Below are 252,174 nucleotides of genomic sequence, written 5' to 3'. Positions count from 1 at the left end.
TGATGCCTCCTCACCAGTCGTAAATGTTCCTGAAACCCTCTCTCCCACTTTTGATATAGTAAGGTAACTCAGCCAGTATTAATGTCTTTTTTCAGCAATAACAGAGGCAAAAATTGGTGGGATTTTTTTTTTTAAGCAGTCAATATTACCTCAGCATCTTGACATCAGATATGCAAACTTAATGGTGTTTTGTTTTTTTTATATTCTATTTGTATTATTTCCCCAGTACTTCCAATGGGGATCTCCAGAAAGCTTGGAATTTTTTCCTGGTGCACACATACAATGGGATTAAGGTATTATATCAAGTGTTTTACTAAAAAGCACTGAAATTCTTCTGGCAATACGGGAAACTCTTTTCAGGACCTTGGAGTTACTTCTTTCTTAATCTTTCTTAAAGCATTCACTGAGAGCGGTTTTTGTTCTTTCAAAACAAAAAGCACGATCCGAAGGTAGTCTGTGTTCTGTCACTAACATTTAAACTTTGCAAACTCCAGCAAAAAAAGCACAAGAGGTCACGGCACGGTGACACACATTTAGCAGTATTGCAAGGACCTCCGGCAACGACACACGCAGAAAGGCAGAAGCCAGGAGTGAATCGGCAGTCTTGGGAACCAGATAACCTTTCTGTTCACGTCCCATCTGCTTTTTAGACTCTGAGTCAGGCGTTGGTTCGGAGGACTCACTGTTGTCAGAGAGGTGTCCTGATGTCTTATATTAAGACCAAAGGTGGCATGGTGTGATCCCTTTCCAGTCCCTTTGAAGTACCACTTCATGACTTAGGAACTGGTATTGGAAAATGCGATGAATTAAGAGAAGCAGAAACTTCTTTAAAATGGAAAAATCTTCAGGTAGAGGGTTCTATCTTCGAGTGTGACGGAGTCCGTGAAGGAGTGTGTCTGTGTAACTTCGGACTGCAGGCCGCGGAGAGGAGCTCTGCCCGTCAAGTGTGTACGTTGTCACCGTCAAGAGTGTGCTTCTGTTTCGTCTGTTGTAGCTCAGCAGCCGTGCCAACACAAGAGGTCAACTCGCAGGTGTACGTGAAGTCTGCTGGTCAACACAAGTGTTATTTCATTTGCCAGGACTTCCTCTCCGGCTTTCTTTGCCTGAAGGTGATTTCAGAAAGGGGAGTAGAAAAATAATCTGCTCACTGAGATTCTGTACCAGTAAAACCACTGAAGGTGACCTTATCCCTTGGCCACGTGCACGTGAGCTCCCTTTACAGTAAAACTCAGTGGCATTAATGGAAAGTGATTATTTTCTTGAAAAAGAAGGAAGTTTAGTGTCCTTTAGGTGAAAAGGACCAAGTAAGTGGACATCTCAATTACATTAAAATAGAGAAGTTAAAAATTCTGAACTAAAATCACTCTCTTTAAGAACAGTATCAGTTTGAGTTTAAGATGAGCTATCTTTGTATCTCTTCATAAGGCAAACTCATTTGCAGCCTCATGACCACATCTACTGAAATATTTGAGTTGTTCTAAATACTGACTTAGCTCTCTCTGTGAAAAACAAGATATATGTATCTTATGTTTGTCAATCTGAAACTTTATTATCGCTACTAGTACACCATTTTTACCACGGTGATCTTTTTAAGAGCTTAGACTAGGATTTTCCAAGTATTACTTAAGTACTGTCCCATCCAAAATACAGAATGTCATTAGCTGCAGAGCCCCTTTTTTTCCCAGAAAAAAAAGGGTAAAGAATAGGAACACAAACTATTCTAAGACACTGACGTACAAGCCTTAAAACCACCGCTGGTTTGGTGATTCAATTAGTAACCTGATTTTTTTTTCCACTCCCTTCTCGATGGGAAGATTTAGTCCCCCAGAGCAAGGGTTAGTCACAGAAACATGAAAAGTAATTTAAAATGCTCTTAGTTTTCATTCTAGCTTTACTGCCTGTGGAATTATGTTGATTTTTAAAAGATCTGAGAAAGGTACCAAACTCTTCCAGTCTAGCGCAGGAATTTGATTAAGATGATATTTAGGCAGAAACAAAACAAAAAAACCATGACATGATTTATTCCCCCCCCAATTAATTTTAAAATTGGCTATTATTAAAAAAATAAAAAATAAAACTATGAGATGATTTGAATCTAGTTTTTAAAGTTATTAATGCAAGAGAAATTTTACGCTTAAGCCATTGTGGGGATATATGCAAAGTTTAAATGGATGACAGAAATCTTGACTTCAGACTCCATGTGCTGTTTTGAGTACACTTTATTTCAGAAAGTGACATTTAGTATTTTCTATACACGTTGAAATCATGAGCATTTCACTTTTTCTAAGTCAATTATTTCATAAGGATTTTATTAATAGATATTGGTAAATAGAACTTTGGAAATCTTAATTCTGTATTCTTACTATACCCAAGGCTTTTGTAAGCTATAGTTTTATGTACAACCTTGTACAGTTTTTTTGACACACAATTCAGAATCTTGTTTATTCTCTTGGACTTTGTTCTGGCCAATACATTTTTTTTAAATCTTTAAGGAAAACTGTGATTGTTTTAGTGGGTATTTTTCTAAGTAAAGGAAAAGTTGTATAATGGTATTTTAGAGAATGCCAGATAAGTGCATGTTTCAAGTTAATGTTTTTCTCATCACTTGTATGTTTATACACAGCATGGGACTTTAATAAAACCATCCTGGAAACTTAAGGATTGTTTTTCTTCCAAAAATGTATGTAAGAGGGTGTGATTTATTTTTTTCTTGTCCTTTTACTACATACTTGTCCTAGTAAACTCATTTATCACTCCCTCACCCTTATCTTCTTCCACAATTTTCAGACTCTGTATTCAACACTATTCTGTTTTGCCACATCTGAATTCACTTACATGTTAGCATCACTCTAAGTAATACAGGCTTTAGGGTAATGAAATAGTTTAGAAGGGACAACAGCCCAGTGGACACACTTAGCACACCTACCACAAAACCTCCAGGCACAGATGCACTAGACTAATAATTTATTAGGTGATTCATAGAGACGAAGTGCAAATAACTTGACTTCTCTGTTTCCCCAAACCCTTGAACTCTCTGGATCTCTAATTTGTTTTTTTAGGAAAGCAAAGGGTTAAAAGCAGACAGTTGCTAAATTCAAAAAAAAAAAAAAAAAGACAAGATTTCAAACATGCATATTATCTTGATATCAAAAGGTATCGTAAAACCAACATTTCTTACTCCACAGTATCTCTTTCCATTTTAAAACTTGGCCAGTACAGCACTTCCGCCTGGGGGTGATTTGGCTTCAGCAATTAACCAGATTTAAATGCTTTTTGGCAGGTAAATACAAGGCTCCAACAGAGTCACCAATTCTGACCGAAAAAAGTAAAGACAAGTGGACAGTTCATTTTAGCGGAGCTTCAAAAACCTGTGAGATGGTTGCACTGACCCTTTGGCCTCCAGTTCACAAAATACTACGTCCTATATGCTCAAGTGGAAAGCATTTTTATGGATTTATTCTACAAAGTGAAGCACATGAAAAGGGCCTAAAATTAATATATTGATCAGGACATAAAAAATTAAATTTTCACAGAGGTTTTCAGAGATGTTAGTTTAGCAACAATGACCTATACACAAAGTTATCTGTTAATAAACTCACATAACACAAAGAAGTAATTAATGCATTTTCATTTTTCTTTCCCCAATATTAAAAGGGATTAATTATACTATTATTTGATGAGGACAATATCTGTTAATTAGAGCACACAATATTCTGCAAACTGTTACTAGAAAACATGGAAAGTCTTAGAACTACAGTTAATACTGTAAGTAAAAACCCAAAAAAGTGAGAAATTAAACATTTAAAAATACTTGCTTATTATCATTTTTCATAGGTAATCCTCATAACCTACACGCCTTGTTCAGGTAGTCATTTGATTTCTTTTCTCAAAAAATAACTGTAGTAAATATACTTTAGTACAAAACCTTTAAAGTCCAGGACCCGGAGTAAATACTGCTTTCTAATTTCAGAAAAGGCATTCTATGAAGAACACCTGTTGTAAAAACTTCTATAATTCAGTATAATTGAATATAAAATTACTACTTAGTAAAAATGTGCATAATTTTTTGATCCTAATGTCTAAAAAAGAGGACACATTAACTTTTTTGTTTTAAAATGTTTGATCGAAATACTCACAGAGCGCCAACTGTGGGACTCACTAGACCTGCTCTTGACCACTTTACAAAAAAATGTCAGCACCACGTCACACTGCTGCCTCATTAGGAAAGAAAACAAAGTAACATCTTAGAAACAAAACCACTAAGACAGTTAAAATTACTAGTTAGGAGTATTAGGTCTCCAAGTTGGTATCTCCCCACTAGTTCTACGGGCTTCCTAAATATCTGAGCGAAACCAAAAGAATCTTAGAGCTGCCACCTTGTTCTAAAGACAAATTTCCTAATAAAATAAATTTCCACAGAACTGGTTCAGAAAACTAAAGTTTCTCCTCCGACCCGGGGATCTCTTCTTGAAACTGAAGAGAAAAAAACAGACCAACTCCCCCCCACCCCCAACTGCTAGGGAAACAAAGGCATTCTAACCCAGTCTCTGTCTCTCTCAGGCATGCTGGAATGGTCTGCCTGTCACAGGATGGAAAGAGGGCGTCTGTAAAGCACTTCAACTCTTAGTTACAGTGACCTACATCTCCCAACAAAATGCAGACATAGTCCACGGCTCAGGAGAGGAGTAAGACAGATTAAGCAATCTGACAATTCTAGAAAGCATTATCAAGCCCCCTCAAAACCAAACTAAAATGGTTGGTTGGACACTTGTGAGCAATTTCTGAGATGAACTAATTAGGACTCAACAAACAGATGGTCCTCACAATGAAATCAGACCTTCTGGAAGGGAAACGAGTTGTGGTTTGCACGAACTCAAAGATACTTTGGATCCACCATAAAGCTTGCCAAAAACATCAACTGAAATTCTTTACTAACTAAAGAGGATGCACTATGTTTAAAAATCACTGTCAACTTTACTGGGATTTAGAATAAAAAATATTTACAACTCTTTTACAATAAGGAGTAAACGTTTAGATCTCACTTGTCAGGAAAATATTTTTTCGGTATTACAAAGAAAATTGTTGTAAACTTGTTTCTTCTGATATCTGTTTCAAGCATTTAACACGACCTCTTCAGAAACTCCACGGCATAAAAATAAACATGCAAACTCTCAAGAAATATTTTACATTTTTTGAAAAAGAATATAAATCGGAAAGAAAAGTATATATATATATATATATATATATATATATATGTATATACGATCAAAGAAGAGTCACAGCTCAAGTCTGAACTTAGCCAACAAAGGTAGATGATCTGAAGAATTATTTTCATTTGGAAGTCCATTAACAGTCCATAAGTCTTGTTCTGTAAGGAGTGATAGTCTGGCCAGAAGTTTCAAGCCACCAACCAGAGCAACCTCAGCTCCTACATGAAGGAAACACATGTTTAGAGAAACTGTGTCAACAGGTCATTGTAAATTAATCATACAAGTCCTTTCTTAAACGATGATACAGAACTTCAGAATCTTCTGGAGTCTAATGGGAAACAACTTTTAGAATATGATTACATTTCATATTGAGTTATAACCTAATTACAGTTCTTAGGCACAGCAGTTTCAGATGTTTGGTTTTTTTTCCTGGTTCAAATTTGTTTTGAGTTCTGCAAATAATCTTTTGAAGAAAATACCAGTGCAACACATAAGTACGTTAAAAGTAATTTGAAGGGCGCCTGGGTGGCTCAGTTCAGTTAAGCATCTGACTTCGGCTTAGGTCACGATCTCAGGGCTGAGACTGAAACCCCCACCGGGGCTCCACTGTCAGCAGGGAGCTTGCTTGTCCCTCTTCCTCTCCCTCTGCCCCAACTTGTGCATGCTCTCTGTCCCGAATAAAATCCTTAAAAAATAATAAAAATTTAAAAATGAAGTAATTTGAGGGGCGCCTGGACAGTCTGGTCAGTTAAGCCTCCGACTCTTGATTTCAGCTCAGGTGGTGGTCTCAGGATTGTGGGGTCAGCTCCACGACGGGATCCAAGCTCGATGCAGAGTCTGGTTAGGATCTCTCTCTCTCTCTCTCTGCCACTCCCTCTCCCCCCATGCTCACACACATGCTCTCTCGCTCTCTTTCTCTAAAAGAAATAAATCTTTAAAAAAAAAAGTAATATGAGATTGACGACTACATAAGAAATTAATCAACTATCCCATAGCTGTATAAACCAGACAGACCCAGCCACAGCTGAGTAGGAAGTTTATAGGGTGCCTAGAGATTAAATTAGTATACACTGGTTCCAGAGTCAGTGCCCACAGTAGAGCCAGAGGACCTGCTGTTAACGGCACCATTTGATATGCCGGTCCATGGCACACTCCTGCCACCTAGTGAACACTTAGAGCATGACAACTCCCAGACCGTGACTACAATTCAAAGCAGCAAGCCTATTTCATAGACTTGATCTTAGTTGGGGAGGAGTAAGCCATCCAGAGTATTACTAATAAGGTTATCCTCAGTAGGAAGGAGAAAACAAGCAGAAGAAAAAAGGAGAGAAGAAAAGTAGCACAAAAAAAGGGGGGGGGAGGGAAATCAGAAAAGACAGAACAGTGGCCCACATTTTGGACTTGTGAAGTTTTCTGAATGATATTCTCTGACTTACAGTCATTTTAAACTGCATTTTCTTCTCCACATTAAATCCTTTGATTAATATTTAAAACCTTACTTTCACTGAATCGTACAAGGAAAACTGTCTTATCACCTCTGCTTTTTGAAACCACATATTCATATAATGGACTTCTCTTTCCAGAAAGATCCAGAGTCAACATGACAAAACTGTCCATTGCTGGCAATACGACAAGGTCCTCCCATGAAGGCGGTATGCGTTAGTAAAATTTAAGTACAGAACTACCTGATATTGCTGTCACACATATACAAAAAGAAACCCAGTAAATTTACGGCAAGTAAAACCAAAGGGCAATATGAGAGACCCGTAACTCGGAAGCTGACTGGAACTGGAAGGGGGAGCTAAGGATATAATTCTTAGGCGATAATTTGCTTTGAGGGTTCACTGCCTCCACGTTTTGCAGGTGATTAACTGATTTACTCAAATACATTACCAAAAAAATCTTTTTAACTTTTAAATTTAGAATGTCACCTAGATGTTTAGCTAACTTTCTCAAACTCAGCCATGAGGTTGGAGTTACTCCCTTCTCAAGCACAGTGTAAGACTACATGTATTCCTGAAAAAAAAAAAAAAAAAGAAAAAAAAAAGACTACATGTATTCTTTACCTGGCTGCCTGGCAACATCTTCCTTTTCAGCAGAATAGAAAATGTAATCCACAGTTATGGCACTTCGGGAATGACAAGTGGTCACTTCTGGAATTCCAGTGTCAGGAAAATAATGTGAATAAACAGATGACAAGCTGAAATGGTGCTGTAAATTTGAAGATAATCTAAATTGAAAAGAAAAATTGCTTAGCATCCATCAAGTTTTTCTTGATTTTTAGAATCCTTCCTGTTTAAAGCACTTTCTCATTTAATTTCCAGACAAAGTCAGACATTCAGACAAGCGTTATTTAAACAGACCACACCACAATTTGGCATTCTATTCATTCATGTGGTGATACCCAAAACCCATTATCAAGGCTGTGATACGTGGGGTAAAAACTCAATTATTTACATATTAATGTGATTTATTATTAATTAAAACATATTTGAGAGGGGCGCCTGGGTGGCTCAGTGGGTTAAAGCCTCTGCCTTTGGCTCAGGTCATGATCCGAAGGTTCTGGGATCGAGCCCCGCATCGGGCTCTCTGCTCCGCGGAGAGCCTGCTTCCTCCTCTCTCTCTGACTGTCTCCCTGCCTACTTGTCATCTCTGCCAAATAAATAAATAAAATCTTAAAAAAAAAAAATTTGAGAGCCTGCATTTCCTAATAAATATGCACTCTAAAACAATTTATAAGTTATTTGTTGTATTTTTAAGAAAAAAAGTGGTCTTTATGAATGTCACATAGAACCCATCAGACTTTTGATGTCAGACGGGCTATATTTTTCTATGATTATTCTTGCTATGACATATCAGATAATTTTGTACTGCATCTTAAAACAAGCTTCTATAATGGTTTCTATTTATGTCATGTTACAAATACATGTGCTGTAATGAAGAATTTAAAAATCATTTCCAATAAATACCTCTTAAAGTTTAAAGATCTTTTATATTGTGAAAAAAATTTTTTTGAACTTTTTAAAATTCAACATTTAACTAATACCTACTAAGTTTCAGGCACTATCTTAGGTGCTTAAGATACACATATAAAGACACTTTTTAAAGAGCTCAATGTCAAAGAACAAAGGTTATTCTTTCAAAATAACCTTACTTTCCAGTTTTAATAATGTTTTATGTCTAAGGATTTATATTTACAATATTATTAAATGTAAAGTAGGTTTTTCTCAAACTGTTCTCTTACCATCAATTTTTTGGTTTGTAGATAATAAGCTCTGCATATAAGCACACTACATGTATATACAGATACTTAAAAGTATCTTATACCTCATTTTGTTATAAAAAGATTTTAGAATTAGTCAAAACCAAGTATTTGTTAGATTTGTCTTTTTATTAATCTTACTCAGGGAGGGCACCTGGGTGGCTCAGTTAAACATTTGCCTTTCAGCTCAGGTCATGATCTCAGGGTCCTGGGATGGAGCCCTGCATCAGGCTCCCTGCTCAGCAGAGTCGGCTTCTCCCTCTTCCTCTGCTCCTCCCCACTGCTCGTGCTCTCTTTCTCTCTCTCACACATGCTCTCTCAAATAAATAAAATCTTTTTAAAAAAAATCTTAGGGGGATGTCTGGGTGTCTCAGTGGGTTAAGCCTCTGCCTTCGGCTCAGGTCATGATCTCAGGGTCCTGGGATGGAGCCCTGCATTGGGCTCTCTGCTCAGCAAGGAGCCTGCTACCCTCCCCCCTCACTCTCTGCCTGCCTCTCTGCCTTCTTGTGATCTCTTTGTCAAATAAATAAATAAAATCTTTAAAAATCTTAGGGAAGTTTTTACTGTATTTGAAAGGTTTAATCATGAAGTTTTAAATACTTTTTTAAAAAAATCCAAAAACTGTTGCTTCCTATCTTACTAGGTTTTTACATGAGATAATATTTTCTCAACACATAGTATACAAAACAAAAATAAGACTAAGAAACAGATAAAATGAATAAGAGGGGATTGTAATTTGGTCCCTAAATGCAAATGTTAAAACAAAAATTAAAATTAATAAAAGAGCCACAATATAAAATCAAAACATTTTAAGAATCTCCCAAAGAGACAAGATTTAAATCTCTATCCTGCTATATTCACATATATTTTTCTCAACCATAGCCCCAAATATTAATGCTTCTTTACTAATAATAAGGAATCCAGGCATCTTCACTCCTCCACCTTTGGTAACTTTTCCCTGTAGTTCAAGAGTTATAAATACTTATGTAAATTATATAATTTAAATATAAATACTTATACTGGCATATTCTTTTTTGGATCAATTCTCCTGCAGATTATTTTGAGAGTAGTAAGTCAAATGAGGCTAAGCATCGTCTTGAAATCTGAAAGGTATTTTCCTGTGATCCTGATCTTTGTTTAAATATGTAATAGCAGGGGCGCCTGGGTGGCTCAGTGGGTTAAAGCCTCTGCCTTCAGCTCAGGTCATGATCCCAGGGTCCTGGGATCAAGCCCCACATCCTCTGCCTTCGGCTCAGGTCATGATCCCAGGGTCCTGGGATCAAGCCCCACATCGAGCTCTCTGCACAGCAGGAAGCCTACTTCCCCCTCTATGTGCCTGCCTCTCTGCCTACTTGTGATCTCTATCTGTCAAATAAATAAATAAAATCTTTAAAAAAATATATGTAATAGCAATGTATTTCACAGTACTAGCTGGTCCAGGTCCACAGACAGGCTCTTTGCTATAAATAACACTGCTTAAGCCCTTACTATGAACCAAACACCAAGTTTTTCATGCTTTGTCTCATGCAGTCCTCCTAAGTACCCGAAGTATAGACAAGGAAACTGAATCTCAGAAATGTTAAGCTTCTTGCTCAGAATCACACATCTAAAATGTAGCACAGTTAGGAACTCAGGTCTGTTTGACTGAGGAGCCAGCATGGAAAAACATCCTTTTCATTTTTTATCCAAGTGGTTTTTGAGAATTAATTTTTTTATCCAACTTAAGTCAGTAAATGTCTACTGTTATTTTCCAGAACTCACTTTTCAGCTGTCACTAGGACCTCTGTTTTGTCCAGCTCTGTCTGTGTCAGATCACTGTCTATAAGAACAAAGAGAAATATATTAAACTTTCAATATATTGTTCTGTTCTAGTTTTCCACAGAATAGTCCTCTTACTCTAGAATGATATTCAAGACATGTTTAGTTTAGATAGATGCCTAGTTAAATGTTCCATCAGGGAACCTTTATGTTTTGATGGTCTCCATAATTAGCAAAACTGAAATGCAAACATTTCCAAAGCAACATGCAAGTAATTCATGCAGATAATTTTGGAAGGTCAACTTAAGAATGGTAAATTTAGAGTTCATTAAGAAAAGGACTAAGCAAGTGAGTATTATGTTTTTTATAATTCATCCCTGAGATGTTATCCCTTGAAAGATTTAGTTTGATGTCTTCAAAGGGAACACTATTATCAAGGAGACTGCCAAAATGTACTACGAACACTTACCTGTCTTTTCTACTTTTGGTAACTGCTGTACCTCATACACACAGTTCTGGGAGATACCTAGGTTTGGGGGCCAAATGGGAATAGATAAAATTCTTTGTCCCCGTGAAGACTGTTCCTGGCCAGATACCTAAACAAAATTTCAACAGGTATCTTAAGTGAATAGATTTTAAATAGTTTCTGTATTGAAAAGTTTATGTCTTAAATAAGAGGAAATCCAAGAATGGCACTACCCATTATTCATCATAGTAAGTGATTAGTTGTGCTTATGAAATCTTGTTCAAATACAATTCAGAAAGCAGTTACTATTGACATAAAAATGGCAATATTTTCCTTTCCTGTTATTCTAATTGGGACATCTATATGATCTATAACTTTGGACTAATACTGCCCTTCCTTTCTTGCAATTGTATTAATATAAAATCTTACATATTTTATATAACTATTATTTAAAATACTAAGGGAGATCAACTCTTACAAAATTTTAGAACTATCATTCAAACCTCAGTGGTGGAGAGTTTATTTTGGTTAAAATCCTGAAGATCAGATGACGTGAAGTAAGCAACAGAAAGCATAATGAAGATAAAACATGGGATATAGTCAGCTAAGAAATGAAAATATTTAGCATTATGAAAAGGAAAATGTACATAATAAAGAAATACTAAATTACTATTTTGCCAACTATATTGCCCACATCCACCATTCAAAATTCTATTACTCGCCCCCTTATGAGTAGTTCCTTATTTACAAAGTATTAATGTCTATCAATGCTTTTATTTTTCTTCTTCTCCCCCACTTTGGATTTTTTGCTACCTGCCAACTCCTCTAAGGCAGAATGCTGCCATAAATAGATGGAGAAGATGAAATTCAACCAAGTGAGCATCATTACTTATTAGTAGTTGGGGAACATCATCATAGCTTGGTAAAGCAAGGGTACTGGGAATCTAAGGTTTTCAAACAGCCAGTGATGACTATCCTCACACTACGATGAACACAGAGACTAAGTCTGCCTCCTAATAATGATGAAGCAAGCACTTACCTTGCCAATGGCAAGTCCTTCATAATTCAATTTTCCTTCCTTTATAAAACTATAGAGCGGAGAACCAGGAACAGAATTAAAGTCACCACACATAACGATAGGGCAGAAGCTGCCATCTTTCTGATGGGCAACACTGGAAATCTCTGCCAGAAGCATTGCCAACTGGGTCAGCTTAATATCACCTCGCCTTGGGTTATATAACAGATGTGTGTTAGCTACACAGATCACAGGGGAGGCAGCACTCGGAATTTTGGGCTGCAAGAGTAACACTAATCCAACATTGTCTCTATCCAACAGAGGAACGTCACGGCGGTAGAATTCCACTGGGTTCACCGATAAGAGTGAAAACTTGGAATGTTTGAAGCAAATGGCACAGCCATCAGGTTTCCTTCCTGTCCGCATCTTGTATTCACAGTGATAACCTACAAGGAAGAAAGAAATTTAACACAGGGTCTGCCATATAAGCATATATGGCAAAACATAACTCTCCTAATATCTCTGAACAATATTTATCAAAACGTCTTCTCCCAAGCATTAATAATGTAGGATGTTAAGTTTGAGATGGGGTCTAGGTCCTAAGACTGGGTCTCTATATTGGCCGACTTCAGTCTTAAATATGCTAATGTGCATGACCACGCTCTCATTTCCATCCTAATCAAAGTCGTGACAAAGACAGTGAGGCCTTATAATAATCTACACTGCCCAGCCCCCTGACAGCCCATCTCTGACCTTTCTGCCTCTGACTCTTCCCTGCTTGCTCAACTCCCCACACATCTCACCACCTGCCTTCGGGCACTTCTATCTCAGGGTCTCTGCTTTGCTATTTCCATAGTCTGGAAGGACAGAGACTTATCTATGTGGCTCACTGCTAGATCACCGCAGCCTAGAACAGTACACAGGATATAGCAGGCATTCAAACAATATTTGCGAAGAATGAATGCAAAGTAGGCAGCATTTCTTAAATAGATGAACTGTTTCTCGAAGTGTTCATTCATCAAACAGGTTTTTAGCCTCTACTCGTTTGTTACTGGTAGACACTGATGTTATAATGATGAACCAGACACAATAGTCCCTGATATGGAACTCGGAAACTTAGGGGTCTAGTGGTGGGTAGAGCAACTCCTGGAAAGGAATCTAAGAGATTCTTACATACTTTTCTGTTTGAATTAAGAGTATCTACCAAGAGGTGCCTGAGTGGTACAGTCAGTTAGCATCTGACTCTTGGTTTTAGCTCATGCCATGATCTCAGGATTGTGGGATCGAGCCCCACAGCAGGCTCAGTGCGGAACCTGCATAAGAGTCTCTCTCCCTCTGCCCCTCACCCCCAAAAGAATAAATCTTAAAAAAAATAATTAAAAAATTATATATCAACCCAAAAATTCCACTTAAAATACCTCAATCTTTTCCTGACCTTTTGAAATGGGTACCAAGTTTTTTCAAAATTAAGACTTTTTTCTTTGCCTAAATACACCACACATCATTGTTAGCATGTTATACTTTAACAACACACAAATCTTTCAAAGTAAATCTGGCTAAAATAAAGTTACATTGTACCCAAAGATTCCAAACTTGGCCTGATCTCTGCTCCATAATGATCTTCTTGAACTTCTTGCAAACAAAGTACCTTGGAAGGAAAAAATGGCTTGAATTAAAAGAGAGAAAAAATATGAATTTTCTGATGCTTTCATCTTTAAAAATAGGCTGCTAAAATTCTAAAGGCCTAATGAAAGTTGAAGTAAAAAGACTTAAGTCTTTTTTCTTGAAACTATCAAATTGATATTTCCAAATTTAATCAGTCCCCCCAAAACCTGGCCTTTAATTACATGAAACTCTGTTACCATCCAAAACTGGTATTTCCCAAAAGAAGTATTTTAAATTTACATGTTGGAATTCTTTTTCCTGAATTACAATGTTCTTTAGTACTAAATCCTTCTAGTCCTTTCTCAAGGTGATTTCTTTGAATGTATCTAGATTTTTAGAGGAATGACTTACATTTTAAATCAATGGAAGTACTTACTGAATATTTAATACACTGCCAGTCTCTGTTTTCAAAACTGACTGGCAAGCAGAACTTTTTGGATCTTTTTTGAAAATTTAATGATTATTTACACCAACAACCATTCGCAAATGACTCTTTGGAAGTCATGATACATTGTTAAAAACTGCTCCATCACTATATTTAAAACCATCATCCCTTCTTAACCCACAGACAAAAGGGGTAAAACCCATATAGTTCACAGATGAACTTTTCTTATGCGAAGAATTTTGTTGATATTCTGCACTTACATCTGCATCAAAGTGTTTAATTTCTTTCAGGATATTGGGGAACCTAAAACTCCAGTGTAAAACTGGCCGCCGGCAGTGTCTATAGAGATGTGAATTGTCTTCCAATAAATCTTGTGAGAGTATATTATAGGACATCACTGAAAAGTCAAACTTGTTATCACTGTCTTCACATTTGGGGTCAACGTTTTCGTCTCCTAGGATCTTCGTCTTGTCTTTATTATGGTTACATATATATTCCCAATGTCGTTGTATTGTGCCTGTTAAAATATATTGAACAAAATACAAAGAATTAATGAAAAATGACCAAATATTTTCCGGCATGAGTTTTTTCTTGCCTTTTAAAAATGCCCACAGGCAATGAACAGAATGTCTTCCCCTAGGAAATGACAACATAGCACTACGAAACTGGAAGCTGTCATCAAATTGATTACGAAGGCAGTAAAATGATACAGTGACTGACCAACAGGTATAAAACCAGATTAAAAGGAGGTAGCAGGTCATTTTGGAGACTGAGAGAGTGTTAATAAAGGTAAGACTATATAGCTTCTCGCTTACTTACAGTTAAGAAGTGGCTCTGCCAGACATGCTCAGCAACTTCATAACCATGATAACGTACAGTTGACCATTGAACAACACGGGGGTGGAGGAGAGGGTTAAGGGCCCTGCGCAGTTGAAAATCCACATCAAACTTTTGACTCCTTCAAAACTTAACTACTAATAGTCTATTGTTGACTGGAAGCCTTACCGATAACAAAAACAGTAGATTAACACATAACTTGTATGTTATATGTATTTTATACTGTATTTTACAATAAAGTAAGCTGAAGAAAATATTTTTTATTTATAAATTTATTTATAAATTATAAATTTATTATATTTACATTATAAATTATGTTTATATTTATATTATTGTAAATTTATTTATAAATTTATTAAAATCATAAAGAAAGGGGTGCCTGGGTGGCTCAGTGGGTTAAGCTTCTGCCTTCGGCTCAGGTCATGGTCTCAGGGTCCTGGGATGGAGCCCCACATCTGGCTCTCTGCTCAGCAGGGAGCCTGCTTCCCCCTGTCCCTCTGCCTGCCTCTCTGCCTACGCAGAGACCCACGCAGTTCGACTCTTGTTCAAGGGTCAACTGTATTTGTATGTCACAGTTGGCTTTTCAATAAGATGATTTCATACCGTAGTTTATTTCCTATTAGTAACATAAGATTATCAAATGATTAAGCTCTAGAAATAACTCATCTCAGAATTCCGGTTTAGACATGAATGAAGGGTGTATGACGGAAATATATGGAAGTGTATTCAGCGGAACAATGCAGACAAAATGAACAAAAGAAATCTTTTTAATGCACACCAAAGCAAATGTTGAAGATAACATAGCTGTAGAATGCTAGTCAATGACAAGGGCTGGTTGAAGAACCTAGCATGCAGCATCCAGAAATGTGTGATGGTTTACATTCTGCAAAGACACATGTATCTGGGCCCAGTGATGAAAAAAGAGAATCAAAAAGCATGAGATTTTGCAATTATAGGCAGTCCTCGACTTAGAAATGACCTACAAACACACACGCAAACATACGTACATACGCCCCTTTGATCTTATCTTCCTCACCCCACCATGAAGGAGGATATTCTTACTGCCATGGAAGGCATGAAGAAAAATGTGGAACTTTTAGAGATTCTACGAGCTCAACAGAAGGGGAAAACAAGAAATGGGAAGAACTTGGGAAAACAGATTTGGAGATCGCTTTTCAAGCAGGAAAAACCTCAGCCCTAGAATATCTCCCTTTTCCTGCATGCAGGTTTTCACTTTACTGGATTACGATACCTAAGATTCTACCAATTAAAAATTAAATTGAGGAAAAATAATTCTATATGTACGGGGAAAAAAGACCAAAAGTGAAATTTTAAAATGCCCTCTGGTAAACGAGTTTAATAAGATTGCTTTCCTCAAAATCTAAATGCTGAAAGCAGCTGCATGGAAGAAATAGACATTTTGACCAGAGGCTAGAAGAGGAAGATTATTTTTATGAATACTGAGGTCTGGGTGGGACAGGGGTGCTGTAGACTTACGATACCATGAAGGTACTAAGAGCCTGAGGAGAAGGGTAAAGAAAAAATGATGGACGGAAAGAAAACCAAACCAAACAAAAGCCATCCAGGGTTGAAGAACTTAGCCTGGAGCTTGTCCTATACCCAGGAAAGGGATGGAAACTATCCCCTTCTGCATCCTTCACTGAATATGGAGAATCCTACCTGCAAAGGCCCAGAATTACAGCTAACTGCACTGACTCCATAGGACTACTCTGAGATTTGTAACAGTTTCCACGGGGAAAACGGAAACAGATGGTCAGCCACTGATTCTCAAGAACTAATTACCCAGAACACAATTCATTCATAAATTGGGGACTGTCTATGATGGTTTCAGCCACAAGTCATAGTCTTTATACGTATACGAGATGCAAAGGGCTGTAGTCATGCAAACACAATGCAAGCGACCATCACAGTTACAGCACTACCCTGGTGTCACCACCACATTAAAGTATGAAAGATGAAGGTCCAGAAAAGTTGTTCATATTTTCTTGTAAAATATGTGTATGGAAGGGCATAAAAATGCATTGAGATTGTATTGTCCTGACAAGCGTTTGTAAGCCAACTCTTTCTGCAATTTCATTTTGAAACATGTCATGACCATCAGCTCCTGGTATACCGGGGCTGGGATGATGGGGTAAATACATATTTTCTCCCGACCACATTTGTTTTTAATAAACATACAGATATGTGTTTGAATGCTAGGGTTCCATGGAAGACAGTTTGAAGACGACTGATAGAGATGACAGTCTTTGGCCTTCATATACTTCACAACATAAATTCACACTACAAAAGCTTATATACCTTCCATGTCAGGAGGAACAAGGTGATCACAGCAGAGAAGACAGATGAATCAAAGAAAGTAAGCAATAGGCCTGATCAGGTTTTTAGGGTGCCTAATTAAAAAGTCATAATTGTGTCACACAAATCCTTCAAATGCCACTTTAAAGTGACAGGCAAGTTAGAAGGCTGTTCTCTTGATGGAAAAGTATTAGTGAATTATCGGAAGTCACAAATATGGCTTAACGAAGAGCATTTTCCTTATCCACAATACCTAGGAAGAACGGACATATAAAGAGTCAGGTCGCAATCAAAGTTCATCAGTATGTAAATTGTAATTCCCCAAGTGTTAAAGGGAAAACAACACCATCATGGTTTTCTGAGTACCTACTATGAAGCCGACAGTGTATTAGGCACTTTGACAGGTCTCATTTCATCCTCAACAGGCTTTCAAAGTAGGCATTATTTCACACTAGGAAAGAGTGGTCCCATGACCTGGCCAAGTTCACGCAATCAGTGGTGGAGCAGAATGAGAGCAGGGAGTGGTTCCTGAGGCCAGGCTTATGTCAGCAAGCCACAGCTCCACCGGACAGCACAGCAGATGTACGAAAGGCTAAACCACAGAGCAGTGCGCTGACCTGATGAACAATGAATACGGGAAGGAACAGTAATCTCACGGCTTCATACAGCCCTAGATTTATAGGTTATGGAGTTGACTGTACCTAGGAACCTAATTTTAATGTCTCTAACACCTTTCATTCATTCAAATGAACATTTGTTGATGAACACATGTTGTGCTCAAGTATTATACAAACAGATTTTCACTTTTGGTGCTTAAAGTTTCTACTCAAATGTGTAGCAGAATTTCTACTTAAAAGAGCCCTAAGTAATCTTCGAGCTAACCTAGCTCTGACCTCCAAGTGAGACTCACTTTGAGCGTTTTCCTTTGACAAACTTATGTGAGCTCCCTACACATGAACACCTACACAGTCTATTTCCAAATACCTTCAGAGGAATTATCTTCACTGAAAACCATAGCTCAGTAAGAACGACAACTCAAAATTCTACCAAGATGATTCATATACACTTTGGAGGAGGAGCAGGGCTGGCAGCACAAAAGGAGTCTCGTGAATTGTTTGGAATGAAAAGAATATGACAAAACTAGAAATGATCTACATGTTTAGAAAACAATTATTTCTTAAAGTTGATTAAGATGTTGTTCCCTTATTAAAAGATAAAACTTGGGACACCTGGTTGGCTCAGTGGGTTAAGCCTCTGCCTTCGGCTCAGGTCATGATCTCAGGGTCCTGGGATCGAGCCACCACATCTGGCTTCCTGCTCAGCAGGGAGCCTGCTTCCTCCTCTCTCTCTGCCTGCCTCTCTGCCTACTTGTGATCTCTCTTTCTCTGTCAAATAAATAAATAAAATCTTAAAAAAAAAAAAAAAAGATAAAACTTCCCATAGTGTCTCAAGATTATAGCAATAGAACCCATTATGAGAAATATACTGAATAAGCTAAAATCTTATTCTGTAAGAAAATATCTTTCATTTATGATTGTGTCTATTTAAGAATATCTTTTTGTCTTACACAAAAAAGTTAGGATTAAACTGGCTGGCTCAGTTGGTAGAGCATGTAATTCTTGAGCTTGGGGTTGTTAGAGTCCCACGTTGGTGTGATTACTTAGAAATAAAATTGTCAAAAAAATAAATTTAAAAAACCCTTAAATTTAATTTTTTAAAATAGGTATGTGGACTCCCAAAAACATATACCAATTTCTAGGAAGTCTAAGGACCTCTGTTTTAAAAACAATGGATTTATTATTCTTAAATTAAACTTAATGTTTTAGTTTAGTCCTATGTTCTTTCCCAGTCTTATTCTCGCTATATATAGCTTCTTCTATATTTACTGCCAGAAATACATAATAAAAGATAAAAATAGATATAAGTAAAGACTTAATTTTAAAAAATCATTTCCTTTTTCCTAACAGAAAATTACTGGCTGAAAATAAATACTAAAACCCCTACAAAATCTGGAGGTTTTAAGGATTATTAGAAAGTAAAGTTTTAATAATTCTATGGCTTCTATTTCTGCACCAAGATAAATGTCACCTTTACCTTGGTGTTTTCTTCGTTTTGATGAAGGCTCATCTCCCTCAGAGTTCATGATGTAACTAGAGAGATGAATCAAAGAGGTCTGGCTCAGGTTGTCAGGTCTCCAGTTCCAGTACTGAAACGGAGTTCTAGACTCAAATAAACAAGGTGGTCTCCAATTTAGTGAAAAATGCCTACTACTGAAGTATGGGTAAGGAGCACGAGAATAATGTCCAGGCCACCTCATACAACTAGAAATATGTCTGTTCCAGCAACACCTTTGCAGATTCTCCCACGGTGTCGTCCAATCTCTGGCCAGACTCTTCTGGTGATGGGGTAACATGGGGTATCTAAAAGAAATAAATACACTCCTTGAGGCACCACTATTTGTTCACTCTATAGCACCCAAAATCCAAATCTGTTTCCTCAAGGGAAGATAATGTCTAATATTTAAAATCTGACTTCTAAATCATGAAGGATTGATGGGGGGAGCAGCTAGGATTTAATTATTAGTAGCAACATCTCAAAACTCTCCCTCAGCACCTATGAATGGCATTCGAAATACTTAACATAGAATCCACCAGCCTCCCAAAATACCACACACGCTTCAAAAAGTCCTCAGTTCACCTGAGAGATTAACCAACCATCAAACTGGTTTTCAGAGTAGCTTTCTAATATCTAATAAACTGTATGGATAAATAAAATCCACAGCAAATGTAATACTTGATTCAATGTAGAACACTTAAGCTGAGTACAATGAAAGCACATCTCTCCTGCAACTTGGGTTTGGAGTCGACAGAAACATGCTTCTGAACAGTTTTTTATAGCAAGATTCCATTTTCCAAACATCTGTATAGCTAAGAAAACAAAAACCTATCCCAACTTCACGAAATGACCTCTCTTGCTAATCAGTAGGTGGATAATTTATTTTTCCATCCTTCATTTTTTTAAGGCATGCTTCTCCTTGAGGGAAATGAAATGGGATAGCGATTACTTATTAATAATTCACCAGTACTTCAAACCCAACAGCACCAATTTACTGATCATCCAAAATATATCCAAAGTAGTGTTACCATTAACTTGAATAAATATGTTGCTCTCAGGCTCTCTTAAGAAACAATGCAACTTAAGCACCATCTTCTTACCATACTATTCTGGCAAAATTTTGGATTCAGAGGACTTCTGTCCTTTCCCAGAACTTATTAAAGGTACAATTCCAAGACAGTGTTAATAATGTCCACTTTTACCACTGAAGAAATTTTGCTTAAACTGTATTTACTGTTATTTGACTTTTATATATTCATTTTAAAGGCATCTAAATTTTTATGATATATTTTTGTTTATGCATTCTCAAATTGTTCTCTAAATTCAACTTAACTGTAAATCTTTAAAAGCATGACATGGGCAGACTATTCTGCTTTGTGACAACTCTGAAAGCCATAGAGATTTAGGTGCTCGCTCCACACTTTTTCTATCCTAACAGGCTACAGTACTGAACTACAATACTTGTGCTACAAAACTTATTGATTGTCTATATTCACAGGAACTTATATGGATGTCTTTTTCTCAAGATGATGAGCTCCTTCAATACCAGAGCTTTCTTACTCATTTTAATTCTGGTCTCTCCCTAAGTGCCTAGCACAGTGCCTGGCACACAGCCGGTACTCAGGAAAACACTGCTGAGCTGAATTGTGATCAAGCCCCCGACTGTAGATTAAAACTAGATCCCCATGACTTATATAATAATTAATACAGTGTTGTGTTTCCCAGGTGAGGTACACCAGTCCATTTCGCATGGTACACAATTAAACTTTTTGATTTTTCACATATAAGTATTTATTAGAAAAAGCCCATAATGAGTACGTCAAACCCAAGATTTCGTGGATACTGCTTAGGGCGACGCTAATACAGGCAGCATTACTGAAATGCTTTAAAAAAAAAAAAGTCAATTTCAAGAAAAAAATGTAGTACACACAGGTGTGGAAGGAGAATCTGGCAATAAACCGTAAAGGCTGGTATACAAATGACTGAAGTGTGAGAAACACTGACACCACAAACAACAAACCCCCGGGTGTGCGTGCGACGCGCGCGCCGCCCTCGGGGTCAGGCCGCCCGGGGACCTACGGCGCAACCCGCCGCCTCCCCGCCGCCTCTCGGCTCCCGGCGCGTGCTGAGGCCTGGCAGGAGGCCCGCGACCCGGGGGCTCAGGCTGGGTCGGGGCAGGGCAGGGGAAGTGGGCCGGGGCTCCAAGGCCCAGCCGGGACGGGAAGGCACGAGCTCTGCCGGCGATCGACCGCTCCGAATCCGGCTCGGCCCCCGTCCGCCGAGCGCCCCTCCGGCTGCGAGCCGGGTTTACCTATCCCTCGGGGTCTCCGGAGGCTCGTCCCGGCGGCACCGCCGCCCGGACCCTCTTCCTCCTCCTTCTTCCCCCAGCCCGCCCCGCCCCGGGTTAACCGGGGCCGCCCGCCCCCGCTCCTCCCTCCTCCCTCCCAGCCCTACTGACCGGCCTCTCCCCACCACACAGCGGCCGTAGCCCCTCCTCACACAGCGCCACGCTTCCATCTTCCCCTCTGCGGGCGTCCAATTCCGGGGCCCGGGGCTCAACCTCAACCTCTACACCGGATCGGGCGACCGAAAGCACCAGGGGTTCCCCATCACTAGACGTCGGGAATCCGGGCCGGCTGCAAGGCATGCTGGGAGGTTCAGGCTCGCCCGCCGCCAAGTCCCCATCTTGCGCCGCGAAAGCCTCCGAATTGCTTCAATCCGGAGTTGGGTTCAAGTAGCATGCGCAGAGGGTGGGGAAGCCTGCGCCGCCATTTCAGAATAGGGCAAACAACCGACCTCTGTCTTAAAGGAACAAGAGCTAAGCTAAGGGCTGGACAGCTTTGTGAAGGCCTGCGGGAGGGTACGGGGTGGTTGCGTGAGAGCAAAGAAGAAAAAGAAATACGTTTTAGCGTATGTTTATGATGATCTTGGGAGATTCGAAAGGCGGATGCCCGAGCTGGAGAAATACCCTTCTCTGTGTTCCCGTAAACTGTGGTACCAGGGATTTTTGCACTTAATTTTGTGGGAGCACATCCCCAGGGGTCACTTTTAAGTGTGTGTGTGTTGTGTGTGTCTTTTCTCAAATTTAGTATAGGACTCTAGATTATTGGAAAGCATTATTTACGCGGAGACTTCCGCTTAAGAAACTGAGGAAGGAGGAATCAACTGGGGAGATGGGGAAAGGGTACTGGGAGGCAGAATCACTGCTTTTGTAGCCTCTTTGGGAGAGCAGTGGAGTAATTTATCAGGAAGGCGTTTATAGTTCTCCTATGTTAATGAGGACATCAAATGCATCTGAAAAACATTTTCGCTCAGTATAGAGTTGATTGCCATTATTTGTGGTAGTTATGTTCTTTAAAGTTACTGCCAATACGGAATTAACAAATACTGAACCATTGGCTCAGGTGGAAATATGGGGGTTCCCCTGAGCCTCTGGTCACATTTTAGCCACCTGATCGATACATAACATAACGTTGCACTATAACTCAGGCATGAGTGAAGCTTATTTAACCCATGCATTTTCCCAGCAAGGCACATCACAGACGTCCTGTGCTCAGCGACAACAGACAGCACTCCGGAACTGCATTTGGGGGCCAATTTATTGTTATTATTTTTAAGGATTTTATCCATTTATTTGACAGAGAGAGAGAGAGAGAGAGACACTACCAGAGAGGGAACACAAGCAGGGGGAGTGGGAGAGGGAGAAGGAGAAGCAGGCTTCCGGCTGAGAAGGAGCCCAATGCAGGGCTCATCCCAGTACCCTGGGATCATGACCTGAGCCCATGGCAGAGGCTTAAGGACTGAGCCACCCAGGCTCCCTTGGGGGGCCATTTTAGATAGCAGAATCACCAACAAAAAGCACAAAAATGTGAAAAACATGGTACTAAAATAGACTGTGAAGAGAACACTTGTTTATAGCGTGAGAGCTGAAATAAGGCAAGCTTTGCTTCCTTCAGCCTTACCTGGGAACGTGCAGGTTGGACAACTAAATTTTGCAGCCCTCTACACCTGCCCATGAATGATTGCAAAAGCACTTGGTGGGGGCACCTGGGTGGCTCAGTCCATTAAGCATCAGACTCTTGATTTGGGCTCAGGTCACAATCTCAGTTTGTAAAATTGAGCCCTTGGTGGGCTCCCATGCTGAGTGTGGAGCCTGCTTAAGATTCTCTCTCTCTCTCAAAAAAAAAAAAAAAAAAGGCACTTGCAAGTATTGATTTTGGAGTTACATATACATTTTAGTAGATAAGCAAAATTCATAACTACATAATGCATGAATAGTGCTGGGCAGATGTATTTCTATTTAATACAGCCCTAATTTCTGGTTGTTTATTAAATGTATTGATTGGTATCTCATAGGTCTTAGCTCTGTAATAAGATTGTAAGTACCTTATGAGCAAGGATGATGACCCGTTATTTTCAAAATCTACCCCACCTAGTGCTGTGCTAAGTACACAGTATTTTGTAGATAAGATATTTTTGAATAAATGGTTAACACAGGACCAGAAATAGAGCATATCTGTGAATGAACAGAAACTTCCCCCTCTAGCACATCCTATATCTATATCCTCTGGTTTGTGATGTGTAAAGAGAAATGTAGCACTTTGAAATAATTAAAAGAGATTAATGGATGTTAGATTGCTGGAGTTTGGAGGATTGTTTGATCCTAAAAGATGTTCACCTTTATCTTGAATGACTATTTTTGAATTCTGTAGTGATTAATGTTAACTTGTCGAGAAGTGATGATAATTCAAGTGATTATTATCTATGAACATGTGAGTGAATTCTTTTCAATGGGGGGAGAACTCTCCTCCTCTGTAGAAAATCCAGTTTTGCATCCATTTGGAAGGTCAATGTTATTGATCTGTAAAGCATCTGCTTTTTGGATTCTCCTGGAACAGACTGCAACATCTCTCTCGTTCCCTTATTCAATAAGTTAAATAAAATCATTTTGTATAACTTCACTTTTTCTTTTTTTTTCTATTTAGAATTATCCTTTAACAGTTTTGCAGTTCTCACCAAGATGCCCAAAGTATTCATCTGACAGAAACAGAAGAACTTATGACCAAAGAGGTGTGCCTCATGGATTGCCAAGTCCAGGCATTTGTTTTCCTGCTCCCAGAGGTGAATCTGAAGCATAACAGAATTTTTTAAAATAATTTTTTTTTAAAGTAGGCTCTGTGCCCAGCGCAGAGCCCAACATGGGGCCCTAACTCACAACCCTGAGATCAAGACCCGAGCTGACGCCTAGGTGGCTCAGTTGGTTGAGTGTCTGGCTTCGGCTCAGGTCACGATCCTGGGGTCCTGGCATCAAGTCCTGTGTTGGGCTCCCTGCTCAGTGGGGAGTCTGCTTCTCCCTTCACCCCTACTCCCTGCTCGTGATCTATCTATCTCTATCTCTCTCTCTCTCGCACTCACTCTCAAATAAATAAAATCTTAAAAAAAAAAAAGACCCAAGCTGAGATCAAGAGATGATGGGTGCTCAACTGACTGAGTCACACAGGCGCCCCTCAAAAGAATTTTTTTAAATCTCTGTTTTCCTAATTTTAATTTTGTTCTCCACCAGTTTTGTATTTTGATTTGTATATTGACAAGAGATTATGTCCCTCTAGTGGCAACAGTAATCAGCAACTTGGTAATATGGTCTGATATGATCTAATAAGATCACCAAATGGTGATCTTTGTAAAAGGATTAGTGATTTCTAGAGATCTATTTTCTCTTGAGTGAGAGATCTATTTCTATTTTCTTGTCTGTTTGTCTATTTTGAGCTCAAGAATTCTGTGCCCACTGGGAAGAAGAGCTCTTTGGTATCTGGACTAGTGAGTTTTTGTGCTTCTGTGTTGATTCTTGACCCATGGTTGAAATTGTAGAATCAAAGCCATAAACTCTCCATATGTCTGTGTGTCTGTGTCTGTTATTCATGGAGAGCTTTATCTCTCATTATATGAATATGAGATGTCCTACTTACGGAAGACATTAATAAGTTAAATTATGAAGTTTGTTTTATTGAAGGAGCTGTGTTCTGAGTAGCTTATAATGATAAATTAGCACTTCTATAAATTTTTAAAAAGATTTTATTTTAAAGTAATCTTCTACATTCAATGTGGGGCTCAAACCCACAACCCCAAGATCAAGAGTTTCATGCTCCATCAACTGAGCTATCCAGTCGCTCCAGCACTTCTATAAATTAAATTCCTAAAATTACCTAGAAAAAGAAGAATTAGAAATACTTTAATTGTGATGCACTTATAATAATATATTATTCTTATAGAAGCTAATCAGAAATGTTGTAAGAATCAAAGTTTATACAATTAAGGTCAATCTCTAATTGAGCAGGTGATTTCTTCCTTGAAATAGTTTAATGATAACAAGATTATGGATAGACACTGATTGATGTTTCAAAATACGATCTCATCATAATTGCACAGATAACCAGGGATTGAGGCAGTGAAGAAGGATAGTCAAGAAAAACTCAGGGTCCAAGGTCTCTACTAAAGGGAAACCAAATTCTTTGGACAAGCATACAGATGATCATTTGCTACTCAGGGGACTGCTTAAGACCTCAGGATCTTGAATTGAGTGGGCTGGGATGAGAATAGCAAATACGGCAAAAAGTGTGAGTTAATAAACCTCATCCAGAGGGACTGATGTTTAAGATATTGGAAGTACTTGAAATCCCACATTTCTATGATATGGGAACTCTCAAGCATTCTCTGTGGGAAAGGGCACAACTCTTTAATATCCAGACTGGTGAGTTTTTGTGTTTCTGTGTTTACTCTTGATCTTGTTCTTCCTGATCAAAACTAAAATCGGTAAGACTGCCTCTCTCTTGGGGCACCTGGGTGGCTCAGTCCTTAGGCTTCTGCCTTTGGCTCAGGGCATGGAGCCCCACATCTTGCTCCCTGCTCGGCAGGAAGCCTGCTTCTCCCTCTTCCACTCCCCCTGCTTGTGTTCCCTCTCTCGCTGTGTCTGTCAAATAAATAAATAAAATCTTTAAAATAAATAAATAAATAAATAAATAAATAAATCCTTAAAAAAAAGAGAGAGAAATATCCACCTGATACTTCAGATTTTTAAGCCGAGGATGGGTATGCTAATGTATAATAATCTATTTTGAGGTATTAATTGATGTAAATTTCTCCTGCTTGTTAAGAAAGTTTGTATCCTTTGTTAATGAAAACTTCCTAACAAGTGAAGTTACATATACATACAGGTATGTAACATTTATATATAAATATGGGTTATAAAAAGGACTTTTACCTGTTTGCCCTTAAAAAACAAGATTTGGCAACATGTGGATTTGCAAGGAAAAACTTAAAAAAATGATAAAAATCTAAATTTGAAAGGTCCCTCAACTCCCACACATGTTCTTATACATCATTCTCAACCTCCAAATTCTGAAAAAATGTTTCTGTATAGCCTATCAGCTCTCTCAATAAAAATATCCCAGGTTGTCATGGTGATAGTGTTCTTTCCCCTGCAGAACCTTGTAGTCTGGTGCAGTGGTTTCCTAGTTCTTTATGGTTGTGGAATGTTTCCTTTCTTTTCTTTCATACTGTTTCCTATTTTTCCAACCTAATGTTACAGCTAGAGTGGTGGTAAACTAAAGATTTAATTGAAATAGGGAAGATTTAAATAATGGTCTTATAATAAGGAAATTAGTCTGGAAAGCTGACGGAATCCTCCATCAGCTCCAGTGTATGTTCTGCAATAGTCTTTGATGAAAACATTACAGACCCAGCCCTTGCTAGAACTTGTTTCTTTCCTAATGCTGATGAAATTAAGGACTCTTGATGTCCAGAATTTTAAAACAGAGGTACAATTATAGCAATTTGGTAGTCAGGATATGAAATTCAGGTTAGCCTTTCTCTCCTCTCCTCCACAAACCCTTTCTTATTCCCATCTCTCAGTTCTGAATGGGGGTTTTATATAGATTTGTGAGTCCCTATAGTGCAGATATTTGTGGATGTTATGGAATCGAGCTCATCTCTGACAACTGATCTTGATGCCTGGTTTAGTTGGTTTTAGAGCTCCTAGAGTTGTCTTTCTGGGAAGGTATTAAGGAGTAAGAGCAGACCTCAGCTGGGGTTCCTTGGACACAGAGAAGAATGAAGGGACTGAGCAATGGAGTGTTAGAGGAAAGCATGAGAATGCTGCACATAAGAAAGAGTAAAAACGCATTCTGTGGTTGTTTGATACCTATTTGGGGAGATGAACTATGTATTTTGTTTGTCTAAATAATGAATAAATCAATGGCTATTTGGTGATGACTTTACCAAGTATTTTGACTCCGCCCATGGCAAAACTAGACATTTGGTTAAGAGGAGTCTTTCGTGAAGGCTAACATCAAAGTGTAAGGTAGGTATTAACTTTCTTTAATGCATTTTTAGTTCATAAGCAGTTATCTTAAGACTGAGAAATCTGAGATCATGGATGTCAAAAAAAAGATTTAAGGGACTCTGAGTTATAACAATATTTTGAAAAATCTCAAAATTGAAGAAAATTCTGTGACAGGGAAGTAAAAGTTTACCAAACCCTCAAGTTTCTTTGCTTTTGACTGAGCTTAATATGGATACATTTATTTGTTCTTTCATCCACTCAGAAACTCAGATCAGTAGTTATTTGTTTATAACTTTGGCAAAGAAGAAAACCAAATAATTGTAACTTAACACATTTTAATTGGCTTGGCAGGAAAAAAAATCTTTAGAGTTTTGGAGTTCATGCATTTAGCAAATACCTCTTAATCTTTCAGGCACCGCAATAGATACTCAAGACACAAATACAAAAGAAGAAGAGCCGCTGCCTTTACGGAGCTCACAGCGTAGTGGAATAAAAACATGTCAGCCTTAAATTAGCCTAAATGACATATCACTACTCTGTGATAGGTGTGGTAGTAGAGATGGGGAATAGAGATGTGGCAGCAGAGAGGAAAGAGCTCCTAATTCTCCTTGAAAAGGAAATGGGGGCTTTGAAAGAGGGCTTCAGGGAGAAATCAGTCCTCGTGTGAGCTGATTCCTGACGGTTGGTTGGAGGTGGTAGGAGGTGGGAGTTTCAAAAAGAAAGAGCTGGCTGGAAGACCTGGAGATACGAAATTGCAAAGGGTTTGGCTGAAACCCAGAGAAATGAGATAACAGGTGAGCAGGGACCGGACATGATGGATCCAAAAATCATGATAGAAAAATCATGGTAATAAGACCCACTGAGGTTTTATAGAGGAATGACATAATGACATATTCTTTTAAAATGGATAATTTTAATGGGACTATGAAGGATGAATTGGAGGAAGGTAGGAAAACCAGGGTAGTTTTTATTTCTTTGAAGATTTAAGAAACTTACTAATTGGGTACAACATATACACAAAGTACGTAATTCTTAAATGTTCAGCTTGATAAATGTTTTCATGTAAACACTTATGGAACTGCTAACCAGATCATGAAATTTCCTGTGTCCCAGAAGAGTCTTTCATGTGCTTCTCAGGCATACTCATTATCTTTCATCCCCCCAACTTCACCCTCTGTGGATAGCCACTATTCTGACTTCTATCACCATAGAATAGTTTTAGTTGTTCTTGGGTTTTATATGAATGGAATCATAGGGTATGTACTCTTATGTCTGGTTTGTTTTGCTCAATATTATGTGTGTACATTCATCCTTGTTGACACATGTAGCAGGAGTTCATTCTTTTTAATTGCTTTATATATTTCATAGTATGACTTTATACCACATTTAACTTATTCATTTTAACGATGATCAACACTTGGGTTCTGGCAAATTTTGGGACCTTCCGAATAATCTACAAATTTATGTGTGTGTTTTTTTGTTTGTTTTTTGTTTTTTTACTGGATATATCCACTCACTTTTCTTGGGTATATATCCAGGAATGAAACACCTATTATCAATCAGTATTTTTACCTTAAGTTATTCTGGGACAACCATCTGTTAGGTGGACATTTGGGTTGTTTCCATTTAGGCGCTAATATAAATAAAGCTGCTATAAATATAATAGGTCTTCATATGGATATATGTATTCATTTCTCTTGGGTAAAATACCTAGGGGTGAGATTGCTGGGATATGTATAGTAAGTGTATGTTTAACTTTATAAGAAACTGCCAAATTGTTTTCCAACCTCTCTGTATCATTTTGAATTCCCATTGGCAATCTATGAAAGTTCCAACTGCTCCTGCCCTGACAACACCGGGGAGCATCAGTCTTAAGAATTTTAGCCATTGTTTTAGTTGTAAGGTAATACCTCAATGTAGTTTTTTAAAAGAATTAAGATAAAATTCATATAACATAAAACTCATCATTTTACCCATTTAAAGTATGTAATTCGGTGGTTTTTAGACTATTTGCAAGGTTGTGTAATCAACATCACTGATTCCAGTACATTTCCATCACCCCTAAAAAAAAACACATACCTCCCAGCTTCCTTGTCCCTTTTCTCCCTCTATCTCCTGTTAACACTAATTTCCTGTCTTCATAGATTTTTCTATTCTGGACACTTTATATAAATGAAATCATGAAATATTTAGATCTTTCTGTCTGGCTTCTTTCACACTGCATAATGTTTTTAAGGTCCATCCATAATTGTAGTATCAGTACTTCATTCCTTTTTATGGCTGAACGTCCCAAGTGGACTCCCATCTGAGTGCAGAGCCTGACATGGGGCTGAATCCCATGACCCTGAGATGATGACCTGAGCTGAAACCAAGAGTGGGATACTCAACTGACTGTACCACCACGGCGCCTCCTCTGTGTGGTCTTAATCTCCTCATATGAAAACATGAGTCATATTAAATTAGGATCCACCCATGATCTCACTTGACCTTAATTGCCACATTTTTAGGCCCTTCCTCCAAATACAGTTAGAACTTCAACATATGGATTGGGGGGGGGGCACAATTCAGTTCATATCACCATCCTAGTGGGTGTGAAGTTTTATCTGATTGATATGCATTCCCTAGTAACTAATGATGCATCATTTCATATGCTTATTTGTATATCTAGTTTGGAGAAATACATATTCAGATCCTCTGTTTACTTTTAAATGGGGTTATTTGTTCTTTATTATTGAGTTGGATTATTCTGGATACTAGACCCTCTCAGATAGATGATTGGCATATAATTCCTCCCATTCTGTGGGTACTCTGTGGGGTTTTCTTCATAGTGTCCTTTGATGCACAAAACATTTAATTTTGATAAAATTTATTTATTTTTAGTTCGGTTGCTTGTGCTTTAGTGTCATAGCTAAGAAACCATTTCCTAATCCAATGTCACAAAGGTATACACCTATGTGTCCTTCCAAGAGTTTTACAGTTTCAGTTCTTACATTTAAGTCTTTGATACATTTTGAGTTAATTTTGGTATATAGTGTTAGGTAGGAGTCCAGATTAATTCTTTTTCATGTGGCTATCACTTTTCCAACACCACTTGTTGAAAGGACTATTTGCCACTACCGCAACCCCCTCCACCTCCCAAGCCACTGAATGGCTTTAGAATCCTTTTTGAAAATCATTTGACTGTAATTTACTGGTGTATTTATTGATTTATTTATTTTTAAAGATTTTATTTATTTATTTGACAGAGATCACAAGTAGGAAGAGAGGCAGGCAGAGAGAGAGGAGGAAGCAGGCTCCGTGCCGAGCAGAGAGCCCAATGCGGGGCTGGATCCCAGGACCCTGAGATCATGACCTGAGCTGAAGGCAGAGGCTTTAACCTACTGAGCACCCAGGCACCCCAGTACTGGTGTATTTCTGAATTCTTGGCTCTTTATGCCATTTATGTGTTTATCTTTATGCCACTGCCTTGATGACTATAGGTTTGTAGTAAGTTTTGAAATCAGGAAGTTGAGTCCTTCAACTTTTTTTTTTTTAAGATTATATTTATTTATTTGACACAGATAGACACAGAGAGAGAGGGAACATAAGCAGGGGGAGTGGGAGAGGGAGAAGCAGGTTCCCTGCCAAGCAGGGAGTCCAACGTGGGGAATCATGACCCGAGCTGAAGGCAGATGCCTAATGACTGAGCCACCTAGGCATCTCCCTCAACTTTGTTTTTTTTAAAGATTGTTTTGGCTACTCAAAGGCTTTTTGCATTTCACGTGAATTTTAGGATCAGCTTGTCTATTTCTGGAAAAAAAGCAATTACCATTTTAGTAGTGATTATATTTAATCTATAGATCAGTTTGGGGAGTATTGCCATATTAACAATATTCCAATCCATGAACCTGGGATGACTTTCTATTTATTTAGGTCTTCCTAAGTTTCTCTCAGCAATGTTCTAGAGTTGTAAGTGTACAAGCTTGCATTTCCTTGGTTAAATCTGTCTCCAAATGTTTTATTTTTAATATTATACATAGAATTATTTTCTTAATCTCATTTTCAGATTATTCAGCACTACTGTCTAGAAATAAAATTGAGTTTTGTATGTTGATCTTATATACTGCAATTCTGTTGAACTTGTTTATTAGCTCTAATAAGTTTCTTTGTATGTTTGTTTTTTTGGTGTGTATTCTTTGGAATTTTCTAAATATGAGATCATGTCTCCTACAAAGAGCTTTACTTCTGTCTTTATAATCTGGGTGCTTTTAGTTTCTTATCATGTCTAACTGCACTGGTTAGAAATTCCAGTACAATGTTGAACAGATGTGGAAAGAGTATACTTCTTCGTCTTATTCCTGAACTTAGGGAGAAAGTTCTCAGTCTTTCACAATTAAATATGATGTTAGCTATGAATTTTCCATCAATGTCCTTTGTCAGGTTGAGAAATTTACCTTTTATTTCTAGTTTGTTTTTTGCTTTTACCATGAAAGGGTGTTTTAGTCAAATGCTTTTCTCCCTTTATTGAAATAATCATGTATTTTCCCCTTTTGTTCCACTATTATGGTCCATCACATTGACTTATTTTCATGTCAAACCTATCTTGTATTTTGGGGATTTATCCCATTTGGTCATGGTATTTAATATTTTTAATATGCTGTGGGATTTGCTTTGCTAGCACTTAGCTGAAGATGTTTGTATATGTTCATAAGAGATACTGCTCTGCAGTTTCCCTTTCTTGTGTTTTCGCTTTAATATTCAGATAATACTGGTCTCATAAAATGAGTTAGTAAGTATTCATCCATCTTCTACTTTTTGAATGAATTTAAGAAAGATTTGTTTTAATTCTTTTTTAAACATTTGGTAGAATTCACCAGTGAAGCCATCTGATCCTGGGTTTTTATTTTGTTTAAGTTTTTAGAATATTGATTCAGTATCATTACTTATTATAGGTCTATTCAGACTTTCTGTTTCTTCTGGGACAGTTTTGGTTTCGCTGTGGTCAGTTTCGACAAAGTTTTCTTTAGCAAATTGAACATATTTAAAATAGCTGGTTTATTAAAGATTTTATTTATTTATTTGAGAGAGAGAGAGCGAGAGCGCGAGAGCATGAGCAGAGTGGAAATGGACAGAGAGGGATGGAGAAACAGGATTCCCGCTGAGCAGGGAGCCCAATGTGGAACTGGAGCCTGATGTGGTGGGGCTTGATCCCAGGACTCCAGGATCATGAGCTGAGCCAAAGGCAGTTGCTTAATTGAATGAACCATACAGGTGCTCCTAAAATAGCTGATTTAAATCTTTGTCTAGCAAAGAACACTTGGGCTTCCTCACAGACATGGTTTTATTTATTTATTTATTTATTTATTTATTTTTTGACATGGTCTTATTTTTATTGTTTTTTTTTTTCTTCTGTGTGTAGGCCATGCTTTCTTTTTAGGATGCCTTATAATTTTAAGATTTTATTTTTAAGTAATCTCTACACCCAGTGTGGGGCTTGAGCCTATAATCCTGAGATCAAGAATTGCATACTCCACCACCTGAGCCAGCTAGGTACCCCTACGTTACCTTATAATTTTTTGTTGAAAACTGGACATTTTGAATATTATAATGTTACCACTCTGGAAATCAGATTCTCTTCCCTCTCCAGAGTTCACTGTTACAATTTAGAGTTGTTGTTTGTTTAGTTACTGTACTAAGTTTATAGTTTGTATAGTTTGTTTATAGTTTGTACTGTACTAAGTTTGTTTAGTTACTGAAGTCTCTGTTCTATTAGCTTAGTGGTCAGCTAATGATTAAACAGAGATTTTCTTGAATGCCTGGAAAAAAAAAAATCTCCCAGGCTTTGCAGTGGGCTGTTTCTATGTTGGGGTACACCCTTAATAGTCAGGCAATTTACAATTCTGTCTTAGCCTTCTTTTTTTGCTTTTGCAAGGTCAGCCAGAAATGAGACTTTAGGGCCTCCCTAGGGCATGTGCACAGTCGCAGTTATGTGCATGATTTTCTAGATCCCCTAGAGCTTTTCAAGGCTCTATTCCTCAAACCTCATTCTCCAGCCTTTCCTCTCAAGCTTCTTGGGCAGTCTATTATTTGCTCAACCGCTATCAAATGCCTAGTGACAACTGACTAAAACACTGGCCTATAAATGTTTTTGACAGGGACACCTGGGTGGCTCAGTTGGTTAAGCAGCTGCCTTCGGCTCAGGTCATGATCCCGGCGTCCTGGGATCGAGTCCCACATCGGGCTCCTTGCTTGGCGGGGAGCCTGCTTCTCCCTCTGCCTCTGCCTGTGCTCACTCTCTCTCCCTCTCTCTCTCTGACAAATAAATAAATAAATCTTAAATGTTTTTGACAAATACCCCCTGAATAGTGGCTTTAACACTGGGCCAAGTTAACGAGATAAAGACAAGCCTTTTGAGCCCATCCTCCAGGAAGCCACTAGATGGGTCAAAAGAAGTAATTACTGTTTTGTGAGAATCAGGCCTCTTTTGCTCCTGGTACTGGTACTAGTAAAGTAGGCTATTATTTTCCAGAATGCCCCTGAGTTGAAAAGTAGGGGATGGGACTAGGTTAAGTTAAAATGTTAGAAAGCCTGGGGCACCTAGGTTGTTTGTTGTGAGTTTGAGCTCCACACTAGTGTAGAGATTACTTTAATAGACCGAAAAAAAAATTTAGAGAGCTTTCTGTTCCTAGAGATTTAGCTGTTTTTCTTGGCTAAGTGCTCCACGGGTTGCTGCAAGCTTTTGGTTAGTTTTCAGAGTTCCAATAGAGTTGATTCTGAATGTTTTTGCTAGCTTTTTTCATTGCTTATATTGAACAGTAGACTTTTGGAGTTACTTACTCCACCACTTCCCTCATTGTGGGTTTTTTTAAAAAAAGATTTTACTTATTTATTTGACAGAGAGAGAGCACAAGTGGGCAGAGTGGCAGGCAGGGAGAGAGAGAAGCAGGCTCCCTGCCGAGCAAGGAGCCCAATGTGGGACTCAATCCCAGGACCCTGGGACCATGATCTGAGCTGAAGGCAGCTGCTTAACCAACTGAGCCACCCAGGCATCCCTCCCTCATTGTGGTTTTAATAGCTATTTCCTTAAAGAAGAATGAAGTACAAATGTGCTTATTTGTCCTCTGTATATCTTTTTTTTTTTAAGATTTTATTTATTTATTTGGCAGAGAGAGAGAGAGACATAGACCATAAGTAGACAGAGAGGCAGTCAGAGAGAGGGGGAAGCAGGCTCCCTGCTGAGCATAGAGGCCGATGTGGGGCTCCATCCCAGGACCCCAAGATCATGACCTGAGCCGAAGGCAGAGGCTTAATCTACTGAGCCATCCAGGTGCCCCTCTGTATCACTTTTTAAAAAGGTTTTATTTATTTGACAGACAGAGATCACAAGTAGGCAGAGAGGCAGGCAGAGAGAGGGGGAAGCAGGCTCCCTGCTGAGCAGAGCCCCTGATGCGGGACTCAATACCAGGACCCTGGGACCATGACCTGAGCCAAAGGCAGATGCTTTAACGACTGAGTACCCCCCCCCCCACAGGCACCCCACAGGTTTTGCTTTTAATTCTAGTTTTCCATTTTTGTTGCTATAATAGAGAAATAAATGACTTTTTCTATATTTATTTTGAATCCTGTGATCTTTGTTAAATTTACTCAGTTCTATTAGTGTTTTGGTTGATTCCTCAGGATTTGCTACGTAAGTGATCATGACCTGTGTAAATGAAGGCAGATCTATTTCTTCCTTTTGAAACTATATACCTTAATTTTTTTCTTTTTAAGATTTTATTTATCCATTTGTCAGAGAGAGAACACAGCAGGGGGAATGGCAGGCAGAGGGAGAAGCAGGCTCCCTGCCAAGCAAGGAGTCTGATGCAGGACGTGATCCCAGGGCCATGGGATCATTACCTGAGCTGAAGGCAGACGCTTAATTGACTGAGCCTCCCGGGTGCCCCTATAGTATTCTTTTTTGAAATGCTTTTGTTTCAGGCTAAAGCAGACTTCACAAAATAAGTGGTAAATGTTTCCTATTCTACTTTTGGATGAGTTTTGGTAGAACTGATATTCTCTTTTCCTTAAATACTTAGTAGAATTCACCACTGAAGTTACACTGGCTTGGAATTTTCTTTGTTTTGAATGAAGAATTCAAGTTCTTTGACAGAGATATGGCTAGTTAAGTTCTCTTTTTATTTTTTAATGAACTTTAGTAGTTTGTGTCTTTTAATAATTTTATTCATTTCACATAAGTCATCCAATTTATTAGTATACAGATGTTCAAGGAAATCATTTTCCTTTTAATGACAATAGGATATGCTGTGATATATTTTTTATTCTTGATACCTATAATTTGTTTTTTCTTTTCTCTCTCTTTTTAAAAGATTTTTACTTATTTGTCAGAGAAAGAGAGAGAGCGCACAAGTAGGGGGAACTGCGGACAGAGGGAGGAGAAGCAGGCTCCCCACTGAGCAGAGAGTCTGATGTGCGGCTAGATGCCAGAACCCTGGGAATCATCACCTAAGCTGAAGGCAGATGCCTAACCGACTGAGACACCTGTTTTTCTTTTATCTTGAGCCCTTTGGCTAGAAGTTTATAAATTTTCTAGACTTTTTCCCTGAAGAATCAGATTTTGGTTTTTTGATTGTTCTCCATTGCTTTTCTCTTCTCTATTTTACAGTTCTTTTTTTCTATTTTTTTCTTCCTTATGCTATTTTTGGGTTACATTAATCATCTTTTTAAAATTTCTTAAGGTGGAAGCTTAGATCATTGATTCATGACCTTTCTTCTTTTCTACTACAGGCCTTTAAAAGCTATAAATTTACCTCTAAGCACTGTTTTAGCTGTGTCCCACAAATTTCTGGTATGTTATATTTCAATTTTCATTCAATTCCTAATATTTTTAAAGGTCTGTTGTCATGGGTTTTAACCCTTGGGTTTTTAGAATTATGTTATTTACTTTCTAAGAATTCATCAATTTTACAGGTAATTTCTGTTATTAACTTTTATTTAATTTCCAGAGGCCAAAGAGCACATACGATTTATAGTGGTCTTTAAAATTTGCGACATTTATTTTATAGCCCAGGATATGTTCTGATTTTGTGAATGTCTTTTGTGCACTTGAAACAAATATGTTCTGCCACTATTGAGTGGGGTGTTCTATAAATATCAATCAGGTGGAGTTGGTTGATAGAGCTTTTCAGGTCTTCTACATCCTTACTAATTTATTTGTCTGCTTGTTTTATTAATTACTGTAGAACAGACAGAACAATGGTTTTTGTTTTTTACATTTTTAAGTTGTTATTAGGCACATGCACATTTAAAATTGTTCTACCTTCTTGATTAATTGAACTCTTTTTGTTAAGTTTTGTCTCTTTTTTTGGTACTGTATCTTGTTAAGTCTTATGAGTAGTGCTCATGGGATACCTTGTTCCATTCTTTTAGCTTTAACCAGTGGCATTTGCTGAATCAAACAAATTCAGAAAAAGTGGGAGAGAGAGTTGCTAAGCATGATTCCCAGATACTTCGCTAACGTAACTAAGTGGAGAAAAAAATCAGTCATTGTGATAGGAAGAGGCTTATGAGGAAACTAAAAGTTTGGATTTTAATCTGTTCTGTTTTCAGGGGTAATTGGACATACCAGCAAAGATGTAGGTAATATGCATCAAATCCTAAAAGAGAGATATGCCTATGGATATAGATTTCTAAGTCAATGGGAATAAAGAACAAAGGATCAAAGGCAAAATCTCAAACGGAAGGAACACTAAATCTTCCTAAAAGGAGGAGAAATCAGCAAAGGAGACTAAGAAGGAGTGAATGATTCAGAGTGTAAAAGAAAAAGCAAGGAGAATGCTGACTCATATACTAAGGACATAAAGGAGTTTTGAAAATGTGGAAATGGCCAGAAATGTTCAAATTCTGAAAATATCGATCATTAGAAACTTTTTTCAAAGTAGTTTCATAGTAGGAGTATAGTAGTGAAGGCAGATTGAAGTTAGTATGATAATGGATGTGTGATTTTCATAAATGTATAAATGTATGAATACTGATGCAGATTATTTATCTTTAAAAAACATTTCTTATATATTTATTTGAGAGAGAGAGCATAAGCAGGGGATGGGGCAAAGGGAGAGGGACAAGCAGACTCCCTGCTGAGTGCAGAACCTGATGCAGGGCTTGATCCCAGGACCCTGAGATCATGACCCGAGCTGAGGTTAAACACTTAACCAACTGAGTCACCCTAGTGCCCCCGAGGCAGATTATTTTAAAAACAACTTAGACAATCTTGACAATGAGGGGGAGAAAGAAAGGAGGAGGAAAAAAGGTAAATGTGATGATGTCCTTTACCCTTATCTCAGCCTAGTAATTCCTATTTCTCTTTCAAGATTCAACCATAGTTTCTCCTTTATGAGAAAACCCTCCATTCTGAATATAATGTAGTCTACAGCACTCCATAAATTCATTTGTCATGGTACTTAACAACAATATGTTTTAATTATTGTTTTTTTCTACTAGATAGGACTTGACAGCAGGGACTCTGTAACTCCAGTGCCTAATTAGCATCATGTCTGGCACAAAGTATGTGAATTCAGGTTTAATAAATGAGTAATGGATAGATTGAGGTATATGCAGGTTGGGAAGAAGAAGTCAGTGGTGAGGAAGAGATTAAAGGTATTGAAAGCAGAGTTTAGATGTCACTGATGGAACAATGCCTTTAGGTCTGCAAAAGGGGATGGGTTTCAGCACACAGGCAGAGTGATTAGTCTTAAAAAGTGAGGAAGGGATATGTCCACATCTCTTAACAGAATAGAAATGTGAGATTAAAGTGTTTGTACTAAAGGCTCCTTCCTCCTTCCCCTCCAAGAAAGGCGGGAAAAACACTAAGAGGAACTGAGATCTGAGGAGATTGGCAAAGACTTGGAACGAATGTTAAGGCGATTGGGAAAAACCTGATCAAGAAAGGTAAAGGCATTGCCAAACACTGGATAGCAACCAAGTGAACGGGAAACTCTCTCTTCATAGTAACTTTCAGAGATCGTGATTTTTTTTCGCCCCAGTTAGACGCCATTTCCAGCTTTTAGAATCCGAGGGGATGAATTTTAAGATTGATACAGGGTTGAGGGCTGTTGTGGAGGTTGAAAGACAAGTGCGCAGGTGGACGGGATTTGTCTTAGAAAGAGGAAGGGTTATGTCTGCCAGAGTTCAGATGGTGCTTTGGGTATTTGAAATGATAGGCCGTGAGCGAAGAAGGAAAGAAGATGCTAGGCTGGGCTATCCCTCCATCCCTTTAGGGCTCCATCTAAGTTTGTACAGGGGCGGGGCAGGGCTGGGCGAGGGTGTGGAGCGCCAAGGTCTCACCTGTGTGTCCTGGCTCTAACAGCGCTCATAACATCTAGAAGGTGTCGGAGCTAATGCACAGAGACTTAGTGGAGAAGTCTCAGCTTCCGCAGTGACGACAGCGGCGGTGCGACCACTTGATCCTGTCCCCTTCCCAGGCGCAAGCCGGGCTGGGGTTCAGCTTTTAGCGTGGCGTCTTCCCTCCCTCAGGCCGCCAGAAGCCGCCTGACCCGGAAGCTTCCCTGCCGAACCGGAAGCAGAGCCGCGCAGCGACCGGCCGCCGTGGAGCCACCGCCCCCTCTCCGCTTCGCCGCTGTTTGGGGAGCCCGGACCGCGGCGGCGCCGGGTTGCCCTGATGGTCCCCGGCCAGCGGCGGCGGCAGAGGCGGCGGGAGGATGACCTCTCCCCGGGAGCGAGGTGCCGACCTGGCCCGTTTCTACACTGTCACCGAGCCTCAGCGACATCCGAGGGGCTACACGGTGTATAAGGTCACCGCCCGGGTGAGTGCCAGTGTCGGACGGGCATAGAGCCCTGAGCTGGGGCATGAGGGACTAGAGTATGGACCCTGGTTTGGGGGTACCTGACCCTGGGTCAGAGCCTGGGGTGGGACTGGATGCGCCCAGTGCCCGGACACGCGTCGGCGGTGGGGACTTCTGGAAGACAGGGGTAGGGACTGAGTGTTGGATGCTTCAGACTGTGCTATAGAAGGTTGCGTAGTGCCTTTTTCCAGGGTGGGGCAGGCGTTGATGGTTTTAAATTGATGACTCAGACCCTAGCCCAATAGTACTTTCTTTCTGAGGCTGAAATCAGCAGAAGTGGTTTTGCTTGCTTCCCCGGGATAGTGCAGATTGGAAAACTAATTTATGTATTATTTGATTTATGTAATAAAAGATATTTCTTCCCTTGACCTTTCATACAATGTCAGATTTGCAGTGAGGCAGACAGACTCTTGAGAAGGATGTCACTGTTAGGGTCACCAGCCTAGGCCCTCTGTGTCTGGCTGTGTCTTTTTGCCTGAGATTTTCATGATTGGCAGTGGTAAGAGACATAGGAGAAATTCTACTGGGAGTGTATTGTGTGAGTTGTTTGAGGGCCTTTTTAAAAGGTGTGAGGCTCCTTTACATCAACTAACCAATTTTTAATACCCACTTCGTTCATGTTTTATTGCTTTTGCCTTGAGTTTTAAAGAGAATTTGTATCTCCCTTCTTGGAAAAGAATAACAAAAATAAGTCTGAATGTTTGTAACATATGTATGTATATATGAGTATATATTAGTATATTAGGCATGTTGTACATATTATCCAACGGAATCCTACTTTTATTTTATTTATTTTAAGATTTTTACTTATTTATTTGACAGAGATCACAAGCAGGCTGAGAGGCGGTGGGGAGGGGGGGGCTGAAGCAGGCTCCCTGACGAACAGAGAGCCCGATGTGGGGCTCAATCCCAGGACCCTGAGATCATGGCCTGAGCTGAAGGCAGAGGCTTAACCCACTGAGCCACCCAGGCCCCCCCAGAATCCCAGTTTTAATGACGAAGAAACTGAGGTTCAAGGAAGTTTCATAACTTGACCAACTTTACATCATAAGGCAGGTGCGCATGTGGCATTTGAGACCAGTTCTGCATAACTCCAAGTTATATAAAAAGTTAAGAATTGGGAGGCCTGGGTGGCTCAGTTGGTTAAGCGGCTGCCTTCGGCTCAGGTCATGATCCCAGGGTCCTGGGACGAGTCCCACATCGGGCTCCTTGCTCAGCAGGGAAAAAAAAAAAAAAAGTTAAGAATTAACTCTATCATTGTCATTAGTTGTTAAAAAAGAGGTACAGATAGTAGTAATAGTGCAACATACATTTGGAGGATGGTATAATCCTGTGTGTTGGAGAGCTCAGGAAGTAGGATTTGAGAAGAATCTTGAAAGTTAGATAAACAGAGTTTGGGGCATGAAAGTGGTACATGGTTTATGGAAATGGCCCACAGTTCAGACAAATGTGAGAAGATGGGAGGAGCAAATTTATTTAAAGATAAGACCAAGCCTGGTTCTCTCAGAGGGCTGTACTGAGAATTGAGTGAAATTTGTTACTCCTCCTGCTATGCAAATAAGGTTATTACATAGGTGGGCGTGTTAGTTTCAGATTAAGAAAAATTTTCAGATTAAAATTAAGGGACCCTTATTATACCACTCTTGAAACCTTTCTACTTATTGGGCCTTCAAAATCTATACTTGGTTTCCTACATTCTTTATGGAATTAGAACAATTTTCAACATACATAGTGTTCCCTTCACAGCACTGTATTTATTTCTTATGATAGCACCACAGTTATACTGTATTAATCTATTTACATGTCTTTGTCTCTTAGAAGATTTATAGTAGGTCTCTATCATTGGTATTTATTTCCTTTTATATTACCTATGGCAATGTATGGTGCACGGTGTTGAAAAAAATACTGTTCGGTGTTTTCTTCCCTGCTCTAGGCAGCACTCCCAATTAATGTTTAGTTCCAGGCACTAAGTACTATGAGGAATACAAGGCTGAAGAAAGCATGTACCTTTCTTTCAAGGATATTCACAGTAGAAGAGAGTTAACTGGGCTTAAAGAAGTGTAGTACAAGGGATGCCTGGGTGGCTCAGTTGATTAGGCGATTGCCTTCGAATCAGGTCATGATCCCGGAGTCTGGGGATCGAATCCCCCATTGGGCTCCCGGCTCCAGGGAGAGACTGCTTCTCCCTCTGACCTCCCCTCTCATGCTCTCTGTCGCTCTCTCTCTCTCTCTCTCAAATAAATAAATAAAATCTTAAAAAAAAACATGAGGTACAAGATGGAAAATGTTAAATGATGTGAGAGATTACAGAAAAGAGCTACAGGATTTCAGAAGAACGAGAGATAACTCTGGCTCATGGGATCAGGGAATAGATGGCCAAGCCAGACAAGTGGGATGAAAAGGGCATCGTAGGTAGAAGGGTGAATGGGAACAATAGAGCCCATAAAGGCCTGAAGGTGTGCATGTGTGTGGATCTTGATTGAATAGGAAACACTGAGTATGATTCTTATGTTATTTTATTTTATTATTATTATTTTTTATTTGACAGACAGAAATCACAAGTAGGCAGAGAGGCAGGCAGAGAGAGAGGGGGAAGCAGGCTCCCCGCTGAGCAGAGAGTGTGATGCGGAGCTCGATCCCAGGACCCTGGGATCATGACCTGAGCCGAAGGCAGAGGCTTTAACCCACTGAGCCACCCAGGCTCCCCAAACACTGAGTATGATTATTAATTGTAGTCTTACTTCATAGAAGGAAAGGTTAACCTAATTTACGTCTCAAATATCTTTTCTTAAGCCGTGAACTAATTTTTATGACAACAGTTATGACCATGTAAATTAGAATATGAAGTAGCACATTGCCTTAGAAGTAACCAAATCTGTGTAATATGCATGCTACATACTGCTGTGGTTATTTGAACTGGGAAATTGCTTATGTTGTCTTTTTTCTCCTTGTAAATGGCTGCTTCCTCATTTTTTTGTTTTTGTTACAGTTTGTTTTTTCAATTTTAAGGCCTGAGGGTCCACATGGAGATATACTATTAAAAAATAACTATACTTGACACTATAACACAAGTAAAATATTTATTATTTTTTGAAACTTAAGGAGAAAAACATCTTTCCTCAGGAGAATTAACCAAGTAAGTAGTGCTCCCTTGAGAGAACTTCAGGAGGTAAAGATTAGGGATGTCTTCCTAATGTTTCTTACTAGTGATTACTTCTAGCCATAAGGAATAGTCCCTGTATTCTTGGACCTTACAGCATTCTTTATGCAGAAGTAGAAGTAGAATCATGGGAAGTACCATTGTTAAATTTTAGGTAGCATAAGAGCCCTCATCTTTTAAAACCTTTGCATTTCTCTGGAACCTAGCAGGCTTGGATTACCTTATGGCCGGTTTCAGGCTTGCTAACAGATTTCTTAGTTAATTCTGTGTTGTTTCTGAATTTTTTCATCTGGAGTATTTCTGTTAAGAATTAGAAAATTCTTTTATAGATTTCCTTTGATTCTTTAAAGAAGACACAGATATAAAGGAGCCATTAGCGATGTTTCTGGTTGTTTCATCATGCTACATTTACAAAACTCTTCCTGTAATACAGATTTCTCAACAACATTAAGTGAATGGTAATTCTTGGCCTGTATTCTTTCCATGAATTTGGAAAGCAAAAGATACGCTTTAATTTTTAAATGGCAGTGTTGCCTTATGACTACATTTTGTTTATGTTGAGGCATACTTTATGTACAGCTAAGCTCGTCAATTTTAAGTGAGCATTTTGATGAGTTGTGACAAATGTGTATAGTTGTGTAACCACTGCCATAGTCCTCACTGCAGAAGTTCCCTTACGCTCCTTTGTATTCAGTTCCCTCTCCCTACTCTATCCCTAGGCAACCACTGATCAGTTTTCTGTCACTATAGATTAGGTTGTATTTTCTAGAATTTGATATAAAAGGAATCATACAGTATGCATTTTTTGGGGGGGGGTCTGGCTTCTTAACTTAGCATGATTACTTGAGATTCATCTATGCTGTTGTGTGTTTTTATTCTCTTTTATTGTTGACCAGTATTTCATTGTATGGTTATACTACAGTTAATCCATTCTGTTGATGAGCATTTGGATTTTTTCTGATTTTGGCTCTTATAATACAGTTTTCATGAACATTTGTATAGAAGTCCTTGTATAGACATTGGCTTTCATTTTTATTGATGACACACAACCTTGTTTACTATAGCTTTATACTAACATCTGGAAATTAGGTTCTCTTTCTCAAAATTGTTTTGACTGTTCTAGATTGTTTGCATTTTTGTATAAAGTTTAGAATCAGTTTGACAAATTCTGCAGACATACCTACCCATATTTTGATTCGCATTGCATTGAGAATACAGATCAGCTTCTACAGAAGATATCTTAGCAATATTGAATCTTCTGATCCATGAACATGTATCTTCCATTTTTTAGCTCTTTAAGCAGTGTTTTCTAATTTTCAGTGTGCAAGTCTTGTGCATACTTAAAGCAATTTGGGTGTTTTTTCAAGCTGTGAGAATATGTAAGTCCATTTTTTTTTTAACATTTTTATTCACTTATTTGAGAGAGAGAGAGTGACCACAAGCAAGGGGAATAGCAGAGGGAGAGGGAGAAGCAGACTCCCTGCTGATCAGGGAGCCTGATGCGGTACTTGATCCCAGAGCCCCGGGATCGTGACCTGAGCTGAAGGCAAATGCTTAACCAACTGAGCCTCCCAGGCATCCCAGTCCGCGTTTTATATAACAAACACCTACAAGGTGCTTATAGGAGTTAAGCACTGTTCTAATCACTTTATATAAATTAGTGCATTTTCTACAGCAGCCCGATGAGTGGGTGCTACTATTATTCTCACATTATCAGTGAGGAAATTGAGGCACAGAGAAGTTAAGTAACCTAACAAAGGTCACATGGCTAGCCAATGGTGGAGTTTAGATTTGAACACAGGTGGACTGGCCCCAGCCACAGTGCTATTATCCCAGTGCTGTGCTATTGAATACCTATATAAATACACATTTCATTAGATGCTGTGGGTATATGTATGTGGGTGACTGTGTGTCCCCACAGGGCCTTACTGTGGATTGGCAAAAGTGGTGGGTACTTGGGAAATACAGTGACTGTGATAATGTGAACAAAGGGGAGCAGGTAATGAATGGAAGAAATACTTAGCTTGATTTGAATCTGAAAATTGCCATTTCCAAGGCTTCGAATTGGAACACTATTTGTGTTGTTCGGAGGGAACCTGCTTTCAATTACTGACCATATTCTTATATGGCCTTCTTGGGCAAGAGAAAGGAATTATTTGTAGTTTCCCAAGTATGTTAGTACACTTCTCACATACCTTTATGTTAGATGCTGTTCCCTCTGTCTGGAATGCTCGTCTCTTTGCGTTGGTATCCGTACTCATGTGAAGTGTCAGCTACGGCCCGTGTTTCACAGGAAGCCTTTCTTAGATGTGGAACTCCGTGTGTATTATATATTCCTCTGTTAAAGCCTTTATCATAATGTACTTGTTTGCTTCCTTCTTTGAGGGCAGACTGCCTTTTTAACTTTATATTCGTGGTGCCTAGCACAGAGCTGGAGGATAGCAGGGATTTGAGAGAAGGCTGGAAAGAGGCAACATTTTTCTTTTTACGTGTTCCTTTTTAAATCGATATGTGACTTGTTATACATTTCTGTGAATTTTTACACAATAGACTCAAATATCCACCATCATTGTCATCAGGAAACAGAACAATTCCATTATCCCCAAACACTCCCTCATGCTGTCCCTTTACACACTCTCCTCCCTGCCTCTTAGCCCCTTGATGACTATGATCCGCTCTCTACCACTCTACTTCTGTCTTTCTGAGAATGTTGTATAAATAGAATCATCCAGTGTCTAACCTTTTGAGACCGTCTTCTCCCATTTTTTATTGGATTCTTTTCTGTTGAATTTTGGGATTTTATATTTGTTCTGGATGTAAGTTTTTTGGTCAGATATGTGATTGTATCTGTTTTCTCCCAGTGTATAGCTTATCTTTTCATTATTTAACAGTGTCTTTCACAAAGGAAAAAGTTTTAATTTTGGTGAAGTCTCTCTTTTTTTTCTTGTATGAAGTGTGCTTTTAGTTTTATCTAAAAATTCTTTACTAATCCCAGGTCACAGAATTTCCCTCCAGTGTTTTATTTGAGAAGATTTAGTGTTTTGCATATAGCATTTAGCTCTGTGATCCATTTTGGGTTTATTTTTGTATAAGGTGTGAGGTTTAGGCAGAACATGCATATGGATGTTTAATTGCAACAAAACACTTTATTTAAGAGGCTAGCCCTTTTTTTATTGAACTGTTTTTGCATCTCTGTCAAAAATCAATCAGCAGTATGTGTGTGGATCTGTTTCTGAATTCTGTGTGTTGTTTCATACCACACTGTCTTGAACAAGAGTGGGGAAAGTGAACATCTTTGCCTTGTTCTGATCTTAGGAGGAAAGCATTCAGTCTTTTTCTCTTAAGTATGATATTCACGGGGCGTCTGGGTGGCTCAGTGGGTTAAAGCCTCTGCCTTCGTCTCGGGTCATGATTCCAGGGTCCTGGGATCAAGCCCCACATTGGGCTCTCTGCTCAGCAGGGATCCTGCTGTATGCGAAAAATGTTAGTAAGTAGGTTTTTTTTTTTTTTTAAGATCTTATTTATTTATTTATTTAGAGAGGATGTGAACAGGGGGAGGAGTGGCAGGCGAGGGAGAAAGAGAATCTCAAGTGGACTCTGCACTGAGAGTGGAGCCCTAGGTGGGGCCCCATCTCACTATCCTGAAGACATGACCAGAGCTGAAATCAAAGAGTTGGATGCTTAATCGAATGAGCCACCCAGGCGCCCCTAGTAAGCAGGTTTTAAAAAATGTAAGTCAATCCTGTTTTCATTTTGTATGTGGACAACTTACATGTTCAGGTAGTAAGATTTTGTGTTAAACAGCAAACTTTAACAGTAATGATTTTGATTTTCCTTGAAATTAGATTGGAAAACAGTTTACCTTAGAGTAGTGCCATTACAGTTGGTAAATTTGTAGTGAGAAGTACATCTTAACATTTACTGAGTATCCAAAGGTAGCTGTTATAGTAAAGGTGCTGTTATAGTTTCTTTATTCTCTCTTTAGATTTTGGGATTTTAATGATGTAGAAAGCAATCATTCCTTCAACATATTACTTTTATAAAAACTTGTTAGGAAGTGGAATGTCAAAATTTTTCCCATTGACTTAACTGTCTTATGTGGAAGTTCTTTCATTCCAGAGAACTAAACAGTGTTGTAAAATATCTAATTATGGTTTGTGCAGGTGCTGTCTCTTGGGTCCAGACTACCTGGCTGGCAGGTGATTAACCAACCCAAATATTCTTGCCAACCAGTGACACCTGCAGCTCTGCAGGGAAAAGAGGCAGAGGAACTGAGATGCAGGTGATGGGGTAGGAGGGAGGTTGAGTTTGCTAGGAGGACACTTGCCTACGGGAGCTGGGCACTTTGAGGTACCTTTTATTTTTGTCAGAGAGTGTGTGCGTGCGCGCTTGTGTATGTTTGTATGAAATGCAGTTTAAAGGTGTAAATATGTTTATATGAAAGTATAGATTTTATGAAAGTCAAATGCGTGAAAGTCAGGATTGTGTGCATTACATTGATGAATGTGCCATTTGGTTTTACCTGATCACCACAATGGGAAATGTTTAGTGTAGTATAGCCGTACTTTTTTTTTTTTCTTTTTTAAAAAATTTTATTTATTTATTTGACAGACAGAGGTCACAAGCAGGCAGAGAGAGAGGAGGAAGCAGGCTTCCCGCTGAGCAGAGAGCCCAATGTGGGGCTCGATCCCAGGACCTTGGGAGCATGATCTGAGCTGAAGGCAGAGGCTTTAACCCGCTGAGCCACCCAGGCGCCCCATAGCCCTACATTTTTGTATATCCAGTTATTCCCATCCCATATTTGGGGAGTTGTATCTTTGAGAGGTGAAGAGAGAGCATGTGCCCCCCCCCCCCCGCCCTTTTCCTGTTTGGTTTTTTGTATCTTGACACTTGGTTTTAAAAAAATGTTACTTTTGTAAATCCTTTATCCTTTTGGCTCTATGTTCAGACTGGTAGCTGAGTAGCCATCAGAAGATTTGACTGTAATAAATTGCTCATAAAAGTAGCTTCTTAAAATTTATATTTAACTAATTAATTAACTAAAATTTATATTTAACTAATTTAACTACTTGATTCTACAGGGACTAATTTTGTGATCCTTTTTTGTAAGCCATATAATAGATTTGACTGATTTTTGTAGTTCTGTTTTCCAGGAGTTACCTTTCAATCTTCCGAAGAAGACAGTTGTTTTGTGTGAATCTGAGTTAAGAGGGTGATTTCAAATCACAGTTATGATGGTAATTAGATAAATGAGTATTTTAGACTTGATTTTTAAGGAAAGTTGGTAATAATAAGATAAAACTGAAAAGGATCTACAGGACCTAATGACTGTTATGATCTGTTGATTATCATTATTTTTTAAAAATATTTTTATTTATTTATTTGACAGAGATCACAAGTAGGCAGAGAGGCAGGCAGAGAGAGAAGAGGAAGCAGGCTCCCTGCTGTGCAGAGAGCCCACTACAGGACTCGATCCCAGGACCCTGAGATCATGACCTGAGCCGAAAGCAGGGGCCTAACCCACTGAGCCACCCAGGCGCTCCCTGATCTGTTGATTATTATGGGCCTGAGCTAGTCCAAGCCCTAACTTCAGGTCTTTTTTTTTTTTTTAAAGATTTTATTTATTTATTTTTCAGAGAGGGAGAGAGAGCAGGCACAAGCCAGGAGAGCTGCAGGGTGAGGGAGAAGCAGATCTCTGCTGAACAAGGAGCCTGATGTGGGACTCTGTCCCAGGACCCTGGGATCCTGACCTTGGCCAAAGGCAGACACTTAACTGACTGAGCCACCCAGATGTCCCCTTCAGGTCTTTGTTTTATTTTTTTTTTTTTATTTTTTTTATTTTTTAAAGATTTTATTTATTAATTTGACACAAAGAGATCACAAGTAGGCAGAGAGGCAGGCAGAGAGAGAGGGGGGGAAGCAGGCTCCCTGCTGAGCATAGAGCCCGATGTGGGGCTCGATCCCAGGACCCTGGGATCATGACCTGAGCTGAAGGCAGAGGTTTTAACCCACTGAGCCACCCAGGCGCCCCAGGTCTTTGTTTTAAAGATAGGAAAGAGGACTCATTTTAAGGTTGCTTTCTCTTTGGTTTATTACTGAACTGGCAAAAAAGCAGTTCTTGGCTAGTACCAAAGCCTGTAATCAGACCTCTTTCTTCTTAGCTCCTTCTCTTCTGTCAAAGCACTTTTTCAGCTGCTATTTTTGGTCAACTTCAATTTCTCTGTAAAAGACAAAATGGATTTACCTAAGAGGCAACAGGAATATTACTTGCATACTTGGAATTTTAATCTTTAGAAGGGCTGATTTAGTTGTGTCCTGGAAGGGTTATTTTGTTTTATTTATTTTTTAAAGATTTTATTTATTTATTTGAGAGAGAGAGAGAGTGAGAGAGAGTGTGAGAGGGGAAAAGGTCAGAGGGAGAAGCAGACTCCCCATGGAGCTGGGAGCCTGATGTAGGGCTCGATCCTGGGACTCAGGGATCATGACCGAAGCCGAAGGCAGTCCCTTAACCAACTGAGCCATCCAGGCACCCAGGAGTACTTTGTTTTAAATCATGGAGTTCTGAGATCCAGTCTCGTCTGTAACTGAATGATATGAGTACTATTAGTATGTGACTATATGCTCTTGGGCTTGGTTATCTCATCCCACCAGGCAGGATTGTTGTGGTGATTAAATGAAGTAGAGGAGTTAATTTCTTTGCACAGTAAGAGATAGTGACCTTCACTGTAAGCTGTTATTTGTTTTAAGTAAATTCAGAATTTGCTGTTGGCATTAACAGGGGCAGATGGACTATTAACATTGCAGCAGCATTACCCAGCTGTATTCCAAATTTAGTGGGTGTTGCACTAGATAAATAAAATAATAGTAGATAACATATGATAAAAATAAAAAGTTCACTGGGTAGATATTACATATTTTCCTTTTGAAGATATGCTATGCATGATAATGTATTAAAGACTTTGAGAAATTCTGCTCTAAAAAATATCTCTACTGAATTGATCATTAAGCCCTGATTTGAGAGCACTGATTTTAAAGAATATTGATATTCCATACTACATGGTTTGTGAAGCACTGCTTTAGGGTAATAATTTTGAAGATGACCTGGTGATACAATTCTTTATACCAAGAGGCTGTACGATACATGTATATGTGATAGGTAATGCTTATAAGTGGAAATTTATGAAATTTAAACAAAAGAAAGCACTGGTTTAAGTTCCATTTTTTTCCCTGGCATTTATTGGATGAATTTTATGACAAAATACTGAAATTCACCCCGAAAAAATGTTACTAAATGCTAGCTAGCAACCTATATCAGAGGGAATTTAGTTTTGTTTTTTTTTAGAGTTGATGTTACTTGTTAAAATAATTGCTAATAAAGCTTTATGAGTTATCAAAATCTGGGTCTGAGGGCTCAGTTTGTTCATTTTCATTATGATCCTATTCTTTCTTCAGATTTCTGATTGATATTCTTATTTTTCACCAATTTACATTCCTGCTGAAGAGAATTACATAGTTAGAAAGAGTTGGACATTTGGGCTCAATGTGTGTTATCCTAACTAACCCTTTTGTGTTTTTGAGTTCCATCTCAGGGGACACATTCTTAACTATTTAAATAAGATTATATAATTGGGAATACTGAATCTCTTATAGAGGGGTGCCAAGTGGTTGAACTTGCTAATGTATTTGCCAAGTGATTATATTTTTATAATATAGTGATGTAGAAATCTGATCCAGTGTATTTTCTGTTCAGTATCTAGAATTCTAGAACAGTTCAGTATCTAGAATTGGAGTAGGCACACATATTTCTTGAATGAGTAAGTCAAAGAATAAATAAAATCTGAGGGTGGCAGGGTTTGTGGAAGTAAGTAAACTTAATTATTTCTGAAAATATTACAGATAATTTGAGGGATACAGTACAGTATAGTGGAAAGAGCACTGGGCCAGGAGTCAGAAATCCAAGTTCTAGGGGTGCCTGGGTGGCTCAGTGGGTTAAAGCCTCTGCCTTTGGCTCAGGTCATGAAGTCAGGGTCCTGGGATCGAGCCCCACATCAGACTCTCTGCACAGCGGGGAGCCTGCTTCCCCCTTTCTCTCTGCCTACTTGTGATCTCTTTCTCTCTGTCAAATAAATAAATAAAAATATATAAAAAAAAAAGAAATCCAAGTTCTAATTATAAATCTAAAGGGGAAGAGTCATGTGACATTATGCAAGTCTCTGGCTCTTGTTTCCTCATTGGTAAAAGGGAGACTTATAATAACCACTCCTGCCTAGCTTATAGGTTGTTGAGGGAATAAAATGAATCATTAATAAAATGCTTTGTAAATATAAATGTACAAAGTCAGGCTTTTTTCCTTTTCCATGCCTAGCACAGTACCTTGAACAGTATTAGCACTAGTATAGACCTTCTTTCTTAATCCTGAAAGGGAGACTAAGAAACAGAGTCTCGGACTGATTCTTGGAATGCTCACAGATTGTTGGGGGATAGAAGGAGGAAGAGGAACCTGCAGAAGAGAAGCAAAAGAACCAAGGAGGAAAGAGGAGAGTCAGGAAAGTGTAGTCCTATACTTTCCAGGCATGGTTTTCACTAAGATTTGCTTATGCTCTTGAGGAAAGGGATAGTTAATACTTGGCAAGTAGGTTTTGATTTAATTTTCTGAACTCCACCTGAGTAAAATCCTCTGTCCCTTTACATGAGAAGTATTTGAGGGTGAAGAGAAGTTCTTGGAAACTTAAAGACCTTTGCTTAGATAGTTTAAGAATACTTAAACTTTGGTTTTCCATATTTTCTATACTGTGAATAATTTTTTATCATGAAAACATTGAAAGTCTTAAATCACTCGGCTGGTTTTTTTTTTTTTTTTTCAAGATTTTATTTATTTATTTGACAGAGAGGGACACAACGAGAGAGGGAACACAAACAGAGGAGTGGGCGAGGGAGAAGCAGGCTTCCCACAGCGCAGGGATCTCGATGTTGGGTTCAGTCCTAGGACCCTGGGATCAGGACCTGGGCCGAAGGCAGCCGCTTAACAACTGAGCCACCCAGGCGCCCCTTTCTTTTTTTTTTTTTAAGATTTTATTTATTTATTTGAGAGAGAGACAGTGAGAGAGAGCATGAGAGGGGAGAAGGTCAGAGGGAGAAGCAGACTCCCCATGGAGCTGGGAGCCCGATGCAGGACTCGATCGTGGGACTCTGGGATCATGACCTGAGCTGAAGGCAGCCGCTCAACCAGCTGAACCACCTAGGTGCCCTGGGCGCCCCTTTCTTGATGGGTTCTGGGATGACAGTGTGGTCTGGACAGTGAGCATCCAGTGTCAGGGAAAGGTCTAGTATAAAGTGCTTCCTGACGCATTGCTTAGCACATTGGTGTTTTCGGAGATACTAAAATAAGTTTGGGAAATACAGCCCTCCTCCTTCACTTTGCATTTCTTCCTCACCTCAACTGCTACCCCCTTACACGTATCACTAGACTGTGAGGTCCATGAAGGTGTGATTGCAGGGGCTTTGTCCTATTCACCATTGTAGCAGCAGCACACAGAACTCCGTGAGCCATTGAGACTGTAAATGACAAATCATAATCAAATCGGTTATTTCTGGGGCACCTGGGTGGCTCAGTTGGTTGTTGGTGTGTCTGAGCATTGTGGCTGCTTTTTTTAAAATTGGAATTTTTATTGAGCGAATTGTAGATTTATGTACAGTTGTAAGAAATAATATGGAATCATCCCTTGCATACTTCGGGTATAGCTGCTTTTTTTCTTCTACCTTATATGTAGCCTGGGAAGCGGGTAGACAAGCTTGTTAGAATTGTGTCAGGTAAGAGTGAAGCCAGGGCGTTCTCTTAGGAATGTAATGCACGAACTTTAGTGTGTGGGCTCTTTTTTTAGCTGCCTTTTCCTTAATTTTTTAGCATGTGTTTCAGATGGTGAAGTTATTATATAGCTGAACTCTTTGTAAGTGATATAATACAGTATTTATTTTCCTTTAAACAAATTCATTTCTCAGATACTGTTGAAATTAATTATACAAATGTGGAATCTTAAATTTTGGTAATGATGAGATATTTCTGTGTATGTTTTGTTTTAGGTTGTTTCACGAAGAAATCCAGAGGATGTCCAGGAGGTAACACACTTATACATATGAAAATTATATTTTATATATTTGACAGAAATTTAATTAAATGCTTTGTTGAGGAAACAGAATTGTTGGTATGTCTGTCTTCATATTTATGTGTTTGCCTGGAGATTATCTTTAGCTCACAAAACAGCAGCTGAAGTTGCTTTTTCAGATCTATTAAGTACAGGTTAAGCTTAATAGGTGTTAAGTTATACAAGGAAGGATTTAAGGAATTATAGTGCTATTTAATAACGTGATGGTTATTATGTTATGGTTATTACGTTATTACGTAATACGTAATTGCGTTATTACGTTACGTTACGTTACGTTTCTGATAACTAACATTCGTACGATTTTAGTATTAAGAGCTATTATCTATTTCAGAATCATGGTAACTTTAATAAAAAGGAAAGAACATTTGGTAACTAATATTAATTTTAAAGATCATAATTAATTATGGGGCCCTGTATACCTTCACTTTTATATTGAGTTGACATGTTGACACCTTGGAAAACTGCTTTGGGTATAGATACTGGGTATAGTGTTTCTTTTTTAAATTTGTAGTTGTTTTGCTACAACTCTTTCTCTCTAAAATTATACCAGCTTGTGTGTTTTTGCTTAAAACTATGGAATTCTTTATTTGTAATTACTTTTTGTTTGTTATATGCCTTTAGGAATCCTTATCCAGTAAGGATAGCTACAATGATAGCTTGCTTGTTTTAACGTTTTTTGATTTACTTTCATTTTGGTCCCTGTTCATTTACACTGTATTAGAAGGACATATGTTGGGGATTTTTTTTCTTACTAAAGTGTTTAAAAAAGACATTATAAATTGGCAGTCTTAATTCCGCAACAGTTTTTTTCCCCCATTTGAATTTTAATGTCTTTAGATGGAGTATATATTTTCTAACAAGCCCCACTACTCCTTACTTAACAAACCTGGCTTGATTTGTACATTTAAATGGATTGTTTGGTACTGGTTGGTTTGAGTGTATGGCATCAGGTTTAGACAATATTTGAACTTTTATACATTAGCATTTCTTGCTATACTTAATCCAATATTTGTTTTGAGTTCAATAAAACACAATTTTGAAAGATTTCATATTATTTTTCTTAGGGGTTTTAAGATATCTCACTTTCCCCTCTCAATAACCAGGAAGACGATATTGTAATACAGTTTTTGGGAAGAAAAAGATGTATGTATTTCTATATCTGTATCCTTCCAAAATGGAAATGAACGTAATTTGCACCATTGTATTAAGTACTCTCTCTACTTAAGTGTCAGTTGGCTAGTATGGACTTTCTTTAGAGTTCTTCTAATTATGTTGAATTAATAGTCAGTACAGGCTGTTGTGCTTTTGAAATTTTACAACTCTTAAAATTAAAGATGGGTTGTGTTTCCTTTGAATACATTGTCTGATTGCTATGCTGTAGTCTGTAGCTTGATGTTCCCATTTTCCAGGGAGAATCCTGAACCAACTTATCCATGAACATACTCTCTGCCATTTCCTTAATCCTTTTTTGGGGAAAACTCTTTTATAATAACAACTGTTGGTGAGCCATTCATCAGAAAACTCTTGTAAGTGTCCTTTAGTTAGATGATTGCATGGTTCTTTGTTAGAAATGGTGTAAAAATTTTTAAAAATGTCTTCTGTCTTGCCAGCTTCTTGAAATATAAAATAACCTTGAAATTGTAACACTTTGGCTTCTCATGTATTTCAAATGTTGGAATTCTCATTTAGGAGAGAAATTTGCTACCTAGAGTTTGTTTCCATTTCCTTTCCTTTCACTTTCTCTCCTATTAAGGGACTCATGTAGGTACTGCTTTAGAATTTAGTCAGGCTTCCCAAGAGCTATTGAGGATTAGAAGATGTCCTGTTAATCTAACTAAATATAGGGCTAATAATATGCTATCCTTATAAAACTGGAGATGTATTGTTGGTTTTCTTTTAGAGATGTGTTCACACACATTGGTACATCCTGCCTGGTAGCAGTGTTTTCTTTCTAAGAGTGCTGAACTATTCACGTGGAGGAAATAATTTAAAATTATCCAGGATAGATTTCTTTTACAAAATTTTACCCTTCAAAAATTCCCTCTAAATTCTTACTTATTTAGAGCAGCATGGGGTGGGGCTCCTGGTTGGCTCATTCAGTTAAGCATCTGACTTTGGCTCAGGTCATGATCTCAGGGTCCTGGGATCATGCCCCATATAGGGCTCCCTGCTCAGTGGAGAGCCTGCTTCTCCCTCTTCCTCTGCTGCTCCCCCTGCTTGTGCTGTCTCTCTCTCTCTCTGTGTCAAATAAATAAATAAAATCTTAAAAAAAAAAAAAAAAGAACAGCATGGGAAACTCTGAGGGGGACAGCAACAGTTAATGTGGCCTCTGGTTCAGTAGTTTCTCTAAAGCATGAACACCTGCAGAAGGTTAAAGAAAGAACTAGAAATGTTGTGCCCTTCCTCTCGTACCTTTTTCAAAACGTAACCTATACCTCTGTTTCTCTATAGGTAGTAGATTTCACTGGTGAAATTTGGGAAAAGAAGAACTGAAATAGAACTTTCTATGTATCACGTCAGAAATCTGTTAAATCATTTCGTAAATGAAATAGTTTGATAAAGACCATTTGAGAACATTTAAAATGTGCCAAGGGAAAGAAAAGGCTCTTGGAAAGGGGAGAAAGAAAATCTGAAAGCAAATATGGTAGTGATGCTGGTTGCAAGAAAAGATGACCCGGCAACTTTAAAATACCGTGTGAGAGGACAAATTGAGTGGTTTAGTTTATAGGGTCTACAGGTTTTTGCTATCATTAAGTGAAATTATCTGAAAGGTAAACATTTATTTTGTGTAAAAATTATTTAAGGGTATGTATTTAATGAAAGTTAAGCTTTTACTAAATTCATAGTATATATATGACAGTCACTGAATTAATATTTATTTGAGGGATTTTATGCAAAGTAACTTTAATGAGTTTAAGGAATTTTTGCAGGAGTTGGTTCATAGAACAGTAGTTGTTACACAGTTTTGTTTTTTTTTTTCTAGTAGGAAGGAATTACTAGAGAAAATTTTTGCGTGCATTTTTTGGGACTTTGTGTAGTCCAGTTATAAACATCAATACTGCTAACGTAATGGAAATGTGCTTTTGCTCACTTTTCCATTTTGAAGATTTCTAGAAATGTCCACAGTTAAAAGGAGTATGAAGAAAAGGAGGCAGTAGGTGGTGACATTTTGTGATGTGTTGGTTTTCTGCATTTCTTGAGAGTTTATATTTGCTCTTGGTTATTTTGGTTCTATAGTTCCAGTGTTGAGAATAAGGAGGATGTGAATGAATAAATTAGGCATGATGAAAAAGGAGTCTCACCTTGGAGGCTCTAATTCTTACTCTGAAAGACTGTATGCTAGTTTATAGACCATGTTGTTATTATCATTATTGTGATTAAGTTATTAAGTTTTGCCCCTTAAGTTAACTCTGCCTTTACTTAAAAATGACCCTAACTAGAATAGAAATTTTATCTGCAGATTTGTTTCCACGGACTAGTCTTTTGCATAGCTCTCGTTTCTAGTTTATAATGGCTTTAAGGATGGCATTTATGTAAGGTTACTTTTGCAAGCTCATCACCCATTTCTTCCTTAAGCCTTTGGCAGCATGGTACCACCACAATTTGATCTATTTTAAAAATATAAAAATAGCACTGTTTTTTTCCTCTGTGACAGAATTATTTTCGTGTATCAAAATTAGAAATTACAGAGAAGCAAAAAATATGAAAATTAAAATCACTTGTAATCTCACTGTCCTGAGACCATTTACTTTTTAGGTATTGGTTTGGCTGTCTTAGTTATTGGTTCCTCTTGCTCTTTTACCTCAGTCACTTATATTTTATTTTATTTTTTTCACTTACATTTTAAAATAAAATCTTTTTTTCCATCCAAGTGGTCTGTCTCATGGCACAACCAAGCTTTTTAAACACCTACGTTGCACTTGGTTTCCTCTTCCTTACTTCTGGCTGATTTCTCAATGTTAGGGTTCCCCATTATTTTGTCCTTAGACTCCTCATCTTGTTATAAATGCTGAGAAAAGCCTTCCTGAGTGATTGCCACCTTTCTGCTGGTAATTACCAAATGAATACATCTTGCTTAGTTTGCTCTCTTGAACCCCAAACCTGTGCCAAATATGTCTAAAATTGAACTTTGTTCTTACCTTAAAAGTTCCCTGTCTCCTTTTCTTCACCTTAGAGAATGGCACCACTATTTATCCGGTTGCAAGAGCCCAAATTCTAGTGATTATATTTGGCATCTCACTTTCCTTTTGAAAACTTCATCCCCAGTCCCTTCTCTCTCTTTATTTTTGTTGATCTGATCACTACTTGCCTTCAGTGTACTTACTTAAGATAACACCTTCCATAGGTGCTCCTTTCTTAACACCCTTGGGCTTCCCTTGTCCACATTTGTCACACCGTCTTGTGACACAGTTACTGTGTTGGCTTGTCCTGCCCACTTAGACTGGAAGTCTTTGAAGGCAGGGTCTGCATTTCTCGTTTCTTCATCCTCTGTGCTAACACAGAGCCTGGCACAGAGTAGGGACATGAAAATACTTGTTTTGGTGACTATTTTTGTTGTTGAGTTAATGGATAAAAGGAAGCCTTGGAAGGAGGCAGTTTAAATTAATTCATATTATAATCTGACTTGTTTTCTGGGATTATAACTATAGTAAAAACAAGAAGCTCATCATGGTAGAATTTTTGGTAGTATATGATAAAGTTTAGTGAAGAATTTCCTATATCCAGAGAATAAATTTTTTGACATGAGTCTCTTAAATCTCACTTGATTACCTGCTTGGCCTAAGATTTGCTTATTATTAGCATTATGTTCTGTTGTGTGTGTTAGAAGTTTGAGGTAATTAGGTTTTTTTTTTAAGAAGCAAAGACCCTAATATACCAGGTAATGGAATTTAAAACTCAGTTATATCCTATTTAGTGGAGACTGAATCAATGAAAACAATGATATCAAAGTCATATGTCAAATCTGTTTTCTTTATAAATTTTTTCCCCTAACTTAATTTGTATAAGATTAAACAGTAATTCAGATTAATGGAGGTAAACTTTTATGTGATATGTAATCTAGATGACTGATTTTCTGTTTTGAAATATACTAGTTTTAATGGTATTCTGTTCAGGATTCATCTTGCCTTCGGAAATCCTTATTACTACTTTAAACTGAGGTTTGTGAAATAAGATTTATGAAATGTAAAAGTTAAGGTTAATTACTTGCTACACAGCCATGTCTTCTTCAGTGTTATTTAGTTTATCCTTCTAGGCTGTGTAGGTACTTTATGTTTAAAAATTGTTTAGGGGCACCTGCGTAGCTCAGCGGATTAAGCATCCCACTCTTGATTTCAGGCCAGGTCGTGATCTCAGGGTTGTGAGATCAGATCCCGTGTTGGGCTCTGTGCTCAGCATAGTTTGCCTGACATTCTCTCTCTTCCTCTTCCCGCAACTCCCACCCCACATGTGTGATCTCTCTCTCTCATTAAATAAATCTTTTCCAAAAATTGCCTATATTAGGGGTGTCTTGATGGCTCAGTTGGTTAAGCTTCAGACTCTCTTGATTTCAGGTTGGGTCATGGTCTCAGGGTTGTGAGATTGAGCTCTGCTTTGGGCTCTGTGCTGAGCGTGGAGCTTGCTTGAGATTCTCTTTCTTTCTCTCCCTCTCCCTCTGCGTGCCCCCCACCCCTGGGCTTGTGTGTGCACTCTCTCTTTTTCTCTCAAAAAAAAAAAAAAAGTTGTCTATTTTGTGTTTATAAACATGCTGTTTTTGAGAGAGTATATGTATTTTGACATCTAGCTCATTTCCTGGCCAATAGTAATTGATTTTTGAAGAGGTTAAGTGACATTTTAGGTGGTATAGACCCTCTTTGTACCAGGTTGAATATTTTTCCAAGAAAACGCTACTTGTGTAAAATGAAATTTAAAAACCAAAGCAGAAAAGCTAGAGAAAGAGTTGCTGCTTTATAAATCAAATACTATTATTTAATCTCAGCCAGTTAACCAGATTGGTTAGAACATATATTTGTTTGCCTTTGCATGACAATTTTGGGCACTTTCCTGAAAAGACTTTTTGTTTTTCAGATATCTGAGCCTACATAGTTTCACTGTGAGAGACACATTTGATTTTTCTTTTTCTTTAGATAATCGTATGGAAGAGATACAGTGACTTTAAGAAACTACACAAAGAACTATGGCAAATTCACAAAAACTTATTCCGACATTCAGAATTGTTTCCTCCATTTGCCAAAGGAATAGTGTTTGGTAAGTGATTATTTTGAAATTGTGATTTTAAAAAGTATTGATTGGCTAATTGTGTGGATATAGTGAACCCTGAAATACTGTACGATGATGTCAGAAGCCCTTATTAAGATGGCTCAGGTCAGGCAGCAAGCCCTTGAAGTTGTTTCTTCATGTTCCTGGTGTAGGCTTGTTAGCTCCTCATGCATTTACTCTTCCCTCCTGTGAAACAACTGCACACCAACTTCAATGCCAGCCAGTCAAGCAAATTAAAAAACCCCCAAAACCATGTAGGAACACAAGAAGAGATGATATTGAGTTATTCTTATAGTTCTAAAATTTGGGGATTTTTAAAAGCTTATACTTGGTGAATTTTTTTTTTAAAGATTTTGTTTGTTTATTTGATAGAGAGAGAGAGAGATCACAAGTAGGGAGAGAGGCAGGCAGAGAGAGAGGGGGAAGCAGGATCCCTGCTGAGTAGAGAGCCTGATGCGGGGCTCGATCCCAGGACCCTGAGATCATGACCTGAGCCGAAGGCAGAGGCTTAACCCACTGAGCCACCCAGGCGTCCCTTGTGCATTTTTTCTGATACCTTTCTTATAACGTAAAGTTGTTATGATTTGAGGCACCCAGCCAGGCCAGATACAGATATTTTGGGGTGGTGGCTCTGGCTATGTTATGACAGCTCTTAGATTCATGGCTTCACAAAATTTAACAGCAGACTGAGGCACGGAGCTCCTAGAACCCTCTGTTGCTCTGCGCCTCCAGTGGTGTTTGGGGGTACGTGGCCCTTCAGCGGACTGTGTTGCCAGTTCCTGTCTGCAGCTCCCTGCCTTCCGCTCTTGGCATGCTGGCACCAGGGCAGAGAGCTTCCTGCTTGTCAGTCCTGGCCTGCAGGTTCTCGCCCGTCAGCTTTGGCCCTTCCTACTCTAGAACAGCTCTCGCTGGGGTAACCGCGCTCGCTTCTCATGTTCCGTTCGCCGGAGCCACAGTATCTCCAGTGAGATGTAAACTGCAGTCTTGGGAGGGAGGTGCCTCTTCCAACTATTGCCTCTGTTTCTCTCCCTCAGCCATAGGGTATTCTTTAGAGGTCTCTGTTCTTGCCTCTGTGCAGTTAGTCCTGTGCAAACAGTTAACAGTTCTTCATGCGTGGGTTCCATTTTCTGGCTGGACCCTGGCTGCCACAGAGACCACTATCTGGGCTGCAGATAGGCTCATTGCAAGTTGTTTCTAACGTGCTTTCAGCAGCTGCTGTTAGGAAACATGATGCATTTCTGTCCATTGTGTACATTATACATTCTTCTATCCGCATACACATCTGCATACATACATCAGTCTGTGATGTATACTTTTATATACACTACACACTACAGAGACGTATTTTAGAATTGTTTGTAATAGCTTTTGGCAAACAAATTTTTGTATGTTCAGTTCTCTTCCTGCCCCCTCCACCCTCTAAGATTTTGGGTTTCTGGTCTTGATTAGGAATGTTTCCCAATTCCTCCATTTGCTTGTAAGATGATTTTTGGAGCTTAAAAAATTCTTTTTAATATCCACGTGGGAAAAAAATATACACGTGGAATTTATATTTGAATGAGATGTTAGATGATACTTCATTTTGTGTTTTTCAGAGGGATAGACATCTGTTCTGAGGTATTTATTAAATAATAAATGTTTTTCCCAGTGAAATTGATACCATCTTCATTATGCATTAACTTTTTATGCATTGCCACTAATTTAAAGTTTTTCTTTTATGGTATTTATTTATTCTTATAGTAGTACCTATTTCTGTGCCATGTTGATTTTTGTAAAATGGCTTTATAGAGTATGTTCTGATACTAGCTATATTTCTCATTGACTCTGAGGAAATTCCTGCCTTTTAGGATAGGCCTGGAATTCTTGGGGCTTTTACAGTGGTAATTCTAAGAAATGATGCCACTTATCCATTTAGTGCCTCTTAGTTTCAAGTCTCTTCTTTCATTTTCTGTTGTGCATTAATGGGTTGGACTCTTTAAATATTTTTCCTTCACAGTGAGTATGCTATTCAGAGTAGACGCCGATGGAGAGGCACTGGAGGAGGGTAAGGGGCTTCTCTCCCACCTTCCAGTGTGCTATGGATTTTGTTTTTCTTTTTGGTTCTACTACATTTTTGCCAGAGGCCTCTGCCTCAGCTACACACCTAAACGCAGTCCACTGACATGTTTGCATCCCCTGCTAGTTTGGTGGCCTCTTGACTGTGTACACCAAGGCACCCCAGACCTAGTGGAGAGTGGGCTTCTGACTCTCTGACTCCCTGAAGGTTGTTTCCTGTGCTCGGGGGACACTGTAGATTTCAGACCTCATTGCTCTATAGGTGAGCAGGCTCCTGATGCCCTATTTGCTTCTGCATACCTCTCTGCCAGCCTTGGCCTGCCTTTACCCCAGAAAGTTGTGTACGCCAGGCCTGTGTTACCTTGCTTGTGAGTGGGCTCCCAGCACTGTGATTCTCTCTTGTTGCTCGCTTGCCAGTCTCGTCCTATGTGAACTCTGGAGGGGTCTTTCTTGCTTTCCCGGCAACCGTGGACCAGCTCTGGCCTAGGGAACCCAGCTAACTTCTCCCCATTCAGTGGCTACAAACAGTTCTCCATGAAGATCCCAATCCCAACTTTTGGGGAGGGGTTCCCCCTTCTAGATTATTCCTTCCTTTGGTACTTTCTTTTACCCTGGGGGTATTCTTTAGAATTAATAAGTTAACAGTTGTTTAATATTATATTGAGCTTTCCTTGTTCAAATTACTATGTGGATTTAGTCTTTGGACTGAACCCTACTGATGCTCTCTTTGATTGAGGAAGATTTTTGGATGATTTGAAATTCTCCATCCTCCACTGGCTTGTAGTTCATGTGGAACAGTGATTTCTTCAGGCTGTACTCCGTGAGCTTTATACCTTTCTTAGGATATTGCCATGTTTCACAACACCTTGAGATCTGGGGACAAGAAACAGATACATAATAGTATAGTAATATCAGTGGCATTTATGACAGAATGAAGTGGCCATCAAAAGCTTGTTGCTACAATTCTTTAATTTTAACAAATACTTAATATTAACAATTTATGATATATAATGGTGTCTTGAAATATACGCAATGTCAAGAGGTTTCTTTGGTTCATAATTACAAAGGAAAGTATTTGTATTTCCTTAGGTGAGAAGCAGTTGAGAGATGTGGACAACAGGTCAGTAGCAATAGAACCATTAGTTTTGAAGATACCATCACTTCATTTTGTTCCCCTACGAAACATTAAGGGATCCACAAACTCTTGTAAATCTTTACCTCCTTTGGTCTTTGAGCTCAGATATTGCATCTTAGTCACATTTCTGGTGCCTTCTGTTCTTTGTTATTACCCAATATCTATGGTTCTTTACTTTTTTCTTTGATACTTTTTCTGATTAAAGTTGTACTTGTTTTTTGCCATTGAACTACATACCTTTTCTGATCATGATTCTGCTGCTATTAAGAGTCGTCTTTGGTTAATACCAGTCCAGCCTTAATTATCTGGAAATTTTATAGGCACGCTTAATTCAAGAAACATTTTTAAAATAGGTACTGTGGGTATGATGATTCAGCCTGTCTTCTGAGAAACTTAGCTGAAGTGAGCATCATGATCTGGACGTTCTGAAAGGGAAGTGCTTTAAGGATGTGACATCCTTACTGTCAAGTTTTTAAGTTTTGTGGCATTCTACTTTTTTTTTTAGATTTTTTTTTAAATTGAAGTATAGTTGACATATAATATGATAGGTGTTTCAGGCATACAACATAGTGATTAAACATTTACGTAGATTATGAAATCAATACAATGAAGCTAGTTACTATCTGTCACCATACAAAGTTATTACAATATTTTTGACTGTATTCTCTATGTTATACTTCACATCCCTGTGACTTACTTATTTTATAACTGGAAATTTGTACCTCTTTATCCCCTTCACCCCAACCTCCCTATCCCCTTCACCCCAACCTCCCTCTCCTCTGGCAACCACCATTTTGATCTCTGTATTTATGAATCTGTTTCTGTTTTGTCTGTTCATTTGTTTAGTGTTTTAGATTCCATATATAAGTGAAATTGTACTGTGTTTGTCTTTCTCTGACTTACTTCACTTACCATAATACCCTCTAGGTCCATCCGTGTTGTCACAAATGACAAGTTTTCATTCTTTTTTATGGCTGAATGATATACCATTGTGTGTGTGTATGTGTATATGTATATATACCATGTCTTCTTTATCAATTCGTCTATTGATAGACACTTAGGTGGCTTTCATATCTTGGCTATTGTAAATAATATTGAAATAAACATAGGGATGCATATATCTTTTTGAATTAGTTGTTTCATTTTCTTCAGATTAATACCTAGAAGTGGAATTTCTAGATCTTATGGTAGTTCTGTTTTTGATGTTTTGGAGAACCCTCATTCTCTTTTCCACAGTGACTGCACCAATTTACATTTGCAGCAGAAGTTGCAGGAGGATTCCCTTTAATCTAAGTCCTCGCCAACAATTGGTATTTCTTATCTTTTTGAGCCTACCCATTTTGACAGGTGTGGGGTGATATCTCATTGTGGTTTTGGTTTGTACTTCCCTGATAGTGATGTTGAGCATCTTTTCATGTGTCTGTTGGCCATCTCTATGTCTTCCTTGGAAATATGCTTATTCAGATTCTCTACCCACTTTTTTAATTGGATTGTTTGTGTTTTTTTGGTGTTGAGTTGTATGACTTCTTTATCTCCTTGGGATATTTAACCCCAGTGACATTCTATTTCATTTATTTATTTATTTTTAAAGATTTTATTTATTTATTTGTCAAAGAGAGAGCACACGCACAAACAGGCAGAGGCAGAGAGAGAAGCAGGCTCCCTGCCAAGCAAGGAGCCCAATGTGGGACTCGATTCTAGGACCCTGGGATCATGACCTGAGCCACAGGCAGTGGCTTAACCCACTGAGCCATGCAGGCATCCCGACATTCTATTTTAATTATGAAGATGCAAATAATTAAAATTCACCAATCTGAGGAGCTTTTTTTTTGTTTTGTTTTTAAAGATTTTATTTATTTATTTGACAGAGATCACAAGTAGGCAGAGAGGCAGGCAGAGAGAGAGGCGGGGAAGCAGGCTCCCTGCTGAGCAGAGAGTCCGACGTGGGGCTCGATCCCAGGACCCTTTGGCTCAGGCAGAGGCTTTAACCCACTAAGCCTCCCAGGTGCCCCGAGTTTTGTTTTTGTTTTTTTTTTTTTTTTAAGATTTTCTTTATTAGAGAGTGTATGTGTGAGGTAGGGGGGAGAAGCAGAGGGGGGGTGAGACGCATACCCCCGCTGAGTGGGGAGCCCGATGTGGGACTCAGTCCCAGGACCCTGAAATCATAACCTGAGCTGAAGGCAGACGCTTAACCAACTGAGCCACCTAGGTGCCCCCAATCTGGGGAATTTTAAGAATCATCCTTCTAAATGCACACCAAAAAGGGTTCTTTTCTATTCTAAAAATAAGAGACCTCCCTCATACTTAACTGTCTTTTTCTCTCCCTTTTTCTCTGAGTCCTTAACACAACTGTGTGAGTAGAGACTACTTTATTCTTACTGATGGCTATATCTTCAGCATGTAGGACCATGCCCAATGTATAAATATGCACACACAAATGTGTGCACACATATGTACATAACGCATGAGTGTTCTTTGCAGCATTTTCAGTAGAGGAAAACGGAACAGAAACTGAATTTTCTCATTATGTGATTGCACAGATATGCCATAATTTACCCAGTTAATAGAATTCTTTAGCTCTTTAAAATATACCAGTGTGGTAAGATATCCAAGCTACATTTTTAAGACATGAAAACAAATGTTGTACAGCACTATGTTTAGTAAGCTCACATCTGTGTTTGAACAGACATATGTTATTATGTGAAGATATACCTACACACATTTGTATAATATATGTACCTTCTCAGGATGTAGGAGGAGGGATGGTTTTACTTTTTATTTTATACCTTCTGTACTTTGGAACTTAATTGCATCCATATATCTTTAACTTTAATATGGAGAGATACACAGCCCAGCTTCTTAAACAGGAAGCTTGTCACTGGGTGAAAAGGAGTGGTTTCTAAATTGGTTGAGATTTGTAGCTATTACTGCTCTTGCTAATGGATTATCTTCAACTTTTCTCCACATCCTTACATATTGTGGAGTGAAAGTTTCTTATTAATCTTGATAAGTAAGCAGTTTCTCTCTCTTAGTAAATGGTACAGTCCATTTGTAATACTTTATAACTGCAGTGAACCCTGCAGGCTGCAGCTGTCCTTGTGTAGAGGGACTTGTTGGTTAAGCATCTATCTTTTTAACTGCTCTCACACTTTTAGTATGGGAACCTCAGCAGCAAAAGAGAATCCTATTGTAGTTGACACAACCAGCAAAAATGTAGTTACTAGTCTAGCGGTATAGTGAAAAGAACATGCCTTTTGGGATCTTGTGGCTTTAGGCCCAAATCCTCTATCCTTAATTTACTAGCAGTGTGATCTTGTACAAATGAACATCTGAGCCTATTTTCTTATTGGTAAGATAGGGAAAATACCTTCCTGTCCTATGGATTACAACTCTAGTGTGCCTAGCTCAGTGCTTGACACATACCCGCTGCTGTCAGCTATATTCTGTTGGTCGGTTACCGCTAACATACCATATTCTTGTGTCTCCGAATTCAGCATTGCCCTGCTCTGCAGTGAACTTTCTTGTTAGCCTTGCAGACTTTTCAGATGTCTCCTCTCCTAGGAGGTTTTCTCTGTTTCCTTTAGGCTGAGTTCATTGTTTTCCCCTTCAGTTTTACGTCTTACCAGTAGAGAACCTAACTTATTTTTTTCCAGTTTGTTTTTTTTTTTAATTTGCAAAATTTTTAAGTTTACAGAAAAAAACCACAAAAGAATAATGTGGTAAATACTTTTATACCTTTGGCCCAAGTTCATTGATTATTAACAAATTTGCTGGATTTTTTTATGACTCTACATATCTCTCTTTTTCTTTCTGAACCATTTGAGAATAAGTTGCAGATATTGTGACATTTCACCTCTGCGCTTCGTATTTTCCCCATAGTCACAATTCCATATCACACTCAAGAAATTTAACCTTGATACAATAATATAAAGTGTGCAGTCCATATTCATATTTCCTCAGTTTGTTTGTTTTTGGATCTAGGATCATGCCTCTAGGTTAATCTTGAGTATTCCTTATGCATTTTTTTTGTCTTTAATGACAATGACATTTTTAAAGGTATAAGACAGTTTTGTCCACCTGTCTGCTTTCTCAGGATTAGATCATTGTTTTGTTTGTTTTGTTAGATCTGTTATCACACTTTGCTTTCCTATGAGAAAGAGAAAAGCAGTTCCTGATAGCGAAGAAAGAACTGGCCTTGCACTACCTTTTCTTTCGACCTTGGTGTTTCCTGGAGTTTGGCCTTGCATTCATGTCTATGCTGTGTTGTTCTCCTGTTGAACGTAAGCAGTTGCACAGAACAGGTGCATTAGACAAGGGCACTCTTTGTCCTTGGATCAAGACAAAAACAAGACCACTCTGGAATCCTATCTGAGCACAAAAACATGAATGTTGTTGAAGTCACAAAAATGATCCAGCATATCTTCATCTCGGCAGCTGTGAGTGACTGCTGCCTCTTCATGTAAATCACAGCCTTAGCCTCTCTTCATTCATCTTGCCTCATAATAAGATTTATTAAAATTGTAGCATCATGGAATTAGATAGAATTCGTAGAACCCATAGAATTATCCCCACTTCCTAACAGCATCCGAACCAGGGCAAAGCCCCCATTTCTTTAAATCTTTCCCAGAAGTACCTAACACAAGCCCAGATCCCGTGAGTCCATTCTCACACCCTCTTAGTGAAATGCCCCAGGGTGCCCAGTAGTATACATTTTGCCTGGTTGCAAGGAGCAATAAATCCAACTTGTTCATGTAGAGGTATGTTCTTGGTGCTGTTGACTGGGAAGAATTCACACCTGGAAACCTCGGCCTCTCTTTGTTTTTACTCTGAATGAATTTTTTTTTTTTAAGATTTTATTTATTTATTTGACAGACAGAGATCACAAGTAGGCAGAGAGGCAGGCAGAGAGAGAGAGAGAGAGAGAGAGAGAAGGAAGCAGGCTCCCTGCCGAGCAGAGAGCCCGGCGCAGGGCTCGATCCCAGGACCCTGGGATCATGACCTGAGCCGAAGGCAGAGGCTTTAACCCACTGAGCCACCCAGGCGCCCCTACTCTGAATGAATTTTTGCTTCAGTTAAGAATCAGCATCAGGCTTTTCTAGCTAGTTTCTTACTGGTCAGGGGCAACTTTTTGTTCCATATAGCCAGTTTTTGATCATTGACATTTGCATTTTAAAAAAGTTGTAAGCTCTGGTTATCTGGGTGGTATTCTACATTTAAAAAAAAAAAAAAAAAAAAGAATGTCCCAAAGATGGCTTAATAAATCAGAGAGAGCCTTTATTTTGAGTGAGTTACCAGCTTAATTAGAATGCTTGAATTTAATTTTTTCTCCCCTAGCTATTTATTTATTTATTTATTTATTTATTTGACAGAGAGATCACAAGTAGGCAGAGAGAGAGGGGGAAGCAGGCTCCCCGCTGAGTACAGAGCCCGATGCAGGGCTCAATCCCAGGACCTGAGATCATGACCTGAGCTGAAGGCAGAGGCTTAACCCACTGAGCCACCCAGGCGCCCCTCCCCTAGCTTTTAATAAAGCGTTGTTGGGTCACTGAGGGTGGGGGCTGGCATATATATATAATATATACACATACAAATGATATAGTATATACTATGTAATACTACACAATAAATCTTCTTATGAAAAATGTTTTGCATTTTCTTTTGTAAGTCAGCTATAATTTTTACTCTGTACATGGGAAAATAAACATTGACCCTGTGAATGGAAATTTAAAGTAGTGATAAAGAAGTTCCTGTTTATGATATCTCATTGTTGCTGCTTTCGAGTGAGGTTTAGCTGCTACTAAAGGCCTAGCAACTAGAGAATAGTGGCTACTAGGGTGTTGACTACAATTAGGATGACTGTTGAATCTTGCTACTATTTTTTTTTTTTTTTAATTTAAAATTGGATGGCTTTGTTTACTCTATTAAGGCTAGTAGCTATTGGATTAAAATTTATCTGCTTCTCTTTCGTTTATGCTACAAATCCCATTTTTTTTTTTTTTTTGTTATTCTGAAATATCTTAGGAACAAAGAAGTGAGCGTGTTCTTTCATCTGTTTGTTCTGATGATAGGATTCAGTGTAATTGAACCTTTTACTGCAAAGGCCTTTATTTTTGATTGTGCTTGCTCCATTCTGAAAAATATTTTAATTCCTCTCCACTTGTCCAAGTTTAGTAGAATGGAAATGCATAAAGATGTGTTTTATTCTCTTTAGAAGTTGATGTACTCATTGCTTAAGCATTTTAGTCTAGCTTAATAGGGAAGTGGGGTGAATCACTGATTACATTTAGGATTGAAGCTCCCAAATTAATATGTATTTGTTTTAGCTACTGAATGAGACTTTTTAGGGTGTTGTTAAATATTAGTGAGTTTTCCATTAAAATTTCTCGACAAGTAGTTAATGCATTTGAAGATAGTATCAGGTGGTTTTGTGGGTTGAAACATAGTATGATTTTTTTTGTGCATTTTCTGGATTTTTGTTCTGAGATTATATATGTTCACAAAATTATTAATATTAATTCATAGGCACTGGAATTAAATTGTGTTTAAAGGATAAACATATTGGACTATAATCATAAGTACCAGTGTATACTTAATTTCTCATTTAGACAGGAGAAGGAATAATGGACATTAGTTGTCATTTTAACCTGTTTGGCTAGTGGATTTTTCCCAAGACTGAGTAACTTAGATTGTTGTCCAGAAAATTTGCTCTACAGGCACTTGGAAGTTTGTTTCCAGATAATATTATTGATAGGTAAGCTAGCACATCATTTTAGATTATCATCGGGAGGGGCACCTGGGTGGCTCAGTGGGTTGGGCCTCTGCCTTCGGCTCGGGTCATGATCCCGGGGTCCTGGGATCGAGCCCCACATCGGGCTCTCTGCTCCGCGGGGAGTCTGCTTCCCCCTCTCTCTCTGCCTGTCTCTCTGCCTACTTGTGATCTGTCTGTCAAATAAATAAATAAAATCTTAAAAAAAAATAGATTATCATCGGGAGAATTGAGTTAAATTGAATTGTTACATATGAACTGGGAAATAATAGAAACACAGAACACAGAAACACCAACTAACATAATGGTATTAGGTTTGGTTTCTTGTGGTAAACCTAAAAACAAATAAAAGTCGATTTCTTTCTCATGGTGTGAGATCTGAAGGTAGCTCCAGGCAGGGCAGCTCCACAGTGATCAGGAATCCAGGCTCCCGTCTTGTTGCTCTGTCACTTTTAGCCTCCCATGTCACAGTCCTACCTGGAAGGGGCCAAGAAGAAAGCAGAAAAGGCTATTTCTTAAAGAGATTTTTAGGAAGCTACAATATAACTTTTGTTTATATGTTTTTGGCGAGAACATAGTCCATGTCCACACGTAACTGTAAGGCAAGCTGGGAATGTAGTGTTTTTTGTTTTTTTTTTTTCCCTCTGGGTTACCATGTCCACAGTTAGAAATTGGGGATTATTTTACTAAGGAAGAAGGTGAAAACAGACCCTGGGCTAACAACTGGCAGGTTGTTAATATAGCATCAATACAGCACTGTCCTGAATGTTAGGGTTCCTCTAATTGACTGCCTCTGGCATGTGAACCTTTACTGGGCTCTGGGCTCTTTGATGATGCTGATAAAAGTTCCATGCTCGTTACCTAGAAAAAGGTACCTGTGGACATATGCATGAAATTTGGTAGGACTGTTGTCTCTGGAACCATCCATTTAGCTGAGTAGGTTGTTTATGGACCACTGTTAAGACTTTTTATTAATGAAAGATGGCTATTTTCTAAGGTAGAATGTTCCACAGTTAAGAGTTTGTTTTTTTAGACTCAATCTCAAAAAACAGACTGAGGGTTGCTGGGGGGAGGGGGGACGGGAGAGGGTGGTGGGGATGTGGACATTGGGGTGGTATGTGCTGTGATGAGTGCTGTGAAATGTGTAAACCTGGCAATTCACAGACCTGTACCCCTGGGGATAAAAATACATTATATGTTTATTAAAATAAGCAAATAAATTAATTTAAAAAAAGAGGTTTTTTTTTTTTTTTGAAAAACCATTCACTCTTACAGTTAGGTATGAGTTAATTAGTATGCTCTGTATGTTAGACACTGTAATGACACTTGAACATTCAAAGGCATCGTGATTAATTTATTAAGTGCTAATTATGTGCCTATCATAGAACTGGGAGTCTTAAGTATATTGTTCATTTTCTCCATTTCACAAATGAAGAAATTATCTAAGGTTTCATAGCTAGTGAATGATAGAGCTAGGATTTACACCAGGTCTAACTCTAAAACCATTTCTTTTAGTTTTTATGAAGTAAATACTTCACCATAATAAGCATGAGACACATTGAGCTGAGAGTGTTTCGTGGTTCAGCTTCAAATTCTTGTCTTGGGTTATATAACTCGGAATCTCTTTGTGCCTCAGTTTTCTGTTAACATTTGCAAAGCTGCTTAAAATGTTTATGGGATGATGCTCCTCTTTTGAAGCCTGGATTGCAGTCAGCGTTATGTGGCATATGACAAATGCCAACCAGGAATCTGATCTAACAGGAGTACAAAATGATCATATTTTAAAATGTCTTATCAGCATTCAAATTGTATATAGCATTAAAAAAAATTCTATGAAAACCACCTTTCAATCACCTTGTAAATCAGAGCTCACTGGTGCTGTGCGGGCCGTCTTTTTACTCACAGGCATGCTGTCACGTACGCTGACAGCGGAACACATAGAGTTTGGCTTCAAAGCTTTTTTGCTTCAAGCTGAGGTTTTTGACCCCACTGATATACAGATGTTCTCATAATTTCCTCTCTTCAGCTCCTTTATAAATCAAAAAGAGTGGGAAAGGGAAAATTATATGAGTAATTACAGTATTAAATTACTATGGAAAACCATTGGAGTTCTTTAGAAATCTCTTTTCAGCTTGAGTTTCAAACCAGCTTCTTAAATGTTAAGTTTCTTACATGGACAGGCCTTCAAGTAGGCCTGCACCGTTGATTTATCAGTTCACACCTCTGTCTCTTGTGTCAGAAACACTATTGTCTATTTTGGGGGAGAGTGCGCTGATTCTGATAGTTCAGACTTGACTCTTAGAGGACTGTGTAGTAAAGCAGCGATAGGCCTGCTGCTTCTTTCTGAGCTGGGAACGTAAACTCTCATAAACCTTCCTTCCTTCCTTAAGTCTTGGTTCTTATTTGATTCTAGGACGATTTGATGAAACAGTTATTGAAGAGAGAAGACAGTGTGCTGAAGATTTGCTACAGTTCTCTGCCAATATCCCTGCTCTTTACAACAGTAAACAACTTGAAGATTTTTTCAAGGTTTGGTAGTCTTGCTGAAATATTTTGTACTTCATTAAATATTTTTGTTTTCTAATTTATAGTAAGGTGGAATTCAAGTTGTTTTTTAACAGAAAATGTCATTTACTGTTGAATTTCATTATTCACTAAAATAAGTAGAAGTTAGTTGTAAACAGCGATGTCTTTGACATATTTTCTGTTTTTACTGTAGAAATATATAAGATTTTTGATTCATAGATTTAAAAAAATGATGCAAACAGCTTAGAGATTATTTTGTTGACTCCATCAGAATTGAAGTACATTAGAAAAAAATTTAAGTATCATGAAATTCTAGTTGTTGCCTTCACTTTTTGAGGTATCTTTCAGTAGTAGACTTTTTGGGATAGAAACCACTATAAGTTCATATTCATTTTGTTATAATTGTACTAATTTATGTGAGAGAGCAAAAATAGTCACTGTATAATTTTAGAGAGGTAGGTTAGTACAAATCATGTGATGAGAATCATTGGATATTAGTGTTTACTGTTGCTTGACATGAAATGTTTTCATTCTGAGTTCTTTATCATTTTATATTATTTTATTTTTAAGATTTATTTATGTATTTAAAGAGAGAGTGCCAGCAGGGTGGGGGGGAGCAGAGGGAGAGAGAGAGAGAATCTCACAAGCCCACTCCGCGCCCAGCGTGGAGTCTGACTTAGGGCTCCAACTCCTGACCCTGAGATCATGACCTGAGCTGAAATCAAGAGTTGAATACTTAACCAACTGAGCCACCCAGGTGCTCCAGAGTGCTTTACTATTTTAAATAATAATTTTCTAATTTATTTTGTATTGCGGTTGTGCAGATTGTTAGTTGATATCAGTGTTTTTAATGACTACAATTTTCCTATTGCCTTTAGACTTCCAGAAGAAACCTAGGTGATTGTGCCATACTTGTTTCTTCCTTTCTTTAAACATCTACTCATTTGTATAACTGTAACTGGTAGAACGTATGAAGTATATGAATAGTATGTGAGTATTGGAATTTTTTAATTTTCCTGATGCCAGTGGATCTACAAAAGGAAATTATTTTTTATGACCTAATTTAACTTACTGAAGAAAGTTGATCTTTTGAAAGATAGTATAAACTTATGACTTTACACTAATAGAAATACAAATAGTAATAGAAAAGTTTGTAGTACCAGTAATATTTCTAGTAATTGACTTCATCACTTGATATTTCATTATTGTGTAAACCAGGCTGAGATGATGAAGGTGGCTCTGCTTATGGCATACTGCAGATCTTTAGGATAAAAGGCCAGATCAGGTTGATACAGTATTTGCTCTTTGCTACTCTTGGTTTACAGCTCTATCTATGTGGTAAGTGGTCTATGCTTACAGAAAAGGGCAGCATTAGGGGCACCTGGGTGGCTCACTTGGTTCAGCATCTGACTTTTGATTTCAGCTCAGATCATGATCTCTGAGTTTGAAGATAGAGCTTAGTGGGCTCTTTGGGCTCTGTGCTCAGTGGGGAATCTGCTTGAGATGTTCTCTCTCTGCCCTTCCTCCTCCTCTAGCTCATGCACATGCATGTGCTCTATCTCAAATAAATCTTTAAAAAAGGGGCAGCATTATTAAGCAAGAAGGATGTGGCTTTAATAGAAATTGTGAAAGGCAGTCATGCAAATTAACACATGCCAGGGGCTAAAAAAAATCAGTCTAGGCATATAGAAGTCAGATGTTAGACTTTGAACAGTTTATTTATTTACTTATTTTTATTGATTTTTTTCCTCTATTTTGAGAGAGAGAGTGCATGCATGCATACAGGGTGGGTGGGAGAGGCAGAGGGAGAGGGAGACACAGTCCTAAGCAGACTGCGCACGGGAGTGTGGAGCCTGATGCGGGGCTTGATCTGACGACCCTGAGATCATGACCTGAGCCAAAACCAAGAGTCTGATGCTTAACTGAGTGTGCCACCCAGGCTCCCCTGACTTTGAACAAGTGAAATATAAGTTACCTGTTCATTCTGTTTCTTTTGGACCTGGGAATTCCTGATTGTAACTGCCGCTGAATGAGACTTACTAGGCTTTGTGAAATGAGAGATAGAAGAAAAGAAGACATTGGGCACTTTAAGGGAAGTCAAGTTAATCTTAGAAAATATGGTAGAAATACCTTAAGTAGTGTGCTGGTCAGGAGAGAGACACTGATGTGGTAATATCACAATAGTGGTAGTCAGCCTCTAAATACGGATAAGAAAATAGGATCCTTGAGGGTTATTTGGCTGCAAACAAGGAACAAAAAAGCTTACCATATTAGCTTAAATAAGAAAGGGGCTTATTTGTCTCATAAAACAAGAAGTTGAGTGAGGAAGATAGGAAGGGTTGGTACAGAACTCAATGACGTCATCAAAGCCTTAGGTTCCTGGTTTGGGATGTGAAAGTAAAAGGGCTGATAAGTGAATAAATGAATGAATGAATGAATGCCAGTTTTGAAAAGGTTTCCTAGAAATTCTATCTAGAGGTAGTCCTTCTTTTATCTTACCAGAACTGGGTCACAGGACTATCCTTAGCTTCAGAAAAGTCTGGGTGGGTGACTCCTAGCTTTCTAGTTCTCATTGTGGATGAAGGTATGGAGGGGAGTTTGTTAGGTAGCCGGGTCAGAGGGTGTTCTACAATATCAGAGGTTAAATAGGTTTTGGATTTTTTTTGTTTGTGTGCTTCTTTGTTTTGGGGGAAACACTGATGATGGATATCATGTGCAAACAGCTACCTAGCCACTTGATTGGATTTTTTTTAACATACGTAAGAGTAGAAGGAGTACTATACTGAGCCTCCATTACTCATTACTCATCTTAAAAAATTATCAGTATATTGCCTAATTTTTTTCATCTATGCATTTCGATGTGTATTCTTTGCTGGTTATGTATGTATATATGTATGTGTGTTTTTACAGTTTTATTGACATACTTTAAAATTTACCAATTGTAAATATACCATTCAGTGGCTTTCAGTAAATTTATAGAGGTGTGCAACTGTCACATTTCTATCACCTCAACAAGTTTCTTTGTGTCTGGTTGTTGGCAACCCCCTTTCCCACCCCCATCTCTGGGTAACTACCTGTTTTCTGTCTATGGATTTGCCTCTGTGGGATGTTTCAAATACATGGAATCACACATTATGTTGCTTTTTTGTTCTGGTTTCTTTCCTTTAGCATAATGATTTGAGTTTCATCCATATTACATTGTGTATCAGTATTCTGTTCCTTTATGTTGCTGAGTAGTGTTCTCTCACAGAGATAGATCATAGTGCGTGTTGTTATACCCTGACAAAATGATGGACATTTGGATTGTTTTCGGTTTTTTGGCCCTTTGTCCAGTACTGCTGCCAACAAATTTTTGTGTACAAATCTATGACTAGATACATGTTTTCATTTCTTTTGGGTAGGTCCTGAGGAGTGGAATTGCTGGGTCTTCAGATAAGTTTATGTTTTTAAGGAACTGCCAAACTGTTCTTCAAAGTGACTGTACTGTTTTACATTCCCCAGCAATGTATGAAGTCTCTGGTTCTTACACAATTTCACCCAATTGTGTGAAATTTAAACTACAGCTGTTCTAGTATGTGTTTAGTGGTATCTCACTGTAGTATTAATTTCTATTTCTAATGGTTGATGATGTCGAGCTTGTTTTCATGTGCATATTCACATAATTTGGTGAAATGTGTATTAAAATCTGTCCAGTTTTGGTTGGGTTGTCTTATTATTGAGTTGTAAGGGTCCTGAATATGTTCTGGATACAAATCCTTTATTACATATGTGTTCTGCAAATATTTTTCTCCCTGTGTGTGGCTTGCCCATGTTCTTAATGGTGTCACTTGAAGTACAAAAGATTTTAGTTTTGATAAAGTCTAATTTATCAATTTTTTTCTTTTTTTGAATTGTACTTTTTTTTTTGGTCATATCCAAAAACTCTTAGGTTAATCCAAAGTCTCCTGTGTTCTTTTCTACAAGTTTTGTTCCTACATTTAGGTCTGTGATCCATTTTTGGTTAGTTTTTGTATACAGTTGAAGTAACAGTCTAAATTAATCTTTTGGCATAGGAATATCCAATATTCAATCTAGCTAAAAGTTTGATATTGTTGATTTTCTCAAAAGACTAACCTGGTTGGGGTGCCTGGGTGTCTCACTTGGTTAAGTGTCTCACTTTGGCTGTCGAATAAGCGTCTGACATTGGCCCAGATCATGATCTCAGGGTCCTGGGATAGAGCCCCACATCAGGCTCCATGCTTGGGGGGAGTCTGCTTCTTCCTCTGCCCCTCTCCCTGCTCATTCTTTCTCTCTCTCTTAGGAAGAAAGAAAGAAAAAAAAAACTAACCTGGTTTCGTTGATTTTTCTGTATTTTCTATTTCATTTTTCTCTATTTCATTTTATTGATTTCTATTCTAAACTTCATTTCCTTCCTTTTGCTTGCTCTTCCTTTTACTTTGCTGTTTATCTAATTAATTCCTCAAAGTGGAAGTTTAGGTTACCAATTTGAGATATTTCTTCTATCTAACATAGGCATTTACAACTATTAATTTTTCTTTTAGCACTGCTTGAACCTCATCCCATAACTTTTTATGCTTTGTTTTCATTTTTATTCAGTTTAATGCATTTTTTAAATTTCTTTTGTGATTTTTCTGTGGACCCATTGGCTATTTAGAAAAATGTTCCTTAGCAAATAATCCTAAAATTTGTATGGAACCAGAAAAGATCCCAACTAGCCAGAGGAATGTTGAAAGAGAAAACCAAAGCTGGTGCCATCACAATTCTGGACTTCAAGCTCTGTTACAAAGCTGGGATCATCAAGACAGTATGATACTGGCACAAAAACAGACAGATCAATGGAACAGAATAGAGAGCCCAGAAATGGACCCTCAACTCTATGGTCAGCTAATCTTTGACAAAGCAGGGAAGAATGTCCAGTGGAAAAAAGAGAGTCTCTTCAACAAATGGTGTTAGGAAAATTGGATAGCCACATGCAGAAGAATGAAACTGGACCATTTCTTTATACCACACACAAAAATGGACTCAAAATGGGTGAAAGACCTAAATGTGAAACAGGAATCCATCAGAATCCTTGAGGAGAACACAGGTAGCAACCTCTTAGACCTTAACCACAGCAACTTCTTCCTAGAAACATCGCCAAAGGCAAGGAATGCAAGGGCAAAAATGAACTATCGGGAATTCATCAAGATAAAAAAGTTTTGCATGGCTCCAGTCAACTAAACCAAAAGACAACCAACAGAATGGGAGAAGTTATTCGCAAATGACATATCAGGTAAAGGGCTAGTATCCAAAATCTGTGAAGAACTTATCAAACTCAACACCCAAAGAACAAATAATCCAATCAAGAAATGGGCAGAAGACGTGAACAGACATTTCTCCAAAGAAGACATCCAGATGGCCAGCAGACACATGAAAAAGTGCTCAACATCACTTGGCATCAGGGAAATACAAATCAAAACCTCAATTAGATACCACCTCACAGCAGTCAGAATGGCTAAAATAAACCAGTTAGGAAATGACAGATGTTGGCAAGGATGCAGAGAAAGAGGAACCCTCCTACACTGTTGGTGGGAATGCAAGCTGGTGCAGCCACTCTGGAAAACAGTATGGAGATTCCTCAAAAAGTTGAAAATAGAGCTACCTTATGACCTGGCAATTGCTCTACTGGGTACTTACCCCAAAGATACAAATGTAGAGATCTGAATGTTTATAGCAGCATTGTCCACAATAACCAAACTATGGAAAGAGCCTAGATGTCCAACAACAGATGAATGGCTAAAGAAGATGTGGTCTATATATACAATGGAATATTATGCAGCCATCAAAAATGAACTCTTGCTATTTGCAACAACATGGATGGAACTAGGGGTATTATGCTAAGCGAAATAAGTCAATCAGAGAAAGATAATTATCACATGATCTCATTGATATGAGGAACTTGAGAAATAAGACAGAGGATCATAGAGGAAGAGAGAAAAATGGAACAAGATGAAACCAGAGAGGGAAATAAACCATAAGAGACTCTTAATCTCAGGAAACAAACTGAGAGTTGCTAGAGTGGAGGGTGGGTGGGAGGGATAGGGTGGCTGGGTGATGTACATGGGGGTGTGGGGTGCTATGGGGTGTGCTGGGAATTATGTAAGACTGATGAATCACAGACCTATACCCCTGAAACAAATAATATATTATATATTAAAAAAAAAAAGAAAAAGGGAAAATGTTCTTTAATTTCCAAATATTTGTTGATTTCCTAAAGTTTCTTTTAGTTTTGATTTCTAGTTTTCTTGTGGTCATGGTCAGAAAACATGTGTTGTATGATTTCAGTTCTTTTTAATTTATTGAGACCTGATTTATTTCTTAGCATACAACCTGTTCTGGAGAATATTCCTTGTGTGCTTAAAGGGAATATATATTCTGTTGTCAGGTGGAATTTTATGTAAATTTTAGTTAGTTCAGGTTAGTTGTTAGTGATGTTTAAGTCTTTGGTATCTTTGCTGATTTTCTGTGTAGTTATTATCAATTACTGAGAATGAGGTATTGAAGCCTCCAGTTATTGTTGAATTTTCTATTTGTCCTTTCAGTTGTTAATGTTTATTTATTTTGGGGCTCTGTTGTCATGTGCATGTATGTTTATAGTGGATATTGCTTCCTGATAAGTTGGTTTTCTTAGTTTTATGAAATGGCCCTCCTTGACCTGAATAGTATTTATTGTCTTAATGTCTATTTTGTATGACTTTAATATATATTTTGTATGATTTTAATATAGACTACTGCTTATTTGTTTATTTTTAAAAGATTTTTATTTATTTGTTTGACAGACAGCGATCGTAAGTAGGTGGAGAGGCAGGCAGAAAGAGAGGGAGAAGCAGGCTCCCTACTGAGCAGAGAGCCTGATGTGGGGCTCGATCCCAGGACCCTGAGACCATGGCCTGAGCTGAAGGCAGAGGCTTTAACCCACTGAGTCACCCAGCCACCCCTAGACCACTGTTTAAAAAAGACTGCTCTAGGTCTCTTTTTGCATGGAACCTTTCTTTTTATTTTTTGGTGGGGGGTGGTGGTGGCAGCAAAGCAAGGTTTATCGAGTGGTAGCAGAGTGATAGCACAAAGCTCCCAAGGAGGGAGGGGACCTGAGAGGGTTGCCGCTTTCATTTCAGTCTTTTGCTTTCAGTCTGTTTGTGTTATTGAATCTAAAGGGTATCTCTTACATGCACTGTATAGTTTGATCTTTTTTTTTTTTTTTTGGTCCAGTCTCAAAATTGTTGTCATTGATTAGCATTTTTAGTTCTTTTATATTTAAATATTCCATTTTGCTATATGTTATATATTTCATATGTTTTTGTTCTTTTGTGTCTCCTTTATGTCATCTTTTGTGTTACATATTTTTTATTTTATTTTTATTTTGTGTTACATATTTTTTATTTTATTTATTTTATTTATTTTTATTTTATTTTATTTTTATTTTATTTGTGTTACATATTTTTTATTGTACTATTTAAATTTCCTTTTTATGTTTTTAAGTTATATGTATATATATACACATACATATATATATATATATTTTAAAGATTGTTTATTTTAGAGAGAGAGAGAGAGCTTGAGAGAGTGAGCAAGCTGGGGGAGAAGGGCCAAGAGGGAGGGAGAGAAAGAATTTCAAACAGACTCCCTGCTTAGGGCAAAGCCTGATGGAGGGCTGGATCTCACTACCCTGATATCATGACCTAAACCGAAATCAGGAGTTGGACCCGTAACCACTGAGCCACCCAGGTGCTCCTTAAGTTATATTCTCAGTGGTAGCTCTAGGTATTCAAATAATGCATTTTATTTATTTATTTATTTTTAAAAAATATTTTATTTATTTGATAGAGATCACAAGTAGACAGAGGCAGGCAGAGAGAGAGGAGGAAGCAGGCTCCCTCTGGAGCAGAGAGCCGGATGCGGGGCTTGATCCCAACTCCGGGATCATGACCTGAGCCGAAGGCAGAGGCTTTAACCCACTGAGCAACCCAGGTGCCCCTCAAATAATGCATTTTAATTTATGACAACTTACTTGAAGTTAATTTTAACTTAATTCCAGTAAAATATAGAAAGTTTGCTCCATAAAGCACTATTCACTTCTCCTTTTTTGTATTATCATATGTATCTCTCAAATATACTATAAACCCAACAATAGAGTGTTATGATTTAATGTCTTTTAAAGTTAAAGAGAATAAAAAAAATATATTTATATAGCCTTTTATATTTACCCTCATATTTACCTTTTTTTGGTGCTCTTTATTTGTTCAGGTGGATTTGAATTATTGTATGTTGTCAGCTTGAAAGATTGCCTGGAGTTTCTTTTTTGTGCGTATAAGGCAGGTGTACTAGCAACAGACTTCCTTAGTCTTTGGAAATGTTTTTGTTTACCCTTCATTTTTAAAGAATAGTTTTTCTGGGTATATGGAATTATTGATTTACTGTTTCTTTTAAAATTCTGAATTTATCATTTCAGTGCTTTTTGGTTTTCATTGTTCTTTATGAGAAGTTGTTTGTTACTTTCACTGTAGTTCTGGTATAGAAGTCTTTCTGTTGTGGCTTCCAGAATTGCCTTTGTCTTTCAGTAGTGTGACTTAAGGTATAGATCTCTTTCTGTTTATCCACTTAGAGTGTAATTTATCTTCTTGTATTGGTAGATTATTATTTTTCATCAAAGTTTGAAAGTTTTCTGCCTCATCTTTCAAAAATTTTTTTCAGCATTTTTCTGTCTCATGTCTGGTACATGTAGGTTGGTATGCTTGAGAGTATCCTTATAGCCCTTTGATTCTCTTTACTGTTAATTAGGACTTTTTTTCCTGTGATTTTCATTTTGGGGAGTTTCTATTGATCTTTAGGTTGATTTATTCATCTTTCTCAAATCTGTTGAATTTTGTTTCTGTGCTTTTCAAGTTATGATTTCCATCTGGTTCTGTTTTTAAAATTGAGATTCATATAACATAAAGTTCACCATTTTAAAGTATAAGGTTTAGTAGTTTATACTACTAAATAAATATACATATACAGGGTTATGCCACCATTTTCATTGTCTAATTCCAGAACATTTTATCAGCCCATAAAGAAATCTTGCCCATTAGCACTTACTCCTCCTTCCCCACTTGCCCTAACTCCTAGCAACCACTAATATATTTTCTGTCTTGGTGGATTTGCTTATTCTGGACATTATGCGAATGGAGTCATACAATATGTGGCCTTTTGCATCTGGCTTCTTTCACCTAGCTTATGTTTTCAAGGTTCATCCATGTTGTAGCATGTGTCAGTGCTTCATTCCTTTTTAGGGCTAAGTAATACTCCATTAGGTAGATATGAATGTGCCACATTTTGTTTATTTATGAATGAGCTGATAGACATTTGAATCATCTCCACTTTTGGCTCTTATGAATAGTGTTTCATTTGGTTCTTTTTATAATTTGTATTTATTTATATTTGCTGTTTCATGAATCATAGACCTCATACTTTAAAAAATTATTTAATCATGACTTCTTTTAATTATTTAACATATTTATAAATAGCTGCTTTGAAGACTTGGGCTTGTAAGTTCAGCATCTTTGCCCTCTCAGAGTTACTGCCTGTTGATTGCTTCCCCTCCCCATCCCCTGTGTATGGAGCACACACTTTCTTATTTCTTTGTATGTCTCATGATTTTTTTTTGCTGAAAACTGGAAGTTTTGGATAATATAGCAGATCAGAGTTCCGATTTTTGCCCTGAGGGTTGTTAGCATTGTTTTGTTAGTGTGGTCAGTAAAGTGTCTGTGCTGAATCTGCGGAGTCTGTTTAATGGGCAGTGATTGCTGATATCTCTGCTCAGTTTTTACTTTTTATTGTATTTTTAAACCTGCTAACTAGGGATTAGTCCTGTATCAGCCTAGCTTAGTGGTCAGCCAGTGATTGGTCTTTGCTTGTATTTAACCGCTTCGTTTGGGGGGGCCTGGGTGTCTCAGTCGTTAAGCATCTGCCTTCGGCTCAGGTCATGGTCCCAGGGTCCTGGGCTCGAGCCCCGCATTGGGCTCCCTGCTCAGCGGAGAGCCTACTTCTCTCTCTCCCATTCTCTCTGCTTGTGTTCCCTTTCTCACTGTCTCTCTCTCTCTGTTAAATAAATAAAATATTAAAAAAAAACAACAACAACTAAACACTTTGTTCCAATATATGCTGCTTCCACATGCTGATGATTCTTGGTGTATTTTCAAAGTTCAAGAAATTTTTGAGTTTGCCCTGGCTTTTGCTTTCCTCTGGGATCTCTTGGATTTCCTCTGTGTGTGTGTGTGTGTGTGTGTGTGTGTGCGTGTGCGTGCGTGCATCATCATAGTTTGCCAGGGAATTGTAGATATCTCGATTTCCCTCTGATCTCCTGCGTGGATGGGTAGAGAGCATATTAAGAACCCATACGGCTGTGTATTTTCTATATCAGCCTGTGAAATGTCTGGCTAATATGCTGGTTCTTTGCTTGCCGCAGCTTCATGTTTGCTGAGCCACTGTGTTGACACTGGGTTTGCTTACTATTACTGGTAATACTGTTTGGGGTGGACTTTTTCTGTGTTTCAGTCCACATCGTGTCAGCCTCCTCTGCAAGTGCATCTGCTGAATTTCAAGGCTTGCCTTGCCCTTTTATAATTACCATGGCAACCCAGCTGGGATGGAATGTGGGAGCAACCCCAGGCAAGAATGCCATAGATTCCCACAATTCTTACCTGTGGTTTTATGGTTTTTCATGGTATCTACTTCTTCATTTGTTTTATGTTTTTGGTCAATTTCCAGAGCCCTCAAATGGTTGTCTTGACAGTTTTCTCTAGTTGGTGCCTTTTGGGAAGAGCATTTGCTAATCTACTTGTTCCGTCATACCTGAACTCTTTCACCCTCCAGCTTGACAGTTCATTAATAAAAATCTGAGATGCTGTGTAATAAGAGTTTCTGTCTACTGCGTAGTGAAGAACATGAAATGGTTAATGTTTTTGGTCTAGAGATCAAAATAGCAATTAATCTAGAGATTTAATGTGGAGATTAAAATAAAATTGTGGCCCATTTTTCTACTACTTCCCTCGAATTCCTATGGAACAGTTTTTATTATTTTGGTTAATTAAAGATTTAGTCTGTATTACTTTGTATAATATCATTTGTTAAGTAAATAAAATTTCTGAGGGATTCTGAGCTAAAACATTTTTTGTATTCTTTATTCTGTTTTCATTTTATCTTGTAAACAGATCTTATATCAGCTAATTATTAACAAATAAAAATTTATTGAGTGCTTATGTTGTTCTGAACACTTCACATGTATGAAATCTTTTAGTCCTAACAACTTATTGAGTTATAGATAATATTTCCATTTTATAGATAGGTAACTTAAAGTCACACACCTCATGATTGAAGAGGTAGTTAATAGTTGAAAGGCACTTTCTGTTAATGAGATTATAAATCAGCTTTGTGTATTAAAATTCTCGAGAATATTCGTAGGTTTTCTTAAGATTTGGTTTGAATGGCTTAGTCTGAAATAGATACTCTTCTTTTTCAGAGAATTCAAATATAAACTGTGATTTGAATATTTTAATAAACAAATAGAACAAAGTAGTATAAATTCTTACCTCTAAAGAGAGTAATTGAGGGACGCCTGGGTGGCTCAGTTAAGAGGCTACCTTTGGCTCAGGTTGTGATCCTAACGTCCTAGAATCGAGTCTCCCATTGGGCCTCTTGCTCAGTGGGGAGCCTGTTTCTCCCTGTGCCTGCCATTTCCCCTGCTTTTGCTCACACACACTGTGTCTGATAATAATAATAATAATAATAATAAGAATAAGAATAGTTTTTTTTTTAAAGATTTTATTTATGTATTCATGAGAGAGAGAGAGAGAGAGAAGCAGAGACAGAGGGAGAAGCAAGCTCCTTGGTGAGCGGGGAGAGCCAGATACGGGACTCGATCCCAGGACCCCAGGATCAGGACCTGAGCAGGAGGCCGATGTTTAACCATCTGAGCCACCCAGGTGCCCAAGAGAGTAATTGTTTTAAAGTTTGAGTTTACTGAATACTGTGGAAAGTAAAAGTCAGTAATTTGAGAGGGACATTTAAAATTTCTCCTTCTTAAAGATAAGCAGGCAGGGAGACTTTTGATTTTGTTGAGTTCTTTGTGCTGAAGGAGAGAGGAAATAGGGGTCTTATGTTTCTTTTGGGTTTTGCTATTTTGGTAGTAATGGTTGGGGGCATGGAACTATTGGTGAAGGGTGTTAAGGAGCAGAAGAGCTATTCTTTCAGTTATGATTTTTAAGGATTACAAGCCCTCATACCCATGATTGGAGCAGTCCATGAAAACACAGCACTAAATCACACCACCACCACTTACCTGGTTAAGTTCCATTCTCTACTTGCACATAGAGTAAGAGAAAACACCCTTTGGAGCGTTGAATTTGCAAACCTAAATATAGAATTAAAATAATGGTCACATGGAGAAATCAATTTTATATTTATTAAAAATAATACAAATATCTTAAATTGTTTAGTTTTACATACATTATTATGTCCAAGTGGTTTTCAAATTTAAGGTACTTCTGGAATCACTGAGGTGCTGTGTGATATATTGTAGTTTGTAATTTGATAAAATTAAATGACTTCTAATGGAGTCCCATCATTTATCACTAATTAGAATGACCAGTCATTAAGGATATGGAGCAATAAATAGTCTTTAGTTGGTGAGTGGTTCTTTTTTTTCCTTCCATTTTTTAATGAGTATTTTTGACAGATTTTTAAAAAATGCTTTATAACAAGCCACGTGATATTACAAACATAATATTCCTTTTGAATGTTAATAGACTAAAGATAGATTTTAATAATAGATGATTATTTAGAGCAGTTTAGTTTACAGAAAAATTGTGCAGAAAGTATAGTGTTTTCAGGGGCACCTGGGTGGTATAGTCGGTTAAGCTTCTGACTCATGATTTCAGCTCAGGTCATGATCTCAGGGTCATGAGATCCAGCCTAGTGTGGGGCTCTGTGCTCAGTGCAGAGTCTGCTTAAGTTTCTCTCTCCCTCTGCCCCTTTTGCCTGTGATCATGCACACACACTCTCTCTTAAATAAAAAAATCTTAACAAAAAAAAAAAAAAAGGAAAGCATAGTGCTTTTCTGTATGTCCCCTTTCTCCTTCACACATTCCCCTATTATTATTAACACCTTGCATTGGTGTGGTACATTTGTTACAATTGATGAATCAATAGTGATATTCTTATTTTTAAAAAACAACTATTTTCCAGTTTAACAGATGCATAGTTTCTGCAATTCTTATACATAATTCAGATAATATTGGTCATTTATTACTCATTTTTAAAATATTTTCATTAACAATGAAACACAATTCCTCTCCTCTTTTTAGGGTGGAATAATTAATGATGGTTCTGAATTGATTGGTCCTGCTGAGGCTTATTCGGATTCCCTCGTTGATAGCTTTCCTGAATGTAGTACAGAAGGTAGGATGTTTTGATTTTTTTTTCATTTCATGGTTTCGATTGCCGACTATAAATCGTATTTGAATTGCAAAAGAATAGTTGGCTATAGGAATTTGAGAGTATTTCACCAATTCTAAGATACTTTTTTCTTTGCATTTAGTATCACTGATACGCACTGATATGCATGATATTGGGTTGATGATATCTTACATTTAATTGACAGCTTTTTTCTTTCTTAGTGATATATAAAATAATGATTTATCCTATAATTAATGGCGTATTAGATTTGATGAAATGTAGTATAATGAATGTTCAGAAGTTGTATTGTCTAGTGTTAAGAATATTTTGCTAGGGGGGCCTGGGTGACACAGTGGGTTAAGCCTCTGCCTTCGGCTCAGGTCATGATCTCAGGGTCCTGAGATCAAGCCCTGCATCTGGCTCTCAGCTCAGCAGGGAGCCTTCCTACCCCCCCTTCTCTGCCTGCCTCTCTGCCTACTTGTGATCTCTCTCTCTCTGTGTCAAATAAATAAATAAAATCTTAAAAAAAAAAAAGAATATTTTGCTAAAGTTTATTTAGCAGCATCTGACTTTTAGACAATTAATTTTAAGACTGGCTTTAAAAGTTTAGTCATGTTCCTAGAAAGAACAAACCTCGGGCAGTTTTAGTGTTTTTAGTATGTTTTTGTAATAACATGAGTTTAAACCAAAGCAGTTTTTGAAATTTTAATCACTTTAATTCAAGAATGCTTAATCTCTTGTTTCATTCCTTTGTTAAGCCTTCCTTGGATTTTTATGAAGATTTAAAATCTATACATTTTGGTCTTTAAATTTCCTTAGCTAGTTTTATTCCAGGGAGGATTTTGGAATTAATAAAGAGATTTGGAGACATGGAGGGAGAGTCTTTAAAATAGGTAATTAGATTTGTTTGAGGAGGCTTGGGTTTGTTTTTACATAAAAGTAAAATCATAGACTACATATTTCTTGATCTCTTTAATGGATAACAGTTTATGGTAGAAGAGGATGCTGAATATGGGAGGTAGCCATAATCTCATTTAAGTGATGTGTTTGTAGGGGTATGTACTGATGTCATAGATCAACAGACACATTGATACAGATTTATTGCAGTAAATTCCCATCTTAATTTGATAGGAGCAGCAAGTTCCCATTCATTGTGTAGGCTGGAGCATTTAAAATTTGGTTCTCAGGTGTCTTGTTAGTGTAGTAGGTAGCATGTCAGTCTCATAAAATTTGTTTTTCTTTTGTTGCCACCATTTGAGAAATGATTAGCTCACCTTGTGTTTCATGGTGGCTCCCACTGACTTAAAAACGAAGTCCATTCGTTTATACCTAATGTTTTGTGTAATGTACAGGGATCTCAGACCCAGGGATTTCCATTAGGTCCTCAATATCTTCGACTCTACACTGAATCAGCTAAGGTCATAGGAGAACACTGCTGACAGTAATTTTCCTCTATAGTCCAAATACCTATTCTTTGTAACCTGTTTTGATCTGCAGATCCTTGCCAGGCTTTGAAAAATCTAGTCCCTACTTGGGGTTCCAGGGGGATTCTGTTGTTAGAGCTGGTTTCCTTGGTAGGTAACTTTATCTGGGATAGCCTGATATCTGTGATAACCTGGGGCTGTTGCCCAAGAGTTACTCTTTTCCTGAGAAAGAGGGAGAGGGTATCTTCTGCCTATAGATGTGCTGATTTGGTGACATCCAGTTGTGGACAAATAGAAATATTTGTAGGAAGGTGTTCAGTGAGGAGTACAGTTCTTAGAAATTGTAGAATGTTTTTTAGTTTCTCTCTTTTTGTGTTTTGTTACAGGAATCAAAGGTTGCATGATTTGGGGATGGCTGTATTCTTTTGATTTCTATAATAAGGCTTTTTAAAAATTTTTTAATTTTAAAAAAGATTTAATTAATTTATTTATTTGACAGAGAGAGAGATCACAAGTAGGCAGAGAGGCAGGCAGAGAGAGAGAGAGAGAGAGAGAGAAGCAGGCTCCTGATGAGCAGAGAGCCCGATGCGGGACTCGATCCCAGGACCCTGAGATCATGACCTGAGCCAAAGGCAGTGGCTTAACCCACTGAGCCACCCAGGCACCCCCTATGATAAGCCTTTTTTATAGTAGGTGTGAGTCAGCTATGGTGGGAGATGTGTGTTTTAGGAACCTATTTTAGTGTAAGGTCATCAGGAATGGGAATGATACAGAGGTTTTTTGTGCTTTGTTATCATCTGGAAGAGAAGGGGAGGAGCATTATTATTAGGAATGTGTTTTCTTGGGGTGGTGTTCTAAAATATGGGAAGCGGTTCAGGGTTAAAATGTGGCTGTGGTAAAAATGTGGTTAAAAAAGATGTTACCTAAAGCTAGGATGAGTTTGTAATTTATTGTTCAAAGTGGGACACACACTTCTGAGAAGTAAAGAGGATGCTTTAATAAGTACAGTGAGACCACATGCATACACCAGGACTACCTCTGGCACGCTGGGACGGATGGCGTGGGCCGCCCTACCTAAAGCAGTTGTTTCCGGGTTTGCCTTTGAAGTTTTGAAAAGATGGGTTTTCCTTGGAAGGGTTTATCTTTTAGGAATATGCTTTTATGAGGGAGACTGGGGGCAAACTGGAAAAGACTTATGCTACCGAAAAGTAATACTGGCATTTTATCCTTTCTGTGCTTAGTTCGGTTCTCCTGCTGTATTACCATCTCTGAAACCTGCTGTGATCCATGACGAATGCAAAATGTGGACCTAGAAAGGCTGTTAATGCTTATGTTTTTTACCCTCTCCTTTTTTTTTTTTTTTTTTTTAAAGATTTTATTTATTTGACAGACAGATTACAAGTAGGCAAGAGAGGCAGGCAGGGAGAGAGAGGAGGAAGCAGGCTCTCCACGGAGCAGAGAGCCCGATGTGGGGCTCGATCCCAGGACCCTGGGATCATGACCTGAGCCGAAGGCAGAGGCTTTAACCCACTGAGCCACCCAGGCGCCCCATACCCTCTCCTTTTAAAAACCTTTGTGCCTGACTAATGAATCCTGGTGAAAGACACCTTGTTGACAAATACAGATCAGAGTGTCAGACAGCTTGCAAATTCATTATTTTATGAGAGGGGAAATGACTTTTAAATATCATGAGATTGTCTGGCATACTGGGTAAGTGGAGATATACTTTCCTACCAAAAGGTCTGCAAACCCCCAGACAGCCAAGGGAGAGGATCTCTCCTAGCAAGAGCGGGGAAAGCTGGCAGCTGGCCAAACCCCACAGGTAATGCAGGGAAATAGAGGGTTGTAGAGGGATGTGGTGGCAAGTGCTTGTGGTTTGGATTTAGAGCCAAAATGTGAGGAGGTGATTCACTTCATAACAACTCCTCTGAGTGTAGTATTTTAAATGGTGTTTCAAAGGTGTATTCATTTTTCATACTTGTGATTTAGTCTGCCAGTGAAATGTGCCAGAGGGGCAAATCTTAATATATAGTCTGTGTTTCAGTGTCCTTCAGTAGAGTTAGAATGACATGGCAAGTATATCTCCTCTCAGAGAACAGATGTAGAGGCTAAGTGATCATTATTTTTATTAGTACTGTAAAAAGGCAATCAACAGGTCTTAATTTACCTTGAAGGAAAGTTTTCTGAGGGAAACATAAGGAGCTGGATTAATGTTTTTTTATTTTTTAAATTCTCATTATTTGATAGTAATGGGATAGAGGAAACCCCTGTAAGGTTTCATAAAACCAGTAATTTGGTAATTAACTGGTAAATATATTTATCTAACATGAAATTGAAAATTACAAAATTATTCAGTAGGTTTTAGATAAAAAGTTAATATTGTTTTATGTTTTTAAAATGAAATGTTGGTCACTATCTCCTTTGTTCAGAGAAATTAAACTATATATTTTTTTAAAGATGAAAGAAGATTGACTTGATTGCTAACATCTTATTTCCTTTTTAAACTTGCATCTTTTCATTTGGTTAAACTTAGCTATGAAGTTACTATGACATTTGTGGAAATCTGGCCAAAATGGTGCATTGGAATTGAGCTTCTTGACATGTTTCTCTCATCTGTTGGCCTGTTTGAAGGATGTAGGTTGCTTTACTGCCATGCTGGCCTTGATATTGGAACCTTTGATGTTGGTAGGCTCTCATCTGGTAACCTGTGTCATTTCCTCTTCCTAATAGGTTACTTGACTTCCTTTGCAATTATGGGAGGGACATTTTCCAGGTGTATGCTCTGAACAAGAGAAAATAATTAGGTGATCTTAACCACAAATACAAATTGAGAGATCAGCTTCTTATGTGTAGATCTTAAGAGTGAATGTTCTTAAATGTCTCCTGGGGTAGCTGGGTCTTCTTCCTTTTTTTTTTTTGGTAGTAAATTGTGGGTTAAGAGCTCCCTGGGGTTCAATTGTAGCTATTGTAGACACAAGAAAGGATCTATTAAGCTGTCTTGAGTTAGCTGTTTTAGAGTAAATGAGGTGTACATTGCTGGTCTGTATAAGTGATCTCTGAAATCACTTTCAGTTTAAGATTTGTGTTTTTATTTGATGGCGGGGTGATAATTCTTTCCATTAAAGCATGAAGATTAAACTGTATTAAACTGAATAATGTTGATTACTTTTAAACTGTTAGGGGAGACGAATTAAAAGGGTATATAATTATTTAAGTTTGAAGAAAATCTTCTGTGTTAATGTACCATTTTATTATTATATTTTTCTTTTTATTATTTGTGTTACTTTCATTTAGTTGATTTAAAGTCGATGCTTTGAGGCAGCATCATTTTAAAAAGGAATGTTCTTCAGTTGATTGGCTACTTAATAGCCAAATCTATTTTTCGGGCGGACTTCAAGTCTGTGCACTACATAGAAGTGGTGTAAGATGACAAAATACAGAAAGCCTAATTAAAAGTAATTTAAAGTAGAATTTAGTGCAAACATCCACTAGGTGGTGCCATGAGAACTCTAAATTTTGATGCGGGAATGATTGTAGGCCCTCCTGTATTACGAGAGTATTCACTTTGAAGTTCCTTTTGCTCTTAAGTGCTTATCTACTTATGTTTATTGTCGTGTATTAGCTGACTTTTCTCTGGTGAGGGAGCTTAAAATAAATAGGGAAAGAAGAATAGATCATTATTCTCAAGAAAAACACAAATGAGAATGTGTTACTGTATGTGTACATGTAAAACAAATGATACAAATTATAACTATTGACTCTTAAAAACCCTAGGGCTATTGAGGATAATGTTAGCTATTAGGACGTTAGGGATTGGGTGGGGAAAATTTTAAAAATTTATGATATGTCACGGGAGGTGTTTTAGAGTAGAAGGAACATTAAGAATGATACAGATAAATCCTTTATTCCACAATTAAAAAACTGGAATTTCAGAGAAGTAAAGCCATGTGCCTAAGGCAGTCCAGGCATTCTAGGTAGTCGGCAGCAATTAATAGAAGTATATTTCGAAAGAAGAGATTTAATTTTATGGAGAAGGAGGCAGTGAGAATATATATTTGGTGTAGAAAGCTCAGTGTGAGCTACTTGTATGCTGGTAGCAGGTCTGATTTGCAGAGAAGATTATGGAGAATAGCAGCATAAAAAGTTCATTAGGTAGAAAGGGAAGCCAACTCATAGATCTTTGTTGTTCATGGTAAGATAGCAGTATTATGGTTGTAATTCTGATTGATGTGTTGTTTTCTGAGGTCATTCTGTTTTTCACCAAATATGCAGTAAATATACTGGTGCTCTTTTCATAAATTTTCAAGGGTAAAGCAAAGACTTGTCCCCAGGATATTATAAAAATGTGAAACATCAAAGGAATGGTACTTTTTCGTAACAGTAGCTATTTCTAAATGGTAAGTTGGTAATCAAGTATGGGAGTCTTAATTGGCATTAAATTTTAAGTTTACGTTTTCACCTAAAATCATATTAATAAGGGCTTGTTTCTTAATGGAGATTGATAATGTATGTCTTCTGTTTCAGGGTGACCTTTGTTCTGCTGGCTAGATATTTTGCTTTGTGTGTGAAGCATGAGTCATTGCTACTAGGAAAAGTAGAAATTCCCTTTCGTTGAGTGAACCTCAGTGCTCAGTGAAAGCTATCAGCTAATAATAATGAGGCCATGTATTTTATATATAGTTGACCATGAGAGACCACCTGTTGTTCTAAAGGAAACTGATCTCTTTTTGCAGATGGTCTTCAAATACAGATTTCTGATAGTTTATAGTATAAAGATTTATTCTATAGCAACTCCACCTTTTCCCCTGGTGCCTGTCTTTCAGAGGTGGTGTCCTAGACAGATTTCACTAGACTGCCCTACTCTGAGCAGTTCAAAGCACAGAAGGTGAGGGTAGGTAGGTGAACTGGGATGCTATAGAAACCCCTCATGTCTGTAGCTGCTTTTTAACCGGTCACCTGGGGCCCTCTAATAGCCCTGAGACTTAAATCTCTGTGATATGAACCTGGAGGCAGAACGCTTTCATAGAACCTTTGACTCTTCTCCCTCCCATCTCTTCCCCAAAAGGCTGAGGTTTTTGTCTTGATGGTGTTGGTGAAGCATGTACCTTTTACTCTCATGATGGCTCCAGAGGGCCCCTTTAAACATGGATTGACTTCAGGTTGGTTTAACTTTTGACAAAGAGTCTCTGACTTGTCAATTGTTGCCCTGCCTTATCTACAATGTTCTTCCTACTCACCCTGAGAACCTCTTACTTGTTGGCTGCTTTCTGTATCTTATTAACTTTCTTTCTGGGTTTTCGGAAGCTCGTTTCCACTTCATGTGATATTTATATGGACCTTTGTATGAAATAGGTTGAATGACAGGACTGTGATTTCAAGAAGTTGAGCAAGCACTTTATTAAGTAGATGTATTAAGGTTATAAGGTGAACAAACTAGGTTCTGAGTGTGTGTGTAAGTAAATGGTTCCTTGCTGCGGTGTTGAGAGGGGAGTGTTCTTGAGTTGGTTGGGGCATACTTCATTGAGAAGAAAGGGATTCAGAAGTTGCTTAAATGCAGAAGGAAAGATTTCAGAGAGTACAAGAAGGTGATTAGTTGCAGTGTATAGTTGCGATATGAAAGAGTTGGTCTTTTCAGATCTGGTAGGATGCTTTTTTTTTTTTAGTAGGGTGCATCTTAGGAGGAGAATTAAAGGAAGAACATAGGCAAGGAAGAAATGTCGGGGTTAGTCTGCGTCAAGCAGATCTGTCTATCCACTTCTTTCTTCTCTCTTAAGTTAGGAATTCTTGGCACTGGCTGCTGGATGATTCATATGGGCCTATATTGTATAAATGATATCTGTATAACATAGATTTATTCACAAACAAACTTCCAGTTTTAGCCCTCACTGCATCTCCTTTGATGTCCTTCAGATACTGAGGCTTAAGAGCTTGCCATCCTAAAGGAATGTGGTAAGAGTCAACCTGTATTTTCACCGTACAGGGAAAATTACTGTCCATATTTGATACACTTTTCTAGCCTTTTCCCCTTTGTTTTCATTTTAAAATTGGAATTATAGTATATGTATATACTGCTTTACAGTTTGTCATTTTTACATCATAGATAATAAACACTTTAACATTAAGCATTCTTTTATAACATAATTTTTAATAGCTGCATAATATTTTCTCAAAGGGATGGGCCATAATATATTGTTAGGAATTTGTTATTTCCAAATTTTCACTAATTTTTGTGATGGATATTCTCATGTATAGATCTTTTATATCTCTGATTGTTTTTGATATAAATTGCTGAATTTCTGGGTCAAAGATATAAGAATTTTTTGCATCTGATACGTGTTGCCAAATTGTCCTCCAAAAAGATTAAATCAGAAGTCTTTTTGCTTCCCTTTGCTTCTCCTAGTTGGACTAGAAAAATTCCTCATCCTAACCCGCTAGTTTTTGTTTCCTCACTTTGAAAGATTCTTCATTTAGAATTAGGTAGAGTTTGAAAAAGAAACAGTTTTAATACTATTATTATTTATTAGTTTGTTTCGTTATCTAACTTTCTTCCTAGGTATTTTGATGGTCTTTTTCTTCTGATCTAATTTTATTTAGTCATGATTTCCTTTGCTAACAAAATATGATTGGAAAGGTAAGAGAGGAAATAAGACTATGTCACTAGGTTTTTGTGGTCAAAAGCCAAGAAACTGAGTACACATAATTTTACCCCTTTGCCCTTTGGTATTATTCTTGTTAGAAAGGAAAATCAGGCAAAACATGAAACAGTACAATGTGATAGATGATGTGAAGGTTATAGTGACAAGACACCAGAGAGCAGACAAAAGATCTATAATAGCATTTCCTTTTTTTTATGGTTAGCTGTAAAAACCAGAACTTATTTTTCTAAGCTTTGTCTATTTGTTTATTAATATCAATGGACCAGGTTATAAAAAGCCCCCATTTAAGGAAATAAGTGTACATTGGAATATATAAAATATTTGTAGATCATTTAAAAAATCTCTTATAGAGTTTGTATATTTCTCAGAATGGTGGATAAATAATTTTATAGACTGCTGTAAAAGATTTTGATTTTGAAGTGTTGTCTGTACAGTTGAAATGTCAGAGAGTGAAGATTTCCACTAGGTCCAATGAATCTCATCTCAGATTGCGGATTTAATGAAGTCTTTTGCTTTTAGGGAACAAAATGAGTTCTTTATGGGCATTCTAAGGATTTGAGAAAAAACCCTGAAAACAGGATATGTTGACAGGGTGCCAAAGTAGTGTCTGAAGCTGATTTGAAATTAGAGTTTAGCTGCCAGTAACATGTTTTTACCCTAACTTATTTTATTTGATATGAAGTAAGCAATTTGAGTCTATAATAAGGGTTGACAGACTATGGCCTGTGGGCCAAATGTGACCTGCCACCTGTTTATATATGACCTACTAGCTAAGAATGGTTTTTACATTTTAAAATGATTGAAAAAATTCAAAAGAATGTTATTTTGTGGCATGTGAAAGTTATATGGAATTTAAATTTCAGCATCCATAAATAGAGTGTTACTGAAACATAACCATACTTATTTGTTTACATATTATTTGTAGCTGCTTTTATACTACAGTAGCAGAGTTGATTAGTTGTGACATAGCTCAGTCATACGGCTCACAAAGCCTAAAATACTCACTCTCTAGCCCTCAGAAGGAAAGTTTGCTGATCCCTGATCTAGAGTTGTATAGTCTAACCCACCTTTAAGTTGGCTTTGTGTATGTTCCTGAGGGAAAAATTTTCCTTTCAATATATTTTCTTTCCTGAGAAACTTGAAAGTCAGTATTAGGTGGTGATACAGACCCCAAACTTAATTTTTACCTAGCTCTGTTGTCAATCTTATTGAATGATATAGATCAGCGGCTCTCAAAGTATGGTCTTCAGATGCCTGGGTGTTCTGGAGATCTTTTCAGGGGGTTCTCAAGGCAGAAACTATTTTTATAATAGTCTAGGAAATTATTTGCCTTTTTCACTTGTGTTGACATTTGCACTCATGATGCAGAAGCAATGTTAGGTGAAACAGCTTGCCTGAGCTTGAGGCAGGACCGGGACAGCAGACTGTAGCAGGAATCCTTGCACGTACTTGCAGTAATGCCAGTGCTAATTTTACCTAAGAATACCCCTGATAAAGCAGTAAAAAGTATTAATTTTTATCAAATCTCAACCTTTGGGTACATGTCTTTTTGATACTCTGTGTGGCAAAATGGAAGTATGCATCAAACACTTCTGCATTTCTGCGTACTGAATTGCTGTGGTTGTCCAGAGGAGAAGCACTTGCTTAAGCCATGAACTAGCTGCTTTGCTCTTGGGACACCATTTTCGCTTGAAAGAACCATTGACAGACAAACTCTCATTATTTTAGACTTGGGTATTTGGTGAATATTTTTTCAAAAGCAAACGAAGTGAGCTGACACTTTAGGGAAAACAACTGACAGTATTTGTTACCAGTGGTAAAATGTGAGTTTTCATTTCCAAATGCAAATTTTGGAGAACTTGGTTTTGTTGTTGTTGTTGTTTTCAATCTTTACACCCAGCATGGGGTTCGAAATGACAAGCTCTACCGACTGAGACAGCCAGGTGCCTGAATTTTGAAGAACTCGTATCTGCTACTTTGAGCTTGACAGTTTCACAGTATCTAAAGAAAATATTCTTTTTTTTTTTTTAAGATTTTATTTATTTATTTGACAGAGAGATCACAAGCAGGCAGAGAGAGGAGGAAGCAGGCTCCCTGCTGAGCAGAGAGCCTGATGCGGGGCTTGATCCCAGGACCCTGGGATGATGACCTGAGCCGAAGACAGAGGCTTTAACCCACTGAGCCACCCAGCCGCCCCTAAAGAAAATATTCTGATGAGATTGATGATGATAGTAACATGTGATGTTGGGGGGAATATTGTGATCATGAAATTTGTCAGTATTTGGAAGAGCAGTTTAATGTAGGGAACCAGTACTTTCAAAATGCCCAGTGTGTAAAGTTACAAACTCAGGCATGGATAAGAGAGCCATTTGGTGTGCAAGACAGACCAAGGGATTCAAATGTAACAGAAACAGAAATTTCATTGAGAGGGATTTACATTTTACATGGCAACTAAGCTTTAAGAAACTACCACTTGTCAAGTTTTGGTGTAGTATCAAAAAATAATATCTATAAATATTCAAAAAGGCTACTAAAATACTCACCCCATTTTCATTACATATCTGTGTCAGATTTTCCTCAAGTCTTTCTACCAAAACAATATGACAACAGATTGAGCACAGGATCTGGTGAGAATCTAGTTACCTTCTGTTAAAAAGATTTAAAACAGTGTCACTTTTTTGTTTTGGAGAATATAGTTTTGTGGGTTTTTTTTTTTTTTTTTGTAAGATTTTATTTATTTATTCATATGAGAGAGAGAGCGAGCAAGAGCACATGAGCCAGCAGAGGGAGAGGGAGAAGCAAGCTCCCCACTGAGCAGGGAGCCTGAGCTTGATTGATCCCAGGACCCAGAGATCATGAACTGAGCTGACGGTAGATGCTTAACCGACTGAGCCACCAGACGTCCCTAGAATACATTATTATTATTATTGTTATTTTTAAAGATTTTATTTATTTATCTGACAGAGGGAGAGAAAGAGAGAGAGAGAGAGAGAATGGGAGCAGTGGGGAGAGGCAGAAGGAGAGGGAGAAGCAGGCAGTCCACTGAGCAGGGAGCCTGACATGGGGCTTAATCCCAGGATCCTGGGATCATGACCTGAGCTGAAGACAGATGCTTAACATACCGAGCCACCCAGATGCCCTTAGAATAAATTATTATTTTTTAAAAAAATTTTAAAAAGATTTTTATTTATTTATTTGACAGACAGAGATCACAAGTAGGCAGAGAGGCAGGCAGAGAGAGAGGAGGAAGCAGGCTCCCTGCGGAGCAGAGACCCCGATGTGGGGCTCGATCCCAGGACCCTGGGATCATGACCTGAGCCGTAGGCAGAGGCTTTAACACACTGAGCTCCCAGGCGCCCCTAGAATAAACTATTAAAAAAAATTATTTTAACATATTATGGGTTTTAGTGTTTAATTAAAAAATTTTTAGTTTATTTAAATATTGAGATTGGTAAATATTTACAGGTATAATCTACAAAAAGAAAAGTTTTTTTGAGGCTCTCAATTATTTTAAGAATGTAAAGGGAGATCTAAGACTTCATGCTCATTTACCATGAAGTCAGTTCTATGAAATGGGAGAAAGAATTTTCATTGCTGAATATTTCAATACCACCTGTTTATTCATTTTCTTTTGGAAAACTAAGAGGTGAATATGTAGACCAAAGATCTCTCCAAAAGCTTGTGGAAGAGATTGAAACAAAGATTTCTAAAAATTTAGTCCTTAAAAAAAAAAACCCACAACTAAATGGCATACATTTTCCAGATATGGATGATTATCTAAAAGCACACCTCTGTGAGGGTACATTGTATAATGGTTAAATAATGATTATATAATTGCTATAATAGTTGTAATTGAATGATAAGTCTATTATGCTTTATATGCATTAATTATGTTCCTCATTTGAAGTCTTACATAATAAGTAATATTATTAAGTGACTCACTCTTGGTCACATAGTAAGTTTTAAGAGCTGAGATCCAAGCACTTGTTTTTGTCTTACTCTGAAACTCTTATTCTCTTCCTTTGATCATAATGATGGCGTTACAAGATCTTGTGGTAAAGGCTCTTCTTTTTGACAACAAGGCCAGGTAAAGACTTGCCTTCAGTTTTATTGTGAAAATTAAGGCAAAGGAGATTGGCCTCTAGAGCTTACATTGAGTGCAGAAATGAATGAAGTAAGCAGAAACAAATTGCCAGGCACCGATCTCTATCAGGCAGTGACAGTCTTCCTAATCGACTAGGATACTATGAACAAATGAATAGTCTGCATGATTTGTATTCCTTTTGGCTGATTCTTAATTTAATATCTATTTACTGTTGTGATCATATTTCTAGGTTTCTCCAGTGACAGTGATCTGGTATCTCTTACCGTTGACGTGGATTCTCTTGCTGAGTTAGATGATGGAATGGCTTCCAATCAAAATTCTCCCATTAGAACTTTTGGTCTCAATCTTTCTTCGGATCCTTCAGCACTAGGGGCTGGTGCTTCTGACAGTGAACAGAGCAAACCAGAAGAAGAACGGGAAAGTCGCAGCCTCTTTCCTGGCGGTTTAAAATCCAAGCTTGGCAAGAGAGATTATTTGGAGAAAGCAGGAGAATTAATAAAGCTGGCTTTAAAAAAAGAAGAAGAAGATGACTATGAAACTGCTTCCAATTTTTATAGGAAAGGAGTTGATTTACTCCTAGAAGGTGTTCAAGGTACAGTTTTACCTGTATTAATATGTTTTTGAATGTTTTTATATTGGTGTCTAGAAAGAAAAGTGTATATATAAAAATTATACCTTGTGTATAATCCTCTAAAAACAAACTGAAAATGAGAAATTACTGAAGATTAAATGACCTACATTTTGGGGGAGCCTGGGTGGTTCAGTCAGTGAAGTGTTTGGCTCTTGATTTTGGCTCAGATCATGATCTCAGGGATGTGAAATTGAGCCCCACATCTGGCTTTGTGCTGGGCATGGAGCCTGCTGAGGATTCTCTCTCTCCTTCTCCCCTGCCCCAGCCCCGCTCATGTGCGTTCTCTCTCCCGCCGCCCCCCCCAAAAAAGCCTACAGTTGGGTTTATACTTTTAATGACATGAAACTGCTTCACCCTCTACTTGGATCAATTAACCAACAAAAGGTTTTAAAAAAATCAAATCTCCATGTCTCTTGTATGAACAATAATCGGTTTTTTCTGACATAGCTAATGTTCACCGGCCTTCACCTCTCGGGTATTCACAAAGATTCTTTAGTGCATTTACTCCTTTTTTAAAAAAGATTTTATTTATTTATTTGATAGAGAGAGAGAGAGACAGACAGACAGACAGTGAGAGAGGGAACACAAGCAGGAGAGGGAAAAGCAGGCTTCCCGCTGAGCAGGGAGCCTGAGGCCGTGCTTGGCCATGATCTGAGCCAAAGGCAGATGCTTAACGACTGAGCCACCTAGGTGCCCCTAGTGCATTTACTCTTGCTGGCCTGAAGAGAGGAGATAAGATGTAAAGGTTCTTGATATGCCTACTATTCTGTTCTTTGTTAGTTGTCATAAATTTTCAGCTAATTACTGGGGTGTGTGGGAGCTGATTGTTTCTGAATGTCGTAAGTAGGACTTGCCTTTTCTTAAGCATCAGATTTTTGTTTTAGTCATTTGTCTTTTCCTTATGGAAAGAGTGTGAAGCATACCTCAGTTAGTCACGTGACTTTCTGGACACAATAATCAAAGGTTTGATAGGACCTTCTTCCAGTGGTTTGCTTTCCAGGAAATCGTCATTTTTACTGTTGTTCTGTGAACTTTGACTTACTAGTGCCATTCAAAGGACCATAGTCTCCTGTAGCACTGACCCTTTTTTACTATAGTAAAGTAAAGTACTATAGTACTTCCCCCCTCACTTTGCTTTGTGTCCTGTCCAGAGTTTTCTTTTTTATTAGAGGATGAACTTTCAGTCTTCTAACGTGGTATAAGATGAGTATTTGGCTGCATGGACTGAAGAGGGAGTGAGTGTAGTGGTATCTGTGCTTTTTAATCAGAATTTTGACTAATTTTCTGGTTTTTAGCCCTCACTTTGATTTCCACAGCTACCCAGTGCTACCAGTTCCCAAACTTTTGGAGAGATTTACAGTGTCATATAAGTCAGGCAGCTTTCTTGAGCTTCCTAAGTCAATAACCACTCATCCCTCTGTTTTCTAGCTTGTAAAATGTTGCTGCAGTCTTCTCTCTTAATCTCTTTGTCCTTTTGGGCTTTTGCCTTAAAAATAATTCTTTTACTGCCCTGTAATGGAGTTTCAGGAGGGAACATTTCTAATGGTTTGACTGATACGTCATTTTGATAGAATTTTTTGTTTCTCAAGTAGTATCATAGTCAGTTAGGGGATTCTAACTGAGCAGAGCATTCTAGTCTTTAGAGATGTACACATTTTTCTTTGTCTTTTTTTTTTTTTATTCTTTGTCTTAACTCTCATTTTGGGTTGGGAATCTAAAATCGGGATGAGTTGCAGTTAGCTCTGATATTTTCCCTTTTCTTTTTAGATAATTTTGTGCTGAAAAATCACTAGTGTTTAAGTGACATGGATACATTGGTGTGATATTTTTCTGTTGAAAAGTTATTTGCATTTAAACTTAGAGCACTTCATAATGTTACCACTTGATGGCACCAGAAAAATAAAAATCGTTACTTCAAAATGAGAATTACGGATGCATTTCAGCAAATAACAGAATAATGTCATTTAGTTAGTTACTTTGTGATATGATGGTGAATTATTTCTCACTAGGACTTGATACCAAATCTACTAGATCTCTGTCTCAAGGAATGTTATCATTTAAACATGTTCTTCCCATTTAACATATGCCTGTCTTTCTGAAACCACAATATCCATTCCTGCCATGGATTGGTTTTTGTTGTTAATGTGCCATCAAATCCAAAAAATTATACTCGACTAATTGCTTTTAGCATTTTATTGCTTATTTATAATGTGATCAATTTTTTCATACAAACTGCGGGAACCACAATCACAGAATTCTAATTTTTAACCAGTGTGTAAAATAACCTTTGTTTTAGTCCTTATAGTTATGGTCAAATGTAATGTAAGGGCAGTGTTTTTGGTACTTTTAAAAGTGTACCAGTCACCACCTAACAGATGTATGGACATTATTGATTTAACACCCCTCCCCCCAGTTTTATTGAGCTATAATTGACATTAACATAGTACTAAAGGTACAGCATGATTTGATACATGTCTATATTATGAAAGGATTACCATAATAAGTTTAGTTAATATCCTTCCCCTCACATAGTTATAAGTCTTTCTTTTCCTTGCAATGGGAGCTTTTAAGATCTACTCTTTTATCAACTTTCAAATATATGATACAGTATTTTAAAAACTCATTAATCTTATAAGTGGAAGTTCATGCCTTTTGACTGCCTTCACCCATTTTATCCACCCCCATCCCTGTCTCTGGTAAACACCAATCTCTTCAATGAGTTTGATTCTTTTTAGATTCTACACATAAATGAGATAATTTAGTATTTGTTTCTCTGTCTGATGTATTTTACTTAGCATAATGACCTCAAGGTCCATTCTTGTGTCTGATGGCAAGATTTCCTTCTTTTCTATGCCTAATAATATTTGTGTGTGTGTGTGTGTACACACATATCACATTTTCTTTATCCATTCAATCATTAGTGGGTACTTAGGTTGTTTTCATGTCTTGACTATTGTAAATAATGCTGAAATTAAACGAGGGTTCAGGTACCTCTCTGAGATAGTGATTTTGTTTCCTTAAGACATATACCTAGAAATGGAATTGCTGGATCATAGGGTAGTTCTATTTTTAATTTTTTGAGGAGCCTTGATACTGTTTTTTATAGTGACTGCACCAATTTATATTCCCAACAGCAGTGTATAAGAGTTCTCTTTTTTCCATGTCCTGCCCAACACTTATCTGTTGTTACCTTTTTTTTTTTTTTAAGATTTTATTTATTTATTTGACAGACAGAGATCACAAGTAAGCAGAGAGGCAGGCAGAGAGAGAGGGGGAAGCAGGCTCCCTGCCGAGCAGAGAGCCCAATGCAGGGCTTGATCCCGGGACCCTGGGATCATGACCTGAGCCAAAGGCAGAGGCTTTTTTTTTTTCTTCATATTTTTTAAAGATTTTATTTATTTATTTGACACACAGAGAGAGACAGCGAGAGAGGGAATACAAGCAGAGGAAGTGGGAGAGGGAGAAGCAGACTTCCCGCTGAGCAGGGAGCCCGATGTGGGGCTCCATCCCAGGCCTCTGGGATCATTACCTGAGCTGAAGGTAGACGCTTAACCGACTGAGCCACCCAGGTGCCCCAAGGCAGAGGCTTTAACCCACTAAGCCACCCAGGTGCCCCATCCGTTAATCTTTTTGTTGACATTCTGACAGATGTGAGGTAATATCTAATTGTGGTTTTGATTTGGAGTTCCGTGATGATGAGTGTTGTTAAGTACCTTTTCATGTACTTGTTTGGCATTTTTCTATCTTGAGAAAATATCTTTTCATTTCCTTTTCTTATTTTTTAATCAAATTGTTTAGGGGTTTTTTGTTATTAGATTTTGTGTTCTTTATATATTTTGGATATTAACCTCTTGTCAAATATATGATTTGCAACTATCTTCTCCCAGTTGGTAGATTGCCTTTTCATTTCGTTGATGGTTTCCTTTGCTGTGTAAAATGTTTATAGTTCAATGTAGTTCCACTTGTTTATTTTTGCTTTTGTGCTCGCTTCAGCAGCACATATACTAAAATTGTTTATTTTTGCTTTTGATGCCTTTGATTTTGGTGTCAAATCCAAAAAATCATGCCAAGAAAGCTTACCCCCCCTGTTTTTTCCCCTAGGATTTTGTGGTTTCAGGTCTTATGTTCAGGTCTTTAATCTATTTTGAGTTAATTTTTGTGTGTGGTATGAGATAGGAGTTTACTGTTATTGTTTTGCATGTAGCTGTTTATTTTAGCTAATATTTTGTTATTTTTGTCAATACCATTTATTGAAGAGACTGTTCTCTATTTATTGAAGAGACCTATATATATGTGTGGTTTTATTTCTGTGCTTTCTATTTTATCCCATTGATCTATGTGTCTAATACCATACTGGTTTGATTACTGTAGCTTTGTAATATAGTTTGAAATCAGGAAATGTGATGCCTCCAGCTTCGTTCTTTATTCAGAGGGTTTCTTTGACTATTTGGGGTCCTTTAGGGTTCCGTATAAATTTTAGGATTTTTTTTTTTCTACTTTTTGAAAAATATCATTGGAATTTTGATAGGGATTGCATTGAATCTATAGATAACATTGGGTAGTATGGACATTTTAACAATATTAATTCTTTTAATCCATGAGCATGGAATACTTTTCTGTTTATTTTTGTCTTTAATTTCTCTTATTTATGATTTTTAACAGATTTCATCTGTTATTCTAACAGTTTTTCGGTGGAGTCTTTAGGGTTTTCTATATATAATAGCATGCTATCTGCAAATAGAAACAGTTTTACTTATTCCTTTCTGATTTGGATGACTTTTATTTCTTTTTCTTGTCTGATTGCTCTGACAAGGTCTTCTAATACTATGTTGAATCAAGTGGTGAGAATGGGCATCATTGTCTTATTTCTGATCTTAGAAGAAGAGCTTTCAGCAAATCACCATTGAGTGTAATGTTGAGTATGATGAATTTATTCTTTAATTTGTGGGGAAATTGGGGGCTCTAGCTTGTGACCTGACTTGACATTTATGAGTAGAAGAGGTGTTTTCTTAGGGGAAGTTTGCTCTAGTGTAGTAAAGCTGTTATTGAAACATCACTATAACCAGTAATACCTCTGTATCATTTTAATTAACTCTTGCTATTAGAGTGGTTGCCTTTGGGGGGGGGAGAAAATAGAATTGTTATCTGTGACCTTGGTTTGGTTTGATAATACTTTATAATAAAATCATTATTTCTGGATATCTGATAATCCAGGGAAAATGATTTTTCAGAGCTTCAGTAGGAATGCTTTTTACAGGGCTCTTATGATGTGGCAAATTTTGTTATTCTAAATACTAACTATTCATTCTAACGAAACTATTCATCCTAAAGGAGTTTATCTGGGTTGTTTGTAGATCTGATAAAGATGGCTTGATGTTTTTCTTACTTAACTGGTGTTTGCACAGCTGAGACTAGAGGCAGAACACAATAGCAGCAGTTCTCTTTGCCCATCCTGCAGAGAAGAAGCATACCCTGATAGTGGTAACTTTGAATTCTCCTTTTGAACCTGACACCTCACTTGCTTCCTCAATCTAGGAATGGCGCTTGAAATTGAGGTACCTTCTGCTCTTTTACGTCATCAGGTCTTTATGTTTTTAAGACAGAAAATCCAAAAATCAAGATTGAAGGAATCAACTTGAATCTTTGAAGAGAATGTTTCCAATATGTATCCTTTCACTTCTCTCTTTCTTATATATTTCTGCAATGGCCTGATATGATTAATCTGTGTTCTTAGTGTGGGTTTATTAGAATAATTGTGAGAATGTGGAGTGGCAAATGGATGACATAAAGGTATTAATAAAATATTTAAATAACATTGATTTATTGTCTATTATATGCCTGTCACTGTACAGGGGTTTTTCTTAACATTATATTTAACCCTCAGAACTAACCTATAATCTGAGCTATGGCTGGTCATACTGGGCTTTGTCTAAGGACACTGAAATTTAGAGGGTGCAAACATTTAATGTAATGATTCTAGAAGCTTGGCACCTAGTTAGCAAGAATAATTATTTAAAACAGGAAGCTACCAGATGGTGAGCATTGTTAGTAACACCCATCTGTGGGCTACATTATGAATTACAGAGTTGATTGGAGAACTGGTTTTGTTTAGTTTGTTCTAGGTGCCAAAATTTCTGGTTTATTGTGTTTGTAAGGTAGATACTATAATCCCCATTTATAGGTAGAGAAAACTAAGACTTGTATAAAGTAAACAATTTGGTCCACAACACAAGTCACTAAGAGTTTTGGCTAAGATTTAAATCTGAATCTTTCTGAGTTCAAGTCTTGTCTTGTTTCCACTGTGCCATGTTACTTCTCATATATGTCTTCCCTAATCAGAGTAGCTTTTTAAAATGAAGAAGAAACTAGTCATCAGAGAGTATCAATATTTTTAAACTTTATTTTGATAATAATTCTTTTTCCTCCCATTTGTTTATTTGCTTATTCAGCCGTCTATCCATTCAGTTGAGCTTTCAACAAGCTTTTGTTAGTAGTATGTACTAGGTATTGTGATAGTGATTATAGAATGGTTTTTAAATAAAAATACAGAATTGAATGATGACCCCTCAAAATAAGATCTGCTCTGTTTCTGTTTAAATATTCTGCATACATTATAAATCTCACATTGAAAAGCATTCCTGAATGTTGTTGATACCTGAGTTTTCTTTGATTGACTTGGTATTTTTGACCAGTGAGACTATTTCTGATGTTACTACTCAGCTAAGAGATGCAGACAATCTTCTGCAATTTTCATCCTAGTAGATGGTATAATGAGCAATACGAAGCCATTTTTCTTAGTTTACACCATCCCTGTCCTAAGAGATGTCCAGACTTATTTTTAAAACGGTGACCTTGTGTGTTGAGGTACTACATCATTCTGGGTCTATTACTGGGTCTTCACTAATTTTTTTCCCCTTTCCACAATGAGGAGTAGAATTCCTGGGGAGACCACAAACCCACATATATTGCTAGGTTTCTTTGAGTCACTTAGACTAGCTTAAAATTGTAGGGTTGGTTCTAGAACGTGTCCAGGCTCTATGAATATGGTGTGTGTGTGCATTCATAATGCTATATACTCAAGTACTGTAAAAGGTAATTTGGGTTATTGATTTATTACTTTGAATAAAAATGACTCAAGTATTAAGAAACCCAAGTATAACCTTGTTTGATTTAGAATGAATGGACATATGGGAAAGGTAGTAGTAAATTTATGTTTGATAAAGGGAAGCAAGTCACATGATTTCTTATTGCTGAATTTCAGAAGTGAAAATGTATAACTTTAAAAATAAAAATTTGGGGCGCCTGGGTGGCTCAGTGGGTTAAAGCCTCTGCCTTCGGCTCAGGTCATGATCTCAGGGTCCTGGGATCGAGCCCCACATTGGGCTCTCTGCTCAGCGGGGAGCCTGCTTCCCTTCCTCTCTCTCTCTGCCTGCCTCTCTGCCTACTTGTGAACTCTGTCAAATAAATAAAATCTTTAAAAAAAATAATAATAAAAAAAAATAAAAATTTGGGACACCTGGGTGGCTCACTTGGTTGGACGACTGCCTTCGGCTCAGGTCATGATCCCGGAGTCCCGGGATCGAGTCCCACATCAGGCTCCCAGCTCCACTGGGAGTCTGCTTCTCCCTCTGACCTTCTCCTCGCTCATGCTCTCTCTCACTGCCTCTCTCTCAATAAATAAATAAAAATCTTTAAAATGTCACTGGACATTAAAAAAATAAATAAAAATTTATTTGAATTATTTATTGTGTGTGTTAACTCTGAAGACATTATGAAAATATTGTCTATCCCATTTACCTTTAGGGATTGCCCACTTCACTACAAAGTATGATATAATAGTGTGAGTCTAACGACACCAAAAGCTGTAATCTCATTTTATTTATTTATTTTTAAAAGATTTTATTTATTTTGAGAGAGGGAGAAAGGGAGAGCATGAACAGGGGGAGGGACAGAGGGAACAGCAGACTCCCCGCTTAGTGGGAAGCCCAAGGCAGGGCTCCATCTAGTACTCCCGGATCTTGACTAGAGCTGTCAGCAGTCGCTTAACCAACTAAGCTGCCCAGGTGCTCTCCAAATCTGTAATTTTAATAGGCAGTGGTGGTGTGATCATATTGTCTTCTAATGCATTAGCTTCTATCTGTTTTGATTTATGATCCTCTTTGAGAAGTTTGTTCTTTTTCAATATTATTTTGATTTTTTTGGTCCCCTTACAACTCTATAAAAATTGGAAATCACCTTTTATTTATTTATTTTCAATAAAAATTAGAAGGAATTTTAGTTTCCAAGTCTTTTGAGAAAGCATAGTTAGTGTAGCCCAAATTGGAGGAAGCTCTAACTAATCAATTTAGCAACAACCCAAAGTAATTTTGTTACATAAATTAACCCATTTCTTATAGGATAGCAGTGTTTCAGATGGTGGAGCTTCTTCTGGTCTTTCAGCTCCTCAGTCTTTTGATGGCAAACTTTGCTGTGATGGCAGAAGTGGTGCTCTAGGCCCATGCACCACTGGGTATGGTTTTTATGGAGGAGCCCCACAGCTCGTCATATCATCTTAGTTTTGCCACAGAAGGAGCACGTGTACTTGGCATGCTGGCTTATTTCAATCTTCTTCACCATTTTCCTGAGGGAGGCACCATAACGGGTCCTGTATTTACCCAAGATTCTTACCTTCTTGGTGCATTTAGACATGTCACTGCAAACTATGTCTAAGCCCAGGGAGAGCTGAAAAATCACCTTTTAAAAAAGAGTTATAGTTGGTATTTTCTTTGTTAATATTTTTCTTTTTCTTTTAGAAAATCAGTTTTTCTGTTTCTGCAAAAAAGGCTGTTGGAATTTTGATAGAGATTGCATTAGATTTGTAAATAAATTTGGGGAGTATTGTCATCTTAAAAATGTCTTCTTATCCATGAACATAGGATGTCTTTCCATCTATTTAGATCATCTTTAATTTCCTTCAGCAGAGTTTTGTAATTTTCAATGTATGCCTTTTACCTCCTTGGTTAAATTTGTTTCTAGGTATTTATTCTTTTGATTGTTATTATAATTAGAATTGATTCATTAATTTTCTTTTTGGATTGTTCATTCCTGGTGTATAAAAACACTGATTTTTGTGTTTTTATCTTTGTATGTGGCAACTTGCTGAATTCATTTATTAACTGTAGTAGTTTTTTGGCGGATTCTTTGAGATTTCTGTAAGATTATGTTCTCTGTGAATAGATGTAGTTTTACTTGTTTCTTTTCAATTTGAATGCCTTTTGATCTCTTTTTCTTGCATAATACTCTGGTTTGGACTTCCAGTGAAGTGTTTAATAGCTCCAGTAAAGGCCTGGGCCTTCACCTTGTTTTTCAGGTTACTTACTCATCCCTGCAAAGGAGATGAGGCATCTTGGCTCATTCTGGAATTTAGGGAGAAAGCTTTCCATCTTTTATCATTGAGTATGAGATATTTTTTTAAAAGATGTATTTCTTTGAGAGAGAAAGAGAGAGCCTGAGTTGCGGGGGAGGAGCAAAAAGGAGAGGGAGAGAGAATCGCAAGCAGAGCGTGGAGCTCCATCTCATGACCCTGAGATCATGACCTGTGCTGAAACCAAGGGTCTGATGCTTAACTGACTGAGCTTCCCAGGCACCCCTCCATTGAGTATGATACGATGTTCGTTGTTAGTTTTTTGTAGATGCCCTGTATCATGTTGAAGAAGTTTCTGTCTATTCCTAGTTTTCTGGATGGTTTTATTATGAAAGAGTGTTAGATTCTGTTAAATGCTTTTTCTTCTTCAGTTGAAATGATTATGTGTGTCCCCCGCCTTCATTCTATTAATATGGTATATTGCATTGATTTTCTTTACATTGAACCACCTTTGCATTCCTGGAATAAATCCCACATGCCACAGAGATTTTTTATCTTATATTTAAACCTGATTATGCTTTTAGTTAACTCTTGACTATTCGGTTCATCACTGTAATATAGTTGGAAAAGATGGGGTGCTCATTGAAGTAGGAACCTGCTTGTCCATCTTAATCTGTAAATTGCAATTTTACTTTTCAAAGAGCAGTACAAAACAAATTCAGAATTTTTTTAATGAAAGCTTTCCACTGCCATTTTTGTTTTAAAGATTTTATTTGTTTATTTGAGAGAGAGAGAAAGAGTGCACAGAGGGAGAAACAGACACCTCACTGAGCAGGGAGCCCAATGCAGGTCTTGATCCCAGGACCCTGGGATCATGACCTGAGCGGAAGGTCAGGTCAACCAACTGAGCCACCCAGGTGCCCCGCCTTTTCTGTTTTAAAATAAAACATGTGCTCTTCACTATAATTCAGTAAATTGTAATTCAATAAATTGCCTTAGTTGAGGAATTATTAGATCTTAACTGTTTTGAAACTTGCTAGAAGAAAGCATTTTAAAACAGTAAAACTCAGATTTTAAAAATAGAGATTTGAAAGTAATTATATGTCACCTACTCTGTTTTCCCGTCCCCATCATTACCCTGCCTTTTTTTTTTTTTCTTTCTTTAATTATCTAGGAAGTGTCTGTAACAGGAAAAAGCAGGTACTAAATGCAGTGCTCTCAGAAGAAACGATATCATAGATTCAGGGAGAAGGTACTATAGACTGAATGTGACTTCCCCAAATTCATATTGAAAACGAATCCCTAGTGTGATGGTGGGTATATTTGGAGGTGGGGCCTTTGGGAGATTTTGATTAGGCCTTGAGGCTTCTGCCCTCATGAATGGGATTAGTGCCCATTAAAGACCTCAGAGAGCTCCTTTGTTCCTTTCACCATGTGAGGGCACAGTGAGACTAGCCATCAATGAACGAGGAAGCCCGCACCAGATTGCTCTTGGCCTTTGAGCCTCTGGAACTGTGAGAAATAAATTTCTGTTTATAAGTTCCATGGTATTCTGTTCTTGCAGCCAGAATGGACTAAGAAAAGACTTTAGATTCTCTGGTTGTGATGATCACAAATGAAGAGAGAGTTGCTTTTTAAATTATCCTCTACTCAGATCAGTCCGTTCAAATTTTGTGTTATACTGGACTCTTTCAGTTACACTTTAACAGAACCAACTCAAGCTCACATAGCATGTGTTTTAGCCCACATAAATGAGTAGTTACATATGGCTAGATTCAGGTGTTTAAGAAGTGTCACATAGTTTCTATGCCTGTTTGCTTATTTTTATGCATGGCCTTTTCTTTCAGTCCCCTTTCTCTGATTTGCATTTATTTCCAGGTGGTGTGAAAGATAACCCCCAGCAGCTATAGGTTTATAGAGGCTTTTTCCTCTGAGTTCTAGAGGAAGAGGGTGTTTTCCCCCTAGCTCCTGTAAAAGCATGGGTCACATTCCTTCACCTTGTTTTTCTAGCAGGGGAATAACCTAATTAGGTATAGGTTATTTACTCATCCCTCCAGAGGTGGGCAGAACTATCCCTAATGAACCACATGAACTGATCAACATAGCTATAGAGTTTGAGGGGAGTGGACCAAAATGAGAAAGGATTATTAGGCAGAAATAAAACAGAATTAAAATGTCATCCTCTGCTTACCCTTCCTAACCCCTCAATGACTCTTAATGTGCTTTTTCCAAACCCTGCCATGGTTTATATGTTTTCTCATGTATGTTCCCTAGATTTAGATTCTGTAGGGAATAAGCATATCTATTTTGTTTTTACTTTTAATTGAATGTGCAGGAAAGTACATATTGTAACTATACAGCTTGATATATTTTCACACGTGGAACACACTTACGTTACTGGTCCTTGGATTAACAAGTAGAACTTGACCAGCACTCTTGAAGCTTCATTCTTTTCCTTCCAAATTAATGCCTCTCGGAAGGGGATTGCTGTCTTGATCTCTTAACAGCCCTGATGGCACGAGTTCTGCCTTTTTGTATTCTTATTTCTTGTGAGCATATGGTTCCAGTTTATGTCCTCTTCTGTCCGTTCACCCCTCTTCTGTGCACTTTCTTTTATGAGGATGGGGCAGTGGTTGGTGTTTCTCCTTTGTTTTATAGGCTCCTTACCTTTCTCCTCTCATTTCCTTTATTCTCTGCACCCCTTTCCTGTTACCTCATACCCTTTTCTATATAAGGTCTCTTTCTTCCCCAGAAGGAAAGCTTTACCACGGCTCTCATTTTTGGTTAGATTCACATTCAAGTCTTTCTTTATTATTTATAGTCTGTGTTTTCAAACTACCAAGTCCCAGTTCATGTTTTATATTTTGGTATTTAATTGGACTTTCTCTTTCTGGGGGTGTTTATGTTTTGTTTTTTCTTCTGTTCTTTAAGCCTTGTGTATCCCTTATACTTTTTAAGGGCTCTGTTGTTAAGCTCTTTCTCCTCTGCTTTCTACCTTCATGGGCCTGCAATAGTGGGGCCCTTGGAACTCTGTTGTAATTTGGTTTATTTCTCTGTTTACAGATAGTATGAAGGTTATGGTATTCTTAGTAATGCTCAAGGTGTGGGTCATATGTGGTTGTATTTATTCCCCCAGTTTTTTCATTTGTTTTGTTTTTTGGTTTTGAAAGACGATGTGGGGAGATTTGAAATTGGGTGGCTGTCATTAGCCTCCAAATTTGAGAGTCCACACCTGCTGTTTTTTTGAATATTCAGTGACCTTTGCACTCTTGAAATAAACCTACTTGATTGCAACGTATCTTTTTATATATATTACTGGACTTGGTTGCTAAGATTTATGTGTGTGTTTTTATTTTTCATAGTTATTGTCTTATCTGTATATACAGGTATATCCCCCCCACACACATGTAACAAACATATTTATTGAATTAAAAGTAAATGTGGACATCATGGCTTTGACCCTTATGTAATAAACATTTCCAGAAAATAAGGTCATTCTTTTACAGATCCATCATGTAGGTATCATAGTTAACAAATTTAAGAACAATTCTAGGGAAAGGGTTTTAATACTGGGTTTAATTTCTTTACTAGATATCCAACTGTTAAAATTGTATATATTTCTTCTTTTATCAACTTACTGGTAATTTGTATTTTTCAAAGAATTTGTTTCATACCAATTGTCAAATTAATTTTTTTCTCTGCTCCTTTGCTTTATTATTCTTACTGAGATAAAATTGGCGTATAACATTATTTTAGTTTTAGGTGTATAACATAATGATTTGATATATTTATATATTGCAAAATGACCACAGTAAGTCTTGTTAACATCTGTCACCATACAATTACAAATTTTTTTCTTTGCGATCAGAACTTTTAAGATACATTTTCTATACAACTTTCAAATACACAATACAGTATTATTAACTACTGATACTATGTTGTATATTATATCCCTTGGATTTATTTAGTTTATAACTGGAAGTAGTTTGTACTTTTTGACCCCCTTCATTCATTTTGCCTATTTGCCACGCCCTTGCCTCTGGCAACCACAAGTATGTTCTCTGTGGCTATGAGCAGGTTTTTTTTTTTTTTTTAATAGATTTTAAATATAAGTGAGATCACACAGTTTTTGTCTTTTTCTATATAACTTATTTCACTTAGCATAATGCCTTCAAGGTTCATCCATATTGTTGCAAATGGCAGGATTCCCTTCTCTTTTATAGCTGAATAATATTCCTGTGTGTGTGTGTGTGTGTGTGTGTGTGTGTACCACATTTTCTTTATTCATTCATCCATTGATGGACACTTTGGTTGTTTCTACTTTTTTGCTATTATAAATAATGCTACGGTGAACATGGGGTTGCAGTTATCTTTTTAAGTGTTTTCGTTTTCTCTGGATAAATACCTGGAAGTAGAATTGCTAGAACATACAGTAGTTCTATATTTAATTTTTTGAGGTGCCCCAATTTATATTATATATATTATATATATATTACATATTTATAGTTAGCTGTACCAATTTATATTCCCACCAACAATGTGCAGGGGCTTCCGGTTCTCCACATCCTTGTGAACTCCTGTTATCTGTTGTCTTTTTGATAACAGTCACTCTAACAGGTGTGAGGTGATTTCTCATCGTGGTTTTGATTTGCATTTTCCTGATGATTAGTGATATGGAGCATCTTTTCATGTATCTATTGGCCATTAGTATGTCTTTGGAAAAATGTCTATTTAGATTCTGTGCATTTTTAATCTTTTTTTGTTGTTAATGAGTTGGATGAGCACCTTAAATATTTTGGATATTAATCCATTTTTTGGATATATGGTTTGCAAATATTTTCTCTCATTTGGTAGGTTTACCTTTTCGTTTTGTTGGTGGTTTCCTTTGCTGTGCAGAAGCTTTTTAGTTTGATGTCCCACTTGTTTATTTTTGCTTTTGTTGCCTTTGCTTTTGGCACAAACCCTCAAAATTTATTGATTGTAGAATTATTTATAGCATCCTTTTGTCTTTTTGATGTCTGTTGAATTTTTCCTGATGTTGGTAACTTATTTTATTTTCTTAATCAGCATATTAAGGATTTACTAGTTTATTAATGTTAACATATTTATTTATACTATTATATGTTGCTTTTCTATTTTATGGATTTCTGTTTATTTTCTTCCTACTTAACTTTAGGTCTGATGTTTACTTTTTGAATCAGGGGTTTACATATTTGAGTTTTGGCTTTTTTTTCTTTTTTTATATGTTTAAGGTTATAAATTTCCCACTAAGTACTGCTTTAGCTAAATTCCATAGGTTTAGATATCTCCTATCTTCATTGTTATCAGTTCAAGATAATTGTTTTTATCCTGTTAGTTTTCTGTTGCTGCTGTAACAAATTACCATAAATTTGCAACACGAATTTATTATTTTGTATAACAATTTATTATTTTCTACAACCTTTTGTAGGTTAGGAATCTGACCTGAATCTCACTGGACAGGTATGGGTAGGACTGTATTCCTTTCCAGAGACTTCAGGGGAAAATCTGTTTCCTTGTTTTTTCCAGCTTCTAGAGCCTGCCTGCATGCCTGCCTTCATCTTGTAAATCAGCAGTGTTAAATTCCTTTGACCATTCTTGCCTAGTTACATCTCACCCTGATTCTGAGCAAGGAAAGTTTACCTGATTTTAAGGACCGACATGATTTGGTTGGGCCTACACCGATAATCCAGCATAACTGCTGTGTCTCAAGATTCTTAACCTTAATCACATTTGTAAAGTCACTTTAGCCAAGTTAAGTAATTTATTTACAGGTTCCTGGGTTTGGGACATAGCCTTTTTTAGGGGTTCATTAGTCTGTCTACTGTACATGTGAATTACTTCTAAGTAATATATTTCTAAGCATCATAAACATACTACTTAATTTCCCAGCAGCTGAGATTTTTCTAGTTATCTTCTTATTGCTGATTTCTAGCTTAATTCCATGGTGTTCAAAGAATTTTGAATGATGGGGTGCCTGGGTGGTTCAGTAGGTTAAAGCCTCTGCCTTCAGCTCAGGTCATGATTCCAGGGTCCTGGGATCGAGCCCCGCATCGGGCTCTCTGCTCAGCAAGGAGCCTGCCTCCCCCTCTCTCTCTGCCTGCCTCTCTGCCTACTTGTGATCTCTGTCTGTCAAATAAATAAATAAAATAAAAAAAAAAAGAATTTTGAATGATTTCAGTTTTTTAAAATTTGTTGAGGTTTTCTTTATGGCCAAGCCACCCTGCTGATTAAGTGCAATCATTTTAAATAGCACCTTGAAATGGGAATACTTGCTACATTCAAAAAATAAATTGAGGATTTCATGATACTTTCTATTGCATGGATGTCTTCTGTTTGTAGGATACTATCTTATAGTAGTCTCTGTCTTTTTTGGGGTAGTTAGCCAATCATTACAGAGTAGTCATTCTGTATTATTGAATAGTCATAACCACCTTTGATTAAATTGATTTTTGATCCATATAAGATACTATTAAATTATTCTGATTAATGAAAAAGTATCTATTTTATTGACTGTGAGTGAAAAGCTCACAAATACAGTCAAATTGTGTTGTAAAACAAGTTACCTTGAGTCCAGATCAGTGATAACTCATTCCCCTACAAAAGAAAAGTACACAAAAGGGCAGTAAAGAACAGAGTTGAGTACTCAGGACAAATAAAAGCAGGGATTAGAGAAAAGAACTCCAAATTGAATTTTTTGTTGTAGTTGATTGGTTTGCTATTTGCGGGGATAGGGGACAGTGCTCTGACTTGTACTATTAATGAAAGGCCCATCTTTGCCCAAGCAACAAGAAGCAAGATTAGAAGGAATAAATAATAAGAGGCATGGATGTGACATCAGTACATGGTAATAATCCTTTTAAATAAAGTGATCCAGTAGAATTTGCACTGTGTGATCTAGAAAGTCAGGTCAATTTTGTTCTATTCAATAAAACTCTAATGGATGACTCACTAAAATCAGTGAACGCTTATAAGTTATTGAGGGGGGAAAGAGTGGTTAAAATAAACAATTTAAAAGTGCCATTATTTTGTACTTTCCTCCATTTCTCTCTTTAGCATCTCTCAGCTATCTTCCATTTCTCTGTTTATCTTAGTTTTCATGATCCATCATTTCACAAAGTCTTTTGGCAGATACCTTAATCCCCCTTCTGATCTTTTATCACATTTACCTGGCAAAACTCCAGCCCTGGATTAATTTACCTAATTTGTTTTGGAGTATCTATGTTTCCATTATTTCTGGCTGACAGAGGCAGACAGCTGGGCAACTGAGTACTATTGGAAGAAACCACACACTTTGGACAGATTGGTAACTAAAATGGATTCATTGTTATTAATCTTAACTGGATTCTCAATAATGTTTCTTTTTTTTTTTATTAACTTATAATGTATTACTTGCTTCAGGGATACAGGTCTGTGAGTCATCAGTCTTACACAATTCATAGCATTCACCATAGCACATACCCTCCCCATTGTCCATCTTCCAGCCACCCTATCCCTCCCCCCACACCTCCCAGCAACCTTCAGTTTGTTTCCTGAGATTAAGAGTCTCTTATAGTTTGTCTCCCTCCCCAGTCCCATCTTGTTTCATTTTTTCCCTCCCTACCCTTCATGACCTCCTGCTCTGCTCTCAAATTCCCCATACCAGAGAGATCATATGATAATTGTCTTTCTCTGATTGATTTATTCCACTTAGCATAATACCCCCTAGTTCCATCCACATCATTGCAAATGGCAAAATTTTGGGTTCTTTTGATGGCGCATTGTATTCCAGAGTGTGTGTATGTGTGTGTGTGTGTGTATATCATATCTTATTTATCCTTTCATCTGTTGATGGACATCTAGGTTCTTTCCATAGTTTGGCTATTATGGACGTTGCTGCTATAAACATGTTTCTTATTCTTAATGTTCTTTTGTTAACTTACATATATATATGCACACAAAATTTTCAGTAACTATTTCATACAACCTTTGCTTTCCTAAATTGCCTGTTATTCCAATGACACTATGCTTTCCTTAGTTTTCTAATTCTTAGGTTAACCTTTTTAAGTCTACTTTGCCAGCTTCTTCTTCTCCACTTGACCTTTAAATGTTGAAGTTTATTGAGACTTGGTTGTCAGCCTTTTTAGCCTCCTTACCCTACTTTCTTAGAGGATTTCAACATTATATAATTCTAATGACTATGTAAAATAACATTGTATTGTATGTATTGTAGAAATATAATGTGACACCATATGTAATTTAAAAATTTCCAGTAGTCACATTAAAACTAGGACTTCCACTTACTCATAAGTGGAATTTAAGAACTAAAACAAATGAACAAAGGGGAAAAAAAGAGACAAACCAAAAAACAGGCTCTTAGTATAGTGACCAAACAAATGGTTAACAGAGGGGAGGGTGAGTTGGGGGGTGAGTGAAATAGATGAAGGGGATAAAAACAAAACAAACAAAAAAACAAACAAAAATCCCTAGGATTTCCACGGTTGGCTAAGACGGGCCACAGGGACTGTATTTACCCTCCTTCCTGAAGAAGCTAAAAAAACAGACAAAAGTTTATGTAACAATGGTTTTCAAGACACAGGATGTTAGACAGTGAAGGACTGTGGTTTTTGAGAAAAGAAAGGGTGATTTTTAAGATTGCCCAACTTCCTGTCTTGAGATCCCAGGTTGTGGCTCAGGAAGAAGGCAGGCAGATGAATTGTGGCAAAACCTCCAGGTTGAAGAAATGGTGCTGAATCCAGCAAGACCAATAATCCTGCAGTTAGAGCTTGCAGGATCATTGCTAAATGTCTAGTGCTCTATCTAGAGAGGAGATGGCTGTATTGAGAGTGGAGTAGTGATTAGTGCATGGCTGTGGGGAAACTATGCAAGGTGAGAGAAAGACCCACTGAAAGGATTAGAGGAAACATTCTTGGTCCTCACACAGGGCTAGGCATAGTGTCTGTTCTTAACACATGGTCTTGAAAACCTCTCTCATGGGACACTGGGTAGAATATTCAAGAGTCTTACATCATTACTGTGGAATAATAGTTTGCTCCAGACCCATCCTAACAGATCTCAGAAACAAGACCCAAAAGGATCAAGCTGCTTCCAAGAATCATAACTGCATTCCAGAGCAAAGCCCAGTATTTGTAGGATTAAGAAGATATCTACTGTCTAATAAGGGAAAATCCACAGTCGCCGTATCTAATAAAGAATTACCATTTATTCAAAGAAAAAGGAAAATATGACCCATAGTGAAGTAAAATTTCTGTCATTCAGAACCCACCCAAAATTGACACAGATGTTAAAATGAACGGATGAGGGCTTTAAAACGTAATAGAATTGTATTCGTTATGTAGAGTTATGTAGAGCAATGGAAGATTTACAAAAGACCCAAATTGAACTTTGGAGATGTAAGCTACAGTATGGTAAATGAAAAATAAAGGCAGATTAGATATTGCAGAAGAAAGGATTAATGAAGTGAAGGACATAGCAATAGATACTATCCAAAATGAAACAGAGATGAAAAAATCAAGCAAAAATTAATACAACATCAGTAAGCTGTAGAACAGTTTTTCTCCATGTAATTGGGTGCTCTGAAGAGGGAAGGGAAGAGGGGGACTGAATATTATTTGAGTGAATAATGCCTGAAAGCTTTCCAAATTTGATGCAGATATTCTACAGGACCAAGAAACTCAACAAACCCCAGGCATAAGGGACATGAAAATCTCAAAACCAGCATTGAAGAGAAAATCTTAAAATTAAAAGCAGGCAGAAACAGAAGAACAAAGATGAGAATGATGTCAGATTTCTTGTCAGAAATGATGCAAAGAAGAAGACTGTTGATTAACACCTTTAACATATGTAGAGAGAAAGTCTGTCAGGTGAATTCTGTACCCAGTGAAGATATGTTTCAAAAATGAAGGCAAAATAAAGAATTCTTAACTGTGGGTCCCTACTGAATGAGTTGGTAGAGCATGTGACTCTTGATCTTGGGGTTGTGAGTACAAGCTCCACACTGGGTGTGGAGCCTACTTAAAAAAAAAAAAAAAAAAAAGAGGGTGCCTGGGTGGCTTAGTTGGTTAAACGTCTGCCTTCAGCTCAGGTCATGATCCTAGGGTCCCGGGATCAAGTTCCACATTGGGCTCCCTGCTCAGCGGGGAGTCTGCTTCTCCCTCTGACTCTCCCCCTTCTCATGCTCTCTCTCAAATAAATAAATAAAATGTTAAAAAAATTGTTAATTGAGATGTAATGTAACAACTGGATATGTTGGATATGCTGGATATGTTCATTATTTTGTGGTGTCTCTGGTTTTGTTTTGAGTTGGTCTAGATAAATACCAATTTCATCTTTTCAAAGAACCAACTTTTGATTTCATTTTTCTTCTCTTTTTAAATTTTCTATTTAATTGGTTTTTGCTTCTTCCTCTGCATTCTTTTTGTGTAGTTTGCTCTTCATTGTTTAGTTTGGTTTCATCTTAAGGGGTGGAAGCTTAGGTTATTGATTTGAGATCTTTTCAACATAGGTCTTTAAAGCTATAATGTCCTTCTAAGTACTGCTTTTGCTACATCTCAGAAATTTTAATTATGTTGTTTACATTTTCACTCAGTTTGAAATTCTTTTCTGTCCGTTTTTACTTCATCTGTTTTACGACTCTTATTAGATGCATGCATGTTTGTAACAGTTATATCTTTCTGATTAATTTAACTTTTAACATTATAAAGTGTTAGTTTTTGTCCCTAGTAACATTTGTTTTTCTTTCTCTCTCTCTTTTTTAAAGATTTATTTAATTATTTATTTATTTGACAGACAGAGATCACAAGTAGGTGGAGAGGCACGCAGAGAGAGAGGAGGAAGCAGGCTCCCCGCTGAGCAGAGAGCCCCATGCGGGGCTCCGTGTGGGACTCAATCCCAGGACCCGGGGATCATGACCTGAGCTGAAGGCAGAGGCTTTAACCCACTGAGCCACCCAGGCGCCCCACATTTTTTTTTCTTTAAATCCATTTTGTTGGGTATTAGTAAAGCGTTTACTTTCGGTCTGTTTGTTTCTTTCAATCAAAGTGTGTTTCCTGTAACAGGATACATTTGGATCTTTTAATTTTTAATTATTTTTAAATTTTTTAATTTATTTGACAGACAGAGATCACAAGTAGGCAGAGAGGCAGGCAGGAGAGAGAGAGGAAGAAGCAGGCTCCCCGCTGAGCAGAGAGCCTGACTCGGGGCTTGATCCCAGGACCCTGGGTTCATGACCTGAGCCAAAGGCAGAGGCTTTAACCCACTGAGCCACCCAGGTGCCCCACATTTGGATCTTTAAAAAAAAAAAATCTAGCCTTATTTATAATCTCTGACTTTTGATTGGCATGTTTAATCCATATATTTAATATTATGATGCGGTTGGATTTATGCTTGCCATTTTGCTATTTTCTATATGTCTCCTGTCTTTTTTGTTTTTTACTGCCTTCTTGTGTGGAAAGTACATATTTTTTTCTAGTACCATTTATTCTCTGTCTCTTTTTTTTTTTTTTTTTGTAGACTGTATCTATAGAACTATATTGTGAGTTTTTTATTTTCCATAGTGGTTTTTCTGAAGATTATAATAATAAGTACTTTAACATAAAATATTGCACTTCAGAGTAAAATTACCTGAATTCTAGTAATACAGAGAAAACTTTACCTCAGTATAGCTCTCTTCCCTTCTTACATAGTTTTGCTAATGTTATAGTATATATGTTACATTTTTATATAAGCTCTACACTGTAGTCTTATAATTATTGTTTAAATGGACTTGCCCTTTAAATCAGTTTGGAAAAGAAAATGAGTTTATCTTTTGCTTTTTAAAAATTTTTTCTGTTTTGGCTTTTAATAGTTTGGCTATTATGTGTTTAGATGTGTATCTCTGAGTTTATCCTTCTTGGTGTTGTATGCTTGGTATTTGATGATCTTCTCAGATATGTTGATCAATCTGGGAAGTTTTTTTGCCTTTTTCTGCCCCCTTCCCCTTTTCTCTTTCGTGAACTGTATTATGTATATATTGGTGTGCTTGATGGTATTAGCAGGTGTCTTAGTCTGGTCCCCCCCTCCCTTTTTTATTGTTTAATTTTATTTAGAGTGGATAATGTTTACTCATGTTATCTTCAGATTTGCTGATTCTTTTTTTCTGTCAGTTCAGTGTGCTGTTGGATAATTTTTAATTCCAGAATTTCTCTTTGATTTTGTTAGTTTTTATGTTTTTATTGTTAAAATATATTTGATGATTTGTTGTCTTCCTTCCTAACTGACCTTTTGAAAATAGACTCTCATTGTGTCACTTTCTTGCATTAAACTCATTGCTTTGAGGATAAAATCCAAAGATATTATGGTCTATTAGGCTGTGAATGATTTGGCTTCTGCCTTTCTCTCCATTTACATTGAATCAGTCCTATTCACTTAATTCTTTTTTATGCCCAGTGGCCTTTTTTTTTTTTAAACCTCTTGGAAGACACCATGATCCCTCCCATGTTCGAACTTTCGCATAAGCTGGGGTCTGTTGGAGTGATTTAATGTACTTTTTCAACTGATAATTTCCTCCTCATTCATTAGGTCTCAGTTTCAGTATTTCTTCAAAGGAACCTTTTCTCACCTCTGTTCACACAAGAATACACTTCTTGAACATTGCTGTCATTTCACACTGTTTTGCTTCAAGTACTTATTCATATTTACAATGAAATAATTATTTGTGCAGTTACTTATTGAATGAATATCTCTTTAATGTAATATCCTTAAAGGTGTTTTCTCATTCATTGTATTTTCTAGCACAGTGCCTTTTACATAGGAATTCTCTATAAATATTTTGAACGAGAATGATTCTGTAAATACGTATAAATGGGCATTTGACCAGGGAGAAGGAGACGGCTTATAGGAAAAGCCTTTGCAGAAGGTGATAAATAAGTTGAATCCCAAAGTATGTGTAGTAAACAGCTAGGATGTGTGAAGGTAGCTCTTGAAAATACTGGATAGATTTTAATGTCTTCTATCTGGTTTATCAGTACTCAGCACAGACATTAGCATATGTGTCCCAAAGGTTTGACGTGTTGAATTCAGCCATTTGAAATGGCATTAATGGTATTTTTAAAAAAGATTTTACTTATTTATTTTAGAGAGAAAGCACCTGTGTGGGGGGAGGGGCAAAGGGAGAGGAAGGGGGAGAGAGAGAATGTGAAGCAAAATCTGCCAAGGGCAGAACCCAGTGTGGGTCTTGATCCCATGACTGCAAGATCATGTCCCTGGCCGAAACCAAGAGTTGGGTGCTCTACTTACTGAGCCACCCAGGCACCCCACATTAATTGTATTTATTATTACAATTAATATATTTGTAGTAATCAATGTAAGTAGTGGAACTCAGTGTTGAGACTTCTTGCTTGTCTGACCCTGAGTTTGGTTTCTAGCTTTAATAAATAAGTTTCTTTCCTATTCCCTTACTTAGTCTTAGTCATGTCTTTCTTATTCTAGCATCCTTGGAACAGGAGCTCTGTTCTGTTTTGATCGGACTCAACCCCAAATCTGCAAAATAAGCATTTGACCTAGGAATGCTGGGAAACTGTTATTTGATTTGTTGTAATTCTTTGCTTATGTTCTTTTGGGAAAAAGGTGGGGATAGACAGGCACTTTTAGCTGATCACAGTAGCTAATATTCAAGGGGAGAGCAGAATAGCTCAGTTTAGAAATATTTGTATCAAAATGAGGAGTTACATAAGTGTGGATGAAGAAGGGTTAATTCTACACTATTTCTAAAAAAATTTGTTGGAAAACAAATAGAAAACATTGTTTCTTAAGAATTCTTTATTCAGGGTTTCTCAGTACTGTGGATAATCATCATAGATGTTTTAAAAATTGCCTTTTTTAAAAAGAGGAAGGACCTTACAAAAATATTAAAGGGCTGTGCTGCTTCCTTTATTTTAGATTTTATTAGCTTTGGAGACCAGAAACCTTGGGCCTTCAGGAATGTCCATTTGAGGATGATTATTGGTATGCAATATTAGTTAGTGTATAATAGTAATAATAATGATTACCTTTTCTGTAGTTAGAACCAAAGTGCATGAATATGAAACAATATATTTTGAGCAGGATTTGGTCCTTCATTTTTTTGGTTTCATGTCAAAGATATGTGTCTAGTGAGTCTAGAAGGAATAGATATTATACATTACAGACCAATAACGAGCTTTCTACACTGCTAATGTTCAGGAGGCGTGGTATTCTGCAGCTCATGGGCTTAAAGTGCTGTATTTCCCATAGGTTTACAACTGCAGAAAGAAGGTCTGGGTGAATTGTTTTCTGTCAGATGTTTCTTGAATTGTTGGTTATTTTGGTGTCAACTTTTATGTTGAGAGTTCCTTGTTTTAATGACAAAAACGTTTACTGGAAATTATAGCTTGGAAAAGAGATCTGCATTCCTGCTTCTGCAAAAAAAAAAAAAGCTAGGTAAAACATTGATGTAGGGTAAAGTAGCTGTGGAGTTTTATATTCAGATTGTATGAACAGTAAACAGAGCATCTAAAATAACCACTTGCACATTGCAACAAACACATCATCATTTGCTTAAAAAAGAGTTATAATTACAGTTGACGAAGCATGGACACCATAAAAAATGCATTAGTTTGGCTTGACACATTAATTACCTGTTTTTGCAGATGTTTTTATGTATTGTTGTGTGAACAGTTTACAAAATAATTACAGGAAAGTCGTATGGAAAATAAACTAAGTGGGTGGTTTCTCGTCTAAATATTTTCATTCATGTGAATTTGTGTGCGGCACAGCTGCTCTATTGCAAAAGCGGAGAGGGAGAGAGATGATTCTCGAAGGGTTTTTTACTAGATGGTCTCGGTCATCAATATTCCCACATTTTTATATCTTTAGCAACACAGTTTAAAAGCATTAAATTGAGAGTTGATTCAGTTCTTGTGATTACTGGAAAAAACCTTAATTCTGCTCAGAGGAAATATAGATATCTGTGAGTGTTTTCAAGTGAACCAAACCAAACTGAACTACCCTAAATGGAAAACCACTGCTACTTCAATACCAGCAGGTATTAGGCACTTTGTGAAGTCAGTCATTATTTCATAATTACTCGAGTTACAGAGTTTATATCATAAACATAGTTTTATATAAGTTACACCGTAAATCAGTCTTAATAATTAATCATCGAGTCTTGTGTAAATTACACAGAAGTTGAGTTTATTCTCTTTTAGGAAGTATTGAAAACGTAAATCTCTTTTTTTTCTCATAAGCTTACTGTGTTGTCATTAGTGGTCTCAAGGTGTGTTTCGTTAGAAAAATAACATTTTATTTCATTGGCTTATTTCATTTGTACAGGCATCCTGGACTCTTAGAAACTGTTGAGAAAAAGATTTTCCAGTATTGTAATTGTCAAACAGTAAAAAGTTCATAGACTTACTCTGTTTTACTCAGTGGTTTACAATTGAGTAGACTATCTATGCTTGTGTTTCCTTCTTCGATGCTGTCATGACAGTTTTTCATAAAACTAAATAAAAATATAGATTGTCCTTTTAGTCTAGCCATACCACTTCTGTGCTGTGTTCCTCCATATTCCTCTCATGATTTCACCTACACAGAAGATAAAGACAGTAATTGTAGACATTTTCTGAAATGCATTTATTTTAACTATCAAGTTCAAGAAAGGCACTAAGTTATAGGAAGAGGTAATTGGATCATCTCTAGGCCTGAAGGTATTGTTATCAGACCATGTAGTATTGGTGCAAAATCATTCATTTGTTTTTCCATTCATTTATTAAACAAAATTTTATGGAGGGTCTTCTCTATGTGATGTTTCTGTGACAACACTGAAATGACTGTGTAAACATTGAAATAACTGTGTCTGGAACATAATAGATGCTCGGTAACTATTAGGCATCTTTCTTTCTGAAGATGAAAGAGGGAGCAGGAATATGTGGTTGTGGAGAACTTTTTCACCCTGCTGGCTTACTTAGTTCCTGGGGAGGATTTTCTTTGTTATCCTGATACGGGCTTCAAATGTGATATACTGTGGCTGTATTGCTTGACACATTCTTTGAATTGTTTAAATGTGGAGATATTTAGCCTCATGTTAAATAAATCTGGAGATGGAATGGAGTCTGTTCTAATTCTGGTATACACTAAGTCACTTTAATTTTTTAGGGTGGGGATGCATTAAAGGAGTCTGTGAAACCTTTAGGATTCAGAAGAATTAACTGCTTATAATCAGTAATTCCGTTGATCACTTTACATCATCTCAAAGGAAAATATGTGATCCAATATCATGACATCAAGAAAGCTGTTGTTGGACTTTAGAGGCTTCCATGGATTTGTTACTTTTAAGATGTCTCTTATAGCCAGTAAAAGAAATGAGCAAAAGCCTTTGTGGGGCTTGGGGAACTTTTCATATTTACTAGTACAGCAGATAAAAAAATTATTAGTTTATGTGGAGTTCCTTTTCCGTATTTTCCCTTTATTCCATCTCAGAAGGCAAAATTTTAGCTCTTAGGTTTTAATTCTGCATTCCTTTTTCCTTTGATATACTCTAGTTCTTTTTAAACTTTTTATCTTAATCTTTTAGAGGCCATTGCTTACAGTATAAGGGACACTTAGGGGATTGATTATTAATCTGTGCATGTATCTATCTGGACAAGAGTTTAGTGTCACAAAGAGACTGGCCAGGCAATGTTCTAATGAAAGGATTGAATAATTAATGTTTTGGATACTCCCCTTTAAAGTTGCAAAACAAAAAATGGGTTAGGGAGCAGGAAAAAAGCTAAGTCTAAGAGGAGACTGTCTCTGTAGGCATTTGACACTCTGATTTAATGATATGTTAGTTTTCATTATTAACTGATAGGAAAACTGCTAAACAGCATTGAAGGCAGTCATAATTGAGGCAATGCCTGGGCATGAATATTATTATGATTTTTGCTTTTACTATTCTTTGGTGACTTTTTGAACTTCTAGGGGTCACATAACACTTGGGTTTTGAAAAGACATTAATATGGATTTGGTTAAAGGCAAATGGGAAGCAGATTCCTTGACTGACTGAGTTTTGTTCTCTGTGGAGAGGCTGATGGCCCCAGTTGTGGTAGACCTGTAGAACCATGAATTACTATTTCTCTCAAGGTTGCCTTTTGTTGTCAGAACACTTAGCGTAAGTCAGAAATGGTAGGCTATACCTGAAAAGAACAAAAAACCCATTAACTATAATAAATCAGCACTGAGAAAAAACAACTGTAACCACCAAGGCCATCTCAAACAGGCGTATTTTTTTGTTACTAAAGTTGTTTAAAAAAAAAAAAAAAGGAAGCACCGATAAACAAAAACCATTCCCTCAAACCCTCGTTGACTTGAATGTTCTTTCTAATGTGATAAATCTGAGTTAAAAACCTGGCATGTTTGACCAAGAATACAATGGCAGAGGGGCTATTGGAGAGTTGTTGGAGTAGAGAGGCAGAGGTAAGAATATAAAATGTGCCTAAGTGGAGTGTTATATGGGGATTAAATTCTGTGTGTGTAGCAAAAATCAGGTATAGTCAAAATACTCTTAAAAATCCCTTAAAATTTTCCATAAAATACAGATGTAGACATACTGTCTTTTAAGTAGTCTAACATTGTTGGTTTTTCCTTCAGCACTGCTTTTCTTTTGTTGAACCAAGGATGTGGCATTAGCTATATTCTTTCTGGTGGCTAAGGGTAGAATAACAGAATTGGAAGAGCTACTTTTTATTACAGTTTGTGAAACTGATTTTCACTAGTTCTGTGAATAAAAATGCCTTTTTGGTTTTGTTATGGGTAAATGATAAAAGGCCCGTGTTTTCCAAAGAAATCCTTGGGTAACAAGGATGTTTTGAGAGACCACTTTTCTCAGAAAGGCCCGTTCTCTTTCACACGGTGTGAAATTTATACCTCTTTGTAACTGCAATTTTCCTGTGTCCTTGTGTGTCATCTTCAGTCCCTTTCTGTCCAATTGTACTCTGGTATCTTGTCTGATAGACTCCCATCTCAACGCTTATGCTTATTTTCTCTTCATCTTGGTTCCCATACTCACATTTGTCCCATGCTCTGCATTTTTCTTGTTCTGCTTAGTAACAGTAGTGTAATCCACTTCAAATGCAGTCACTTGAAGCGTGGGATCATAAGACCTGGTTTCAGTTTAGTTTCTTATATTAACTTTTCAGCTGAGAAAGACATTCCATATCCCTGAGCCTTAAGTTCCTTCGTTGTATAAGGAAGGTAGTATCTCATATTAACAGGACTTAATATAATGAAGGAGGCCGAGTGTTGATGGCTTTTTGAATAAATTAGAATTTCATGATTCTATTATCTATAGACTGTGCCTTCTATGAAACTTAGTAACTTAAGTTGGAGTTGTTGCTCTAAGACACTCAGGATAGGCAGTGCAGTGTTTCTAAAAATTTCAGGGGCAACTTTGGACTTTATCCTCATATCTGTTCAGTTTCACCCTATTCTTTCACAGATCATACTCTGTAATCACCTATATCCATTCTCTCTCCTGATCAGAAATTGATAAGGTTGACACAATATACATAAGACACTTTTTTCCTGGTACAGTGGAATTTTTTGACCTAAAGGTTAGTAAATAATGGGAGTAGGGTTTTTCTTCTGAATGCCAGAGCCCAGTGGAAATTCTTACTGTATCCAAGTTATGAATAGACACGTAGAGAAACTTAAGGCACTGGTTTATCTTTAGGTGGAATGTAAAATATGTATCCTTTTTTTTAAAAAAGATTTTATTTATTTATTTGACAGATCACAAGTAGGCAGAGAGGCAGGCAGAGATAGAAGGGAGGAAGCAGGCTCCCTGCTGAGCAGACAGCCCGATGCGGGGCTCGATCCCAAGACGCTGGGATCATGACCTGAGCCGAAGGCAGCAGCTTTAACCCACTGAGCCACCCAGGCGCCCCTATGTATCCATTTTTAAAAGCATTTATTAAGTGTCTCCCTGGACATAATACTGATAAAATTGGGCTACATCACCCAATATGGGATTAAAAGTGGAATTCCAGATAACCTAGTTTTCCTTGAAAAATAATCTTTATGGGCTGAGTGTGTGTGTCTTAACATGAATATTGAGAAATTAAGGTTAAGAGCCAATGGAAAATTTCTAATCAGTTAATATCTGTTTAAAGTCATATTTATCAATAATTTGATCAGATAAAATTAAACTGGAAATCCATAGGTTAATCTTTTCTTCCTACTACACAAACCTCAGTAAGTGTCCAGCTGTAGAAATCTCCAAGAGGTGATTTTCATCCTTGGCCCCTACAATTGATCAGCAGTGGTTGTGACCTACTTTTAAGGGGCTGGTAGGGAAGGCGTCATGTATGTATATTTAAGGTTCTGTTTAAAAAGCCTCCCGGTATTCCATCACTTCATTGTTGTTTCCATGGAAGCAGAACCACTGTCAGCAGCAGGAGTCCATTTCAACTGCTGGCTTCCGGTTCTTGTTTCTCTGTTACTATGGAGACTGCCTAGAAAGCAGCAGAGATACCAAAAGTTTAAAAAACAATGATTTGATTACAAACTGTGGTTTTAACTCTAGCTTGAATTAGGTGCTCCCTAGTCTTGGCAGTTTTGAATTTCAAATTATTTTGGGAGACAAATTAATTTTTTTGAATAAAACAAATTTTGAAGTTGTGTTAAAGCTTGTAATCACACTGAAGTTAAAAAACTAAATTGCCGGGACGCCTGGGTGGCTCGGTTGGTTGAGCAGCTGCCTTCGGCTCAGGTCATGTTCCCAGCATCCTGGGATCGAGTCCCACATCGGGCTCCTTGCTCGGCGGGGAGCCTGCTTCTCCCTCTGCCTCTGCCTACCACTCTGTCTGCCTGTGCTCGCTCGTGCTCTCTCTCTCTCTAATAAATAAATTAAAAAAAAAAAAATTAAAAAAAAAAAAAACTAAATTGCCATAGTTTCTGTTACAGTTTAGCCTATACTGAATCAGAAATTTTAGCCATGGGGGGGGCGCCTGGGTGGCTCAATGGGTTAAAGCCTCTGCCTTCTGCTCAGGTCATGATCCCAGGGTCCTGGGATGGAGCTCCGCATAGGGCATCGGGCTCTTTGCTTGGCGGGGAGCCTGCTTCCCTCTCTCTCTCTGCCTGCCTGTCTGCATACTTGTGATCTCTGTCAAATAAAATCTTAAAAAAAAAATTTAAGTGGGGGATTCAAATTAGGGCATGAAAGGTAGAATGTGCAATGAGAAGCCACTCATGATAATGGAAGTAGAAGAGTCCGTGAACAGTAAACTCAAACTAAAGGATGAGTAATGTGTAGAAATGATGAGTGTTTCTTATTTATGTGTGGCACATTTTACCTTCACAACATGTTTTAATTACTTAGATAACTTTCACAGATACATTGTTTAAAAATAAAAACTTGGGTTTAGAAATCAGTGAATTTTACGGACAGAGGCAGGAATCATAGTGATATTTTAATTTTAATTGAAGTTTGAGTAGTTGGAGAGTTAATAAATGTAGACTGTTCCATGGTTAAGAAGTGATAGAGTCTGCTCGTCCCCAAGGCTAGTTATATTTTTGAATTACTCATAAAGGGGAAAAGAGATGGAATAGTAATGTAAAAGCTGTGAAAGGAAGTTTTTTTTTTTTTTTTTTTTTTTAAAGCAAAATTGCAATCCCAATTTGATTGCTGTTTTTCTTTGATGGCTCTCTTTTCAGTCTGGATTCCTCAGCACATGTGAGAAAATCTACATTTGAGCTACAGTAGGCAAAGAATGGCAGGAATGTAGCTTCCGCTGAATCTGGGACCCCAGTCACACCAGGATTCCTTTATTTTTTTCTTGTCTCTCATAAGCGCTTCTCTGATTGGTTCTTTGCGCATTGGCAGAAACTAAGGCTGCTGGCAGTTCCCAGTCCTCTTATTTCCAGCATCAGTAGTGGAGAGGGACTGATTGGCCCAGTTTGTGTTGGGCCAATTCCTCCCTTCTCCAACTGTGGCCAAGAGGGTGGGGTTTGTGACAGAGGACTCACCCTTGACTTACTAGTAAGGGGCAGAGGGACAGAGATCTGAAACACGAATGCTGTTTTCTTTCACACCACCTTGTTACGGGCTGGTAGTGGTAGGGGAGAGGTGGAAGGCTGTGAAGGCGAGAAGAAAGGGCCATTCCCCAGAAGAAATGGAAGATGCTATTCTAGGCAGAAATAAAGTTTTTCTACTAGTAGTCTTTGGAGGAAAAATGCCTGCTTTACTATAATTCAGTTCAGTTCACTTCAGCATCATGGGAACGTTATTTTGTAGGATTTGGTTTAGAAAGAAGCCAAGATTGAAAACCTTTACGATTTAGTGCTTCCTGTATACAGCTAGCTGTCTTTGTTGTGGTGTCTTTTATGTATAGTCTCCTTTAATCTCTGCAGTCATTTGAAGTATATATTTAGAGAATGAGGAGGAGGGTCAGAATTGAGATGATTTATCATAGGTCACATGACTAGTGAGAGGCAGAGCCAGAATTTAGATAACCATGGTTTCCAGAATGTAGTCGAGGGCACTTTCCACTGTATGACAGTTTTTGGTTAACTTCATTCAGAAAATACATAGGGTGAATTATTAAAAAAAATACTGTATATGAAGTGCTTTGATAAAAATGAGTCATGAATGTATAGAATATTATTTGTGAAAGGAGCCTTAGAGATTATATAGTACAGTGGTTTTCAAACTTTTTAACTTTAGTCATGGAATCCTTTCTTCAAATGAAATGTTGTATCACACTGAGGTTTATAAAATGGGTAAAACTTAGGATCATTCCACTCTAGAGAGGAGAGAGCCCAGTACTTCCTTCATGGGCTGGAACACCTCTTTTTCAAGGTCTTGAGTTCTTTGGATACCCTTTGTTTAGAGAAACAGAGCCAGGCAGGGTCAATGACTTGTTCATTTTCATATAATTGTATATTATAAGGATTTCAATTAGTAGTTCTTTTTCTCTTTTTAAAAAGGTTTTATTTTAATTCCAGTTGGTTAACATACATTTTAATTACATTCTTATTTTCAGCTATAAGGTGGGTGACAATTTGTTGTTAACGAAAAAACCATGAAGCTTACAGAAATCAGAGTGAATTCAGAGTTACCTTAAATAATTTTATTCTCCAGTTTCTTGGTACTTTTAGAACATATCAAATCCATGTCGTGGCTCTTACTACACATCTACTGCATTTAGTCCCAGTTTGTTGAATTGGACATTTGCATGCTGCCTGGACAAGGCTAGTCTTCTGTCTCCAGAGCTTTTTTATACTATATTTCTTGTATATCGATACCTCCAATAAAAGGTATTGGGTTCTCATTCTATACTTAAATAGGAAAATTTCCAAATTTAGATAAACCAAATTTATGGTGGTAATATTTAGACCTTGCTAATACTAAAAACTTTGATGTCTGCTCCATTTTGAATATCTCTTCTTTTTAGTTAGAAATGTGAACAAGTGGTGAACTGGGTAAAAAGAAGTTAATCTACATATTGGATAAAAGGAATTCCCTTATTTTTCACATGTCCTGGCTTTGTTTTCTCCTTTAGGAGAGTCAAGCCCTACCCGTCGAGAAGCTGTGAAGAGAAGAACAGCAGAGTATCTCATGCGAGCAGAGAGTCTCTCCACCCTTTGTGGAAAACCTCCACTTGATGATGTATCTCAGGTATGTCTTATGTTTCATTTTGTATTTTCTTTAGCCATTTTTGCTGTCTTGTCTCTTGGCTTTATTTATAATTAGAATGAGCATTTTGGTCTTTGGAATTTTATCAATAATTTTCTAATAAGTTATTGGTGGGAAGAAAAAGCATTGAAGTGAACCACCAAATGTGGAATAAAACGGGACTTGCTTTCTCCTCTTTCTCAGTCAGCCCTTTGTCCCTTACTCTACCTTTAAAACTCACTGTGTAAAATGATGGTAATTTGTACTGAATTTTATTTGAAAACTTTTTAAGGTTAACTAATGATTTTTGTACAATGCCTCTACAGTTTTATTGATTCATGCTAAAAGTAATTATTTAAGCATAAGTCCTACATGTGGCTGCTATAGATCACCAAGAATTATAAAGGCATAATTCTAACAGGGTTTTTTAGGTTTTTAGGTTTCTATCTGGTCTAGAAAGCAGGTGAATCAGCTTAAAACATTGGAAACATTGTGATTTATTACTGTTTTTATGTCATATTTATCTGGATTTGGTACAATCAAGAATTAACTTTTCTATTTTTCTTATTTTCTGATACAGTGAAGAATTATATCTTCTAGAGATGGGAAAAATGCTTATTTTCTTAATTAATCTAAGTTGCAGGTGGGCTTTTTCATATCCCACCTGTGTCATTTGAAGCCATAGAAGACTGGATAATCTTAACTTCAGTTTCTATATCTGAATAATGATAATAGTAATTCCTTTCTGGGTTATTGTAAGGACTAAGTGAGTTCAAAAAAAAATCACTCATATATACATATGCAAATATACATATATATGCAAATCAAGTGCCTACCTCATAAAAAGACTAGCCTATAAGCTAATAAGAGTAGTTTACTAAGTTTTAGCCCTTCAGATACTGCTTTGTATAATTTTTCCCATATTTTTTTATGCTTATATACTGTTTGACAATTGTAACATGTCTCAATTTTCTCATTTTAAAAATAGCCCAATACTTAATCTTGATTCATTGGACCATTAGACTTTTTGTTGCTGATTTTCTGAGTCCTTTTCATTTTGTGTGTGATCTTTTCAAAATATGCAGTTATCAAATAAATACTTATTAGTGAGAATTTTCAATGTTAAGTGACCATTACTTTTTTTTTTTTTGAGAGAGCGAGAATGCATGTTCCCCGGGGCGGCAGTGGAGGTGGGGAAGGCAGGCGGGAGACAGAGGGAAAGAGAAAGAATCTTAAGCAGGCTCCATGCCCAGTGCAGAGCCCAATGTGGGGCTTCACGACCCTGAGATCATGACCTGAACTGAAGTCAAGAGTTGGGCACTTAACCGGTTGACTGAGCCACCCAGGCGCCACCTGATCATTACTTTTAGAATTAAAAAATTATATTCTGATTTGGAAGTAATATACTTTTGTTACTTGTTCTTATATAATGAATATATTTTAAATAAGATATCTGCTGTTTCATTTTCAGATTATTCTGTGTTCTGTTTGCTAATCTTTTCCTATTTTCTATCGTTGTTTTAATTGTATTATTGAGTTTATTTTTTAAACTCCTTACCATTTTATCCTTTTTAAATGGAATATTTATGGACTATTTATATTTAATATAAATTTAAATATGATTATCCATTTAAATATATTTATTATTATTATTTATTTTATTTTACTTTATTTTTTTATTACCTTTTTAAAAATTAACATATAATGTATTATTAGCCCCAGGAGTAAATATAATATTTAATGGAATATTTACTTAAATATTCCATATCTGTCTAAATATTCCATTAAATATAATATTTAAATGGAATGTTTATCTAAAGATTACTTTGAATTCAAGTCTTATTTTCTTTGGGGTTGACAGCCCTCCCTATGTCCAATCCTGATATGTACATTCTCAATTCCATTTTGGGGGACAATTATAAAATATTAAACAGGATGGGCCTCTATGAACTTACTTATTTTACTAATTCATCTTATATACAAATGTTCTAACAGTTTTAGAAAATTACTAGACTTTATTCTTCCCATTAATATTAATTTTGAATATTCTACCTATTCGTACTCCTTCAGACTCCCTGCTTATGCAGACTCTGTTACAGTTTTCCATAATCACTTCTGTGAACAATAATTTATTAAGGAAATAAATATATAAAGCCTGCTGTTTAGCTTTTGATTTGGAGAAAGGAACCATGAAATATATCAGTCAGAAATTCCCTTCAAGCATAAATTCTAATGAAAATAAAACAAAGGAGATCTAATACAGGAGAACTGGTTACATTAGATTATATATTAATTCACTAAGCATTTGTTAAGACTCTCTATTTATACATTATCAAACTGATATACTTTGGAGTTATACAAAAGATAATGACACAGTCTCTGCTTTTGCAAACACTATATAGTATAATTGAGGCCCTCAAGTATGCACGTCACTGAGGAAACAAAGGTTAAGAGAGACTGGTAAAGAGTCATGTAGAATAGTAGGAACTTGTATCAAAAGGGGTAAAAAGAACTACCCAGTAAATCAGATTTGATGTGCTAGGATTTTTTTCAACTCTTAGGCAAGGAAGCTAGAGGACAGTTTTTCTTGCTAGAACAAGATGTTTCTCTTTTATGGTTAGTATTTGCTTTTTGTTCACTGTATTTTATGCTGTTGAACCTGACTCTTAGGTCAGGAGCATGCTTGATTATTTTCTTTTCTATTATTTAACTTAAATGTCTTCTCCATGTTCTTGATGAGCTTGGTGAATTCACTGTTTCCTTCTTTAACCCTCTTTGGGCTTCAGTTTCAACCAACACAATAAGAGGATCGGTATAAATGATTTCTAAGGTCCATTCTGTGCAAAGCAGATGTCATTTCTCTCTAGAATCCATATGCAGATATTTCTTTCTAGCCTTATTGATTAGGAAAATAAAGGAATTCCTTCTGGTTTTAAGATTTTATGTTGATTGTTGTTTTCCCCATTGGTGCAGTCCAGGTCATGACTCATTCCACTGGAGTTTTCTGTGATGATTTAAGCTTTTGCTTTATTGAATTTATTTATGAGACTCTTTTGTGGTAAATATAAAAGTTCTGAACTTTCCAGTCATTGATGGTAATATCCTTTTTAAAAAAGGACAGAAAGGAGCAAAAGCATGCTTTGTTTTCTTCATTGCTTCATTATTAACAGGCTCTAAGGAAACTTAAGGGGCAGGTTTCAGAAAAAAAAGGAAGTGAATTTTGAAGTAAAGGTGAAGTCTTACTTAACTGATGGAGACAGAGTTCTTTTTCTTTTTTTTTTTATTGGAAATGACTTCAAAGGATTTAAGAATTAATATTAAAAGAGTATTTTCCTGGAAAAGACTTAGAATAGGTTTTCTGCTCTTTAGCTCTAGGAATTTTAAACCAAAATGATTGAAATTTAGGAAAAGACAATAAATGGTCTATATTTAGGACACAAAAGATTGTATAGTTTCTAAAGTGTGAATACATTTTTTGTCATGCAGTTGAACAAGGTGTGAATGAAAATTAGTATGTAGAATACGTGCCTTTCCTGAATATCTGTAGATTTTGAGTACAATTGATGTAATATTGAAAATATTTTTCTGTTGTGCATTTTGTTGACTGGCCTTATTGATATTTCTCAGTTTTCCTCTAGGAAATATTTTAGAATGAGTATTGTGTCACCGTTAGTGAGACATGGCCCAAGCAGTGATGGTAGTCAGTGGCAATCCACCTCAGTAGGAGGACATCCTTGAAATGTGATCTAAGAAAGGCTTAGGAAACCAGGTTGGAGGGTTAATAAGTTGCCAGTGAAAGTCTCGACAAAACCAAAAATTTACAGATGAAGCCAAGTTCAGAAGCTATTTATAGTTAGCCATCAGGTTTCAGAGTGCAGATTCTTGATATGTTGTTTCTAGTGCTTTCCTTTTACCCTTATCTGCCTAACCACTCCCCCCAACCCCCCCAAACTGTGATTACTCTTAGGTTACTTAAGGACAGGTAGCTAACCCTACTCTAAATATGGTTGGTGGACCAGCAGCATCAGCATTACCTGTTAGTTTGTGGGAAATGCAGATTCACAGCCTCTCTCTGACTGACCAAATCAGAATCTCCATTTTAACAAGGTCCTCTGGTGATCTGCCGACACATTAAAGTTTGACAAGTACCGCCCTCACAGATTGGTAAGAATGGAGGTAGATCTCAGTGAGAACAGTGTTTTCTCCTGTTTTCAGAAGAAAAGTTGCAACTTTAAAGAAATCAGCTTTAAAGAAATCAACAAAAACAAAGGTAAGCATCACTCAGCCATTTAGAGAATGTAGAGCAGAAATCGTAAACAGATTTTATTGGTGTGTTTACTCTAATCCTCTGGTAATGGCTGCCAAGAACACTGTATTATGAGACAGAGTGTGAGATTAACAGAGATAGCTGCCAAGGGCTTCAGCAGTGGAGTGATATGTATTTGCCATCTTTGGTTTTGAAGATTGTTGGATCATCATACATTCTTTTAAGACCCATCATGTATCCCCTCCCCCCCACCTCCTGTGTTTTGTTTTGGTATAGATGAATACAATTGTCCCTTGCTTCTCTAGGCATCTTCTGTTACAGTAGTTAAATATATATGTGGAAATTTCACTTTTTTCATTAAGGAAATCAGCCATGTTTCCTAGAAATATAGTATATTCCCCCATCTCCCATTCCTTTAGCATTGGCTGGAGTTTCCCCAAACATTGTTATATTATTTTATAAGTAAGATTTAATCCCCTCTTATCTATTATCTGGTTTTGTCATCTTAGATTGCTTAACCTTGCCACTTCTCAGTTTTCTCATCTGAAAAAAAAAAGAGAGAATGTTGGACTTGATCTCTGTCTCTTTCTGTTCTTAAAATTCTGTGGATTTATGTTTCCTTTTGCCATCTGAAAAAAGGAATAGATCTATAGGGATTCTACCCAATTTAAACGCTGCATATAAGGAATACAGGATTTTTTATTGATGATTTTATTTCATGATCTTTCTTTGTTCATTTCTCTGATCTTAAACTTTTATAGATGGTGAAAGTGGAAAGAGAACTTTAATGGTCACTTTGCCTTTGGTCTTTCCCCATTACAATTTCACCATTCCCATCTTTGCAGAAGTAACCTTAGTAAATCACTGTTTTCATTGGGTTGTTTCTCATACAAAAACTTGTTTTCTAGACTGTGGAGAATATGGTCCAGACCTGGCATTCAAGGCCTGTGAAAACTGACTGACCCTAAGTGCATAATTTTATTTTCCTTTGTTCTGCAATGTGAACATTTTTTTCCCCACCAGGCCAGTTCCCTTCCAATCCTATCTATAATATCCCTTTCCTTATCCTAATTCCAACATAGCATTTAAAATCATCTTTAGTTCTACTTCTTTCTGAGACTACAGTTTCTCATATACAAACTAGTGACTTATCTTAATCTACTGTCTTGTATTTTTAAAAACTTTTGTTGTTATTTAATTTTTCATGTATTTGGCTTATCCCCTCAAATTAATTATAAACCCTTTGAAGCTAGGGGACCATGACTTTGATGGTTTCTGTTCTTTTCAGTTATAACGCATATAGTGGGCACACAGTCATCATTCACTGAAAGGTACAGTGAGATTTTATAGTTTGCTATCTTTGTTGTTGATTCCTACAGTGAACCAAAACCTTTCTTTGGAAAGTGAAAGATCCAATGACATCAGTGAGTAAGAAGGTATAAGGTAGAAATAGGAGATAGGGGGCACCTGGGTGGCTCAGTCAGTTAAGTGTCTGACTCTTGATCTCAGCTCTGGTCTTGATCTCAGGGTCGTGAGTTCAAGCCCTGCTTTGGGCCCTATGCTGGGTTGCTCAGTCAGTTAAGCATCTGACTTTTGATCTCAGCTCAGCTCTTGATCTTGGGGTCGTGAGATCAAGCCCTGCATTGGGCTCCACGCTGGGTGGCTCAGTCAGTTAAGTGTCCGACTCTTGATCTCAGCTCAGGTGATGATCTCAGGGTCATGAGTTCAAGCCCTGTGTTGGGCTCCATGCTGGGCATGGAGCCTACTTAAAAAAAATTTTTAAAAAAATAAATAAATAGAAGATAGGGATGTTAGACTCATTTGGCCATATTTTTAAAGATAAATATAATGGATAAATTATTATTTAAGGTATTCTTTTCCCTTATAACTTTTCCTTGACATTCCTCTTACCAAAAATCACAAGCAACTCTTACTTTTCCTTGATAATAGAATAGGGGGAGATGAATTTTTAATTATCAGAATGTGTTCTGGAGTAGAATGACTGCAAGCAATATAGAAGAAGTTGGAGCACACTGAAGTTAGTCCTTGCTTGCTCAACCTAAAAACAAACAAAATCTAAAAGCAATTAGAATTGCTGCTGTTAGAAAATTTCACAAATGATAGTTTTCTGAGTTGTAAATGACACCTCATTTATCTGTGTTATCTCCTCTCATTTTCCTCCTCTCTTCCTCCTTCCTCTCTTTTCCTCTCTCCTTCCAACTGACACGCCTAGGCGCTGTATGAAGATGAATGAGGTGTATTTCCTGTTCTCAGGGAGCTCCGTGTCTAGTGATACTGGTCTGCACAAGGACTTGAAGTATCAGAAGTGGTATCTCAGTAACTGTTAATCATGATACTTCATTAACCAGGATATTTATCTTCCATATTTTCCACGGGGAAAACAGTGTTTCCTGTATATTCTGATAGATTTCTGACAACAAACAAGTCTGCTTTGAGAATACATTAAAGGCTTTGTGTCTCCTATTGTCCTCTGCAACATTACCATTTTACTATACAGATTAGTATGACATTGCCTTCCCATTGTAAATGCTAAATGGAGGTGTCTTTGGAGTTTATTTAGACTAAAGTCGTACTTCACTGACAGGGAAACACTAAGACCAATGGCTGGGAAGTTCGGATTATTCTTTTATTGTGCCTTACTCTGAAATATCCTTTCCTGTTTTCACTGATCTTTATCGTAGTTAGCAGACCAAGTTTTCCACAATACACGTGTTCATATATTTAAAAAAAAAAAGTTGTCTTCTCCTGTAAATCATCTCTAGTCTTAAACAACCTTGGTGTAACAATTACTGGTTATATGATGGAGTTTCTGCATTTCTCACAGTTGTTGACAATTCTTCTGGTTAAACTTGAATCTGCCAGTTCTCTTAAAATACATAGTGTATATTTATAAAGTAACATTAAAGGACTATAGTTTCATGATGGGAGAGAATGACTTGTGTTGCCTCTCTCCCCAGGTTTATCGATTATTACATTGTTTTTTAGTACTCCCCTTCTAAATTACTCTTGAGCCATCTGGGGTAAATATAAGGCTGTGATTGATGGTTGGCTCAGTTTCCCATTTGTTACAATGTTTCATTATAGCTGTACAGTTTTGAATTGAATTATTGCTCTAGAAACTATACCAGCTCATTATTTTTTCTTTTTAAAATTTTGTTTTCAATGTTATCATGATTTATTTACTTGCAACTTTTTTCTTGCTTTTTCTTTTTGATTTTCTTTCTTTTTGATTTTATTATTTTTTTATTTTACATTACAGACAAACAGAAACTTCCTCCTTTCATCTTTCCATTCTCTGATTTATGATAAATTTAGTTTCCTTTGGCCTGGCATTTGCTTCAGCAGGCAGTCTTCCTTCAAGTACCTCCCTGATTGATGTATAATCTTTGATATCTTCCATTAGCCTCCAGGATCACTAAGTTCAAGGCCCCCTTGGAACCTAAGGAGCCCTGCCGAGGAGCTGAAGGCCTTCAGAGTCCTTGGGGTGATTGACAAGGTAATTCTTCAGTGTCTCTTCAAGAGTTCCGTCATAAATCGACTGCATGCTGACATTATGTCTTTGAAGCTTTGGATCTTAAGGATATGAAACAAAAGGAGAAAATGACTCAAATGCATCTGCACTTTAAAATAACAAAAGCTGAAGAGAAAAAGCTTTTATCTAAGCAATTCATGTAAGGTCATGCAAAATATATTTGAGCTAAAGGAGAAGGTGCATATTTGTTGGCATTCAAGTTGAGTAAGGGTTTGGTTTTATAAACTTGTTAGAGCAGGGTAAAGATACACTTTTGTTAGTTACGAAGACTTGTTAGTAATTTTCAATGTTAACTGGAGTAGTCAATCTAATGATCAAAAAGAAAATTGGTATTCTCCTAAAAACCACCATTTACTGAATACCTACTGTGTGTCAGGCCGTCTATTAGGCATTTCATGTAAAACAACTTACTTAGTCCTTCCCACAACCCTGCTTTTTCCATCATGGTAGGAAAGTGATAGATAGAACAGGATAATAAGTAACTTGCCGAGAAGTCACATAACTAGTTTAGGGTAGTACTGGAATTCAAAGCTAGATCTTTGTGACTCCAAAAAGCATTTTTTTTCCCCAGTACACAAAACCCCCTCTTTATACACACATACTTTTGTATCTGGAATAAAAATAAAGAGATAACAGGGGTGCCTGGGTGGCTCAGTGGATTAAAGCCTCTGCTTTCTGCTTAGGTCATGATCCCTGGGTCCTGGGATCCAGCCCTGCATCCGGCTCTCTGCTCAGCAGGGAGCCTGTTCCACCCCTCCCCCTCTGCCTACTTGTGATCTCTGTCTGTCAAATAAATAAATAAAATCTTTTAAAAAATTAAAAAAAAAGAGATAACAGAGATATTTGCTATTGAGTTTCCCCAAATTTGGGGACATCTCAGATACATCAAAAATTCACAGTGCTGACTGAGAGCTTACAAATGTAATTTAAAAAACTGTACACAGTAAATCATGTTTTAAATGTATTTATCAACCACCACCTCACCTTTTGGAGTAAAAGAAAATGCTTTATTTAATATTAAAGTATTAATTTAGCCCTTTTAAAAAATATTAACCACCTTTTATGAAGCACCTTAATGTTCATTTGTAACTTACTGTTCATTGAGCAGTTCTTATGTTCTAAAGTATGCATGTGATTTGTTGCTAAAACTGAACAATAAGCAGTATATCTCAAGTAAGTTAGGAACTAAAGGTTTGCGGAATTCTGAAGGGAGTGTCAGGTTGGATATTACATGAAGCTCTCAGTGTCTTATTAAATCTTATAAGCATAATTTTTCTCAAATAAATTCATATAACTGAATTTTGACTTAAAGAATGCTAAGCAGTAGTATTTTTCAACCTGAAATATTTCTTTAATCATGTTTTTCCTAGCTTTTTCAGTTTGGAGAACATTCTGTTTTAGAGTGCAGAGAAGAAGCATAGTAGGAACTGAATAGTTCCTAGTTTCTTGGATTTCTGTGCAAGCAGATACACTTTTTGAATGTACAGTGTCTGTTCCTTCTCTTTGATGTATTTATTTTGATAAAGTATGACCTTTCATTGCTATGCTTTAATCATGAGTAAGTCACCTTGAAGTCCTGGTAATATCTGGTAATATCTGTGAGTCTCACATGTTTATCCAAACAAGCACTTTCAGCAGTGGAGGAATTCTTAAATTTCTGTGCTGAGGCACAACTTGCCGCTGTCTTTATTCTGTTAACCTGGGAAGTGTGTTTGGTGTTGAGAAGGTGACATTTAACTTTCTAAGTAGAGATAAGGAAATATGTATTTGGGAATTAATAAGCTTTGCAAAGAATCTTTTTAAAAATTTGCAACAGAGTCACTCTTTGTAAAAACATTATTAGATTTTTAAAAATTTGAATTATTTTAAGATAAATTCTTTTCAGTTTGGGTTTTAGAAACTGGAAGTTTGGAAGAACAGTGTTGAATACATTGAAATGGCTAGCAGATACATAGGATATATTAATCTAAGCCTATACAGACCACAGTTTCTCTGATTCTGTTTCATAACAGTATTTGTTCTTTATGAGTTATTTTGAATGTTATTGTCTATAAACTTAGGAAAATAAAATGTCCCTAGGGATGGGATTTTAGACTTTTATTTTTAATTTTTTATCTTATTTTTTAAAGATTTTATTTATTTATTTGACAGACAGAGATCACAGGTAGGCAGAGAGGCAGGCAGAGAGAGAGAGGAGGAAGCAGGTTCCCCGCTGAGGAGAGAGCCTGATGTGGGGCTTGATCCCAGGACTCTAGGATCATGACCTGAGCTGAAGGCAGAGGCTTTAACCCACTGAGCCACCCTGGCGCCCCGATTTTAGACTTTTAAATAGAAAGTAAATCAGATCTTCTCATCAATATCTAGACTGTAAGCTCTATGAGAACAAGATCTTGTCTTTCTTGTTCTCTGTATTCTCAATGCCTAGAATCATACTTGACACATAATGGGTCCTTAATAAGTATTTGTTGAAGGAATAAATTGAAACGTAAATAATTTTAAATATATCATATGTAGAGTGACACCTGCTGGTATAATGTGAGACTGCTCCCTATTAACCATTGTTCAAGACACTCAGGTATCTGCACCCAGAGAGATACTCATTCCATAGCTGTCTCCTGGTCTAGTATTTAAAGAGAAATAAGTGACTTTTTCTTCAACTGGGATAATAAAATCCTCCATTAACATATATATTCAACAAGGAATTTAAGCATTAGGGTTCTTGGAATATAAATAAGCAGATGTTGTTAATATCCCTATAGGATACAACCAGAAATAAATGAGTACAAGTTTTCAAATTTTAGGTAATGAGTAAAGATACCTTTTAAGAATTAAGATTGACCAAAGGCAGACTGGATTCCATCATATCCATCCATCCATTCCACTTGTTTTTTGTCATTAGAGATGTTCAAGGCTGAAGGGTCATTGGTGGGGATGTTGTAGAAGGAATTCAAGCACTGGATGGATTTTTACATTAGATAACTTCTAAAGATTTCTTTTAGCCCTCAGAGTCACTTACACATAGTCCTCATGTAGTAATAGCAAGGGAAAGTAGAAATTGGTAGAAAACCAATACTTTGATGAGAAGGATGGATTGCTGTTGTTTCCACAGAAGTTTGTGTATGTGTGCATGCAAACTTTTGTGTTTGTGTGCATGAGGTATGTAAATATAGGGTATGTATATGATTGCATGTATGAGGATTATTTATATACAGGTAATTTGCTGTTGAATTAGAAGTCTGGATGGGTCATTTGACTGATAGTAGAATGCCCAAATGCAGGGAGAGTTGCTGAGAAAGTTCATGATTGAATAACTTACCTACAAAAAGGATAAAGGTATCTGTAGTCTGTTAAATAGTAATATGCTAATGGCAGTTTCCTGGTCTTTATATTGTGCTATAGCTATATAAGATACCACCATTGGGAGAAGCTGGATGAAGGGTACATGGGACTCTACTATTTATTGCAACTTCCTGTACATTTGAAAAAGGGTTAAAAAAAAAGACTTGGAGGACACTGACTTAAACAGCAGAGTAATAATACCAAGATATGTTCTCTTCATGTCCAGTTAACTCTTCTGGGTTGTGTGTAGCCAGAGTTGTCCTGCATATGGGTGTGTGTCTACTGTTTCCAAGGTCAATCAGTGAAGATAACTTGCTCATATTCATTCCAGCTCCTTAAAAAACAACTTTAGTAGGATGCTTGATAAATCATTGTTATAAGAGATGCCACGTACTTTGTAAAAGTGATCACTATTACATGAAATGCCTTGGCATTTTGTAATCAAGATAGCTTCTCAACTTCATCTCAAGCTTGGCAGGCAGAATCTTAGTTTGACTTGTCATTGGAAAAGTACAATTTTAGTTTAAATATTTTTGAGAAAATTTGTGTAGATTGTTCACATTGAGTAGATGTTGAGAGAACCTTAAAAAATAAGTACAGGGGTGCCTGGGTGGCTCAATTGGTTAAGCTTCTGACTCTTAATTTCAGCTCAGGTCATGATCTCAGGATTGTGAGATCAAGGCCCACATAGGGCTCCACGGGGCATGGAGCCTGCTTGGGATTCTCTTTCTCCCTCTCTCTCTGCCCTGCCTATCCCCCGACTCACATACATACTTTCTCTCTCTCAAAAAAAAAAAAAAAGGTACTTATTTTTTAAGCTTCCTAAATAATATTTTCTATGATGATATACAATAAGGTGTCCTTATTGGGAACACAGAAGCATCAATATTTGGGTATTTGCTCATTGAGAGAACATTGGGTTAAACCGGATTAAGAGGAATTTGTTCTTTATTTAAACAGTGGGTCAAAAGTATTACCTAAATGATATCAAATTACAAGTGTTGCACTTTTGCTTCTGGAAAGATGGAGTTGCTTATAGAAAGAGATACTTTTCCATATGTTTTTCTGCTCAGCATAACTAAAACTCTGGATGTTATAAAGAAAACAAACAATAAGAAGATTGGAAATTACAGAGTAGAAGGAAGACTGACTAAGGACCATGGGATCCAATGACTGTATAGTGGTGAATTCCCTGTACTTGCTTTTCCTCACATACTCCAGGCTGGATGTTGGAGAAATGGGCACCGCAGCAATGCTAACAGGAACAGACCGAAAACAAACGTAACAAAACCCTGCTCTTTTTAGCCAAAGGACTATGAAATGGGAAGCTTAGTGAGACAGAAAACTTTTAGACAATAACCACTCTACTCCAGCCAACACCACAGAAAAACTTTGGCTTATAACATATGCAAAATATCCAGTTTTCTGTAGAAAATCATTGAGAATCAGGGCACCTGGGTGGCTCAGTTAGTTAAGCATCTGCCTTTGGCTCAGGTCATGATCTCAGGGTCCTGGGATCAAGCCCTGTGTCAGACTTCCTTCTCAGCAGGGAGTCTGCTGCTCCCTCTCCATCTGCCTCACCCCCAGCTCATGCTCTCCCTTTCTTTCTCCCTCTCTCTCTCTCAAATAAATAAAATCTTAAAAATTATTGAGGAAAGACACTGAGATGACACAGACAGCCATAATAAAAACGTTTTGGTGAGCAATTACAAAAACATACGAAACAAACAAAAAATAGAAAGTCTCAACAAAGAAATGGAAGATATAAAGAAAAGCCAAATGGACGCTTTAGAACTAAAAAATACAATGAGAAAGAGAGGCAAAACCAAACCTCAGTGGACTCAAAAACAGAATGATAGGACAGAGGAAATAGTGAGTTTGAAGATAGGACATTAGGAATTAACCTAATCTAAGGAGAAAATAAATGGCGGGGGTGGGGGATGAACAGAGACAGGAACCTGCGAGACTAAATCAAAAGTTCTAACTTGTGTTTCATTAGGATCAGAGATGAAGAGGAGAATGAGGGTGAAGCTGAAAAGTATTTGAAGAGATAATGGCCAGACATAAACCTACAGATTCAAGAAGGTGAATCCAAGAAAGGATAAATCCAAAGCAGTTCATGGCAAGGCACCTCATAGTCAAACTTCTTAAAAACTAGACAAAGAAAAAAATGTGAAAACAGTGCAAGGGAAACAACACTTCACCTATAGAGGAAAAACAGTTTGAATGCCAATGGATTTCTCATCACAAACCATTGAGTCCATAAAAAATGGCACACCATTTTTTAAGTCCTGAAAGAAAAGAACTGTGTCAACCCAGAATTCTGATCCTGTGAAAATATTCTTCAAAAATGAAGGGGAGATCAGTCATTCTCAGATGAATGAACACTAAGAGAATTTGCCACAAGTTAATTTATCCTAAAAGAATAGCTAAAGTAAATTCTCTAAACACAATGGAAATATTAAAAGTTGGAATCTTAGAACATCAGGAAGGAAGAATGAACAGTGAAAAGGGTAAATATGAGTAAATACTTTCCTTTTCCTCTTGAGTGTTCTAAAATATGTTTTATGGTTTAACAAAAATTGTAACTGACCTATTTCTAAATGTATGTAGAGAAAATATTTAAGACAATTATGTTATAAATGAGGGAGTATAAAGGGATATAAAGAGATAATTTCTCTACACTTCATTTGAAATGGTAAAATGACAACATGAGAAGACAGTGGTCTTATATAAATATAATAACTAGAGCAAACACTGAAAATGCTATAAAAAGAGATATACTAAAAAAACACTATAGATAAACAAAATAAAATTCTAAGAAATGTTAAAGTAATGCACAGTAAGGCAGGCAAATGAAAACACACAAAAAACAAACAGAAAACTTAAAGGAGGTTCCAGAGCAAAGAAAATGATCAGAGCCAGAGAGGAATATTATGTGATGATAAGAGTCAGTCCACCAAGAGCACACAGCAGTACTGGGTACGTATACACAAGACATTGGTTTGTTGAATATATAATTGAATGAATACAAAAGAACATACTAGAATTGATTGGGGGGAAAAAGTCGATGGGACACAGCCAAAGCATGCTGATAGGAATTTTTATAGCACTAAATGCTTGCATTAGAAAAGAAGAAAAGTTCCAAATCAATAAAAACTGTAACTCCCCCTCCAAGAAACTGAAAAAGAACAAAATAATCCTTAAGCAAGCAGAAGGAAATAAAAAGAGTAGTGGTCAGTGAAATGCAAATAAAAATCATAGAGAAAAATCAGTGAAACACAAAGTTGGTTCTTTGCAAAGTAAAATTAATAAACCTTTAGCAAGACTGACAGAAAAATAAATGAGAAGACAGAAATTACTTGTCAGTAATGAAATAGGATAGTATTACAGGTCCCACAGATATTAAAAAGAAAACAAAGGAACAGTACAGACAACCCTATACATGTGAATTTGATGATTTAGATGAAATGGACCAATTTGGGATGCCTGGGTGGCTCAGTTGGTTAAGCCGCTGCCTTCAGCTCAGGTCATGATCCCAGGGTCCTGGGATTGAGTCCCTCATCGGGCTCCTTGCTCCGTAGGGAGCCTGCTTCTCTCTCCTGCCACTCTGCCTGCTTGTGGGTGCGCTCTCTCTCTCTCTCTCTCTGACAAATAAATAAATAAAACCTTTAAAAAAAAAGAAATGGACCAATTTGTAGAAGAGCGTAGACTATCATCCAGTATGAAGTGGATAATTTGTATAGTCCTATTACTATTAAGAGCATTGTATTTACAATTAAAATACTCCTAAAGTGAAATTGTGGGGCTCAAATGGTTTTACTGGAGAATTTTACTGAATTTTTAAAGAATTAACACCAATTATGCATATCCTTTTCCAGAAAATAGAAGAAGGTGAAATAGTTCCCAGTTCATTTTATGAGGTCAGTGTTGCCCTAATACCAAAATCAGAAAGTACAAAAAAAAAATTTACAGGCCATTATTTCTCATGAATGTAGATACAAAAATCTTCAAAATATTAGCAAATAGAAATCAGCAGTATCTAAGAGGAATTATGTACTGTGACCAAGTAGGGTTGATTCCAGGGATACAAAGTTGGTATAGTGTTTGAAAACCAGTCTGTGTGGGCATTAAGGAGGGCATGTGATGTGATGAGCCCTGGGTGTTACATGCAACTGATGAATTATAGAATACTACATCTGAAACTAATGATGGCTAATTGAATTCAAATAAAAAAATCAATCAGTGTAATCCAACTACAGTAATAGGATAAAGAAGAAAAATCACATGATCATAGAATTGATGCAGAAAACATTAAAAAAACTCAACACCAGTTCATGGGGGAAAAAAACCTCTCTAAAAACTAGGAATAGAGGGGAACTTCTTCAACTTGGTAAAGATTAGCTGCAGAAAACTTAGAGCTAATGGCATGCTTCATGGTGAACGACTAGATGCTTTGCCCCTTAAGATCAGGAACAAGGCAGATTCTTAGCACTTTTATTAAATATAGTATTAGAAGTTCTAGAAAGTGCTATTCAAGAAGATAAGGAAATAAGAAGCATATAGATTGGAAAGGAAGAAATAGAATTGTCTGTATTTGAAGATGACATAACGGTTTACACATAAAAAACCATTGGAATCTACCAAAAAAATCAGAACTAAGAAGTGAATTTAGCAAGGTTGCAAGACATAAAATCACCATACAAAAATGTTGTATTTCTGCATACTAACAGTGAACACATAGAAACTGGAATTAAAAATACGGTACTCTTTATAGTCATAAATGATACACAGTTTTAACAGAATTCCTATCAGATTTTCAAGAAGGTTTTTTTGTATGTGTATTGATGTAGGCGAGATTATTAAAACATTTATATGGGAAGGTATAGGAACTATAATTGCTAAAACAATTTTGTAAAAAGAATAAAGTGGGTATAATCACTTGACTTGATTTCAGGAGGTGCATAGCTACAACAGTCAAGACTGTGGTATTGGTGTACAGAGACACACATAAATCAGTGGAACAGAATAGAGAATGTATGGCCAGCTGACTTTTGACAAAGGTGCAAAAGCAGTTCAATGTAGGAAGGATAGTTATTTTAACATAGAGTGCTGAAGCAATTGAATATCCATTACCAAACAACAACAACAACAGAACCCCCAAAAACCAAATCTTTGGCCTGTTATCTCACACCTATACAAAAATTAGCTCAAAATGGATCACACATTTAAATGCAAAACATAAAACTTTTAGAAGTAAACATAGGAAAATCTTTAGGACCCAAGTGTTGGTTTATAAGAGGTCTTAGACATGTTGCTGAAAGCATGATCCATAAAAGGAAAAATTGACATATTAGACTATCAAGATTAAAAACTTTGGGTCTGCAAGAAGTTTATTAAGAGGCTGAAAAGATAAGCTACAGACTGGGAGAAATTATTTGCAAATTGCATATATTACCAAAAACTCATTTAGAATTTATATAGAATCTTGAAACTCAATATTAAAAACCCAAACAATCCAACTAGAAAATTACCAGAAGATATGAAAAACCATTTCACCAATTGAAATTATGGTAAATTAGCACATGAAAAGATGTTCAACATCAATAGTCATTAGAGAAATGCAAAATAAGATCACAGAGATATCACTATAAACCTATTAGAAACCTTCCTTTGTAATAGCCCCAGTGTGGAAACAGCCAAAGTATCTTACAGTAAGTGAACAGTTAAACTGTAGTGCATTAATACCACGTGATATTACTCATCAATAAAAAGGGATGAACTGTGAAAGTACACATCTGCTGGGTTGAATGTATGAAGTTCATTATCTTGAGTTCAAAAAAGCCACTCTCAAAAATAATTATACCTTGTATGATTCCGTATATATACATTTTCAAAGTGATGAAACTAATATTTCTCTTCTTTCATTTCCCATAGTTCATTCTTTTTTTAAAGGTTTTATTTATTTATTTGATACAGAGTGAGAGCACAAGCAGGGGGACCAGCAGGCAGAGAGAGAGGGAGAAGCAGGCTTCCCACTGAGGCTTTAACCGACTGAGCCACCCAGGTGACCCTCCCATAGTTCATTCTATTTAAGAATTGAGGTAGTATAGGACAAAGACATATAAAAGAAATTACCAATAAGGCACATATGGATTAGTAATTATTGCTACAATTTATTGATTACATATTACAGTGAAAGTGAGCTGATTTGATATGGTTCCCTATGTTTTGAAAAATAATATTCTGTTGTAATCTTTAAGAAATCATCCCTGTGGGGGTGCCTGGATGGCTCAGTGGGTTAAAGCCTCACCTTCAGCTTGGGTCATGATTCCAGGGTCCTGGGATCGAGCCCCACATCGGGCTCTCTGCTCAGCAGGGAGCCTGCTTCCTCCTCTCTCTCTGCCTGCCTCTCTGCCTATTTGTGATCTCTGTCAAATAAATAAATAAAATCTTTAAAAAAAAATAAATGATTTTAAAAAAAAGTAAAGGAAATCATCCCTGTGAATGTTACTTTATAATAAATGTATAAGTTATTTTGTCACATATGTAAGAAAACAATATATCCTACTGTATTGTTAGTATTTAGTTTAAATATGTAAATATATTGTCAAAATAGTAGTATACAGTAAAAATTCTCAAGTTAGAACCTGCGAATACCATATAACTGTAGTGTGAATACATTATAGTATATTCAGCTGGACTATAGATGCAGATATATTTAAATGAAGTTGTCTGTTACTGTGGTTTTGTGCATAACATGCTACTAATAATTTTGGTGCTGAAAACCTAGGTTTACAAATAACTTAAAAATACATTTAAGAATTGGGGCATCTGAGTGGCTCAGTTGGTTAAGCATCCAACTCTTGATCTTAGCTCAGGTCTTGATCTCAGAGTCATGAATTCAAGCCCTTCATTGGGCTCCGTGCTGGGCATGGAGCCTACTTAGAAAGAAAATACATTTAAATACCAGTGTAAATACCTTCTGGTTTCTGGTCTGGCATGGAAAGAACTTGGAAGGCTCCACTCCATCCTAACAAGAAGTAAAAAGCTGAACAAACTGGAAAATCGACAACTCTTCTTAGATACTTAAGAGAAGTGAAGTCTTGGGCAAATGGCTGCCCCTAAATTGGGGAGACAGACATACAGATACAGAGAATCACTGCTTACTAGAGCAGAAACCTACATGGGAACTGGTGCCTGGGTAGAAAACCAGACTGTAATTGACAAATTGCCGGAGGCTTAATGGGACAAGTCTGAGAGTTAAAAACTCCAGGGGTTGCCTCCATACTTCTGTGAGTTTTACCTTTTCGGGCTCTACTAGGTTCTCACAATGAGTATTGGAGAAAAATCCCCTCAAGCTTTCATCGAGAGAAGGGGAAAGTAGCCATAACCATTTTGAAATATACCAGGGCATTCTTATTCATAACAAGATTTGTCTTCAAGAGAAATGATTTTACCAGAGCCTAACCAGTGAGGTTTTATGAGAGCCTAACTGGCTTCGGGGAAGGGAAATACCCAGTTCTGGGCAGCTTTAGTCTTGGGTGTAGGGGAAGGAGAGTGCCCAACTTTAATTCCCGTCTGACCTGGTGGGAGGAAAGAGAAATACCCAACTCCAGTTCCCTACAACCATTTAGTTCTACCTATAGCTGGGGAAAATCTGATAGGAAGTTGTGAATTTCACAGCACATGGCCACAGGCTTACTTTTAAATGACTTAGACTTAATCATAGGGCTGTAGAAATCTTTCCTTCCTCCAACATCTATCTTACCACATTACTAAAGTCCTATTTATTGGAGTTCCTTTTACCTAGTACATCACATGCAACTTTCAACAAAAAATTACAATGTGTGCTAAGTGGCAAAACAAGCAAATAAGCAAACCCTTCCCCCTGCCCAAACAAACAAACAAGAAAACCCCACAGTGGTTTGAAGAGACAGCAAGAATCAGAACCAGACTCAGATATGGAGGGATATTGGAATTTATCAGACCAGGAATTTAAAACAGCAATGATTAATATGCTGTGTGCTGGGACAGAAAAAGTAGACAACATGCAAGAACAGATGGGTAGTATAAGCATAGAGATGGAATTTCTAGAAAGAATTTTAAAAATGCCGGAGATAAAAAAATACTATAACAGAGATGAAAAATGCTTTTGATTGGCTCATTGAGAGACTGGACAGGGCTGAAGAAAGAATCTCTCAGCTTGAGGATATGTCAGTTGAAACTTCCAAAACTAAAAAGCAAAGAGAATAAAGACTAAAAATATATGGAACATCCAAGAACTGCAGGATAACTGCAAAGGGCATAATATACATGTATGGGAATACCAGAAGATGAAGAAAGAGAAAGGAACAGTCTTTTCAAAATAATAATGACAATGTGTTCAATTATGTATGCTTATGTATGTGTATGTATATACTTATATATACTTATGTGTAAGTGAAATGAGTAAGAGCAATGATATAAGAGATAGGAGAGATGAATTAGGGGTATTTTGCTATTATAAAGTACTTGCACTACCTGAGAGGCAGTATAGTGTTATTTGAAAGTGGACTTGGATTAGCTGTAAGTGTGTATTGCAAAACTCTAGGGCAACCAATAAGAAAAGTGAGAAAAAAAAAGTATAATTGATATGCTAAAAAAGGAAAGAAAACGGAATCATATAAAATGCTCAGTTAAAGCCACAAATGGCAGAAAATGAATGGGAGAAAAAATAGGAATGAGAACAAGAGCAATGAATAACAGGAAAAAATGTGGGAGGTATCCAACTTTATCAATAATTGTAAACATGAGTGCTCCAAACCAATTAAGAGACAGAAATTGTCAGAATTGATTAAAAAAAATAAAAAGAACCAACTCACCCAAGAAGAAACTTGCAATCTGAATAGGCTTATATCTATTAAAGAAATTAAATCAGTAATTAAGACTCTTCCAAAACAGAAAAAGCATCAGCCTGGATGGGTTCACCGGTGAACTCTACCAGACTTTTAAGGAAGAGATTATACCAATTTCCTAAGATCTCTTTCAGAATATAGAAGCAGAGGGAATACTTCCTAACTCATTTTATGTGGCTAGCATTATTCTAACACTAAAATAAAAGCTATTATAAGAAATAAAGTTTATAGATCAACATCTCTCATGAACATAGGTGCAAAAACTCTAATCAGATTATTAGCAAATTGAATCCAATATAGAAGGAGCTATACACAGTGAATTAAGTGGGATTTATCCCAGGTATGCAAGGCTGGTTTAACATTTAGAAGTCAATTAATGTAATTCAGCATACCAACAGAGTAAAAACAAAACAAAAAATCCCACATTGTGATCAATCAGTTCTGAAGAAGCGTTTGATGTAGTCCGGCACACATTCATGATAAAAACTCTCAACAAATTAGGAATAGAAAGAAACTTCCTCAGCTTAATAAAGAACATTTACAAAAAAACCTACAGCTAACATTCCTTACAGTGAAAAACTTTAAGCTTTTCCATGAAGATCAGGAACAAAGCAAGGATCTTCCCTCTCAGCCTTCCTTTTCTCAGTCTTTCTCCATCCTAGGCATCCTCACTGATGAATAGGACAATTAAAAGAAAGATACGCAGATTGGAAAGGAAGAAAGAAAATTTGTAGATGACATAATCGTCTATGTAAAGAATCTACAAAAAATCTTCTGCTACTAAGTGATTATGGCAGGGTTGCTGCATGCAAGTTTAATGTACAAAAGTCAGTCATTTTCTTATGTGCCAAAAATGAGTAAGGGGAATTTGAAATTAAATACACATACACAAAAACACAGTATCATTTATAGTAGCTCCCTCAAAAAATGAAATACTGGGGTGTCTGGCTGGCTCAGTGGGTAGAACATGCAACTCTGGATCTCAGGGTCTTGACTTAGCCCCATGTTGGGCATGGAGACTACTTTAAAAAAAATACTTAGTTATGAACCTGACAAACTGTGTATACCACCTATATGAAGAAAACTACAAAACTCTAAGGAAACAAATCAAAGAAGAACTAATAAATGGGTAGGTATTCCATGTTCATGGATGGGAAGACTATTCATGTCAAGATGTCAGTTCTTCCCAATTTGATTGATATATTGAGTTCAATCCCAATCAAAATCACTGCAAGTAATTTTTTGGATATTGAGAAAATGATTGTAAAGTTTTTATTGAGTGACAAAAGTCCAACATAGTATTGAAGAAAATCCAATACAGTATTTAAGGAAAAGAACAAACTCAAAGGACTAACTCTACCCAACTTCAAGACTTTCTGTAAAGCTACACTAACTAAGACAATTATAAAGAATAGACAGATTCATGGAACAGAATAGAGTACCCAGAAATAGATGTACATGAATAGAGTCTAGGGATCTTTGACAAAGGAATAAAAGCAATATCATGGAGAAAAGATAATCTCTTAAACAAATGGTGCTGGAACTCTACACTCAGTGGACATCCACATGAAAAAAAATGGACTTAGACAAAGACCTTAAATCATTCAACAAAATGAACTCAAAAGTAGATCATAGACCTAAATGAAAACACAAAACCATAAAACTCATAGAAGATAAAACAGGAAAAAATCTAGATGACCTTACGTATGGTAATGACTTTTCCGATCACCAAAGGCATAATCCATGAAAGAAATAATTGGTAAGCTGTACTTCCATTAAAATTAAAAATGTATGTTCTACAAAAGACTGTCAAGAGAATAAGACAAGGTACAGATTGAGAAAGAATATTTCTAAAAGACATATTTATATAAAGATTATCCAAAATATGTAAAAAAAAACTCTTGAAACCTAACTATAAAAAAATGAACAACTTGATTTAAAAAAAAAGAGCAAAAGTTCTGAACAGACGTTCCCCAAAGAAAATACATAGATGACAAATAGACATTTGAAAAGATACCCCACGTCTTTTGTCATCAGATATATTCAAACTTAAACAAACGCAATGAGATACCACTATATATTTATTAGAATGGCCATAATTGGAACCTTGACAGCACCAAATGCTGACAAGGATATGGAATAACAGGAATTCTTTCACTGCTGGTGGGATTGTAAAATGGTATAGCCATTTTGGAAGACAGTTTGGTGGTTTCTTACAAAACTAAACATAGCTTCAACATATGATCCAGCAAATCCCTTCTTGGCATTTGCCTTAAATGAGTTCAGAGTTTTATGTCCACACCAAAACCTGCACATGGATGCTTATAGTAGCTTTATTTGTAATTGCCAACAATTGGAAACAACCGAGATGCTCTTTCGTAGGTGAATGGATGAATATACTGGGTTATATCTAGATGATGGAATATTATTCAGTGTTACAGGAAATGAGCTATCAAGTCATGAAAAGACATGGAGGAAACTTAAATGCATATAAGTGTAAGATGATGATTGGAAAAGGTTGGATGTATTATTTTAACTATATGACATTCTGGAAAAGGTGAAGTAATGGAGACTGTAAAGAAATCAGTGGTTTCGGGACACCTGGGTGGCTCAGTGGGTTAAGGCCTCTGCCTTTGGCTCGAGCCCCGCCTCAGGCTTTCTGCTCAGCAGGGAGCCTGCTTCCCCCTCTCTCTGCCTGCCTCCCCCTCTCTCTGCCTGCCTCTGCCTACTTGTGATCTGTGTCTGCCAAGTAAATTAAATCTTTTAAAAAAAATCAGTGGTTACAAGCAATTGGGAGGAGAAGGATGAATAGTGGAGACAGGATTTGGGGGGGCAACGATGATATTGTAATGGAGGATGCATGTCATACAGTGTTAAAAACCATAGAATGTACAACAACCTGAGTGAACCCTAATGTAAACTGTGGGATTTGAGTGATGATAATGTATCACTGTAGGTTCATCACTTTCAACAAATATACCAGTCTTGGGCGAGATGTTCATACTAGTGGAGGCTGTGGTTGTTTGGGGTAGGATGTATATGGAAACCACAACTCTCTGCTCAATTTTGTTGTGAACCTAAAACTGTTCTAAAATATGAAGTGTAGGGGCACCTGGGTGGCTCCGTGGGTTAAGGCCTCTGCTTTCGGCTCAGGTCATGATCCCAGAGTCCTGGGATCGAGCCGCGCGTCGGGCTCTCTGCTCAGCGGGGAACCTGCTTCCTTCTCTCTCTCCCTGCCTGCCTCTCTTGCCTCCTTGTAATCTCTGTCAAATAAATAAATAAAATCTTTAAAAAAAAATAAAATATGAAGTCTACCTAAAAGAAAAAAAATCAATACAGTAATTTCCAGGTTTGGTGAAAGCTTATGGGACCTTCAACAATGCCTTCACCTAAAATTATCATGCAATAGTTGATGTTAAAATTGTAAAAGATACAGGAAAAAATTGTGATTGTGAGCACACTGGTTCTGACAGCCAGTTAACCATTACAAAAGTGCTTCAGATCACTGTAGCTTTTTATACTTTTAGTTTTCTAGAGACCAAACTCTTTGGATTATATAGTACCTCCATACCACACACTATTCTAACCTCTCTATGAAAACTATTTAATGCTCTCAAACTTCTTACAGGTAAGGAACCTGAATTCAGAGAGGTTAAGTATCTTGTCTAGGGACACTAAGCAGAGCTAGGGTTTGGCCCCAAGATCATCTCTTTAAAAAACCAGAGATCTCTAATTATTCAGAACTGCATTTTATGTGATGATTATAACATTTATGTCCCTTATCAACTTCTTATATTTCAGTGCATTATTCCTTTGGTTTTGCTTTTTTAAAAAATCAGGGTATCCTTATTAGTAGAAATGAATAATAACATTTTTTAAAATTATGGCAGTCAGAAACCTCCATAGTGACTAATAGGGTTTTGCTGTGACTAATTGAATGTCTGAGTCAGGGTCTCATTTGAGCCTTACTAACCACCATGCATGGTTTATTTTATAAACACTTTCAAACTGTATTAGCTTAAAGGTAAAAGGTAAAAGTGTTTTTATAAACACTTTTATAAACACTTTCAAACTGTATTAGCTTAAAGGTAAAAATATTGAAATAATTATTATATTTATTGATTAAAACATTAGATATTGAAATATACACCATTACCATCTTGAAGTGTGAATCTCAGAAATTCTGTGTGATCCGGTTGGGAAATGTTGTTCTAAATTATTCTCTTTAATGGTTTCATACTATTCTACCATATACTGTAATTTATTTAATCAGTTCCCTATTGTTTGGCTCTTCAGGTTGTTTTCCCATTTTTCTCTGCCTGTGATGAATATTCTTAGAGGTAAATTATCTCCTATTATGATTTGCTTAGTATACTTTTTCAGAGTTGGAGATCATGAGTCAAAGAGTATCCATGTGTGTATTAACATCCAGAAATATTATACTATTATACTTCTACTAGTAGTGTATAAGAAGACTTATTTCCTAACATCCTTACCAACAAATGGCATTTGCTGGATGAAAATTTGGATTTCATTATCATTTTAATATGCAATTTTAATTGCTAATGAGGATGAATTTTTAAAAACATTTATTGGCTGTTTGTGTTTCTCCTTTTATGAAATGACTGTTTCATTTCCTTTTTTCATATTTTTTTTATTAGAAGATTATGTTTTCTTAGTGATTTTTAAGACTTCTTTATTTAAAGGTTTGTAAACCTTTGTTTTGAATATGCAGGAGGTTTTTTTTCATGTTTTTTCAACACAAAATATTCTCATTATGTATATTGTTCATTGTAGAAAAGAAAGAATAAATGAGCTAAAATAAAGAAGATGGAGTTTACCCATAACTCTGCCACCTGGTGAGAATCCTTTTTACATTTTAATGTATATTTCCAGGTCTTTTTTTGTGTGTGTTTATACATACACCTAGGCCTCATTAGCTTATGGTTTCAAATGAAGTCATAAAGACATTAACAACTAAATTATACTGACTTTTAGCTCTTACCATCATAGTGGGACCTCCCTCTCTTTCTTCCCCACCCCAGAAATATTTTTGAGATTCTTCATGGCCTCATATGAATTAAGAATGAGTCTATATCTGTCTACTGGAAACTCCTGTGGTCTTCTGCCAACCTTGTAGTTCTCCAGGATTTCTCTGATGGTCCCACATCTGAATTAGACGTTGTTCTTCATTCCAGTTGGACTAGTAATGCTCCAGCAGAGTACTTATTTAAGTGTCTGTATTTGCCCCTCTCCCATGTTAAAACCTAAGTTCCTATAGGGTGGGGACCATATTCGGTGTGTTTATTGTGCTTTTATCCATGGCTTGTACAGTGCTCGCACATAACAGGCATTCAGTAAATATATGTCAGTTTGTTATGATGGGGGTGGGAAAAGACCCTTGCCCATCAATTAACTTTTTAACTTCATGTATGATGTTAAATTTTTTAATCTTCTCATTCTTTTTCTCCATGATTTGCCTTTAGTGGTGTTGATTTGTTTCTTTTTAATAATTAGAGAACTTTTTGTATCCTTTGTGTTTTCATAGCACAACAGTCAAAAGTTGGTTTTAGTTTTCAGTGCTAGTGATTCTGTGTAATCCCATTTTAGCATTGTTAGAATATACTGGAATAGATTACATCAACATCTTTGAACTCCCTCTTCTAGCAGCCTGAATCTGCTAATCTTCAAAGAAAAACAGTTTTTCACAACTTGCTATGAAACAAATTTTTAATGTAATTCTTATAATAGTCTTGAAGGAGTGTGTTGATTTTGCAAGTATTTCTGCTTTCAGCGCCTGTAGTATCTGATGCCACATTTCAGAGTATAAACCTCTCGTCTTCTGCCAGGAAGGGGGGCAGCTGCCTGGCTGGGTGTGCAGCAGCAGAGAGGATGTAGATTTTTTTCCCAGTCTTGTTTTCAGGAAAAGCTGGTACCTCTCATTTCTGGATTTCTGCAGCAGGAATCAGCTTGTGTTTTGTTCCTTTTTCCACCTAGAGACATTTAGCATGTTTTTTGTGTTCTAAAATTGTGCCATCTGTTCTTATGTCAGTGATGCCTAAATGGGGTGTCTCCCGTTTGGATAGGAGGCCCCAAATGTGGAGTGACTGTTAGGAGGAAGCCAGTGGTATGGGCGGTGAAAGGATTCACTTGAGGCAGAATAATGGAGATAGAAGTTGATTGAGTCCACCGCAAGGGAGCAGTTGGCTGGACAACGGAGGAGAGGCTGTCTGTGGCCAGGCAGTGGGTGAAGGCTGTTTTTAAAGGGGCAAGATGAGGATGTATGGTCACGGATGGAATCTTCCCTTTTTTGGTAACTGTGCCTAGTTGTAAGTAGCCCATGGTTAGTTAGGGCCTATGGCTGTTTTAAGGTGGGTCATCTGATGGGCCAGCCAGGGGGTCACTGTGGCCCTTTCTGCATTCCGTTTATCCAGACTGCCTAAGAGTGGCCTCCGCAGTCTCCTCTCATGTTTTCTTTGTAGTCATCATTGTGTATCTTTTAAAATTTCTTTACTCTTATTTAGTGACATTTGTATAGCTGATGCTGACCTATATTTAACAGTGTTACATTTAACACATTGTATAGCCCTTCTCACAGCTCATAGCATCCATTATTTTGACCAGCATGTCTCTGTTGAACTTTTTTATGTTGTTAACAAATTTTTTCAAAAAAAAAAAAAAAAAAATAGGACAGAGAGTCCTGGGGTGACATACAGCTAAAGTAATCATTTGAGGTTGACCCAGTACCCCCTGGGTACAGCTGTTTACATCTAACCCATCTTTCCTTCAGCTATGTTTCAAATTAAAATTTAGGCATCCCAAATTATTTGTGAATTTAAAGGTATACATTATTTTCTTTATCCCCCTTTTAAGATAGACTGTCATTTGGCTCTAGTCTGATTTTCTTCCAGTTCATCATAAACACTGCTGCCAGAATAATTCGTAAAACTGATCCTTTAAAAAAATGATCTTTCTAAAACTAAAAACTCTCTTGCTTAAAAAAACCTTAATACCTTCACATAGTTTTTAGGAGAAAGTTTTAACTTCCTAGCTAAGCGTTCAAAGACCTTTGTGATTTGATCTAGCCCGTCTTTTCTCTATTTTTTTTTTTAAGGTTTTGTTTATTTGACAGAGATCACAAGTAGGCAGAGAGGCAGGCAGAGAGAGAGGGAAGCAGGGTCCCTGCTGAGCAGAGAGCCTGATACTGGGCTCGATCCCAGGACCTTGGGACCCTGGGACCCTGGGACTCTGAGACCCTGGGACGTGCTCTCCTGGTTATAGCACTGCGGACCTTGCAGTGTAGACAAGGCATCCTGTTTCACTCATGATGTACCTGTCTGCCTGGAGTGACTTTTGCTTTTCTTCCTCGCTTTATTTCATCTCATTCATGATTACTGTCTTCTTTTGGAAGGCTCCCTTGGTTACCTGTACTGTCCAATTTAAATATCTTTTGCTGTGTCTTTTTAATGTCTTGAACTTACTTGTCGTAGCATTTGCTTATACTGTATGATAGCTTTTGATACTACTTCTGTGCCTCCAGTGGCCCTTCATATGCCTCACATGAACAAGAATTTTTCTTCTTTTTTTAAAAATAAGTTAACGGTTTTATTTTGGCACAGTATTTACAGACATCTGTTAGACAGAAAATATAGCCTAAATACTGTGCTCAAGATACATGTCTTTGGAGAATCAATCTCTGTAACATGTCAAACACCAGCTTAGTAACTGTATCTTATTTAATTTTGTATTTTGGGCCTTAGCGTAGTAACTTGCAGATTACAGATACTCAGTATATTAAATTGTTGAGAAAAATCAATGAATGAATGATACCTCCCTATTCACATTACCTCAAAAAAAAATGGAGATCATTTATTCTAATTGGCCTGCCTCCTCAGCATATCTCTGCATTTTTTCCCCATTTCTGTTTCCTTATTTATTTATTTATTCAGCAAATATTTACTAAGTTCCTGCTCTGTGTCACATGTTGTATTAGCCACAAGAGAGACAGTGCTGAACAAAACACGCCTTTTCTCTACCCTCTCAGAGTTTATAATCCAGTGGGAAATATAAATAAATAAACTGGCAGTTACGACCCAGTGTGGAAAGTGCTTTGGGTGAAGGAAGTCCACTAAGGGAATGGTGACAGTATACAGGAGGGCCCCCTGTCTTGGGGCTCTCTGGAGGCTTCTTGCAGTAAGAAGAACAAAGCAGGAGGGAGGAGTCGGGCTTAGTTCACAGAGGAGTGTTCTAGTCCAGGGGTGCCTGGGTGGCTCAGTGGGTTAAACCTCTGCCTTTGGCTCAGGTCATGATCCTAGGGTCCTGGGATCGAGCCCCGCATGGGGCTCTCTGCTCAGCAGGGAGCCTGCCTCCCTCCACCTTCTCTGTCTGCCTCTCTGCCTACTTGTGATCTCTGTCTGTCAAATAAATAAATAAATAAATAAATAAATAAATAAAATCTTAAAAAAAAAAAAAAAAAAGAAGAGTGTTCCAGTCTGAAGGCGTAGCATATGCATGGTTATGGGAGTATCTGAGAGCATGCTTTCTCTCTAACTTCCCTTCAGCCCTTTGAATTCTTCCTTTTTGTCCGTGTGTATTTAGTCCATTTTTCAACACTTAGCAGAAGCTTACCTCCGTATGGCTGTGCTCATCTTTTCTGCCTTTGAATTAAGCTCAGAGTTCAGTTTTTTTTTTTTAAGATTTTTATTTATTTATTTGACAGATAGAGATCACAAGTAGGCAGAGAGAGAGAGAGAGAGAGAGAGAGAGGAGGAAGCAGGCTCCCTGCTGAGCAAAGAGCCCGATAAGGGGCTCGATCCCAGGACCCTGAGACCATGACCTGAGCCGAAGGCAGAGGCTTTAACCCACTGAGCCACCCAGGTGCCCCTCGGAGTTCAGTTCTATATTATTTTTCACCTCTATGACTTATTTGTCTTAAATATATTGTTAACCTGTGCTGGAGCGCAGGGGCTCTCGTATCCCTTTGTTTTCTCTGATCATGCCTAACTACATACAACATTGTCCATGCAGTAAGGATGTAGTAAACACTTGTTGAATAGTGGTAAAGGGGAAAAAAAGGAAGAATTGATGTGTTTTAAGATTTCAGATACTCTCTGAGTCTGCGCCTCAAAATATACTACACCTGCCGGATCACAGCAAGAGGGTAGTTTGAACTGAAAATCACCAAAATACTCCTCTCTGTGCTCCCCTCCCCCTTCCCTTCTCTCACAGTGTACACTGTAGATTATTGGCAGGGTACTTTGTTGTAGTCCATGAAATTGTCAGTTTCAGAATGAGTGTTGTATCTTTTTATTTCGTAGGTGCTGTAAAACATTTTGGAATTTTTCAGAACATGGATGCCTTGTATTCTTACAGTAAATAAATTTCCTGTGTCATGTGAAAACACCGTTAAATTTTAATCAGTACTAGAAGTTCAGCTCCATCTGCTACAGAAGTACAAAGCTCATTTAAAACATTTAAAGGGGCGTTCGGGTGGCTCAGTCAGTTAAGCATCTGACTCTTGATTTGGGCTCAGGTCATGATCTCAGGGTCCTTAGATTGACCCCTGGGTTCTTTCAGTGCTGGGTGCATAGCCTGCTTAAGATTCTCTCTCCCTCTGTCTCCTCCACACCCCCCCCCATTTAAATATAATAGCATTTAAAGCTTTCTTGAGGCATTTTCTTCTGAATTGGAGTCAGGCTACCTTTGACATTGGCAATTTAGTTGGATATGTATTGATTGACTTGAAGATGTAGCCTCTGTGTCGTTATCATTATAAGATTGCATCTTTCTCTGTACATACTGCACTGATTCTGAACACTTTGTAAAAACTATATAGACATATTTCCTTTTTTAATTGCAGTTCTCAGGGCCTATAAATTGATTTGAGTATATTTATAGAGCATATCTGGCAGCAGAATGGAAATACTAAAGCAGAGTATGAATGGATATAGTTAATAGCAGCACTTGAGTATTAGGTTTTTCTAGCAAATGGAAATGGAAGGATCTAAAGCTAAATACAACAGACTGTACTTTTAATTGAATTTTCATCTAAATTTAACAGTGTTGAATCATTATCCCAGGTGAACTTAAGAATTCAAACCAGAGAAATAGAATAAATGGTTTCATTATGGAATTGAATGGCATGAGCTGAACTTGGGCCTGAAAACCCAGAAGTTTAGAGTTTTAACCTCTCTTTTGCATAATCTCTTTGTGGCCTTGGGCAAGTCACTTCACAAAAACAGAAAACAGACAATCACAATGAGAATGACAAAGGTGTAGAGGTCCAGCTTTTAAAGCATTTGGATCTGAGAAGAGCCTTCTAAGTGGATGTTTTTCCTAGCTCTTCAACGTGTCTGTTTTAAACCCAATTTTTCTATCTTTTATATTCTGCCTTCTGCTATATTTATATCCAGTTTTCTTACAAAAACACCTGTCCTTTGGAAACAGGTTTTCTGAAGTGATAGATGTATAGGCCTAGGATTTGAAAAATTACACAAAGTAAAACTTTTTTCATATATGTATGTAAAAGATAGTTTTGTGATAACTTTATTGTTCACTAAACCTCACATTCCTGTTAGGAGACATCATTGAGGAATGGCTTACATTCATTGACATTTAACTGATAGGAATATAAAAGAGTTTATGTTTGTGGTTGAAGTAATTACTCCCTGGATTATTTTCTAGAGAATAATGTATATTTTGCATTGCTTTAGGGTAGGACCAGAGTTAGCTATTTCCTAAAGATGAATAATCCTGGGGTTTGGCTAAGTGACTTCTAGATGGGAAATGGAGAAACATGTTTTGAATCCTTTTTAATCTTTTCTGATCCTTACAATTGTCTGTCAAAGAAAATAAGCTTTGCCACCCCTATTTCAGTTCCTCTTGAAGATATGAAACTATATGGGAATGAGTGGCCTTTGAATTTTGAATAAATTAACTTGTATTTGCAAATCTGTTTTAGCAACACCAAAATGTGCTTATTTTCTTTTTCTAATATTATGATTCATAATATATTCATAACATACCTTCTAAGACAAAGTTATTCTGGTAGCATTTATTTTTAGCTCTCACAATGGCAAGCTATGCTTCTTTAAAAAATCACCATGATTATTATTGAAGTTACTAAGTATACAAAGGCGTAAATTGAGTTCACGGTGGGGGTGGGCATTCCACAATACAGTGTTGTATTAGGTTATGGAGACCACGGATAGTTGCACTCAACAGATTAGGGCCATATTCAGCTTAAATAGAGGGCAGGACAAATGGGCCTCATTATGACAGTTCTTATGGTACATAAATACTTAATAATGTCCTAGTTTTAAATTAATTTATAACTAATTCCCTACAGAAGCTTTGAAGAATTTTTAAAAATCTGGATTAAGATTAGAATTACTATAAACCAGATGCATCTGTTGCCATTTTAAAGCCAAGAATTAAAAGATGCTTTTGGTATTATTTTCTAAAAAATATTTTCTGTATCGATTTTTCTGACTGAATTTAAAATGTGGAAAAAACCCCCCCACAGACTCCAGAAAGCAAAGACGACGTATAGGAAAACTTCCTATTGGTCCATTTGTTTTAAGATGAATATATGCCAGTTATCCAATATTATGATTGAATATAGCCAGGTTCTTGAGATTATCTGTTTTTAATATTCTGAAAGATGCTACAGTATTTTGTTTGTGTATGGAGTATTGTGGCAAACAGTGATTGATGGGGTTTTGGAATATAAGGGAGGTTCGGTGGGGTGAGGTCTGGAGCTGACGACTAAGAAAGAATTCTTGAGCCGTCTGTGGTGCAGAATGGTGGTTTATTCAAGAGGGGGACAGAACCCCTGGGCAGAAAGAGCTGCTGCACCGGGGCTGTGAGGGGTGGCTGATTATATACAGCGGGGTTGGGGGAGGTAAGGAAAAAAGGGAGGTTTCAAGAGAACTTTCATATGCTAATAGGACCTATAAGATGTTGGAGGCCTTGCCCTCGTCAAGTTAAGGTTGTTTTTCCCTCTCTAGCAAGGCATGAACGTGAAGACAGGTGGGAGATTCCAGGATGAATGTCACACGGGTCCCACCCTGGAGTGTGCGGTGGGGCGGGGGGTGGGTGGCGGTTGCAGGGTGTCAGCTTTGTCCTCAGCCAGCTCCTCATCAGTAGAATCAAAATAAACGACCTTTTTGGGTAGCCAGAAATCAGGGTTTTTAATAGCTATTTTGTAGGTATTATTAAACCTCATTTCAAAAAGTACATTTTCCCTGAGTAAATTTGGAATATGTGTATGATGGTACCTAGAAAGCAAACCTTTCAGACCAAAGTCCCTTATTTTATGATTGCATAAAAAAACCCTTTATTATTATTATTTGTAAACTGATTAAAACATCTTAGCTCTTATATTTCATTTTATTCATTGTATGCTTATTTTGAATAGAATTATGGGTGACTTTAAATATGACTAACCCACCACCACCACCCCCCTTTTAAGGGAAAAAGTCACATTTACTTAATTTTCTTAAGTCAATCCCATTAAGAGAAGTATTTCCCTTGTCTTTTTGTTCAGCCACTAGAGTCCCCTGTGACCTTGGGTACGTATTCTAAGAGGTGACTGATGGTTCATGATGTTCTGTATTTTCTGGTAGCTTGCCTGTTGCCTGCCTCTGGGTTCGTCATCCCCCTTATGCTGACTTAGGCAGTATTAGGCAGTCTCTTATCTTCAGGCTTTGATGCATATGTTCTGAAGGTGGCCACAGTGACTTTGGGTAGCAGCAGATGGTAAACCTTCAGGCTGCCACCGGCTATACTGGTGTTAAGTTGGAAAGTTAACGTTTGATGAAGAATCAGTAGTGCATATGAAAGAGCTTTCACTGCTGAAATATCTTTTAATTAAAAAATTAGCATACTAAAACCTTTGCAAATGTCTGGGCATTTAAAGAAATCTAAAATTAGTTGTTTTCTTATAGAGAAATTAGCTGTTTACCAGCTTAGTTGTGTTGCTTGCATTTTCCGAATGTGGTTCTTTTCTCCCTTTTCCTGCCCCCGTTTGCCTGTAGTTAAGACAGATACTAGATAAACTGAAATAGGTGTTTTTAGGAGTTAAATGTGTTCCTATAAACACTTAAGTATACTTTGAATTATGGTATTTTGGATTTTAACAGTGAGAAATGTGAATCTTCAGTACTATCTCCGTACAATCCTAGCAGATTTGGTTTTCCCACCGTTGAAGAGATTTCTAGGTTATACAGAAGCCTCAAGAACTCGGTCTGCCTCAAAAAGATACTTCAATGTATTCTGATTGGTTGGTGATTTTTGTGACTTTGCCATCAGTCCACAAAGCAAAATCTTTTTTGGATTTGTTTGTTCACTTACTTCATGATAATGTGCCATGTTGAAAGTTCTAGCACAATTAAATCACTGGTAAGACCCGTAAGGATTTGTTTGTTTTCCTTAAATCTTAGGGGTACCTTTTATGCTTTGTTAAACATAGATCCTTTAGAATAGTAAAATAAAAACACACCGTAGACCAAAGTTATAAGTATCCATGTCAAATTTTACTCTTCATGTTGGAATTCTCATCAGTGAAATACTTTTGTGAGCATATAACCATCAAGAGTAGATTGGGTTAATGGCATAGCATGAGAGAAGTCCTTCTGTTGGGTCCATGGTCAAAGGAACGAGACTGACACAAAGCAAAGGTCAAGCAAAGCTTTATTTCTCACCAAGCATCGAGAATCAAACTGACCGGCCAGGGCCGTCTCTTACAAAGAGGCGACCTCTCCCTGCCTTACCGACTAACTTTTAAAATGCAAGGGCCATGTGGTTGGGCCTGGCCACACACAGGTGGCCAATGAGATTGTAACACACAGAGAAAGCTACACAGTCATGCTAGGTCACACACGGGTGGCCAATTGAATTACAATTTACCCTAGTAGATATTTGAACTAGCCTATCACCTTGGTCAGAATTGGCACCCAAAAGGCGCCCAAAGGGCAGGACCCATACTCCTTGGTAGCAAGGGAAACGGTATGAGCCCCCACTGATTGGATACCTCCACCCGGCCTGACGCACCCTTGTATTTGGACTTTGTTACCTGAGACTGGCTTCTGGGACTTGTTTTTTTTTTTTTTTTTTTTAAGATTTTATTTATTTATTTGACAGAGAGAGATCACAAGTAGGCAGAGAGGCAGGCAGAGAGAGAGGAAGAGAGGCAGGCTCCCCGCTGAGCAGAGAGCCCGATGCGGGGCTCGATCCCAGGACCCTGAGATCATGACCTGAGCCGAAGGCAGAGGCTTTAACCCACTGAGCCACCCAGGCGCCCCCTGGGACTTGTTTTTAAGTAAGTTCCCTGGGGCAGGGGCGGGGGGGTGGGAGGCAGGGTCAGTTTATGTTTTACTGCATAAACAACAAAATCACTGTTGAACTGGATGGAGCTGCTCTGGCTAAATAGGCCCTTCCTTACACTTCTACACGGTCTCTTCATGTTGATGCTCTTGACACTGCAACTTCTGATGGACAAAAGCTGTAGGTTCAACATCTTTTGCTTTTGGAGTTGCTGAACGGTGGTGCAGGGAACCTTGCTAGCCTTCTGGTATCAAGGAAAGAGAAAGTTAGGGCCCAGTGTGGGGAGTTGTTGGTATTAAAGGTCACCTAGGACTATTCCTTGTTTTCGGTAGTTGGTTTTATGAGCTCTCTCATGAGAAAAAGGTGTGGAATTAAGTAAGAGTGGAAATACAGTTTGAATATTACGAAATGAGATGGGTTTTTAGCAGTAAATACAAATAACTTGATTATCATCACATGGTATTGGTGAGGGGGGGAGAAACAAAGATTTAGTGCCCTGGGTTTGTTGCTTAAAACCATTTCTGCAGAAGAGTAACGTTATTAGTTCCTGTAATGCTGCCAAGATGAGTTCAGTTAATAACTTAATGGTTAAGTTCCTTTTTTAACAGAGTACAGTGAGTATAATCTTATCTATCTGAAACTCTGTCGAGAAAAGCTGTCTAATTTGCAGAATTGGGCTTCTGTATTTTCTCTGGCTTCTTTATTATGTTGATCCCATTCTTTGCTGTTATGTTTATTTATGCCTGAATTCCCGATAGTATGACTTGCATAACTGAAGTCCATTCAGATTATATCTAGCAAACATGAATAGTACTGTGATATCATTAAGGAAAAGGCTGGGTTTATCCAATGTGACGGCCTCTGTAGACTTCTTTTTTTTTTTTTTTTTAAACCTTTATTAATTGTTCCGGAGTCCTGTGAAGTACTTGGCATCAAATTAGAGATAGATGTTCCCTCAAATTACTCATGTAGTCTTTCTTTTTAAAGGAATCAGAGCTAACGTTATTTTTAGAGACTTACATACTTTGGATGTCAGCATTTAAATTAAATATGTACGGATGCCTGGGTGACTCAGTCGGTTAAGCGGCTGCCTTCAGCTCAGGTCATGATCCCAGGTTCAGGGTCCTGGGATCGAGTCCTATATCGAGCTCCTTGCTTGGCAGGGAGCCGGTCTTCTCTCTCTCCCTCTGCCTGCTTGCGCGTTTTCTCTGTTAAAAAAAGAAAATGTAAAAAGTTTCAAGAGTGACACTTAATCCTCACCAGAGGGAAGTCTTCGCTCTTCATTACCACAAGGACGGTATAGTGTCTTTATAGTCGCATCTCTCCCTTTTCTCCAAATTTATCCTTCATATGTTTAAAAGAAATCATCATTTGATGCCTTTGATATACTTCCCCACCCCTCCTGTCTTCCCTAAAGTGGTACCTAGGTAAGTATCAGGCTTCCTTATTCTATCATCAGGAAAAAAAAACAGACTACCATCAGTTGGCGTCTTTCCTGCCACCTTTAGAAAGAAGAGTGGGCAAGTCTCTTTGTGCCGGTAGAATTGAAGAACAGATGAGGCTGATTCTTAAGGGATAAGTTGTCTGCTTTTTTCCCTCCAGTTAGAGGCAGTCATTCTATATATTACTACAGGCAAAGATGGAATAATCTCTTCTGTTGGACCATATGCTAATAGAGTGCTGATAACTGAGTGTGAAAAATGAAAGGGAGAAATACATTAATTGTGCTCTCTCAATAAGGTATGCTATCTAAGGTAATTATTTCATGACAGTTTTAGTTATAGTACTTGTTTTATCATGAAATAAAAGATGGTTTTAGGAGCCTTTTATTGGAAAGACAATTGTATCAAATTAGTACCAAATTAGATTTTTGTCTTTATAAAGGTGAGCAAACCCATGAGCAGTTTTTAAATTGATGTGTTCTAGTCCACAAATGAACAAATTCTGTTTGAGGGTTAAAGAAGCTATTATTTTGTCCTTTATGCTGACAGCTTCATTACAGACTAGCCTACTGTTGGCATTAAAAAAATGTTTGGCTCCTTATGATCTTTGTGCGTGCAACTATAATATTAATGCAGTGCCATAGCACTGTTCATTAAGAAATGACTTTAAATGAGGTTGAAGCGTGTAAATTTGGAAAGATACAGATGTTAAATGCAGTCGTTTCTCTTTGTATACAGCCGTATGGCTAATAATTTCCAAGTGGCTAAAGCTCTTGTTAGCAGGAGTGCTGGTGTGTTAAGAATGGCTCTATAAATAACTTTAAGAACTGAAGTTGAAGGTGCTTCTTTTAAAGACTATTGTTAACTAAACATTATTGCCAAACAGATGGAAAGCATTCACCAGCCTGATGTTTTTAGGTCTAATTATATTATCACCAGCCCTGTACGGCTCAGTTGAAGAGGTGTATCCAGAGGCCAATTTATAATCATTTAGCCAACACCTGTTTGGGAGAAATTGACAGTCAAAGGGCACATTTAAAAAAAAAATCACATATGTTCTTGTGTTTATTGCCTCAATGTGAACGTTGTCTAGTTGCAAACAAACTTGGTAGGAGAAGAAAGTAAATGTAAATAGAGCAGTACTTCCAAGCCATGTTTATCGATCTTAATTTGGCCTTTTTATCTGATCCACTTCATGTTTCATGGCTAAGTAAGATCAACAAGAGATATCACTCCTAATTTATGTAGGTATATTCTGGTAAGCCAACTAAGAGGTTTCTGTTAGGAAGAAGAAATTCTTTTTTTTGTACATCTTCCATACCTTTTACCTGGTGAAGTGTTTTCTATTTCATATAGATGTATCTTATTTAAGTAGGACTGGCATTCTGGTGAGTGGTTTAAAAGAGTCACAACTTGATATAAAAAACAAAGAAGAGGGGCATCTGGGTGGCTCAGTTGGTTGAGCGACTGCCTTCGGCTCAGGTCATGATCCCGGACTTCCAGGATCGAGTCCCGCATCGGGCTGCCAGCTCCTTGGGGAGTCTGCTTCTCCCTCTGACCTTCTCCTCTCTCATGCTCTCTCTCACTCATTAAAAAACAACAACAACAACAACAACAACAACAAAAACAAGATTTAAGGAGTGCTACTTTTCTTCACAGGCTCAATTGAGGTTCATTGAACCCTCTTTTTCAGAGAGAGGGTTGAAGTGCCTCTTTTTGCGCAGACGATATGTTGATTTAAATCTCAAGGTTCACGTTCTTTGAATGTGTTTCCATGCTTTGGAGGTTCAACATTGGTGATGAATATAGCTCAAAGGGAGATTATGGGGAGAATTGATCTATTCTATCTGAAAATAGTTGGAACCTGATGATCCTATTAACTCTTTCATTTTAGTGTTTTACCTTCTTTTGGCATACTTTTCTTTTGAAAGATTTATATAAGTTATCTCCATTTTCTTATCACCCATTATTAACGCAGAGCGGGCTAGCTTTGATTGCAGTAGTTCACAGCGTAATTCAGTACTGGAAGTTACCGACAGTTTCCTAACTGCCTTTGGTAGTAATGGATTCTCAGTCCTCCTTCCTGGCTTCTCTTCGTGGTTTAGGACAGATGATAACTGTCATGTTAAGTATTTTCTTTCCCTGACACCTGAACCATTTTATATTTTCTGGTTTTCTTTGTACTTTTCTCCCTCCACTTTTATTTGTTGTCTAAGATACCCTTGATATAACAGCTATGTATAATTTTCAAATTCAAACATAAATATAGCTTAACAGTTACAGAGGAAGAACCCTGGAGCCAGACTGCTGGGGTTTAAAGTTTTAAAGGGTTTAAAGGGGACAAGTTAACAGTTTTATGTTTGTTTCCTCATCTATAAAATTGGTGAATAAAAATATACCAACTTCTCAAAAATTATTTGACAAAATTCAGCATCCATTCATGATAAAAAAACAAAACAAAACAAAAAAACTTCTCAACATACTGGGTATAGAGGGAAAGTACCTCAACAGATAAAGGTCGTGTATGATAAGAACCCAAAGCTGCCCTCATACTCAGTGGTGAAAAGCTGAGAGCTTTTCCTGTAAGGGCACGAAAAAGACAACTATGTCTACTCTTGCCATTTTAATTCAACATACTACTAGATGGCCACAGTAATCACACAAGAAAAAGAAATAAAAGGCATCAAAATTGGTAAAGAAGAAGTAAAAATCATTATTTGCAGATAACATGATATTGCATATAGGAAATGCTAGTGACTCCACCACAAAACTATTAGAACTAATAAATGAATTTAGTAAAGTTGCAGGATACAAAATCAGTATACAGAAGTCTGTTGTGTTTTTATACACTAATAAACAACTAGCAGAAAGAGAGATTGAGAAAACAATCTAATTTACAGTTGCATCAAAATGAGTAAAATACCTATGGGTAAATTTAACCAAAGAACTGAAAGACCTGTGCTCTGAAAACTCTAAGACACTGATGAAAGAGATTGAAGATGACACAAATAAATGGAAAGATAGATACACCGTGCCCATGGATTACAAGAATTAGTATTGTTAAAATGTCCGTACTACCCAAAGAAATCTATAGTTTCAATTCAGTCCTTATGAAAATACCAACATTATATCTCACAGAACTAGAACAAATAATTATAAAGTGTGTATGGAATCCCAGAAGACCCTAAATAATCAAAGAAATCTTGAGAAAGAAGAACAAAACTAGAGGAATAGCAATCCCAGATTTCAAACTATACTTCCAAGCTCTTATAATCAAAATGGTACAGTACTGGCACAAAAATAGACAGTCATTAGAACAACAGATCAATAGGACACAATAGAGAGCCCAGAAATAAAATCATGCTTATATGGCCCATAAATCCATGACAAAGGAAGCAAGAATATGCAATGGGGAAAAGAAAGTCTATTTAATAAATGGTGTTGGGAAAACTGGACAGCTACATGCAAAAGAACAAAACTGGACCACTTTCTTATACTATACATGAAAATAAACTCAAAATGGACTAAAGATCTAAATGTAAGACCTGAAACCTTAAAACTCATAAAAGAAAATGTAGGTAGCAAATTCATCAGCCTTAGCAATATTTTTTTGGATCTGTCTCCTTAGGCAATGGAAACAAAAGTAAAAATAAACAACTGGGACAACATAAAACTAAAAAGCTCAAGCACAAGAAGGGGACCATGAATAAAATGAAAAGGCAGCCTACTGAATAGAAGAAGATATTTATAAATGATATATCTGATTAAGGGGTTAATATCATAATACATAAGGAACTCATACAACTGAACACTGGAAAAAAAAATTCTGATTAAGAAATGGGAGAGGGGGCGCCTGGGTGGCTCAGTGGGTTAAAACCTCTGCCTTCGGCTCAGGTCATGATCTCGGGGTCCTGGGATTGAGCCCCGCATCGGGCTCTCCGCTCAGCGGGGAGCCTGCTTCCTCCTCTCTCTCTGCCTGCCTCTTTGCCTACTTGTGATCTCTGTCAAATAAATAAAATCTTTAAAAAAAAAAAAAAAGAAATGGGAGAGGACCCGAATAGACATATTCCCCAAGGTGTACAGGGGGCCAACAGACATAAGAAAACATGCTCAGTGGCCCTTCTCATCATGAAAATGGAAATCAAAATGACAAGAAGTATCCCCTCATACCAGTTAGAATGGCTAATATCCAAAAGATAAGAAATACGAAATGTTGAGAAAAAGGAACACTGATGAGCTGTTGTGGAAATATAAATTGGTACATCTACTGTGGAAAACAGCATGGAGGTTCCTCAAAAAATTAAAAATAGAAATACTATACAATCCAGTAATTCCATTGCTGGGTATTTACCTGAAGAAAATGGAAACGCTGAGAGATTAATATGTACCCTGTATGTTTATTGCAACATTATTTATGATAACCAAGATACGGAGGCAACCTTAGTGTCTGTCTATAGATGAATGGATAAAGAAAATGTGCTGCATATAAACAATGGACTATTACTCAGCCACAAAAAGGATGAAATCTTGCCACTCATGACAACATGGATGGATCTATTATGCTAATTGAAATAAATCAGATAGAGAAAGACAAATACCATTTGATTTCACTTGTGTGTGGAATCTAAAAAACAAAACAAATGAACAAATAAAAAAATAACAGACTCCTAATTACAGAGATACAAACTTGTGGTTGCCAGAGAGGAGGTCTGACTGGAGTGGAGGGGGATATAGGCGAAATAGGTGAAGGGAACTAAGACATACAGACTTCTGGTTATAAAATAAATTATAGGAATAAAAAGGACAGCATAGAGAATATAGTCAATAATATCGTAATAACTTTGTATGGTGACATATGGAAACTACACGTATTGTAGTAAGCATTTCATAGTGTTTATGATTGTTGAATCACTATGTTGTGTGCCTGAAACTAATATAATCTTGTGTAAGCTATATTTTAATTAAAAAAAAAGCCAGTCACAAAAGGAAAAAATATACATATACTTATCTCATTATATGATTTAATTCTTTGAAACCCAGCATCGTGCCAGATGTAAAGTAATAAGCACAACATTGGAGGTACGGTTTCATGTTTTTAGATGTTATCTTGATGGAGAATGCTCAAATATAAGTGTTTAGTTCCGACTTACTTCTAAGCTCTATTCACGTATTGACATGTGTCTTCTAAACATTTACACCTAAATTTGTTCACATGTGTTTATTGGAATATTTACCATGGGAGAGGGATGTGTTATATGTTGGAAAAAATATAGTTTCTGCCCTGTATTAGTTTTCTATTGCTGTCATAACAAATGACCACACACTTAGCATCTTAAACCAACTAAATGTATTATGTCAAAGTTCTTTGTTTTACTTTTGTTTTTTTTTAGATTTTTTAAAAAATTCAAGTTAGTTAACATATAGTGCATTATTAGTTTCAGGGGTAGAATTCAGTGATTGATCAGTTGCATATAACACCCAGTGCTCATTACATCATGTTCATCACCCTGTTACCTCCTCCGCTCACCCCCTTCCCCTCTGGCAACCCTCAGTTTGTTCCATATAGGTAAGAGTCTCTTATGGTTTGCCTCCCTCTCTGTTTTTGTGTTATTTTATTTTTCCTTCCCTTCCCCCATGTTCATCAGTTTTGTTTCTTAAATTACACATCTGAGTGAAGTCATATGATATTTATCTTTCTCTGACTATGTCAAAGTTCTCTGGACCAGAGGTCTGACATGGGCCACCTTGGGCTATAATCAAGGTGCTGGCAGGGCTGTGTTCCTTGCTGGAGGGTCTGGGGAAAAATCCACTTCCAAGTTCATTCAGATTGTAGGTTGAATTCTTTGTAGTTGTAGGACTGAACTCTTCCTTACTGGCTATCAGCCAAGATTGGTCTTTGCTTCTAGAAGCTGTCTGCTACTTCTCATGCTTTCCTATCAGGTCCCAGAGGCCCATCCCCAGTGCTGACATGTGGGTGTCTATATCTTAGCGCCAGCAACTGTGTATCCCTCTCATACTTCAAATCTTTCTGATTTCCCCTTCTGCCGTATCATTTCTGTGTTTCCACTTCTGGCCAGAGATAGTTCTCTGCTTTTCAGGGTTCATGGGATTTGATTGAGCCTACTCAGATAATCCAACATAATCTGTTTTAAGGTCTGCACCTTAATTACATCTGCAAAGTCCTTTTTGCCAGGAACGTAACATATTCATAGGTTCTGGAGATTAAGGTATGAACATCCTTGGCGACCATTATTCTGCCTACAATATGCCCACGAAAAACTTGAAATCTGGTTGGGAAATAGGCGCGTGAACAAAAAATCAAATGGAAGGGGTTGGTACTGTATACAGTGGGAGAACAAAGAACAGAGAGAATCAGTGTTACTTGTGCTGAATATGAAAGGATGAGTATGTGTTTGATAAGGGGCAGAGGTTGAGGGTGGGGTGGGGTGGGGGGAGGGGGACATGTCAGGAGAAGCAGCAGTAACAGCCATAGCAATAATAGTAACAGTGGCTATCCCAGACACTTTTATAAAGGTGACTTCACTGAAATTCTCACAAATGATAGATGCTGTTACTATCTGCCATTATAGCTTCTGCAGATGAAGTTTTAATATCTTCACTTTTAGAGTAGAAAGGGGCAGAATTATGGTATCAGGTAGTTGAGAGAATTAACATTGATGGCTAAAGCATAGTACATGGTGAGTAAACAGTACAGGGTAGATAGAAATACTTAGCTAGTAGACTTGGTCACTGGTTATGAAGGTAGGGGACAGGGGAAATTCATAGTGACTGAGGGAGCTTTTTGGTGGTGGAGGTGTTACATGGTTGGTGGTGTTACTCAGTACTATAGGAGGAGAAACAGGGTTTGGTTTTATTTCTAGTGGGGACAGGGCTTTGACAAGAGGAAGGGGTGAGTTCAGAAGGCATCTGTGGGAATATTCAGTTGAATTTAAATGGAGACTTACATAGTGTAGGTCAAACACTTATTAAGGAAGTTCAAAGATGAGGTGGTCACCATCGCTTCAAATTCATCATGTCTAACATGGTACTTACTGTCTTCTCCTCAGGCTGGTCCCCCATCTTCTCACCATTCTTTCATTTTCCCAAGCTTGACGTCTTTTTTTCATCCTTGACTCTTAGCTCTCTGGAGGGGAACCCCAAAGCCCTCTTTACGATGTTTGTAGGTGTTTGTGATGTAAATACTCTGGACAGGGCCCATTGCAGGTAGTGGCTGCTTTTGTTCTGCTGTGGCAGAGATGAAGAGCTCCGGCAGAGACCACGTGGGCCAGCAAAGCCAAAAATCTTTACTGTCTGGATCTCTATAGAAAAAGTTTGCCAACCTCTGCTATCGTGTCTCCAAAATAATAAAATAATAACATGGTAGAATAATTATCTCTAGTCATTCCTTCTATCCATCAAGATGGGTTGGGGGAAGAGGTAGTCTGAGGGGGCAGTGTGTGAGATCATGCATGGTCTTGAGGTAATTATTTGGACTTGGGTGTTTTTTCTGAATGAGAGGAGTGGTGTGATGTAACTTACGTTTTTAAAAGAAAACACTGGCTGCTATTTAGAGAACAGACCATAGAGCAGCAAATAAGGAAGCAGAGAGATCTGTTGGGAAGCCATTGTTATAATCCAGGTAAATCTTTGAATCAAGGTAATAGCTGTGCAAGTGAGTTCACATTTTGGATACATTTTGAACATGGAGCTGAAAGGATTTGCTGGTGGAAAAAGAGGAGCTAGCATGAGTCTTGGATGAAGAAGCAGTACCAAAAGGGGGTCTTAAGTTGGAGCTTGAGTTATTGAGATCACATTATACCACATTGCTACATAAGGGATTTTAAGAAGAAAATTGAGACTTTAGCAATGCCTGTAAATTTTTTTTTTACTTCTTTTTAACCATATATATTTCATGAGGAAAAATTCTTTGTGTAAAATAATTTTCCTTTTAAGCAATGTATTTCATTTTTTAAAAAGATTTTATTTATTTGAGAGAGAGAGAGCATGCACACAAGCAGGGAGGGGAGAGGCAGAGGCAGAGGGAGAGGGAGAGGGAGAAGCAGACTCCCCACTGAGCAGGAAGCCAACATGGGGCTCCATCCCAGGACCCTGAGATCATGACCTGAGCCGAAGGCAGATGCTTAACTGACTGAGCCACCCAGGTGCCCCCTAAGCAATATATTTTAAAACAAATGTAGGAAAACATGGAAATGTTTCTAAAATATGGAATTTTTAGAAAAGGAAGCAATAATAAAACCTTAGATAAGACTGTTAATCCTGTGATTTGGTGGCTTAAAAAAAAACAAACAAAACACCTATTCAGAAATTAATTTTGGTGGAGTCAGTTCCAGCATTTATCCCCAAACCCTTAAAGTATAGTTTCAAAAACTTACAAGTTAATGTTTCATTGTACTGTGAATAAATTATTACTCATGTCTTTCATGTAGGTTTTACTTGTAATGGACACAAGGACAGAACAGACATTCATTTTAAAAGTAAGTAGAATTTGTATGTTTAATGAATTTAGGCATTTATCTTCAAATTATGCTTCTGAAAGAAAAAAAATATTTAACATTTTTTCATGGGTGTTTGGGTGTTATATTTGGGTGTTATATTTGTGATGGTCTATATTTATTTTACTTTCTGTTCTTTATCACAGTTGATAAATACAGCATACGTTTAAAAAGAGTTGTAGGTTATAGAGTATGGAGGGTAATAGTTTGAATAAGTTGAAGACTCATCCCCTGCTGTTTAAATATATAGTGTGTACTTTAAACACATCTCTAATACATTTTGTATAATTTGTGAAGATTGCATACAACTGTACCTTTGATTATGATTATATCCTAAAGAGCTGAAATTCTGCCTGTAAGTCTCTGTTTCAGGTATTTGGGAAAGTTATCTACATCCCTGGTCCCCTCTCTCTCTCTCTCTCTCTCTTTTTTTTTTAGCTAAATTCAATTTTATTTCTTTGTATAACAAATTCTAACTAAATGAACAAGGAGAGAAAAAACCCTGGATTTGTAATTTCAAAATTGAAATGGATTGTGACAGTACATATTCTAAAATATCTTAATTTAATAATTTCCATAGCACCTAGAAATAATCAATTTCAGATGAGTTTTATATTTCTTTTTCAGATACTTTTTCTTTTACTAACCGCGTGGCAATAAGTCACATTGACATATACTGAAATGAATTTCTTTGCACGTCTACTTTATCACTGGCATTTCCCCAGATCTTTAAACCAGGCTTTGACACCAGATGCTACACACACCTTGTTCCTTTGGAGAAACTTAAAGTAGCCTTTATACTTTTTTGACATTAAATTTTCAAATCGCCTGTTTAATCTAGGAATACCTTTTGTGTCTCAGAAATTTGAATCATCTCACAGTGTCTACTGCTTTAAAGGTAGAGATAGATAATATATGTAAAATAAAACTTAAGAAAAGGTCATAGAGAAATAACTGTGTGTCATCCTGATGACTTAGTTTGAGAGCATCTCTAATAAAAACACTGACCCACGTAATTGATTTTAATGGCAGCTTTGTGGCATCTTCCGTTCTCTGGATTCACGCCAGATGCCATCAGCAGAGCCTCCAGGGACTGAGGGGCATAGAGCAGCAGATGAGTGGTTTCTCTGAAGCCCAGAGTAACTCGGATAGATTAGTTTGGTTGATAAACACAGAGCACAGCAGGCTCCAAAGGCAACTGAGGGTACAACTGACCTTTTTGTTCTCTGTCAGGGTCTAAGGAAAAGCAGTGAATACAGCAGGAACAGAAAGACCATCATCCCCCGCTGCGTGCCCAACATGGTGTGTCTGCACAAGTACATCATTTCTGAGGAGTCCGTGTTTCTTGTGCTGCAGCACGCGGAAGGTTAGTTTGTGGTTTAAAATTGTTTACGGAGTGAAGAGTGTCATCTCCTTAGTTTTCAGAGTCTGTAATGTCCTTTTTTTACTTCTGTCATTGCCTGGGCAGATAAAACATACGAAACCCACGTAAGAAACCGTCCTCTTTCCTCTGCTCTCTTTGAGTTGTCAGGGAAAATGACAACCCCAGGTGAACAGGAGGTTTCATTTGAACTACAGTAACATTCTTAGATACACATAACTACTTATTTCTCCTAGAATTGAGCTACTGTGATGAGCACATTAAGGTGAATGTGTGCTAACAGAGCTAGGTTTAATTTTAGGGATTTTATTTTGTTCTCTTGTTCTCTGCTAAAAGGATACATTAATGTTAGATGATGGAAATAAAAAGCATCCCCTGAAGAATTAATTAATTACCTCCTTTTTTAGAATGCATGGGTATTTGCTTAACATTTGACATTACCTAGTTATTCTGATCTGGGTTTTTACGAATACAGCCATTGGCATCACATATGGGTACAAAGCAGAGGCATGGTGCTCTGCCTTCAAACTATTTATGAAATTTCAGCTCATGGTAGAGGGAACAGGTGGCAAAAAAGTACTATGTTTTGATTTGTTTTTGCCCTTTAACACCTGAATTTAAATAAATAGTCTTTTATTTAGAATGACTGAATACAGCATATAAATATAAATCCACATAATGAATATAGCCTTTTGGCCTTAAGAGGTATTTTTAAAATAGTGAAAAAATTTAAATTATTTCTCATGTTTCACGAAGGTGTTATTTTTATTTTTACATTACTGAGAATAAAGAACTGTTGTGTTTTACTAATAGGCATGACATTTAAATTTAATGCATTTTTCCCAGGAAAATGAGTCATTGCTTTGTGGAATGAGGTCTTTATGATAACTAATGCAAGATTTTTGACGGGAGCAATAAACTATTAATATTGTTTATTATGAAGTACAGCACAAGATAACTACAGATGGAGGGAAGACCTCCATATGTAGTATTTAATAGGAAATTCAGAAGGGGCTCCATGGTCTCTCAGGTATTAAGAGAGTTAATTGCGTGTGTGAATTGGATAACTAATTCACCTTTGTTCAGACATTATAGACAGCTTTTATCTGAGGATACCAGTGCATTACAGACATTATTGAATTAGAGGTCATGTCATCTGATAGCGAAATACAGCCACCTCTGGTGTGGAACAAAATAACTTGCGTAGTAATAATCCATAATAATTTAGAACAAGGTCAGTAGGATGAATGTAATTATAGTCAATATTCTATTACCCAGTGTGGATTATTCATGTTGGAGATTATCTGTGGCAAATTTTCGATTCTAGTTTGCCTCTGCTGTTTGCAGCTTCTTCCTGCTCATTCTCTTCCTTCTCCAGAACACACTTCAGTTTTTCTTCTGCCATCTTCTCACTTTCTCTGATACCCCTTAAAGCTGATACTTCAACTGATTTTACTTTAATATTGAGAAAATCTTTATAATCTTTTTGAAAGCCATGTGTCTAGATTTAGATTATCTTTACCAGGCTTCTTTTCCTTTATTGTTGGCCTCAGCTGGCTTTGAATGGCTACATGATTTTGAATTTCTCTTGGATTATTTAAACTTGGGGGGGGAGGATCTCTTTTTGACTGTTGATTTCAGGTGTCTGCTGTTTGATTTTGAGATTTTGTAACACAAAGATATTATATGACAGTGCAAGTAGGAACTGTACATTCATTTAATATTCAGCAAATTTATTGAGCGTGTATTATGTACTAGACTCTCTCTTTGGTGAACAAGACAGGAAGAGAGCTTGCCCCTTTGAAACTTACATTCTTGTGATGAGTTTTCAAGCAGAAAACCAAAAGCATGATAATACTGATGAATAATAGGGAGTGCACTGGTCTCTAACAAAGGGAGCTTTAAAAAAATGAACACCTGGGGAGCTACTTTAGATGAGGTAGTCAAGGAAGCCTGCTCCAAAAAGGCAACATTTAAGAGGAGTTTTGAATGACAAAAGAAATAACCATTTGGATGAAATTGGGAAGCACATTCTAGGTACAGGCATCAGTGTAAGAAACCAAAGGCAAAAAGGCAAAAACATGAACAAGAAAGGAGACCATTTGGTTGGAGTATAGTAGGTGAGGGCAGTCGTGGTCTATGAGGCTCTAGAAATAGGCAGGAGTCTTGTACTGCAGGGAAAGAACTTTGACTTTTATTCAAGTGCATTGGGAAACGAGTGGATCTCTAAAGCAGTGGCGAGATCTGATTTACGTTTTAAGAAAGATGGCTCTGGCTTTTGTATAGGGAATGGATTATAAAGGGCAAGGAATAGTAATTAGACAGTGCATGGTCTAGATAAGAGGTGATGATGGCATGGCTTTCCTGGAGTTCTAGTCGCTATGCTTTGAGGGTAGGCTCTGGGATCTGTGATAGATTCTAAGTTAGGGAGAGAAGAATATAGGTGACTTTTTTGGCTTTACCTTGAGCAATCAGGTGAACTTTATGATGGGCGGTGTGCTATGTTTTACATAGTGGTGTTTGTTGCTTCTGTGAATTAGAAGTCGTGCATATATCATACACGCATTGCTTTTATATGTGTAAATAGCTGTTCCTAAAAATTAGTGTTGAACAGTTGTTTTCTCTTTTATGAATGCTTGAATATTTATGATGTGCGACTTTAGCTTCCTTATGGTTACAGGACTATTCAAGATCCAGGTAAATCTCTTGGACTCATTTTCCTTCCACTTTTAATTCATTTAGTCAGAAATATATTGGTGCTTACTGGGATACAGGCTCAGTTCTAACATGGCAGTGAACAAAACTGATGAAGACTTTGCCCACATGGAACTTAGCATCGAGAGGCAGAACCAACAATAAGCAAATACATGTGAGAAGGAGATAAGTTCTGTGGTGAAAGGTAAATAGAAGAAGGGGAAAGGGGATGCCGGAGGGGTGAGTTGGGAGTTACTGTTTTATCTAGAGCGGTCACTTCATTAAGAAAGGGATGTTTGGCCAGTGACCTGAAGGAAGTGAGGGGGGAGCATTGTGGATATGTGAGAGAACAGTATCTCAGCAAGGGAGAACAATTAGACTTGGAGCCCAGAGTGTGCTTGGCATATAAGAAGTAGCAAGGTTACTGTGGCTGGAGCAGAATGGGAAGAGCTTGGAGGTAGGGAGGCAGGTGGGAAGATCCTCTGTGGTCTTAATAGGCCACTTTAGGAACTTGACTTTTTTTTTTTTGTTTAGCACGAACATGGAGGGAGGGATTCAGGGGCAGAGGGAGAGAGAGAATCTCAAGTAGGCTCCATGCCCCAGTGTGGAGCCCAATACGGGGCTTGGTGTCACAACCCCAAGATCATGACCTGAGCCAGAATCAAGAGTCAGACCCTTAACTGACTGAGCCACTCAGGTGCTCCAAGAACTTGTTTTTTCTTCTGACTAGATAGGAGGTGGTTGAGGGATATTGAGCAAAGGAATGACAAGATAGGGATCCCTCTGGCCGCTTTGTGGAAAATGTAGTCTAGGAGGGGAAAGGCAAAAGCAGGAGACCAGTATGGGCATTTTTGCAGCAATCCAGGTGAAAATAATTGTGGCTTGCACAAAGTGTTAGTGGTAGAGGTGGTGAGAAATGGTCATTAGATTCTGATTCTATTTTGAAGATACAACTGACATGATTCTGCTTTACATGCCTGCAAGGTTTTCAGCTCACAGAACTGAAAGAATGGAATTCCCATTTACTAAGATGGGGAAAGCTATGGGAGGGGTGGATTTAGAGGAAAAAATCAGGGATTCAGTTTTGGACTTGTGAGTATGAGATGCTTCTGAAATATCCAAGTGGCATTGAGTAGGCATTTGGATATACCAGGCAGGATTTTAGGAGAGAGATTGAAAACGTTTATTGTTCTTATTAATGAATCCCTTATTTTAACTGGAGAAGAAAAGGTGAGAAAAGAATTGTATTTAGTCCAGACCACATGTGTTATTAAAACTTTGAGTTCCTAAGAATTAGGGATCATGTCATTTCCATCATCTGTATCCCAGCATTTAGGAGAATACTTGGTACATAGAAGATGCTCTGTGTATAATTGCCTTATACTGAGTAGGTCAGAGAAGAGGTGAAATGCCTGGGTTGGAAGGAATGCCTGCAAGTGTGGATACACCAGACAGGCCGGGAATGGGAAAGAGTTTTGCGCCAAGTCACTTGGGGACTTGAGGGGTGAAATGATTCTCTTTTTATTAACTAGTTTTTTTCAAAAAAATTTATGAAACTAGTATATAAAGCAATATTTTTGAACTACATATAGAGGTATATAAAGTAAAAATAAAAATTCTTCCTTCCTAGTCACTTTAATGCCCAGTTCTACTCTCTAGAGATAGGGGAAAATTTCCAGTGTGTATAAACATATACTTCCCACCTGTCTGGTTAAATAAAATGGATCTTACAAATTGTTCTATGGCTTGTTTTCTTCCCCATCTTAACAATGTACCTTCGACAGCTTTCCTTGTCAGTACATATAGGTCTGCATTAAGACCAGTGTAGTGATTAGAAACAGGGATTCTAGAGCCAGACTACATTAGTTTGTGTGACCTTGGGCAAGGTGTTTAATGTTTTTGTGCCTCCATTTCCTTATCTATAAAATAGGGATGATAATTATCTACCTCATACAGTTGATGGGAGGATTAAGTAGTTGATATATGTAAAGCACTTAGTGCCTGGCACCTGGTAAACTGTGTGTATTTCCAAGTGTTGCTGTTGCTGTTTTGAATAAAGAATATTTGGTTGTACTGATACTATAATTTATTTAACTCCTCCCTTATTAATTGGTGTTTAAATTGTTTCTAGTACTTTTTCCTATATATCTTTGTGTATTTTTGTTTTCTTTTTTGAGAAGTATTTATAGCATGAATTTCTTGACGTAGAATTGCTAGTTCAAAAAATGATTTTGATCATTGTTCCAGCAGTATTTCATCGTATATGTTAAAGTCAAGTCCTAATTCTGGTCAAGCAAATTTAACAAATATTCTTTGCAGTCTTTCAGAAAACCAATAAATTAAAATTTAATAAGAGTTTTTATTAAACTTTATGAATTGCTGATTTCATTAGCTTAAAATAGCTAATATCTCTAAGTTTTATATGCTTCAGTGAGGCTTATAAAGGTGTCATTCATATTTCTGAAGTGTTAAAAATTGTAAATATGTTAGGTATTTTCTACTTATATTTTGAGATTTAGCAACAATGGGTTTTTTTAAAAGGATAATGTTTTTAATGTTACAGTTATACTGTTGACATTTGTGTAAGTTTATCTGTTAGGCCTGATCTTAATTTGATAGAAAGTAAAACACACTCAGCTTTTGTGGGTGAGAAATTTCAAAGGAAATAACATGTTCTTATAAGTTTTGTGATTTTCATGATTTTGTCATTGAAAAAAAGTATGGGATAGGACCAAAATTTTGTTTCCATAGTTCTGTATCAAACATTAAATGTAACCGGGCACCCAGGAAAGAATGGAGAAGGGCTAAAACAGTTTCATTCTCTTTTGAAAAATGCAGAGTTTTTATAATTCATTCTATGGTACTTGTTTAGGTTAGGAACAAATGTCATGAAGATAGTGCCAACCATCACATTTAAAAATTCTATGTAATAATGAGAAGAATAGAAATTAAGGGAGATGACATATTTGACTAAACAAATTGGTCAGCTTGCTATCATTCAGTAAAGGCAAGTTGCTGTGAAGATGGCATTACACAGGCATATAGGAGTAAATTCTGGTATAGCCTATCTATAAAGGAGTTTCACAACATGTATCAGAAGCATTAAACATATTCATGCTTTTTGATCTAGTATTTTCATTTCTGAAATTCTGTCCTGACGAAATTATCAAGGATGTTAAGTACTTCATGTAAAAGTACATATTATTTTAGTTATAAAATAGTAAAAGATTGGAAACAGTGTAAATGTCCAACAGTGGAGGAACATGTAAATACCTCATAGTGTCTGTCACATGGTTATACTATATAGCCACTGAAGTTCATGGTCTCCTGAAAATTAGAAAATGTTTATGATGTGATGTTAGTCACAAATAAAAAGTCTGGAAATAAATGTACAAATAGTTAATAGTGTTTTTTAAAAAAGATTTATCCATTTATTAGGGAGGGAGAGCGCTTGAGTGTACTCTCATGAATGGGGGTAGGATAGAGGGGAGAGAGAGACGCCCAAGCGGATTTCCTGTGAGCATGGAGCCCAGTGTGCGGCTCGATCCCATGACCCATGAGATCATGACCTGAGGCAAAATCAAGAGTCGAATGCTTAACTAACTGAACCACCCAGGCACCTGTAGTTAATAGTTTTATATTATTATTGTATTTGTATTATATTATTATAAATAGATTTGTATTATTTTGAATTTTTCTCTTCTTTTTTGTATTTAATTTTTTGAGACCATATATTTGTTTTACAGCAGGAAGGAAGCATGACCCAAAATAATGATACTAATATTTATAGACCCTTATTCTTAAAAGATTTTCAAACTACTTGGAAAGATGTCATCTTTTTGTAACCCGATTTAATATTTATTTAATACCTATTTTTTTACATGCTCCTTGTAGTTTTGAAGATCCTATAGTCTGGTAGAGGAGATGGTAAAAGTATAGAAGTATGAAAGTAATAATTACCATGAAACAGAACATTTTAAATGTTAAAAGAGGGACTGAGTGATATAAAAGATTCAGAGAATCTGAATCCACTGAGGACATGTCAAGAAATTGGTAAAAGAAAACAAATTCCTGAGGAACCATCAAGAATGGTTAGAATTTTCACAAGTAGATATTGGAGAAACTAATAAGAAAAAAAATTCTTTAAGTGGTAGGTATAGTTTGAGCAAAAGCCCAGCACGGGTTATATTTGGAGGAATCCAGTTCAGATGAATTATTCGGTGAGTTGAAGGGGAGGACCGGATCATAGCTTGACACATTGTATTACCGAGGGGTTCAATGCCTCTGTGGAGTTGGTACATACATTATTTAGTAGGCGGAGGGAATTTGGGTTCTTGAATGGAGAAGTAATATAAGTCTGTGCTAAAATGGAAGATTAGTGGGCAGCAGTTAGTATGATAGAATGATACAGAAAGGAGTTAAAGCAGGGATCTAGTTGTAGCCATAAAGTTATTCCAAGAAACAGACTGACCAGAGGAATCAGTAGAAGAGGAAGACTGCATAAAATATTATGGACATGTCCTGTAGGACTCAGAAACTTGCCCAGAAGAACAAGGGAGGAAAAATAATCTAAGATTGGCTTGAAGAGGAAGTGATGGGGGACAAGGAGGAGAAAGAATTTAAGGACAATGAATTTTAGATTTCAGCAGTTCATCCAAGTGAACTTGGCCTAAGAATGTATGCAACTTCTCTTAGAACTTTACTGGGTACTGTTTCTTGCTGTTATTGGAACTTTGCAACTGCAAAGACTATCTACTTTGTGTTGGCACATCTCATTCTGATGAGTTATCATTTGGGTTAAAGCAGCACTGACTGAATGCCCGTCATGTCCTGCACACTGTTTAGGCAGTAGATACAGAAAGATGAAAAAGACGGTCCTGTCCTCACAGTCGTCCCCATCTAGGAGAATGGAAAACAACACACACTGTTTCAGTTGGACTGCTTACAAGAATCCCAGCTCCGGGTTCAGGCTTTATTGTTAGTGTGCCACAACAGACGTATTTGTGATAAGAGGAATGTGGCTATTGTTGTCAGATGATGAAGAAGAGGTGGAATCAATGCATAGCCTCTTTTGTGAGTTTCAAAGCTATATATGAACCTTAAGTTTTATTTGAATATGGGGAAATACGAAACACTAAGTATAATCTAGTGAGGACAGAAAGTTAGCTAAGAAAAAGGAGAGGGAAAAGTTAAACACCATAATGTCCAATACTGCTAATTATTGTCAAAATGGGAGAAGATTATTAACTAGGTCACAGGGAGAGATGCCTCAGTATCTTAGGATTAATATTATGACAGTTATCCTTTATTATACATTTACTTTATAGTAGGCACAGTACTCGGGCTATTTACTGAGTTCCTCTAAATGAAATGAAATGCCAAGTACAAAAGGATTTTTTTGGATGCTTCCACTAACCTTTTTATACATATAATTGACTGTCAGAGATTATTTCTCTTAAGATTGTTACCCTTGGTATAGGATGCTTAATAAGGACATTAAAAATGTGCTGGGGAAAAAAAATTGCCTTCTCCATGTTAATAGAGGGATTTATTTTTAACACATTATTTCCCATTTTTGGAAGCTATGGTTAACATTGTCACAAAGTATGCATCTGCAATTATCATTTATAAGATTTCTAGATCAGATTTAACTATTATAATACAATGAAGCTTTCGTAGGTTTTTGATACTTACAGTTATTTGTTCAAAGATTCTAATGAGCAAAACAGGTGGAGTTTTTAATGGTTAACAGAACACAAAAAGACAAATAAGGGGAAATAACTAATAAATATTCCTGGTAAAACATTGGCTTCCTTTATGTTTATTTGATTTCTAAGATTTCTTTGAAATTGATTTTTTAAAAAAGATTTTATTTATTTATTTGGCAGAGAGAGATCACAAGTAGGCAGAGAAGCAGGCAGAGAGAGAGGGGGAAGCAGGCTCCCTGTTGAGCAGAGAGTCTGATGCAGGGCTCGATCCCAGGACCCTGAGATCATGACCTGAGCTGAAGGCAGAGGCTTTAACCCATTGAGCCATCCAGGCGCCCCTGAAATTGATTTTTACGATTTTACTTTTCCATAGGTTTTGCGTATATCTCAGAATACAGAACCAGAATTACAATAGTTGGCCACATTAATGGCTGCCCAATCAATTTTCCTCAGTTGCTTTACTTGGTCTTATACCATATATGATGTGTTTGGGGGGGATGGGAAAAATGTTATTAATATGTCATTTACAATGGCGTCATTATATACCTGATGCCGTATCTCCCCTCTAATCTTGGACTGGGCATAATATAGAATATTATGGAATAATACTGTTGATTTTTACCCCCTATAGTCTATACAATTTTAAGAGGACTTATTTATGTATTTCCACTTGGCCAAGGGGCCATGCTTCAAAAAATTATTACATAAACAGCTCAGAACGTAATCAGATGTTTCTGCAGCTAAATCATATTTAAAGCAGTGTTCTACTGTGGGATTTCATATTAGTATTTGTTAAACTAATTTCAAAGGGAAAGATAGGTTGTCATTTAAAAGATAACTGGTATCAGGAGATATGTTTAAAACTGTACTCAACAGTCAGCAATAACAAGAAAGCATTTCATTAAAATGCTTGTTTTACAGCACACTTGATATTAATGGGTATCATTGTCTTGCGTTTGGTTGATTATTAGAATGCTCTTTGTTTTTCTGAGGGCTTCAATAGGTAACCATTACTTTGGGGATCTTAAAAATTTTTTTGGTTATACTTGTTCACAGGTGGCAAACTCTGGTCATATATCAGTAAGTTTCTAAACAGAAGCCCTGAAGAAAGCTTTGACATCGGGGAAGTGAAAAAATCTACACTTACCAAAGTTCACCTTCAACAGCCAACTTCTAGTCCTCAGGACAGCAGCAGCTTTGACTCCAGAGGAAGTGATGGTGGAACCACGCTCAAAGTTCTGCCGTTGAAGACTAGTCTTACTCCAAGCTCTCAAGATGATAGTAACCAAGATGAAGAAGGCCAGGATAGCTCTCCAAAATGGCCAGATTCTGGCTCAAGTTCAGAAGAAGAATGTACTACTAGTTATTTGACATTATGCAATGAATATGGGCAAGAAAAGATTGAACCAGGGTCATTGAATGAGGAGCCTTTCATGAAGATTGGAGGGAATGGTGTTGATACCAAAGTTACTGAAAGCTTCCCAGCACACCTTGCTGCTGGCAGTGACAGCCCCAGCACCCAGCAGATAGCTCATGAGCTGAAGTTCTTTGCTGGAGATGATGATGTAGAAGCAGTTAGTTCTCCAAGAACGTCAGATTCCCTTAGTAGATCTAAAAACAGCCCCATGGAATTCTTTAGGATAGACAGTAAGGATAGCACTAGTGAACTGCTAGGCCTTGATTTTGGAGAAAAACTGTATAGTCTAAAGTCAGAGCCTCTGAAACCATTTTTCACTCTTCCAGATGGAGACAGCACTTCCAGGAGTTTCAGTGGTAGTGAAAGCAAGGTAGAGTTTCTAGCTCAGGACACCATTAGCAGGGGCTCAGATGACTCTGTCCCAGTCATTTCTTTTAAAGATGCTGCTTTCGATGATGTCACTGGCACTGATGAGGGAAGGCCTGACCTTCTTGTAAATCTCCCTGGTGAACTGGAGCCGACCAGAGATGGTGCAGCAGTGGCAACGACGAAGTGTCCGCAGACCGACATAGGCATAATTGAAAGTAAACTGTTGGAAGCCCCCGATGTTTTATGCCTTCGACTTAGTACTGAAAAACGCCAAGCAAGAGAAGGAGAAGGCACAGAGGAATTGAGTGATCCCTCTGGACCTACATCCCAGAGTCTAGCCGAGAAACACAATGCCCAGGGAGATCTTGGGATGTTATTTGTAGCAGCTGCTGATCATTGTAGTTCAGGAGATGTGTCTTTGTTACACAGCTCCAGTTCTACGTTCCAAGGACTTGGAGTGTTCGAGTCAGCAGTAACTGCAGACAACACAGAAGAAAGCTTATTCCATATTCCTAACCCACTCTCAGGTGCTAATGAATATAATGTAAACACAGACACTTTAAAAACTGAAGAAGTATTGCTGTTTACAGATCAAACGGAGGATTTGGCTAAAGAGGAACTGACTTTATTTCAGAGAGACCCAGAGACTAAGGGAGAGAGTGGATTAGCCCTAGAAGGAGACAAGGAAATACATCAGATTTTTGAGGACCTTGATAAAAAATTAGCACTAAACTCCAGGTTTTACATCCCCGAGGGCTGCATTCAAAGATGGGCAGCTGAAATGGTGGTAGCCCTTGATGCTTTACATAGAGAGGGAATTGTGTGCCGCGATTTGAACCCAAACAACATCTTATTGAATGATAGAGGTCAGGAACTTTTGCAAATGCATTTCTTTTTATTCGCTGTTGCTTCCAATTAACTGAGTAGGCGTTTTATCTTGTAATTAGTATCTTCATTTCCTGTCTAGAGCTTCATTATCAGTGCAGCAAATTCACCCCCAGTAATAGCTTCTAGTACTTAATGATGCCATTATTCTTAATGATACTGTTTTTAGCTACAAAAGGAGTAATTACAGTTCACTTCTGCAGAAAATGGAAGAGAAAAATGTTTTGATTTCTCCTGTCGTTTTGTTTTTAGGACACATTCAGCTAACGTATTTTAGCAGGTGGAGTGAGGTTGAAGATTCCTGTGACAGCGATGCCATAGAGAGAATGTACTGTGCCCCAGGTTAGAGCAATCTCCTAAAATGTTTCACTTGAAAAAGTAGTTCAGCAGCTCTCTTTTCTTTGCAGAAGTTGTGTTTTTCACTCACAGTTCACATGTGTTGGATTTGAGTATCTCTTTAATCCTCCAAAAAAGAAAATTTGGAAATTAAAGCATTGTATATTCCAATAGAGGGATATGTGTGTGTGTGTGTGTGTGTGTGTGTGTGTGTGTGTGTGTGTGTATTTGTTGTTGTTAAACAGGTTTGTACTTTAGAACTGACACTGAAGTCTGTCTTAGACATGTCGTAACTTCTTGGTGTTTAGAAGGACCTTTAAATACCCCAAACCGCTTTAACTGCATGGTTAGCCGACAAAGGGGGTAAAATTCCTAAGGGTAAAATGGATAATAAAAAAAAAGTGGAATTAAAAAAATGCAATATTGTGACTTCAGTGATAAGCCAAGCTGGGGTTGTAGAGCAGATTTTAGAGTTCTTTTCTGTATCTGAGACATTTTAGGAAGCATGTTCTTCATGGTTTAAAATAGCCAGTTTATTTAGCCAAATATTTGACACAACAGGTTTCTCTTGCTCTTACTGTATTGTCTTTGTTTCTTAAAAATTAGAGATTTATTTCTGGGATGTGTTAGATCCTTTGCTGATAATGATAGGTCATTTAAGCATCTGAATTGGATTTGAGTTAGTGTCTCTGTCAGTGCAGATGGGGCTATATCTGAACCCAAAGTTTGTTCACCTTTTGCCTAGCTTTCAGCCTCTTTGGATGGTCAAAGTTGCTTCACTTGTCACCCCAATAGCTTTCAAAGGAGGTTCAAACTGATTATGTTGACATGATCCGCTTAGTTGTTGATTAATACAGTATTTAATGCTTCCTAGCTAACCACCGTATTATTGATGCTAACATTGCTTCCCTGCATAATGGGAAATGATTATAATTAGGATTGAAAGAGCTATATTGTTTTTAGTTACAACCTTCATTGTTAAGAATTATTCCTGTATTGGGGAATAGCAAAGTTTTTCAAGCTACAAAGCAAATATCCTAAAACTATTTCCTGAAAACAATGATTTGAATTTTTTTCTTACTGTTATACCTTTTCTTTTCCACTTCCTTCCCTCAAGTTAGAGGTGTTTGATTTTATTTTTTTCCTAGGGGCAATAGAGCATTCCTATATTTTAGTTTCTCTCAAGTAGATAATATTATGCTGTTTCTTTTGAAGCCTTATTAGTATGATTTAGTTAATGGGATAACAAAAATAATTTCATAGTGCAATCACTTTATGATGGTTATCTGTTTCTTTTTTTTTTTTTTTTTTTGTACTTCACCCCCTTTTCTAATTTAATAAATAACATTTTAGGTACCAGTGTACATAAGTACATACAATGAATTTGGAGGTTTTAGAATCAAAATTAAATCTGGGAGTTCTTTGACATGAAACCTGTTAAATCCAGAAGTGAAGTGCAGTATAAACATCACATCAAAACCAAATGTTTGTGAGACATTGTTTAATATTTATAACTGACTCCTTATTTCCTATTTTTATTTTCACTCTCTTATTGAAAACTATAGGGTCTTCCTTTGGCATTCCAGCAGATTGTTTCTTCAGGGTACAGTCCTATTTACTTTAACATTCATAGCACGTTGGCATCCTGAGAATTTTAATATATGTGGAACAAAGCTATATTGCATTCATCAACTAATACATACTTTTAATTTTGTGTACCGAAATACTGAGTTTAATCCAGATCAGTTTCCAGATTTTCCTTTACAGCCTTTCCCCGGAAATCACAATTCTAATAGTTTACCAGCAGGTGGCAGTCTACCATTAATGGATTTTTACTGTCATCTTCCAGGTTGCCCTTCACTAACATTTGAAAAAAGCTGTCATCTGAAGAAGGGCTTTGTTTTAATTATTTGCATGAAAGAATTGTACTTTCAAGCTTTGTGAGTTGCAGAAGTGTTCTAGCATTATGGCATGCACTGAACAATGTGGAAAGTCTCTTCTATTCTTTGGGCCTATTAATTTGTTTTATCAGTTGGGGGGAAACAAAACCAGCAGTGGCCTTCACTGAAAAGTAAAGCTAGTGTTGTAATATAGATGGTCATAAACCCAGAGAATTACAGAACACAGTTAAGTCCGTGTTCTCCTGCCCCTTGCTTATAATGCAAAGGAACTGGGACAAAAAATTGTAAATTACTGTTTATTTCAAGAGGGAATAGTGGTGCCACTGATAAAAACTGTAAGTAGGCTTTCCTCCTCTTCTCAAAGGGTGGGAGCAATGCTAAAATGCTAATATTTCAGTGCTTAAAAGTCACAAATCCATTAATACATGGGGACAGAGAGTACTTAGTCATCTTCTGGTCAGCCCTTAGAAACACTGCAGGGTTGCAGTCATTCTCTCCCACATTCCCTCTGCCTTTCCGCTTTCCAACTCTAACCTTAGTATTATTGTCCAAGTAACTCTAAAGCATGTTAAGCTGCTGATGTTTGGTTAGAAAGTAAAGTTGTCATAAGATTGTGATGAGAACGATCCAGTTCTGTTTAAACAGCATGCAACCTCTACCCCTCCTCCCTCCTGGGAATCCTTATCACGTATTTGTCCTAAAAACATGATCCACCTGCCCTGTACTTTATAATATCAGCAGTGTATCTTTTCATCTTGTGGATGATGTGCCTTTATATTTTGAGAAAAATTTCCAGTAACAGATTCGATTTACATGGACAGAAACTTGAGCACATGCCAAACTAGCAGGGGGGCCATTATTCTGCTCTATAAATTCACAGAAACCTGTGAATCAACATGTTTTGGTCTAATTGAGGGGAAAAGCAAGATAGATAAATTTTGAAATGCAAATGATCACCTTCTGTTATTGAAGTATAGTTTCTGCCAACTTTGCGATCTCAGATTTTAAAAAGTCATAGTCATTTTAACAGTGTGTACTACCAAGGATATCTGATGTTCACCAGTTTCTACAACAACATGAAGAACTTTCTTAAAAAGTTGCCACTTTTTTATGTTAAAGAAAACAAGTCCGTAACAAAAAGACAAAACCCATGGTGCTTTCTCTGTCTACATCTGTGAAAAAGCGGGCAAATAAATGGCCGCAGCTGCAGGCCGATCAAGAGGGTCTTGAGAATACGAATTCACTGATCAAACCCAGCCCTGTTTTCAAAGTAGAAGCCATTCCTTTTAGGTTCACTTTGTATCCTTAGATTACCTAGGATGATTCTCTGGAAAGGTTTTATTTTAAATAAACATCATTCATGGTAAATGGGTTCCTTTCATACCAGAGAAACACAGGACAGAGTTCAGGAAGAGAAAGAGCAAAGAAATAGACCCCAAAGTGGAAACAGGTTGTATAGCGTGACAATATAAACATAATACTGTCTAGTTTCCACGTTAGGAAACTTTTAGATACTTTATTAAGAGACTTGTGGACTGGTTGCCCTATTTTTGGTGGTGAGCGGTTACAGAATAAAAACTGGAGTAAATTGATTATTCTTCTCTAGAGGACTTCTTTGTAGTTACTCTGATTTTCTTTCTTTTTTTTTTTTTAAGATTTTATTTATTTATTTGACAGACAGAGATCACAAGTAGGCAGAGAGGCAGGCAGAGAGAGAGGAGGGGAAGCAGGCTCCCCGCCGAGCAGAGAGCCTGATGCAGGGCTCGATCTGAGGGCCCTGAGATCATAACCCGAGCCGAAGGCAGTGGCTTTAACCCACTGAGCCACCCAGGCGCCCCTCTGATTTTATTTCTATATTTGTGTACACACACGCACGCACGCACACACACACACAGGATTTTATGTGCTCTATCATCATAACTATTAATTTATCATAACAGAATAAATTTTTGTTATAGCATTTTAAGTGTAAATGAAGAATAAAGTGTCAAGAAAGTATTTTTTTACCAGTATTTTTTCCCCTTAACAGTCTTGACCCTTCATTATAAAAAAGCAGCTAGAACCTGTAATAGCATATAAAATACAAAAGACTATATTTGAAAGTTTAATAAGCAATCTAAGGCAAGTGAGTAAAATTGTTTACATGTTCATTATTATGCTAATATAATCACTTCAGTTTCTTATTCTGGTCTTCACAGGTTGATACGGTATCCTATCCCTGTGTGTCCTTCACCTTTATTTTCCACTCCATTATGAGCCTTTATAAATGCTTGAATTTTACATTGATATTTCTCGTTGAATACTTTTCAGACTTTAGAATTTATAGGTGAATATGTGTGTAATTGAAGAAGTCCAAACTGCTTTTTACTGCAGTCCGATCTCCACGCTCCCAGATGTCAAATGACAGCTTTGCTTCCTCTCTTAGGCGATTTCACACTTGGAAACAGCTCACAGCTGACAGTGAAAAGTGAAACATAGAAAAATCATGCTGAAAACTATCGGTAAAATTCAGTTTTAGAGCATAACATTTATTTACTACCACCCTTTGCCCTTCTAGCCTGACTTTATCAAATAGTCCATGAATATATTTTTTGAGGGTAGTCTCCTCTGCCCTTTTTCATAAATGTATCTTACATGTTATTTGTTGCTTTTTAAACGTGGGGCTCCACGTGATAGTTTTGTATTTGATATTTAGATCTAGGACTCAGCCCATGGATGGTTTAAAATACCATGAGGATGTCATAAGTTTAAGATTTAGAATCATAAAGTGGAATTAAGAATTAATAACCTTCGGGGCACCTGGGTGGCTCAGTCATTAGGCATCTGCCTTTGGCTCAGGTCGTGGTCCCAGGGTCCTGGGATCGAGCCCTGCACTGGGCTCCCAACTCAGCGGGAGGCCTGCTTCTCCCTCTCCCACCCCGCCCCTGCATGTGTTCCCTCTCTCACTGTCTCTCTTTTTCTCTCTCTCTGTGTCAAATAAATAAAATCTTTAAAAAAAAAAAAAAAAGAATCACCAACCTTCAATATTTTTTCCACAACCATTAACTCATAAGTTGGCCTTAAGCATGTTATTTAAGACTTTCTAAACCTTAATTTACCACTAGTAAAACAGATTTGTTGAGTATAAAAAAAGATCACAACAGATATCAAATTACCTAATACCCTTCTTACACAAAATGTAGTCAGAATTCAAATTCATTTTATTTTTTTTTTTAAAGATTATTTATTTATTTGACAGACGGAGAGATCACAAGTAGGCAGAGAGGCAGGCAGAAGGAGAGGGAGAAGCAGGCTCCCCGCTGAGCAGAGAGCCCGATGTGGGGCTTGATCCCAGGACCCTGGGATCATGACCTGAGCCAAAGGCAGAGGCTTTAACCCACTGAGCCACCCAGGCACCCCTCAAATTCATTTTATTAAGGCAAGAATCCCCCCCCACCCCCCACCAAGGATAAATACTGATTTCTTATCTGCTCTTTAGTAGGGTGAAAATCATTATTTCACTTGAGGACTTTCAAAGTATATGTGTATGGATACACACACACACACACACACACACACACACACAGATTAATTTATTTGAGAGAGAGAAGGAGAGCACAAGTAGGCAGAGTGGCAGGCAGAGGGAGAGGGAGAAGCAGTCTCCTTGTGGAGCAGAGAGCCTGATGCGGGGCCCGATCCCAGGACCCTGGGATCATGACCCAAGCCCAAGGCAGATGGTTAACCAACTAAGCCACCCAGGCGCCCCTCCAAGTATATATTTTTACTCATTTATAGAGTATTTACATAATATATATGATGTGAAAATGAGGGATTTATGGATAGTATTTTCATTTGGAAGAGAAAAGCCAAGACACCTTTTGAGTAGGGTGAAATTTGATTGTCAAGATTCTCAAAAAACAAAATTGTTTAAGGAAGAAAGAATCATTTTGCATATGAGAATTTTGGGGTCTTAGGTAACTTCACCAAACATGAGGGAATGCAAAGTTGAGAGAGAAACCAAATGAATATAGATGTGTGTATATATACATTTTTAATTTTTTAAAAAAGATTTATTTATTTAATTATTTGACAGAGAGAGAGAGAGACAGAGAGAGAGACAGAGAGAGGGAACACAAGCAGGGGGAGTGGGAGAGGGATAAGCAGGCTTCCCACCTAGCAGGGAGCCCGATATGGGCCTCGATCCCAGGACCCTGGAATCATGACCTGAGCCGAAGGCAGCTGCTTAACGACTGAGCTACCCAGGCGCCCTAGATGTACATTTTTTCTTTTTTTTTTATTGTTCTTTTTAACTGCGACCCCCCCAACCTGTCAGCCCATACCTCCCCCTACCCCTGCAGTTCTTAGATGTACATTTTGAAATAATAATGATATAATCAGGAAATATGGATATATCTCTTGGGTAGGCTTTAATTTTTCCCCCCAAAGGAGAAAGAAGAAAAAAGCAAGAGGGAGCGATAGAAATAATTTTTAAAGAGTACAGTATTTGTGGTTAATATTTAAACATTATCTTTCAAACAGTAACTCTTTTGTTTGATTTACTCTTAAGCAAAACTTCACCAGTAACTCTTTTGTACATAGTGGATGCTCTAATGTTTTCCTTGAACAATTAGCAAGTACTTTTAGTCCTTTGCCTTTAGTTCTTATTGTCATAAAGACCAAATCTCAATCTTCTTTGGGAGAACCAGTAACTTTTCCAGTTTGCCATAGAACAGTGAAAATTTTACACTGATGAATATTCCCTGATGTACTTCACCCCTGTCTGTTGATGAAGCTTGTGCCATGAGTATAGAGTCATATTAAGATAAGCAAAAGAGCTTGCAGTCAACCCAAATCTTACCTAGTTCAGGCAAGCTTCTATCAACTTCTGTCAACTTCTATCTACTTCAGGCAACTTCTATCAAGTTCCCTCATGATAGAAAGATTAAAGAGTTGCTTTATATTGCTTTGAAAAGTCTGGAACCTTGGGATCCCTCCCTAGGTAAGGTGTATCTTGGATCTCTCACAAATCCCCCAGTGATGGGCCAGTCACCTTCACCTCTGTGTTAAGGTCACTCCATGTTGAAGTAGACCCTTTCTGAAATCATACTTCTCATCAGGACAAAATATGATTTGTCTCCACTGACAGGAATGAGGCAGAGTAATAGCAAAGTGTCCTATCCTTGTGATTTGGCACCTTCGTGGATAACATATTAGCTCTTCTCAGGAGAAGAAATTCTTTGGCCATTAGAACTAGAGAATTTTTAAGAGTCATTAATAATGTTTTCATGCGGAAGAGGTGAAATACAAGATCTCTGTATGTTTCATAAGACTACCCGTTATACCGGGGAGTGGGAGTTACCTCAAGCTTTAGATTATTAAGAGGAAATTAGTTTTAACCTCTTACTTACTCCTAATGATTTTCTTTCTGATCTTGGACAGATTCTTTTTTTAGAAGAGGAACATGAGACAAGATACTTGTAGTTTTAAGTAATAGCTGCATTGTAATGCTTCTTGATTTTCAGGTCTAAGTTGATTTTTGGCAACTATTTGGTTACTTAGCCTCACTACCATATTATTGTAAAAAGGAAAATGAACTGTCTTTTACCTCTGATCTTTAACGGAGAAGAGATAATAGTCTTAAATATTACGTACCAGAGCTACTGGCTAGCTGCTTTGACCAAAGCATCTGTTTCCATAGCATATAAAATTTTGTCAGTTTGTGTATGTGCTGCTGAAGCGAGCACAAAATTTTGTCAGTTTGCATCTCCATGAAGTAACCAGGGCTTACTCCTTCCAAGCAATTATTCACAAATGCTTCCTTCAAATAAATGTTTAAATATGCTAAGGTTTTAAAAAATTGATGACAAAGCAAATGGGATTCCTTAAGCTCCTTTAATAGCAGTGCATGAAGCTCTGGCTGCCTAACACGGCAACAGCGGTGGGGAGGGGGGGTAACTGCGTCTGTCATTTTCACAATTTTCAGTTAGCCTTTTTCTCATTAATCAACTTTAATGGCTTTGGTTGGTAACACTGTGACACCTGATGGCTATTCAGAATGGAGTTGTTGTGATATGATCAATGGAAAATGGAGCATGCTGTTGGTTTTTTTTTTTTTTTCCTACTAGAAATGCAGGGTGAGAGAGTAAGCAAGATTGTATAGAGCTCAGAATTATAATTGTAATCAGTCAACCAGAAGTCATCTGGTAGTTACCCATTTCTTATTTTATATCACATGAAGTATAGTAATGATACCTATAAACTCCCTTGAACAGGTAATTCTTGGTTCTGGAATGCTGAATCAAGTTAAATCAAGGAGATTGATGCAGCTTATGCAGATAAGTGCAGGAAAGCTCAGAACATGGTTGCCAGGTCACCCCCACAATGAGAAACTCAGAGCTAGGTAGCGAGAAAAAGGCAGATTTAAGTATTTGGTCAAGCCCAGCTCAAATTCTCTGAGTGCAGTGTGTCCTTATGTCCAAGTCTCCACAATACAGCTGGCCCAGGGTTTCAGGTAATTAAAATATGTGAAAAACCACTGGATTAATAAGGTGGTGGCAGGCAGCAAGGCTAGAGCCTGGGTTGAACCAAGAAAACAAGTGTGTGAAAGGTAGAGGCACACACTTCTCCCATCGCCTTATGGTGCAGTGAAGCGTGGAGCTCTGGCTGCTGCACACTTCTCTCTGGAAAGTGCTAGCCTCTGTCATCGGCCCTCTCTGGATAATACTCTACTGGATGAAAGGAATGTGATACTGATAATTTTTAAGTAGTTCATACACCCTGCTCAACAAATAAGGCATTTGAATAATAATTGAGTACAGAGTTGGAAAATTTTATGGAATGGGGAATGGAGAAGTAGGCAGCCAGCATTTTCTAAAGTAGGATAAAATATGGAGAAGGGGGAGCAAAGTGCTAATTCCAGGCTCTAGATAGTTTATCACTCTGAGTAAGATCTGCCTAAGAGATTTGAGACCTTGGGCAAGTACATTTCTTCTGTCCAAATGATTTCATTTAAAATACACGTTCTCTTGAACACTTGTGTACCTTCAGACTTTGAAACTTTAAATGTCTCAACTTTGATAATTTAGTTTATAGGTATTAGAGAAACAGTTCAGCCCTGGACTTAAAGTGAAATTTTATCCTCCTAGTTGATATGACTTTTAGTTGCAACATTTTTTGGAAACTTTTCAAAAAATTGTCTCTATATCTAAAATAATACCCTTGGGAAACTAAGAGGTGTAGTTGTCCTCCAGTTTACTTAAGTGAGTTTGTTTTGGGGGACATTAAGAGAATACTAACATACTAATTATCTCACCAGACTAGGAGCCAGATATCATAGGCAGTATATGCACCAGTAGCACCTTTCACGGGACTGGGTGCCTGGATTGCCACATTGAACAGGGGCATGGGAAACCCTGAGTTACCTCCCAGTCCTGTCTTCTTCCTGCTCCCGGGGCTTGTCAGCTTTTTCCTTTGCCACACGCCATCCCCTCAGAACAAACCGAGGCAGTCACCGCACTCAGCAGAGGGGAGCCCTGGAAGGCGCCCATCGCACCCCGATCTTTAAGCCAGCAGCATCACTTGCCTGGACTACCGCACTCATCAACTGACTGACCTCCATTCTCACCTGACTTTAATCTGCGTTTCATCCAGCAGCCAGGGTGTGCTTTAGATAATGTTTGGAACTTTCTAGCCTAACACATATAAAAGTGTGAAAGGACTTGACGTAGATCTCTATGCTTGATGGGACTTAAAGAAAATGAATGCGATGAAGCTTTTGTAGATGCTCTGAATCCTGGAATGAACTGTGGTAGAGAACACAAGATGGATGTATTTATTCAACAAGCACTTATTAAGTGCCTCCTGTGCCTAGGAGCTAGAAATAAAAGACATAATTGGTATAGGATTGACAGTTGATTTTGAAAACTTACATTAAAAAAAAAAGAGAGACTACCCAAACAGAAGACCTATACAATTGGTTACCTAGAATGTCAATAGACCTTTATTGGTAAATAGTTGCATTTATAGAATGGTAATTTACCACACCAACAAAAGATGTGCTTAGCTGTTTCTCTACTCACCATTTAGTTCCATATATTGTTGGATTTAAAAAAAAATTCTTTCTTCTGTGTTTCTTTCTCTTTGTTCTTTAGTCATCAGCTGTAGTGGAAGACTAATGCTCAGCCCCTGCATAGAAAATCTTTATACACAGCAAGAGCTGGTGAGAGAAATTGACTAGAATTTTGTAATTCTAGTCCCTTTCAATTAGCAACAGATGCTGCAGGGAAAGACTGTCTGTGTAGGAACACAGTACTAATGTTTCCATGCTCTAGCTGACATGGAATGCTCATTGCAGAAGAAAGATGTTCTTTTCCTTGGTCCAAGTATGTCACTAATGATAGACCAGATTTTTTTCCTTTTTTTTTCTTTTCCTGTTTTCTATTCCTATCTAAGGCCATGGTGGCTTAATTTTTATATTGTTTTATTCAGCAAAGATCTCTCTTTTTTTCTAAAAGCCAATGTATTTGTGTTACTTATGCTTCTTTTCCAGAAGTGAGGATTGCAATCCTTAAAGTCAGATACTTAAAATCAATTTTTTAAAAACTCTGTGGCATTAGAAAACTATATCTCCCCTTCTCTCCCAAAGTATACTTACTACAGATTATCATTTTAATTTATTACATAGATCTGTGCCTTTAGAATTGTTCCATCATTCTGATATTTGGATAAAGTGCTGTATCATTTATGTGACAAATTCTTCTAGCATCTAAATGTTGGTTTAATTTGACTATTACATAAATCCTTTATTTGCAACAATTGTTGCCATTTCATTGAGTTTTATATGCTCTCTTAATAGTTCCACAGTTAAAAAAAAAATAGTTCCACAGTTACTAGAACTTTGAGAGTGAAAAGAAATGAGGCTTCTAAGATTCTATTTATTAAAAAAGTATTAAAACAATTTGGGAGAAATATTTAAAAACTTGTTCTAAATGAAAATAGAGTTTCTCTATATGTGAAATTCTCTTCTAAGAAAATTCTGAACTTACTATATTTCCTATCAGATCCTATGAGGAAGATAGCAGCAACAGAGCATACTGCCAGAGAGAGGTTATGGAATTGTCTGGAGGTTTTGGCAATGGGCTTGGGCATCTGTGCGGTTAGGAAGGGTTAGGGGGAAGGATGAGATGGACCCTGTGTGGGTCTCCCTTGGTGAAAAACCAGGGAACAGAGTCAAGTGGTGTCATTAGTCTGAAACCGTGTCTTATCAGATCCATCCATCAAAGAACTAAATGTAGACTTTCAGATTCCCTTATTTATCAAGCAATACAATAGTAACAAACTCTTAAAGAAAAGTAAATTCTGAATTTCGGATGTTGAGGGTACCAAGTTGCCTAAAATGTAAGATCATTCGTCTTTGTCAAGCTTTGTGGAAAGGTTGGTCTTTATTTAAAGCTTGAGTTCGACATGCATTTTCTAGCTTTTTCAGTTCTATACAGTTTCCAGCACAGTATTATTGTTATATTTGGTTAGTTTTGAGTCATGTCTTTGGCAAACCCATGGTTTAAACTATGTAATTCGTCCCAAGAGGCTGTGTACCTGTACTTAAGTATATGTCGTGATTTCGGTAATCCTGGGCATCACATGATCTCTCCATGGTCCGAAAAGAGAGTGTATACTTCTGTTCCTTCACTTTTCATGTAGGTGTTGGACATTTTATGATTTCTTAAGTCCAAGCTTTCTGCTTTTTTGCTCCTGCATTTTTCAGGAGCAATGATTATTATAGCTACAGTTTTGGGGTCAGGTTAGCATTATTATTTTGGCTATAAGAGGGAGACTTAGTAAATTGATTATCATAAGGACTGTAAAACTCTCTTATTCTATGTTTTAGCAAACCCTTTGACAATATGGGTTACCAAGGCAGCGTTATTTTTCTGAAAAATATCTTGGCTTGTTGAAGAGTGTTCTATGAGGTGTTAAACATGAGTAAAACAAAGGTAGGCAAAGCACATTTTATGTTGTGATATCTTTATTGTTTTATTTAAACATGTTTATTCACTTGTGAAATATGATGGTTTGAATCATTAGTATGAATCAGTAAGGTCCTATATTGTGTTAAGAATGTTAGAATTGATAGTGCTAAAATGTGAATTCAACAATTTTACTTAACTGTTCTCACATATTTGATGTCATTTAAAAAATTTTAGATGGATTGAAACCTAATCTGGGGCCAGTTCTGTGTCTCCATTACATTAAAAGATGATAATGATTAGACTGACACTGATCCATTTTGTTTGTCACCAGGTCTGCTAGGGAAATGGAGTAGTGCTGTGGATAGAAAGGAGAGAAAGGAAGTTTGAGGAACGCTCATCATTTTAGCATAGTCCCGTTCTTTGGGGATGGTAGTTTAATGGAGGGAGAAGAAGTTTTGAGAAAGGCTCACGAGTGCTTTTGAAAACACTTTCAGGATCGTAAAACTACAGGTAGAAAGAATGTTAGAGATCTGGCTCCCCTCATTTTCAGAGTAAGCTTAGTATGACATACCCAGCCAGGGTCAGACAGTAGCGTGTCCAGAGCCCTGTCCATACGTTTCTTTGATTCAAAGACAAAAATCTAGGATTCTTTGATAACACCATCTCTTTTTGAGTTTTGTGGGAATAGCCTTGAGAATTTGGTTTTTTTCTTAGGGAATAGTTCATTTTTCCCCTCCATCACTTTGCTTAATGCCTATACTATAGTAAGTATTGCTGTGTTTGTGGAGAAGAGAGATAATATTTTGCCACCCTGGCAATTGCAAATACAGAGTATAGCAGTGGGGGAGGGGCATGTAGAAGCTTTACACAGTGGTTTTTGTAGGAAAAATAGGAAAATTGCCAAAACAGTGGTAAATTTATCCTTTAAAATATTTTTCTGCTTTTTTTTCAGATTTAAAAAATTCAAGATAGGAGTTTAATGGGATTTCCTAGCTTTACTGTGTTACACTTTTAAAATAGTCTCACAGATTTATTTGGTATTTCTTCATGTTCTCTGCTTTTGACATTAGATACATAGTGGTAGTCATCTTGTAGCTTTATATATAAATCAGTACTCTTGGTTTACGCTTCAAATTTTTGTATAGATTTTGCACGTAAAGCAGTTTTAAACCGTTGTTTTGGCAGTCATACAGCCTCAGGCTTCTTGTTGGCAGTGCAGTTTCAGGGTATATCTTTTTTTTAAGTAAGCCCCAAGCCTAGTGCGGAGCCCAGTGTGGGGCTTGGTTGTGATCAAGACCTGAGCCGGACACATAATCAACTGAGCCACCCAGGTGCCCCATATCATTACTTTTTAATATAAGAATGATTAGTCCTTAAACAGTGTTAAAAAAGACAGCCCAAATCCTTCATTCTGATTATTAAAAGAAAAAGGAAATTCTGTTTGAAAATCGTAAAGAAGAAATTCTACAAGTACTTACTCCAGTTGTAACATTTAAATCTCCTAGCCATTAAGAAGTTCCTCTTTCTATCTTGCCTAAATACACTCTTTGTTGTATTTTTGAGTCATCTGTGAAAATCAAGGTCAGTTGGTCATGATGTCAGTTTCACATTAATTAAGGAATCCCTGCTTAATATAAAGTCATTTTCAAAAGCTTCAAGCTGCATTCTAAGAGGATGGCTCCAAAACTTGTTTAGTGTCTTTTTCCCAGATTTCTGTGGAAAAAAAAAAATTACCTTTTCACAGTTGTTCTCCTTCTTTACCGGCCCAATCAGAATAAAGATGGCATTCAGCCTAGGCACCTTCATACTTTCAGAAGCAATTTTTCTTAGATTAGAATCAGAGGTCCCTTTCGGCCTGAGTACCATCAGAAAGTGTAAGCAAGTGACATCCAAGAGGAGGGAAGAAAGAGAAAGGGAAGAGGAAAAGAAGCTGGCTGTCGCTGGAAAAAAAGAAGAGGGGAAGATGAAGGAAAGACGGAATAAGAAATGAGGAGCACCGGAAGTAGACCAAAGTCAGAAGTGCTAGAGGAAAACCGACAGTGGTGTTGGATGCCGGTCGGTGCTTCCTGGAGCAGATAGCAAGCCGAGGGGGGAGGGGGACGTCGTTGGCTGTAGGGCCGACTTGGTCCTCTTGCTACTGCCTGGGTTGCCTCCCTCACGTTGGGGCCCGTCCACATTCAAAGCAGTATGTTGGTCATTATCTACCTGTTAAGGACTCTGACAGAAGACTGTGAGGGCTTTCAGAGCAGCATAAAACCAATGAACCTGTGCCTTGGATTCTTTTGTTGAGCCATTTCACAGAAACCAGTGACGGAGTACACGTTGTCTGCCTCATAAAGTGCCTCAGACTTTTCTACCCAAGTAGAGGTGTAGGGGTGTTGAGGTGATATGAAATGGGTACCCTAGGGGACAAGTGAAATGTCATCCTGAAGTTTCTCAGAAGTCTTTTTATCTTGTAAATCTAGGCAAATTGTGTATTGTGGCCCGTAATAGATATGAGTTTCCTTTGCTAGCAAAACATTGTCCCACTCCCTCTCACAAATATGAAAATCTTTGATGCCCAGGAAGATGGACTGTGCTTATCTGGTAGCTTCAAGGACCACCCAGCCATCACCCCCCTCCCCGCCCAACCCCGGGGCCACAGTGATAAATTTCACCTGGTGCATGTTCCCAGCAGCGAATACTGGAGAATGGGCATAACATGTAGCCTTGGGTGGGCTGGGCTGCACCGGCCATGACACCTTGGATCTTTTGCTGAGTAAAACGGTGCCTTTATAAATTATGTTAGCCACTGATTGTATTACATAGACTTCTCTGAGCAGCCCTCTGCTCAAATCTAATAGGAAACTTGGAGAGTGGCTCTAGTCTGGAGCTCCTCGGGGCATGTTTTTAGACCCTATAAAACCATCTAATTACTTTGCACAGTTTTCTTTGGGCTGATGGGTCAGATGTTCCTCCTTCTTGGGCGCACACACAATATTCTTTCCCCTCCGAAGGCATCCTACCTAAGTAGGTTCTCCACAAGGTTGCTTGGAAATTTTTAAATAATTCATGTAAAATGTTAAATCGTTCTTGACATAGAGTAAGCTGTCAATAAATGTTAGCTCCGACTTATTGTTGCAACTGTCCTCGCAATGCGTGCCTTCTGCGAGCAGAGCAGCCGCCATACGTGGAGAGTGAGACTTCATGCTGGTCAGTCATTCTGGGTCTTGAGCTGTAAGCTCATACCTCCTTCATAAAACCAAGAAGTATATACTTAATTACTATATGATTAAAGAAAATAGAATAACAAATTCTTGAGCAAAAAGTTACTTAAAAAAAACCCATTAACTATGCTAGCGGGAAAACTTGAACTTGGTTTCACATAATTTAGCGATGTGGCCAGCTAATGGAGTTCTGTGGAAGAACAGGGACTAGCATGGTGCCCAGTTTGTGCTGCTTATGTATGTTGGTTGAATGAATAAGATGGGTTGAGACCTGAATATACACACGCCCAAATAAGCGAGGCATTTAAATGTTATTTAATGCTCAGTGAGAAGGTATTTCAGAATTTTGAACAGGGAAATGATGTAATCCATTGCTTGCTTTAGACTGGACGGAAATGTTCAAGAAGTTATATTTGGGGACTGGACTATGGTCAGTTTTTTTACTTTTTTGAAGCTTCTAAGAACTTAGACCCTTCCTAAAGTTTTTAGAGCACGTTTTTGAAGTGACAGTGCCTCTCTCTGGGAAGGTTGAGAAGATGGTGGGGACAGTGAATTTGAACCTGGGAAGGGCAGCATAAGTACTTTGAATGAGAGCTCCCAAAGAGTTGTCCTTCAAGAGAATCACTATTTTAGGAAATCCTTGAGTGTCAAAATCATAGAAGTTAGAGCTAACGTTAACCAAGAGGCCCTTGGTTGTAACCCTCTTATAACCTTCCGTTATACATGAGATCAAGTGGATTCCTCAGGGCCCTTCACCCAGGCCTCCTGATTTCCAGTCTGCGTTGCGCTTTCTCATATGTAATACATTTACGCTGCAGAGAAAGGAGGCGGACTCTTAGGGAGGATTGGCCAGCATAGCTTCACCTTCCTGCTCCAGCACACCCGAATGTTTTCATGTTTTCTTGCTAGCTGTTTAAAATGCACCGCTTAGCTATTCATGTAGGTTCCTAAGTATAGGGATGGAAATAAACATGTTATCCCCTCAGAGGCAAATCACTAAAATATTTTGTCATCTTTTCCCACCAGTCTTTTTAAAAAATACATACTTCTAAAATTAGAATTCTCTTGTTTTATGCCTTGTTTTTTAATTTAATATATCCATTTACTTACATACTTAAACTTTATATGAGTACATCATTTAAAATGCTTATGTAGTAATATTCCATCATAATGATGTGTGTGTGTGCATACATACATACACATACACACACACACACAAATATATTTACAATGTATGTATAATTAAATCTCCGTTGTTAGGTCTCAGTTTTTCAAACAAGCTGCTGCTTTATGAATGCACATGACATCAACAGGCTTAGGAGACTTTTAGTCATTCACACAGTAGTTTGAGTAGTTAAAATCTATGTTTTCTTTTTACCACCTGTTTGAGAGGGGCTCGTTATAGAATGGAGGTTGTGATTTGGCCCCGAGCGCATCCCGGGAAGAACGACTGGGTAGGGGCTGGTGTGGAGAGAAGCACTCCTACATAGGCTGCTTGAGTTCCAGAAGAGGGTGGATGCCAGGATCTGGAAGATAATACCGAATAGGAGGAATTTCAATATTTCCATAGGAACGGCTCTTTTCTTTTTCTGGTCCACCTGGCCTTTGCTCCAAGGCTTAAACCTCAAGCTCTTTTCTGAGTTTTATGGTTCTTCTATGCAGTACTTGTACAAAGTATTGGTTAAAAGGCTGAGCACGTGAGCACCACTTCAGTTATTTCCAATTTCTGACCTAACTCCTTCAAAACTTTTGAGCTTTATTTGTATGAGTTGTGGCTTACCCTCCACCCAGATATTGAGTGTGTTGTGTCAGCCAAATGGAAGTGAACGGTTAGACATTGACAGGCTTAGTGACTAATCGAATGCCGTTAGGGAAGGACAGGAAAGCATCAAACAGACGTAGGGGCTAAGAGCCTCAGAACTGGTAAAATGAGGAGTGTTGCTGATTTGTGGAGAAACCTGGAAAATGACACCTGAAAACTCATATTGCATTTCGGGAACTCAGGCTGGTGAAAGATAGGGCTAACGCAGATAAGACTGTAATTTGTAGATAATCTAAACACTCTTATCTTAGCCAGTAGTTTCAGTTAGGGCTTAAAACAACATATCTGTACTTCTAAATATCAAAATGGGTAAATTTGCGTTTCACATGCTCCTTTAGTTTAGTTGAAAACAATTGATTATATAGGAGAGAGGTGGTATTATAAATCAGGTTTTAGTTCTGCTGCTGATTTACTGTATGACATTGGACAAGGCATTTCACTTCTCTGGCTTCTAATCTGTAATTAAAAGGATAATTACTGGTTTAAATAATTTTTGAAGTTCCTTCTGAACCTAGAGTCTTTATTTCTAAAACAAAAAATGACCTAAGGTAGCATTGGCTGTACTTTCTTGAATTTGAAAAATTAAGCAAACTGCTGATCTAGTAGATTCATAGAACTTTTAAGTGTAGCTTCTTGAAGGTGTCCCTCTATCAACTAAAGAACAAATGTCTCAGTTTAATATATGACTGCATAAAAAAAATGCAACCACAGTAGGTGACCAAAGGGGATAAGTAACTTTCAGGAATTTTGAAAGCCCAGTAGTATTTAGTATATGCTCTCTCAGCATTAAAAAGGTCACCTTGCTAATACATGTTAATTTTGAAAGTTGAATTGACCTTTGGAATTTTAATATCAACCTTTTTTGGTGTGTTTAGAGGTTGGAGCAATCACAGAAGAAACAGAAGCCTGTGATTGGTGGAGTTTGGGTGCTGTCCTCTTTGAACTTCTCACTGGCAAGGTAAGCAGTGACCTGGACGTTTAATAAGTTTACCCAGATGCTACCTTGATTTCAAATTGAGAACATTTAGCCTTTGCCTTTAGTTTTTAGATTAGGGAGTAAATAGGAAAACCTTTGATATTTTTTTTTAAAAGGCAGAAAAAGGCAAGTTTATCTAGATTCCAGATTTTTAAAAAAAAAAAGTATTACATTGAATAATAAAATTCCGTTATGTCATAACGTTAGTACATGGACATATTACTAAACATTCCTTCTCTTCATTTTCTGTGATTCAGTTTTAACAGCATTAAATCTGTAATGTTCATGTAAGGATGTATTAGAATTCTCTGGATGTTTTAAACATCTTGCTGGGAAGCAGGAAGGAATTCTCATTTTAGAAAATTAATGTAGATATAAAAGGTAGTATTGCCTTTTTTCTCGATACTGTAAAATTTTCCTATTTGTTCTAGCTTAAGGACAGAATTTATACTCTTTCTGATCAATAACTTTTAAGTAGGATGTTTGAGGTTAATAGACTTTAATAGTATTGTGCACATTGCCTCCTGGGAAGATAACAGAGGAAATGAACAGTCCTACTTTTGAAAGTAGTCATCTACCTTGAATATATAGGTACTACTGAACTCTTAAGATTGTTGTGGATTATTACAGATCACCTACACATACAACTAAATCATGAAGTGCTATAAATATATAAAGTGTTATTATTAACCAGTTCTAAACTTAGAAGGTTTTTAAGAACATTAAAAAATTCAGAGATACCAAGTCCCTTTTTAAATTTCTGTGTGTAATATAAGGTTTTTTATTATGAGCCATTCCCTGTATAACTAAGGGGAAAGGGCCAGCAGCAGAAGCTTATGGTGTGATTTTGATGATTGCCTTCATTTCAGTTTGAAGTCCTGTACTCTCGTGGCCCTTGGCCTGAACTGCTTAGGAGGGAGACACTGTGTTGATTACTACACCTCCAGTTAAGATGGTTTTGAGCTTTCTGTACTTGCCGTCCATAAATCTTGTGATAGAACAGCAAATGATGTTATTTGGGATAAGAAGTGTACCTGATTGATTATTTCAGACTCTGGTTGAGTGCCATCCAGCAGGAATAAATACTCACACTACTTTGAACATGCCAGAATGTGTCTCTGAAGAGGCTCGCTCACTCATACAACAGGTAACTTAATTGACCTACTCGCCAAGTATATCAGCCATGTCAATTAGCGGAGTCCATAGTTATAAAACCTTAAAGAAATTAGTTTGGGGCAAGAAAGAATCATTACTAATTCAGAACTGATACTGTGTATGGTTAAGCTTCTGCTGTTATTTAAGTATTAGTGGGGTCAGAGAGAGCAGTTAAAGCTTATTGGTGTTTAAGTCTCCCCCCCCAAAAAAAATCCAGGCTAATGTTTAGTCAATTTCATATATTTGTGTAGGTGTGAGATTTAAGTATCATTTTTAGCTTGTCTGGAGCTGCTCTATTTCTGCTCTTACATTTTGTAACCATGTATGATGGCTTTTTTTTTTTCTTTTTTTTTTGGCTGGATATTTTCAATCTTTAATTCCTATTCAGAAACTTGGGAATAGGTTGCTCAGGTTGCTTTGGAGAAAAGTGGTCTTAGAAAACCTTGCCAAGTTAGATTACTCCTAGCTTCATCCACCGTTGGAACTTGGGTGCTGATGTATTGATGTCAGTGCATTTTCGGTGGCTTTAAAGAAAGAGACTATTGCTGATTAAAGTTCAGTATCCCAGAGGTAGGCTTGGTACTCAGTGAGCTTCTTAAATTGATTCCTCACATCTAAAATGCTCCTCTGGTTTTGAATAGTGAGTTTTGGTGAGTATACTGAGGGTTGTCAGCGTTGGGGTATGATAGGCTCACAGCAAATCAGCAAGAATTGTCAGGCCTAGGATCCTTATAATTTTATGAGAAACGTAAAGGGAGGGGTTATTTGAAAAAAGATCAAGAACTGACATTTTTGTTTCAAGAAACCTGAATTATTTTTTTTTAATCAGAAAAAAACAAAATAAAAAAGAAGACAAAGAAAGGGGGAGAGGAGAACATATTAAGAAGAGAATTACCTAGTATTCTCTTGAATAGTGATTTGGGTTTCATTCAACAAATACATGCACGAGTATATGTAAGACAGTGCTGTAAGCCATGCGCGTAACTGTATAATAGATGGATTGGATCAGACGTCAGAGGCTTAAAAACTACTCTGGCAAGTCAAGATAAGGAGGGGTTCTAGTTGGTGCAGTGATAGTATTAGGAAAGTTTTTGTGGAGTGGATGTTATTATTTTTTTTTTCTTTTATTTTATTTATTTTTTTTTTTTTAAAGATTTTATTTATTTATTTGACAGAGAGAGATCACAGTAGACAGAGAGGCAGGCAGAGAGAGAGAGAGGGAAGCGGGCTCCCTGCTGAGCAGAGAGCCCGATGCGGGACTCGATCCCAGGACCCTGAGATCATGACCTGAGCCGAAGGCAGCGGCTTAACCCACTGAGCCACCCAGGCGCCCCAGAGTGGATGTTATTTTTGTGGAGCCCTAGAATTTTGGCATGACAGTGTGGGATGTGGGGGGAATAACGTGGTGGAATGAACAGCTTCAATGAGGGAAGGAGTCCCAAAGACTCAAATTAGGAAATCAAAAGTTTGGTTTATCTGGAGTGGAGGGATGAATATAGGAATGGGTAATAGTAGTAGATGGGTGTGGAAAGGTAAGTTGGAGTTCTCTTACGGGGTTCTGTTATCACAGTCACCAGTAAAGAGTGGTCATACTTAATTCAGTAAAAAAAAAAAAAAAATGTTTGGAGTTTTTGTGCAGAAGAATGAAAGGATCAGAATTGTGCTTTAGGAAGATTAAATTTTCCCAGAGAATGTAGAACATAAAGAAACATAACCATGTTGGAAATAATGAGATGGGAATACCCTTGAGCACTTTGCAAAAGGATTAAGAGGTAATGCAAAGATATAGAACGTGTTTCATTCTAAGGGGAAAAAAGGACAGCTACTCATTTGATTTCATCTCATTTGTTGTGGCACAAGATAAATTCCAAGTATTTTTTTGGTAAATAATTTGAGGAAAGCTAGCAAATGCTTTTTGTTTGTTTGTTTCCCTCCTTAAAGTCCTTATTATATAATACTGAGAATAGAATTCCCTACATAATTTATAAAGGTCTGCTGCTCCTGTCTTTATTAGAAATCATGTATAAAGGAATCTTGGCTGAAGGTATGTTAAATCCTCTGATACAGATATGTATATTATGTAGTAAATCAGCATTCTGTCATTGGCCTGCCTAAGGAAACTACCACTCATGTTGAGGAAACATCATCAGGAAAGGGAAAAGGGGTTTCTTGGCATGATTAGCAATTTGTCATTTTGACTTTCCTCTTCCACTACCTCACAGGTCATGGGGTCATTTAAAAAAACTCACAAAATGATTTATATGGAAATAATTATTCTGTTTTGGGGAGATTTCCCCCTCTTTGGCCTTTCAGCTCCTTGCTTTCTTCCTAGATTTCATAATCCCCTGTACCCGTGGTTCAGTCATCTCAGCCATATGTATGCTAAAGTAGACATAGTTATATTTTAAATGCAATTCAAAGAAAGAGGCTTACATTTTACAACTCCTCAGAGCACGTATATCTGTAGTTCACAGCGTACATTTAGTTAACTGTGACACAGTTGTTTTGTTAGTTGAAAAATACTATATGAGGAAAAAAACCTTCAAAACAAATTTTTGTGTCTTCTTCGCTCAGCTTTATTACCTGAGTATTTTTCAGGAGAACGGAGGTTGGCAGTGACTGTTTTGGTTCTGTCACCGGCTGACACATTTGCTTAAGCCACAGAACCTTTGTGTGGTCTCTCTTGAGGCCTGGTATAGTATTTAAAATGGCAGGATAAACAAAATCGTCATGGGTAAGACAGTTATACTTTTGCCTCTAGATACATATTTATGGATTTGTAACAAAGTCCATGAACTAATTAAGTTGACTTTAGTAAAAGTCCAAAATAGGAATCTTTATTGGAATTTCTTAATGAGGTCATGTTTTGGAAGGAATAGGGGTGGAGAAGCCAATTGTAACAAAGAAGAAAGAACTTTTGCACGTTCACATGTTTGCTAAAATATTAAAAATATGCTAGTTATATTTAATTTGTACCAATGTTTGATATTTTAAATTTATATTAAATTGTTTGATGCCTCCCGTATTTCAGTTGGTTAGATATGAGTTGTCAGATTTTGAAAATGGTTTTGATCCATTTGGGCTACTCTTAACAATGTTTGTTTTATAATAGCGGCTTTTCACTTAACACCTTTTGGCAATACCTAATATTAAAATTCTTTGGGCAGTTAGCTTTAATAAACAATAGTCATTTTGAATGCTAGATACAGTAATTTCAAGTGAGAGGATTGAGTATAGTCTTTTGAAGTATGTGCTTCCCCCTCTTGTGTATTTGGTAATATGAAAGTGAAGTAGTAGATTCTTGGCATTTGCAAAAGAATCTATACTCATGAAGCAGTCTAATGTTATGCTGAAGAGCATGGATTCTGGAGCCACGGTGCTAAATTCACATCTTGTCTTTGCTACTTACTACTTGTATGATCTTAAATAAGTTACTTAATTTCTCTGAGTCTCTGTTTTCTCCTCTAGAGAGAGAGTGGAATAGTAGCTATTAGTATAAAGTTGTTGTGAATTACATCAATTAAACTATGTTAAGTACTTAGAATAATGCCTGGCACACAGTGAGTATCACATACATGTTTTATATCGTTATTGAAGGGCAGTGCTGAAGGTTCATAATATATAGTAATTTGATGAAGGATGTGTTGCATTCTAGGGCTGCTGATGTAAGGGTGAGGCACCTGCTGATGATAGAGGTTGAAAAGGTCTAACAAAGTAGTGGACTGGCACATAATAGGAAATCAATTGATATTTTTCATACAAATAATTGAATTAATGAATTATAAATGAACAAAAAATAGAAATAAAGGTAAAAAGAGAAGAAACAGAAGTTTTGGTTGAATACATAGAAACATTAATATAAAGAAATCATTTAAATATTTCAGTTTACTATAGGAATATTCTCAAATTTGAATGGCTATAGCCATATGAGGAGTTGGCACATTCTCTCTTGAGAAAGGAAGTTATAACATTGGACAGAATTGGCGAAAACAACCATCTCGGTGCTCTGGAAATTGGTCAGAGGGATACAACAACCTGAAAAGTGTTTATGCTTGAAAAACAGCCAAACCTAAGGAAAGAAGAGTGGGACTCTGTGGCAGTTTTGCCTGGGCTGCTTCCATTCTCTTTTCTCTGCTTGGTCAGGTGTGACGTTCCTTCCAGATTGAAGCAGGCCATGAGGACCAACCCTGAGGTTGCATCCCTGTGTATAGGAGCAGGGAAGGATCCCAGCTGAAAGTAAAAAACCAGGGGAGATTTGTAAGTGGCCTAAAATTTTAATGTGTTCTCCTACGCATCAATAGAGGACAGAAGCTTTAGGGGCTGAGGTGTAATGTACCCTCCTTTCAATCACAGATTGGCCACTAAGCTATGCACACACAGGGTGATCCTAGGAAGTGAAGCTCAAAAACAAAAACAAGGAAACAAGGATGAACAGATAGCAACAGCTGCTTGTTACAAAGAGATGGGAGGAGCAGATTTACAGATCTAGCTGAAATAAGTTACCAAACAACAAACCAACCAACAGCAATGATAGTAGTCTTCTTGGGGAACAAAGTTGGGCTCTAGAGTTGCTAGAATATGTCATCCAAAATGTCCCATCTTCAGCAAATACATGATATACACAGAAACAAAAAAATGTGACTCATATGCAGGGAAAAAAAGCAGTCAGCAGAAATTGACTCTGAATGTCCCCAGGTTGAATGAAATAGACTTCAAAGTGGTTATTGTAAATATGTTCAAAGAACTAAAGGAAACCATGTTTAAAGAATTAAAGGAAAGTACAACAATGAATCAGCAAATAGAAATTCTCAATAAGGAGATACAAATTGTATTTTTTAAAAGGAACCAAATAGAATTCTCAAGTTGAAAAATACAATAATAATAATAATTACTGTTTTAATAATTGAAATTCAGTAGGGGGAAGAATTCATTAGAGCATCTCAATAGCAAATTTGAGATAAATTAGGGAAGAATCAATGAACTTGAAGATAGAATGATAGAAATGATCAAATATGAGGGAAAAAAAAAGACCAGAAAAAAGAAAAGTGAACAGGGCTACAGAAACCTGTATGATAATATCAGATGTACCAGGGAATCCCAGAAGGAAAGGAAAGAGAGGAAGGGGGAGCAAAAGTATTTGAAAAAGTAATGGCTGAAAACACCCTAAATGTGATGAAAAATGTTGATAGGCATCTAAGAAGCTCAATGGATTTTAATTAGGAAAATACACCTAGTTATGCTATTGCAAGACAAAAACAGAGGAAAATCTTGATAGCAGCAAAAGAAAAACCATTCACTTTATACAAGGAAACCTTAATGTCTGACTTCTCATCAAAAACGATGGAAGACAGTATACACTTCCAGCTATAAAATAAGTATGTCATGGAGATTAAAAGTACCACGTAGGGAATGTAATCAATAATATTGTAATAACACTGTATGGTGATAAATGATTACACCTACTGTGGTAAACACTGAGTAAAGGACAGATTGTTGCATCGATATGTTGTACACCTGAAACTAATATAACATAGTATGTCAATTATATACTTCAATAATAATGATAAATGATAATAATAATACCAATGGAAGACAGAAGACAGTGAAATGACATAATCAGAGTGCCAAAAGGAAGTTAATCAACTAAGAATTCTATATCCAGCAAAATCATCCTTCAAAAATGAAGATGAAATAAAGAATTATCTGAATAAAGACTGAGAATTCTTTGCTAGACTTGCCTTGCAAGAAACAATACAGGAAGTCCTTCAGGCTGAAAGGAAATAATGATACAACATAGTAAATTGAATCTGTAGGAGGAAGTGAAAAAGACTGGAATGGTAAAATATGAGTCAGTGAGAAAGACAATGAGAAAGACTATTTTTTTCTCATATTTCTTCTCAACTTCTTCTAGAAGACCTAAGATATGGAACTAATTATAACGTGCTATTGAGTTTATAATATACAAATGTAATATATCACATATATGACAATAATACCCAAAAGGCAGAAGGAATGGAGCTATAGTAGAGCAGAATTTCTGCATTTCACTGGAATTAAGTTAGTCTTAATCTGAAGTAGATTGTGATAAATTTTAAATGTTTTTAGAGAAAGGGGGGAGGGGCAAAAGAAGAGTGGGAGAGAAAGAATCCCAAATGGGCTTCATGCTCAGTGCAGAGCCCAACGTGGGGCTTGATCCTATAACCCCGAGATCATGACCTGAGTCAAAATCAAGAGTCAGATGCTCAACTGACTGAGCTACCCAGGTGCCCCGTAGATTATGATAAAGTAAGATGCATATTGTAATCCTTACAGCAACCACTAAAAAAAAAAAAGTAAAAGAAAATTAATAGAGGAACTGAAATAGTACAGTAAAAAGTATTGATACAAAAGAAAGCCATAAAAGAGGAACAAAAAAGACAGTAGATGTAGAAAACAAATAGCAAAATGGCAAATTTAAACCCACCACATCAATAATTACAATTCAATATGGATGTCTAAATATGCAAAAACAAAAGGAATTTTATTAAATATTATTATTAAACTGGATAAAAAGTAAGGTTCAGTTATCTTGTATACAAAAGATACACCTTCAATTCAAAGACACAAATAGGTTGAAAGGAAAAAATGGGAAAAGGTAAATCATGCAGACAGTAACCCTAAGAGAGCTGAAGTGGCTGCATTAAATTCCTGACAAAACAGATGTGAAGACAAGAGACTTACTAGAAACTAAGATTCTTCGTTGTGACAAATGGTCAGTACATGGAAAGATAGAACAACGAATGTATATGCTCTAATAACAGCCTCTATACATATGAAGCAAAATATGACCGAATTGAAGGGAAAATAGGCAAATCCGATAATAATAAATGGAAACTTCAATACCCTGTTCCCGATAAATGATAGAAGATCAGGGAGGATACTGAGAAGACTTCAACAACATTATCTAACGTCTCTGACATATATGGAACAATGATGGCAGAATACATTCTCACCGCATGTATGTAGAACATTCTCCAAGATAGATCACCACACAACAAGCTTCAGTATTAAAGGTGAATTAAAATCATACAACATAGTCTGATCATAACAGTTTAATTAGAAATCAGAAAGAGATCTAGTGAGCCCACAAATATTTGGAAATTAAACAACACATTTCTACATAACCTATGAGTCAAAGAAGAAGTATCAGGAGAAGCTAGAAAGTTTTTTAGTGGAATGAAAACAGAGAATATATAAAAATTTATATATTTATCAGATGCAGCTGTCAGTTATTGAGGAAAATTTATGGCTTATAAACACCTATACTATATCAGAGAAGAAGGAAGGTCTCAAATGAAAGTCTCACCAGCACTTTAGGAAACTAGAAAATTCTTGTGTTATTAGAGCAAAGATAGGCATATAGATCAATGGGACGGAATTGAGTATCCAGAAATAAACCTTTATATTTATGGTCAGTTGATTTTCAATAAAGGTGCTGAGAGAATTTGATGGTGAAAAATATAGTCTTTTCAACAAATGGTGCTGGGAAAATCAAATAAGTGCTAAAACCAAGGTGAACTAAGACCCTTACTTCATACCATATCCAAAAATTAACTCAAAATAGCTCTTAGGCTTATTTAGATGGGAGCTAAAACTAAAAATTGTAGAAGAAACCATAGGAGAAAATCTTCTTGACGGCTTAGGCAAAGAGTTATTAGATATGACACCAAAAATATCCATAAAAGAAAACAATTGATAATGTGGGCTTCATTAAAATTAAAACCTTTTATACTTCAAAAGATATCAGAAAATGAAAAGACAAGCCACAGAGTGGGAGAAAATATTTCAAATCATGTAACTAATAGGGACTGGATTTCAGAATGTGTAGAGAACTGTTACAGGGCTAGGTTGGTAGAGCGTACGATTGTTGATCTTGGGGTTGTAATTTCGAGCCCCACATTGGGTGTAGGGATTACCTAAAATCAAGACTTTACAAAAAAAAAAAAAAAAGAACTTGTATAACTCAATAAGTAGACAATTTAGTATAAAATGGGCAAAGAGGGTGCCTGGGTGGCTCAGTGGGTTAAGCTTCTGCCTTCGGCTCAGGTCATGATCTCAGGGTCCTGGGATAGAGTCCCACATGGGGCTCTCTGTTCATCAGGGAGCCTCCCTCTCTGCCTGCCTCTCTGCATACTTGTGATCTCTCTCTCTGTCAAATAAATAAATAAAATATTTTAAAAAGGCGGGGGGGGGGCCAAGATCCACCAAGGAAGCCCTATGAATGGCTTGGCCATGGAAGGATGCTCACGATCATTACTCACTAGGGAATACAAATTCAAATCATAATAAGATGCCAGTAATACCCACCAAAAGGGCTTTAATCAAGATAGACAGTATCAGGTATTTGTGAGTTTTTCTAAATTGGAACTCTCATACATTGCTGGTGGGAATGTAAAATGGTGCAGCTGCTTTAGAAAGGTTTGGCAGTTTCTTAAAAAGCTAAACATAAATTTGCCACGTGACCCAGCAGTTTGCTCCTAGGAATGTCCTTGAGAGAAATGAAGACATATGTTTACACAAAGACATATATGTGAATGTTAATAGTATTGCTCATTATGGCCTCAGTCTGGAAAGACTACATGCCTATTGACTGGTGCAGATTAACAAAATACGTTCTCTCCGAAAAATGGAATACTATTCAGAAGTAAAAGGTAACAAGCTGTTGGTACCTGCTACAACATAGGTGAATCTGAAAAACATTATGCTAAGTGAAAGAAGGCAACTACAAAAGGCAAACATCTTTTATGAGTCCATACATGAAATACCCAGGAAGGTCACATTTATAGAGACGAAAAGCAGATCAGTGTTTGCCTAGGGCTGGGGATGGAAGTCAGAATTAACACAGACAGCATGAGGAGACTTTTTAGGGTGATTAAAGTATTCTGAAACTGGATCGTGTGATGGTTCCACAACTTTTTACACTTACTCAGAATCACTGAGTCGTATACTTACAGCAGATGAATTTTATGCTGTAGTAATTCTCCCTCAGTAAAGCTGTTAAAACATAATTTGAGGATGCGCGAACGTCTCAAGACACATTACTTCAGCGCGCCCGTGAAAGGAGTAACTGGATGTCCCAGATTTGGGCGCGATATCTAATTAATGTCATGATGTGCTTTGGAATAGGACACTGATAGGTGTAACTAACTGTCCTGTTATACCATGAGTTGGAGAGAACCGAAGTGAGTTACTCGAGGTCGTGTTTCAAATCAGTTGAAAAGCCATCTCAGATATCCCCCACCATCCCACAGCTACAGTGGTGTTAGGCATAGCTCCCTTCCAAGGAAATCTCGTGAGTTGGCTGCTCATCAAGTCCATTGTCACTAGGGTTGAATTGAGCAGTTCTTTCCTTTCATATATTTTTGTTTTCCTTTGATTCACCACTTGGATTCCTATCACTCACTACATCCTTCCTTCGTAGCTCTTGCAGTTCAACCCTGTGGAGCGTCTTGGTGCTGGAGTTGCTGGTGTTGAAGATATCAAATCTCATCCATTTTTTACCCCTGTGGATTGGGCAGAACTGATGAGATGAGCATAAGACAGGGTTCTCTGCGCACATTCCGACCTTCTCTGTGACAGGCGTCCCCAGCACAGAGGCAGCCCTGCCTCGCACTCGCCGATGGAGCACCGAGACCTTGGGATAAAGACCTTTAGAGGAAGTGGAAGAAAAAAGGCTGAAAGAGAACACTTCCTTTACCGTTATTTTCAGGACAGGATATTGGCTACATTTGCAAGGGGCATTTATATACAAGCCTTTAAACAAGGTGTGATCTTTATTTTATCTGCATTTAGTGTTGCAGATGAGTTGTAAACCCAACGGAAGAAGGAATGCCCTTCAAGAACTTCCTCTGAAAGCTCCAAGTGTACAACATGTAGGTGTTACTTGAAAGGAGGACCTTTACATGGCAGCTAATAGTAGCTTTCTGCTAAGCAAGATTGGCTTATACGATCATAATTAATATTTGCTGAATAATACACTAAAAGTGCTTCATGAATAGTGTCATCTGTGGAGCTTAAAAAGTGAGAAAAAAAGATTATGTACATCATGCCTGATAGAAAACATGTACCATGATACTTTATAATTAGGGTATGCTGAATGTGGTTCCATATTGTTTCATACTTTCAGAAGCCCACTGAGAAGAAAACACTCACGTTGCCAACTTCATATGCTTTGTTGGTTGATACCGTGGAAGGGTTCATATGAACACTCACCGTCTCTCTTCAACGTCATCTTTCTGCTCCCTACACCTGTTGCCTATTCTCTCATATCTGTTGCCCCTTCCTCTGCTAGTACATTTGCAACAAAAAGGGAAGGGAGTATTTATTTCCCCAAATTGTATCAACTTAATAAGGACTAAGAAATCATGATTATAAAATAAACGTGATAAAAATTGAAATCTCTCCTTCATTTAATGGCTTAAGTTTTTTGTTTTGCTTTGTTTTAGAAAGGCCTCTCCTTCTTTCCTCTTGGAATTTTAGCAATTTCTGCTGCTTCTTATGCTTAACTTCATTTTAGGTTTTTGGTTTGCTATAGTAAGAACCAAAGGATCTCATCTAAATAGAAGTGAATGGCAATCCTGTTTTATTACTTAGTGATGGGATTTCCAGATCTGACCTCCTAATCTACATGACATGATGTAGAAAGAATACGAGTATTTACACCTCTCCAAACATTTGTATTTGTTATTTCTGTATGTTGCTATGATAGCTCCTGCATTTGTGCCTTGCTTATAACAGCTTAAACATGTTTTTGAAGCATTACTGTCTGTTTTTAAAACTTTATCCAAAGAAGAAAGAATAAGTCAGTTTTTCGGAGTTAGGAGCCATCAGAAATAATGAAGGTCTTCCATATATTTTAATCCTTTGAGTTTTTGAGCTCTGTGTGGGATCCCATTCCTTCTCCAAGAGCATCTCTACAGCTTCCATCTGCCGTCAGCCGGGTCCTCCCACCAAAGAAGCAGAAAATGCTTTAGTGAAACAAAGGAAATGTGCAAGCATTTTTTTCTTTTTCTGTTTTCCTACCTCCCCCTTTTCCTTCTGGTTCCCTTATAACCTGAACGTCAGAAGAAGGACTGCAACAACACCAGGATGGCGAGCAGGTCACCAGGATCAAAGCGCGATCAAGATGACATCACTCCCTGGAACTGGGTTTCAGCTCGCCAGCCCCCCTGGCCTCATAACAGGAACTTGTGCAGGTGAGACCAAAGAATGACTTCCTGTGTGGGACCAGTAGGAAATCTGCAAGTACTTAGCGCTAGCCATGGCAGAGCTTCCTTCCAGAAGTGCCCTCTGACATGAAAGTAGGACTTCCCAGCTAAGGTGAAGCTCCCAGCCCCGCCACGTGATTTTGGTTCCTTGGATTCAGGACAGTAATGTCGACAGATGGCTGCTGTGTCCGTGTGTTGACAGTTCCATTGCTTCAGTTCCCCCTTTCTGTCTCTGTTTGGTTGGAATTTAATGTAAATACATCATCCATAGTCATGATGGACATGAATTATTATCGTAAGAAACACATAAGATACGGCTTTGGGGGTGATGAACCCAAGTCTGTTTTTATTTGATGATGTATATTAAAATATTAGTATTTCTAATGCTTTGGGTGATCCTGCTTTTTTGTTGTTGTTCTTAATTTTTATTTTTTTGAGCATGTGGCCTGTGGGCCCAAACATAACTTGCCACTTTGTATTTTTCATTTGATTTTTTTAGTGAAGCAAAACATACGTAACATAAAATTGACTATTTTAACCACTTTTAAGTTTACAGTTTAGTGGCATTAAGTACATTCCCATTTTGATCCAGCCACCACCTTTTCGTTATCCCAAACCGATCTGCACCCATTAGAAAGTAACTTCCCCCTCCCAGCCCCTAGTAACTACTCTTCTACTTTCTGTCTCTTTGAATTTCACTCTTCTAGGTCTCTCATGTAAGTGGAACCCTATAATGTTTGTCTTTTTGTATCTGGCTTATTTCACTTGGCATAATGTTTTCAAGGTTCATCCATATTAGAGCATATATCAGAATTTCATTCCTTTTTAAAAGCTGAATAATATTGCCCTGTATGTAGAGACCACATTTTGTTTAGCCATTCATCTGTCATAGGACATTTGAGTGTTTCCTACCTTTTGGCTGTTATGAACATGGATATATAAACATCTGTTCAAGTCCCTACTCTCATTTGATTTTTATATTTTTATATGAAATCGCCAGTGTCATTGACTATTATTTTACGGTGCTCTTTGTAAGACAGCTTTTCCACCAGGTGGTCAGTAACATGGTATAATGCCACCTATCGTGAGAAAGGATATGAAAGTCAATCATTTCTGTTACACAGAAACAGAGTTAAGCTCCCTAAGAGTAAAAAAAAAATGCCATTTTATTTTTATTTTTTTATTTTAAAGATTTTATTTACTTATTTGACAGAGCGAGCACAAGCAGGGGCAGTGGCAGGCAGAGGGAGAGGGAGAAGCAGGCTCCCTACAGAGCAGGTGGAGCCTGATGTGGGACTGGATCGTGACCAGAGCTGAAGGCAGTCACGTAACCAACTAAGTCCCCCAGGCACCGAAGAATGCCATTATTTTAACAATTTAACCATTACGTGAGTTAAGACTTTCTGAGACATAGAACTTTTCAACTTACTTGTTACAATAGCTGAACTCTTGATAACACAAACTTGCCTTTTAAACATTTTAGAATAGCTACAAATTCTGCTGTATTTTGACCCTCAAGTTTTTCCTATCCTGTCTTATTTCAGTCATTGTGAACCGTGATCGGGTTTTGCTTTCCTATAATGCATATACTGAAGAGCATAAAATTTATAAACAATACTTATGCTATGGCCAGAAACACTTATGTTAGGACCCTATACATGATTTTTGTTGAATTCCGTTGCCCATATTTATGAGTCCAAGCAGGGAGAACTCTGACTGTACTGGCTCTTTGCTTGTGCAAGGGACCCCTTACAGCATCTTCTTTGGACTCACTTAGGGAATGCTCTGTTGCAAAGGCCAAGGCATAAGCTGGATCATTCTTCTTCTGAAGAGTAGTTGGTTTAACCTCTGGTATAACTAAAGCTCTGCATGGTGAAGCCGGCTATTTCAAGCTCTTTTCCTGAGGACTGTGGGAAATGAAAGCCATAGAGTGGTGTCCTGGTCCTAGCTCTGTGAGTAACCAGCACTTTACCTTAATCAAATAACAATATTCTAGACTCACTCCCTCCCCTACAGAATGAAGTGGTGGGTTAGTTCTAAGCTCCACAGCGTATGATAGACTTTCTGTTTTTCAGATTGAACTGAAATTTGATAAACTAGCATCATAGGAAGACAAGGTTAGTGAAAATCTTAAATTGGTACTTAACTGTTTTCTTATAATTTGTTTTCTAGTAATACCAGATACTTGGGTTGCTGCCATGTACCCGCTCAGCAGCATAGCACTTAGTGGTTATGTGGCTATAAAAATTATAAATAGAACGAAATATTAAAAGGTTATTTCTCAGGCAGCTCTACACTGGAAAAGGAGAGTTGAAGGTCCAGAGAGAAGCACAGAGAGGTGAAAGGAGGTTAGGGCACACCTACATTTGCTCACTTCTTAGACCTTTCTCAACAACTGTGGTGGTATTTCTACCCTCTTGCCCTCATCTATCATATGTTATGTGGGTTTTTTGGTTTTTTTTTTTTTTTTTGGACTCAGTTCTTTGGCAGGCATAATCAGAGTACAAAATTGATACTTTCTGTTCCTATTTAATGCAGAACATTAACCTCTACCAGTCTAGGTAATTTGGACTTTGGAGTATTTGATGACTCACCCCCTCAGTTTAAGGATTTCATACTAAGTCCTTATGCTGAAGTGTTCCTAAATGGCAAAAGCTGTGAAGTCAGCTCTTTCTAAATAAAGTTGTAAACATAATAGCGGCGGGGGAGTGGGAATCAGAGTACTCCAGGTTATTGGGACTTGCCATCATTCACTTTCTCAAGGACAGCACATAGGAAGCTGGAGAACAAGCTTCCTCTCTGGGAAGAGTTACTATAGTGGTGGCATAGAGTCAGATGGTATGGCTTGGTATTTTTTGGTCCCAGTCACTTGACTTTTTCCCTGAATCCAGATATCTCACCTCAGGGAGAAAGAGAGGCAGAGAACATTTGTGGAGGTGTAAGAGCGAGAGTGACTTGAAGGAGGTGGTCTACGGAAACGGAACAGGCCCTTGTCAGGCATGCTGGCCGGTTGTCTGGAGCAATAGAGAGCCTGCTTTGTTGAGCTAGATTTAAAGGGCGGTTCTTTGTTCTGCTCCCAGGAAGAGGTAGGCCCAAACTGAAGCAACTCCTCCTCGTCCAGGAAGAGACTTTTTGGAAAAGGATTAAATGACAGGCTTATCAGAGTCTGTTTTATCTCTGTCCCCTTGCTGAAGACAGCTGGTATGGCTGGTGGTAGAGGAAGAGGCAGGCCCTGAGTGTCTGCAAAGAGCGACGGTGATTTCTTTTGGGCGGAAGTACCTCCCACTGAATGTCGTGAGGAGGAGTGACAAATGAACCAGCTTCCGGTCACACGGAAGAGTTGCCGCTATCCTGTTTTTGTGAACCCAAAAGAAATTTCATATCGGTAAAGGTAACCCTTCTGGTCATGTTGATCAAATTCCTCCTGAACTTAATCCACAAGGCAGGAGTTTGACTGAGCCACCAGAAAAGGCAGACGTCAAAGGGGATTTGACAAACGTAAAGAGATACAAGTCAGTTTCGGTGACAATGATTGCAGGGTGATGCTGCCCTTTTCACACGGGAGGTATACATAAAACTGAGTCAAGAGTGACGGAAAACAAGAAGAAAAGGGGGTGTAGGGTTGGCAAAACAAAAGAAAACTCATAATTACTCAGTCTCTTGGGATTGTTCTGGAGAGAAAATGTGTTAAATATTTGAAGAATCTGTCTTCAGCAAAAAGATTCTGAATGACTAAGAAAACTTTAGAACTGAGTTTCCCCCCTACCATGCCCTCCTGCTGTTTGCTCATTTCTTCCTTTTTCTCTCTTTATCTACCGTCCTTTCCTGTTCTGGACTTCTCTGGTCACGGAACAGAAGACACAGTGCCTGTCTTCAAGGACCTTGTAAAACCCGGGGGAAAGAAAGCATAAATAACAAGTAGGGCAGGTTGTTGTGAGCGTTCTAGGGAACAAATAAGAGTATGGTGAGCACACAGAGGAGAGATCTGAGGAACTGCGGGGAAGCTGCTTGTACTGGAACAGTAGCCTGAAGTTTGAATAGTATTTTTAAACATGAAGATTAAAAAAAAAAAAAAAAAGATTTTGTTTGGGGAGAAGGAAGAAGAATTCCAGGGGAGCCAAAAACAAAACAGCAAAAACCACACATAACAATTGTGCACAAAGAACATGGAGATAGGGAAGTGTAAAGCTGTGCATGTTGTTTGGGGTTTGTGGGTACATGAATCCGAACGGTAGGTTGGGGCCAGATTAAATGCCATGCTGAGACATTTGGATTTCGTTCTCTGGGTTGTAGGGAACTAGTGAAGGTTCTTAGCTGACACTTTTGCAGCCTGCTGTTGAAAAGATGATTTTAGGGTGCGAATGGAGAATAAATTGGGGAATGGTTAGAGGCAGAGAGCTCAGTTAGGAGTCGTTGCAGAAATTCAGGCAAGAGCTGAAGTCCTGAATTAAGGTGGTAGGAAACAAGGAGGGGCTACGTAATCGTCTTCTTGTCCGTGTCTCTTGTGTATAGAGTTTCCCTATCAAATAATTGCTTTCCTTTTTTCTTGAAGCCGGTTTATACCGGGAGATTATGGATTTGTTATTTTTAAAAATCACCCCCAAGGAATCTCCAGAGAGACAAACCAGGGGAGTTTACACATTCTCCCCATTGGTTGATAATGGTATTTACTATGCAGAGCTTAAAACTCCCCAGGTCCCAACTCACTTTCTTTTATCATTCTGTGGCACTCCTTCCCACCCTTGGCCTTTAAATGATTGGTTTGCTTCCTACTTGAATCGTGTTCCATTCTTGCTCTCTGCCAGGTGCTTGCTCTCTGTCCCGGACCTCGGACACATCTTTAGCTTAGCCCAGGGGTTCTCAAAAAAACTGGTCCCAGTCTGGGTCAGGGGAATAGGGTGATTTTTACACTTCTTGCAACTTTTAAGTTTGAAATTATTTCCAAATGAAAACGTTTCAGCAAAATGAAAGAGAAGGTGATCCACAGACCATGAACGTGAGCATCACCTGGGAACTTGTTAGAAATGCCAGTTCTCAGGCCCTGTCCCAAATCTACTGAATCAAGACTCTGGGGCCTCCCCAACCCCTACACAGCAAGCCATTTTATTAACAAGCTCTTCCAGATGATTGTGATGCGTGAGATTAAATTTGAGAACTGGCTTCGTTTAACAGAAGCTTGTTGCCTCCGCCTTATGTGATCATATGCAGCCCTCCTTATGATAATGTGTTTTGAGTTTGAAGACATTTCCCAACACTTAGAATATTTCCCAGGTGGCCGAGCCAGGGAGGACTTGCATCAGTGGGAATCACCAGAAGTGAGCAGATGGAGGAAGGGAAATGGCACGGGAGATGGCCAGTTGCATAAGGAAAAAGGGGGTAAGAGGAGAAGCACGTGGGGAGTGATTCAAAATCCGCAAAGAGACTCACCAATTCTGTCTTGGTTCTCTAGATTCAAAGAACCTACCCCTTATAGAGAGAGCTCTGTTATCTCAAATTCCTTTTTGACATAGAATAAACACAAATTATAATTACAACTCTTTTCATTATTTGTTGTATACCGTCAGATTATTTGTTCTTTCATAAAACAGCCACGGTGAAAATTTAGTATTTAGTCCCTACATTGTCCCAAACCGGAACGTAAAAATGCTAAACTGAGTCTGGGAAAGACACCAGAATGCTTCCATCGGATTGTGAAGTGTGGCAGAACGTTATCAGTAAAGAGAATAACAAGTGTTCTCTTTAGAATTGAGGGACTCAGCTGGGGTGCTTCCTCGGTGGACTCAGTTTTGGCTTTTGGAAGTGGGCATCAGGCTTCACAGGGGTGCAGTGAAGGGCCTAGATGTTCCCTGAAGTTTAAGTTCGTGCACGTGTGGGGACGAGGGGGATGTGGCTGACCCACTGTCTTCGTACTCTTCACTTTAAGGCTATAAGGTACAAGATCGTTCGATGAGATCATTCCTAAAGTTTCTTCTCAGCAAAGAGATACTTGGCCTCCCCCGAGCATCTGCAGAATGTTTAGAAAACTGTGCATTTTCAGTAGGTGGGACCTCCCTGCCAGCAGTTGCTGCCTGCCTCTTGTTGTGCCCCCGCTCAGCCTCCAGGGGCTTCCAGGACCGTCCAGTGGTAGGCGGAGGGTACGACTAATGCCCTCCCCTGCCCACATACTCCCACTCATGACTCCGGGAGGCACACCGAGGTGGTTCTGGTGAGGGGGCTGGTATCAGGTGAACAGAGAGGCCACCCCGCCCCGGAGAGAATCCGCTCTCCTGTCCGTAAATGACCTTTGGGCTCTTTCCCCAAATCTTCTGACTGCAGGGGCCGGGACTCTTTCCACCTTATTGTCTGTCTCTCATTCTCTCGCTGCTAAAACCTGTCTTTCGAGCGTAAGGCCCCAAGCAGCTCTTGGCAAACACGATGTGGGGAGATGCGATGCTGCACAGAACTTGGTATTTTGAGAAAGACGAACGGCCGCCCTCTTCTTCTCTCGCCTCTTACCTCAAACCCTAAACTTAAAAACTCAGTTCAACCCACCCCTCCTGGGCCGTACCTCTGTCTCATAGGATGCCAGCAGGACCCGCAGCCTCGCTCAGGCTGCTCTCACCTCAGCATCGAAAGCCACGGTGGGGCACAGGGTGTCCTTTTGCCTGTCCCCTGCTCCTGCGATCAAAACACGCCAACCGTCCTCTGTGGACGGGCAGGATCTCCTCCAGACTGCCGTCTGGACCTCGCCCTCACCATTTAGCTGGCCTTCCTGGCGCTGGTAAATCTTGGCACCCAGAAAGCAGAAAGCGACAGCCATCCTGATGTTGCCACTCGCCGTCCCTGCGCTGCAGATTGAAGCCCTATCCAGCAGCTTATCTCCACTGTGGGCTATCATGGTGTGTGGCAGAGGAGGGGCGAGCGTTGCTGCCCGCTGCAGCTGTCTCCTTTTGAATCAGCTACCCCCACTCCCCAGGTGCCAGAACAGCTCGCTGGGTTTCGAACGCTCCCCATCTCTACCTCTCCCGCCCATTGCAGCATCGGTAGCAGCTTTCCAACGAGCCTTTTGTTGCGGAAGCTCTAAATCCATGGTAGGGAAATTACCAAGAGACCCTTCCACCGTCTGCCCTCCCTCCCCTGGCTCCGTCTCTTTCTTCCCTTCCTTTGTCTCCTTCCGTAGCTAGGGTCAGCATCCCTAGCCAGACTGAGAACATGGTTGCTATTCCAGGACCCAGATGCCAATATGTGGCAGCATCTGGCTTGTTGGCAAGCGTCGCCGGCAGTTGTGCTGGCTGCGGCTCGGCCTGTCGTGCGGCGGGGCCTGCTCACGGGGGCCCTGTCACAAAATGGAGTTTCTTTGAGAATATGGTTTCACCCAAGGAGCCCACCAGAGAGCAGCGAGCCGCACGGGGAGGCCGAGAATTACGGGACAGGGTGACCGCCTCCTTCAGCTTCCACGCTGATCCCGGCCCTGTTCCGCAGAAATCCCTGCTTTATGTGGCTGGAGCCTGCTCCTCGCATCACCTTACCGTCTTCCTGTTAGTGTTTCAGGTGCCTTAAGGCATGGAGCTCCTTGAAAGAGAAACACAAATCACTGAAAATGTTGAGATAAAATCCCGCTCCTTGGAGGCGCCCGTTTGGCACGGGGAGCGCGTGATAACAGCTTGCTTTAGAAAGGTGACATTTCTGTGGAAGGCTGAATCCTAAAACATGCATTTTAAAAGCTCAGCTCTTCCGAGTCTTCTGATGGTTGACTTGGGAAGTGGAGGCCAGTTCTCCGGGGGGAAGGGTCATTTTTGAGGCCGACCTCTCCATCCCCCAAGCAAGGGCCTATTAACTCTTGCCGCCACTCAGGACACTGAGGAACTTTTAAAGATAACTCTCCCACAATAGGGCTGGTAGCACTTTTTTCAAGGTGCAAACAGTGAGTGCTCAGAATGTGTGTAGCACTGTCAGAGGCACAGACGGGGCGGAAACAGAGGAGGAACACCTGTCCGGCCCCCAGGAGGTGGGTCCTTGGCCACCAGGTTGCATGTCCTTCCGTTATTTCCTTTCTTCCCTACAACCTATACAGTTGGACAGGGCAAGTGATATGCTATGTGTTTTACAAATGGGGAAACTAAAATCCCAAGAAGTCGATTTACCCCAGTTGGCATGAGAAGCTAGTAAGAGCTGTGATCAGAAACGAAGTAGCTGTAGTTCGGCTTCACTGAGTGGGTGTGTGTTGGATTCTTCTGTTACAAACTCCTAAGGGCAAGAACTATGTTTTCAACTTTATGCAACGTGCCCCCAATTAGCAGCTTCCTCTCACTCATGACCCCTTTCTACACATCTCTCCCAGACACACACAGACACACACATACACACACACACACACACCCATACAAATATATCCATATAAAAATACAGGGTCTCTTTACAAACTGAGGCCAAGATTTTCCTGTGACAGGCTGAAAGAAGGAACCAAGAGGAGGAACATAGCGAAAATGAGCTTGAATTAAAAGATGGTGATGAACCTGGGAAGATGGCGGTTAATGGCAGTAGCGTACTGCCTACATAATCCCACATAAAAACATACAGAGATACGTAGCAAAATAAAAATTCATAGACAACATTTACAACAAAACTAGGTGACAAGATACCAGAATTCTCAAAATGCAGGCCTTTCGGGACAAAATAGCAATAACCATAAGACTTGGGTGAGATGGGCATCCATGTGGGAGACAAAAAGAAGCCACAGTACAGCTCTTGCCTGAGTCTAAGAACAGGAGAACCCCAAGTAGCCAACTGGTGTTCTCTAGAAAACTCAGTGGACCAATTTGAGAACAGCAGCTGAAGGGGAAGGCATTTTGCCTGCTCTAACACCTGGTAAGTGCAAAGAGCTCGTAATAAGAGGGATTAAAGGCACTGGCCCTTTGAACTCTCAAAATTGACCCACCAGAACTGCCTTCTAGTACAGGGCCCTACACTGAGGAGAAATTGCTGGGAATGGAATCAAAATTGAACAGGGTAGGGACGAGAGAAAGGTCCAGTTCAAAGAAAGGGAAGAGCAGCCAGGAAATTTCAAAGCAGTGTGACCGTGTTTTTTTTTTTTTTTTTTTTAACACTTCACAAAAACAACAGAAGAGGGAGCTCTGTGAAGTTAGAGCCTTTTTACAAATTTAACTTGTTTCATTCTCATAGTTTAGGGAAACTAATTTCACATTAAAAATGCACAACAGAAAAGAATCAACATCAAGTCCCTTGTAAAGTTAGTATAAGGAAAAAAGAGAATTAGGAATAGAATAAAATCCTTACAATGAAAATATTCAGAAAGATGTGCTCACAAAATAGATCCAAATTAATTTGCTATTTCAACGTGAATTGAAGGATACTAAGAAAATTACATGAGAGATGAAGGAACAACGTAAATCATAATTAGAAAACTCAGAAATGAGGTGGTAACTTGGGAGGAAATTAGAAATAAAAGAAAAAATTTAAAAACGTTCCTTAGTAAGGAATTAGAAATAAAAAATTCTATTTTAGAAATGAAAACTAAACTAGAAGGACCACAAGCGTGAATAAACACAACAGATAATGCCTTAAGATAACTGTAATGTGAAGAGAAAAAAAAAAATGTAAGACTTTTAAAACAGTTTGAGCTTCACAGAAGAATTGAAGGGAAGATTACTGAGCTTTCTTATATGCCCTTTGCCTCACATATGCACAGCCTCCTCCCTTACCAACATAGCCCACCAGCACGGTGTACTTGTTACAATTGGTGAATCTACTTTGATACATCGTCATAATCACTGTAAGTCTATAGTTTGCATTATGATTCACTCTTAGTGTTGTATGTTCTACTGGTTTGGACAATTGTGTAATGACTTGTTTCCATCACTATGATACAAAGAGTATTTTCTTCATTCCTTAAAAAATGTTCTGTGCTCTGCCTGCTCATTCCTCCCTACCCACTCCTTGCCTCTCCGCCCACCAACCCAACACCCGGCAACCACTGAATTTTATGGTCTCCATAGTTTTGCTTTTTCCAGAATTTCATGTAGTTGGAATTATATATTTTGTGGCCTTTTCAGATTGGCACCTTTCACTTAGTAATACGCATTTAAACTTCCTGCACATCTTCAGGGCCTGGTTGCTCCTTTCTTTTTAGCACTGAATAATAGTCCATTGTCTGGATGTGCCACAGTTTTATCTATTCACCTACTGAAGGTCAACTGGTTGCTTCCAAGGTTTGGCTACTGTGAGTAAAGTTATAAACATCTGTGTACAGGTTTTTGTGTGGACATAAGTTTTCAACTCCTTTGGGTAAATGCCAGGGAATACTATTCCTGGATTGTATGGTAAGAGTATGTTTAGCTTGGTAAGAAGCTGTCAAACTGTCTTCCCCAGGTCTATACCATTCAGCATTCCCACCAGCAATAAACATGAGTTCCTCTTGCTCCGCATTCTCACCAGGATTTGGTGTCATCAGTGTTCGAGACTTCGGCTCTTCTAATAGGTGTATAGTGGTACGTCATTGTTTTAATTTGCACTTTCCTGATGACATATGATGCTGAGCATCTTTCACGTGATTATTTGCCTTCCATGTATCTTCTTTCTTGAGACACCTGTTAAGGTCTTTGGTCTGTTTTTTAATTGGGTTGTTCATTTTCTTATTGTCGAGTTTCAGCAGTTCTTTGTGGATTTTGGTGAATAGTCCTCTATCAGATGTGTCTTTTGCAAATAATTTTTTCCAGTCTGTGACTTGTCTTCTCATTCTCCTGCCATTGTCTTTTGCAGAGCAGAAGTTTTAAATTTTAATGACATCTAGCTTATCAGTGACTTCTTTCATGGATTGTGCTTTTGGTGTCGTATATAATAGTCATTGCTACACCCAAGGTCATCTAGGGTATTTTTCCTCCATGTTGTAGTCTCAAGAGTTTTATAGTTCATATTTTACATTTAGGTCTGTGATCCATTTTTAGTTAATTTTTGTAAAGAATGTAAACTCTGTGTCTAGATTTTTCTTTTCCTCCTTTCTTTCTCCTTCTTTCCCTACCCTGTCCTTTCCTCCCTCTCCTCCAGTTTTCATTCCTTCCTTCCTTCCTTCCTTCTTTCTTTCCTTCCTTCCTTCCTTCTTTCTTTCCTTCCTTCCTTCCTTCCTTCCTTCCTTCCTTCCTTCTTTCTTTCCTTCCCTTTCTTCCTCTCTCTCGCTTTCTTTCTTTTTTTTCATGTAGATGTCTAGTTGTTCTGGCAGTATTTGTTGAAGAGACTATCTTTTCTTTATTGTATTCCCCTGGCTCTTTTGTCAAATTTCGGTTGACTGTATTTCTGTGGTTCTCTTTCTGGGCCGGTTGTTCTGTTCCCATTCATCTATTTCTCTATTCTTTTGCTACTACCACACTGTCTTGGTTACTTTTACCACTACTATACTGTCTTGGTGACTTTATACTAAATCTTTAAGTTGAGTGGTGTTGGTGGTCTAACTTTGTTCCTCTTCAATATTGTGTTGGCTATCCTGGGTATTTTGCCTATTCCTATAAACCTTAGAATCAATTTGTTGATATCCACAAAATAAATGCTGAGATTTTTATTGGGATTGTACTGAGTCTATAGATCAAAGTAGGCAGAATGGACGTCTTGGCAATATTGAGCCTTTCTATCCATGAATATGGACTATCCATTTATTTGTAGCTCTCCTTATATAGATCTTGTCCTTTTTTTTGTTCAATTTATACTTAAGTATTTCATTTTGGTGGGGATGCTGATAGGTTTTGTGTTTTTAATTTTAAATTCCACTATTAATGGTGGTATATAGGAAATTGTATACTCCAACTTTAGTATAGTTATTAGTTCCAAGAGATTTTTGACGATTTTATCAGATTTTCCAAATAGACGACTATGTCATTGGTGAACAAATAGTTTTATTTCTTCCTGTCTAAACTGAACCTTTGTTTCTTTTTTCTTGTATTATTGCATTAGTTAGAACTTCCAGTATGATGTTGAAAGAAGTACTGAGAGGGGATATCCTTTTTTTTTTTTTTTTTTAAGATTTTATTTATTGGACAGAAGGAGGTAGTGTGTGAGAGAACGCAACCAGGGAGAATGGGAGAGGACAGGCTTCCCACTGACCAGGGAACCTGATGCAGGGGTTAATCCCAGGACCCTGGGATCATGACCTGAGCTGAAGACAGATGCTTAATGACAGAACCCTCCCAAGCCATCCAGGTGCCTGAGAGGGGATATCCTTGCCTTGTGTCTTAGCTTAGCTGGAAGGTTTCAAGTTTCTTGCCGTTAAGTATAATGTTAGCTCTAGGTTTTTTAGTAAATGTTCCTTATCAACCTGAGGAATCTCCCTTCAGTTCCTACTTCATTAAAAGTTTTTGCCATGAATGGGGATTTGATTTTGTCAAATGCTTTTTCTGTGTTTACTGATATGATCATGTGATTTTGTCTTTTTTAGCCTGTTGATGTGAGGATTCATTAGTTTATTTTTGAATGTTGAACCAGCCTTGCATACCTGGAATCAATCTCATTTGGGCATGGTGTATAATTATTTTTATTTAGGTTTTCTAATATTTTTGTTGAGAAATTTTGCACCTATGTTCATGAGAGATATTGGTCTGTAGTTCTTGGAATATCTTTGTCTGGTTTTGTTATTAGAATAATGCTGGAATGCGTTAGGAAGTATTCCCTCTGCTTCTGGATTCTGGAAGAGATTTGCAGATAATTGGTATAATTTCTTCCTAATTCTTTGATAGAATTCACCAGTGAACCCATTTGGACCTGGTGCTTTCTGTTGAAAGTCTATTAATTACTGATTATTATTGATTCAATTTATTTAATAGGTATAGGCCTATTTAGATTGCCTAGTTCCTCTTGTATGGCATGGCAAATTGTGTCTTTCAAGGAATTAGTCCATTTTCATCTAGGTTTTCAAATTTGTGAGCATAGGGTTGTTCAAAGTATTTCTTTATTATCCTTTTAATGTTTGTAAGATCTATAGTGGTATCCCCCTTTTCATTTCTGACATTAATAATTTTTGCCCTCTCTCTTTGTGTCTGGTGAGGAGAGGCTTATAGATTTTATTGATCTTTTCAAAGAATCAACTTTTTTTTTTTTCCTGTTAGTTTCCTATTTTCAATTTCATTGATTTCTGCTCTAAATTTTATTATTTGCTTCAGGTTACTTTGGATCTAATTTGATCTTCTTTTTATAGTTTCCTAAGTAGGAAGTTAGAAGATTGATTATAGGTCTTTCTTCTTTCCCAATATATGCATCCAATGCTGTAAATCTTTCTAATTACTTTCTGTGCATCCCACAGATATTGGTAAGTTGTATTTTCATTTAGTTCAGAATATTTTATTATTTCTCATGTGATGTCTTCTTTGACCCATGTGTTTTTTACAAATGTTTTTTGTTTGTTTAATCTCCATGTATTTTAGGATTGTCCAGTTATCCTTTGTTATTGATTTAATTTAATTAATATTTATGTTATATATTTTATATCATATTTATTTAATTTCATTGTAATTTGAAAGCAGACAAATGGTTTCTATTTTCTTAAGTTTGTTAAGTGTTTCATTGCCCAAAATGTGGCCTATCTTGGTAAATCTTTCATGTGAGCTTTGGAAGAATATATATTCTGCTGTTGTTGGATGAAGTGGTTCATAGATGTCAATTATATCTAGTTGACTGGTGATATTGTTGAGTTCAACTTTGTCTTTATTAATTTTCTGATTGTTGGTTCTGTACATTTCTGATAAAGGAATGTTGATCCCCCAACTATGTTAATGGTTTCATCTATTTCTCTTTGCAATTCCATTAGTTTTTGTCTCACATAGTTTGACGTTTTGGTGTTAGGCACATGCACATAAAGGATTATTATGTCTTTTTAGAGAATTTACCTCTTTATCATTACATAATGCCTCTCTTTATCCCTGGTAACTTTCCTTTCTTTCAAGTTTGCTTTGTCTGAAATTAATGTAGCACTCCTTCTTTCTTTTAATTAGTGATAGCATGGTATATTTCTCTCCATCCACTTAATTTTAATTTATATGTGTCTTTATGTTTAAAGTGGGTTTTTAAAATTTTTTAAAAATTTATTAGAGAGAGAGAGAGCATACAGGAGGAGGGGCAGAGGGGGGAGAGAGAATCTCAAGCAGACTCCCTGCTGAGCACAGAACCTGACGTGGAGCTTGATCTCACAACCCTGAGATCGTGACCTGAGGCAAAGTCCGGCAATGGCAAGAGTCCAACAATGCGTAATTGACTAAGCCACCCAGGCACCCCATCCTTGTTCTTTGAAGTTCTGTCTTCTGCTCTTTTTGTGCCTGTTGTTTTAATTGAGCATGTTCTGTAATTTGAATTTCTCTCCTTGCTTATCATATTGGCCTTCCTTCCTTCCTTCCTTCCATCCATCCTCTTCCCTCCCCTTGCCTCTCCTTTAGTGGTTGCCCTAGAATTTGCAATATGCATTTATAGCTAATCCAAGTCCACTTTCGGATATTATATCACTTCACAGGTAGTCTGAGTAATTTATAGTAACAAAATATTCCTAATTGCTCCCTTCTGTCCCTTGTATCATTGTTGCCATTCATTTTACTTACATATGTAGCATATATATGCATATACATAAACATATATGTGTGTGCTTATGTATACACATATATAATTGATTATGTTGTTGGTATTATTTTGAACAAATTGCTGTCTATTAGATCAGTCAAGAATAAGAAAATAATGTTTTTTTTAGTTATTCCTTCTTTGATGCTTTCTGTTACTTTATATGTATCTGAGGTTCTGACCTATATTATATCCCTTTTCTCTAAGGAACTTCTCTTAACATCTTGTGCAAGGCAGAATTTGATAACAGATTTCCTCAATTTTTGTTTGTGAGAAAGTCTTTTTTTTTCTCCTTCACTTTTGAATGTTAATTTCTCAAGGTACAAAATTTTAGGTTAGTGGATTTTTTCCTCCATATTTTAAGTATTTCACCTTGTTCTCTTCTTGTTTCCATGATTTCTGAGGAGAAGTTGGATATGATTCTTATCTTTGTTATTCTGTAGGCTAGGTATTTTTTTACTTAGACTTCTTTCAGAATTTTTCCTTTATCTTTTCTGTAGTTTTAAAAAAATTTTTTTTCTTTTTTAGATATTTTATTTATTCATTTGAGAGAGAGCACAAGCAGAGGGAGAGGGAGAAGCAGACTCTCCACTGAGCACGGAGCCTGATGCGGGACTTGATCCCAGGACCCTGAGATCATGACCTGAGCTGAAGGCAGACACTTAACCGTCTGAGCCGCCCAGGTGTCCCTTTTCTGTAGTTTAAAATGGTATGTGTAGGTATAGTGGTTTGTTTTTGTTTGGTTTGGTTTGATTTGTGGGCTTTTTTGCATTTATTCTGGTTGGTGTTTTCTGAGCTTCCTGGATCTGTGGTTTGATGTCTGACATTAATTTGGGGACATTCTCCATCATTATTGTATCAAATATCTTTTTCTTTTCCTTTCTTCTGTTTCTGGTGTTCTCATTATATGTGTATCATACCTTTTGCATTTGGTCCACAGTCCTTGGATAGTCTGTTTTTTTCAATATTTGTCCTCTTTGCTTTTCAAAGATTTTATTTCAAGGATTTATATCCTCTAGGTCAGAGATTTGTTCCTCAGGGATATCTAGTCTACTAAAAAGCCCTTCAAAGGTATTATTCATTTCTGTTGTGGTGTTTTTGTTGTTGTTGTTGTTTGTTTTTTGTTTTGTTTTGTTTTTTTAATCTTTTAGCATTTCTGTTTGGTTCTTTCTTAGGATTTCCATCTCTCTGCTTACATTGCCCATCTGTTCTTATGCACTACTTTATCCATTAGAGCCTTTACTGTATTAATCATAGTTGTTTTAAATTCCCAATATGATAATTTGAGTATCCCTTCTCTGTCTAGTTCTGGTGCTTTCTCTGTGTCCTCAAGTTGTTTTTTGCCTTTAGGTATGACCTGTAATTTTTTCTGTATAGCTGGACATGATGTACTGGGTAAAGTGACCTGCTGTAAATAGGCCTTTAGTAGTGTCATGGTGAGGTGTAAGGTAAGAAGAAGCATTTTGTAGTCCTATGATGAAGTCTCACTCTTTTACTGAGGCTATGCCTCTGGACTGTGAGCGTCACAAGAGTTTCTCAGTTTTTTCCAACCCCCTTAGGTAGGATAGGATGGCTGGTGTAGACTAGAGTTGAATGTTTCCCTTCCCCAGATCAATTGGCTCATAAAATACCCTCACAGGTTAGGCTCTGGTTAACTAGTTTCCCCAGAGGACAGGTCTTGTTAAGGACAACAGAGTGCCCTGGCATATTTCAAAATGATTTCTTTCCCCCACCTTGATGGAAGCACAGATGCACAGGATATTTTTCTCCAATATTTACTGTGGGAACTTGGTCAAACTGCTGGAATTATATTTCACAATATTGTGGGATATTGTGTCTGAGTCCGCTGGAGTCTTAACTCTCAGACCTGTTTGCCCTGAGCCTCCATCAATTTGTCAATTACAGTTCATGTTTTCCTACCCTGGCATTGGTTAACATAGTGTTTTACACTTGTAAGTCTCTGCTGTGGTAAGCTGTGACTTCACCTGTCTTTCTTTCCAGTCTGGGGGTAGCAAGTTGCCTTGCATACCCTCCCCTTTCTTACAGTTCCCCAAAGAGTTGTTAGTTTTCCAGTCTGTTCAGAATTATACTTGTGAGGATGGATTGGTAGCTTCCAAGCTCCTTACATGTGGAACTAGAAACTGGAAGTCAGAAGATTTTTGAAAATAAAAAAAATTAAGAAAGAGATAAAAAAGGATTCAAGAGAAAGTGCTAAACACTGAAGTAGGCAAAGAAAATCAAATACATAGTTGTTAGAGATTACAAAGAGAACCAAAGCAAGGCAACTGAACTGTAAAAATGAATTCAAGAAAACTTGTTTGAAATTAAAAGAAAAAATTGAAGCTACATGGAAAGAGCACACTGCATACCTGAGAATGTTGACAATATGATTAACACCAAAAAGGGGGAAATGCTTGACCTTTTAGAATAAAAAGTGCACATGACTTAAAGGAGTGAAAGTTAGCTTATAATTACACTTTTTAACAGCAGTACTTTATTGGGGTGGGGGGGAATGAAGCAACATATTGAAAGTAAGGAAAGAAAAAAAATGAACCAAGGATTTTATATCCAGCAAAACTGACTTTAAGAATAAAGGGCACAGATAGTTATCAACATGCAAGTATTCTGGGATTATTATTCTCATGAACTATTCCTGAGGAATCTAGTAGAGAATGTGTTGTAAATGACTGAAGCAATGAGAAAGACGCCAGCATAACTTCCACATTAAATAGTTTCCTTTAGAAATAGGACTAACAGAGGACTAAGGAAGGGGGAGAGAGTATAATGTCAATGGCTACATGGTTTCACAGTTAGATGTAATAGAACTTTTTTTTTTCTTTTAAATGGGAAAAGTAGGGACAGTGTTTGCAAAAAAATTTAAATGTTTTTGAGACATATTGGTGGTGATATTAATATTGTCAGTCTGAGATTATTGCTGTAAAATGTGGGATAAAACAATAACACTGGAATGTTCTAATTCTGTCATTCCCTCTGCTTTTAAGAACCCAAGATTCTCAGAATGAGAGATTAGAGATTCCACTGTTAGAAAGTGGTTAAGTAAAAGCTCTGTAGTATTGAATTTGCATAGAAAGTACAATATAAATTTATGAGATGTTTTTATCTTTGAATCAATAATATTTACTAGTTCTCTTCACTGAAAAGTCCTAGAAGCTATGTCTAATTTAGCAAAGTGCATCTCTAGGACCCAGGCTGTGGTTTTGAAATACCATTTCCCTGTAAAAGAAATTAGGTCTTCTTGGAGAAATAAGTCTAGGACAAAAAGTTTATAAAATGAAAGTTGGGACATCTTAGATAACAAGGAAATTACCAAAGACTATTCTAGAGTCATGTCAAAAAGACTTAGAGCCTTCTACTGGTCAAAGATGGGACAGTTTGACCTTCAATAATGAAAATAATTGAAACCTATCATATATGTTTAAATTAATTGTTTGATAATGATGTTAAAAAGAATTGATCACCTCAGAGAAGGTAAGCCAATTCATATCTTGAAAACTGGGAAATCAAGGGAAAGAAGCAAGCATTTAGCATTTACCCTGATTTTTATATCTGAACCACTGGATATCAGAATAGTAAATGAAAGGCACAGTATCTTGTAAAACTATTCCAACTACAAAATGAAAAAGAAGTGATAGAATATCACTGTTTTGCAACTCCCAGTGGATGGATATAAGCATTCAGCATCAATAACAGCAAAGATTATTATTATTTTTAAAGATTTTATTTATTTATTTGACAGAGATCACAAGTAAGCAGAGAGGCAGGCAGAGAGAGAGAGGAGGAAGCAGGCTCCCTGCCGAGCAGTGAGCCTGATGCGGGACTCAATCCCAGGACCCTGAGTTCATGACATGAGTCGAAGGCAGAGGCTTAACCCACTGAGCCACCCAGGCGCCCAGCAAAGATTATTTTAAACAAAGATAATCAGATATCATGTGCCTTCTGTAGTATTGCTAGATACTACCTATATTCTTGCTAAAGAGATCTAACCTTGGTCTGATCTTTAAGTGGACTAAGCTTCCAATTTGTAGGAAATGTTGTTGGATTTCACAGTGAGTATGCAGTCAGTAACATCAAGACACTGTGGGAAATTATAGGTCAAATTGCCCAAATTCTTCAATAGATGTTTTATAAAGAAATGAAAAGGGTGGAAGAGAAATTCTAAAGATTAAAAGAAAATTAAAATACATGAAAATTTTTAAGAAGGGCAAGACTTAACAATAGTGTCTAGTGATACACATTTGGGTGATAAAATGATTTTAAAAATACAAAAAAGTGACAGCTATAATAGCTAATTGTTACTTTGAGGGAAGGGAGGGGTTATGGTCGGTTGAGTGGCGGCACATGGAGGAACTTTGGGAGTGGAGATATATCTATATATCTATATCTATATATCTATATCAATATCTACCTATATATATGACAAATGTTTGTTATAGAAGAAAAGTGAAAAATTAATGAAAAAGGGATAAAAGAAGATGGTGGCTACCTTGTCCTTTTACTAGATACGAGTTCCTACAGAGCTACTGCTAGCCTTTATTTATCTTTGTGCAAGTTAGAAAAAGGTGGACTTTCTTCCAGGCATTTACTGCTATTGGCCAGTAAATACAAAAATCTACAATGCCCGTGATATGAAAGGTACCTCTTTGATGGTGCCCTTGTGCAGTGTACAACTTGCACAACTTTATGAAATGACCTTGAGTGTCCATGTTGGTTCAAGCTCATCTCCATTTGGTGTTTATTAAGGAGAGGAATTTATTTTTTGCAAGCACCATTTTGTTCTTTGAGAAATTTTACTTCAATGCACTTTAGCAATCCAGTGGGATTGAGAAAGTGCTTATTCTCACTAATATAGCTCTTTCTTATTTTAGCATGCAGTATCCCTGAGGCAGAATTAGTATTTCCTGAGATGTTGTGTAGTGTTAGAAATGTTTAAGAGGTCTAGCTGGCTGTGGAACTAGGAAGTTTGGTGGTATCATACCCCTGCTGTGGCTAGCACAATTTGGACTCTAGACCCCATCTTGGCCTGATCCAGAACTTGATTCACTATCAATTATCAGGTTCACTGGGATAGACCCACATTAGCAAAAGCTCAGAAGATTATGATATAAGTCAGAATGTCAGTTTACTAATTTTCCATAATAATAGTTACTGTTAAATGAACGAGAATACTCATGTTAGCTCTGTTAGCCCTATGAGGCAAGTGCCTTTGAAGCCAGAAGGTTGTGTGGTTTGCAAAGGGAGGTGGATGATCCTAATGGCTGGTGACATTCTCATCACATTCTGATCCACCCATCTCCACTCCAGGGACAGACCTGCCAGCTGGACCAAAACACTTATGTCAACCGTGTCATCATCATGCAATAGACACACTTACAAATTCTTGCTTTCTAGCTCATATTTTCCCAGGCTCCACATGGAGGAAGAGGACAACTTTCCAGTCAGCCAGAGCATCTGGGTCAACCGTTTTGATTAGTGGCATGACAATTGAAGCAGCCATCTTACCTCACTTTGCAAAGAATTTCAGAGAAATGAGTCTAACAAACATGCACCACCTTCCAGGGACTAGACACGAAGAGGAACCAGCCGTGGTTCTTGATCTAAAGTAGACAGCCTGGGGGTACCTGGGTGGCTCAGTCAGTTATGCATCTGCCTTTGGCTTAGATCATGATCCCAGAGTCCTGAGGTCAAGCCCTCCATCTGGCTCCCTGCCTAGTGGGGAATCTCTTTCTGCCTCTGTCCCCCCACCCCCACTCATGTTCTCTCTCTGTCTCTCTCTCTCTCAAATAAATAAAGTCTTTAAAAAAAATAGCCTGGTAAGGCCAGACTTAACATTACTTGCCCACTTGCCCACCTCTCCTAGTTGGGGGGGGGGGGATATATATATATATATATATAGAGAGAGAGAGAGAGAGAGAGAGTGTGTGTGTGTGTGTGTGTGTATGATTGAATCAGAGAAAGGATCAAAGTAAACTTCAGCTTGGCATGTGTCTGAACAATCCAAAATGCAGATCGCTGGGTTTCTGTCTAGACAGTTTTGTTGGGTTTCTTTTCCTGGACTTCTGTGTTACAGGACTGGACTACACCTGAACACAATCCGTAAGTTTTATTAGATTGGGTCAGATCTCTCGGGTCCTCTCAGAGGCAGCCTTATCAGGTAGAAGCCTGCCGTTGGGTTGTGTATTTAGAAACATAGCAGTCACTTCCTCTGGGAGTGGCAAAGTATGAGAAACAGGACTGTCTCTCCACCCTTCCTTTAAAGCCCTAGGTCTATGTGATTGGGTTTGGCTGGGGTTGGGGTTTGTTTGTCTGTTTTTTGAATGTAGCCTAGAACATGCAACTGTTGCTGCCGCTCCTGGCTCCTGGGCCCATCTGCTGTGAGCTCAGGTGATCACGGGGTGTGAGCCTGCTGCTGTCCCTCCACAGGGAGCCACTGTTTTATCTTCTCACAAGCCTGGCACCTGGTTTGGAAACAGGATCTAAAATTAAAGAGTTCTTTCCATCCTGGAACTTTGAACTAACCTTTAGAACTCAAATGAGGGCTTGGCGAGGACCGAATTAATTGGGGAAGAATTAACCTGGGAAATTGGATGCTCCAAAAGAAGACTTAGAGACCCCATCCCTTAAATATATTGGACCCGGAATGGAGACGATTATGTATATTTTGGGTTTTAAAGAGTTTTGTAAAGAAAAAAAATTTTTTCCACGAGTTTTTGGTTTAATTGCCTGGCAGGGTGGGAAATCCCAACACAACAGCGTGGAACTGGGGCATGAAAAGCAGCAAGTGAGACGGATTTATGAAGCCCATAAATAAAAATGAAACTCATTTCATTGTCCAAATTGAGTGGAAAGGCACAATCTATCCCAATTCTGATAAATGGAAGAATGGGACACACATAGAGGAAAGTTCTTTCCATTTTAATAAGGCAAGATAATGGGTGTAACATAACTGAGGAATTTCAGAGAAAAGGACATTTCATTTTGCCAGATTTTGACCAAGGAAGCTTGTTACCCACATCCACTTTAAGGGAGAAAATGCTCACTTTCCCAGAGAGAACTACAATCTGCTGCATGTTTAAACATTGCCCAAATGAGCATTTTTTTCTATACAGGCGAGCAGTGAAAGGACGGACAAGCAAAGGCCAAGGTGGCAGCCATGTTAGGCAGGAGATTTTCATACTTCTGGAATTTGGGGGACCGTCACCCTCTTCCCATTCTCTCCTACGAAGCCCACTGGTGTTAAACTGTTCTCTGAAGCCTATTTATTCCTGTACAGATGGGTCAGATAAGACTGCGGGGAGTGCCAACAATGAGCCGCTATGTTTTTTAAAGAGGGATGAGGTAGAGTGGCTGCAGGTTAAGGGCATATCAGTGCTCTCTGGCTCCTCAGTGAGGTCGGGGCCACTGTCCGCCTCCCACGCGGCGTTGATTGCCAGCCCCACCTTCTCTGATGTGTCCATTCAGCCTGTTCTCTTTCTAACTAAATGCCTGGGTTCTTTAGATTTCGGGGTTTTTGTTTCGGTTTTGGTTTGGTTTTGCTGATCCATTATCGGTCTCTTCCCAGGCAAATACACAAGTTGGTATAAATGACACACGTGCTCACTAGCCACAAAACTAGAAGGGAGCCACCGGCTCGTGAGGGAAAAGACACAGGCATGACTTTCTTGTCTTTGACACGGAACTGAAGGCTCACTCGTCATTCATTTGATAAACATTTGAACCCTTGTCTTGCACTACTTATCCTGCTGGGCACTGTCCATGATTTAAAGATAAATTAGACCTTCCCCCCGTCCCCCAGTAATCCCACAATCAAAAGCAGTTTTTACTTCCTTCCTTAATTTTATCAGCACCCCCAAGTACATTCAGTCTAGAAAAAAATGGCATGCTTGCTTAGCAGATGTGGCTCCCAGACAAGTTCCTCAGCCCTTTCCAACTGGATTGCTCCCTAAACCAGAAAGAAAGTTCTGGAACTACCACAGGTTTGCAACGAGTATACACTGAAAGTGCGCTCTGGCACTAAAGGGTCATACGATCAAACCATCCTTTGTCTCTCTCTTTATTCGTGAATGATGCTGAGCTCACACTGAGGCCAAGAAGAAGGGTAGATTTTGTCCCATTGCTTTGGGTGAGTTTCTGGAAGCATCCTGCCACCTTTTTGACCATCGAGGAGAAATTGTCCTTCTCTGGGAGCTGGTGCAGCCTCCCGTCAGGCCTCCTCTTGGGTCTCCTCCAGCCCTTTAGCTTTAAGAATCGACTCCACAACAACTTAGCCAAATTGATCCAAAACTTGTGCAATAGGGACTCCTGGAGTTGATCTTTCTTGTTTCGTGTTTTATCCTTGGATCATTAAATACCATGATTGTGAAGAGCTGCTCACGTGTTGAGACTTTGACTAAGTAAATTAACACTACATGAGGAATTTTACCATTAGATAAAGCAAAACGTGTCGGTGAACGGGGGAGGACTCTGCTCTGAAAATTGGGAGTCCAGAGAGACCGAAGTGGGGGTGTTTGCAGCACTAAGGGAGAGGCACTGTGCAGGGATCATAGTGCTTTGAATATGGGAGAGAGGCTCCCTGTGGTGCAGAGGGGCAATTCCAGAACCCTCCCAAGCTATTCTGCTTCCCTCGTCTGATTTTGAGTTCATCCACCAAGATTTCTGATCAATAACTCAGTTTCCTTTCCTAAGCATGGTGACGCTGGAGAGGTGATCCCTTGGAATGGGAGCATGTGAATTCCAAGCTCTAGAATGGGAATTTCTGAATTCCTCCATTAAAAAATGAGTAAATTAATGTACTCATTTATTGGCCAATTATATGTTAATTTGGTTGGAGTAAGGACGTTGCTAAGAAAAACCTGAGGATCGGCCTCTGGAACTTGTTGCCTTGGAGCTTGAGAACATCTTTCTTGTGACCTCCCCTTATGGCATCTTTCCCAGTGCCTCCCCAAATTCAGGTGTAGTGCCCATTGCTTTTCACCCAAGGATGAGACCATCCATCAGACTGAGTGCTAATTAGGTTACAGGTTTTAAAGATTTTATGTCTTTCTCCTCCTTACCACCTTATGATAGACAATAAATTATCAAAAGGAATTGGGGGAGAGGGAACTGGATTATGCAATTTAACAGAATCATTGAGAAACAAAAGAAGGACTGCAGACCCTCCTAAATCATGATTGGGTATTTGCTCTGATTTGCTGGTGGGTACTTGAACACCACCTCTCTGACCAATGAGCTCTCCTCCATGATGCTCCCCACAAAAGCGGCAGAAAGAGAGAAACCCACCATTAAAGTCAGGCTAACCTCCTCTTTGAATAACTCTGACCTGGATGAGGGAAAAACCCAGAAGGAAAAAATTTGAAAAGTTTACTTCAGGTTGAGAATTTCTAATTCCACCACTTTTGTGTGTGTGTTGTTGTTTGATAGACATGACAGCATCTCCTCATTATTATGGAAAATATAGGGTTGGTGTTAATTACTATCTGAATATGAATGGGAGCAGAAGTGGGCATAGCCTGCACTGGCCTTTCTTTGACAAGGTATAACTTTCTTCTGAATTTCTGTGTTAATTAATGCTTATTTAAAAACCACTTTAATTGGTAGTAAACACCTCAACTTTTTGTACTCATTAAAATGCAGCCATTGATGTGTGATGGATTTTTTTTTAAAGCTTAATTAACTTTCCTTCTGTATATATAACCTATAATAATGACAAACATATTGGGAAAAAATTACCCCTGCTTTTTCCCCCTTTCTCCCTACCCCCATTATAAAGACATTTTTAGCTATGGATGTCTCACTTTGTTAGGATCAGATGCCATTAATTTGGCATTTTGGAGAAGAGTAGATGGCAGGAAATCAAAGCTTTTTGAGACACTGGTCATTTTTAAACTAAATATTCATATTTTGAAGGGAGAAACACTCTATTTTTTTTAAGTGAAAAGTTTTAAGAAACTAATACCTCAGATGACCCAAGACTTGACTTGACTATCTTTGTGGAAAATGTAAAATTCTTAAGATGTTCTTGGAAATGTTTTCTTGGAGTGGTTATAATTGTGTAGAAATCGAGTAACACATATCTCCCCTCTTCCATTAGGAGATATAATTAATATTAAGATAATGTAACTACCTTAGAGAAAATCTGGAAAATAGAACAATTCTTAATAGTCTCACTACCCTCACACAACAGTTTTTAATTTTTCATAATTTCTTTGCATTCTTTGTCAACAGTGGACATAAAAATTGTTAAACAGTAAAACCATAGTCAGCAGGTATGGAAGGAAAAAAGCAAGAGCACCATTAGGAGGAGGAATTGGAGAAATGAGGAGGAATTGACCTTGTGGTTTAACAGCCATTGGATAGGAGGTTGGGTTTTATCAGGAGCAGTGGGAACTATAGATGTAGGGGCCAAGTTATATAAGGGCCACAGTGGGGTTTTCAGTCACTTAGTCTCTTACAGTCCCTCCTCTTGGTCAACAGGTCCAATCATCTGATCAAATTCTGATTTATTCCCTCCTTCAAATTATATAACTTGTGTAAACTGCAGTCTCAGATTCACTGGTGAGGACTACTATGAGAGTTTCTTGTGACTCTTCCCTTTGTAGTTGAAGTTCAATCATTTTTTGAGAAAGTGGCTGACTAGAAGCATTTAAGACTCTGGAGAGAACACAGTGAATGGCTATAGAGACAACATCTATTAAACGAAGTATCAGAAGGCCTTTGATAATGCTTATTAGTCCAGATCCTACCCCACTTACAGTCATCCAGAACTCCATCCTCGACCCAAAGAGAAGGGAAGATTTCATATCAGTAAATTTGCTTAGCATTTTGTTCATCCTCTTGATTTACCAAGGTTTAATCTCTGGCATCTGGAATAACATTATTAGTGGAAAGAATTTCAAGAATCTCATTTCAACAAAGTTTTAAACAAAGAGAAGGGAAAAGATAGTTATGAAAAGGAGGAGAAAGAGACAGATAAGGGGATGAGGGTCAGTGGCTTCCTGTGTTCTAGGGTCTTGACTGGAGATCACGGGCCAAAGCTGCCCATGTCTAGTTGTGAGCTGTTTGATCAAGTTCTCAGGAGAGCTGTCTCCTTGTGATGCCATTTGCTTCAGGAGAATCCTGAGGTCATCTCAGTTTTAGATCTCCTGTCAATGTGGTTGCCTATAATATAGGTATATGTATCTTGGGAATCATGAATCAAATGGGAGTTATTCCTTGGAATTTCACAGCAGTGTTTGCATTTAATGCTACCTGATGAGATTCCTTCCAAGAGGTACACTGTCTTTAAAACCACCAACACTGAAAGCAGATAAGGCAATTGTGATATGGAGATCAGAGCAATCCCGGAGGTCTGAAAACGGCTCCATGGACTAGGTTTTTGACCACTCAATATTGATATGAAAGATCTCAGGGAAAACTTCTAAGAGATCTTGTCTTATATTTATGCTCTTTTTATATCTGTCCATTATAAATTTCGATCTATATATTTGACATTATTTTGATAATCAAAGAAATTGATAGAGTCTCAGGAGTCCCAGGATACATGCTCCTAGGACAATCCTAAATTCTTCAGTGAACTTTTTTCTTTCTAGGGGTCGGGAAGTCTTTAACTAAATTATATGAATCTACTCTTGACCAAGAAGTAGAGTTATAAATCCACTGAACTTGGGGATTTTTTTTTCATCCCCAGCTGTGTTGAAAAAACCATTATGAAGCAATATTGTCCAGTGAGGAAGGTTGTGTTTAAGAAGGGGGCAGCGGAGGGGCACCTGGGTGGCTCAGTGAGTTGAAGCCTCTGCCTTTGGCTCAGGTCATGATCCCAGAGTCCTGGGATCCAGACTGACATAGGGCTCTCTGCTCAGCAGGGAGCCTGCTTCCTCCTCTCTCTCTCTCTGCCTGCCTCTCTGCCTACTTGTGATCTCTGTCTGTCAAATAAATAAATAAAATCTTTAAAAAAAAAAGGGGGGACAGTGGAGCAGAGGAAAGGGGTTCTGGGGAAGGTGCAGAAGGAGGAGCAGAGCAAGAGGGAGGAGGAAATTAATATTCAGGGGACCACAGGGAGGTCAGTATACAATCAATTGTGTTAGGAGAGCGAGAAGAGAGTTTGAGTTTGGATTTCAGATCATCCAGGAATTTACTAACCTTTTCTAAGGAGTTCTTAAAGAAGCAATTTTAGCATTTTCCTTTCTTTCATAGGCCTCTTTATACCAGTAAAAAATACTAACAGTGAAATATTTGGACTCTTTGAACAATTTGATTCTAAAGTGGATTATTTTACTTATATCCAAATTTACTAGAGTGGTCCCTGAAATTCTGAATTGTTCTTGATAAGACTGTTTTAGAGGTTCAAGTATTTGGTGTTACTGGTAACCATATTTGTACATGTAAGAAGCTGGACAAAGACCCGGAAGTTCATTGAACGGCTGGGGATTTCCTTAGAATCTGGGTGCTCCATACCCATCTTGTTGAGAGCCCTGAGTTGTCAAGTAAACCCACCATAAGGTTTTCACCAAGGACAATGAAGGGGGAAGAACAAAGACTTAGATTGTGCTTCAACATAAAGAGAGCCAAGTATTAGATACTTGGCAGGGCAGGGCTTACTTAGCTGTCTAGGCCCTGTGCCTCCTAGGAGGAGAGAATGGGGTGGGGATAGGGATGGGAGCAGGGTGGTGGGGGACGGCAGGGGGTTGGGGAGGAAAGAGGCAGGTCTCCTGCATTGTCTATCCTCATCAGAGTAACTTGCGCTGAGCAGCACTGGGTCCAGGCAATGATTAGAGTCTTGGGATCAAAAACAACTGGTGATAACCAGAGCACCATTAACATAAGCCTTTGTTTGAGTGCTACAGTATGAGGAGACTCTGAAGGATGTTCTGCCTTGGAGAAGAGTAGTATTCCTGTAGAGCTTTAATAGGAAGAATCTGTTTGGAGAATAGTTTGGAGAGTAGTTGGTCGGAGATGGTTCTCAAGGGGGAGGGTTAGGCTGGTAGTTCAGCAGCCCTTGGTTGGGCAAATCAAGTTTATCAAAAGGGATGCAGAAAACAGTGAAAATGTTTTAGTTTGTTAGGGTCTTTTATAGAATGCTATATTGACAAAAGAAGCCATTCAGGTGTGATGGGAGAAGAGAGTAAAAGGGGAAGAATCTTCAGCAGTTGTTTTTCTTTACAAAAGCAGGGGAAATGGTTGCTTCTTCCTCACGGATGCCTCTCCCCCAGCTCCACCCTGATGGTCCCACAATCCACCAAAGCAGCAGGGGAAGTGGAGTTATAGCTGAGCAGCTGTAGACAGCGGTATCCTGCAAAGGTCCAAGATGGATGCTAGGGACTGAATGTTGGTGTCCCTCCAAAATTCATATGTTGAAATCCTAACACCCACTGTGATGGTGTTAGGGGTGTGGCCTGTGGGAGGTTATTAGGTTATGAGGATGGAGGCTTCATGATGGGATTAGTGCTATTGTTAGAAGAGGCACAGAGAAGTGCCTCTCTTTCTTCACTCTTTTCCAGGTAAGGAGGCAAAGAGGAGGTGTCTGCAGGCTAGGAAGTAAGCCCTCATCGGATCTGGCAGTACTTTGATCTTGGACCTCACAGCTTCCAGAACTATGAGAAATAAATGTTTGTTCTTTCAGTCACCCGGTCTATGATAATTTGTTATGGCAGTCTGAGGTGGCTAAGACACCGACATTAGACAGAACTTAAGGTTTCCAGAATTCCGTGGTAATGATCAGGAACAGAGAAGGCCTGAGCCCTTGTAGCCATCAGACTGAACTCACACAGACTGATAACGCAGCTGCATTTTAAATGATACTGGAAAACGAGTCTCCACTACTTGACCTTACCCCTGGGGGCCTTGTGAGAATTTGCTTGTGTCATGTGAGACACATTCAGACAAGAGTAGGCCTTGTTTAAGAAGCAGCATGTGAAGGGACAGTTTATGGTTCCCATGGCCTCTCCCTTGGAGTATAAATCTTGACACAGTGTATCCCTTGTGTCAGTCCAGTCCGGATACCTCGGCATACAATGTCTGAAACAGCCTCTTTAGCTGAGGACTTTATGACATCAAAGAGAAATATTAACTGAGAAGAGCCCACATTATGGAAGGAAGTGCATGCATTTAATGAAGAGGTGATGTAAGCATTAATGGGGATACCTAGAAGTAACTACATGTGCTTTGGTTTTGATGGTAATTTCCCATCCTTCATCTGGTTTTATTGCTTCTTTCTCTGGTTTTTCATTTTCTACTGATCTTCTCTGAGCATCCCAGGTCCCGTCCCTAGCTGGGACTCCCTGACAGGCTACTTCAGGGTGAGTTCCAACCCAGGAAGATCCTCAGCCTGGGGGCAAGGGCTCAGCTAACCTGAAACTCCTTCACCATTGTCCTGGGAATCCTTCTCAAGTCTCTCTTCTGTTAGATCTCTAAATTCTTGAATCCTACATCTTTATCTTCCTTGTTCTAGTAACTTTCAGAGTAAGGGTGCAGAGGAGATCCTTTTTTTTTTTTTTTTTAAGTGTTTTGCCTGAAAATACATAATTTTTTCCAATTGGATAGTTTGGCTAGGTATAGAGTTTAAGCTGGAACCATTCACTCAGAATTTTATTTTTTTAAGATTTTTTTTTTAAATTTGACAGAGACACAGTGAGAGAGGGAACACAAGCAGGGGGAGTGGGAGAGGGAGAAACAGGCTTCCCACTGAGCAGGGAGCCAGATGCAGGGCTTGATCCTAGGACCCTGGGATCTTGGCCCACGCTGGAGGCAGATGCTTAACGGCTGAGCCACCCAGGCATCCCTCACTCAGTATTTTAAAGGCAATTCTTCTGTACTGTTTTCCTGTTTCTGACCCTTTGAGCAACAATTTTTTCCGCTTTGGAAGCTTTTAAGATCTTTTCTTAATTCCTATTGTTCTAAATTTCCTAGCCAAGTGACTTTTTTTTCTCACTTTTCCCTATGATGAGCCTTTGGTGGGAACTTTTGATTTGGAAACTCATGTCCTTCACCTAGAGACTATTTACTGTGTTATTTTTTCTGTTTGCTGTTATTGCTGGAATTCCTATTAGCTATGTTTGGGCCTTTTTGAGTGACAGAAAAACCTTTTGTTTGTTTTCTATTTTCTTTTTATTCTTTCTCAGAAATTTCAACTTAATGTCTCAGTATTTCTTTTTTTTTTTTTTTTTAAGATTTTATTTATTTGTCAGAGAGAGAACACAAGCAAGGGGAGTGGCAGGCAGAATAGGCAGAGGGGGAAACAGGCTCCCCACTGAGCAAGGAACCTGATGGGGTGCTTGATCCCAGGATCCTGGGATCATGACCTGAGCCGAAGGCAGACACTTAATGACTGAGCCAACCAGGCTTCCCATCTCCCGATATTTCTACTGAGTTTTCTTTTAGCAGTCATCTTTTCAATTTTCAAGACTTTTTCTTGTTCTTTGGATATAACTGTTTTATAGCTTCCCATTCTTATTTTATGAATGATTGGTGTATATATATATATAAAACTTTTGAAGGAGAGGAATTATAGTTTTGGTTTTCTGTGTTTGTTTTGCCTATTTCTAGTGAGGTTCCCTCTGTTCTAGGTGTCTAGTGCTGTCTAGTGCTGTGTAGCAAACTCCCTCCCCCCCCCACCCCCAATCTTAGTGGCTTATTTAACTATTTATTTTTGCTCGTGAGTCTTCGATTTGAGAAGAACTTAGTGAGTATAGCTCATTTTTGGTCCATTCCATGTCAGCTAGGGCTGAAATCATCTGAAGGCTCACTCATATGTCAGGTGTCTAGGTTGGGAAGATCCAAACAGCTGGGGCATCTTTCTCTATAGCGACATGTGTTCCTTCCAGTATGGCAGGTCAAGGGACATCAGAGTTCTATGTGATGATTCAGGGCTCCTAAAGGTGCATTGTTGCAAGAGAGTGAGAGCTGACTGGAAGCTTCATCCTTTTTTGGTACCTAGCCTCAAAAGTCACATGGTGTCATTTCCCCTTTACTCTGTTGCAGTGCTGTCCAACTGAAATAAAATGTGAGCTATGTGTATAATTTTAAGCTTTCTTTAGTAGCCACATTTTAAAAACTAGAAAGAAATAGGTGAAATTCATTTTAGTAATACAGTTTATTTAACATACTATATTCAAAAGATCATTGTAATATGCAATCAATATAAAACTATTAATAAGATATTTTATATTTGTTTTCATCTTGTCTTTGAAATTTGGTTTATGTTTTATACTTAGAGCATATCTCAGTTTAGATGGCAACTTTTTTTTTTTTTATTTTTACCAGATGCTGGAATTTTAATATATGATGTGAAATAGAGTCCAATCAAAACAATTTAGTGGAGAATATTTTAAACTGGTTCAATTTTAAAATTATTTAGAATTGAATACAATTATCATTTCAGTTCTTCAGTTGTTATAACCACATTGCAAGTACTCATAGCCACATGTACCTAGTGGCTCCCATTTGGACAGTGCAACTCTGTTAGTTGAAATCCCACCAGATTCAACATCAGCTCCACCTTTCAATGAAAGAAGGGGCAAAGTTTTAAAGAAAACGTGGAAACAGAAATATTGTGGCTGTTTTTAGGAAATATAAACTGTCATATCTTCTAAATTTCCCTCAGTTTATTTGCTTTGGTTTCTGTATTTCATGGTGAAGACTTTCTGTAATGTTGGCTCACTGAAATGGAAGGTCTCAGAGGTAGACTGCAAGCTCTGGGTGTGGGGCAAGGCTGATGTCCCGGTAGACTTCGCTAGCGGGTGATTGATGGGGTCATCTTATTGGGGATGCATCACAGATCCGTGTCTGTTGGTTGTCTCTCTTAGGTTAGATTCTTCAGAGAAGAATCAATTTCCTTAGGGTACATAACGCTAGTTGTCAGTGCTCTGGAGGTAGTGGAGAAGACAGGGGTAGTGTTAATGTTCACCTACTACATTCTGTCAGTAAAGCATCTCACCTCTACTCTTTGTTTTTCGTGGTTTCTCTACCAGAGCTACTCTGATCTAATTATACAAAGACGAAACTTCCCAGGGCTTGCTGGGTTGGGAAGGAGTCATGTCTGGCTGCTGCTGGTAGGGCTGGGAGCAGCCAATTCTCATCTTCCAGCTCCACCCTTCTGCCTCCTGAGCCTCTCTGAGTCCTCTACTGTGAAGCAATCCCATGTCAGGGGCATTGATTGCCTCCACAGGCTGTTAGGTTTCATATTTTCCCGCTCTGCTAAGCCAGTTTTCACTCATACATCCACTTTCCATCCCCACAATGTTTGGAGACATGCGTTGTGTGCAGTCTTCTCCTCTTCTGTTTCCTTTGTCCTTGTATATGCCTTGGCATGTTATTTTAGCATGGAGGCATCAACATTGCCTGGAAGCTTGTTAGAATCTCAGGCCCAGCCCAGATCTACTAGAACAGAGTTCATACGTTTAGCAAGATGCCCAGGTGATGTGCATGCACACTTAAGTTTAGGAAGCACTAGATCATCTGCCTTTAAGCTTTGGCAGTGCCATGCCAGTGCTCAGCTCATGCCACTGCTCAGTAAGTACTAGCTGGTGGGCTGATCTTCACCCTGTAGCATGATTAAAGGGTCTCCACGTAATGAGCTCCACATCAACTCCAGGATGGGAGATGAAGATAAAGAAGTCCTTTGTTTGTTCTTGGGAGCTTTGTTCTTGGGAGCTTTAACCTATTTGGAAGCCCCAGTAGCCATATCTAGTGTGTTCTCTTCAAGATTCATCTTGAAGGATTTTCCAGACCAAAACTGACCTTTGAGATCCCCCGATTCCTAAAGCAATCCTGGAAATCCGATACCATCCTAGACACCTTCCAGCTTTGAGGTTTCTCGGGCATTAGAACAGATTTCATGCCTATGTGAATGCCTGGGCCCTGGAGCCTGTGGTGCAAGGGGGAAGCTCTAGGACTGGAATGTGGGCCTGGTTTTCCCCCGCACATGACCTGCACTCTGGCTTTGTTTCTCTGACAAAGGTAAGTGTAGGGTGTTCCAAAAACATGGAGAATCCAGCACCTCCCAGCCAGCCATGCTGAATTATTTTAAGAATCCGTGGATTTCAGATGAACTGACTTGGAGACAGCCTTACATTACCAAAATTTTATAAATACTTTAACAACAAGGCTCTGAATAGTGTTATAATAGTATTTAATTTAATTAATAATCTATCAACTAGAAAATATAAAAATGAAACATCCCTTCAACAGAGCTATCGTATTGAACATTAATGACTATTGTCTAGGATTGCATTTAGAAGTTATAGATGGTTAGGCTATTTTCCTCACCCCAGAACATACCCTGAAATAATTAAAATCACCAAAGCTCTGATACAGATTTATTTTGTTTAAAATAAAAACTTTCAGGGATGTTGGTCTACAATTCTTTTTGATGTGGTCTTTGCCTTGTTTGGGGATCAAGGTAGTGCTGGCCTCATAGAATGAGTTTGGAAGTTTTCCTTCTGTTTCTATTTTTTGAAAAAGCTTCAGGAGAATAGGTGTTATTTCTTCTTTGAATGTTTGGTAGAATTCCCCCAGGCATCCATCAAGCCCTGGACTCTTGTTTTTTGGGAGGTTTTTGATCACTGCTTCAATTTCATAACTGGTTATTGGTTTATTCAGATTGTCAATTTCTTCCTGTTTCAGTCTGGGTAGTTTATAGGTTTCTAAGAAGGCATCCATTTCTTCCAGGTTGCTTAATTTATTAGCATATCGTTGTTGGTAATAATTTCTAGTAATTGTTTCTATTTCCTTGGTGTTAGTCGTGATCGCTCCCCTTTCATCCATAATTTTATTAATTTGGGTCCTTTCTCTTTTCTTTTGGATAAGTATGGCCAGTAGTTTATGAATCTTATAATTGTTTCAAAGAACCAGCTTCTAGTTTTGTTGATCTGCTCTCTTGTATTTCTGGTTTCTAAATCATTGATCTCTTCTCTAATCTTAATTATTTCTCTTCTCTTGCTTGACATAGGCTTTATTGGTTGTTCTTTCTCCAGTTCTTTAAGGTGTAAAGTTAGCTTGTGTATTTGGGATTTTTCTATTTTTTTTGAGTAAGGCTTGGATGGCTATGTATTTCCCCCATAGGACCACCTTTGCAGTATCCCATAGGTTTTGGACTGATGTGTTTTCATTCTCATTGGTTTCCATGAACTGCTTAAGTTCTTCTTTAGTTTCCTGGTTGACCCAGACATTCTTAAGCAGAATGGTCTTAGCTTCCAAGTGTTTGAATTCCTTCCAAATTTTTTCTTGTCATTGAGTTCCAGTTTCAAAGCATTGTGGTCTTTGATATGCAGGGAATAATCTCAGTCTTTTGGTGTCAGTTGAGACCTGATTTATGACCCAGTGTGTGGTTTGTTCTGGGTAAGGTTCCATGTGCATTTGAGAAGAATGAGCATTCTATTGTTTTAGGGTGGAATGTTCTATATATATGAAACAACAAAAAGAAATTAAAGTATTCAAATTGGCAAAGAAGTCATCAAACTCTCTTTCTTTGCAAATAACATGATACTTTATGTGGAAGACCCAAAAGACTGCACCCCCAAATTACTAGAACTCATATAGCAATTCAGTAATCTGGTAGGATACAAAATGAATCCACAGAAATCATTGCTTCTCTGTGTACTAACAATGTAATATAGAAAGAGAAATTAGGGAATTGATTCCATTTACAGTAACACCAGAAACCCTAAGATACCTTGGAATAAACCTAACCAAAGAAATAAAGGATCTATACTCTAGAAACTATAGAACACTCATGAAAGAAATTGAAGAAGACACAAAAAGATAGAAAAACATTCCATGCTCATGGACTGGAAGAATAAACATTGTTAAAATGTCTATGCTGCCCAGAGCAATTTATACTTCAAATGCCATCCCAATCAAAATACCAATGGCATTTTTCAAAGAGCTGGAATAAACAATCCTAAAATTTATATGGAACCAGAAAAGACCCCAAATCATGAAGGAAATATTGAAAAAGAACGACAAAGCTGAGGGCATCACATTGCCTGATTTCAAGCTATATTACAAAGCTGTGATCACCAAGACAGCATGGTACTGGCACAGAAACAGACACATAGATCAATGGAACAAAATAGAGAGCCCAGATATGGGCCCTCAACTCTATGGTCAAGTAATATCCGACAAAACAGGAAAAAATATCCAGATGAGAAAACTTCATCAAGATATTTGCAAATGACATATCAGATAAAGGGCTGGTATCCAAGATCTATAAAGAACTTCTCAAACTCAACACCCAACTCAAATAATCAAATAAAAAAATGGGCAGAAGACATGAGCAGAAACTGGTCCAAAGAAGACTTATGAATGGCTAACAGACACATGAAAAAAAGTTCAACATCATTAACCATCAGCGAAATTCAAATCAAAACCACATTGCGATACCACCTTACAGCAGCTGGAATGGCAAAAATTAACAAGGCAGCAAACAACAAATGTTGGAGAGGATGTGGAGAAAGGGGAACCCTCCTACACGGTTGGTGGAAATGCAAGTTGGTACAGCCCCTTTGGAAAACAGTATGGAGGTTCCTCAAAAAGTTAAAAATAGAGCTACCCTATGACCCAGCAATTGCACTACTGGGTATTTACCCCAAAGATACAGATGTAGTGAAAAAAGAGGCACATGCACCCCAATATTCATAAC

General features: G+C 37.8%; 2 protein-coding genes and 1 pseudogene across 8 annotated transcripts; 1 reads left to right on the top strand and 2 right to left on the bottom strand.

The window, feature by feature from the left end:
• Positions 1-5,276: 5,276 nt before the first annotated feature.
• Positions 5,277-21,546, bottom strand: ANGEL2 (angel homolog 2; the record flags this gene model as incomplete). 2 transcript variants are annotated; one of them, XM_080823965.1, is made up of 9 exons in its annotated part: positions 5,277-5,428; positions 7,277-7,440; positions 10,234-10,291; positions 10,700-10,826; positions 11,736-12,157; positions 13,290-13,359; positions 14,022-14,278; positions 19,009-19,334; positions 21,488-21,546. In XM_080823965.1, 9 exons carry the CDS (start codon positions 21,544-21,546, stop codon positions 5,277-5,279), a joined length of 1,635 nt encoding a protein of 544 aa, XP_080680091.1. The 2 variants fall into 2 exon arrangements, with proteins under 2 accessions (XP_080680091.1, XP_080680090.1); XM_080823964.1 differs by lacking the exon at positions 21,488-21,546 and adding an exon at positions 21,341-21,385.
• A 17,360-nt stretch (positions 21,547-38,906) lies between these two features.
• RPS6KC1 (ribosomal protein S6 kinase C1) lies at positions 38,907-217,319 on the top strand. Of its 5 annotated transcripts, none has more exons than XM_080824319.1 (16): positions 38,924-39,165; positions 52,445-52,480; positions 58,653-58,773; positions 71,155-71,270; positions 84,647-84,740; positions 95,388-95,444; positions 97,152-97,514; positions 129,447-129,562; positions 137,251-137,343; positions 173,830-173,877; positions 175,129-175,261; positions 184,735-186,330; positions 186,602-186,691; positions 204,437-204,519; positions 205,589-205,684; positions 215,153-217,319. In XM_080824319.1, the coding sequence occupies exons 1-16, from the start codon at positions 39,061-39,063 to the stop codon at positions 215,261-215,263; spliced, it is 3,258 nt and encodes a 1,085-aa protein (XP_080680445.1). In that variant the 5' UTR covers positions 38,924-39,060; the 3' UTR covers positions 215,264-217,319. The 5 variants fall into 5 exon arrangements, with proteins under 5 accessions (XP_080680448.1, XP_080680447.1, XP_080680446.1 ...); XM_080824318.1 differs by having other exon boundaries at positions 216,796-217,239; XM_080824321.1 differs by lacking the exon at positions 95,388-95,444 and having other exon boundaries at positions 38,918-39,165.
• LOC308355564 (large ribosomal subunit protein eL43-like) lies at positions 105,885-106,241 on the bottom strand (annotated as a pseudogene). The gene has a single exon. The product of its transcript is annotated as a large ribosomal subunit protein eL43-like (transcript).
• Positions 217,320-252,174: the final 34,855 nt, after the last annotated feature.

The sequence above is a fragment of the Martes martes genome, assembly GCF_963455335.1.
Source record: "Martes martes genome assembly, chromosome: 15".
Lineage (NCBI taxonomy): Eukaryota > Metazoa > Chordata > Mammalia > Carnivora > Mustelidae > Martes > Martes martes.
The sequence above is the reverse complement of the archived record's forward strand: the minus strand, read 5'-3'. Positions and strand labels throughout refer to the sequence as shown.

What these genes read in the sequence shown, in the direction of transcription:
- RPS6KC1 (XM_080824318.1), top strand. Translation starts at nt 39,061, where the DNA reads ATGACCTCTCCCCGGGAGCGAGGTGCCGACCTGGCCCGTTTCTACACT. An exon ending in TCCTGAATGTAGTACAGAAG is followed by an intron (nt 84,741 to 95,387) that starts GTAGGATGTTTT and finishes TATCTGTGTCAG; the next exon opens with ATTTTCCTCAAGTCTTTCTA. An exon ending in ACTCCTAGAAGGTGTTCAAG is followed by an intron (nt 97,515 to 129,446) that starts GTACAGTTTTAC and finishes TTTCTCCTTTAG; the next exon opens with GAGAGTCAAGCCCTACCCGT.